This window comes from Pempheris klunzingeri, chromosome 6 (genome assembly GCF_042242105.1).
Source record: "Pempheris klunzingeri isolate RE-2024b chromosome 6, fPemKlu1.hap1, whole genome shotgun sequence".
NCBI lineage: Eukaryota > Metazoa > Chordata > Actinopteri > Acropomatiformes > Pempheridae > Pempheris > Pempheris klunzingeri.
The window spans coordinates 11544676-11770755 of NC_092017.1; the positions used below are offsets into that span (position 1 = coordinate 11544676).

The 226080-nt window shown below is 42.2% G+C and overlaps 11 protein-coding genes across 19 annotated transcripts; 4 read left to right on the forward strand and 7 right to left on the reverse strand.

Moving 5' to 3' along the window:
* Positions 1-3350: 3350 nt before the first annotated feature.
* On the reverse strand, positions 3351-10454 carry slc35a3a (solute carrier family 35 member A3a). The gene is made up of 7 exons (XM_070832048.1): positions 10244-10454; positions 8865-9019; positions 8604-8726; positions 5267-5441; positions 4014-4132; positions 3712-3845; positions 3351-3606 (listed from the first exon to the last, which is right to left on the reverse strand). Exons 1-7 carry the CDS (start codon positions 10431-10433, stop codon positions 3516-3518), a joined length of 987 nt encoding a protein of 328 aa, XP_070688149.1. The 5' UTR covers positions 10434-10454; the 3' UTR covers positions 3351-3515.
* A 1464-nt stretch (positions 10455-11918) lies between these two features.
* On the reverse strand, positions 11919-55338 carry notch2 (notch receptor 2). Its single transcript, XM_070831584.1, has 35 exons — positions 55014-55338; positions 44068-44149; positions 31932-32206; positions 30143-30350; positions 29839-29972; positions 29196-29318; positions 28329-28562; positions 27747-27902; positions 27472-27657; positions 26872-26985; positions 26625-26738; positions 26173-26406; positions 24960-25070; positions 24618-24810; positions 24038-24183; positions 23807-23920; positions 23544-23660; positions 23215-23367; positions 22806-23034; positions 22331-22532; positions 21784-21937; positions 21407-21591; positions 21121-21253; positions 20608-20859; positions 20288-20400; positions 18813-19348; positions 18362-18703; positions 18079-18221; positions 17784-17988; positions 17609-17696; positions 17339-17492; positions 16877-17196; positions 16214-16361; positions 15863-15960; positions 11919-15497 (listed from the first exon to the last, which is right to left on the reverse strand). The coding sequence occupies exons 1-35, from the start codon at positions 55084-55086 to the stop codon at positions 14049-14051; spliced, it is 7518 nt and encodes a 2505-aa protein (XP_070687685.1). The 5' UTR covers positions 55087-55338; the 3' UTR covers positions 11919-14048.
* Positions 55339-66178: 10840 nt separating this feature from the next.
* Positions 66179-72406, reverse strand: sec22bb (SEC22 homolog B, vesicle trafficking protein b). Its single transcript, XM_070832080.1, has 5 exons — positions 72194-72406; positions 68757-68866; positions 68416-68576; positions 67326-67472; positions 66179-67142 (listed from the first exon to the last, which is right to left on the reverse strand). Exons 1-5 carry the CDS (start codon positions 72266-72268, stop codon positions 66988-66990), a joined length of 648 nt encoding a protein of 215 aa, XP_070688181.1. The 5' UTR covers positions 72269-72406; the 3' UTR covers positions 66179-66987.
* Positions 72407-76948: 4542 nt separating this feature from the next.
* npl (N-acetylneuraminate pyruvate lyase (dihydrodipicolinate synthase)) lies at positions 76949-83384 on the reverse strand. Of its 3 annotated transcripts, none has more exons than XM_070832493.1 (12): positions 83269-83384; positions 82957-83038; positions 82477-82550; positions 80373-80460; positions 80212-80269; positions 78876-78951; positions 78228-78320; positions 77935-78080; positions 77765-77811; positions 77579-77663; positions 77447-77486; positions 76949-77334 (listed from the first exon to the last, which is right to left on the reverse strand). In XM_070832493.1, exons 2-12 carry the CDS (start codon positions 83025-83027, stop codon positions 77189-77191), a joined length of 924 nt encoding a protein of 307 aa, XP_070688594.1. In that variant the 5' UTR covers positions 83028-83038; positions 83269-83384; the 3' UTR covers positions 76949-77188. The 3 variants fall into 3 exon arrangements, with proteins under 3 accessions (XP_070688594.1, XP_070688596.1, XP_070688595.1); XM_070832495.1 differs by having other exon boundaries at positions 82957-83042; positions 83269-83362; XM_070832494.1 differs by lacking the exons at positions 82477-82550; positions 83269-83384 and having other exon boundaries at positions 82957-83025.
* Positions 83385-84989: 1605 nt separating this feature from the next.
* On the forward strand, positions 84990-97339 carry LOC139202534 (ER degradation-enhancing alpha-mannosidase-like protein 3). Of its 2 annotated transcripts, XM_070832052.1 has the most exons (21): positions 84990-85476; positions 85586-85631; positions 85902-86002; positions 86220-86259; positions 86580-86692; positions 86800-86953; positions 87430-87564; positions 89060-89165; positions 89413-89510; positions 89860-89985; positions 90087-90170; positions 90414-90497; positions 90918-91042; positions 91718-91889; positions 91981-92126; positions 92244-92388; positions 92805-92996; positions 93284-93449; positions 94227-94412; positions 94824-94871; positions 96020-97339. In XM_070832052.1, exons 1-21 carry the CDS (start codon positions 85358-85360, stop codon positions 96394-96396), a joined length of 2763 nt encoding a protein of 920 aa, XP_070688153.1. In that variant the 5' UTR covers positions 84990-85357; the 3' UTR covers positions 96397-97339. The 2 variants fall into 2 exon arrangements, with proteins under 2 accessions (XP_070688153.1, XP_070688154.1); XM_070832053.1 differs by lacking the exon at positions 94824-94871 and having other exon boundaries at positions 84991-85476.
* Positions 97340-98317: 978 nt separating this feature from the next.
* Positions 98318-124025, forward strand: LOC139203185 (uncharacterized protein C1orf21 homolog). Of its 2 annotated transcripts, XM_070832862.1 has the most exons (7): positions 98318-98564; positions 103666-103738; positions 110423-110552; positions 118468-118553; positions 120128-120195; positions 121356-121416; positions 122486-124025. In XM_070832862.1, the coding sequence occupies exons 3-7, from the start codon at positions 110462-110464 to the stop codon at positions 122525-122527; spliced, it is 348 nt and encodes a 115-aa protein (XP_070688963.1). In that variant the 5' UTR covers positions 98318-98564; positions 103666-103738; positions 110423-110461; the 3' UTR covers positions 122528-124025. The 2 variants fall into 2 exon arrangements, with proteins under 2 accessions (XP_070688963.1, XP_070688962.1); XM_070832861.1 differs by lacking the exon at positions 103666-103738 and having other exon boundaries at positions 98320-98560.
* Positions 124026-132470: 8445 nt separating this feature from the next.
* Positions 132471-153378, forward strand: colgalt2b (collagen beta(1-O)galactosyltransferase 2b). Its single transcript, XM_070832439.1, has 12 exons — positions 132471-132709; positions 144219-144329; positions 144456-144573; positions 145030-145164; positions 145242-145446; positions 146807-146926; positions 147356-147429; positions 147788-147894; positions 148388-148520; positions 149251-149378; positions 149495-149701; positions 152619-153378. Exons 1-12 carry the CDS (start codon positions 132471-132473, stop codon positions 152890-152892), a joined length of 1851 nt encoding a protein of 616 aa, XP_070688540.1. The 3' UTR covers positions 152893-153378.
* Positions 153379-160247: 6869 nt separating this feature from the next.
* rgl1 (ral guanine nucleotide dissociation stimulator-like 1) lies at positions 160248-182525 on the forward strand. Of its 2 annotated transcripts, none has more exons than XM_070832761.1 (18): positions 160248-160616; positions 173863-173973; positions 175742-175950; positions 176049-176123; positions 176273-176463; positions 176596-176720; positions 176860-177075; positions 177161-177264; positions 177375-177459; positions 177634-177723; positions 178080-178166; positions 178427-178459; positions 178574-178695; positions 179013-179102; positions 179300-179483; positions 179895-180146; positions 180271-180385; positions 180671-182525. In XM_070832761.1, exons 1-18 carry the CDS (start codon positions 160458-160460, stop codon positions 180856-180858), a joined length of 2436 nt encoding a protein of 811 aa, XP_070688862.1. In that variant the 5' UTR covers positions 160248-160457; the 3' UTR covers positions 180859-182525. The 2 variants fall into 2 exon arrangements, with proteins under 2 accessions (XP_070688862.1, XP_070688863.1); XM_070832762.1 differs by lacking the exon at positions 160248-160616 and adding an exon at positions 171149-171360.
* Positions 182526-189101: 6576 nt separating this feature from the next.
* abhd17ab (abhydrolase domain containing 17A, depalmitoylase b) lies at positions 189102-196290 on the reverse strand. The gene is made up of 5 exons (XM_070832306.1): positions 195531-196290; positions 194351-194712; positions 192562-192756; positions 191527-191706; positions 189102-189442 (listed from the first exon to the last, which is right to left on the reverse strand). The coding sequence occupies exons 2-5, from the start codon at positions 194704-194706 to the stop codon at positions 189217-189219; spliced, it is 957 nt and encodes a 318-aa protein (XP_070688407.1). The 5' UTR covers positions 194707-194712; positions 195531-196290; the 3' UTR covers positions 189102-189216.
* A 1874-nt stretch (positions 196291-198164) lies between these two features.
* Positions 198165-207712, reverse strand: LOC139202537 (AN1-type zinc finger protein 5). Of its 4 annotated transcripts, XR_011584361.1 has the most exons (7): positions 207441-207710; positions 206069-206268; positions 205587-205698; positions 203795-203922; positions 203243-203350; positions 199155-201778; positions 198165-199111 (listed from the first exon to the last, which is right to left on the reverse strand). XR_011584361.1 is itself a non-coding variant. In XM_070832059.1 (6 exons), exons 2-6 carry the CDS (start codon positions 206226-206228, stop codon positions 201630-201632), a joined length of 657 nt encoding a protein of 218 aa, XP_070688160.1. In that variant the 5' UTR covers positions 206229-206231; positions 207441-207712; the 3' UTR covers positions 198165-201629. The 4 variants fall into 4 exon arrangements, 3 of the variants coding, with proteins under 3 accessions (XP_070688160.1, XP_070688158.1, XP_070688159.1); XM_070832059.1 differs by having other exon boundaries at positions 198165-201778; positions 206069-206231; positions 207441-207712; XM_070832057.1 differs by having other exon boundaries at positions 198165-201778.
* A 965-nt stretch (positions 207713-208677) lies between these two features.
* On the reverse strand, positions 208678-218366 carry plin3 (perilipin 3). Its single transcript, XM_070832660.1, has 8 exons — positions 218231-218366; positions 214162-214251; positions 213743-213938; positions 213319-213401; positions 212450-212681; positions 210520-210860; positions 209896-210114; positions 208678-209584 (listed from the first exon to the last, which is right to left on the reverse strand). The coding sequence occupies exons 2-8, from the start codon at positions 214228-214230 to the stop codon at positions 209444-209446; spliced, it is 1281 nt and encodes a 426-aa protein (XP_070688761.1). The 5' UTR covers positions 214231-214251; positions 218231-218366; the 3' UTR covers positions 208678-209443.
* Between the last annotated feature and the right edge of the window lie 7714 nt (positions 218367-226080).

A 226080-nucleotide genomic window follows, 5' to 3' on the forward strand; every position in this document is an offset into this window, starting at 1 on the left:
TTAAGCTACACAAGAAATACAAAAGAACAATTCAATGTACTGATGTTTAGGAGGTATAGATTTACCATGTTTATCGTCTTAGTTAAGCATGTTAACATTTGCTTATTGACACTAAGTCGTCTCCTCTTCTCCTAATCTCCTTTTTTGCAGGTAGTTGGTTATAAACCAAAGTAAGGGAACATTTTAAATTTGGATCTAATGATATTTATAGAGGAAAAGTCAGTTACGCTATTATTACTATCAGTTCCACTGTGGTGCCAGAGGAAAAGTTGAGGATTTACCAAAGTAATTAAGAGATATCATCTATAAATACCTGCACAGAATTTTGTGGCAGTCCATTGAATAATAGAGATATTTCATCCCCATCCTCAGAGCCATGCCAGAAAGACTTTACGATGGAAAAGATTTCTGGAAAATCATGTTGACATGTTGGTTTTTAATGTAATGTGTCAAAGCCTTGTGCACCACAAGTGGCATTTCCTTCACCACCATTGTTTTGGGTGGAGGCAGAAATCTCGGGTACAGATATCTTAAAACATGCAAAAATAAAACTGAAACTATCTACATGTCTAGATGCTGATAGAAGTAAGAAAATGTGTTGTTTTTTCCTGGTAATTTGGGTGAACAGACACACAGTCTCTTGTGCCACTACGATCTTTTATAAAAATGTGTTTTTATGAAGATTCACGACTGAAAACCAGAGTGCAGTTTACAGAATATGAACATTTATGAACAATCCTGTTGAATCTGAAAATGTTGCGTATTGTTTTGCAGGCAGGTCAACATGCTGTATTTCCTTTAACACACTCTCTCAGTGTGCCGGTGAAACAGGTCACGCCGAAGCGCTGAGTTGGTCTTAATGAGACAGAGATGAACAGACAGAGGATGTAACCACATTATGTTACCCATGCTGCTCATTATTCCTGGTGCAAACCGATCGAGCCTTCACACACACACATACACACCTCATGCAGGACGACACCAGAGCCGCGTTCACCGCAAGGAGTGCTCTGCCCGTGTAGTGCACGTCCTGCAACACACTCATCATTCGGAGGGCACGGGCCGTGGATATTTTAACAACATGCCTATCGTAGCCATGACACAGGAGCAGTTTGAGGCATGTGAGAGGCCACGCTGACAATCAGGGGGAACATCTAGAGCAGCACTTTTAAGTGGATAATCAAAGTGGGTGATCTTTACCCGTCTCTGACTCTATTCTGTGTAATGAGGCTTTTATAGGGTGAAAGAAAGCGGAAACCTTTTTGACACGTTGCCCCGATTAAAATGAAGTGTCAGCAAAAATATACTTTATACTTGACCACGAGGTCACACAGTCTGTGTGTATCAGGTCCTCAAGTGTCTTTAACTGTAACAGATGTGCCTGAGGACTCGAGGGTACAGCGGTACATGGCCCTTCACGGGGAGCTTGACTCGATAATTCCTACTTGTTCTGCTGATTGACTGGAAGCTACTGCAGTAATTGGTTTAAGCTGACTGGGTGATGGTGTTTTACAGTGTTATAATATGAAGGACATGAAACTCTGGTGTGTTACAGTCCTTTCTCTCAGACTGTCTGGCTTTTGCATGCAGTGTTTTTAAACTCATTAAAATAAATGCCAAAAATATCAAAGTGTGAATTTATTCATGTTATATAGTTTGCAGTTCTAAGGCAACTTGTCAAGTGTTAAATTAGATTAGAATAGAAAGTGGCTGGATGTGTAATTGTGCAAAGATGTATCTAGAATTAGACGTCGGGGGGAATTCGGATTCAGACTCACTGCTACGATGGCTGTATGATGCAGGCTGCTGCAGTGTATTGTAGTCTGAGTTGGTGTAAATTTCATGAATCTAAAGTCAAGATGCCTTTTTGGTTTAGCAGTCCAATACATAAATGTGTGTCTTTTAGTGTAGAGAGGATCTAGGAGGAGATGCAGAGTGAAGTCAACACAAAAACACATTCAGAAAGGTTTAAAGGAAACATTTTTCTTTTATAAAAGATTCACATATCGGCAATTAAAATAATAAAGTTATAGATCATACCCGCTTTATCCCAAGTGGAAAAAAGTAGTTCCAGAAGAAAATCATCAGTCAAGTTGTACAGTCCAAGGTTACTTTCTATGTAAATAATACCTCACAGATGTCTGATGTGATGAATATCAAGTACCCAGTCAGTTCAGACTTCGCTGGGCTCCATTCAGAGACTTTTGATTAATTTGCCAAAAAAAAAAAAAAAATCAAATCAACAGAATATTGTTACACGAGCACAGGAGGACATAAGGAGCTGGATGTTTGTAATCAGTGGCTTTGAAAAGTCACGTAAACGCCTCGTCAATGAATAAGTTAAACAGACAGTTCATTTAGATTCATAGCTTACGATTTAAACGGTGCTATTATTTACACCCAAGGTTAATAGAATTTCAAGTTGTACAAAATCATCGTCACCACATAATCAACCCCTGTTTCAGCCTAGAACAGCATTTCTGTAGTATTTTGTTTATTATCCCCGGATTACTGTCAAATGATAAACTCCACCACAGACAGACAGACCGGAGTCATACAGAAGGACAGATCTGTCACTGAGTCACACTGTATACGTTATCAGAGATGTCCAAGTGACTATATGTTGCCTGGCAACAAAAGTTGTTGCCAAAAATAGCCGAACAAAACGCAACATAAGAGCCATCATTTAGAAAACAATACTAGTTATGGTCTCCGCAACTAACTGCTGAAGTCTAAAGGCTCTTGGTTCAATGACTTGCCTATTTTTTTGCCCCGAGTTGTGCCTCCCAGGCAGACAGGCCCCTAAAGCTGTGCACAAATCCCACGTTTACAGCAGGCTCTAACCCTAACCGTGGTCCTCAGCTAACCTTAACTGTGTGAGCTGGTAGTATTGTGCACAGCTTTAGAGTAAACAAGGCTCATTTTCAGGGAATAAATGGCCAAAATGTGCTTTCAAAGCAGTGCGGGCTTGTCACACTACATCTAAAGCGATGTGGTTTTGAAGAAGAATTACAGAGTCCTGCCTGTCTGCCTCTTTAGTCCTTTGCTATATAGGTGTGATTGATGTGGCAGTTACAGTGACTGGCAGTCAAACAGGTTCCTAATGAACACAATCAGTCGGTCCTGTCAAGAATCTCTCTCCAGATCTGCAGGTGTGGCAGCCAGGATTATCTCTCTACGGCGGTAATTATAGGACAAACACACAATCCTGTTTCGCCACAGTTGGTTACCCTTCTCAGCTGAGGCACTTCTGGTGTGTGAGCTCCATCACAGCTTTGTGCTTGCTTTTTGTTTAATAACCTTCTTTTCCCACTCCTCCTGTCCTCTGTTCCCAGCCAGCTTACCTCCTCTCTTCCTCCTCCTCCTCTGCTCCGTCTCTTCCTTTTTCCTCACCGCAATATATGATAAAGACCTTTCCCCTTCTTTTTCTCCAGCTCTCTGTCCTCCTTTCCCCTCCACGTCTTGACGCTTCAGCAGGACGTCCTGCTGCTGCCGTAGGGTCAGCCGTGAGTGTCCTACGCCCTGCTGGGGTTGGGGGAAGGCTTGCCTTCGTAGCCGTACAGGAAAGTGGCCACGATGACCAAAATGGCCCCCAGGAAGAACACGCTGTGGACGACAGCAGACAGCGCAGTCACCTGGAGGAACTGTGATTACGAGCTAAAACGTTACAGAAGAAAGACAGACGGAGAAGTAGTAGATGGTTCCCCCTACCCAGTGGGGTCGAAGTCCTGCAGCCAGAAGTACGATATCAGAGTTGACAGGATGATGGAGAGCGACGTAGCAAAGCCCTTGAGGATGTTGTCTGCATACTTGATGACCGCTGCTATGACCAGACCACCCAGCGCCTGGAGAAACAACAAACACACAGGCGCAGATGGACGAAGGCACGACCTGCACAGACCGACAGGGAGTCTGATCCACGAAATTAAGAGACTGTTACCCCACAGGCTCGAAGAAAGTTACATTCAAGTTTTTGGGAAACACTGAATCAGTGGCAGTGGAGTGAGCCTTACCTGCAGCGCTACGACAGCCCAGGTGACTGTGTTGTATCCCTGAAACATTCCCGACTCCTTCACCCTCTCTCCGTCGTAGGCCAGCATCCCAAAGAGGCCAAACACCAGGCCAAACATCCCTGAAAAACAGAAATTCAGACGGTACCAAGACTGCTGCGTGTTCACACAGAATGCCTCTCCAAGAAATAGTCCGGCACGAAGCCACAACACCACAAACGGTTGTTTTTATACAGTTTAAGCAAACAAGATATAACTTGTTAATTAGTGAGTTTTAAAAAGCTGCTGGAAGTTGGACTTTGGACGAGCCAAGCTGGCTGCTCCCCCATTCCCAATCTTAATGCTAAAGTAAGCTAAGCTAGCATTAACCCTTTCCTGTCTCTAGCCTCAGAATTTCCATACAGATGTGAGCGTGGCATCAATCTTCTCATTTAACTCTCCTCAGCTATTCCTTTAATATCTTGTCACAGCATGTGCTCCAGCTACTTTACTTATCTCCCTCTCTCTTCACTTACTTAATGAGGCTGTAACTAACAATTCTTTTCATTTTCAAAAAATATGTTTCCACTTATAAAAGAAAGCCTAAGGCGACATCTACAGATTGCCTCTTCTGTCAGATCAGCAGCTCAAAGCCCAAAAGTATCCACTTAACATATAAAATAGAGAAATGTCTGGCATTTTGCTTGTGAAATAACTTCAAATAATAACTAATAACAGTTATTATTATCAAATTTCAATTTAACAAATAATCATCTCAGCAGTAATTCCTATTTTCCCTCTTTTTACATTCTCTTGTATCACTTTTACAACTATAAAAAACAAACAAACTGCACAGCGTTTTCGTCACTGCTGTTGTTGCAGATCTAGGCTTTAACATTTAGTGTGAGTGAAAAAGCTCCAAGCCCACACCAGAAATCGCAGGAGACTTAACACATGCCTCACACGCTCCAGGGTAAAAATAAACTAGACAGGAACATTCATCTTAACAGAAACATATCGGAGGTAAAGAGCCCAGCTGGCTCTCTGTGCAGGGAAGAGAGGAAACTGTGCACAAACCAGCTCCCTTCAGAAACATGGAGGGAGCGCCTTTTTCAGTCTGTTCACAACAGCGTGTCACAACATTGTTCCTCCGTTGATGGATGGGCATTGATCAAATGTCGGAACCTTTAACATTACTTTCCAGCGCATTGAATTACATTTTATATGTAAGAATACTGTTTGCGACTGATTGATTCCACTGATCGATGAATACTGACCGAGCTGGATGTTGCGGACCCAGACACTTTGTTTGCTCTCCTTTAGGATCTTCTCAAAGTAGACACCAGCGAACCCACTGGAGCAGCACGCCACCAGAACCGCTGTCACGCCGACAAACTGGGAGCCTGTGGAGAGGGCCTCCTTCTCTGGGGCCACCGCGGACTCAGAGGGCCACTGCAAGCACCAGAGAAACAGATGGGTTATAATAAACCTCCACCTTGGAAGGTCATTCTCGACTTTGGAACCAGCAGTTTGACCAAAAAAAGAAATCTTAATTCAAGGTCCACCTTCTAGCAACTGCATCCCATGGTTTTCCTCAGCAGATAGCTGAGTCGTCATCACATGACATGAGGATGACGTTTCACAAGCTACACCAGAAGTCGATCTACTAAAAGCAGACTCCATCCACTGAGGAAGACTGCAAGATGTAGTCCAAAAGCAAGTAAGTGGACCTTAAGTTAACAAAAGACCTAAACCTCTTGATTTAGAAGTTAAAATCTGAGCTAGCGCAAAACTTGAGAAAGAACATAAATATTCAGGAACAACCAAAACATTATACAAAGTGGGAATAAAGAAAAATACTTTTATAGTCTGTTAAACTAGTAAAACATACACACACACACACACACAGATACGCTCGGCAAGAAATAGACCAGCACACAACTCTCTGTGAAACTTTTATGTATGAATTAAACAAAGAAGATTTTACGTTTAAGCTGGTGCGCGTTAGAAGTGCTGGTAGGTGGATTCATTACATTTGGACAGAGCATGGCTAACGGTTTTCCGTGGCATCAGCTTTTGTGCTAAGCTAAGCTAAGACAAGCCTCTGCTGGCTGGACCCTAATATTTAAGGCACATATATGAGAACGGGATTGATTTTCTTATTTAGCTCTCTGCAAGAAAGTGAATAAGTGCACTTTACACAATGTCAAACTATTTTTTTAAGTACAGAGAAAGGAACAAGCATGACACAACTACTGAGTCAGTGAAGAGGACGCAAAACAGAACTAATGTCAAGTGCTCAAACTGCCAAAAAGCAGTTCCTATCATAAAACTTTGTGTATATAATGTGTTTAAGATCAAATAAAACCAAAGTCTGAATATTCATACGCTGCTGTTTAATGGTTCACAATCACACTCTAATTTCCCTCTGAATCCAAGGATCTCTGTACCTGAAATTCACACAAGGGCATCGTCACGACTTTGCCGAGTTGTAAAAATGCTGCAGAGTGTGAGTTTCTGTATTATGTGCTGCAGTAAGCAGGAAAATGTGTGTTCATGCAAAAAGAAAAAGACAAAAAAAGAAAAGATGATGATCTCTGGTTGTGCAAAGTAAGAGAAGTATTGTAGCTTCTGCACTTTTCCTCTAGATAAAAGCACAAAATGTCAGAACAAGTCGGAGTCCTTGTTTGATAAAGATCACTTCAGTAATTGGACCAAGATGCCGTGTGCCTTCCACCTCTGTAACTACTCCGAAACAAACCCTGCTGGGTGAGAACTAACGGTATAAAACTTGAAAATGAACAGTGAAAACGAGGAGTTGTATTAATGAAAAACAAGCCAATTATTTTCGTAGCAGAAGCATGCTGGCTGTTTAGCTCACTGATTTGTTCGTAGGTGTTTGCAAATATAATAGCTGCTATGGCTGCGTGTTAACCTCACACCTGACGTGATGATCTGTTATTTGAACCTTGTGGAGGTGTCATGGACAAAGCACTGTCACACAGTCTGGTTACACTGGGACCAGTTTGGGACGGAGTGTTTCTATCTGTCTGATCCTGTAGACACATCGAGGTGCGTCTCCACGTCCTCCTCTTCCTCCTCCACTGTGCTTCAGCCAGCATTAAGATCACATCAGGAGTAACACTGACTGACTGCCATTCTCTTTGTTTTGCCAAAAAGGAGTAGGAGGTGATATCACAACAGTCAACACTTCATCGTTCATCAGCACAATCCCTCGTAACCACTGGCTGCCAGTGCTTATTTTAATGCTCCAGTTCAGGCCTCATTATTTTCTTTTATTTATTTAACCTTTAGAAAACCACACAGCTCCCGCAGAGAATAAGAGTCTCTTTTCTTTATCTGGCCATTAGAAGACATTAGAGATCCCCCAATAATTAAAACAGAAAATAGGCAAACTTCCATAACACAGCTGAGTAAATGTTTGATTAGACAAAGTGACACCTGACAACACCAACAATTAAGAGTCTCTGTTTCCAGATTCTGCACAGACATAAAAAGTAACCTGAGCTCGACCTGAGGTAGAGGGAGCATGCTGACAATTCTCTCATGAAATCTGTGTGTGGCGCGATCGGGCCACGTACTAAACACACCAAACGAGGGAGCCGGCTGCGATTTCACTGCATGAGCCTATTTAGTCTGCTGAATGTGATCAATTCTCCACAAATCTACCCTGGTTTCCTACTTCACAGTCAACAATCAGACAGAATGCTTCCACTAGCAAGCTCTGGAAACAGCTGAAAGTGCGGCGGGGAATGAATTATTTGCTTATGGATGAGCCGTCTAGTGAAGGAGCCGATTCATCAGTGGTTTACTGAACAAATCGCCTCCCTGAAACTAGTAAACACCCTCTACTCAAACATGGCTGCTCTGGGTGAGATACACCACTTGAAAACTGGTATAAAGTGTAAAAATCTTCATGTGACTCAAGTAATGAACAAGAAAACAAAATGTGCCATTCAGCCTGATTATCAGGCCAGTGGAAAACGCCCCCAATCGTTATTTTATCGTTATTCTATGAAACATCCAAGGAAAATGGTGACAAAATGCCCATTACAGCTTCCCAGAACATCCCAGACATCTTCAAATGTTGTGCTTCAATCGACCAACAGTGCGAAACCCAAAGATATTCAGTTTACAATGAATGAATGAATGAATTAGTCATTTCACAGTGTTGAAATGACTAAAAGGGTTAATATCCTGTCACATGAGCTGAACATGCAGGTTAGTTTAACTGGTGACTTTAAATAGCCCGTAGGTGTGAGTGTGAGTGTGAATGGTTGTCAGTCTCATAGCTGCCAGATCTTATTTTCAGCTGCGGTAGAGATTTCTTGTCTCCAATCAACTATAAAGACCATCGACTATACCAAGGCTGCGCCGGCCCTCGTTCATACCAACTCGTTTACAAGGACTTTCACTCTGATTATTGGTGGAATAAAAGGCTCTTTTTAAAGGCAGCTACTCATACAAACACTCAGGCGTGTCTATGTGCTCATAAAGAGACACCACAGGGAGGATGTATTGTGGCTGACGTCTACAAACAGTGAACAGCGTGATTTACATTTCTACAAGTGGTGAACTGAAGCTGTACCGAACCTGCACAAGAGCCACTCCGGCCATGAGGATCAGCAGTGAGAGCCACTGGTAGACGCCCAGCCTGCGGCCCAGCATGGACACCGAGAACAGAGCGGTGGTGAGGATCTTCAGCTGGTACGTCACCTGGCGGAGACAAAGTGGGAAAACTGTAAAAGACGCAACTGTGTCAAGACACATCAGCTCCTGTGAGTGTTACACTGAGTCACGCTGTGAGTAAACATATTCACACAGCCTCCACACCCAGCCTGCCCTCTGACGTACCTGGTAGGTGGCTGCGTCCAGGTTGGACAAGGCGACGTACAGCAGGTTGTTCTGCAGAGTGTAGATCCCCGAGGGGATCGCCAGCTTCAACGTTTCTATTGGTTTGTGGACAATTTCCTGACGCAGGACGCTGTTCAGAGCTCGCATGCTGTAACCTGAGGAGCACAAACAAAACGCCAGACATGTAGAAGTTAAATCTGGGATTACGTCTGCTAGTCTGTAAAGTTAGCAGTGGATTTTGTTTGCAGTGTCTTTATAAGTGGGATCATTTGTGCAAGATCTGACCATACAGACGACGGAGCGGTGCTGTGTTTGTGAAGTTTCCACTTGGCTTTCTGGTTTTACTGATGATTCAGAAAACCCACTTGTTTCTGTACTTTATTTTAAGTCTGTACTTTATTTTAAGTTCTGTACTTTATTTTAAGTCTGTACTTTATTCTAAGTCTGTACTTTATTCTAAGTATTTTTGCACACATGTAAATATATTTATATTTAGCAATAGTAGTTTATATTTATATGTTTTATATTCTATTCTATCCTCTTCTTTTTCACTCTTTGGCATTCAGTGCGGATGGCAAAGTAAGATTTTCATTGTACAGGGAAACCCGTTTCTACACTGCACACATGACAATAAACACTTTGAATCTTGTTTTACATCCGTCAATAGGACGGGTGTAAGACAAGCGCAACCTGACAAACCTGAGTAAAGGGAGCTTCTCCAACTACAGTATGTGGGGTATTTTAGTCAGCCAGGTATTGATTGTTGAACCTCTGAAGCATTTTGGTAATGTAAACATGCAGCACTGTCAAATACATAAAGCTGCCACTTTTTTTTTTTTTTTTTTAATTAATTACAGTTTGAATACAGGCAATTTTAGACAGAAATATTTCTCCAAGAAAACTCAGCTCATTGTATCAACACTATTTTTTAGAAATAAAATTATATTAAACCCCAGTTTTTAGCGTTTCACCATCCTCAAGCTTGTTATATTTTATTATACACATTAGTAATACTCTACTCTCAATATCAGTACTCTATTGCACCAGATCAAAATCAAAGTATTTTTCATAGTTAGGGCTAAAACAATAAGTCAGTTGATTCAGTGAAACAACTTAATCAAAAACTGTTTTTATATTTCCATGATCATTTCTGTCTTGACTGAGCAAAAAAGGACAAACATAAGTTCAAATGTGAGGTTCTGCTACTTTTTCTCTGGCAGTCAGAAGGCATCACCTGGTGCTCTAGGAGATTATCATGTCTGACATTTCATGGGCCTCACAATGAGTAAACGAATCAATAAAATCCAATAAATCAATCAGAAATATGATATACTGGTTAGGCTCAGTGGCAGCCCTGCCCTGTGTCCGGATGCACTCACTGTGCTCCTTGAAGACGAGCAGCACACAGGTGAGGATCTTCATGACCTCGGCCACCACCACCGCTGAGGAGGCCAGGTACCGCGGGCCCTCGGCCTGCAGGGTGCGGGAGTACCGCATGGTGAGCACCAGGGAGGTGGTCTGGAACACCAGCACCCCCAGAGAGAGGTACTTCAGCCGGGACGAGGCCATGGCCACGGGTCGGTGGGAGGCTGGACACGGAGCAGAGGAGAGGCGAAAGACACGGTGCGAGCAGTTCGACTTGTTGTTACCACAGAGAGGCTTTTAGGGGCAGAAAGAGGTTATTACTCACAGAGCAAACAGTGGGGAGAGGAGAGGAGAGGAGAGGAGGGGAGAGGAGGGGAGGGGAGGGGAGGGGAGAGGAGAGGAGAGAGGAGAGGGCGCCGACAGACTGAGACTCTCACCTTTCTGCCTTCAATGGCGCTTAAAAAGCAACTTCACCGACGGAGATATTCGTCTCCACATAAAATAAGTCCAATCCCCGAGTCCCGCCAGTCCCCAGCAGCTCTCGGACCAGGTACTGGAGGCTCGACCCAGCTGTCAAAACAGCAGCAACAGCTTCAAGTCCTGGCGTCCATTGACCCGCACTGGATGTGAAGCGCCGGCCCGGTGTCTGCTCAGGGTTTCCGGCCCGGCTGTCCCATCATCAGGGGTCACCGCGGGTCAACTAACAGTCAGGGGAAAGAGGAAATAATGCCGAGAAAGTCTACAGAAGAAAACAAATCTCATGCATGTAAAATCCTGGCGGACTTCCGTGTACAGACTTCTTGCTCGTCTCTGGATTGTGGCTTCCTGTTTGAAGCAGCGCCCCCTGCTGGACTGACAACAGGCTGCACCACCCGGGCTCATTTTAAACCTTCTTTAAACATTTTAAACATCTGTGTTTTCTCCTCATAGTGGAATAATAAAGGGGTATAATTATTACACATTCATGCCCAAAGTCACACCAAATATATACATGTATTCTTTTGTGGAAACAGTTCTTTGGCCATCCAGTAACAAACAAAGCATCTCTATGAGTCAAACCACTAGATTTAAATATGTTTAATGAAAAAGCCTCTCAGTGTGTTTCTTTACTTTGCTGTAGTAATGTGTTTTTTCCTTGTTATTATTTAGTATTATCAATATCTTAGCATGCTGTCCATGACATTAGCTGTGCTCAATGGTAAAGCACCCAAATATTTAATTTAAACATTTTGACCATTCAATTTATGTCAGGCTGATAGAAACTGCTGACTTTGACTTTGGTGATGAGTAAATAATATTGCAAAGATCATTTCAGATATACAAACAGTGCTTCTATAAGCCTATATCAGGCACAATGGAAAAGAAAATGTTACAAAAATTTAATAAATATATAGTCTTTAGGTAAATCCAAAGCCCTGAAGGGCAAATCCTAGTTAGTTGGGTATTTTTCAGTAAAATACATCCTGTGATGATCCTTTAAAACTATACTTATCTATGAGCTGTGTACCCTGACGTTGCACTTGCTGTCCTGAAGTTTTTGTACTTTCAAAATACATCATATTTCCAAGGACTGAGCGCTCTTTGAGCAGTCTGATGAAAAAAAAATCTGTGTGCCTGTGTCACACTTTAATTCTCTATGTGAAAACGACAAAAGCAACGCATGTTTCAAAAAAGACATGAGTGCAAAACTCTATGAAGATCTGGGCTTTATTTCAGGAAGCACATTTGGTTGATCATTTGGTTTTATCTTTGCGACAGACAACTTATTTTATCATCAGTTTTAGTTCTTCTACCGTAAACAAACATGGTGACAACTACTTCATATGGCATGTATATTATACGCTATTTGGTTAACAGAGGAAAGTACGATAAAAAACATTTTATATACAGAACAAAGACATGTGGGCGAGCATATGAACGTGAACTGACTTGTACCATTCCTAATGAAAAAGAGGGACTGACAACTCGATGAACAGCACTTTTGGTGTTTTGTGAAACTGCGGGGATATCACAGGTACAGAGAAAAAGGCCCTGAAGTGTCAGGTACTCTAGGTAATATTGAGGAAATGTGAATCATCTGGTTTGTTCACACACACATACACACTTGCAGTAGTTATTAAAACCAAAACAACATTTCTTGGTATCGGATGTGTGTGCTGAAACAAGGGGAACGACTCACAAAATATGTGGACAAAAATTTTTGGCAGAAAAAAAAAAAAGAATTTGGTCTTAGAGACACTGATGTTCCTTTTTGGAGTTTGAAAAATAAACCAATGAATGACGGCCTGTGATTACAGAGCAGCCACACAAAGCTACAATCAACATTACAAACTTTACAAAGGAAGATATAAAATACTTTATTAAACCTAACTCACCTCCAGACTTGGTTTCTGAATCATGCCGAATAAAAAAAGGTGCACAGATATACTGATTGTTGTTAAGCAAAAGGCAAAACTGGTTAAATGATTTTGGAAGAGAAAACGTTTAGCAAGAGGCACTTTGAAAGGTAAAAACATGAACCTCTGTAACATTCAGAATCATTCAAGAAGTGCGATCAGAATTCTTATTAAAAAAAACAAAAAACAGAAACAGACATTTTAAAAAAGTCGACATGTCTTTGCCAAATCGAGCTCAGTAACAATAAGCAGAATGTCCTGTCAGACTATGTACATTTCATCATACAACATACTAAAACTAATGTATGTATTTGCATAAAGTTTGTCAAGCTTCTGAATGAATCCCTCAACAACTCATGGAGTATAGTGGCAAGGCGTGATGTAACTGCATCCAGACAAAGTCTCATTTGGTTTTCAAATCAACTCTTTTGTATATTTGTAACAGTAACAGGCTTCAAAAACATGGTTAACACACGGTGTTCTCACTGCATCTACAGCATGCAAATACAAACTGCACTTAGTGAACCCTCGTCTGCGTTCAGGTAATATCTGATGGGAAATACTAATCTATCAACTGTAATCAATGCAGTACATTTACAAGTGTAGAGCCATTCAGTAACAAGATGCATCTGTGTGCATTTCTATATAAACTGTAATTTTCTTGATGTTTGTCTTTCTAGTCATGCAACAGCATTTTATAAAATTCCCCCTTTAGCACATAAAAAAATACAATGCATGAATAAAAAAACAGTGAGGCAACAACTAGGTCGTTTTGCTGGATTAAAGCATCAACTGAACGTGACTCATCGTGATAAAAAAAGTAGAGTGAATGGTTTCGACAAGGAGTTAGTATTGGCAGGCTTATCACATTAAAAACATCAAATAAGGATATCATATAGCAGAATGAAATAACAATGTCCTCCAAAAGAGACAGACGGTCTCCTCCATGCTTCAGTGTCCATCTCTACAGTCCGTTTTCTAGCCGGCTGCCACCTGGTCGGCAATTCCTCGATGATCCCTCAATAAACAGTTTGTGTTTGAGTGACAAAAGGCGAAAAGTTAAGTCTTGACTCAGCCAACAGAGAGCAGACGATGCTCAGCTGGGATCGAAGGAACTACATGGACAACTGATTTTAGCTTGTGGCAGGCAGCTAACTCCACGCGTTTTTTTTTTGTTTTTTTGGTATTGAGAACTTTTGATTTCTAGCTGATAATACTCGACATTTTTGAAACTATACACAGTCTTCTTAAGTGCAAAGAGGAGAAGAAAAGGTAGAAGGAGAGGTGGCTGATTATTATAACGAAGAACAAACAGAGAGAATTAACGAGCGATGTGAGAAAAGCTTTGAATGAGTTACTATGTGTTGTTATTTAACTACACAGAATCCCAAAGTCAGTCTGTCCGTGCTTTCCCCCAGCCGGCCTACGCAAACACCTGCATGTTTCCCAGCTGAGACTGTTGAGAGGCCTGCTGCATCTGTTGCGACTGCGGCTGCAGCTGGACCTGCTCTGGAATGTGTGTGTGGTGTGAAGACGGCAGTGCGTGGTGGGGGTTCCCCAGAGGGGTGGGGCTGGTGGTGACGTCAGACCAGTCCGAGTTGGAGTGTGGCGAAGAGGACGACCAAGGGTCTGGGGACTCGGGTGAAGGGGTGAGGTACGGGTGCTCGCTGGGTGGGTGGGCGGAGTGGCCGGGGGTGGTGCCCTCTGAGCCGGTGGTGGTGTAACTGTGCTGTGAGGGGGGTGTGGGGTACTTATCCACGGGGCTCTGCATAGGCGGATAGGAGGGCAGAGGCCGAGACTGGCCCTCGATTCCACCGTGGCCTCCATGGCTGACGGTGTGGGGGTGCTGCAGGGTGTGCGAGAGCCCGTGCGCCATGGTCATCTGCTCAGGCATCTGGTACATCATACTCTGGGAGCAGTGGAGGTGTCCTGGCCCCTGCTGGGAGTGACCCTGGTTCTGGTTCTGCCCCTGGGACTGTGTGACCTGTACCTGCCCTGGCTGAGGCTGCTTCAGTATGGCCTGGCCGCCAGGGGCCATCATCTGGAACGTGACGATAGGCGGCAGCTGCTCCCTGCTCATGGTGACATTCATGGGAGTCAGCATCGGACCCTGGCTGTGGTGTTGGCCCATGCCAGGGTGAGACCCCCCCATCTGGTGCGGGACGAGGCCAAACATGTGGCCACTGTAGCCGTGCTTGGTCATGCCCACCCAGCCTTGTGGCTGCCCCAGCATGTGGCTGACGGGGGGCAGCATTTGTCTGGAGGTCGGACTGCTCAGGAGGGGAGGTGAGTTTGCTGTGGTGGAGACGGTGCCGGATACGTCGCCTGTGTATGAGTGTGGTGATTCCAGGGAGTCAACGGGTGACATGGTGACAGAGCTCTCTGGAAGTCCTCCTGCTGCCTTGACGCCGTTGGCACTCCCTCCTCCTGTACCTCCTCCACTTCCTCCTCCGACTGCTGCACCCACGCCCGGCCCCTCTCCTCCAGCAGGCTTCTTTCTTCTCTTCGCCTTCATGTCTTTCAGCTCCTTAGCTCCCCCTCCAACACCTCCCACCTTGGCTCCACCTCCGCCCCTCCTGCTCTTCTTCCCCTGCGGCCCGGGCCGCATGCCCATGAAGCCTGCTCCATTGGCTCCACACATAACAGAGGAGTTTCCTCCTCCGCCCATGTGGTTGGGCCCATTGTGTGGGCTGTGAACCAAATTATACTGGTCAAGCAGACGCACTATGTCATGATGCATGCGCTCTTGAGCGGTATCGCGGGGCAGCCGATCCAGATGATCAGTAATGTCACGGTTGGAGTAGTGGTCAAGGAGGACCTGAGCCGCCTCAAAACTGCCCTCTCTGGCTGCAAGAAACAGCGGCGTCTCCTCCTGAAGGAATCACAGCAAATGATTATTAGGCAACTGTGTATAACACATAGTGTCAAGTGCCAATTATCACATTAGACAAATGCTGAATTTTTCACACACTTTAGTTAGGTACAGCAATGGAAAGCGACAAAGTAGACATTACAATACTATGATTGTATACTGTATATTTTTTAGATATGTGCAGGTTTGTAAGATGTGCAACTCAACTTCACTTTTACTTAAGACTTTTTCCAGTCCCTTTAATTTGACTGTTTCAACTTGAATTTGTATCACTGTTACACCACTGCACATACAGTATTCATAAGTTGTACACAAACTAAGCAACAATGGTTTGAATTAGCATAAAAGAAAACACAAGAACCGACCTTATTGTCTTGCATGTCACGGTTGGCTCCATTCTTCAAAAGCACAAGAGTTGCCTCCACATTATTAACTGCAGCTGCCCAGTGCAGAGCAGATTTGCCTAAAATGGTGGGGCGATGAGAAAAGACAAAAAAGCATGTTCATGTTACCCAGAATGAAATTAGTTTTAGTGTTATGTGTTAATATCTCACCAGATCTTAAAAAGACTGGAGTTAGTATTACAACGTTGTTAAGGTTGAAACAACATGAACACTTCAGATTTGTAAACATGGATTTGTAATCCATGCAACAGACTTCCAGTAAAGAAACGAGATGTTAAACAAGAGGAGTAAATATATGAAAAGTCTGCTGACCATGGTCGTCTACGGCATTGATATCAGCATGGCAGTGGATCAGCTCCTCCACCATGCCCTCCACAGCTAGCCTGGCTGCCAGGATCAGTGGAGTAGTGCCATCGTTCATTCGGGCATCCAGTTCTGTTGCACGATTACGGATCAGAATCTGAGGGAAGACGCAGACACACATGATATGATGAGTAACACATGGCAGACCATAGTGATGCAGATTTCACAAATAATTATCTGTTTGCAGGGATTACCTTCACCTTTGTTTATGTCTACAGGCCATTAATTACTTGGTTTCTATTAAAGACACTGTTAGGGCTGTTTATAATAGGGTTTGTGCAGCTCTTAAGAGTCAAATTCACACACTTTCAAGGTAAACCAAAAATTTCCTTTATCATCGTATCTAAGCTGTTAATATAAGTGCAATTAAAAATAAAGTTTACATAATTCCTTTCCACAGCAATCAATTTATATTGTCAGCCAACATGTCAAAAGATTTTTGGTCTACACAAGTGACCATGTAGACAAAACATGTTGAAAATCCAGCACATTTCAAGGAGTATAATCAAATTCAAGCCGTTTCCAAATCTTAAAAATATGACTGTTAAAAAAATCAAGCATTTTCCAAACTTTGAAGACTTTCTACTGTTCTGAGGATATCAGTTGTCTCACCTGGAAGACTCCCTGGGCATCAGCCGCCACGGCAGCATGCAGCGGAGTTCTGCCCATGTTGTCGTGAGCGTTGGGATCAGCTCCAGCGTCCAGCAGTCTCTTAGCAGCATCGGCCCTGGCGTAGCGGGCAGCCAGGTGGAGCGCAGTTTCTCCCGTACGGTCAGTCTGAGCCATCAAAGAAGCACCCTGAGAGATCAGGTCTGAAATGACACTCGGCCCTGGTTCATCCCCTCCACTCTCTTCCTCCTCTTCTCCATGCAGGCTGCAGTCCGGGCCTCCACCATTACGCAGCGATGCCAACATCAGTGGGGTGAAGCCATCTGAGAGAGAGAGAGAGAGAGAGAGAGAGAGCGAGAGAGAGAGAGAGAGAGAGCGAGAGAGAGAGAGAGAGAAGAAAATCACTGTTAAAGAACTTATTGGAAATCAGTCTGATATTGAAGTTAAGAAGTGCATTTCACTCACCAGGGCCCTTGACGTTAACGTCCAGACAGTCAGCATCCAGGTCGGCCTGTGGGGGGGTCAGGGTGATGTCAGCAGCCTTGCGATGCTGCGGGGTCCACTCCCTTCTGTCAACACCTCCATCCATGGCGATGGGCAGCAAGGGTTTGTCTTCAGTCTACAAAAAGCAGCAGGACTTGAACCACTTTTCTTCATACTACAAACATTCCTTACCCAATTGAATTCAAACTACTGAAATCTCCATCCTCTTTCTTTCAGTATCTATTCACTTACTCTTGGTTTCTTGGATGGGACCTCATCATCCAGCCATCTTTGACTCTGACCTCCATCAATCAGGGCTCCATCCTGGATCTTGAAATTCCTGATATGAGAAAAAAACAAAATAAGTGTTTAAGCGATTGCTCACTGGCAGCTGGACAGTAAAAAACTGGTCAATATATCCACTCACTTCATGTCAAAGTCATCCTGTCCAACAGGCTCTCTCCTCTTGTCATTTTTCGCGGCCAAGAAGCCATCAGGCAGCCACAGGACGCCATGTTTATGCTTCCTCTTGGCTGCTAGCATCCCCAGCACCAGGATAAGTAGAATAATAACCACGGCCACTCCAACCAGGTACATCAGAGGAGTTGTCTGAGATGGAGTTGGTGCTTCACCTACAGGATGCAAATACAAGTGTAAGCACTTTTTCACCTAAAGACAAACCAGTTAGATCTCATTAACTGCTGAGTCACAGGCCTACTTACTTTTAACAGACACCAATGGGTAAGGCAGCTCTGCCTTAATGTGTGCTGCTGCAATGAAGGAAGCAGCCTCATCAGTGTTGGAGAAACAGTCGACAGAGCTCTGGGAACACTCACGGTTATCAATTTCCAGGTGCACCATAGATCTGCACACACAAGCACGTGAAGATGCAAAAACAGTTAATGACACAAAGTTATTTGGTGAATACTTTCAAGTTGGTAAGAATTATATGAGAGCTTTAAAGAAGAGAAATTATTCAAGTGTCCTATCATGACCTATCCTCACCCAATAACCTCCTTCTCCAGCTCCCGCTTGCTTCTGCTCCTCTGTGTATATCGCTCCTGCTCCTCGTCCGACCTGTAGTAAGGGTATACCATTGGTGTCTTGTTTTGGTCCAGCTTCACATGCAGGTTGGTGTGCAGCAGGGCTCCCAGGGAGCGCAGGAAACCCCTTAAGTCTCCAAGCAGTTCCTTAGGCTGCAGCCGGACCACGATAATCAGTGTGCCAGTCGCCAGATTGGCTGGAGTGTCAGAGGAACAGTCCAGGCCGTCCCAGCCACAAGCCTCTGTGTAGCAGCTCTGGTCACAGATGCCATTACCATAGTGGTCAGCGCAGTACTTGTCATACCTGAAAATACAAGGAACAAGGAGGATGGGTGCTTAGTGATTTGGCTTCTGAAATATTCAGACTTAATAGGTAACTGTGGCAGCAAGCAATAAAGAGGAGGGCCACATACTTGCAGGGGGCTGGTGGAGTCTCCTGGCACTCAAAGCTGTCGAAGAGGCACCCAGAGTTGTCACACTCCTTATCACAACGTCCGTTCTTGAAGAGATCCCAGCAGCGAACACCAGCGGTGCAGTGAGCCCAAGGCCGCTCCCAGTTGAGCGAGCAGTCTCCTCCATCCCACTGACATTCATGGTTGTTACACTGATCGTCACACACTTTATCGCCCGACTGCCGCTCACACTGCAGATAGGGGCAGGATGGAGGGTCTTTTGTAAGTAGTTTGCTCTCACAGTGTTGTCCGAAGAAGTACGTGGGACAGCGGCAGCTGTACTGGTAGGAGTTGGATGGGTCTTTGATGCAGGTTCCTCCATTTTGGCAGGTCCATGGGCACTTCTGTCCGTTCTCACAGTGTGGCCCGCTGAAGCCTGGCTGGCACTGGCAGTACAGATGGCCAACTGGTGACTCCACACAGCGCCCACCATTCTGGCATCGTAGCTTTGAACAACTGTAACCTTCTATTTCGCCACAGTTGAACCCAGTAAAGCCCTATAAAACACAAAATGTTGTTTAAGTGTGATATAGTCATTTAAAAGGTTAGGCTTGGCTACAAATTTGTCAAGGGCCAATATGACTTTGCAGCTGATGTTTTATAAAAGAAACTACCATATAACTAAGGTACATCTAGGTTCTCCTACAAATCTGCTCATTGTCTTACTATACCTGAGCCATGGTGTGGCCCTCTGAAGCAAGCATGAGAATAAGAGAGGGAGCAAGAGGTTAGTGGAGAGAAAACCAGGATTTTGTGTGAAAAGATTCAAGTTCTAGTATGAGAGCAAAAGAATGAAAACACTGAGGTAGTAATGTCACTGTCCTCTCCATCTCTCTTAATGAAATAAACCCAAGATAATCCACACCACTCTCAATCTCAAAACACAGAACAAAAGGCAAAACTATGCATGCACATGGCATCCAGACAGTTATCTGAAAGACTATGGCAGTGTTAATCAAGACCTTAAAAGGTTCTCTAAACGACATTCAGTACATTAATATAGCATTATACAAGTATTTGCTATGCAAAGACAGAGATAGAGAGATAGATATTAACAATCACTCATGCATGTTGTAATCTGAGTTTCTCTGTGCTTTATTTTGGTAGTTGCAAAGGCTGCGTGTTAAGGCATGCAAGTCTGTGAGTCACTCTGTGAGCGAACCCATAGTGTAGTGAAACTGAGCCAAAAAACAAGTCAGAGCTGCTGCCCAGCGATAGACTGAGACTGAGCTAACACAGCAGCACAAAATCTAAGAGGGTTTTTCAGTCAGCGGTACTTTACAAAATGGACGACAAAGAACGAAAGACCCGTCCGCAGACTGTTTTGATCCGAGATGCTGAGATATGTATAGAGAACCTTTAATGTGAAACCAACATGTTGTAAAAACATTTACACATTAGTTATTTACCACCAGGTTGAGATTAAAGAAACTTACAGGTGCACAGGAGCAGGTGTAGCCATGCACTGAGCTCATGTTCATAGAGCAGACACCACCATTGTGGCACGGCTTGGACAGACACAGATCCACCATGGACTCACAATGACGACCTGGAGAAACAAGGCGAAGGAAAACAGAAAGTTATACAGGAAAAGAAATAATAAAAACTTAAATACTCTGCAGGAACAATACATTTACATTGCAGTGCATATTGTGTCAGACTGGACACGTAAACACTAGTATACAAAATAAGTAAGTATTTGGTGCTGTTAAGTCCATTTGAGAAGTTTATACTTGTATATACTTATAATACGGACCCGTGTATCCAAGGCGACAGCGGCACTGATAATCGTTGACCAGCTGCACACAGTCGAGACTGCCCGGGGCGTGGCAGGGCCCAGACAGGCATTCGTTGAGATCCCCTTCACAGTGTTCACCAACGAAACCTGGAGGGCAGGAGCATGTGTAGCGACCCACACCGTCCACACACTGTCCTCCGTTCATACATCGAGGTTCCCAGGAGCCAGACTTGGGGGCACAATCATCCATATTCCTTTCACACTGGACCCCTACGGAGCAGAATACAGATGGATATCACTGCATGTGTCTATAGAGTAAACCTTTTTCAAGACAGCATTTTATGTGCACTGGATGTTGTTTTAAGAGGCATCCTAGAGTAAAACATGCATCTAAGATCGGTTTAATTTTTGTTAAAAATACACAAACATCACAGAGAATAGGAACATTTCTCTGCCCCATTTTTAAATTCAAAGGTAGACCTTAGTCTTGCTGTGTGCGTATTCATGCATATATGTGATATAGAGACTTACCATGTGTTCCAGGTGGGCAGGCACAGGTGAAGCGGTTGATCAGGTTGATACAGGTTCCTCCATGGAGGCAGGGCTTGGAGTGGCATTCATCAACATCATATTCGCAGTTCACCCCCTGGTAGCCTGGTTTACACTGGAGCAATGGAACCAACATTAGCTCACTGGGTGCTTTAGGGTGCTTCATTTCTGCTAGCTTGGCATTAACATAAAACCTGAAACATTAAAGCTTTAAAACCCACAAACCACGCACACCAAAGAACAACACACACCAACAGACTTTACTTACTATACACTCATATGTGCCCTGATAGTCCTTGCATATGGCTCCGTTGCGACAAGGGTTTGACTTGCACTCATCGATCATCTCTTCGCAGTAGCTCCCCATGTACCCTGGCTGGCAATTACACTTGTGGGAATTGCCCACATTCTCGCACCACCCGGCGTTCTTACAAACATTTTCCACTTCCACACCTGCAGTAGTTTGGTAAAGGAGGTGCATATTGTGAATTAAGAATTTTGTCTGATGAAACTGTATGCAGGAAATTATTATCTTTGTTCATCCATTTAATCGGAATTCTCATCTTTCTTCTTATCCTTATCCTAATTATAAATAATGTGTTGCTGGCCCCTGAAATGACAACATAACAGGAATTCGTTTCTCACCCTTCCTGGCTGCAAAGTCTTGGCAGGACAAGTTCGGGACGTCACAGTAAAGTCCCATGTATCCCATTGGACAGTGGCAGGTCCAGGATGTCGCAGTCTGAGAGCAGGAGCCTCCGTTGAGACAGCGCACCTGGCTGCACAGGTTCACAAAGTTCTGCATACAGAAGTGGAGAGGGAGGAGAGTTGAAGTTGGCTGTACATGTTACACAGACAGAGGGAACTACACCACATCCAGCCAAAAAGCCGTAAAATTTTCAGCTAATCTAACTGAACCAACTGTATTATCAGGGTCATAAAACCACCAAGCATTCATTCAGTGTGTGAGCACTTAGTTTTGTGTGTTCATACCATTTCTTTTACTTCAGTCAACTGTATTCATATAGACCAAAAAGATCACAAATTTGCCTCAAAGGGCACTGAAATCCATACAGCAATGAACACTCTCTATACTTATATCCCAAGTACTTGAGGTAATAAACATCAAATGGCTTTTTACTTCAGACTGCTAAGACCTTGTGCAGACGTGCAGTGACACACAGACACTTACCTGGCAGTTCTGTCCATTGTACCCAACAGGGCAGGTGCAGCGGTACGTGCCTAGGCCATCAGTGCAGGTACCTCCATTCTTACAGGGCTGAGAGTCGCACTCGTTCTGCTCATACTCACAGAACATGCCGTGAAACCCAGGACGGCAGCGGCAAGAGAAGGTGTTGATGCCATCGATGCAAGTCCCATTATTCAGACAGGAGCTGGAGGGAAGGAGAGAAAGGCCGTGGTGATTAATGAAAAACCGTCTCTGTCTAGAGTGCTGAGACACACTTTAAAAAGGTACAAATGAGAAGGTAGAGGACTTAGTGCAAATATTAAAGGACAGGTCCAACTTCAAGTCTTCTTTTACCAAAACAAGACATTTGTTTTGGACATAGTTACTCATTCCATCAGATCATTGCAGAAGAGCAGAACAACTAAACGTGGTAATAAAATGCTGGCTTTCTAGGTGGTGCATTGAATGAATAGCTCACCTCTCAGTACATTCAAGGATGTTGTGTTCACACAGGATTCCATCAAAGCCTGGTTGGCACTCGCACACAAAGCTGTTGACATAGTCCCGGCAGACAGCACCGTTTCTGCAGGGCTGGCTGGCGCACTCGTCTACCTCAGTCTCACAGCGTTCCCCTTCAAAACCTGGGCGGCAGTCACAGGAGAAGCTCCCAACATCATCCACACAGGAGCCTCCATTCAGACAAGGGTCTACAGAGGGAGGAGAGGACATCCATGACCATGGCCACTGTTTTAACAAGTTTACTTGTCTGAGATATTTTACAATATATTACATAGGTGTCGTTATACATGGCCATCATAAATGCAGAGGTGCAGGTTCCATTGGGTGTGTGCAGCCACTAATAAGGTGACTGAATCAGTAAAACTCACTGGGTGAGCAGTCGTCAATGTCTGTCTGACAGTTGTGTCCGCTGTATCCAGGCAGACATTTACATGTGTAGCTGCCCTGGCTGTTCAGGCATCGACCACCATGTTTGCAAGGGTTCTTTTTGCATTCATTCACATCCTCACTGCAGCGTGTACCTGTACAATTGCATACAAACAAATATTAGTATAACATCAATGTAGCAGTAATACATAATGTCAGATTTGAAATTGCTCTCGGACACACGGGCTCTTAGTTTCCCTCCAGGTCACATCCATACAAACGGAATCAGAAAGACACATGAGAACACAATATTTCACGGACACAGACATACCTTGCCAACCAGCGGGACATCGACAGGTGTAAGAGGTGTAGTCTGCAGATGGACGACACACTCCCCTCTCACATGGATGAGAGGCGCAGGGAACCTGTTCCACGTTACAGTGTTCACCTGTTTTGACATTGCACACATTTTTAACGGTGATTAACAAGTGAATTAAAATGTTTGCTAAAGCGATATTTAGATGGCTGCTACAAAGACTGCTGTGGCTCGCTAAGAAGTGGATGGTGATGCAGTGGAAATGTGACATCACTAACCTGTGAATGGCGGACTACATTGGCAGGTGTAACTGTTGACTCCATCTATACAAATGCCTTGATTGTTACAGGGCCCAGATGCACATTCATCGATGTTTTTCTCACAGTTCACGCCTAAAGAAAGAAGAGGAATGATTCAAATATCTCTTTTTAAAATTCATTGTTTTTTCTATTGATTGCTAAGTAATAAGTTCTTAAAAAATGCTACGCTGAAGTAATAATTATTATTACCTCTGAATCCAAGTTGGCACTGACAGGTGTAGCCATTATGTCGGTCCACACACGTGCCACCATTTTGGCACGGACTTGGCTGGCACTCATCCCTTTCCTGCTCACAGTGCTGTCCCACCCAGCCAGCTTCACACTCACAGTGATACCTTCACACAAGAGAAAGTCAAGCGCCAGTTTAAAATGTGAAATTGGCAACGTAGTAATAATAACAGCAGGTCATCTTTGGGATATTTCCAGCATTATTTTCAGCAATTCAGGAATAAATTACATTGATTTTTACATTATTGCATACAAACAGTTGTACTGACAATGCAGTTTAATTAGTTTTTGCAGGGGCAAATTTGAAAAGCAAGGCAGGCTAGAAGAAATTATAGTAGGCCTCCATATCTAAGTAGAGTAAAGGAAAGCAAGAGTAAAAATTATCTGATTGTTGGCCCAAAAGTTAATTTATGGATCTTTTAACTTCCCACTAGTATGGTATATGTGGTTTATGTTAGCCCACAGCCAAGCATTGGAAAAGATAACAACAGATGGATGTCAGAACATAAAACCTCGGGGCATCAGTATACGGTTAACATACCCATGTTGCTGTTCAATACACTCTCCATGCATACAAGGCTGAGGAGCACAGTGGTCAGTCCCAGAGAGGCACAGAGGCACGTGGGTGCTGGGTGGGCACAGGCAGTGGAAGCCGTTTACTTTGTCCACGCAGGTTCCCCCGCTCATACATGGGTTTGAGTTACACTCGTTGATCTCCACATCACATTTAACTCCTATTAGAGAGCAAATAAGAGGAGATTAGTTGTATCAACTCTGTAAGAGCACCCAAAGTTTAGGTTGTAGTGCTATACATATTTAGTCATTTTATCTCCATTTTACACTGTGATCACATGACTTTCTTGGGGTATCTAGCGCAACATACCTGTATACCCTGGGGCGCAAACACATTTGTACTCATTAATGCCATCCTGGCACTCTCCGTACTTGCAGGGGTTGCTGGCACAGTCGTCTTCATTGATCTCACAGTTCAGCCCTAAGTCGAAAAAATACAGAGCCAATTAAATTAGGGGTGAAGTAGCTGTTGAAGTATCTGTTACAAAATATGTTAATTAACTCACTCACCACCAGAGGGAGTAAGACTCCATAAAAATTAATTTTAGCAAGAAGAAATGTTAACAAAACACAGAATGACCTTTAATACAGCATAGGCCTGATACAACTAATATGACATAAAGTTGCAGAACTAACAAGAACGACATTAGAGGCACAATTATTAAAGTGGGGCGAGGGAGGAATAGGGGGAAACCGAATGATACATAGAGGAAACAAGGCATGTCAGAAGAGGGGAAGTCAGGGCATGAAACCAGAAAGTGAGACCTGATGCCACTTTTGGTAAAGTGAGGACAGTACAGACTTCAGTACCAGGCCTCAGGGTGGCACAACATGCTGAATCTTACTAACCCACAGAGCAACGTGGGGCAGCACCGCTCGTCCCAGACTTGTGGCTGCTACACACACACGCGCACACACGTAGCGCGCTCTACACGTCACAACACATCGAAAGCTATACAGGAAGCTCTCGATGTGGGGGATGGGGGTCTTTACATTCAATTCAAGCTATTACCTACACACTTTAAGGGCCACAGGAATCAGTCGTGAGACAACTCTCAGTAGTATGATCTGGCAAACAGATTATTTAGAGTGGCTCAAATTTAGATTCTTCCAAATAAGATTATGAAGAGCAAATTTGTATTTAAGAGAAAAAGTGTTGTGTGACAAAGTACTGGAGGAACTAGAACTCACACAATGTTTTGTGTTTATAACTCAGTCTGCATGGTTACTATAGCAGCCAGATATCATACAGTGCACAGCTTTGTTTAAGACTCAAAAGAAGAAGTGTCAGCACACATTTTTGGTGGTGAATGTGCCTGAAACACCCCTCGTATTAGGCCGTGGAAGATACAGGGAAGGCGCTGGCTTGTCAGGCAGATGAGAAACTAATGAGAAAGGCCCTTTACATGGTTACGCTCATCTGTACGTCAGTCAAATCACTGTGGTGGATAGTGTGACTTGCTATCCCTATGGAGAGAAATGAGAAATCATACCTAAATTTTTGTAGCACACCAGGTACGTACCTGAGGTTCCTGATGGGCAGTTACACTGGTAAGCATTGACCAGATCAATGCAGCGTCCTCGGTTGTGACAAGGGTTGCTGTGACACTCTTGGACCTGAATATTACAGATGGAGCCTGTGTATCCAGGATCACAGTCACAGGAGAAGGTGGCGATGCCATCTTTACACACACCATGGTGGCATGGCTCTGGTACGCAGTCATTGATGTTCTCTTCACAAAGCACACCAGTGAAGCCTGGGGGAGAACATTTCTTCTTAGAAAAATCACATAGACTTTTGCACCATGGGTCAAGTAACAATTTCAGCCCATTTTCTGGGAAAATAGGACATGGGTGATGCAGTCTACTCTTTCCCTTTTTATTTCTTTCACAGCACAGTAGCAATGCAGACCCAACAAATTAGAATAAGGAGAATGTATTTTCTTAAGCCTGACATATGGTTATTTCCTTTTACCTTCAGCACATTCACATTCGTATCCGTTGGGTCGGTCGATACACTTGGCCCCATTCAAACAGGGAGTGCTGGAACACTCATCTATGTCTATCTGGCACATTTCACCGCTGAAGCCTGAAATCAGAGCAACATGATGAATATAGCAACAAACCCATACATTAAATAACTTCATTGGACAATTCAATTCCACTTTGAGTGAATGGAAATCAGGGAAGAAAAATTAAAACATAGCTGCATGTGTACCAACCTGCTGGGCATTCGCAGACAAAGCGGCTGACCTGGTCCAGACATTTACCCTGGTTCAGACAGGGGGAGCTGAGACACTCATTCACCTCTATCTCACAATGAGTCCCCTCAAATCCTGCATGAGTGGTGAGAAAAAAAGTTTAATAATATACACTTTTCTCAAAAGTTATAGAGACTAAGAACTTAATGTTTTTAATCCCAGTCTTGTGCAGTTTCTTAACAGTTTCATTTAATCTAGTGGTGTTAGCTGCCTCATTGGGCTGTTATTAATTCCAGTAAGGAAGTTATATTTTTGGTCCTGTCCTGCTCTTTGTTAGCAGGATATCATATTATGTATGACATTATTGGATGTCTGGATCTAGGTCAGATGCAAACTTTTTTTTTCCTATAATAAGAAAACAATTCAAATGATTGAGCAGCCTTGCTGCCCATGAGTGCTTCTTAAATTTCTATAGATAACAAATTGTTATCCACTGCAAATTGCTATCCACTCCATCAGTTCCTGGCTGCAAAAAAGAAGTCTTTTTAGATTATCCAGATGAGAATGCCAAATAAAATGGCAAAAAGTGTAAGATAATTGATAATTTCTCAAGAAATGTACCAGGCATGCAGATGCAGGTGTAGTCCCCAATGCGATCCAGGCACGTGCCATCGTTCTGACAGGGGTTCGAAGCACACTCGTTGACATCTTGTTCACAGCGGGGCCCAGCATAACCCCTAACACAGTTACAGGTGAAGGACCCATCTGTGTTCACACACTGACCGCCATGCTCGCAAGGGTTGGTGCCTGATGATAAGGAGGAAAGAGGCATGCTTTGAAACAGAACCGAACAGAAGCCTGGAGGATATGTATGTTTAAAACTTCCTCTTTCTCACCAATGCTGCATTCATCACGGTCGATGTTGCAGGTGCTGCCTACATATCCAGGTGGACAGTTGCAGTTGAACATGCCACTGATAGGGTTGGTGTCACACTGAGAACCCCCCCTACAGGGGTTACTGATACAGGCGTCATCTCTATGGCAGAGCAAACCTGAAAAGAACATCATGTTGACAATGAATGAGTCAAAATAATGTCTTCACAATGTCTTCGGCCATTTGAATTGTGAAAGAAAGATCCTGATGCAAAAAACCTTGGTGCAAATTTGATACTGGTGAGCAGTTCATGAAAGCAAGGCTTCATTTCAAATCCAAGGACGTGATCTAATAAGCAGACTGGAAATTCAAATCTATTATTTGGTATGATTAGTGTATCTGACTGTTTGACATGGATCACACTCAGTGCCTCTCCCTTGAAGAAAAAGCTTTGATGAAAATTGTGCTTGGGAAAACATCAGCCCTGGTGAGACTGCACTTCCTTTCAATTTCAATACACTTTCAACAGAAATTGAATCAAAAGCAAAGAAAAAATACAGTGAGAAGACCATGTGGTGCGTGTGGTTTCTCACTACTGGCCTACCTGTCTTTCCGTGGGGGCAGAGACAGACAAAAGAGGCGACGCGGTCAATGCATGTGGAGCCGGGGCTGCACGCTGCTGTGGCACAGTCGTCAATGTTTTCAGAGCAGTCGGGTCCACTCCAGCCATTAACGCACACACAGACATAGCTGCCGATCAAGTTGCTGCAGGTACCTCCATTCTGGCAAGTGTTTGGCTGCAGGCGACACTCGTTCACGTCCTCTGTACAGTGCTGACCTGTGGAGAAATATAGATGGGGGAAAAAATAAATGAATATTCTGTGTGGCTTGTTACAACAAGGTGTAACCTCATTGGTTTCTTGAAGAGAAATAAAATATCAACCCATCTTTGAGATTTTTTACATGTTCACAATCTTATCTAGAAAGCTTTTTGCACACATGAAAAATGTACAGTATGAGAACATTATCTGTCCACAGTGGCCATTTTTAAATAGCCGTGTCATGTTGGCTGTGCTTCCTCTGGTTGGATTAGTGCTACATAAACTCAGACAGGCCCAAAGAAGCTGATATATTCATGTTTGCTTTGTAAACAGAAAGCTTGCATATGCCACACAAGCGTGTTAGCAGAGTCACACCTTGTGCGAAGTATGGGGCTTCGTAGGATGAAAAGAGAATACAGAAGAATGATAGAAAGTATAATATAAACAGACGACATAAAAGGATGGAAGTTATTATCACTGATCACAGCACAAACATTTATTTCACCTCACAGCTAAACCGGCACACCCAACTGCTCAAAAAAAGCCATTTCATAGTTATTTGACTAAACTGCACTGAGCACAAACACTGAGTGTATTAGTGATCACAGGAACAGTTAAACACCAATCACAAACATACACACATCCCTTACCAGTCCACTCTGGAGGGCACTGGCAGTTGTAGGTGTTGACTCCGTCCATACAGGTTCCTCCGTTGGCACACTGATGTCCAGGGCAGTCATCAATGTTGTTCTCGCAGTTAGTACCATTGAAGCCTGCGGCAAATGAAAGACAGGACATTAATTTGGTTATTAATTGCTCATTGTTTCTTCCCCAAGTGGATACATATTTAAAACAATCAGCGGTATGACATTCCCTGGTTTAGGGAACTATGACACGTCCTGGTGGTATATACACAGCAGCTGTGTGTGTGTTTGTTGTGTCTACTTGTTAACTCTAGCACACTGGCTGTGTAGTGTATCTGATAGATCAGACTGTTTGCACCTCAAACAACATAATGTAACAATACAGACACCCAAAGCTACATTCATTTACACATAAACACCAGTTACAGTGTCATTTTTTGTCTCCTACTACATTCAAATGTCTTCTCTTTGATTTCCATTTGATTTCCTTTCTGCTTTCCCTCCCTCTCTGTCTCACCTGGTAACATAACTGTTGATGTATGTTGGTAAGTGATGGTTGGTTACCTTTTAAACATAGTATCAGTTTTGGTTTTTCTAGTCATATTCAGCTGAACAAAAGTCTAGCATTTCAAAATTTGAATCCTCCTACCTGGAAGACAGTGACACGAGTAGCTGGTTTCAGAGTTCTGGTGGCAAGTGCCTCCATTTAGGCATGGTGAGGGTGAGCAAGGGATGTACGAGCTTTCACAATGTCTGCCAGTAAACCCCAGGGCACAGGTACACCTGCAGCGATAACATAGTCCGTTTCATGCAGTTCATTTCATCGTCTTTACATGAAAACATCTGATAATTCTTAAGCAATTCAACTGTTTTACTCTAAAATTAATTTGTAGTAGGAAATCTTCCAGATAGGGACATACTTCACATTTGGTTACTAGAAACTAGATTCTCACTTGTAGGAACCAGGGCTGTTGATGCAAACTCCTTCGTTCTGGCATATCGAGGGTGTGACGGCACATTCATTTGTGTCATTAAGGCAGCGAGGACCTGTATAGCCAGGAGGACAGGAGCATGTGTAGCTTCCACCAGACAGAGAGCTGCACGTTCCACCATTGGCACAGGGACTAGACAGACAGCTGTCCTCATGCTCACACCTCGACCCTGGGAATGAGGAGAGAAAAGAGAAAAGAGAAAAGTATTAGCAAAAGCAACATGCAATGACAGGTATGTATTTATGGTTTTTCCAAACACATCTTATCATATATGTTGTCTTTTATGCCATGACATTTTCAGGACTCTCTCTCTAACCATGCATTGATTACATGCATGATTAAAGAGGGCTAATTAATAAGTACCAAACGTCACCAAACTGAACAATAGCACTCAATGTATCAAGGTTGTCTAAATGTCTAAATGTATTATTTTAATAACAGCCATCCTTCTGGAGCCATTAATGCATCAAAACACATTTGTTTTTGACAGATTTGTTTTCATTTCATCAGCAAGTGCAGTAATTCAAGAGAAAATTGCTGTAATAGAGTTACACAGTAAGGAAACTGTAGAAAATGTTGTTTATGAAATTCCTGGATTTGCTGGACAGCGGGAAATTAACTGCTTATAGAACAGTGATGCAAAATCTGTTCTATAAAAACACTGAAGAAAAAGGACAACAGATCTTTATTGTTGCAGGGCTCCAGACTGCAACCCAAACAATCACATATGCAACCATTTTTTGTGAGTATCCAAGGTTAAGTTTCACGTGGTCACATCCATGTGAATGCATGATGATCCACAGATGCTTGACGCCATACGCACAGCGCTTGTTGCGTGTATTCCTACTGGTGTCCAGCGTGTGATGCACGTGTACGCAGCAGCATAGAACTTAACCAAGCTTTCCATTTAGCTGATCACCTGATCCAAAAGTGAGGCTGTCTACTACTGATTATTTTAAAAAGCACAATGTGGAGAGAGACGAGGATGCTGGTTGGGAGGATGAGACAATGAGAGGTTCGACTGTATGATGAAAGTGCAGGCCGACAGAACCAGCAGAGATGAAAAGCCACCACTTTCCAACAATGCACAGTGGCGGAAGAAGTACTCAGATCTTTTTTGTAAAACCACATTATGGAAATACTCTATTACAAGTAAAAGTCCTGCAATAATTTTACCTAAGTCAAAATATGCTTTAAGTACCAAAAGTAAAAATATTCACTATGCAGGATTTCAGAATATCTATCATATTATTGGATAATAATTGGATTATAAATATTCTGGTTAATAATTACAATTGGTAAAGGTGGAGCTTATTTAATTCATTAATTCATTCACATACTGCTGGGCAGCTTGTGACCCTCCCCCATGGGGACCAGCAGAGCCTTATTGATGAATAATATAATTCATTTATTAATATTTTAATTAATCAATTAATTTAATTAATCTGATTCTGCAAAGTAACAGGTAACTAGCAGTAGCAGAAAACAGAAATACTCAAGTGAACTCCCTCAAATTTATACTTAAAAATACGGCACTTGAATAAATGGACTGCTTGCGAGGTACCTGTGGTTTTAAAATCATGCAATAGAAGCTAACCTATACTGAAGAGCTCGTCTGGAGCCCTGTGTTGGCAAGTTCACTTGCATTCAGTCTGTTTAAAAAAATTAATTAGTATTTAGGCAATAAACAAAAATTAAACGTCACTGCCCTAGTGGCGAATTCCTGCATGGTGATTAAACAGTGTCTCACCTGTCCATCCTCTAGCACACTCGCACTTGTACTTGTCCAGGGACAGCAGGGTGCAGACCCCTCTGTTGGCACAGGGGTTGTTGGGGTAACATGTGGAGTTCTGGGGGGTTTGACAGTGCTGTCCGGTGAAGCCAAGAGGGCAGGTGCAGGTGGCGCTGCCCGGTACAGGTACACCAGCTGACATGGACACGGAGCAGTTACCTCCATTCAGGCAGTAGCCGGGTTGACAAGGGTCCTTGTGGTGGCAGTATTCACCCAGAAAACCTGGCGCACACCTGGACACACACACAAAAACACAGAAATCAATAATGGAGCACACAAAGGCACAGACAAGGGTTTAAACCTAATGAACCATCAACACAGACAATAAAGTTGGAAGATAATGTAAGCAAAGAGACAAGTGTGCGTGTGTGTGTGTGTGTGTGTGTGTGTGTGTGACAGACAGACAAACAACAAAACAAAAGAGTAAGTTTCAGTGAGGTGCACGTAGTACACCACATCAGACAACAGCGTTGAGAGCACAGAGTAACTCTGCACAAGAGTCCTGTAGTACATTACAGTAACACATGTCAACACACATCAAAGAAACAAATGAACCAGGACAGATAAAAACTACTCTAATACAGTCATGTCACTGCTGTATAATGATCCAAACAACAGAGTGTGGGGAGTACTAACAAAATGTGTGGCTGTGCGTAAAGACAATCTAGTTGTGAATGTGCCAGGTGGTGAATGGTTAAGGAACTGCATTTATTTAGTGCCTTTATCCCATGAAAGATATGAAGCTATTTACAGTACAAATCCTCATGCTTGACAGTACACACATAAACACACTGACACACACATTCATATGGCCTGCAATGAGCCAATTGACAGAAGAAGCTGAAGTTGTCTTAAGGACATGCTGCTAAGATGAGATAAGGATTGAAGTACAAACGATTACAGATATGAAATGCACTGTACCCAGAGCTGTTTACCCATAAACCCTGTGAGAGAAAAGAGGGAAGCTGAGCTCTGTGAGAGGGTTAAACTGGGGTCAGTGATGGCAAAGAAGAAGTTAAAAAGTAGAAGGATGTGAGGTGGAGTCATCTGGAAGTTGTTGACTGAAGCTTGGCAGAAACTAAAAAACAAGTGAAAAGCATCAGCATTTATTTGAGCAATGTCACAGTTATGCCTGCCATAAGATAAGTAATCCCATTTTCTACATAAATGTGTCCTCAGTATAGATGAGGAGTTTTTAAGAACTTAAAAACCTGTATGGTGTATTACTAGAAGAAAACTATCACTTATCTATCGTGTTATGGCCACATTTGGTCTACAAATGGTGTCAGGTTTTTTCTTCTGCTTATTCATCACCCCTTTCATTGGATTTCTTCTTTTCTTTTTTCCTCATTTTCAGTAAAGTGATTCAGACACATGCTGAGCAGTGCAGAGGAAATTACATTATTACACAAGATGTCCACTAGGCATCTCATGAGTGACGATGATCCCTTCGTCACTTTCTATTCCTCTGTTTTTTCTCAGTGCCTTCCACTTTCACCCACCACTTCCTTATGTGACAGCAATTGGTCAGAAGTGTATTGTTACTGAGGAAAAATGTTCTTAGTCTGGTAATTTCCTCTGTATTCTATTTTGATTAGCCCTCTCTTGCACTGTGTGTGTGTGTGTGTGTGTGTGTGTGTGTGTGTGTGTGTGGCACATGGCTGACACGCTGTCTGGGGACTCTGGGCGACAGAGCAGCCAGCTGCCTCTTACACAGGCCTGTAAACCTGCTTCCCTAGAGGGGCTCAGGTAACATAATAGGTGAGCAGAGATACACCACACAGTTACTGAGACACATTTGCACAGAAAAAATGAATATGTTCTTTTCTATCCATAGCAAGCGGAAAAAATTTATTCTTACTTCATAAATAAGCATATCTAGAGCATTTACTTTTATGTTTGTAGCATATAAACACAAAAGGGAGGAATCAGAGATCAGTACTATGAGCCATATAAAACTGAAAGGAAACAGTGGAGATGGGAAATATTTGAAATTCAGTCTCATGCTTACTAACTTTTATTTATTATTGGCCACTCCACCCCAAAGCAGCTTGAAGATATTAGGTTGTGAGTGCATGGGAAAGTGGGAGAGTCATGAATCATGCCAGGCAGAAGTCTCGCAGATCAATCACATCTGCCGAGTATGATGTGTGAGTCACCCAGTGTCTCTTCAAATACGCCAAACAACAACATCTGGCCACAAATTCCCACTGCTTCACAAATACACACTGTGTCAAATGCAATGAAATTTACACCAGATTGAATAAGCACCATAATACTGAACTATATCTTCAGGATTTTTATAGTTTTCCATTTGTTTAGACTTGATATGACAGAAATCTCTTTACTATATTTAGATTTAAAGGATAGCTCCGGCGATAGTCTATATTTGTATTATTGCCAACAAAAGACTTAATCCTGCTTATTAGTATTTCCTATGTAGCCAAAGACTGATGTATCTTATTCCACACATCAGTAAGCCACACCATAGACTGCGTATGTGGAGTGTATGCTCACTATATGCTCTCTGCTAGCCACCGCTGAAAATAGTCCATAACAAATGTTCCATTTACTCTAGTTGAGTAAACTTTAATTAAAGTACTGAAATTACTTTTTTAAAACATGAAAGTATAACTTTGTTGACCCCTATTTGAAAGATTTTCAGCTTCTGAAGGAAGGAATAGGCTGAGAGGCATAGAGGGGCAAGTCACACTGTACAGTACTGAGAGATGGACTAAGGTTGGTTGGTTTTGGGGTATTTTCATGGTATTTTTGACAGTAAAAAAAAGCACAGAATATCACCAACCTTTTCAATATATAGTTTAAGCCCCTAAAATATTCTCTAAAAATCCTCCATTTGCTCACACTCATGGTGCTAGTAAACAGACAAACCAGATGGTAGATTAGTGATGTATGATCTTCAAAGGCAGGTCAGGCTTTATGCCACCTCACCGCAGCTCTGACAGATTAGACATGGCCTCCCTAACTCTTCGCTGTCTCCGTCCCTACATCAGCATGTCTGCAGTGCGACCCCCTACACACCACACACCACATGCCTATGCACAAACACACACACATAAATACACAAACACAAAGACGTCCCTCCCCACTCCAAACACAAACACAGCTTGGTCGTGATATCACAACAAGGCGGCCGTCCTGGGAATTAGGGCTGCTCTTTTTTTCTCCTGGACAACCTCTCCGCCCCCTCTTAAGGAGTAATGACATGGCCCTCTGCCCTGTGAAATACATCACATTAGCAGGCTGTCACACAAAGAGCACCGTGTCCAGGTTAATGCCAGGTTTACATTTCACTGGGAACATTTCACACGTTTTCACTGTTGAAACTATGAAGAATATGAGACGTATTTTCAAAGTCAAGTATAGCCACTTCAGTGAGACAGAGGAAATCTGAAACTTGTGCTTTGTTGGAATGTTTAGCCTGATTACAAGTCTTTTACGCTTGGAATGAATCATTTTAAAAGGATTTCAAATGACAGAACTTTTGAGTTTGCCTGGTGAATCACTCAATGTGCACAAGACAGACAGAGAGGTATTGTATATCCTATAGAGCTGTCTTAGAACGCTACACCACCCTTCAAGAAGTGGGTTTTTTTTTGCTATTTTAAGATGCAATAAATGCAAATGCAATAAAATCAGTGCTGTCGAACCAGTGTTGAGAGAGCCACATGCCAAGGCACCACCAGGAAGCGATACCACCCTGTCCTTCAGGTTCCACTGCCAGATAGAGAGCTCATTATTAGCCTCTGGCGGTATCACTTGAGCTAGAGGCAAATAGACAAGGCTGTGCATGATTCACCTTATTGTCAGGGAGTGGTGTCTCACCGAAGAGGAGATAACCCGGCACACTGATACACTAGTCTGCCACTGAATATAACACTTTGAGACCGGTGTGATTCCTCTGACAAATGTTCATAAACACCACAGAGCACAGGCAAGAGTTTGCACACAGATTAATGCATACAGACACATAAACACACACAGTCAGCTCTACTTTCATGAACAACGCGGTAGAGAGGCCTTCTGCAGCCAAATTCATCTATGGGATCCTTTGTTTTGCTCCATGAGGACTTTTTTTCCTCCCTTTTCCTCCATCCTTCTCTTACTCCGTGCAATTTCCTGCAGCCCGTCTTCCCCTCTCTTTCTCACTCCTCCACCTCTCATTTCTAACCCACTCTTGAGGTGTCAGGTTTCTACAGCTGGTTCACATTAGCGCCCCCATCTCACGCACACCCCTCCCTCTCTCCTTCTCTCTGCACCCCCTCTCCTCTTCGCTCTCTCCCTCCTCCTCCTCCTCTTCTACCTCATGCTGACCCCTGCCTGTCCGGCTGGCCGTGGTGGCCTCAATGAGCAGAGAAGGGTGGGTTGATTCTCACTCACTCATGTAATGTCTCCCACCTCCTTCATTCCTAATGCCTATGTCCCGAGCTCCTCTACTTTCTCATTTTCCTCCCATTCCCAATTCTTAACTCCCCATTTCTTTTGTGCTCATTCTCTCCTCCTACCTCTCCACCTTCCTCCCCTCAACAACAACTTCACCACTACCTCCTCCCCCAGCCACTATTCTAGTCTCAGCGACGCTTAATAATTCCATCATGCTCTCCCCCTGCAGCCATCACAGAGAAACGGTGTGAGAGAGAAAGAGGGAGAGCATAAAGCAGCTCACATTTCAATCCCTGGATCATTCCCTGACTTGGCTAGAGCATAGGTGGCCTATTCACTGTACTGCAGTCCTGTGTGTACATGCATGAACGTCACAAGAAAATCAGGTTAAGAATTGTTTGCTGTGGCGTTAATTCATGGCTATGCTGTTCGGTTGGTGAAGGAGGTAACATGAGTGCTACGGAAAGATGCCTGGTAAATCATTTTTTTAAAAAGTGAGTTGTAGAGATACAACTAGATTGCATGACTAACTAGCTATTTGAACTGTGCCTGCAAATCTATCAGACCCAGACGTCTGGAGAAATTGTGATCCAGATCACACGACTTAAATTTTGAAACCGCAGTGATTTAGATTAAGGATAGATATTTCCTTCTGATATCGATATACATCAGGGTATGGAGAGTGTATGCAAAATCACTGATGTTCAGAGCAATGAATTATGTTAGTCATTACATGAGACAAAAGTCTTATATGTGTAACTGAAAAACTCTCTTCAGACACTGGAAGACTACCATACCACCACCTAGAAGGTTGAGATGAACTTTCACAGTCATCTCAGACCCACAAGTGACACAAACAGGGAAGCACTTTCTAGACCTCAAAAGCTCAATGGTGCAGCCCAACAATGGGTGTGTTAATATATCTCTCTCTCTCTCTCTCTCAGTGGGGAGGTACACCAGCGTTTTACCTCATCCGTTCTGCTGAGAAAACTCCACACTGAATGCTTTGATGTCATTTCTTTACAGGCAGTTCAGGTAATTGCTGCTGCTACTGCTGTACACAAAAAATATGGGACCTTCATTTGACTTACAAAAGGCATTGATGCTTTAAGAAGTGAAATTATAGCTGCCCTGGACCCCTGAGAAAGTGTACCAAACAAATTCAGTGTTGTTTTAACCACTGCACATGAGCATACATGCCATAGAAGGGTCACTAGTAATTTAGCATAGTACAGCTCAAAGTTATGGCGAACGCAGAAAACCTGCTCTTGAAGGTGACTTCATCACCCAGATGTGTGCAAACCGAGCTCCCTGTGGCATTTAAGCAACTCTCGCTAACAAGTCAGACTGGGCCAAAGCAATAACAAAACACTACAGGTAGTTTTATAGCAGATGACATGCGGCCTTACTGTTTTAAATACAGACTGACAGTAATCACGCCCTGTTACAAAGTTCCATCTTGTCCACATATCAGCCAGCAAATCCTGCCCCCCTTTTAGAAACAATCACAAGCTGTAACAACCCGTGAGTTGAAAACCGAGTTAGGTACTGATCTGTAGGTACTGGTCATTTTTATGTACCATTACACCCCTAATGATAAATATCAAGTCCAGCACTAGAATAAGGAAGCGTCAGTGAGCTTATGACAGTGTTGATTAAAGTCAGACATCCCAACGAGGCTGTTTGTCCTATCACATAATGATAGTGAGTTCTGCCAGATCTTGCTCCTGTGCTGCCACAGAGTAAATTTAGTGTTGAAGGTCTGCCAATGGAAGAGAGAGAGACAGTGTAACATTTAGATCCATACATCAGCAGAGGAGTAGAGGCCTGCTCTGCCTTGGAAAATCAAAATGCACCTCAACTTAGATGTACATTTTCAATTATGGGATCTTTTTGTGGAAACTATGAAATGCAGTTATAGTGGGCTGGTGTATCTTTTTTTTTTTTTTAATCACTCTGTCACTTCTTGGCATAGTTTTTTTTCCTCTTAGGAGCTGAGGCAGCAAAATAACACCAAATAAAACCAAAGAGGAGGCGGACAGAGGTTGTGGCGGAGGTGTGAGAGTGATGTCAAAGTTATGTAGAAAGAAAGATGTAAAAAAGAAAAGAAATGGGTGTATAAAGTTAACAGAGAGGAATGGCAAAAGCCAGAAACCGAGACATGCAGAGAGAAAAGGGAGCCAGGGAGTCACACTCAAAAGCATCAATGCAGACAGAATAAAGGAGAGCAGAGCAGGGTGGAGTCCAAACTAGGGACATGTGGTAAAATCTCAGACTGTGTTTAGAAACAAGTTCAAAAGGACTCATCTGACTAGCTGTGGTGCACAGCACAGGACCCATTTTCACTCCATCAGCGATCTGTCTGCCTGCCTCTTTATGTTGATCTATCATTATCCTGTTTCTGTGGTTGTTTAAAGAGGAATCTCCAACAATAGGTTTGTCGGCCTATAAAAGTTTCATATGTAGATCTACGAGCCGCTAACTCATTTAGAAAACGAAAAAGAACATGGTGCACACTCTCTATTTAAGTTCACCTAATAATTGAATAGCTATCTTTTACCAAATGCATTGTTGCAGCCTGCCCATGTACACAGAATCAGAATTCTTTTATTGTCATTGTGCAAAGAAGCACAACGAAATTGAAATAAAAAAAATAAATAAATTAAAAAAAATGTGTGACCTTATGATAAAACTGAGGTCCATCAACGTGTGACAGAGAGCCACTTGTCACCTTACTGTATGTGGGTTTATGGTCTGGTTGCTACATTCCCCACTGTTTTGTAAAGCTTCTGCTTTCTGAGAGTGGGTTTGTGCGTCCAAATTTCCAAGCAGCCTGGTGTGCATCTGCAAGCTTGTGTGTTTTACCCTGTTTGCCTGTTTGTTTGCTTGTTTTTGTGATCCTCAAAAAGACAGTCCCGGTGACCTCTGACGACACACAATGTTGATCACACCCAGTCTAATGAGTTGGCACTAACAATCAGTCCATTAATCGATTAAAATTAACAGACAGCATTTTTAGTATTTGGTGAAGCTTTTAACTGATTTATGAATGATTGTAACATCTTTGGGTTTCACAACAAGCAGCTGGAGACGCCACCTGAGGCTCTGGGAAATAGCAATCACCATTTTTCACAATTTAAACAATTGATTACTCTAAACATGTCGATTTATCAGTACTAAAAATAAATCACAGTGGCAGAAAAGTACACTAAGTACATCATTAGTAACTTTACTGGATAATTTTGTGGTATTTGTACTTTACTTAAGTATTTCCAATTTCTGCTACTTTGATGATTTGACTCTGTATTATTATAATAACATAGATTTTTCTGAAAAGGGCCTTAATGAGTACTTTTTGTACATTAAGGATAATTTGATACTAATACTTTTGAACTTTTCCAAAATAACATTTCAAATAATTCCTGGTGGTAGCCATAGTTGAGGTAATGAACAGACTACTCGTCTCATCAGACTGTGTCTGCATGTGAACTTGCCCTCGGCTCAAGGTGCCCCTGACTCTCCAGAGACAAACTCGCAGACAGAGCACATACACAAAGAAACTCTTATCATTGTGGTTCCAGTCTCAACCACATCTACAGTGCTGTTCGCTGGGATGTGGTAAGGAGATAAGTCTTTGGAGAGTAAGAGCGGGAAATCACTGCAGTGGGTTCCAGTCTCCTACTCAAGGGTTTGTTGACTTTAGTTTGGATCACATGCCTAGCCCAGTTAAAATCTGTGTAGGTGTGCCCGAGAGGGTGGGTGTTGTCTGCTGTGGAGTGGACATGAGGAACAAAATAGGAGTGATTCTCATTTTTCTCCTTTGTCTGTTTCCTCCATCCTCTACCTACTCTGGTACCAACTTCTTAAACCAAAAGACAAGAGACTGAGAGGAGATGTAGACTTCAAGTCACACCAGAATTCTTTATGTGAAGTTATGAGGCGACATAAAGTGGCTGAGACTGACAGACAACAGCCAGAGCAAATGATCCTCAACAAAGCTCTACAAGCACACAGATATGAATGGGAGACAGGGCAGGTATGACTATAATAAAAAAGAGAAGACCTGAACAACAATGGGGGTTGGAGGAGAAGGATTACGAGGCCTGCTGACTTGTGTCCAGAGGCATCTAAATCCCTGAAGCAGAGGGAGGGACCGAGGTATGGATGGATGACTGACAGTTTGATGAAGGAGGCGTAGCAAGAGGGAAATTACACTCCTCTCTCTGCTCCGCTTCTTCCTCACCCTCCTCCCCCACCCTCCATCCCCTTTTGCTGCTCTCTCATCATTAGCAAGGAGTTGTGCTCCGAGGTATTCCGCCTCAAATTACCTGAAAAAAAGACATCCTCTTTTCTTTTGGCCCTTTCTCTTCCCCTGTCTGCCCTGCAGGCAAATTCTACCTGTCAGATCAAAAGGGCAGCAGGTCTACACAACACAGAACTCTCTCCCCTCACTCTTAAGAAAACCTTTAACAAACTTGAAGGCATGACAGTGACTGCAAGAGAAAAACAGAGTGAGAAAAAAAGAGGTATTGAGGGGGAGGGAGAGTTAATCAGTTTGCACCATGGCCTAACAGCAGACAAAGAGATCTTGTTCTGGAGGAAAATAGGGTTTGGGCAACATAATGTGTGTAGCCTCACACATGCTCGGACTGCTCAGGTATTAACTTGGTGAGTCAAACTCCATGTTAGTGTCAGGAAGCCTCTGTGGCCCACAAACAAGACAGTTGTTTCTGTGCTCTTTGCCAATATCTCATCAGGAAAATATTTATGTATCTCTTCAGCAATGACCTGAGTTACAAACACCTACCGAGCAAACTTGTGACATGCACAAATCCACACTGAGACACACTCACAACACACACCTTCTTCCCACACCCAAGGCTGATAGCTTGCAGTGTCACCGGTTAGACGGCTTCTCTGCACCCTGCCCTGCTTGTCAGCTAGTCGACCTCTCCCGTGCACTTAAAACTCTTTCTCACAACATTCTTCTTGTCCAAAATTGCACTTGAGCGTCCTATGCAAGCACAAATTTCAAATGTAAATGTTTTTTTCTGCAAATGTCTATGCCACTGTGATGCATGCAAGCACACACCTATTAATATATAACATATTCAAGCCTGAATGAAAAACATCTCAAGATATAAAATGGAGCCCTAAACAGACACAGACACGCTGGGGTAATTCTATGTTGTTCAGAGTTTAAAGGGAACTAAAGAGGAAGAGGCACTGGAGGCAAGTTGAGTAATGACAACATGCACAGAAGCTCACTCTGGTGCCAATCAAAACAGGGCCTCGTCTCAGCTGTGGATCCGTTTCCATACGGATATCAAACAAAAACAACACTGTCCTCACCTGTAAAAATGTATGAATATTATTTTCCTATTATTACATAAAATGAGAACTGACATCAGTCTGTTATATTAATTGTCAGTTTAATTAAACAGTTACTCCCAGTCTAACTGGTGCGTGATTCATGTGACATAAATATACTTGTCTGAGCCAAAAGGCCAAAGTGACTGTTTACTTACAACCGGCTGCCTTTAATACACCAAGGAGACTAATGAACGTAGAATTCAATTTTTACACAATGAGCCTTTTGACCAGCAGCCCAGTGCAGACAGGCCAGACAGAGACAAGTGCGTCCATTTGTGTGTGTGGGAGAGTGTGCGTGAGTACTTGTTCACATTTGCTTGTGGATAGCAGAAAACTGACTGACTAGTTAATCAGTCTAACAGTAGGCCTGCGCTCCGTCAGCTGACTCCTCTAAATTGTGAGACTCCTCTCTGTGTGATAGAGGCCTATCTGCTGTTTTTCTTTTATCATCAATATCATCTTTTAATTCACAGAAAAAAATATAGACTTAGTGGTCTGGACTGGAGACAGCTTGGCTGAGCAACAGTGAGAGTAAATACAAGAGAAATCTAATAATAATCTCAGACTTCTCAAAATTTTTTAAATTACTCCCTTCCCTTGTAAAAGCAAGGATTATATGTAAAGGATGTACCAACATATCGAATTTTGCCATAACAATAAAAACATCTACAGCAAAACTGGATTAGTATCGAACTGGATGCAGACATTGTTCAGCTGGACTTGGGTATGTCTGTGTAAAACCAACACACCAACATGTAATTGAAGACATCTTCACCTGTATGTGTTGATTAGCTGAATGAGACAAAAACAGACTGGAAGGCGAGTGCTTCTCCCAGCAGCGTGCCAAAGTAACAACTAATGCTATAAAAGTGTTTATCACCACCAACATATGAGCGTATGGTGAAAGTGCTTCAGTTCGGCTACATTGAGCCTTCACATGTGCATTTCAGTGCATTGTGTCTGCTGTATATATGAGTGCAAGCTGCAGTTGTTCAGAAATTATCAACAGATCATAGGATGTTACCATGGAGCTTTACTGACATTTGTGTTTGTGACATTGCATTGCGTGTATGCCTGTCATCCCGTATTAAGGAAACACAGCTCTGATTTTGGGTGTGATTTTTGATCCAGGCCAGTTGTTTAGAAAATCATCTAACCGAACCAAAATTAAAAGCTGCCCATCCTTGTCATTGAAAAGGTCATTCTAGCATTCTAGTTTTATCACATCTTTATTACTGGGCTAACCCACACAGCCATCACCTGTACCTCACTAGTTTAAAATGCAGCGCCCACACTGTTAATGAAAAGCAGCAAGATCACATCACGCTACGCCCATTCTGGCGTCACTTCACTGGCTGCCTGTATGGTTGAGAATTTACGGTAATGCAATAGTTGGCTCTCACAAATATACATTCTTCCACACACATGCACATACTACATGCCCTCTGTACCTGCAGTACAATGTGTATCTGTATCTCTTCAATTAGACAGAGAAAATATCAAACACTGATTAAGGAATGCAGCTTTCTCCTTCCCTTTTTACTGAAGTAGCAGAGTGCTGAAATTCCAAAAGCTCTGGGAACAGACGTGTAGTGTGATTCACATCACATTTGATGAAATATGATCAGGTTCATGAACCAGTTATAGTGTGTTTTTGTTGGGAATTTGGCTCGGGAGTGGCAGTGCAATTATAAAGACTGCTCTGTTGTAATTACAAATTAGGCTAGGCTGTCAGAAAGTGGAAAGCATAGATCAAATAGGCTACTGCTCTCCTTTACACTGCAGATAGTAGAGATTTATGTTTGCACAACAACACGGCATGCGCCAGGAAACAGATGGCTACACTAATGTGTGTCTGTGTCATCAATTACACAGAATAGGTTAATTACCTATAATACATTAAGAATGTCTCGTCATTGTCGTGATGTCCCTCAATAGACAAATCAATAGACAGTAAAATATGTTGGCAAAACCTAGAGCTATCTAGCAAGAGAGGAAGTAACAAAACCCCTGAAATGTCCTAAATAACTTATTGGAGGTGGAAATGTGTGTATTGGTATTGTTCCCAGTGCTGGTGTACTTTGTCAGACAGAGGAGTCTTTTATTCCCTCTTCCATGCCTGAGCAAAACCTCATGGTCCCGTGGACAGGCTGGGGTTGATCTAAAAACCCAATTTCTGCACTGACTTTCACATCCAACGATCCCCTTATGAAATGTTTCTGTTGCTGTGTTCATATTTTTGTTGTGTTGGGATGACGGCATGAGTTACGCTGAAAGGCCTGTGTGTCTGGTTACAGATGCAATCAGGCGATCTTACCTGCAGTATTCAGTGCCATTGTTAAAGGTCAGACATGTAGCGTTGTTAACACAAGGCGCCTTATCACCCATACACTGCAGACCTGCAAGAGACAAGAGACAAGTTAGAGAGTGGACAATAAGAGAAGCACTTCATTTGCTTAATGTTCAGTTAAATCTGCCAAAATTTTAAGTTAAGTGTGACCATCTAATTACTTCATGGCGTAATCATGAATAAAATGAATGTGAAGTTATGAGTGAAGTTAAAATGCTTCCAAACTGGTGCTTTCTTTGATCGTTGTTGGTATGAAACTGATAACGTGTTGCTGGAGTGCCAAGTGCCAAGCAAATGCAGATTATCTTATTCTTTGTAACAACTTGTATCAGTAATTTACAATAGTATAACACTATGCTACCACATGATACCACTCCCCATTGTTCAACAACCCATTATTTAGAAATCCCTATAGTCTAAAAAATGTCACATTGGATCTTCTCCTGCCACACTGACTATGAGGTAGAGAGACCTGGATGCCCTGCGTCAGAGCCCATCATGGGTTCGCAGGGTCCTGAACCACACGCTGAACCTACCCAGTTATGCAGCAGGCCTCTGACAAGCATGTTTCTAAAACCCTCAAGCAGAGTTCCCCAAGCATGGGGTCTCCATGTTGCCTCGTTTTGTCTTTGCTTAACCTTGGGCCCCGCATACTCCAGCACACTTAAGATTTTTGGGATTATTGGGGTTTCGCAATAATGGGCCGTTGGTTTGTTGTAGCCTAATCTTTATCTGCATCTGTGTAGAAATATATCATTGCTTTAATAAGGATGATTGCACATGCAAGAAAGATGTGCGAATGCTGGTTTAAAATTTGAATGTCAACATTATGAATGAAGCTTCGTGGCTTGAAACAGTTTGGTACAGCCCCAATTGCATAATGTCAATGGTATCACATACTGTACCACATAGGGTGTTTAAAGACAACCTTCACACATTAGAAGTTGTAGTTTCAGGAACGTAAGTTTCCTGATTAAAATGGACAGATTGTATATTGTGAAAATGACTGCTCTGACTCAGTGATCCACTGTACAGTTATTCACCAGATTTAATGGAACACAACGTCCAACGTCTCATTCTTGATTTACTGCATCAACACACAGACACCGTGAGGATTTCGTCCTCCTGCATCATGTCCCAAAAAGTGAAAATACAACTTTTATGTAAATCAAAGAAATAATCTGTTTAAATTACAAGAAAATGAATCCAAAGCCTGGTAGATCTAACCTTGCGTGCTGAGTTGGCACTGCTTGAATCTAATTCAGGACTTCACCCAAAAAAATGTCTGGCAGAGGTGGTAACACACACACACACCTGAGGGAAGCCCTCCACAAAGTCTGTGAGTTTCTCCTCCTTCCCCTCATCCTTATAGAGATAATGCAGAAGGCTAGCCAACTATAAAAAGCCAGCCTGAAACCAGCCAGTGGTCACAGGGCAGCCGGATGGACAGAAATGAGCCTTGACGAAGACAACAAAGCCCAACTATCTGTGAGCTAGTGAAACACTCATAGCCAGACACATCAGCTATTGTGTGGCAATAGTGTTCAGGCCGCCAAAGACACATAGTTTAAGTGGTCTTCACGCACACCATGCTGGCAGAGCATGCCTCTGTTCTCTGTCTTTATTTATCAATGTGATATAGTAGCCAAATAAAAAGACCTTACTGTTAAGCGTTAACTTTTACAAATGTTGCTATGTTAAGACTTTGTTTCATTTATAGTCTCACATGTTTTAGCGGTTATGTGATTCATCCCCACTTTCTAGAACAGAGCTCTTTTGACAAAACTGAGGGTAGGTCAGCTGATTTAGAAGAAGCTGCATCTTCACAAAAGTCATTGCATTACAGGAAGTGTGCTGAAGAATGGTGTTACTTCCTGTGCCTAGATTAATCAGTGTCACTCTATTTGAGGAGTCCCTGTGAAGGTTAACCATTATCAGCCCTATTTGATATGATTTTGCAGTGTTAAAACTTGGACACATGTAGTTAGTTTTAGTTGCTGTACGTTCAGGGTCCAGTCTCTGAACTGCTCTGGTCTTGGACTAGTGCCTTAGGGGCAGGCTGACAGACATAGGCCATTAGACATGGGGATACCATACATAAACCACTGTGAAATTCATAATCCCCACAAGCACGCGCACACACACACACACACACACACACACACACACACACACACACACACACACGCATGCCTCTATGTGCGCAACTGCACAGGCGTCCACTGTAATAAAGTACGAGTTGATATGAGACTACTGCCGCACTACCAGAGACCACAGAATATAAATATGTGCTATTTTGAGACTAATTCTGTACTGAGCAGTCATACGGTGCTCACACTAGCTACGAGTCAACACAAGAAAATCATGCTCACATTACAGCACAGCGCAGACAGCAGATGATGCACACATATGTGGTTAAACAGAACACTGTGACACAGTGGAACTTTCACTTTTGGCTTTGATCGGATTTAAGTCGAAGTTTAATGCAAAATCATGTTTAATCTGCTTCTGAATAAACCATAAAAACTTGAAATTTTATTACTGGACAGTAAATCTGGGCAACACACCATAGGACACGGCTGATACCAGTCATTGAGCAGTGAGCTGCAAGATCAGCAGAAAATAAAAGTCATGCTGAGGGGGAGGAGGAAGGGAGACCTGAGAAGACCAATGCATACGACAGGGGGAGTGACAGAATGGAAGCAAGAGAGCAGAGACAGGAAAAAGTTACTCTCATCTCTTGACTGGTTTGACGAGCTTCCCATGCACGCTGTTGTAATGCCAGACGCAATGATCTTACCAGATTTGGGACAGCCTGCCTCCTATTACGCCATTTTAACACACACACATGCAAAAAACAATAGCCCCATGATGTAGAGGTCACAAATTTCCCGACCGAAAGTTCAGAAAGGTTTCCGCAATCTGTCCCTCTGGAGTAAAACAAACAACAAAACAAAACGTTCACACACAGTCAGATGGTTTTCTACCTGGCTGTTCTCACACTTCACTATCAATGAAGCATGGACAGGAAAATTTCCCAGGAATGAGAGCCTTGATAAGACTCAATCAACAAAGTCAACAGTGAAACTACGGGCAGATTGTGTGAGCAGAGACAGAACACAGAGCTATCTGACAAGTATCATAGTGCATAGTACTTTATAGTATTTGTAGTAGTGATAGTGTGCTAGTCTTATTAGTATTATTTGGACCCTTCCTGGTCTTAACTAGTGATGCATCTACCAGCTTTATGTGTCTATTACATTTGTCTGGTAAAGGTTAATGGGGGGCTACAGTGAGCTATGTATCTGTAAACATGCCATCATATAGAGTGTGAAAACAGAAAATCGACATACACGGATGATAGATCACTTTTCTCAAACTTTCCTCAATGACCTCAATACAACAAATGTTAGTAGCCTTATTTGCATAGCACTTTTCAAGCATAGTTACAATGTGCCTCTGCAACAAAAAACATAAGAGAAGTAAAAATCTATACAACGAATATTTGAGTGTTGACAAAAAGGGGAAGCTTCTGGTCTGCTGTTAGTTTCATTATGTAGATGTGGCAACGGAAAATTATTCACTGTGCTGCTGCATGGAAAGCGAGAGAGGTCCTCCAAGCAGTGGCAATAGGTATGTTTCCATCCACCTGTTTTTATGTGCATTTTATGTGCAAAATTGGCATATCAAGAAAGAGCAGATACAATAAAGCTAATAGCAACAGACTCAGTCATGGTATCTGCTTTAGCTTATTCTACTGTAGAAAAAGCATTAAAGTCCAACTGAAGCCACATTTAGTCATCCCTTTTTGCAGCCAAAATTTTTTTTTATATTTTTTGTTAATCTAAATGGACTGAAGTGACATTAACAGGTACATTTCCATGCTGTTTAATGTGCTGCCGCTGAGCAGCTAATTAGCCACCTAACGTCAGCCTTCAAACTGACATTAGCAGAGAACTTTTTCCCTGTTAAGGTTTGTTTGGTCACTTGTTCATCAAGCTATAGTAGCGGACAAGATGTGTGCTCGTGTTTGTTAGATACCAAGGAGGTTAGTTAGATAACTAGGGGGCGCCATCATGACACCAGACAAGACAAGTGATTTACAGATATTTACAAAACAAAAGCAATTTAATTTCAGTTGGACTAATTCTTTCAATCAGCAATCAGCTAATTTTCACCTTGAATAACCCTGACTCTGCCCCGGGGTTGAACATTGCGAGACACTTTCTAGCTCCCGGCACTTGTGGAGTCTTGAGTAAAGGCAAGCCCGTCATTGTTTGTGACACTATTGCATCATCATAACAGAGGATGACATCAATTAGTCATAGTTTTAAAGCAGACTGCCTTATCTGTGGGAACCTGGAAGCCCCCATAACTTATAGCAGTTTCTTGTGAATATTAAACAAAGCCGTCTGAATACTGTCTGTCTCAACAATTATTAAACAGACTGCCGTGAACCTTGTACATACATTCTTAATACAGTCTTAATATTGTTTTATTATTATTCAAAATAACTTTTCTGCATGATCAGCAGCTCATTTGTTTTTCTTTCTATTAAAATGTTCACCTTCTATAACTAGAAGCATTTACTGAGTGGTGAAGGGCAGAAACCACAACTACTTTTGAATAAGTAGTGACATAAATTCCAGCTAAAGATAAGTTTAAACCAAACTCTTCTTTTTAAATCTGGCTAGTTTTCTGTGAGAATCTGTAAAAACTGAAAGCACACAGACGTCATGTGAATAAAATTTAAGTTTAAGAGAGCAGACAGCACATCCCTTAACGGTGTAGACCAAGAAAATGAGAGGGGAAGCCTGGTTGTTGCGCTCAGCTGGCATTACACTGGTTCCTCCCTCAGCACTCGCCACTGCTTTGTCACCGACACCACAGCGGGTCCCTAGAGAGACCCGGCCATGTCAAGAGAAGAAAAAAAGACTGTCAAAGATGTAGAAAGAGGAGGGGTGAGGGAGGGAGAGAGATAGACAGGGCTTTGAGCTAATAGCTGAGGATTGAGATGGGGAAGTAATTATGAGAATACAGACAAAGACTGCACACGAATGGGTGTCCCTGAGCCCTGGCGCACATCCATACAGCGGAGGGCAGGAAGTTGTTCGCACTGAGTGAGGAAGTAACCCCATTTCCTGGAATTGCTGTACAAGCCTCTATATCCAGCAGGCCAAACAGTCGTCATGGTAACTTGCAATAAAATACCCTTCGCTCAGCATGGAAGGAGGGAGACGAGGCTCAAACTAAACACTGTTACCCTGAGGGAAACTTCACTGGCCCACACAAACAGCAGATGAACCAAGCAGATGAACCAAGCAGGGGCTTTAAGGCCTCAGTCTGCCAAGTCAGCTTCAGTGTTGAGGGTGGTGACATACCGTAACACACAGATCAGCGCCAACAGAAACAGTAAAACTTGTGATTAATAGGGATGTCTCAAGTTCATGTATCTTTTCAAGATAGATCAAGCCATACTTAAATGCAACAGTACCCGCATTACTAAACTCGATCCACTTCCGACTTTTTGTTTAATGTAACCTATTGCACTCTGGGTACACATTAAAACACTGAAACCTAGACAAGAGAAATGCACGAGTGAGCCACAGACTGACATCAACAGTAGCTTCAATTGATAACAATTAGATTAAGATGGAGGACATCTTGATTGGAACGGCTCCAGTAATTAGTCTGCTACGCTCCCAACTGAGACGGCCTCCTTGCTGCTGTAATTACTTACTAAAGTTCAGAGAATCTCATCTGTGTGTGTGTGTGTGTGTGTGTGTGTGTGTGTGTGTGTCTGTTGGAGGGAGAAAAAAACAGAAACAGGGCGAGCAGAGGAGACAAGCCTAATGCAGGGACTTTCCCTTGCTCGTTCATATTCAACTTTTCCCCCCCTCCAATTCTTTTTTTTAAATTATGATTTAAAAAAAACAACCTCAGGACTATTGTGCAGACATGCTTAGTTACATTTACATAGTTTTAGATTTTGTAGCTATAAACTGAAGTGTAGAGTATTTTAAGATCTACTCCGATAACTGGAACCAGACTCTGTCTGTGAGTCTATCCACAAAAAGAATGTAAACAAAATACATATCCAGTGATACAATACCATGTCCACAGAATAAGACTCAACTCACTTGAACTGCTCACCAACAGCTCCTGAGACAGGCCGACAATGGGCTGTTTTGATATTATGAATTCAGAGGAACATGGTACAAAGTCAAACATCCTTTCATCCTAATGAGTCAAATGTTTTTGTCAGAGTGTATTTCAGACCTCATGCTGTGACAGATTTTGGTAAAAGTTTATCATCATTCGTTTAGCTTGGAAGTTGCTGAGTTTACCAGATTTGAATCAACAGTATCTGAACAACAATGACCAGGGACAACAATGGAAAACCATATCCCAATGTGATTTTTTTTTTCCTCATACCAACATAGATGGTTGGTTAACCATTAAAAATGATTTCCACTGGTCTAGTTTGGCTAAAAATACAGACTTCTCTCTCCATTCCCCTTGTATTTTTATATGCAACCTTTTCATAGTTAATCAGAGCAGAGGTTTAAAGACATCAGGTTAATCGCTGGGTGACAAACAGTAGGAGCAAATGGACAGTTACCTGACCAGAGCCAGCGTCTTTCTATGCACTGGCAAATCTTTATTGATACACTCTGCTTTAACCAGATAATAACAGATGGTAGTAATTCAAATGTATAATACCTTTGAAATATTCCACAATGTAAAATAGTCTAGTCAATTCATATCCACATCCTAGTACTGAAATAAGACTGATTATATGCCACAAATTACAGCTGACTGAAACACAGGACTAAATGAATACTGCGACCCATTACCCATTACGAGTTTCCCCCCCTTGTCCTGCCTGATGTGGTCTGCCTGGTTCATTACTCTGTGCACCCTGCCTGAATGTCTCCAGGATTACGGGGCTGTGTTGGCCAAGGAATGCAGGCCAAAGTAATTCCCTGTTAATTTGCTAACCTGTTCAACAGTGCAGACACAACGCTCTGTAATCCTCTCGACCTTCACAGCCACAAACACCACCCCCTATAGTAACAGTGCATGCGGTTCATGTGAGGCATGCACCTAGTTTCATTCATATTTTGACTGGCATTTATTTAATGCATGAGGATCAAACACACTAAGAGCTAACTGGTCAAGCGGACATTGGCGCAGTATTAGAACTGTGAAGAAAAATGGTAACAGGCCCATAACTATGGCTTTCACCTTGTCTGCTATGCATTTCAACTTCAAGACTTTAATCGTCGTAGGTCTGTGAGTTAACGTCTATTCTAAGCCCACAGAGGCACACACATATGTTCTGTATGTGTGCATGGAAATACAGACACACATACATCTGGAGCACAGTCGCACAGACCATCACCCAATGGCTCATACAGTTCCACACATTATTTACTACTCTCTCCCACTACAACCAAAAACTAGGGAGCTAAACACATGTGGAGGCCTGGCTTTTTAACTACACTACTAATCAAAAGGGTGGAGAAGGCTGAACTGAATATAACATACTGAAGCAATGGTAAATTTATCTTACAGAGATTGCAGGGAGCAGATGGGAAGAGATAAAAAAGAAACCAACGGGAAAGCTTGGAGGGTGTCACAGAGAAGATGTCTTAAGCCACATTAATAACACAGCCACAAAGCAGTGGGTAGAGCTGGTGGTCCGTAAATAATGCAGTGTTGTGGGCAGATCAATAAATATCTTTGTCCTCAGTGGGCAGGGCGAAGCATGGCGCAGATAAATCACATTTCACACCAGGCTCCAGCAGTAAACCATGGGCGGCACAATTGTTGGCCTTTGTCAGTTTGTATCCACAATGCAATACATACACACACGCAAATAGATACACACACGCATGTCAGCTGTCTGCCGTTCGCCCTGGGCAAATATATGCAACCATCCACATGACCACACCATAGGAGTATCACCATGTCGTGTGCCACAAAGATGGCACCTACGCTTCCTCAAGAAGCAGATTAACATTCAACTACGTCACTAGACTGTAGCAGTGTATTAACCATGTTCCTGCATCCACCCAGAGGGTCTTCATTTTCTTCTACAGGCCCTAAAATTACAATTCAATGACGTATAAGAATTTATACTTGTTGCTCAAATAGCAAAACAAACCACATAATTTGTTGTTAAATGCCAGTGTGGTCTCTGGTACGTTGTAACTGGTAATTTAGGAATATGTCACACATCACCTTTTGCAGTCAGAGCTTAGTAACACTGAGCACAAAGAACATACTGATAGTATCATCTGCTTCAGACAATGAAAAGTGGCTGATTAATGTAGCACAGGGAGTGTGCTGTGCCCCATTTTCACTGTCTCAGGATTATGTTCTTTAGCTGTACTGTTGCATGCAGTCTTGTCTGTAATAAAAATTTCCACTGCCTGTTCACAGCAGGGAATCTTTGTTGTGGCTCACAATATTGTGGTCCATTTGAGGAGTAAGGTCAAACTGTTCCTCCCCAACAGAGCTGTACTGCACTAAACTGATCTGGTTCTACATGTGTGATGAGGCAGGTAATCTTTGTTATGAAACTGTATGCACGCATCATATTAGCAAACTTAGGACAGATTTTTATTGTGAAGAAGATACAAGAAGTGAAGTGGTCACAGCGATTAGCAAATGACTGCAAGCTCCTTAGAGAATTTGATGAAATTTTTTTTTTATAAAATATCAAATTCTATCAAATAAAACACAGCAAGATACAGACATTTTGACACAGTTTTGTTGGCATTGGTAAAACAAAACAAAAAACACCCACAGTGAACTGGTTGAAAACAAAGCCGCAGACTGCAGGCTACAGGCACCGATTGCAGCGTGAGTAAACCTCAAACCTCCCTTACGTCATCAAGGTGAGCAACACCTTCTAACATGCCATCCTGTCATGTGGAAAACCACTTGTCCCTTGCACCCATCACAGGCTGCGATAACAGTTGATGCATTACGGCAGTGCCCCAGCTACTGGGAACTTTAGCATTAGCAGGAAAATGGATAGGTGAGGATGGAGAGGGGAAAGAAAAGAAAATCATGGTGCACAAAGAGAGTGTGTGTGTGTGTGTGTGTATGTATGTGTGTGTGTGTGTGTATGTGTGTGTGTGTGTGTGTGTATGTATGTGTGTGTGTGTGTGTGTGTGAGAGAGAGAGAGTGAGAGAGAGAGAGAGGCTGAAAAGAGAGGGAGGGAGGAATGTCAAACACCAACAACATTCCTCTGCCTCTCCTTGCACTGCCTGCAGCACTTTTACATTGTCTTTTCTTCTTTTGTGTCACTTCTCCGTTCACAAGTCACCTATAGTCCATGAAAAAACATGAGCAAGAATAGCACGGCTGCATGTATCAACTCTGAGCTAAAAGGCTAGAAAATCATGTGAGATGACACCAGATTCTCTGCCTTGGCACACTCACACAAAGGCCTAAAAGGGTACAAGGCTACGTCTTGTTTCCCAGAACAGCCACAGAAACAAATGTAGTAGGTATATGACAGTGTTTACACGCCTTTGTGTTTGCAGAACAGCTTTACTACAAGCTAAAATTATTTTCTATACCATACGCTTTTCTATATTTTAGCATATTTGGTTACATCTCAAGTACAAGCTCTGTGTTAGATACCAGCCAGTGTGAGCCACAAGGCCCAAAGGTACTTTTAATGTTTCTGTGCAAGACAACCTTTCATTCTTCAGAGTAGTTCCTAATCCACTGTGAGCTGACTCCAGACTTAAACATGTATTTTAGAACCTGCTATTGGACTACTAGAATTAACAAACTCTAAGAAGTGCTTAATTCAAGATAGGTGCATTAGTAAGTAAACCAGTTAACCTGGTATATGCTGTTTAAATACACATGCACACTGCCAGCAATTCTATGACAAATACACAGCACAGGTGCATGATTTGAGTGATTTCCAACTATATCCAGGTCCTGTCCTGTCTAAAAATATCAAACATTTCTGAAGTTATATACCCATTCCCTCTTCATTATTTCACACATTAGAGCATTTACAGAGCGTGCACATGCTTGATCATTGACCCAAACTTCTTAGCTGCAGGATGGTCAGAAACCTGTGACAGTGTTGCACATGTAGCAGAAGGTGTAGAGTCTTGTACAGGGTAAATAAGTTTCCCCTTGAAACTCTATTTAACCATAATGATGTTGGCATAAAACCCACATGTCCTCCACACCTTCATCACTGTCAGCTCTCTCAATTCAGCAGCGCAGCCTAAACATGGTTAAGTGTCCATTTTGAATTCTCTCTCTAGCACTCGCTGCTCAACATCTGGACAGCGGTGCGACTGTAGTAGGCCACGGTATCCATATTAAACCAGACATTATCCCACTGAATTAGACACATGGAGAATTTAGCCTCGGTTTTAGTGGCTTTACGGAGGTGTGCAATCAATTATGGCCTTTAAATCTATGTGGAAACAGCCCGGGAGTCTTTGAGTGGTAATAAAGTAATAGCAGTGATAAGGCTGAGAGGAATATACCGTTATTAAATGTGAGTATTTCAGTGACACACTCATTGATGTTGGAGTAATATTAAAGTAACACCAGGTTAAGTTAGCTGCCGTGTGTTTTGGTGTAAGACCACATCAGTACCCATCAGTGCGCAGCAGGAACTAAACAATTATCACACAACACGGTTTAAATACTTTCTAAAAGTCAGCCTCGCACCTCATGAGGCTTTTTTTTTTTTTTTTTTTATTCTTTTTCAAAGGTACGTTTTTCAAATCAACTCACCTAGCTAGCTAGTGACACACAGGAGTCCGTGGAGATGCTATGTCAGCCCCGTGTACAGATGCAGACGGGATCATGACAAGTTCTGTGAGTTATTAGAGAAAAACAACACGGCTGAAAAACTTACCCAGAGAGAGGTGGATGAAGCAGAGGACAAGGACTAGTGATTTGCCCGAGGAGAAACCGGGGATGTGCTCCATATTTTCTGTAAAATCCACATAAGGTCGCCAGCCCAAAGTTGAGTTGTCTCCCGGGACGGTTAACTCACTTCTCAAAAAGCGTCTCTCTGGAAATGAACACAGGTAATTAAGAGGACAGACTACACTAACATTTCAGCTACTTCTTCTTCACGTGTGTCCGACGAGTTGCTCCGTTAAAGCCGTTTTAGGTTCAGATAAATGTGACTTTGGCTGGTCGAGGCTCCACACGGCGGTGAAAAACTCTCCCACCTCAGTCCGCTCACTGAAGTCTGCCGTAGCGGAGGGACACAAGCACGTATCCTTCCGCTCAAGGCAGCGGGGATCTATCATCGGGCTGAAAAGATGGTTAAAAACATATTAAACGCTTACATTTAAAACCCACCGTCTATCGAGGCTTTAGAAAATGTATTCTAACCAATACACGTGTTGGTTTTAAGCTGGACACAACATGAAACCACTCTAGACGCTTAAGTTTTCTTTCTGTGTGGCCGCGGCGGAGGAATTTTTTTTCTCATTTTTCTACTTCTCGGAGTCTGGTATGACTCAAAATTAACCCGTTCAATGATTTTTTTTTTTTTTTTTTACTTTTCTCCTCCCATGAAATGCACGGTTTTCCCCCGATGTATAATTCGCCACCATAACCATAAACCAGACCGTGTGCAGGGTTCAGGTCCGCTGCCCCACACGTTTCAGGTGATTTATGTGCACGAGAATCTCGACTTTGAAAGACTTTGTAGACAAAAGGTGAGTAAACAATGACTTGTGGTGACCTCCAAAACCACCTGTCTGCACATTGTTCATGCCTCTTTCTATGTTTTTTTGTTTTTTGTTTTTAATTCAAGCCCCATACAGCATGATTATGGTGTTGAGTGTGACTGAATTTAAAGGACAGGGCACAGACAGGTGAGTAAATGAAGGGGCTTTTTTAAAAAAATCAGTGGTGGTGCAGTGTGTTTACCTGCAGGTTTCAGGTTGGCCACCACTCTTTCAGGAGCTGGTAGATCTGTGATAGTTATAATCCACAAGGTCAGTGCTGTTTAAGGACTTTTTAGGTGGGAAGATTAAAAGTTTAAAATTATTAATAATGTGAGGAATTGTGAGAAGAAGTAATGTTCTAAGTTATAGTGATATCAGTCTTTCCTACAAGGAAGCGATTACTATCATTTTTAATGCTTTTTTTCATTCTTTAATTCCAGCTACTCAAATGTGAAAAGTTTTTATTTATTGTAAATTGAGTATGTTTGGGTTTTTGTATCGTTGGTTGGTCAAAATAAGCAGTACAAAGATGATACTTTGTGCTCTGGGAAATTATGGTGAGTATTTTCACATTTATTAAAAATATTCTATCGACTAACAGAGAAAATAATCATCCAGTTCACAAATAAAGTTTTAGCCAGAGTTAACATACAGGTTAGGTTCGATGCTGATGCTGTCAGTAGCCTTCACACTGAGACATTTTTCAGTATTTTACAGTAGTTTGTCCTTTTTTTAAAATGACATCATTATTTTATTTTTTTCCAGAGAGCAAGGTTAACTTCAGTACCAACATCTAAGACACAAGTGAACCCCAACACACTGCAGGTTAAAGTCCTACACAGATAGACACACTCACACCAGCTTTATAAACTGTTTTAGTGACCACAGTAATCCTAAACTAATTGCCCCTTATCAGCCTGAATGATCCAGGTGTAAATCACTGGCTCATTCCAACAACAAGACCACGTCTCATCCCGGTGATTTGTTTGTCTTTACACCCCGTTAGAGAAACACTGGCGAGCCTCCCGCTGCTGCGACCGGCCCTCTGTCCTCTATTCAACCCTGCTGAAAGGCCTGGAAACGGGGGGAGCAAATTGATCTCCTCAGGGGTCCGTACTGACAATGCTTTTGTTGCTGTGGCCAATGTCAAGCTCTTGCTGTCCGTGCTTGGTTGGGTGTCAGGTGCTGGCACCACAACAAACGCTGTCCAGGCATTTGGTCAGATGCTGTTTTTGTTGATAAACCGCTTCTTGTGTTTGCTTATTCTTCTTGTGTGTCACCAAAACACATAAATCCACTGCCACAGATGTGTCGCTTTGTGAGTTATCCTTCAGTGTTGTGAGATTACAAATTCAAACTAGAATTCCTACACTGTAAGCCGTGTGAGGCAGTAGTAATGTGATATAAGTCACATCAGAGGATCACTTTGTCTGCAGCACTGTTTTCCTAATGATGTCACTCCAGATGTGGGCTTCTATAGTTTAGGAAACATGGGGTGAGAAAGGGTGTGGATCTGACTTGTGAGTAGAAAACGCTGATTAGAGTTCCTCTTCACCATTGTGCTGATTAAAGACTTCTCCCACAGAAGTCTGACACAGTTTCAAAGAAGAAAAAATAAAGTATTTGAAAACAAACAGTTGGGAAAGATCAGCTGATGCTTCAAATCCATCTGAACCACCTTTGTATTAAATACACCAACATCCCCAACTTCAGACCTCTTGTCTGAGATGAGAAAAACACCTCAAGTTTATCCGATAACAGAAGCGGATTACATAATTACAGTTTGTTAGTACTGAAGACATGTACAAACCACATTAAAAATCCATTTTATTAGCAGGAATCATGGTCAGAAAACAAATTAAATCACTGGATATGTTATCAGGACTTCAGCTTCAATATAGCACATTTTGTACTCATTTCATGAGTACTTTTTTACTCCTTACCACAGAGTAGTAATAAACCTGGGCCTGGATCAGAGCCGTTGACCTGTGCCATGCAGGTGGGAGAGCCACTTTCATCACCGTTGGGGCTCTTCATAGTCAGGCCAACTCCAGCTGTCTGCCAGTAGATTTATGCAGCAGAACATGGTGTTCAGGGGGCAGATAGTACTGACTGACTATAGCAGAGAGAGAGAGAGAGAGAGAGTGTGTGTGTCTGTGTGTGTGTGTGTGTGTGTTCTTGAGCACTCTCCTTAACCTTAAACACGCCTTCTTCCCCCAGCCATGGGAAACCAAATCAGTGCGTGTCATTTAAGAAGTCACCCGGCCTTTACGTTCTGAGATGGCAGCCAGTATGAAGTGTATATATGATGCCTGTCTATAATTAGTAGTGGCAGGGACTGAATCACTTTTCTCAGCTGTGGCAACTGATTTGCTAGCATAAACAGTTGTACATAACTGAGGGAGGTCTTGGTCATTGCTTCTGGATGCTTCCATGCGCTTCAGGGACACCTTATACTTATAATCACACTTTTTGCACCACAGCGATTTGCAAACAGCGCCATTAACCTTTAATGCAGCTATATATGCTTCACTGGGATCAGGTTCACTTGACACAACATATGACTAGCAGAGATTTTGTGCTGCCCTTCGCTGATATGAGTGCTTATGAACCACAAGCATTGGGTGTGAAGTTTTGATGTCCCCCCTGTGCCCTCGTCAAGACTCTCGCACATGTGCCGGAAGCATCATCTAATATCATTTACTGTGTAAGCAGATCTGTGAGACAGGAAGCTAAAGGGGGTATATTTAGGGTTGATTATCACCTCCTGTCATACTGACCTGCTTTGACTGCTGTAAAAGAAGCAGCCCACAAACAGTTTTGCATTTTTGTTATGCGTGCCCCCCCCCCTGTAATAGGCTAAAAGTCCTGCGAACATATTGAGTAAAGGATTAAATTAATCGGGGAGCTGGTGGTTTTCTGCTCTGTGGCCATGATAACAAGCAGTGTAAGGCTTAAGAGCATATCTGATCAGTTCAGTTCCAGATCTCCTCGACATGAGCATCAACACTAAACATTTGGTCACTCGAGCAGGGGTAATCAAGATGAGAAGTCACATGATGTCTGATTTACAGAGACACAGAGCAGATACATGGGTTTCCAAATATGTAATCACAGGAAATAATTTTCCTGTGTGAACATCAGGTTATATGAGTCAAATGTCAACATCAGTGCAAATATTGCGCACATGATTTAGAAAAGCACACAAATCAGCACTAAATCAATGTAATCATTTACCTGGTGAGACATGGGATCATATTCAAAGTAAACATACCTGCACAAGTCTTTTTTACTGGCCTCAGTTCTGTTCCAAAATATTAAGATAAAAGCCGTGCTGCAAAATAGCCATAGATAAAAAGTGTCATTTCATAGTGTAATCATTCCATGCATTGCTCAAAATTGATTTACTGTGACCTTACAGTCCATTAAGATTAAGCTAAGGCTGTCATCTGAGGTCGTAATTATTTGGATGATAGTCAAGCTGCTGATGAATCACTTTGTGAACCCCCATGACTTGGCCAGCGGCATCATGTTGCAGACAACATGAAAAACAAGGAAAAACTGTAACACCATCTCCAGCAGATCTCGTCAGTTGTTGATATCCTGTGGCTTTAGCCATGTAGTATACGTTACACTAAAGAGGTGCTATGAAGTTGTCATCTTCCTCGAGGAAAACAGAGATTTTGTGTGCATGGTCATGTGAGAAACCAAGATAGTGTGTGTGAGTGAATGTATGCGTCATGGCGTTCCATAGTGGTCAAAGGTGGAGAGTCAGCGAGCGCGAGGGCCCGATGTGACCGAGCGTGATGTGGGCAGAGACCTCAGCCAAGGGGTCCCTGATGAGGAGAAAAAGGGAGTTGGCAGAGTGGCGGGGAAACAGGTGATGAAGGAAAGGTGTTAGGAGGAGGAGGAGGAGGAGGGATGTGTGTATGCGTGTGTGTGTGAACACATCCTGTAAGGTGACCTAGGGCTCTATCCGTGCCAGGTGCACAGGAATGTGCTGTTGTGTGTGGATGGGATCCTCCCTTGAGCGCCCCTGCCTGCCCACCGTCACCCCACACTAGCAGGCTATTTATATTGCACTGTGGGAAAATAACGGCCCCGGCAGTGTCTTCTGGGTCCTGCAAGGTTTATACCCCCCCCCCCCCACACACACACACACACACGCACACGCACACACGCACATAACACCAACATGCTTCCCAACTGCCTTAGTCACAAACAACTTCAGGACAAACTAAAGCATGAAGCACAAGTGGCATATTAGCCTTGTATGCCAGCGTTATCTGTGCTGGTGCTCTCTTATCTTTGATTCTTCTATTCACCCCACAATAGTTGCAGTGAAAATTTGCAGTGAAGCAAGCCAATAAGATAGAAACATAAGGTAACACTATACTACTAAATGCTCAGCAGCATTTTCACAAAATACCAATTGGAGTCTCATTTTGAGTTATCTGTATGGTTATTAATAGACCACAGTTCAGTGAGGAAGTCACAAATAGTATGGTAAATGAAATTTAATGTGGAAAAAGGATTGAGCAAATGATGGCCTCTGCTGCTCTGTAGCACTGGATCAGATTAACCCAAGATGATCATATGACTCTTACATAACATAAACCCTGAACTATGTTGTAACGATTATTTGACAAGGCACTAAACAGCCTTTGCCAAAGATAAAACAATGACTTTTAAAATGACTTCGGTGGAGAAAAAACAACTCAGACTGGTCACTTATAGTTGTTGTTAACTGCTGTAAGGGTGGAGGTATGTGTAGATGGTGGGAGTTGGTGGGACTGAGTCAGTAAAGTGACTCCCACCCAAGGTTGTTTCAACCTCTCCCTCATACATTAAGAGACGCACATTCAAGTACAGATGTATGCACACGATACACTGACTGCAACACATAAACACACACAAAAAAAACCCTACTGCCACTCAAATTTAGACCCTCTGTCAACGCGTCCGGGTCCCTGAGGCCCAAGGGTGCAGTAGGTCAAACTAATCTGCCACAGTCCATGATGAGAACACTCGGGACAGGACAGAGAGGAGAAATGATATTAAAGATAAGCAGGATTGAAACACAGCATGTGCTCAGGAGTTATCAAGGACATCAGTACAACAGTACAGCGGTTTGTTTTTAGTCTTGTGAAATAATTCATATATATCACACTTGCCCAAATATGAGCTTTTTTTTCTTGGGTTTTGTTTAGCATTTTCTCTCATTCTTCTCTCTCAATTCATAACATGTGTGCTGATCAAATTTCTCTACATAGTTGTGTGTTTAACTCACACGTCAAGCTATTGAAAGCGCAAAGTGAGTATGCTCTGCATATCTCTCAGGGTTAATTGTATCATAAATTCACAAGCTGCGAAAAGACAGGCATGGCTGGAATTCACACTTAGGCCTTCGCTTTCTCACAGGCACAACTCATCATTGTATGTGTGCTTGAGTGTGAGATATGAAACTAACAATGCTGTCTGTTTGAAGAAAGGGGAGAGATTCGTGGAAAATGCAGGGAAATGAGAGGCAGTTTTGAGGGAAATATTTCACCTCCACTGTGCAGTACATTAAAATGTGAATCTGGGACCTTCAGTTGCATCCATCCATCCATCATTTATACCGCTTATCCAGAAGAGTGGCGTGGGGGCTGGAGCCAATCACAGCTGGCATTAGGCAAAAAGCGGGTACACCTTGCATCACAGGGCAGACAACCATCCACACTTCATCTTCAGCGACAATTCAATATATGAGGTGTGTTTTTAACCCGGCATTAAAGTCTGTGATTGTCTTTTGTTCCCCCTCTTTCTCGCTTTCTCTCACATTTCTCTCTTCCCACTCTATATCCTGTTTTTGTTAATGACATGTGCTTACACGCCTTAACGACGATTCCAGCACACAATGTGAAATGTGGGTATCTTTGCACTGCTGGGAAAAGGCATCATTTATTACATCAGTTTTATTACGGAGTTAAAGGTCTGCTTTTTTTTTTTAACTCATGAAGTATTATGACAGCAAGGCGTGAGGGGTCTGCAGCAAGGTGATAAAGAATACACAGAGTGTAGAGCAGGTTCAGGCCTGTGGAAAACACTCCACATTGACCCCCCCGGTGAGAAGTTCCTAGTTCCCAGGACCCGGTGTGTACGTTTGGGGGGCAATAACTCACTAGGTCTCTGGACTTCCTCTTTCGGCCTTCTGCGTTTTATGACCCTCTCCTCTGCCATACAGCTGCTGCCTTCACAGCTTCCCTTTGCTCCCATTGGATTAGACGGGAGTTTGAGGGAAGAGGATGAAGAGGATGAAGAGGAAGAGATTGGAAAGCAGCTGGGATGAGGTGGGAAGCTGGTTAGATATGGGATAGAGCTTTTTTTTTTCATTATGATCATTACAGATGATGAGATGGGCTTATCTTGTTATGGTCCACATCTTTCTGTACCTTCCCACCACACTACAACATGTACAGTACAGTAACACTCCCATTTTGTTTTCACATAGAAGAAAACTGTTTGTATTATGTTTTTTTTGACTGTCTAAAGTGAATTTGCAGTAAATTATCAGTAAAACCCTCCACAACAACATCTCTGGGCCAAAAGTTACCAACTGCAGTCATTGTAGCAGCAACTCAATAATGCATTAACTTTACCCATTATACATGGATGGAAAACTACCCAAGACAGGGGGGTGTTTTGACCCAGCGTTATTGTTAGCCATGCCAGCAATGTGGCTCAAGGGGTGGCAATGATGGTCTGTCAGTCGGCCCACCACATTGGTCCAGACTGAAATATCAATTATCTGATTGCATTGCTGTGATATTTTGTGCAGGCATTCATGGTACCCAGAGGATGAATCTCAGTGACTCTGATGATTCTCTGACTTTTCCTCCAGCGCCACCAGCCACTCAAACTTTGCACTCATCAGTGAAATGATTTGCACCAAATTTAGCACAGAGTCATAGTTTCCAGATTATAGCAATAGCTTGACTTTTCCTGTTTGGGTATGAATTACCATGAAATACTGTACACACACTCACAATCCAAAGACGATGAATTGTGAAAACTTTGATCTCTTGACCTCATTCATTGAGGACCACCAGGTAAAAGTTTGTCCAATACTTCGGTTTGTGACCAAACACCTGCAGAACTAATGACATTCCCGTCAGCTGTATTTTGTGCTTAGCGCAAATTCGCAAATGTTAGCATGCCAGAACATGAAACTAAGAAGGTAAATGTTATACCTGCTTAGCATAAGCATGATAGCATTGTCATTGACTCCGACCCCAGCTCTAAGCTCCACTGTGCCTAAGTAAGTAAGTACAGCCTCACAGATCCACTAGCATGGCTGTAGACTACTCTAGCTCTTATTAAACTTACATGTATCCTTTGCTTTTTCGAATGTTATATGCACACCACTGGATTTAAAGTTTTTAAGGTAAACCTTACGGTGGTTGAGTTGAACATGGGGTGGAAACAACTCATTTGTACTGGATAAATTGAACCCAGTATTCCATCTGTGCAACATTGATCCAAATTGTTTTTAACTGAGTGATCTTTAGTGCGTTAGTTGAATTCTCTGAGGGTGTCTATCTTTCTGTTTTTGTCACATCCTGTCAGAGACTGAAGTCTACTTAGTCTCAGGGAGTGAATTGTGCTCTCACAGTGCAGCGTGACAGACTCCTTACAAACATGTCTACCCATTAATGAGATCGGAAATCTGTGAAGTTCAGTGAACACGGGGGACAATTAGTGAATTTGCATGTGAGCATATAGTCTGATCACGTGATGAAGCTACTCAGCCAGAAACATGACAGAAACCCTCTTGCTCTGACTGCACTGGCGTGCTCGACTGTCTGACATTGAGAGGAAGTGGCTGAAGTTCAAGGTCAAGGTCACATTGTTTTAATGTCCTGTTTCTTTAAGATTGCACAAGACTCAGGAGAAGTTGAGTGTAGGTGGACGGCCTTGTGGTTGTGTCTGTCTTTGACAGGAAATTTAATCAAGATACGGTAATATGAGCTGGCAGTAGACAGACACAACACAAGCTTTTTTTCTTGAAAAGTGATAAATGTGTAGGAGGCAATGCCACCTTTCGACCTGTCTTGGTTTTAGAGTGTGTGTGTGTTTTAATCAGGCTATGTGTGTTTAGTACATGCGCCGTATTCCTGACCCCTGATCACACAAAGTATTTTAATCCAATCAGCTTCGTTTTCACATGACTGTCACACACTCCTTGCTACTATGGTAACCTGCAGAGGAAGGAGAGAAAGTGCTGGAGTGAGAGAGGGGTACGTTGTCCTCCCCTTAATCACTGTGACATTTACACACATAATCGCACACATGGATTTTGTACTTTAACTCAAGTTTCTCTTCCTTGTGTCTGACTTCGCGAAAATATAAACCCTGATTTTTGAAGTCACTGTTGTTAAGTTCAGTGGAAAAGACTGAATGTGGAGTTGCAATAGCAAGAAATCCATCAGTTAAACTAATGATAGCATCTGGAAAGTGAGGTTTAATGGTTAAAATGTAGAGAGAAAAGCTGGACAAATGATGAGACATTCATGAGGTTTGACTGAAACTGACAGACCACAAACAAGGCTGCAAATATGTGCACAATGTCACACATGGCAGCATTATTATACAGAAACACACACAGGTACTAGTCTACAGCAGAGATGAATAATAAAAATGAGGATTTGCAGAAAACACCTTTAAGTTAATAAGCGCTGTTGTAGTGGAACAGGATTTCAAAGGAAGACAACATTGATCACACCTAAGGCCAAACTCACGACTACCCACTTCCCTTGAAGGGTGAAAAGGTTAGTTCTTGCCCTGTGGTTTGTCTCTGGCACGCTACCATCTGCTGCTTCTCATTTTTTCTCTGACATTTCCTGTTCTACTTCAAGTTAAAGCGTCAGACTGCTGCTGTGTAAGCTTACAATACTAGTAGTTGTTGCATTTAACGTTATGCCTTTTTTTATTCCTACTCTTTCTCTTACTCCGGAAGCTGCAGCCTATATTTTTCCATCTTTTAAAACTAACCTATGATTTGCAGCTCTGCTAACATGAGGCCTCTGTCAGCAGCAGAAGTTTCAAGTCGGGGCGATTTGGAGCCTCATTTTTCAGCTGCATCAGTGCAACAGTGAGCAAAGCCCTCTACCTGCTGGTCAAGAGTGGTATCACCAGGCTGTGTCGGCCTTGAAAAGAGCACGAGGGTAAAGTTCTGGTAAAATTGGTATTTCAAAACAAATGCTGTGGAAATGACACCAACAGCCAGTGGCTCATTCTTCTGAAACCTTTTGTAGATCTGAAAGAAATATCTGCATCAGGATAATATAATACAACACCTGGGGGTGCCCTCTGAGTCACTTAGTTTCCTTCTCAGAAGTTGGGAGTTGGCAGTATTCTTTAAAGCACGTTTTTTCCCCATTTTATACAGAGACGGTTGTTTTCCTGAAAGTCTTTTGCATAATCTGTCATAAAGGTTAAATCTCACATTATTGAAAGGATGAGGTATATATAATTTAGATTTACTGATGTGTTGAAATAGCGTGCTCCTGTCTTAGATAACCCCATTCAAATAACCTACTTTTGCATTTCAACAGTCTAGAATAGGATCATTATAATATAAACAGGTGGTGATTTGTAGTCTGGTATGTGCATTCTGCGTAGATGCTTTAACCAACGGTGACAATTTCCGCCCCCAGACTTTGTAATGCAAGCATCTCAATTTGCATTCCCAGTTGAAGAGCACCTGATAATCATCGGTTCAACTAAAGGTCTTCTGACAAAAAAGAAGTGCGTCTTGTGCAAATGATTTTATTCATAGATAGACTGAACAGAAAAAGGGGAGGTGTCCTTTCCAGCCTTGAGTAGATGTCACACACGCTTGTGACTTTGAATCCACTTTTAAACTGACTGAAATCTACACATTCATACAAAATAAAAAGTCTGTTTACAGAAAGGTGCTGGTCCACACGGTCAAGGTGAAACAGAGCATAAAGGGAGCATAAAGGGAGCGTGTATGCACTCTGTTGAAGGATAAGCTAAAATGCTAAACTTGAATCATAATACAGCTGACTTTATAGGACACATTTACCTTAACTAAAAACAGTTTATTATGATGGAGACTAAAGTGAAAGGCGACTGAATTATTTATCTGTAAACTACAAACATCTATATTCTGTGTTTTTCATACTTAACCTATTAAACAGCTGACCAGCCCACTGTGCACACTAAGCCAATGTTTTGTGATCTGCTTTTGGCTGAATGAAGTAAAAGTAAGTCAAATTAAATGACCCCCCCCCCCCAAAAAAAAAAAAAAAATCTGACTACCCCCCTTTAGTTAAAAGATAGTACATCACCTTCCGTAAGGTCACTGACATCCCATAATGGTGAAAAAATAATCTGCTAAATCAGACATGGTTGAAATAGCATTTTGCAAGGCTTCCATATATTTAAAAAAAAACTCAAATTAATTTTCTATGTTGGTGCAGAGCCTATTCAACCGCCTAAGAATGAACCGCCATGTTATCCAGATATTTGTAACTGTGATACATACTGCGTGTTGTCCAGACCCGTAAAACCATCACTACAATGATTAACGTGTTAATGAACGATACCATGTGATGTGCTCAGGATAAATAGAATTATTATTTTTTTGCTCGTTTCTATATTATTAGACAGTAAACAAGATTAATTCAGTCTGGTTACAGTACAGTACAGCTTTGGAAAATTCACAAAACAGGAAATTTCTCTCTTCATTTTTCCTCCACACCTGAAAACCAACCACCAACAATTTGCCTTCAGAAACAAAAGCAATCAACCCTCCCACACACACACACACACACACACACACACACACACACGCACACACATTCACTCATTCACTCGTTTCCTCTTAACCTATTGCCAACTACGAGCGCATTACTGTATAATAATTAATAATAAAACTATGTATTATGACATCATTTAAATTCAGATCACACATCCATGGACAGGCAAGAACAAAATGGGCGGTGGCGTGTCTGCAAAGTCTTATTAAGAGCAGGGATCCTGTTTTTAGTCGAAGGTGACAGCTTTTCTTAGTGTCTGCAGACTCTGTGCAGCTCATTTTCACTTCAATACCTCCTTTCTCTTCCTCTTTTTTCTCTCTCAGAGCCACCAGAAGCGCACATAGACAATGAGCATGATGAAAAAGACACCACCGGCCGCCAGCTTGGCATAGGTGGAGCGGGTATTCAGATACTTGGCGTCGCTCCGGTACTTCTTTGACAGGCTGGACAAGTTGCTGGCCTTGGAGTCTAGCGCTGCAGGGAGGAGAAACCAAAAAGAAATGGAGAAGGAGTTCAAAACAAAGGAGGAAAGAGGGGAGTTGAAAAAGGAGGAGGGAGAGACGCAGATAAGGACCAAATCAATGAATCTGAGGCGCACTGCTTCTCGCTTTTGTAATTCTGCATCAGTGTGACGGTCCTGAGATAACAGGGGCTTACCAGAGAGAGCCTCTCCTCTCTGCAGCACCTCCTCTATGTTAGCCACCATGATCCTCTGTACGTCCTGCAGCTCTGTGTTGATGCTGCCCAGATTCCTCCTCGCTCGGCTGTCAATGTACGACTTCTTGGTTTTTTGGATGTAGGTGTCTGGTGAGGGAGCGGCACAAACAATAAAAGCAGTTAACAGCAGCCGGCGGAGTGTTTTCACTGCCAAATTAGGTACGCAGATGACTTTGTTCCACAGTCCTGGTAGCCGGTTTATTTGTATTCTGACAATTTCCCTCCTCTGATAGGTTTAATGAGTGATGTAATGAACTAATGAGGCACATGCACTCAGCGTATGAATTCCCTCCTGCCGATTTTCCATCGGACACGAGTGACAATGTATTTCGCAGTGGGGTAGAAAAGGATTCAGAATTAACCAGCGATGCAAGAAAAGTGAGTCAAGTGAGTTAAAAAAAAAGAAAGAAAAAGTCAACTTTATGCATTCAAGAGCAAAGTCAGCCTGGAGGCTCTGTTGTGATGTGCCAAAGAAAAAGTGATGCGGTGGTGGGCTAGTGAGATGTTGCCTGCAGTGACAGGCGAACAGCGACAGTGCTGCATAGTTGTTTCACCTACAGTGAGTTCTCACTGAAAGGAGCTTGCTTATTGTTTAGAAGGGTCTAAAATTTGCACATTTTCTAGTGTTTGCGAGTAATGCAACAAATCAGTGTCACGGTAGAAACCTCGTTAAGCTTCATTAGAAAAATAAATGTTTCAGTTTACTTCATTAATTCAGACAATTTAGCATTTAGTGTAGTTTTCATGTAGGGGTGCAACTAATGATTATTTTCATTGTTGATTATAAGTATCAGTAGAGAAAAAGGTAGAATAACTCGGACAGGCGGATCTCCGAGTTGTGTCATCACAACATTATACAACATATTAATGGCCACTGATGCGTCTGGAGCAAAAAACAAGCAGATACATTACCTATTGAAAAGCACTGATGCCAAAACAAGTACTAAATTGTGCAGTGTGACCAACATGCTTGAACTTTTCAGCCCAGAGAGAAGTAATTCAGACGCTCCCGGCCTGCTTCTCTTCTTACCAAATTCGATGAAGGAGTAGGGCCGGGAAACTGTGGGGACCTTCTTTCCATGCTGCTCATGAAACTCTGCCTGCAGGTCTTCTAGGTACGCGAAGGCCAGCTTCTTAGGAAAGCTGGCTTCACACAGCACAAGGTAGCACACTCCTTTCTCTATAAAATAGCTGCAAGGAGAACATAAACATGTGATAATAATGTCATTTTAGGTGGTTTTGCTGTTTCCTGATTACTTCAGGAAACCAGTATGGGAATACGTGCATTCTTGTTAGATTTTATTGCGTTATGAATTTGATATTAGGCAATTCACGTTTTTCCAATATACTAATGTTCCTTTTCATACTCACTGAAATGACATGGAACCAGCCTCTAGAGTGCAGCGCGTGGGACTCTGTTCATTGAGTTTCCTGAAGAGCTGCTTAGCTTGACTCTGATACTGCTGAAGGTCCCGACCAAGCTAAACACACAACACCAAAACAACGGCCAGTTACCACAAGACTCACTCGCATCTCACACAGAAAACATAGCGTTTAATCAGGGCAAGAAATTTACTTTTGCTCACAAGCACATTTCACTATTTTAACACCAGAAGAGACGTTAATGACAAATAATGTCAGTGTGGGTACTTGGTAAGTCAAGACAGACAAAACTGGACACCTACAGTCTAGATTTCACACTATATTTCTCAATGGTGTTAATTTCTTGCCCTGTAAAGCGTGCTGAAAATAAATAGTTGGCAGACAGACTCAGCAGTGTGATGCTACATCTGAAACTGGAGGCAATGGTTTTTTTTTTAAAAAAAAAGAACAAATAGCCGCTCCAGCTGTTTGTGGTAAATTGTTTATGGTCAGCATTCCCTTGGTGGATGGGATTCATTTCTTGGGTGTTGTTGACTTTAGCAAATGATTCTTTACAGCAACACTGTAGCATCACAGAGACACGGATGATGGTGAAGCACAGAGCAGAGACAAAACAAACCTTTTCACTTCCCTTTTTGAGAGCAAACAAGAGAGTGAGGGAAAGATGTTAGACTCCCGGCAAGTCATGCTCAAACATAGAACAGCATTACATGTCACCATGCCATCCATTTCAACCCAAAGCAGTCTTTTCTAGGGGCCAGTAATGACAGGGGGAACCCTAACAATTGATATGATAAGTTGAATTGTCTTAACAAGATAAATCTTACATTCATAACTGTTAACAGAAACATAACAATAAATCACATGGATCAATACAGTCAGTCATTTTACTCATCCAGCATCCAGCCTGTGGAACTGTTTACACCATCTCACATGAGTAATGCAGTAATACAGTATGCAGTGCAACCACTCGGCCAGTAGGACAGACTAATATTGGAGAGTTTGAAAATCTATTGGATGACTTTAATTTTCTAAAGTATACACATAAAAGTTTTGAAAATAAAAATCCCCTAAAAAAATATTTACAGAGCAGAACAATGAAACATGTCACCCCTCTGGTGGACAAAGTATGTAACTGACACACAGTTTCTAATGTGGGTCAAATTATGTCATATCTTTGACACTCCTGTACTTAATATTTAATACTATCGATTCAACATATGAAAGCTATTAGTGTTGCTTATATCGTGCTTGTACAAAGTGCACAAACAATATAAAGCAGCAAACACACGAGACGGAGGTCAGGCTGTGGCTCTGTGCTCCTCTCCACAGTGGGCCATCTCTCTGTGTGTCAGAGGCTGCAGTAGACGGAGCTCTCCACCCTGATCGGCTGCTTCGGGAGACAAATCTAACCTTTCCAAACGCTCAGGGGACAAACCCACAAACGCTCGTCTGCCACCGGAAAGTTTAGGATGGAGACGTCCAGCTGGGAGAGACGTCTCTGAGCCACAGGAGTTGCTATGGTTACCCCAGTAGCTGACAGAAACCGTGACACGCTCTGTGCTCGCGCCACCAGTATAAATGCTAAACCCTCCTCCTGGATGCAGCTAAAATATAAAATAATATTATGGAATATGTTTAGAGGGAGCGAGAGGGTGAACCGCTGTTTCTGTGTGCCTTGTTAACATGAAAATAATTTTGAGTGATTATTGGGAATGCTCTGATCAATAGATAGTAAATAAATAATGCTTTGTTTAAAGATTTGGTTAAGTTTTTTCAGCAGCCCCCCGGTGTTGTCCAGCGTGCTCCAGGCTCTGAGAATTTTGATGATCTTTACGTTTAAAGCTGCGTCTCTTCGGTCCTTTTTGTCGTGACTCATGAGTAGGGTCATACCGGCGTTATCTCGAGAGAACAAACTTTGTTATCTTGTGATAACAACTCATTTATCGTTTTAGAGAAAACTAATCGTTTTAATCTCATGATAATGACTTATTTATTCCACTATCTCCAGAAACCGAATTTCATTATCTCAAGATAATCTTGAGATAACGAGTTAGTTCATCATGACCAAGGGTTAATTATGGAGAACTGTAAAATGAGTGAGAGGTTCATTCAACTTCACCAGATATAAGCCATCAAGACTGTGGTGTAGTCACAAGTGTGACTGTGTCACCCAAAGAGGAAAATGCAGAATTAATTTAAAGTCCCACTAAAACATTTTGTTCAAAACTATGGAGATAATGGAAGTAATGTCCTGATAACAAGGCACCTAGAAACAGCTGTTTAAGGTCTCTCTCTCTCTCTAAACATATTCCATAATATTATTACATATTTTAGCCAGGAGGAGGGTTTAGCAGTTATTTTGGAGGCTCCAGAGGGCACAAACACCTCGTGGTTTCCCAAAGTGATACAGCTGCTGGCAGAGTAACCATGGCAACTCCTGCGGCTCAGAGACGTCTCTCCCAGCTGGACGTCTCCATCCTAAACTTTCCCACTGACAGACAGCATTTGTGGATTTGCCTCCTGAAAGGTTAGATCTGCCTCCTGAAGTCGTCCGTACTGTTCAGGGTGGAGAGCTCCGTCTACTGCAGCCTCTGACACAGAGAGATGGTCCACTGTGGAGAGGAGCACAGAGCCACAGCCTGACCGCTGGCTCATGTGGTAATCTAAGTGTTCATTAACACTGTACTCCTGCTGCTCTGTACTGCTTTGTGTTATTGCTCTGTTATACTATGTACAAGCATCTATAAGCATTGATATGTTTTAACTGTTTAACCGGTAGTATTAATGGAGTAAAATTCTTATTGTCGTAAATATCACCATCCCTATGTACCACATATTCTTGCCTACATACACAGATATTTATTTTATAAGCACAAACCTGAAATATGTACTGGTTGGGCTTTAATCTTTAATGTCCTCCTGTAAAATGTCCAGTAATGCCTTTGATCAGGTGTTACTGACTTAACTTCGCAATCAAACCGGATAAAGATAACGCTTCGCGGCCCTATATGGTACTTCTGGTACAAGTCGTAGACATGTCTGTCTGTGGGAATTAGACGTAACAGGGTTTGAAGACCTAGATTGGACTGAGTGGACTCAAAAAGAAGCTGTAGGAGGACACAAAGTTTCTGGGACTTGCTGGTCAAGTTGTGCAACGCTCAAATGGGTTGGTGCAGCTCCTGAATAAGGTGAGGGTTGAAACCCAGGAAGCCTGATCTTTAAGCAGTAATGACTCAGTGGCTTTGGGTCAATAAAAGGCCGCCAACGCGTCCAGGTGCACCGGCCCACAGCAGCTAGTTAAGGTTAGCTGACGCGTCACTGCTGCATTTGAACAACTTAAACGCGTTTACAGCAGGAGCCCGTAGCGATAGCAGCAAACAGGTAGCTAGCAACCACACAGGTGAAATATCTGGATGTTTAACCTGCTCGTCCTCCTGCATCGAGGCGGCTAGCGGCAGCCCGTCGGCCAGCCGAGCGATCATCGTCAGCAGCACCATCTCTGCGAAGAGTCCGACTGTTTCCCCGCGGCCCGCTGAGCGTTACAGGTGGACGGCTCAGGTAGCTGCTACCAGTGTCTGACAGGCTGGGAGCTGACAACACCTCAGGGCTGACGCGCTGAGCTGGCCGGAAACGCCTCAGCTCGGTGTGTCACAGCTAAATAATTCCGTCCTCCCGTGGTGCGGGAATAGGTGTCCGCAATTTTAGTTCCGTTTTACGTTGACTCTACAACGCAACGTAACCTACTTCTTGTCCTAGTGTATTATCGCTAAATAATACGGAATTAATTTTCGGAGGCTTTCAACCACCATCATCATCATCATTTTCAGTCTCACCTCATGGTCTTCCTCAGTTGATAGAGACTTGAGATGAGACTGAAAACAGTGGGGGAAAAACAATCAGTGGGCCTTGTGGTTTGATTATTTTATTTTTTATTACCAAAGTCAAGACTACATTTTTTTTGTGAAATAAAAATGTAGCCTATTTTATGTCTCTTGTGTTCAAACATGTTCTCATCCTAAAATCAACAAAATTTGATGAATTAATCAATTCGAAGTAATTGTAATTTTTTCTAGATAAGTTATTCATTAATCATTAGTTAAATGTGGTGCTGTGTGCAGTTCAGTGAGTGAGTATACGGATGATTATTGTATCATTATTTTGCATATATGAGGATATTTCTATATAAATATGTATCTACAAACAAATGGCCTGTCACTTTAATTAACATAAGGATGTATAGATATGACAGTGATAGCCTTTTCACTGGTGTCTAGGTAATGACACGATTAACTCTTAATGGCAGTCGGCCCAGGAAATTGTGCCACGTCCACAAAACAAACTTATATAGATCACTAGATTCTTACTTATAAACCTACTTATAAACCACTGATGCCTTTATGTGGATTTAAAACCTGTCTCCAATACACTCTGCTTGACTTGAGTCATGACATAAGCCATGTTCACTTTTCCACTGATCCATTATTGTCCCTTCCATTGCGGAGCAGCCAAAGATCAAAATGGGTTACGTGTCAGTTTATTGTGAAGTGGTTGTAGGTGAGACAGGTATGCAGCAGGAGGCAGCATTGTTCACTTTTAGCACACTCCTCAGTGAGGCTGTAGCATTCTCTATAATGTGAAGAAAGTGATCTTTTCCTTTTCCTTACTGGCATTTTATTCAAACAGATTGGGTTCCGGAAATGATTTGACTTAGCTGCTGTGAAATTATTCATCCTGCAACCCCCTTTTTTCACCGAACTATAAATTGAAATAATTTGTGGAGTACAGAAGTAACTACATCAAAAATGGTGAATACATAGACTGGTGGAATATTACTAAGCAAAGCAGCATTTTGTCTTGTCTTGAAAAGAAGGGCAAGTTCAAGGCATCGCTTTGGAGTCATCATTTAGTTTTCTCATTAAACACTGATAATACAGTATATTGAATATTTGAATTTTCACAATATTTTGAACAATATTGTGAAAATTCAGACGGAGCAAGGAGCTCCACACAGCACTGTGCTGCAAACAATTTAAACTCCAGGTACTATGGCTGCAGGAAATAGCACGAGATGTGGAGTTACAACAACTCTTCTCCAAACTCAAACTAGTCTGCACTCGTAACAATGCTGTGACACAGCATAACCCAGAGGCTGATACTGTCTAGCCACAGTGAGAGTCTCCTCCTCCAAACGATGGCCAGAGAGAGAGAGAGAGAGAGAGAGAGAGAGAGAGAGAGAGAGGGGAAAGGACTTTCCAGATGTGAAATGAGACAGTTCACCAGACCTCTCACGGCCTTTCAGTCTTGTAGCTTTGGGTCAGGTGGCGTGTTCACAGGGAGTCTCAGCAGCCCTGACAAGACAGACCCACACCAAGTGACACCTGGTGTCTTCCACACATCATGTCTCCTGCCCGCCTGACATTGTATGACACAATCTGAGAGGAATAAAAGACCCAAAGACCAAAGAGTGCATCCCTTAATCAGAACCAGCCTTCTTTTTAATTTGGTTGCACACAGTAAAATATATGAGAATGCCCTCACCCATGATTAGTGTAATGCATGGTAAATTGATTGCATCACATTCTTACTGACACTCTGTGATCCAATTAAATCCTTGAATAATCCTTAATGATTAAATCCTTCCTCTATGAAAGAAGAACTGGACTTTCAGGGTTGTAGGTATGTCCAACGGGACAGAAGGCAAATAACAGATAAAAAGAACAATCTACAAAGACACCAGAACAGTGTCAAACAAGAGGGCTCCACATCCAAGATAGATAACCCCATGTCAATACTTTACCCTGTAATCCATGAAGTTTCAGCTCTGACACAAGACAAGAGTTATCAGTCACACCCCACTTTAGCTATTTTGCATCACCTCATCACCATTTTCTCTGTCATGGTTTTGTTTTCATGTTTTATCGTTTTAGTTTTCCTGCTCCAACAGCCCAGTATCCTCACGGGAATCATCAGAGTGCCATCCTCTATCATTTTCCCTCTCTGTCTGCTCCCCATCTGTCAACATGGCACCAGTCCTGTAAAACTGCAGCTGCAGGTTCATACGAGCATGGCAGGGGGCCAAGTTCAGTCCTGATAACGTGACTGAGACTGGACTGAGGATGACTAAGTGACCCACTGCAATTAAAATAATTACAAACGGTAGATCGACTTAATCCAAAAACCAAAGTGTAGTGTGTTTTTTTGTTGCTGCACCCTTTCCAGAAACACCCTCTGGGGTTGAGACACATTTTATTGCTTTGCTTTACATGCCTGTCTGAGCAGTGCTCCCGGTGATAGTGGTCCAATAACACTAACAGGAAGGGACACTCTTTTTTTTAGCCATCTCCAATAGCACCGGGTAACTGTTTGAGTAAACACTACTTACTTTGCTTAATGTAACACCAGCAGTAACAATAAGCATCACCATAATGACCTTTACTTGACCACATGGGTCATTATTGCCTGATGCAGAGTCTCCCAACACACAGTCCTCACAGAGGGCTAATGCGGTTCACAACGACAGGCAGCCTGAGGCAAAAGCTGCTGCACAACACACCCAGAATACTCATTGCACTCATTGCACCAACTCGTGACAAAACATGGCTCCAACAAATGGAAGATGAGTAAAAAATGCTAAAATGGAAGTGAGAGTAACACAGCTGCAGAGTCCATAAATGGTGCTTACGTCCGTCGCAGTGGGTGGCTTTTCACAAAGGTGAGGTGTGCGTGGTGCTTCCCCTTCTCACATCTGTTTACAGACTGTTTCTGAGAGTAGAGGAAGACGTGTTTAACACAACCACAGTGGTTAAAACTGTATTCCCAAGCCTCGCAATGAAGGGTTAACTTGGAACAACAGTAGTGACGTTCAGGTTTGGAGAGGACTTTTCTAAAATTGAAAGTGATTTAAATTTAGGATAAATTTATGGTATCATTTTATGTAAAGCAGAAACCACAATTTAATCCAGCTTTGAAGTTAATTACTAGTTGGTGGAATCCATCCACTGATGATGTTCGTCAATAATGTTGGCAATCTGCAAATACATATAGTCCAAGAGGTGCAGAGAAGATATTACTCGCACTTACAGGGTTTCGAAAGTTCCCCCAACTCTAGCAAGCAGCAAATGTAACGCACAACTCAATTATCAGCTAACATTAATTATCACACAAGTACAGTAAAGTCACCTCAGGCTGAAAAGAGCAGCAAACTATAATGCCTTTTGAGGAAATGTTAGTTAAAGAATTTCCAGCTGGTCAGACAACACGACCATGTGTAGCATCTTATGCGGCGTTTGAGACAATGTGGCGTTGTGATTTATGACTTTTCAGGAACACAATATAAGAAAGAGACGTGCATCACTGTGAACCAACAAATGGATCAACACATTTATTAGTAAGAAATAAGTGATTATGTGTTACAATAATACAAAAAATTCTTTATTCTTTTTCCCTTACACATCATTCATAAAGTAAGCTTTTAATGGCAATTTATGCATTCTGACTCAAAACAAGGGCTCAATCTCATTTGAGTGTTTTATGCTCCCTTCTAGCAACTTGGATGTTTTATTACTCCCTTTCCTGGTGTGTCAAACCTTTTTTTTTTTTTTTCCATATCACCCCTCTGTCTCTATTATTCTCCGTCTGATGGAATCATTCTAAGGTCTGGGTTTTTTAATGACTGTGATTTTCAAGCTAGAAAAAACTGGTGGTGATTATGGATGGAGGCAAAACGTTCTACAAACCCGAAGCACAGAAGCAATGAACTGATGAAGCTATCACGCTTTTCACTCCCATAATGAAAGGAGTTCGATCAGGCTCAGTGTACAGATTCCTGAAATGAGATTCAGCCATGATTTCACACTACAGGACAACAACATAATAAGACAATGATTGGAGCAAAAGCAAAGGTGTCACATACCTCTTAGTGATGGAGGATAGCTATTTTAATATTTCATGAAATGAACATTGAGATTAAAAGCTGTTAACATGTTAAATTAAAGAAAGATATTCTAGTATAATGAATGAAGATAACATACCCTTGTAATGCCACTTGAATGATTTCTCCACTATCACCATAATAGAATGAAATACAAAGTTCCAGGACATTTTAAATGCAAAAAAAGTTAAAAAGTTGTATAATTCGACAATTATTTGAAGATTTTGGATAGATTTTGCAGGAATGCCTGACCCCAAATTTGTTTATTTGTTTACAAGTATATAGTTGGAAAAATGGAAATTGATCATGGTTTATTCCTGTCCTATTTATGATTCAGGAGTGCTGTTTCAGTAGTGTAACATCACATACAGTAACTGGATCTATCATAGGCACTCTGCGGCTCAACAAATAAGAACAGGAATCTGGTGTGCACTAAATGTTGGCATATTGAGGGATTTTTCAGGTACAATAAATCAGCGTGAACATATCAGTGTGAAGGGAAAATGCTGTGATATTTCTGTGCGATGGACAGAGCTTGAGCTTGAGGACATGGCATCACGGGGAGTCGAGGGGGTCCCAGACGCAAGCCTGACAACTCACACATCAGCTGCTTGTTCACTCCCACATCAAAGCCTGTCAGAGACAATAAAGCCCGTGTCAAAGGTAGAGAGAGAGACTCCTGTGTTACAAGAGCATAATGCATGTTTATCTGGTCGAAAAACATCACGACACAACCGTCACTCACCAAGTTTAATGGCAGAACTGATAAACTCTTGCACCTTGAACTGCTCACAGAAATAAGAAAGATGTCAGAGACCAAAATTGATGCAAAATATGAACGAGAAGTTGGGAACAACAACAGGGAGATGAACAGTACCTGTATTTTCCTGGCATGGGCAAGGTCGCCTTTCTTAAACGCTGATATGAGCTCATTGGCATGACATCCCATATAGTTGTATGTGCTGCCGGCAGAGAAATTAGTTATCATTTACTTTTTAGCAACTCCTGAGCAGAGAGAATGAAAGCAGACGAAGCATTGTGCACACACAGGATCATAACTGACCTGCCAACTGCTCCATCGGCTCCCATAACCAGAGCTGCAAGCAGTTGCTGCGGCAAAATTAAACCAAGTTTGTTTTTAGGCTCTATGGTCATAAACGTCATCGTGCGAAATAAGCAACCATAGCACAAAACAGATGGACCAAAGCAGACTGAGAGGGAGAAAAAGCTGACCTCGTCCACGCCGTAGAGGACTGACCAGTCAGGCTGACTGCGGCTGACACACTGGCCAAAGTCAAGCAGGTCGTTCCCACTGAACTTCACACCTCTGAAGGAGGGAATGAGCTTCTCAATGTCTTCCAACACATCTCTCCCCAGCACTAAAGAAAAGAAAAAAAAAGCCCCGTCTCACGTTTAGTAAGCCATTAGTAAACATGACAGTCAGTGTGCTTTTAACATGCACACTCTCTCTATTTCTAAATGGCACTCCACCGCAAGATGCAAAATCAGTCATCGATGGCACTTACCGTTCACACCAGTCATAGATGGAATATGATAATAGTAGCAGGGCAGACTTGGGGCAGCTGAGGCCACCTCTTGCAGGAACCTCTTCAACACATCTGAAGCAGGATGAGAGGAAAAGAAATGAGGAATATTTGAATTAATAGTGCGCGGCCAGAAGGGCTGCTTGCAGCGCTCTCGACAACTGATCGACTTCACACTCGACGCTGCACTCCCTCAAAAAAAACGGCCACGTGAAGTTGATCTGATGGACGGTTCTGAAGATGTGCCCACGCATCTGAAGTAGAGAGGCCGTCATACTGGAGAGGTTAAAATCTGCTAAATCCTTTAATGGTATCTTTAACATTTGACACCCAAACAACTTCACACACACACACACTAACACACAGACTCCTTCCTTTATAATTGGATGGAAACACTTTGTTTTGATTTTTACTACAAACTAAGTACAACAACTAAGCACAGCTTTATTAAGATAAGATAAGATAAGATATTCCTTTATTTATCCCACAATGGGGAAATTTCAAGTCAGCAGCAGTTCTGATTCACACATACAAAGAAAGGGAATAAAAAATATAAAATATATATAATATATATATTGCCATGTGAATGACTTGTGTATGTGGATGTTTTCTCGCAAAACCATCACATACCTGCAGTTTTGGGCTTAAAGAAAGAGGGGGCAATGACTGATATCCCACTTGCCCCGATCTCTTCTGCATGACGAGCCTGAGGGGAAAAAGAACATTGTGATTGAAGGACAATAAAAACGAAGCAATTTGTCGCTGCTGATGTAGTGGATATTTAAAATGTTGTAGTTTTTATAGATAACAGTATATTATTGCTGTGTTTATATCTATGGTCTAGTTCCCATTGTTGAAAAAAAATCCAAAAACACTTTAATCAGTTCTGGTCATGTTCTTGACCAGTTGTGTTTTATTTCTTCCCATTCAAGCTGACAACTGGTTCAAAGGAATAGTTCAACATAATTGCTCAGTTTGTCTGGTAATTATGAAGCAGTAAGCTGTAAATTAGCTTAGCTTAGCATAAAAACTGGAAACAGGGGGAAACAACTTGTCTGCCTCTGCTGAATAGTAACATTACATATCGTTTTAATCCATACAGATGTGTCAAAATGACCGGTCTGTGTTTACCAGAGAGTTATGAGCCAGACGGTTTTATGGTGGGAATCAGTAACTTCCAAGACTTTCCACTGGTTGCCTGGCAACTGCTCAAACTACTCCTTTAATGTAGATGCGGCATGCCATCACGTACTAACATCAAAATATTTCCAGGACACCAGACTCTCTCACAGGGTGTGTGACTTGTCTTTACTATTCTTTCACCCTCACCGTCTCCACTCGTAAATACTAAACAAAATTAGTTGAAAGCCCTGAAAAATGTGGGAAATCACCGACTGCAGGAGACGAGGCAGAATGAGAGAAACTGTATCCACCATAAAAACAAATGAATACCCTTTATAAATCTCTATTTAAAAAAAATTCAGACAAATCAAAGAAAATAAAAGGTAGAACTCTCAATGTGCAAACAAAACATTTTAAATTAACATGTGATGACAGAGGTTAGTTTTAACAGAACGTTTGAGTGATAACACATAACACACTTCATTTTTACTAAAAATCTCACAGGAATATTGTGAAATCTGAATTGGTTACAGAGAGCTGTTTCATAAAGAGTTGGAGAGGAACTAAATATTCAGGCAAAACAAGACAAAATCACTGCAAAGTCAGTGTGGGGGAATTGATTGTAATGATGATTAAGGTGAAGCTAAGCTTGAACACTGTGACTAGGTTAGTCCAGGGCTAAGTTTCCATAGTCATTTAGGATCGACTTATTTAAACCTGCTTCCTGAAAATAAGCCTGATTCGCTGCAATCAGCCTCAACAGTCTTTCATTATGAAACATGCCCTCTTGTGAGTCATGTGTTGTATTTAAATCACCACAGGAGACATCGAGGCAAAAACTCACCAGTTCTTGGGAATCTTTGAGACTCAAGCAGCCGACGTGCACAATCACCTGATCCAGCCTGTACAGACATGCAGACAAAATAAATTTCTCCCCTTTTTTCTTCTGCGTTAGACTCAACATACGGACGGATGTCCAGACAAAGAGGCTGTGCCACGACTTACTTGCCCTTGGCTTTCTGACACCACTCCTGTGCCACGCTCTTCCTCTCCGCAACACTGAGAGACATGCTCTCTCCGGTGGTGCCATTCACTGTAAGCAAGTAAAGGTTTGTCTTAATTAACACAGTATTTCCTACACCTAAAAGCAATCCCTCAAGGAAAGTAAACTGGAAGAGAACACGCTGGCTTGGATCTAGCTCTAGTGAATCAACACTGACTAAACAAAAGTCTGAATTCCAGTGCAGTATCAACAAAAAACAAAAGAAACAAAGCGAAGCAAACAACCTAATACTGCACAGTAAAAGGATTACCTAACCAACATAACCAAGCTTAGCCTTCCTGGCACCACCAGACCCTCAGCCAAGGAGAGGAAAACACATTTCTTGGCAAAAAGGGTCTCAGTCATACATGTGCCAAGAACATAAAGAAATGATGAGGAACAAAGATCAGGACGAACATCTTCTGCTGAGTAAGGTCAGAGCGCAGGACAAACTAGTGAGGAAATAGAGCGTAAACACAAGGAGTCTTAGTACAGACAATGATGATTCATTGGGTTTGAGGGAAGAATGAAATGACACAGATGTCACTTCTGACACACAGGAAACACTGACTGGTCTTAATCAGTGCAGAGAAATGGGCAGAGTTCACATCTTTACCTTATCTAACTTGTCTGTTTCTTTGTTAATGTGGAAAAGAATGATACAAGCTACAGCCTGAGGCGACACAATACTTTCCTGTTTTGACAGAAAGGTCAAACTGTGGCGCAACATATTAGTTATGAGTTTATTCCTTTACCGGGAAAAATGCAGTATGGAGCAACGTTTTTCATTAATATCTAAACTGAATTTGGTAGCAACAGGTCAAATCTAAATGTACCCTGTGGGTTTTTTGACCACTGTGGAGCAAAGTTTGTATGAGTGGGTCCTGCTTTTTGTATACTGTGCCGCTCGTACACAACGTACTTAATTGTTTTATACAGGAAAATATAAAATACACATGCCATCGTACATCGATCTAACACAAACTTTACAAAGCCAAAAAACTTCAAACAGTCAGTAAAATGTTTCTTTTAACACTTTTTGAGGGTATCTCACTACCACCCGCTTCCCTTTCCTTTGTGCATTGCATTGTGGGACAACAGTGAACACACAACACACACACACACACACACACACACACACACACACACACACACACACACACACACACACACACACAAGAATTGATTGTATGTAGCATGTGTGCTGTCTGTTTTGAGTAGAGCTGAAACAAGTAATCGATTAACTGATTTATCCATTGACAGAAAAATAGGCAACTGTCTTTATCATGATTTGTTTCGGATATTTTTTATGCAAAAACGCCAAACTTTCGCTGATTTTAGTTTTTTAGATGTGAGATATTCACGCTTTCCTTTGTCATATATGAGACCAAACTTGTCACCTTAATATAATGGACATTCATTACTATTTTCTGTCATTCTACATACAAAACGATTCATAATTGAAAAATTAATCAATGGATTAATAGAAAATCAAAGTAATCCTTAGTTTTGCTTATACTTACCCAAACTCAATTTTGCTTTTTAAATGACTGTAATGCACTCAACATGAGTGTCAGATGTCAAGGATTCATCTTATTTTGGTGAGAAACATGTCAACATAACTCCACAAAGCACCTTTAATGGCTATAAAATATATTGCATATTTATTCTTATTATTACATCTCATTTTAATGTAGGAACAACTGCACTGAGAATAACAAATGGCAGTTATTTTGAAGAAACTACCCTAAGGATGATGATGAAATCATGTGAATCATAGCCTATGGAGCAAGATTTTTCATTTGCAGCTCTCCAGAGTTGACAGATTACATTTAATATGGATATTGTGAGTGAAATTTTGTTTATTGAAATGACTTTTAACAACTAATTGAATATACTTTGGTATTTACTGATCACATTTTTCAAGGTAATCTGATGCTTTTTCTAACCAGTGAGGAGGGTTAACAGAGGGGTGGCACATTAACAACATCGACAAACCAACAAGGTAAAACATGCAACATCAGGTTGATTCAGATGTCGACATGAAAAATCCACCTGTAAACTTACCGAATATGTTATTTACACCTTGCTTCTGTGTCAAGTAGTCAATATAAGGTCCAATCTCTGCTAGGTTGATTTCACTGTTTTGGGAGAAAATATAGGCCTACATATTAGGAAAATAGTCCTTGAACCCATTAATGTTACAGCGTTACAGCTCCACAGGAGTGTATGGTGGCCACACTCATTCCTCACTTAAAACCTTTTACATGGGAACTGAATGGCATACTCACACACCACACACATCACATGAATGGCTATAATATATATTACATATTCATTCTTATGATCAAATATAATTTTAGGGTAAGAACATTGGCATTAAAAAAAACAAACAAAAAAAACATTTTATTTTGAAGGAACGAACCTAAAGCTGGTGACGAAATCATTATATGAATCACAGACTATGGAGCAAGACTTTTCATCACCATCTCTACAGAGCTGGAAGGAAAACAGACAAATAAGACAGGGTTTCTACAGATTACTTACCCTTGTGGGGTGAGTGGAGTAAAAGTGGCTGCAACCAATCCTGTCACCTTTTTATCTGCACCGGGAGCCATGACTGACAGAACTACCTTATGAATAAAACAAAGAGGAAAAAGCGGATCGCCAAGTATTACATTTTCCGTCACAATATCTGGTTGTTAAAGGGGAAACCTAAAGGAGTATAACACCCACAGGGTACACAGTGTGCGCACAATCATGACATGCATTATAGTTATAGTGGTATAATTCCGAACAGGAAATTAAAATATGCCGTCAAAAGCTTTACAATCAAACCAAATGTCCGTCCCAGCCTACCTGCGAGAGCGCTTTAACTTCGGTGTGCTGTAGGCATCTATTTAATTTCGGGGGAAGTGGGTTAGTAGTTTTCCAAAACACACTACTCGGAGATTTGTGGGCGCATCAGTCATATGGAGACATCGAAGCATCAAGTGACTCCGCAAAGCTTCATGGGAAATGTAGGTTATGAACGAAAAACACTTTGGCATGACATAAACGTGGACTTCCTACAATTAAAAATTAAGAAATAACCAGCTTTAAAACGTGTAGATTACGTTTCCAATAGTGTTGAAGCGTATTTAGAAGTTTGAATGTTTTTATTATGTTATTTGCGAATGAGAGGCAACGCTGTATTCACTTGTTGTCAGGATATCCTACAGTTTTGGATCCGGCAGGCTCAACTAAAAAGGGGAACAGCTCGTGCTGACATAGAGAGACAGATCCAGACTCTGACATAAAGTGTCTCATCATGTGACTCAAACATAACGTTAATAAGCCTTTATAAGCCCTAATAAAAACACACCTGTAACTATTACCTATTTAACGATTTAGAAATACGTAGAGGCCAACAATGATAACAATAATTGAATACCTTACCAACTAAAATGTGTGCATGTAGAGTTATACTGATTAAATATAGCATTTCGTTATTATTTACAAATGTAAGCACATTAATGCGCGAGAAGCGTTGAAAGCTAAATTTTCCGAGTTTTTACGATCGGCACTGAAAGGCAACGCAAGTCAGAACGATGTGAACGATTTCTTATTTGGTAATTTTGTCCCTAGGTTTGACTTTCAGGTAACTGTTCTACCTAACTCCTTCAAACGCCATAAAACTGGTTGTGCTTAGGCTTAGGTTATATGTGTTTCAAATAAGTGAATGATATGCTTACGTCCATGGCTAGAGTGCATATCCCAGAAAGGATAAGATATTTGTTCCTCAGATTGAAAAAAAAATGCTGCCTGAGAAGCCAAGCTGAGGGTAAACAATGCTTTAACCAGGAAGCGGATGTTGTTAACGTTCATCGCTACGTTATCCGGTCTTCAGGGCAGGCTAGCTTAGCAAAATCGCGGCATACGGCGAAATTAACCACTTTATAACCAGAAGGACGGAAAAGATAGTCCGGTCAGGTCCGCTGCTCAACAATGGCGGCGTTTTTTGTCGATTTTTCTTGTGTTTTCGCTCTGTCCGCTGCCACCAGCTCGGCTAGTTAGCACAGTAGGCTAACTGGCTAATTAAACCCTGACAAGTGCTGCTCGTCTGACTGGCTGACGAAAGACTACTGGCAGGAGGAGGACATAATTAACTTGTATCTATAAAGGTTCATACACGGGAGTGATAACAGGTGCCGTTATAACAGGAGCTTCCGAGGACTGTTGGTTTAACTTCTGGCTTAATGAGGTTAATGCAGGTTAATGCAGGTTGTGCGGAGTAAGTAAAAGACTTGAGGAGTATTATTAACACGTATGACAAAGACTGTTTCTTTGGTTCACAGGGAGCCTTAAATGTGACTGTGTAACTTGATATCTGATAAGGGTACACGTTTCCTTGATCGCTGTTGCCTGAAAATATTCATGTCACGTTATACTTTTGCACGTCAACGTGTCACACCTGTGTACAGTGGGTCCGGGTGACAGCATGGAAAAGTAAACAGGTGTGATACACCGATCTGCTCACAGGACCTGGCGCAACTTTGTACGGTAACTAATGCCTGGACTAAAACTAATGCAAAAAGTTACATTTAAATATCTGGTTACTTGAAATAATAACATTCCTACAAAGTATTTAATTGCACTTTTGGCTGCAGGTGCACATATTAAAACGCACATTGTACATGGTGACTTTCACTAACAGTCCTGTTTTTGATGTTTGCTGAGAGGCACAGATTGTGTGTAAGTGGCCAAAATTAAGCAACAAACTAAGATGATTGCACGATGATCTCGGTACCTATTGATGATTAGGTAGTGCATCTTAGGCAAAGCCAAAAAGTGCTTTAACATGACCATAGAGGTATAACATCATTGGCTTGAGGTGTTTGGTTAGGGCCGTGGTAATGACAAGGAATTTGGTCAGTGACTGTCTGAGAGCCCAACTATAGTTGTATGTATGTTACTGCGATCCTACCCACTTACCACAATGCCAGCCGCGCTGTTCTTCTTAATGCTGCTTGGAGCGTTATGCAGCCACGGACAGGCCATGTCACGGGAGGAGAGGCACAGGTTGAGGTGAGTTGAGAAGAAACACAACCCTCAGTGTAATGTGAAAAAAACAACATTTTTCCCCTAAAAGGTGTTAGACATGCTGACTTGTGTCTGTGTTTTCCTCTCACTAAAGGAACCAAGTGGTTGAGATGTTTGACCACGCATATCAAAATTATATGGTAAGCAATCAGTTTTCACTGGATTTCTACCCAGAAATTGATTTTTTAGCTTAAAGACTTTGATAATTAATTGTGCTGTTGTCTTGATATTTTGATTTGATTCAGGTCAGTTTAGCAGTTTGGTAATGGTGGATGATAAAACAGCTATTACACTGTTTTCATATTTGGGTATATGTTTTTCATATCAGACTGAGCTGGCCTCCTGATGGGGTAAAAAAAAGAACTGAGGGCCGAAACATTGTGTTAAAAGTGTGTTTATGCGTTTCTCAGGACCATGCGTACCCAGCAGATGAGCTGATGCCACTAACATGCAGAGGAAGAGTACGTGGGCTTGAACCCAGTCGAGGTGACATCGACGACGCTCTTGGAAAGTGAGTAGCACGCGGCCTTTGTTCTTTGAGATTAAATGTATAAATGGTTCAATAGCGTCGTAGGTCTGCAAGAACATTGTCCAAACACATTACCACACCTGGCCGTGGACTTGCTGGTGGCAGATAGTGCTTATACATACTGAATAGATGTCTGGATCTTGTTATTGGGAGAGACAGTCAACACCTTTGGTAAACAGTTTTTGTCTCTCCCTGACAGGTTCTCTCTGACCCTCATAGACACTCTGGATACGCTGGTGGTGAGTACTGGTGTTGTATGTCTTTCATGTTTGGTTGTCTTACAGTGAGTTTTTTGGTTATTTTGAGGCTGCATTTAAATTAATAGGACAGAACACAGTGGAGGTATTGATGATATCAGAGTAATACATTACTGTACAAAAATGCTCCATTGATGTTTTCTTTGCTCTGAGTCCTCAACAAATGATTTTATTAAATACTTTGTCTGTAACTGTCTGCAGAACAGCCTGGGTGTTTCAGCCCAGCTTTAAAGCATCACATTTTTTTTTACAATTATGCCAGATTCCCATAACCATGCACTGTATTATTGTATCATTGGCAGCTTTTGAACAAGACGACAGAGTTTGAGGCTGCAGTGAGACGAGTGCTGTCAGATGTGAGGCTGGACAACGACATTGTGGTGTCGGTTTTTGAAACGAACATTCGAGTTCTTGGGTGAGACTATTCATTTATTGTTCCACATCTTACTTACAGTAATGAAAATAACTCCCTGGATTCTGCTGTATGTAATTCTTAATGGGTGTGTGTGTTTGTGTGTTCAGGGGTCTGTTGGGAGGGCACTCCATGGCTTTGATGCTGAAGGAGGGAGGTCAACACATGCAGTGGTACCAGGATGAGCTCCTGCATATGGCCAAAGACCTGGGCATCCGTCTACTGCCAGCCTTCAACACCAGCAGTGGCCTGCCTTATCCCAGGGTGAGACAAATGCACACAGACAGAAGTTCAGCTACTCAATACTAGAAACATGCGCTACATGCACTGTAGTGTGTTTGAGGCAAAGATATTGAACATGAATTGTGTGCATTGTTGTTTTGTCTCGTCATTGGTAGTCTCAACGTTCAATTTTCAAGATATTGTTTTCAAATATGGGATAAGAAGAAAATCTGCACTGTGTTGAAAAAAATTAAATAACACCCTGTTTTAACAACGCCCATATGTGCTATATAAAGAACTATTCGATTTTATTCACCCACTTCCAGTGTTGCAATGTGACAGATTTGCATCATTTCAGATCATGACCACATATTTTCATTTTCTGCTTCACCGCTCTGCTATCAGCTGTCACAGCTGACACCTTTAATGTCTGACTAGTTTTTCATCCAAAGTATTTTGCAAACCAAATGTGACTCTAAAAGCAGATTGTAAAATGTTTTTTTTTCCCTGATTGACAGGTGAACTTGAAATTTGGTGTCAGGGGTCCTGAGACGAGAACTGGCACAGAAACAGACACCTGTACTGCGTGTGCAGGAACCATCATCCTGGAGTTTGCTGCCTTAAGTCGCTTCACCGGGGATCCTGTGTTTGAAGTATGTTCATCACATAATAAGATCTTCCGTGCCGACGTTAACATGTTGTAATCAACAAAGATTATGTTATCAGTCAGAAATATGAACAGACTTATGCTACTGTTCAGTATTACAGATAATGAAGCAATATAAGATGTTGATTTCATACATATATAGAAGTATATACATTCATCCAGCATATTCAAAATGAGGAGGAAATGCTTATTAGGAATAATTTTTTTTGACTTTAAGTTTTTAACTTCAGCTAATTCTTTATTAGCTGAACTGTTATCATGCAAGAAAACGAAACTTGTATTTTCTGCCTGTGGGTCTAACGGGATGGTTGACATATTTAGTAGTGACAAAGCCTTCAGCCATTTGAACAGACATGTACCAGCACTGAACAGCCACACCTACAAGCTTCTCATCTTTCTATGCTTAGCTATAATCCAGGTCACACTTTGTCATTTTATCTTTTTTGAAATCACATTGCAGAGACTTGGTTTTATGAAACCACCCTATTTTTGCCAATACATAAAGTGAAGTATCGCTTGTATTCAGTGAGATCTGATTCAGTGTCCTTTTCCTCTTGTGATAATCTTCACTTCTTTACACAGCTCATATAAACATATATACATATACAGTGTGTTTTTGTATGTAGATGATGAATTAGGTGTAGCAATAGAATATTTTAGTGACACTAATGTAATTGTGGATAATCTCTTCAGAAGATGTCCTGCTTATTTCTTAGTGCAGGTTTTTGTGCGGACACTCTACCATCTTGTACTCTGGAGGAATCACTCTGCTAATTTATGATTCCTTGCAACTTTTTCCTCTCACATCTGTGTCTTCTTTTTAGATCATTGTTAGTTAAAAGAACACTTTTGAGCTTGTATTATGTAAAAAAAACCCCATTTAAAATAAGTGCTAGTTCCCTGCATACAGTAACAGGCCCTTTTCACAGCAGACATTTTGACTTGTCATAGTAGAAAAAATACAGATGGAACCGATAATATTAACAATGTCTCCGTTCTATTCAAGTGTGCCAGTAAACCACGGGGGTGTGACAGTGAGCCAGCCTGCACTATACCAAGACCCTGAAACTGAGGCAGCTAAATTAATTCAGCCTCAGTCATTTTATTATTTACACAGAGGCTTTTTATAGCTGTTTTACTTGAAAAAGGCCTATTCATGGAAATATGATGAAGTTTAAAATAAGCAGGATGTATACATTTGGGAATTGGAAACCCATAATCTCTTTTCCCCATCGATTAACCTGCTTTTCCCCTAAAAACAGAACAATTGGAATTTTGTCTCGAAGTATTCAAGTATTTCAGAAAAAGTTAGATATTTTTGCCCTGTGCTATGAGTCTCATTCACTTCCTGGCAGCCGTAGACTGCTGATCAAGCAAGTCCTGCTCAATCACTGTAATCTCTCTAGCAGTGGACAGCTACTTCAGATTGATTTTTTTCATTACTTTGTCAATCAATAATGCACCTTTTGTCACACACACAGGCCCATGCCCGGCGAGCCCTGGACTTTCTGTGGGAGAAGAGACAGAGAAACAGCAATCTGGTGGGAACCACCATCAACATCCACTCTGGAGAGTGGGTCCGTAGGGGTAAGAGAGGGCGAGTGAAAGATGAAGACAGTGCATGATTGGATGAGAGGAGGAGGAAGGGGGGGGGCTTCAGCAGATAATGGAGCGAAGGAAACAGAAAATTAAGTATAGGGGTACAACTCCTTCTGTGGGGGCGAGAGAGAGTATTTGGTTGAACAGAGAGTGGATGGGTAAAAACACACACAACATTTGTTTGTCATCTGGTTTCTCTTGTCTAATGAAGTGATTCATGATTGTGTGTCTGCAGACAGTGGAGTCGGAGCAGGGATTGACTCATACTATGAATACCTGCTAAAGGCCTACATTCTCTTGGGAGATGACCTGTTCCTGCAGCGGTTCAATATTGTGAGAAAACACACACACACACACACACACACACACACACACACACACACACACACACACACACACACACACACTTGTGCAGACTAATTCAATGCCTTTCTGTCTGCATAATAGCATTTTGTCACAGTGGCGTCTCAACATAAAGCAGAGTTACACGTTTGTGCATTTCAGGATGCTGTTCAGTTCTTCAGCACAGAAGGAAGCATTAAAAATGCCTTTTGAATTTGATAAATACTTTTTCCTCAACCTGTTTTAAGTCCTCAGGCTTACATTGGTCTATTTGTATATACCACCATGCACCATAAGACTGTTATATCCTCAATCCCTTCACTTTGTATGCCCCATTCAGCACTATGCATCTATAATGAAATACATTAGCCAGCCTCCTCTGCTGCTGGATGTCCACATCCACAAACCTCTGCTTCCAGCTCGCACCTGGATGGACTCCTTGCTGGCCTTCTTCCCTGGACTGCAGGTCAGATTGCTATCATGAAAATTTAATCTTTTGTTCTGCCTATATTTGCTTGTTCACCTTCAGTAACGTGGTACGCGCTGTTCATACTGCCCATGTCTCAGGTGTTGAAGGGTGATATCCGGCCTGCCATCGAGACCCATGAGATGTTGTATCAAGTTACAAAGAAACACAACTTCCTCCCAGAGGTAATCTGTCTCTTGAAATACCACATCTTAGTCATTTTTTTTGTGGCGCAGTTAAAGCCTGAGTGTCATTTGACCATGGAGTCAAGTAACCCCATGTGGCTTGTGCTGCTAACCACATCTGTTTAGAAGGGAACAAGCTAGCAACTCACGCGACACTGCTGCATTTTAGCTTCATCCGCCTGCTCTAATTTCAAAGCTTGCGACAGTGTGCTGACCCCTTTGTCCTTCTCTGTCTATCCCCAGGCCTTCACTACTGATTTCAGGGTACACTGGGCCCAACATCCCCTGAGGCCTGAATTTGCAGAGAGCACCTATTTCCTTTATAAGGTAATTTATCAGCAAAGCCTGACATAATGCAGAAGTTCTCTTTTTACGGCTACATTACAAAGGTACATGCCTATTATTCTGTGCCAGTTTCTGGTAAATGTTGTTAGCTTGCACTTTAATATAAAGTTTCTCATGTCTGACCAAAATCTCAAGATGCACCAGAACTCATTTAGAATATTTCAGAAACACTATCTCACTTTCTGCAGTTATTAAGCAGCCTCCAGCATTCAGACCACTAATTAGTATTCATAATTAACATGTAAAAATACTTTGCCTTTAGCATTCTGGTGCATGGTAAAAAAAGTTTTATGAGGGAACATGATATGATAAAACGCTGAGGTAGATTGTCTTAATAATGAAAGTTACATGTGTCTGGAGTATCGTCTGTTATGATCACACTACTGTCCTCTCACCCTCCAGGCCACAGGAGACCCTTATTACTTGGAGGCAGGTCGCACCATCCTCGACAACCTCAACCGCTTTGCTCGTGTCCCCTGCGGCTTCGCTGCAATGAAGGACGTCCGCACCGGGAGCCACGAGGACAGGTGAGGATATAAAGACAGAGTATTTGTATGATGATTTGAATGATGATAGACTACTAAACTGCAAGCGGAGCTGTGTGTCGAAGCATAGTGCCAACGTTGCAATAAACATCACAATCTTATGGTCTTTCTCACAGATGACAAGCATGTTTTCCATTTGTTTCACCGTTAAAAACACCCAAAGTCATAACTTATGGGATTCCAATCAATGGAGGCGAAAGCAACGGCTTTCAATTGCTTCCTGCGATGCACAGCTAGCACAAACTGCTGGCATATTTTGCAGACCTTAATCTGCACTTTGTAGCATTTGAGATAATCAAACCACTTCCTTGTAAATGACTTTGTGATGCCTTTTGTTCACATTTTTCTCAGCTGTGAACACGAGTTCACTTTCACTGTCCCTCTTTTGCATTTTATTTCTTTTAGATATATTTATCATCATTATCAACATAAATTTGATCCTAAAACATTGATGTACCACAGAAAATCTTCCAAGATATGCAGTTTCATATACAGTGTTACCAATGTGCTGATAATGTGAACAAATGCTTGCCTGCAGGTAAGTCAGGCTCTACTTCCCAGTGACCTTAGTGATTATTTGATAAATAAAATAGAAGTTTAAGGTATCCGACCTGTTAGCCCCTTGTGTCATATCTTACACCTCCCCTCTCCCGTCAGAATGGACTCATTCTTCCTTGCTGAGATGTTCAAATACCTGTTCCTGCTCTTTGCTGATGCGGAGGACTTACCGTTTGACGTGGAGGACTACGTCTTCACTACTGAGGCACACCTGTTGCCCCTGTCCCTCTCCACAGCTCCTCATTCTTCAGCGATTCCCTCAAACAGAACGGTAACCATCACAGTTAAAATCAGACAAATTGATGCAGCATTTACACGTGCCGGTTGCTAGCAGAGTCTGTAATATGCTTATAATGTTTCAGTCCGAGGAGGAACTGGATGACTCAAACTTTGACTGGACCTGCCCTAACACTCGCCTGCTGTTTCCTGACCCCGCCTTCCCTCGTAACTTGAGAGAGCCAATCCGTAGTGCTGTGGACAAGAGCTGCCCCCGCCCCGCTCCTTACCGGTATGTCCACATCAAGGTTTGAGCCGGTCATGTGTCTGCAGCTATTCTCTATTTTCCCTAAGTACTGTATGTTTTCCATGTTTTTAATGCTTTTCTTCCTCCCCTGCCTCCTCTCAGGGAGCCTGGCATGGGCCGTCCTCCTCTGAGGGCCCAGGACTTTATGGCAAACAACCCCGAACATCTGGAGCTGCTGAGGAGGATGGGAGTCAGTCTCATCCACCTGAAAGATGGCAGAGTGCAGCTGGTCCAGCATGCTACACAGGTAAACAGCGTAGCAACAAGCCTGAACATAAAAAAACACACAATCCAAGGCTGAAATAATTCAGTTAGTAGTTAGTACGGGTGGGATAACTAATGATAGAACCCAATATACTGTTAAATACTGCAAGACAATCATCCCTAAAAGATACAATATCAGCAATATCTCTAGAATCAATGAGGGACCTTTTAAAATGTGAAGATAAATGTATTTATCAAATAGCAGGAACCAATTAAATTGAATTTATTTACGCAGTACGATGTGTGCGATAAAATGCCTGATGTAACAGCTTGTGCAGCTGTACTGGAAGGTGTATTTCTTTTTTCCAAGCTCTACAAATCATGGTGTTCTTTCCGTCCTGGTTTTTAAAAGCCTCTCTCTCTTCCTCTTCTCCCCCACTCTGGCGCACCCACTCCTAGGCGGTGAGTGCGGTAGCAGCAGAGGACGGCGTACGCTTCATGCAGGAGATGATGGAACTGTCCAGCCAGCAGCAGAAAGAGCAGCTGCCTCCCAGAGCCATTCAGATCGTCTCGCATCCATTCTTTGGCAGAGTCGTGCTGACCGCTGGCCCAGCACAGTTTGGCACGGACCTGTCCAAAAGTTCCATAGGGGTGAGTGGGTTTTGTAGCTCCGCCAAGCTGCCAGGTTTCAAATAGGCACTTAACTGAGCTCCTGTTTGTTTTTCCTAAGCGAGCCACTCAAGATTCCCTGGTATTTTTAAGAGAGCACTTCCTCTCCTGGAATATTTTCCGAATTCAAACAGAAGAAAAGATGAGTGCTTGGTTTTAGCACCAGAAGAGAACATGTGGAGTTAGACTGCAGCACTGCGCACTCCATAATGTTAAAAAAATGTTCCTTCATTCTTTGCAACCCATCCCTCCTGTCCTCCTGTGTTCAGGCGCGAGGCTTTGTGACTGTGGCTGAACCCTACAGTGGCTGCACTGAGATCACCAATGCTGAGTATGTCCAGGGCCACATCGCTCTGCTCCAGAGGGGTCAGTGTATGTTTGCAGAGAAGGCCAGACACATCCAGAAGGCTGGCGCCATTGGAGGCATAGTCATCGGTGAGTGAGCTAAGGACACAAGACGGAAGATGGCTACTCAGTGACTAGATAAATGGATTATCTTGAAGACAGCCAGTCGAATAGGGTCCTGCACATTACACGATGACTGAATAATAAAGAAGAAACTCGAGTAAACTTAATAATAATAATCTGCATCTATATATGAATCCCATTACAATACATAACTGTATAACAGTGTATCACAATCTCTCATTTAGACGTTATTTGATAAATAGATGTATTGTTAAACGTTGAATGAGTAGATTTGTGTAGATTTTTTGGTTTGCAAATGCATTCGGTTTGTAAAAATGTTTTTTGGCTCTTGGGTCCACCATTTTCTTAGCCTCCTCTTGGATGCAGGCCTATGATCTGGCCCCTGATCGCTATTGCCTGGGAGCTACACAGGAACTGGGAACTGCCCAGAAATATCCCGAACACAGAAAAATAAGAAAATACAGGCTCAGGGCATGCTCTCTGTACAGATACAAACACTGTCACACACTTCTAGCGGTTCAGAAGTGATAATTGAGAGGGATTATTTTTATAGTCTATAGATTTTTTTTTTTCTTTTTGCCCCCGAATTCCCAGAAACGTTGGTGATGTCTTTTAATTGCTTGTTTTGTCTGGAAAAAAGCTTGATCCAGCATTTTTCCTCGTTAAAGAACTTCAGTGATTCGTCTCCTATCAAAGTTCATTTTCTTTCAATCAATTAATCGACTAATTGTTTCAGCACTACTCTCGATCTCACTGATATCCTTTTGCTCCCTTCCCTTCCAGACGACAATGAGGGCAGCAGCAGCGACACAGCTCCCCTGTTTCAGATGGCTGGGGACGGCCGCAACACGGACGACATCACCTTGCCTCTCCTCTTCCTCTTCCACAAGGAGGGCAACATCCTACTGGAGGCGCTGAAGGAGTACAGGGAGGTGGAGGTGCTGCTCAGCGACAAAGCCAGAGACAGAGGTGTGACATTACTTCCCTGATATCCCTCCCAAACTGTTAAAGCTCCTCTCTTTTGTTGCTCTCATCTCCCTTGATAAGATTGATCACATGGGCGTACTTATCTCTCTCCGCCGGCTCAGCCTCATTATGTGCTTGGCTTCATAAAATAAAGATGAGGTGTTGGGATTCAGGCATTATATGAAGTCTCGGAGATTGTGACTCATTCCAAAGCCACCCACGGGCTGTGGATAAAATGGTGGCTGGTGGAGGTTTACACCCTTACCAATATTGCATCTGTGTTCTTTTCCTCTTTTTCCTAATTTGCCAAATCCCTCTATTCCCTGTGGTGGACTGTAACAGTGCCTCTCCTGTCCTCTCTTTCTTGGTTTCTCTTCTTTTTTTTCCATAATCCTCTCCCCTTTGGATGAGCAGCAGCCATATTCAAAGGTAAACCTCTTCCTGGCAGCCTGATTGAGGGGAGTAAGTATTCTTTTTCCTTCTTTCTTTGTCTGTTAGCCACACTTTTTGCCCTTTTCCTTTCCCCATTTATCTCTGTTTTCCCACCTTACAGCCAGGCTTTCATCTCTCCATCCCTTCCTCTCGCTCTGCCTTCCAACAACAGGATTCTTTTTGTGTTTGATAGACAAGCTTAGTGCAGTCACAGTGTTGTCAATTTTCTCCATCACTGCTCAGGACATGACAGCTCTTTATGTTGTTTTTGTCACTGGAGCAAACAAATAGTTACACATGGCAAGGCTGGACAGTGTGGCAGGCTTTGACCTGAACTGTGCATTCACATGGTTTTTAGAAGACAGTTGAACTCATAATTTGTATTTGGTCAGCTTGTCTTGATTTTATAGAGACTGAATTTTATACTTACGTATATGTCCATGCTTGTGCTACTAAGAGCCCATTAGTATCATTATAAGTCACCTGCTTTAGGTAGAGGATCAGCTGCATAACAGCACACTGGGAGCTGTTTGGGATCTGAGCATCTAAAACTACTGCAGTCTGCAGCAGACGAGATGCTTTCCAAAATAGACTCTTGACCACAAGTCCTTTGGTCCTTTGCCTACCTGTACTTTACAGAAGTTACAGTCACTTCCTGTTCCTGTCTTCGCTGCAGCCCCGACCGTATAATAAAAAGCACAGACTCGTTCCTTAACACATTTACAATCTACTGTCTAAAGACGCATCTACATTTTTAGAAACTATAGCAGATCAAATACGATTTTTTTTTCCCCATCTAACCAGTTTTGTGCAAAATTCACACTATAACTTTTTGCCAGATCTCTTTTCTCAGTTGACTCTCAGTTTGGTTGTGCAGCTATGTGAGAAAGACTTTATCCTGTGGGAAACATGACTCACCATCAGCATCATGCTGTTGTAGTTGACAGCCTCTCGATGAAAACTGTTCTATTTTTGACTGAGAATGGCTACCAGGGGGCACGTCGTACAGATTACCTACTGAGGAGGTGGAAAAGAGCTTTGTGTGTGTGTGTGCGTGTGTGTGTATGAGTGTGCGTCCTGCACATCCTCTTGTATGTTGTGTGCAAGTGTGTGTGTGTGTCTCCTGCACATGCTTTTGTATAACGCTCTTCAGTCTCATACCCCTGCTTTCCTTTCAGGTATGGATGCGCAAGAAGCGGAGGAAGACTGCATAACTGAGGCAACAACTCCCACCTCATTTGAACCTGTTGGCCAATCGCAAATGAGCATGGTGGAGCTTGACGAATTGGCTCCCGAGGAGGTGACTCCATCACAGGAGGAAGTCAGCCCTGTAGATGAAGACACCAGTCCTGCAGAGGAGGTCAGATCGCCGGAAGAGGAAGCCAGTCCTACAGAGGCTGATGTGGAACAGCCCAAAGAGGAGGAGAGAGACTCTGAGAAGAGAGAGGAGCCTGGGGGCGACACGGACTCAAGCAGCCAGTCAGTGGATGAACTGCTGGCTGATTGGCGGGAAGACTTGGAGGCGTTCCAGCAGATGGAGAAGGATGAGCTCTGACAGTCGTCCAGCGCGTCAGGCCCTGTGACTGAGGTTTGATCCCACTGTGGGGAGAACCCTGGAGGGAACGCATCTTCACACGTCACCAGCCTCAGTCTGATGAAGTCAAAGGACGCTGGAGAGATGTCTTTCACGACTGTTTCTTCCGTGGTCGGTATCACGTGCCAAGGCAGCCCACATACTGTATCTCTGGACCATAAGGGAGTCCCTTTTAGCCTGGTAGACGACGAATGAGAGGCCAGGGTTCTTACCTCACTTTCTCATACAGTTTCTTTGTATCTGTCATAACAAACCCTCATGAATGACATGGACCAGACTGTATGTAACAGCATCTCACTTTCCACTCCAAATTACTTCTCCCACTGTTCCGCTCTCTATGCATTTCTGACTTCTTTTGCTCAAACGAAGGCTGGTCCAACAACGACGTTCTGAATAATTAACCCACCGACCAATTACTTTTATTTAAATGTGATGATTATTTGTGATGATACATTTACTGTCGTCATGGTCTTGGGCCTAATCATGTGTACACATTGATGTGAATTAAGGACTTCATTCATGCGGGGATGTGACTTTGAATAAGCTGCAGGATCTTTTTATGGCTTTATGGTAGACAAACAACACCAAACTTTATCTCTCTGGGGGATTTATGGAGTCATCTGTCAATGTAAATATGTATTTGTCGAGGTGTAATGACTGAAACGGTATAGCGCTGCTTTGCTCAGGCTCTGGTTCACCCCACACAACCTCTTGACCACATTGGGTGGAGCAGACACACCCTCAGCAGCGTGGTGGGATGGATTACACACCCCTCAGCTGCCATAGGGGGGCGCTATATGATCTGTCTGTCATGCTGTAGCTGCTGACTGATTGTAAGGAGCAGAAATTAAGCCAATAAGTTAACGTGATGAAATTAAATAAAAATTAAGAGGGAAATCGGGAAGACTGGTTTGAATCTTTGACTTAATGTTTTTTGATTTGACACTGAATGTTGGGTATAGATGTTGCAGTTTATGAAAACTATGTAAAATGGGAGGAGATTCATGGATTTTCTTGATTTAACTTCTCTAGGATTTAGAGATTGGTGAATTGAAGATGGGGTTTATTTTTTGACTGTAAGCTTTAAATGTTAGATCACTTTGTAATGATGTAAAAGCTGCTCTTAAGCCTGTGGATTTTCAGAGGAAATTACAAGCACACTTTAGAAGTAGGTGGAATATTTGAGTGAAAGGTGACACTTTATTTCTAAATTGGTTCTTTCTTCTTTTTTTTTTTTCCAACAGACACGTTTCTATAAAAAGTGGGCAGACACCCACGTAAAATCAGATAAGATCTATTGGAAAATTGTCAGTGTGCACCATAGCATTACTGTCAAACTGATGAAAGCAGTGGTGGAGGAAGTGTTCATCTTTTCACCGAGTAAAAATAGAAATACTTGGTAACACTTAATTCTACTGAATTAAACATACAAAAGTACCATCAGAAAAATATACTTTAAGTATCAAAAATAAAAATATTAGTTTGGCAAAATGGCCCTTCTCAGAGAATATCATTATCATTATTGGCAGCATTTTGGTGTCACAGCTGGTCTAGATGGAGCTAGTTTTCACTCAGTTGATCACGTTTTGTGTGTTAAATATGAATAAGTAAGCAGTAAATATCCAACTTTCAGATAAATGCAGTGGAGCAGAAGTATAAAAAGACGTAAAGTAGAAATACTGAGCTCAAATATGCACTTGAGTAAATGGTAACTTTCCACTATTTGATTTAAGTGACACCAAACATGGGATATTTCTTCAAAGAAGGAAATAAAACGAGAAAGGGATGCACTTCCTTCAGAGCACTAGAAATGATTTCCACCTCAGGCTGCCTGTGTGTGAAACACTGAACAGCTCGCGGCGGATCACTCTCATTCCCAGCTCCAGCTCCAGACCACAGCTCGGGTCCAGCACTGATTTCTGAGTTGGTGGGGCAGTCCTCAGCAAGATGGCTGCATTGCTGCGCGCAATAGTGGCATCCTGGTGAAATGACGCAAGCCACAGTTTACGTTCAGTCCTCGAGGCTCTGAGCTCTCCAGTCTCCATAGCGCAGATCCCGCCCGACTCACAGCCGGAAGACCGACCGGGCTATCCTCCAGTGGACCGAGCCGAACCGGTTCATCTGAGTAAGTACCGGCGGGCTTTTACTCGTTAGTCGTCTCCCAGAGGTGTCATTTGTCCTCCGGTGAGAAGCACGCTCCTGCGCCTGGTTTCTGTCTCTCTTTACTCCTCTCTTTTGTTGTTGTTTCCTGAGTGTACCGTGATTACCCGGCGCTTTCCTTCCTGCACACCGTGGCTTCGCATCTGTCGATGTTTTGTTGTTGTCGGCGGGGCTCGCTGCAGCGCTTTATCTCAGCGTTTGTTGTTTTTTTACTGGCGATAAAACACGAGAGGGCTTCAAATGAGATGTGAACATTTCTCGGTGTGTGAGTGTGTGAGTGTGTGTGTGTGTGTGTGTGCTCGCTCGGCTTGGACAGCGTTGGCTCAGCGCATTTCAAATTTTCCACACATCCTGGCTGTCTGTGGCACCCTGTCCCGCTGTAAAAGGCCGTGTGCTGGGGAGACACTCCGCAGAGGGAAGGTGGACCTGGGCTGGCCGAGGCTTCAGGCCGTTAACCTTTGTGGAAATGAAACTATTTGCACACACACACACACACACACACACACACACGGAGAGCGTTTGCGCTCCCCGTGTGTGTGGGGAACAAAGCGCCCAGTGTCTCCTTGTAGCGCAGCTGGACACAGCTGTTGAGCCGAGCTGCAGCTCAGGCTCCAGGACAGGACAGGACAGGTCAGAGCTCTGTGGCCACACCAGAGGTTACCTCTGCTGCTGCTGCACAGCCTGTGTGCCTCACAGCTCCCATAACATGACAGGAGAAACCCATTGACCACCACACATAACCAGTAGGCTATTTTTCTGGGCATGTTTTAGAAACTAGTGAAGGCTTGTTGTTGCTCATTACTGTGTCTGCCTCAGAGGGAAGACAGGAGCTGCTGGATGACAAGAGGAGAAATTGCTGCAGCCAGAATTAGATTTGATACACAGACTCATTTGTGGCTCATTAGCTAAAATGTTGCCTGAGTCTATTTCAAATGTATCCGTGCCCTCTTCCTCAGACACTATTACACACACTACATCAGCAAAGGGACTAGATGAGTTTGCAACTGCCTTCCTGGCTGCTGAGTTGAAATGTGCCATATGGCCATTAGCTACTGTAGATGTTCCCATGTGATCAACACCAGGCCATTACGTCCATTTGGTGTCTGCGCGGCACCCTGGTGTGAAAGTAGGTTGGTGTGGCCGGCATTACAGAGCAGCAGCAGCTTACATCTGGGTTACATAGGTTACGATCAAGTACCGGCAATCCTGTGAGTGGATGTCGCAAGTCCCCCTCCCCGCTTGATTTATCTGCCTGTCTTCATCTATCTGCCTCCATCTGCCTTTCTCTCCCACCCTCCCTCAGTTGCTTATCACAGTGTGTGTGTGTGTGTGTGATCATGAGTCGTTGCTCACATATGGCTTCTTGGTTCCGGTGGCTACTGAAAGAGACTGAACCGCAAGAGTCTCACTCCTCCTCGCTCGTTTCTCTTCTCCCTCTCTGCCTCTTTCTCCAAGGCAGGAGGCTCTATTCTTAGTCCTGCTCTTCCTCGTCCCCTCAATCATCATCGCCGTCATCTTCCTGACTACCTGTGGCCTCCTCACCTTGAGCTGATTAACGGCAGGTCGAGGGTGATTGTTTGGCCCCTGTTTGGGTCATGATGCAACACCTGTGATGTCACCGTGCGAGGAGGTGGAGGGTTTCCATGGTTACCAGGATGTCTTCTGTGTGTGTGTGTGTGTGTGTGTGTGTGTGTGTGTGTGTGTGTGTGTGTGTGTGTGTGTGGGTGTGGGAAGGAGTTCCCATGACTGGCTCTTGCATCCAGTTTGCGTTGTGTTCTCTGCGTGGCAGAGCTCAGCGCTGTGGTGTGATGAGGCAGTCTGTATTGCAGTGCAGAAAGCACAAGGCCAGCACAACACGATCCCTCTGGCGTCCCAGTGTCCCTGAGTTTGACTCGCTGGATGATGGGTTTGTCTACCTGGCTGACTAATCAAAGCTCAAGCATCAAATGATGCAGCATGAAACCTGAAAGCTGCATTTGTGTCGTTTTCGTCTGCTTTCTTCCATCTGGTTTGTGTGTGTGTGTCTGCATTGCAGTCGACGTGCAGATCGGTGGATGTGGGATCTTTCTGCCATTGGTGGTCCTCTGACTGCTCGCTCTCTGAGTCAGCAGGGGTTGGCTGTGCAGCCAGTATGCATGCTCTGTGTGCTTGTGTCTGTACCATGATTAGGCAGCGTCTCTCTGTGTCCCTGACTGTGTTTACTGTGTGGTTTGTGCTCAGAGTCCAGTCAGGATGGGACATGGAGATGGGGTCCATTGCTGATTTAGTTTGCCAGTTTTTTTTCTTTTTCACTTATTCACTTATTTTCACTGTGTGCATCTCTGCAGTGTTTTCCCATCAGACAGAATGCATCTGTTTCCCATCATCATTGTACATAACGCAGATCTCTGACAGGATCTCTGCAGGCCCGTTCCTTGATAATGATCATGATCACAATAACTCCACTGTTGGACTGATGTGAGAAAAGAAATGGAGCGTTAACCCGCCAATAAAAGTCAGTGCATTTAAAATGAAGACAGGTGATGGTGAAAATAAAATCAAAAAGCACTGTCTTGGATTGGGTAGATCTAAATGAGATTGGATGGTTCTTACAACACGGTCAGAGAACAGAGAAAAGGAGTAAAACCTCACATTTGAGAAGCTGCAAACTGGGGCTGTTTGTCATTTTGCTCGAAAAGCTTGTTTTATCTGTCAGTCCAAAACCCCCAAAGATTAAACTTATTATATATGGCACAAAAAACAAAATAAAATTTTAGAAATATTTAGCCTTCTTGACTCCAATGATTAACTGCTTATGAAAACAGTCACTGATGGGCTAATCGTCTGTCTGCCGACTAATTGATTGATTAACTGATCAGCCCTGAATTTAACACATTTCAGACAAGCTTTACTTAAAAACCTCCCAAAAATAAAAACCAAAATTGGATTTTGTGTCACTCATATGAAGAATTCGATGTCATGTAATGAGTAACAATGTGCTACGTGACCTGGGACACCTGTGCTACCATCATAAAAATGAATAAGCGTTAACAGAATAAAACATGAAACATCAGTGAAAAAAGTCAAATAAAATTAGTCTCAAGAGAAGTGTGTCAGAATCTGGCTGGTTTACCATCTGGGCTAAATAATTTCCCGGGGAAAACGCTGTTTAGTGACATTTCCCATGTCGTGATACATATTCTGATAATGAATGATGTCAGCCAGCACTACAAGAATAACCTCATGTTGGATGTCATTCGTCTCTTGGACAGCTGATGGAAAAACTGCTGAAGTGTCTATTGAATGAAAGGTTTCCTCGCTGCTGCTCGAGTGTCGCTGTGCAGGATAATAGACAAGGAAAAGCAGTGGTTTGCATCTGAAAGAATCGCACCATGGATGTTACATCACACCAGCCGTGCTGAGCCGTGAAACACGGGCTGATCTGCAGCTCTTCGGTGAAAAGCCCGAAACATTTCAGTGTGTTTCATTCACGCGCAGACAGGCGTCAGAAACGGCTTTGCCAATTATCCAGCAGCATGCTTGCCAATTAGGCAGAGATTGATATTTATTTTCTTCAGCTGTGGTAATTTCTGATGAATATTAATGCTGGTATTCTTTTATTTTGCCAGTTGTGGGTTGGTTTGTGAGCAATTCAGATGGATTTGGATGAGAAAACATAAATACGTTTGACGCTGTGTTGGAGTGTTCCCGCTCCATCAGCCGTGTGCAGCTGTCTGTAAGTAAATGTGATGAACAAGCGCTTACTCACACACACTAAACTTGAATATGTAAAAGCAGTGATAGTAAAAACATAAACCACAATGCTGAACTCCTTTATTGGTCTGCCATCAATTCGCAGCACTCCTTTTTGCTTAAGAGGAACTGCAGCTAGGACAGAAAGACACACTTTCCCAGAGTGCAAAAATACACCTGTTAAATACATCCGAAGAGCAGAACAAGGTCTCAAAGCAAAGGTTGGACTCTGCAAAGTGCATGTGGCTTTAATGACCCATGTCCTCTTACTGGCTTTGTTGTATGTTTCATACCAACGCAGGAGGAACTCTCTATATTGCTAAAGCATTTCTTCAGTTACTTTTTCACCCTTTTGATCCTGCTCTTCACCTCACCAATCACCCCAGGCTCTGACCTGCTTTTACCTCACTGGAAGCAGCAGAACGGAGTAGTATCAGAGGCAATAAAACGGGCATGACTGCTTTCTCTTTGCTCTTTCAGGGAATCCGTCTCGCTCTTGAGAAGCCAGTGGCACAAATGTCAGCCAATAATGGGCCTCAGAGGAGACAATTTGCTTTGTATAAGGTGGAACAATCCATGTTTGTATTGTTGGGCTCTACCTGCACCACAAAGTGGCCCAGTACAGCTCAGCTTTCAGTTAGACTGCTGTACTGGTCTCTGAAGTCAGGCTGCTAATAGTAATCTGAAATGGCCTCATCCACCACTTCCTGCTCTCGCTCCTTTGTTTCGTCCTTTTCTCGTTCTGTTTCTCTCTTAAGGAAAATGCTCAGAGCCAGGCAGACCTCTCAGTTTCAGCTCAACTGGTTTTATGAGCCTGGATTAAAAACATAGGCCCTTTGCCAAAGTACGTATGTAACAACATGTCTAAAAGCTGCTCTTATTTCTTTACCAGCACATGCCTTCGCTATGTGCAATGTGTCTCTCATTGTCAGTCACACGGCCAAGGCTACGGTTTCACCCATCAGCACAGAGGAGCTCCTGTATCTACCTCCTTCTCTCCCCCCTCTGTTGCTATGCCCATGCCTCCCTCGCTGACCACTTGTCACCCTCATTACAACAGTAAGAAAGAGGAAAGAGCCGCTGCTCGCACAGCAGCAGACAGCAAGAGAGAGAGAGAGAGAGAGAGAATAGAGACGCACACTTTAAGCAACAGCGCACCACTCAGGAGAAACCCTTACTGTCCACCAGCCCGTGTGTTGGCACGGCTTCCCAGGCTTGTCAGACTGATGGAGTGCTTAAACTGGGACAAGAGGAGAGGTGCAGCATTTGCTGCCTGGCTAGAGTAAATATTATGGCGCGTTGGCCCAGGAGTTGTACTGAAACTCTGCTCTGTCACAGAGGCAAAGGCACAGTGGACACACTGCAGCACACAGCAGTGATTCTCCACCAGAGAGTCCTGAAGCAACCTCAGGTAACACAATTTAGATTTTTGCTTTTACTATAAGAGCAAGATTAATGTTACATTTGTCATCGGGGGGACATCTTTGCTGTTGCACAAGGTTTGGGCGATATATATACAGTGAGGTGATATGAATTTGTCAGTCGTTTTAGATGTTGCCATGCAGTTTATCCCACAAATACCTCTGGGTCACTGAGAGGCCTTTTTACTATAACATGATATATATTGATATCATGATGTGAAGATAAGACAGACAGTGAAAGAGGATTTTATTAATATCGTCCAGTCCTATGTTGCCGTTATTCCAGTTTAAGAATTTTAAATAAAGTGTAAAATAAAAAACAACAATTAATACAAACACTTTTATCATTACAGATTTTCAGATGAATCCTTGTGACTCTTTTCTCTAAAGTGATATGATAGAGTTGTTTATAACGGTTTGTGGTTTATACGTGGCGATATTGATATTTAGCAGAATATGGGAAAACTTTATACATTTATAGATGAAATAACTAGATGGTAATGTTTGTTTTTTCATCTCCAATGATATCTTAAAATTAGCACAGTTCATCACATTATAAAATTATAAATTCCCATAAATTCACTATTGCCCTGAAGTGGTCCTGCTCATTGATTTGCAAGCAAGTGGTCAATTCACTCTGTGATATTAAAGGATATCTACCTCTGTATTATCATTATGTATGATCGTATCACCCAACCGTATTCAGTGGTTTTCAGCAGTGTTTTATACCAGAGGAGAGTCACTTCATCTGAAACTAAAGACTAACATCATAAAAAAAAACTCATACATTTTTATGAAATAAAACAATAACCTGAAGGGAAGAAGACCAGAGACACTATTTCATGAGTGTGATTTGTGTTCAGGCTCTCACCTACTAACTAAACTGATTATGATATGAGATCTTTCAATATATGGGTGTCTTGCTTACAACAAAAAAAATTTTTGTGCATATATTCCCAGTCCTACTTATGAAGATTCTGTGGGTCTTGCTAACCGGTGCCACTGAGCACCACTAGCATATTGCAATGCACTGACCAGCTCAGTTTGCCTCAGTTTAACACAGAGCAGTGCAGACCAGCAGAGCATGGCTCAGCACTCTGAAGCAGAGGATGAGTCTCTGCTCTGCCACAGGTGGATATGCTGAGAGACCTGCCCTGCAGCTGTGAGTCTCCCTGTGGCTTTGACCGTGACTGAAGTCATCGCTTCCCCTCCTGGGCTTCCTAGGTGCTTTTCTTACCAGGAAGCTGACTCACACTCAGGTGCTCCTTTTGCAGGAGCCCTATGATGGGGACGGATAAACCCAGAAGGAAATAATATCCGTCCAAAAAAATAACTTGATGCACACCTCCCAGAACTCAGCTCAGCCAGTTTTTCAGGCTCTGTGGTTGCTTGCTCTGCCTCTGGCACAGCCCTGTGTTTGAGAAACTTTTACACTGCACACTGCTCAGTCTGTGAGCACTTTGTGTGTTTATGCAAGCATGTACACTCACATCTCTCTGTACAGTCCTTTTGGTTCCTCCTTTGACAAACTGACTTGTAAAGAAGGCTTGTTCACACGACTGAGAGTAGGTCACGTCCCACCTCCAGGTATGCAGGCATGGGCAAGCCTGTGTGTTTGCCAAATCATATTCATATTAAGAGCCTGGTCATTTGCCATGTGTTAAGGATTCCTTTTGGCCCTAATACACATATAAGAGAGTTTTTATTGCAATGGCTATATTATTGTTTTGACGTATTTAAAATTGCTCATGTGGTAAAAGATTGAGAGAAGCCTCTCTGTCCAATCTGGTGCAAGTTTAGCCAGTAATGACGCAAGACCTGCGAGCTGACATCATGGCATTATTTATATCTCTAAATTAGGCTACTATTTTGCCTTGGCGAGTATGAGCGTGATGAATGTTAAGCATCTGGAGCAAGTTGCATGGATCCTGAGGTGGTTGTGTGCCAGTTGATATTAAGAGCTCTTATCCCCGTCAGACGATGTGATGTTTATCAGATCATGTTGGCTCATCGTGCGTGTGTGTGTGTGTGTGTGTGAGTGAGTGACAGCAGGAGCAAGAGATGGTTGGTGTGAGGGTCTTGGCTGACTTTCCAGACTAAGCTTGTCCCATTGACACACTTCTGCATCTGCAGGAGTAGGCGAGCTCAGAGCAGCACAGTCCAGCTGTCCTGTGGGTTAAATCAACACTGTGCAACGCCCCACTGTGGTCTTGCATGTGGCACTGAGTTGCTCATTGGGCAGAGTTCAGCACTAACTCAGGCTGGTTCCAGCTGGAGTCGCCAATGCTAAAATTGTTTGCACTGATCTCATTGTACAGTGAAACACATGCAAAAGATTGAGAAGATGCAAAAGAGCTCCTGAGCCTTTATTGTCCTTTCTTGTACCCACTCCCAGCACTTTAATATTTATGTTTGGTGCATGTCTATGAGTTGTTCAGTCAAACTTTTGCCCACTTTTGTGCAGCAAAAGTTTTTTTTTTTTCAGATTTTTTGCTCTGGCAATCTTTTTGTGGCCCTCAGGAATCACTGCTTTATCACACCATTTGAGACAAAATCATCACATCTTTAGAAATCTAATTGATGCTCTTGAAACTGTTGGCTTTTGATTAAAATCTGGTAGATTTTGAAGATTTCATTTGGATTTTTTTGAGTGTAGAAAGACCAGCGTCTTGCAAAACACACAATTTTTGACTTGTTGAATTTCAACACATAACAGATTTTTGTGTCATTTTTCTTTCTGCTTTATTACAGGCCTCACAGTTTTTTATTTATAGGTGTATTTGGCGTTGTAATACCCGGCCGACCAGCTGTAGCTTATATGTATAACCCAAGTAATAGCAGCTTGGCTTACAGATTCACGCAGCCTAGCATTATCCCTGCACACAACAATAGCTCTGGGACTGCTAGGTCTATTTTTAGCCTGCTCCTACTCACAATTTGATGTTTCAATACATACAAATCAAAGCCCTTCAAACAGATGCTGCCCACACACTGGAGACCCTTTGAGACTTAAAATCTATCAAGGCGGCTCACATGTCTCAATTCACTTCCTTCAGAGCATTCATAAGGGAGTCTCTGTGCTTTGCTAATCTAATATTCACTTCAGTTCTATACTAATAGCCCAGAATTAAGAGAAGATCAACTGTTCCCTCTGTGTCCTCTGTCAGTGGTCTTTTTTTCTGTCACTGTAGCCCTGTCTGGCTTCTCTGCTTCACTGTGTTGCGATTCTCTGACAGGTAACGTGCACCCCCGAGGCACTTTTTCAGGGTGCACACCTCGTCCTCCTCAGTGCAAAATCCTCATTTAACTTGACTCTGTCAAGTGACGGATTAAGCTGGATGAGATTATTTTTGAAACTTTGCCGCTAGAGTCTCTTTGTGGCGATGTGCCTGAGACTGCATTAAGACCATCCAGCTGTGCACGTCTGTGTGTATTCGCGAGTGTGTGACAAAACTGAGTTGTTCCAGAGCGGCAGTCGTAGTAAGAGGTGTCCCAGGCTGCCTGGAATGGGCTGATAAGCTGCTCTCTAGACCAGGACACACACGCTCAGGCCACAGGTGACACCACAGCTATACCACTCTACACACAACTACACACATCCAAACCCCTGTGTGTGTCTGAGTGTCTTGATTCCCTGTCTCTGGGTATAGCCTCCTCTAACCTGCGGGCCCTTTGAGAAATTCATGTGTAAGCTCTGCTCAGGCTCCTGAGATTAATGTTGTTTTACCTGGAGAGCTGAGAAAGATATTCATATACAATTCCCTTATCCTGTATTGAACATGCGTGTGCGCACACACACACACACACACACACACACACGCACACACACACACACGCACACACACTTTACACATTCACAGCAGGTTTAAAGAATAATTGATTTAAATTAGAGTGTTATATGTATAGTTTTGGCTATAGCTATAGCATATGCTCACCGTAGGGCTGCCACTTTTTCAAAAAAATCCAAATTCTTAAAAATGTTTCTTTCGTAATTGTTTTCTTCTAATCGCGTACTTCCTTCTTTGATTAACCTCTAGACAGGACAGCAGGGCATGCAACAGATCAGAGTGAATGTTACAAATGTTCCCCCACTGAAGTACGACGCAGAGCCTGTTCCCCTCTCACGCTGTGACCTTTGCATTTGGACAGATTTTTATAGAAGAATATTTAATTTCCACACGTATGCTGAGAATTCACATACACACATTTTCTGTTTTACAGAATCAGCAACTCAATGATCCTCACTGATTCAACCTGCAGGATTTTCTTTAAATCTGTATCATCAACCAACTGCTCCTTTCTTGCCCATTTGGACATGTTTTTAGTGATGTGAGTGCCATCTTATTATTTTATTAAGAAGACCCATTTTTTTGCAAAGCTAGAACTATCCTTTTATCTATACAACCACTACAATGTACAGTATGGTCACAGCCATCCGTACGGTTACCTCTCACAGCACCAGGTGTACAGAGTGCAGGGAGTAGTTACTGTGTGATAACTGCTCCCTGCACCCCGTACACCTGGCGCTTTGTGCCGTGTCCAGAGAGATGGAGGCTGGTCGGCTGCAGCCTAAACACGGGAGTAAACACTGGCTTCCTGACAACTTCAAACGCTCGGAGGATCACTGGAGGAGGGAGGAGGGGCACGCGCCGCTCTTTTGAAGCTCTGCACTCGTCTTTCTCTCTGGCCTCTCTCTATCCCACCTACTTTTCATCCTTTCCTTCACCCTTGTCCCCTTTCGTCTCAACCCACCTACTTCCTCTCTGTCTTTGTCTTCTCTGCCTCTCCAAAAAGCCTCCTCAGCCCTCTTCGTCTTAGACTCCTCCTAGGTGTGTGTGTGTGTGTGTGTGTGTGTGTGTGTGTGTGTGTGTGTGTGTCTGTGTGTGTGTGTGTGTGTGTGTGTGTGTGTGTGTTTGGATCTGGCAGCAGTCAGATGGGCTCTGTCAATGACAGCACATGGCATGTGTGAGTGACATGGAGACTATCTATAGTGTAATGTGTCTGACAGTGTGTGTGTGTGATTGACTGACAGTGACGTTCGCAGCTTTGTGTCTGCTGTCCCTCTGAGTGGGAGGGCTTTGCTTTTCCCCCTTCTGAATGATAATGAAACATTACATTTATTTTATTCCCACTGTCATGGCGTTTGGTGTAAGGATACCTCAAGACGGCTGATTTAAGCCTCCACAACTTTTCCAAATAACGTTGAAGTTATCATTTGGCTGATAGAATCAAGAACAATCTCAGCAATATATGTATTGTTACAAAGCTGCACTGATCAATGTTTTCATATTACCAATGGATCAAATGACAAACAGTGATACAAAAGATTTCACTTGTAGTGATGAACCTACAGAGAATTATTTATTTAATTAACCTCAAATATATGGACCATTTTAGCATCTTTCAGCTCATTGTTTTGATTTTCTGGACAGCAACAAGTGTTTTGATAGTACAGTAGGCAACTGCTTTAAGCAAAGAAACTCAGATAAACCCACTTTACAACTCCTGCCCGGCACAAAACAGCAGACAGACATTGTTAGAAACTAAAGTGTTTAGCAGCTAAAGAGCCAAATATTTCTCTCGGGTGTGGTGGAGATCAAAACAGAGCTAAAAGTAGAATGAGCTATGTTCATTCTGACCTGTGTTAATGGGCAAACTAACATGCTCGCTATGGATGGATAGATGGATGGATAGATGGATAGATGGATAGATACTTTATTCATCCCCAAGGGGGAATTCAGCTAATATTATTCAACTAGTATTTTTTATTATGCTGCCAACAAGTGGCCAAAAACATCAATCAATATAGCGTCAAGTAATTCATCAAGTAAGAAGACTAAATCAGGTCAGACATAATGAAACAGAACTGTTTGTTTTGTTGTGCTGGCAGCCTTTGATGGGAATTAATCCTTCTGTTTTGAAGAACAATTAATTAATTTATTAGTCAGAAAAATAATCAGTGGCATTATACTGTATAATGACATATATGAATCTATTATCTTATGTGAATATAATGAAAATACTAATTTATTTACAGCCCTACTTTAAACCAGGTCATTGTGTTTATTTACCCACAGGGCCACCCTGCTGTTCCGGCTCTCCACATGTAATGACAGTGGTTACGTTTTGCCCTGAAAGAAATACACACAAATTTAAAGTCATAATCTGCAACACTTTCATATAAATGCTCATTTCACTTTCTACTGATGTATTATGACTCAACCTACATTTGTGGCTCTGAGATAGACACTGCTGTGTGGAAATAATGTTTTTCGGTTTCCTGCCTCAAAGTCATACACAGGATGGCTAAAATGTAGCTAAATGTATTTTTCTGATCAAATAAGTAGAGGATTAAAACGCGCCGCTCTGAAGTGGAGCACTGTTTGTAAATGCAGCGTACAGCTTGCAGATCTGGTTGTCCTCTTTAAAAGAGAAGCAAATCTCCCAAGTTGTTGCAATGCCGGGAGAAAAAAAAAAACTGTACGAAGCATTTTGCATTGATTGACCCAGTTTGTTTGGAATAAAGAAGAAGAGGTTAGTAGCATGAGTGACAGCCGCCATAGCAGAACAAACAGTACAGTACATCCGAGAAGTGATATCTATGAAGAACGCTGTAAAAACAACAGAACAGCAGTGTTGCTCATTTTATGATGTTTGCCTCTGTCCTTGTCCAGGTGAGAGTGCGATGAGGAGAGGTTTCAGAGTGTGAGGCCATGGGCTGCACCTCAGCCAAGCAGGTGTCGGCCGTGCCCAACGATGAGGAGGGACGCGGCAAGGCCTACAGCAATGGAGACCTCTTCACTGGTCAGTATGCACACACACACACACACAGATGTCAATAAAACAGCTCCATTTCACTCAGTTAATTGCTCAGCATAGACCCATTGCCCTGTCTGCCCTCGCAATATATTCTCTTCATTATGGCTCATAGTCCTTTAGCAGAGTGTTAAGTTCTCCATTTCAGACAATAACTGTCAACACCACAGTTTTATTGGAGCCATGCGTGTTGACGGTTCATGTTAGAGAGAGGAAGTAACCAGTTAGTGAGACTGCAGTGTTCATTCGCTCAGGTGTTATGCGCCCTTGATGTTCTTAATATTTTTGGAAGTGGAGAGGGAGAAACTGAGAGGAATGGAAAGCAGGTGAGGCTTTGAGGAGAGAAAATAGTAAAGGCAGTGAGGGGGGGGGGGAAGGAAGGAGAAATGATGAGGTGGGGTTGTACAGGTGTAGTTAAAGGAACACTGCACAGATTTTACGCATGAAGTTCTGTTTACTCTTCACACAGAGTGCCGCTCCGCCTGTGAAAACACTTGTGTTAAAAAATAACCCAGATGATGTCGTCGGGGTTTATCTTGGCTTGGGCATGACACTGAAAATTTCTGTTCGTAAGAAATGGAGACAGCAGGGTTGTGATGAAACACACTATTGAGTTGCATTATGGGAAATGCATGTGTTTATTTTTCTTTGTATCATTGCATTGTGGGAAGTGTATGCAAATGAAGTGATTAACTCTCCCCTGTGTTGCCTGCACTGAGAGCTCCCCGCCCGTCATCCCGCTTGTTGTCTAGCCAGATGACGCAGGCTCTTTGCCTGTGGTTCGGTTGAATAGTGAAATTATTACTTTTAATTTCATTGTTAAGTCACTTATTCGACCGAACAACAGCCCTACAAGCTGGATGACAAGCAGGAAGCTGTGGCTGCAGGCAACATGGGGAAAATTAGACATTGTTTGTTCATTTGCATATACTACCCACACTGTAATAACATAAAGCCGGTCGAAAATTAGCAAAGTATCCCTTTGATTGCCGGTCAGGGCTTGTTGTTCGATTCCTGTGTCAAAGTGTGCTTTAAGCAAAACAGTGACGTTGCTCCCTATCTGGGTGAAAAAATATGTCGTTCTGGCCAAAAACTACTGCCACAGATGGTGTAATTTTATAGAATTGATTAAGTGAAAAAATAATCAAGAGATTAATCTGTAATGAATATAATTGTGAGATGCAGCTCTAGCTTTAATAATAGCACACAGGCTGTTGTGCAACGAGGGACAGAAATGAAAGTGAAAGCCAGAAGAAGAGAGAGATGGGTGGTAGAGGGATTAACGGCGATTAAGAATTAGGAGCAACACTCTGGTATAACTATATGCGGGCGGATGGACGTGGCAGATGACGATCCACAGGAGGTCCTCTCTCTCCCTCTCTCTCTGTCATCCCACTCTCCCTCTGACCTCTCCCCCTCCCTTTTCTCCAGCCTCTCACCCTCTTTCTCCAGCCTCTCTTGGGTTTGCTGCTCTTTCTCACCCCTCCAATTCTCTCTCTCTCCATTGCGTTCCCCTCATCCAGCCTCACTCGCCCCTTCCTGCAATCACTCTGCTCTCATGTCTTGCTTCCCTCTTGTCTTTTAAGGAGCAACAGTACGAGGCAGGAGATGAGAGGGAGAGATGGGAGTGGAGTGTTTTCCTTGAGAGAGGAAGGGAGAATGACGTGTGTTGACGCTGCTGTTCTTCTCTTTTTTTGGTCTTCTCTCCCTCTCTTCCCTCAACTTCTCTGTCTCGATTAGATCGCCCCTTCCTTTCCCCTGCTCAAGGCCCCGTTGTTGCCTTCCTCTTTCTCTCTGTTTCTCTATTTTGGGTCCCTTCACCACCCCCCTCCTTTCCTGCCTTCATCTCCCAGTGTTTCTTCTCCCCAGTTCTTTTCCTCTCTTCTCTGGCACAACATTAGGTCAAAACCTTTTGTCCCTTCACTCTCCCCCCCCCTTCTTTCCTCCTTCTTCCTCTCATCCTATCCCTGAGTCTATCTGTCAGTTGGTTAAAGGGGAATCCAGAGTGACGATGGCTGAGCCAGACTACTGTTTGTCTTCAAGTGTGTGTGTGGAGGTGGAAGACAGAAGTGACCTGGATAGCGTGGATTAGACTTATCCCAGGCCACAGCCCCGAACAACAATCTTTCTTCACGCCCCTTTTTCATCATCTCATCTTCATCCACTCTTATCTTTGTTCCATCTTCTCTTCTAGCTGACTAACTTCTTTTCCTCCACAGTATTTTAGTCATTGTCACACACTGTGCAGTCATTCTTTCCCACTTAACTCGTCGCCCTTTCCAACCCCAGTCTAACTGCCTCACTGCATCCGGTGTAGTTCTCGTGATCAAGGCGGAAAAGATTGGTCGACCCTGGACAGTCAGCCCGCCTACACACATAAATGGACCCCCACTAGACTGTGTGTTAGTCTGTGTTCATATATGTTTGCGTGTTTCATATCAGTTAGACAGTGAGTCCTCTTCCCGCTCATGCTGATCCGCCTCCAACAGATTGTCTGCCAGCCAGTCAGTCTGTCCTTGTGTGTATTTGTGCATGCCTGTGTGCGTGTGTGTGTGTGTGTGTCCCAGATATTCTGGCTGCCCGCTCTGTCAGACTCTGGCCACTAACCCCTTCCCCACCCTCTCTCGGCCACTCTCGCACAATAACCGGAAAAGTCTGAGCTCCATTACACAAACACTGAAGGACAACGAGGGAAAATAGCAACACTCTCCACAACATCATGCTATTGATGTCTGCAATAATCACAGTTGGAGGAGATTGAAGTGCAGATACTGTATGTGTATATGATTGCATGCGTGGCACCCTGACATGTATACACAACATAGTGACGTGCAGATTTCACTATTTGTGTCGGTGTGAGGCAGTGGAGCAGCTGAGCAGTTCGAGAGTTGGTCTTTCTGACAAACTCCCACGCGACTGTCCCTCTTTAGGAAAAATAGTGTTAATAGAAAGTGAGTTTGTTGTTTGGGTGGCTGATATTCCATCGATGTAGGCCAGGACACCTGCAAAAGGATCAATGGTATATTTTACTCCCAGGCAATATAGCAGGATGCTCAAAACGGATGAAGAAGAAATGCTGGCACTTCAATCATACTGAGCTTTCTTTATCACGCCGTAAAGTGGGCACTGAGTCCTTGGAAATATTATCACATATACAGTTGAGAGAGAAAAGCTACATCGTTGAATGAATTTTTTTGTGCTAATATAAAGCATTTCAGAGAATTCTTCTTCATCTCCTTCATCTTCATCTCCTCCTTCTTGATATTTTTTTTCTCCTGAGAACAGAAAACCAAACTCGTGTTACAGGTCCTCTTTAGGGCAGTACACAGAAATGGAGAAGTGCACTGGTGACCCGGAGGTCGCACATTCAGTCCTCAGGCTGGCAGGATAAATATGGCAACAAAAGGTGAAAGAGCAGCATATACACATCCCTCATTGTCACTGCTGAAGTGCCCTTTAACAAGCTGCTCCATTGGAGGTGCTGAGTGGTTAACTGAGGTTAACTGTGGTTGCACTGGGCAGCTTCCAGGTGTGATTGTGGAGCAGGGCGTTCCTGGAAAAGAGCATTCATCAGTGAAGTAACTCTAGTTAAATAAAGGACAGATACATGCACAAGATAAGATATGATAGATTCAGAGCCAACGGGCAACAGTTTTAGAGCACTAAAAAGAATTTTAGATATTACTGTCAAATAACTCACCCTGAATGAGATTAGCAAGATCAATGTGCATGTCTGCATGTACCAGCACACACACTAATGTACAAGCATCTACTGTACATAAACAGATATGCATACATTAATCAATGTGGCTATACACATTTGTATGTGTGTACGAAGGTTTAAGTATGTTGTACAGACTGTAAAGCCCTCTGATTTGCAGATAAATAAAATGCAAATAAAATTTGACTTGACGTGATCTATGCAGTGCATGTACATATGAGTGTGTGTATATGTGAGTATATCTTTAATTCCCTCACTTGAACCTTGCATATCAAGTATATCTGTTTCTGTGTAATGGTCTGATAGGAATTGTTCCCCACTTTCATAGAATCAGGTGTGGCTGTTTGTTTGATAACATCAGGATATTTGTTGGGGAACTGGTTTGTAATGTGTGTGTGTGTCCTGAGCAGTGAGAGACTTGTGGGTCTGAAGCTAAGATCCACACATGCAATCAGATGCTCACCAATCAATGCTAACATGCTCTGTCTCTGTCTCATACTGCACATGTTGTACGTTTGTATGGATATTTTCTAGAGACAGTTCCAACAGGCTTCATGTTTCTGCACACTCAGGACTTTTTTAATTTCATCCAGCACATTAGGCCAATGAGTAACTGCTGCTGAATGGCCAACAGAAGCTGAAGTTTGTTTATGCATTTTGTATACGTGATCGGTTTTAATGGTATGAGCCTAGTAATGGAATATTATGGTGAAAGATGTGTGAATATTCTGCCGGTAGGATTATGTAGCACATATTTTTAGATCAGTCACTTGTTGTCTGGAGCCTCCAGTCGGTTATTGAAAAGCTCCCTTGGGTCACAAACAATATTGAATACTTCAATTTTACCACAGTCACAGACCGAATGTTTCAAAATGTCTTTTTTAATCAGTCCGTTCCTGCTTTTCATCATGTTATCCCCACCAGCAAAAGCCATGACATTTATTTCATTTGGTAATATTATGCACAGTATTTATATAATTTCTTTCTAAACTGATTCCCCCTTGATGGGTATGACTTTGTGTGCGTGCGCGTGTTACTGTGTGTGTGTGTGTGCGTGTTACTGTGTGAGTGTGCGTATGTGTTAGAGATGAGACTTCGTGTTCAGGTGTAAATGTCATGGCCAGGCTGGTGATGGCCTGGAGCCAGAGTTGCCGAGAGGGAGGACACACAGCAGGAAGGACAGAATGACATAGCCACAGGACAGACAGGGCAGCTAGAGTTGTTAGAACACACACATACACACACACACACACACTCACACACCCAGAGATGGCTATTTAAATGAGTCATACCCATACGAACGCCACACTTGCATAAAATGACAAACGTGCTGATTCAAAGACGCAGCCTTATCTGAAATAGAACCGTTCTTGTGCATACACACCCTCATGCATACGCAGTGACTGTCGGTACCTTAAGGTCAGCGTGGAGTCTCTAATCAGAGATGAGAAAGATGTCCACATCACAAAATCACAGCTTCTCAAAATAGTTCTTCCCTTTCATCTTCCTCTCTCTCTCTCTCTCTCTGCCTTTCTCTGACGGCTCCCTTCCTTCTCTCCCAAAGCGAACCCGGCTTCAGCGTGACGAAACACCCTTGTCATTTCTTGTGACAATGACAGCCCCACACACACACACACACACACACACACACACACACACACACACTACTCACACAGCATGACCAGTTTTTGCTCCTATCTAAATTGAAGCAAAGTCTGTGATGTGATGAGTCTTGATTGGTGTAAGCTGGGTCACTTTGATCTATCTATACCCGTCACATTAAGCTCAGTGACTATCCTGTAACAGGAGCAGAACATTCAGCCTGTTTAACCTGTCAGGCTGCAGCTCACCCAAATTATAAAGTGACATTTTTCAGAAAATGTCCATTTAGATTTATTTCTGTAGCCCACAGTCGCAGCTAATTTTACCCATTCTTATTCATTTGTATCCACCTTAAAGTAGAGATTACGTGGCTTGAAATTTATGTGGATTGCCTCTGTTACATGCAGCAGAGCAGAGGAAATGGCTCTTGATTCTGTTTCCTGCTGCGGCACTGTATGTGATGCGCGTTTACAGAGCAGGTCTTAGTTTGGTAAGCCTGTGTAGTGTTATAAAACAGTTTGTGTGCGTCGGCATGTTCAGACAGGAGCTGCTTTGCTGCGACTTGTTTACATTCCTGAGACAAACAGAGCTGCAGAAAAGAAGTCGGCATTTGTTTCTTCTCTTTGTCTTAAATCTGCCAGTTTCCCGCCTTTCAAATTATGTCAAATCAGTAATGCTAATCAGACAAATGCAGGCCGTGTTTGACTCCACACTGACGCACATGTAAGATGTATCACACACAGAGGCAAACGCACACTCCAGCACACAGGTGATTCAGGTGTTAGGTGGATTGTGAGCAACAGAGCAGAGGGAGGGGTGAACCCTTCAGCTGGGTACAAAGTGGCACAGACAGACAGACGCTGATAGAGCGAGGGCAAAATACAAGGAGTGCAACAGATAAGGCAGAGAGGTGGGAGTGTGTGTGCGTGCATGTGTGCGTGCGTGCGTGTGTGTGTGTATCAGAGTCTCAGCTGCTTTATCAGTTAAATGTCCAACAACCTGGTAGTCGGCAGAAATGCCCGGTGTGCTTGTATTGGTTTGCTCAAGGTTAGGTGGGGTTTGGTCTTCCGTAAAAGGTGTTGTATGTACTGTTTTTAGACCCTATATCATCCTACATCGCTGTCAGATTCACTGTGATATTATTGTGTGGTAGAAGCACCACTGGGGGCCTCTCAGGGTGTTTTTGTGCCTTAAATGCTTCTAGTGCTGAAACTGTCTGTAACATGTACGCTACCTTTTGCTAAAAATCCTACAATCAATGTGTCACATTTAATGGATGTGAAAATTAAAGGTGTGCAGCACTGAATGTGCGTAACACAAAATAATGCAATTCCTACAATAATTTCATTTTATAACTCATTTTAGAGTAAACTATTAAGTGTATATTATGTAGGGAATAGTGAAAGAGGGTATGATTTCCAACACAGCATTAGTGGATCTAAAGCAACCAACGATTACTTACATTATTGATTAATCTGCAGATCATTTTGTTAGTTAATCGATTAATCTAGTTTATAGAATATCAAGAATAGGGAAAGTTACTCAATAGAGGCTCCAAATCATACTACAATTTCTCAAAGTTAATGTGGTAATAATTAATTGATGTTGAAATACTACAATACACATGCTTCTCTACTTTTCCTGGACAATATGATATTAAATCTGTTGCACAGTCAATTTTTGTATTGTGATATTTCATTTCTCAGGCTCGCTAGCTTTAAATATATTTGTCCTGGTTTATGCAATATAACCCGTTAGAGATCTTCAGGACTGGACTGTGGGCAGGTTGATTTGTTGAACTTCTGGTTATGTGTCACTGGTTGTTGCATCTATTTTAATTAGATTGGATTTAAACAGTGCACCGAAATCAGTAAGAGCTGCATAATCCCAGTAAATCAACACATTCGGGTTATTGCCCTAGTTTTTACCTTAAGCAGTGAATCAGGATGCCCGGTGTCGGGCGTGTCGCTGATGCTGTTTAGTTTTGCGGAAGTGTTACAATTCTCAACAATGACCTCGTCTTAACTATCTTTGCTGTCAAAGCTGTCCATGTAGCCTAGAAGCTGCTCAACCGATCTTTAATCCCCTCCAGCTTACTCCTTCTTATTTGTTCTCTTTTTTTTTCTCCCTCATGTCTCCTCTGTCTCCTCTGTTACTTCACAAACACGTGTATTCCCCCTCGCTGTCTCTCTGTTTTTCCTTTGCGGTAGCTAAAATGGACAGGACATGACTAGTGTCCTCCTGCTTGTACCTCAGCTGTCATGTTCACTTTCTAAAACACTGTATCATGCTGTAGTTATCAGATTACCTTGGACAAATTCTAATTAAAATCAATGGTATAGTCGCTGGTAATGTTGACATAATGCAGAAAGAGCACAGTGAATTTATGACATAGTTCAATTATTTGAGCCTTTCAGATCATATTGATTAGGATGAATGAAAGGAATCTGGTCAGTGTTTCTTCCATGGGAGACGCCTGATAAATACATGGTGCTTATTTGCCTCCTGCCTCTCTCTCCCTCCTTTAACCATGCCTCTCTCTCTCTCTCTCTCCCTCTATCCGGACCACTCTCTCCTCAGATGAATACAAGATGAAGGGAGTGGAGGAGGTGAAGTACATGAGAGGGGATGAAAACCGGGTGAATGCACGCAACCAGGAGAACCTGGTGAGAGACACACACACACACACACACACACACACACACACACACACACACACTCTCCACCCCATCAACTGACAGCCTGTCATCCACACACAGACTCAGACCTTTTTCTGACAGTTTATCAGCTCAAGCGAACAGGCTCGTGTTTGTGTCCAAAGGCGGCTCCGTCAGCCTCAGTAGCCCACACATACACACTTATTGTCTCTTGTACTTGTGCAAAAACACACAAAGAGGTGCCTCACACACAGGTAGAGACAACATGCTGGCGTGTGTGGAATGTGGGGGCTGATCGCTTGGTCGGTTTGACGTCCTCCTGCAAAACCTGTGCTCTTAAACAGTGAAGAGAAATGTTATATTGTCAGGGAAGAAGTCTTTTTTGTGTTACTAATTTTCCAAACATCCTGACAATTCAACCCCTTTTGCGCATTTAACCCTGTGTTTATACAGCTTGCACATATTTACATCCTTCCTAACACACTAAATGACCGAAAAGTGTGGTAGTGTGAAGTGAGAACCCATTCTCTTATTCAGTAAATGTGGTCAGTCTGCCTGTGGAGGAACAATAACCAATGGAACTATAAATCCTGATTAAAAGAGAGAAGTAGTGTCACAATGTCACTAATGTCACAATGCCTTTTATATTACTGCAGTTCAAAAACAGCCTTATCACAGTAACAGGCTACAGCCACGAGAGGAAACACCTCTTATCATATGAAAGTTGAAGCCACAGGAAAAGCAGAGATTTTACATTAACAAATCAGATAAAATGCCACTTGACTTGCGCTCTGATGATGGCCTCATGCAGGATGGTGTAGGAGTGTTTACCTTATATCTTTTGGATGTCGCAAGCACAGCATTGGAATTATGTTGTGAAGAAAACAACAAGGAACACCTTTTGTGAACTGCGTAAATTGTTTAAATGGCTGTTGTCTCATTTCAAAGTGACAGCTAAGGCTGCAGTTTTAGTCGAGAGCTATTGGAAACCGCATTTTTACACAGCCGCGTAAATTCCAATCCAGCCACTGCATGTGGTCAGACCAGTATTTGTTTCCCTCCAACCACCTGTCAGTACTGTAGGTGATTCCTGTCAAAGAAGAACTCTCTCACACACACACACACACACACACACACACATACACACATACAGTGGTGAAAGATGCAGGTTACAGTATTTTTGGTTGACCACTGCAGAATCACTGCAACATTTTACTGTAGCAACAAACTGCACACAGAGCTTCCAAAAGCGTTGATACAGTTTTATTTAGACCTGCATGCATCATATCTGTGCCTGATGTCCTGTGACTGTCGTGCAGTGCCAGCTGGGTGAGGAAGTAATTTGATAATGCAGGTTCGATGTGGCGTGTGCATTCAGTGGTGTGGCTGTTTGCTGATAGGAGATGTTTGTTTTTTGCCTGTTTTATCAGCTGATAATGAAAGCTAATGGTGTGTGTGTGTGTGTATTCGAAGGAGGTTGAAGATGGGGAAATAGCATAGAGGCCCCCAAGATTCACCTCCACAAAGAGCCTCACTGTGTGTGTGTGTGTGTGTGTGTGTGTGTGTCTGTGTCTATCTTTCAGGAGAAGAGTAATGTGCAGTACAGGGGTAAACCGCAGAAAGAGGTCTCTGGAGCAAACATCAAGTCTAAGTAAGTAGCCATCAGCTGCCTACATTCTGTAAATAAATGGGGGATATTGTGTAAAAATATAGTATCTAAATATTCTGGACAACTCTGATAACTTTTGATCACACAAAGTTATCAGAGTTGTTGTAGAAGTTGATCACAAATCTGTTGCTAAAGCATCAGTTCACCCAAATATAAAAACATAAACATAAAAACATATTTCCACCCGTCTAGCGATATTCATCCAGATAGTTTTGGATTTAAGTGACCAGTCTCTCTTTGCCTTCATCCCCCATATAATATGAGGTATTTGCATTATTGAATAGTTCTAGTCAACATTTTCAACAGTAAAATGTTTTTCTAGAAGAAATTATAATCTACAAACCTCACTGTCAGCCATTAAGAATGAACTTTAAATATCAGCTATTAAGCCAACATGGATGAGATGTTTTTAAAATGCTCAGGAAAAAAAATGGAAATTTGAACTTTTACAGTTCAATGACAACTGGGAGAACTTCATCTGCTGAGAATATAATCGATATATTAATCGAGATATATATATATATATATATATATATATATATATATATATGAAAGGCTACTAATGGACTTTGCGGTGAGATTGTTTTGTCAGCTCACTGGAAACATAGGGAACGTTACTTCCATAGAAAGTAGTTGAAAACTTAATGTGACTGTAATGTGTTTTCATTTGGCTGAACTGACCCTTGAATAAACCATTTTATCCAGTGCCCATTAAGATGCGACTTAGAATCAGTATGTTGATATTATGGTGTGAGAAGTAAGTGCTGTCTTGTGTCTGGTCTTTGTAATGCTGCATCTTCATCTTGGCTAACCTCAGACTCTGTGTGTGTGTGTGTGAGTTGATGAGTTTTTGTATATGTATACATATTAGTTGCATTTAGCGTTTAGCCTTTGTATGAGAGACTGGGTTAATACTAATTATTTAAATTCCTCCACAGCATTGCAGCCATAAATTTCTCACACTGCAGTGAGGATTGTGTGTGTGTGTGTACTGGTGTGTTGGTGCTGTGTGTGTGGGGGGGTGTAATGGAAAATTCTCATGATGTATTTGTTGCCTCCCTTCTCGTCTCCAACGTCCAACTTCCTCTCCCCCTCCTCTCTCTCTCTCTCTCTCTCTCTCACCCTCCCTCCCTCCCTCCCAGTATTCACACGTCAGAGAGCCAGCAGGAATTTTTCAGGATGCTGGATGAGAAGATTGAAAAGGTGAAGGGGTGGGGGAGTATCTGTGTATGTGTGTGTTTGGGTTGGCGGTGGAGGAGGAGGGGGGGGGTTATTTACATGAGGGGCACAGAGTGGGTCTCAGAGCGTTTAAAGAAACAGCTGGGTCTTAACATTTAAAGTGACAGGCTGTACAACAACATCCATTAGTCCACACTGTCACTGCGTCGAGGAGCTCAACACTCTGCTCCGCATGTGTGAGGGGGAGGACCAGGTCATCGCTGTTGTGATGAGCACTCACTCCTCTGAGTCTGCCACTTGAATTACAACAGTTGTTTCTGACTATAGACGAGGCTGCAAACTGGGTTCAGTTTTGGTCTGATAATTTCAGTTTCCAACCCTGCTTTGATAGTAAGTTTGTCATTTTTGATGGAGGAAATTAGCGCCCACAGTGATGAACCCACAGAGAATTATCAATGGACTCAGCTGCAGATAGCATAGCAGATTATTTATTTCATTGATCAATTAGTCGACTAGTTGTTACAGCTCTAACAAATGAAGTGGAGAATGAAAACTGCATATACATTAGTGCAAAATGCTTTTATTTGAACTTGAATTGAATGTGATATGTAGCACAAAATGGAAATACATCAGTTAAATACCTAAAGTTGTACTTAGTCCATTTACTTGTCCATTATAAATGCACTTTACTTTCCACCACTGGTTTGCAGCGTAGTACTGAGGCAGAGTGTGTTTTAAAGCCTTATTTAGAGAGCGTAGATTTAGTCAAGCTGTTTGAGAGGCTCTGGAGAGAAAAGAAAAAGCAGGTGAGTTAGCTCCTCATCGTGATGGACGAAACAAAACAACATAACTGCCCACCTGTCAGCACTTTCAGCTCTCATCCAGATCAGACCCATCCAGTTTTTCTATGCCAGTACCTGAAAATAGCAGAGGGTTTGTTTAAGCATGACCAGAGTAACAGGTGTGCGAGGGTCTGCTGCATGCAAGCGGTTGAGAATAGTATAAAGAAGTTAATTACTGAGTATACTTGTATACAAATTAGAGTAGAAAAACATGAAAGTCATGCATCTCTCTTTAATCTCTTTCTTTGCAGGGGCGAGACTACTGTTCGGAGGAGGAGGAAGATGGGACATAGCACAGAGGCCCCCAAGATTCACCTCCACAGAGAGCCTCACAGTGTGTGTGTGCGTGCTTGTGTGTGTGTGCTTATGTGTGCCTGAGAGAAAGAGTTGAGAGAGGGCTGAATCAGTGTTTTACCAATGGGGCGTTGATGTGACGGGACTCTGTGTGTTGGTATGAGCATGTGTGTGTTGTTGAACATATGGCAAAGATAGTATTTTAATCAAAGTGAAAGAGTGGGGGATACATGTGAGGAAGAGAGGAAGAGAGAGAGAGAATGGGATAAAGAACACTTTCTTCAGAGACTACAGCCCCCCCCCCCTGCTCTCCTAGCGCCTCAGCCCTTCAGGCTCCTGACTGGACAGATGGAGGTGGCGGAGCGATGAAGGGACAGACAGATGAGGAGGGAGAGATGGAGGAGGCACACATCGCCATGAACGGAGAAACGGACTCGCTACACTCATGTCAGAATAATTTCCTCAAGCAGGACAGCAGCAGCTCCTCGTCCCTCCATCTGTCCCTCCATATCTGTCCGTCTGTAGCTCCGTGATCTGATCCTTAATATTTAACTCCTGCGATTGGACAAAGGAAGTTCAGAGTATGGAGGCCCAGTAGGGACAAATCTCTTGGTTCATGTGTGGAGGACTGAGAGACACACAGGTGAAGAAGAAAGGAAGTTGCATAACGCCACTGGGATCCCCACTGAACTTTTTGGCTTGGCTTCCTACAGCCAGGCCGGCCTGGGCCATGAGGGACTGAGAGAATGGGTGAGGGCGGGTGAGGGAAGGTGGAGAAGAAAGAGTGAAAAATTTGTGATATTTTAATAAGAGAGAGTAGGGAGCGAGCTGGTGATTTAGAAACTCTAAACTCCTCCTGCCTTCTAAAGTCAAGGACCTTTTTTATTTTTATTTTTTATTCTGTTCCGCAGCCACTTGTTCTGTTCTTTTTTTCCCTTTTCCTCAGTTTGTTTTTACTCTTGGCTTCCTTCGTAGTGTATCATCGTCATCATCAATGTCATTATCATCATCATCGTCACCGCAACCGGCGGACTGAAGCTGCGTTAGTTCAGAGCATCTGTGTCTCGACCCGATCCATCCTCCTTCATTTACAGTGCAGATCCCAGCTGACGCACACATTCATGGAGTCTTTTATTGTACAGATGAAAACACACTCATCCCTCAGCATGTACATACCAACCACACACACAGACACACATTATTGTATCCCTTTCATTTCACCAGCAGACTGTCGTGTGCATCAATCAGAGGTATTCTGCAAAGCTCCATTTCTGCTGTGGTTCAATGTTCACACATAAACACACACACAGACACACATCCATACACACTCAGGCACTGAAGCAGCAAACCGGGGCTGAGCTCTAGGGGAGGATGCGTGGTTGCCATGCAGACACAGACCTGATCACATTTTGTGTTGTCATCTTTACTGGATATTCCTGTTGTATTATTTTGAATACTTTTTTTCTATTAAAAATAAAAACAAAAGAAGCTCTTAAAGTGCGTAGCATCTTAGTGTGTGTGTGTGTGTGTGTGTATTGCTATAAGCTGAGTAATGGAGCGCCGTCATGCTGGCAGAGCACTGAGGGGTGTGAAGTCAGTCTATTTTCCTGTGGTCATGCTGCCTCAAGCCATGCAGTCAGAGCACATTCACTCAGAGCACCAAGACTGTGCTATGCCTCCTGCTGGCACGATATCATTACTGCAATCTAGTAGGCAAGATGTTGAAACAACACATTTCACCCATAATTAAATACACAATTTACTATTATGCGGTCAGTTACGTGAGTGGGAGGAATATTTTAGAATTTTAGATCTTTCCTCCCAAGTTATCCAATTTACAAACACAAAATGAATCAAGTTAACCATCAAAAAATAAACTTTGAAAGAAACACTAAATAAACAAGGAATGAAAGATTTAGTTCAGCACAAACAACTTTAAGCACATCATATTTCTCATTTTCCAATTTTCTCAAACTTTATTTGGGAGATTAATGCCTTCTGGATGATGTAACTTGAACAAATTCAGACTCAGTCTAATGACTGTCGAGACAAGACCAGTTTAGCACCTTTCAAACAAAGAGCTTTACACAAGGAAAAGAGGTGCAACAGTTACAGTGAGATCATTTAACTTCTAAAGAATTAATGAATATATTATAAATTAAAAGTTAAATACATCCAATCATAATGGAAGTAATCACTCTCTCTGTGTTTATGTGTGTGGGTTTTTCGATTTTCTCAAGAACTTTTCTGTTTGACCTCATATGTGCCGGTGTATTGCTGAGGACCACAGGAAGTGTGGTGTCAAGTTTGGAGCTAATTGTTCAGATGCTGACACTGTAAGCGCAACCTTTATGGTTTGGCCTGTAACTTTTGAACCACAAGCCTCAGCAACAATATTCTTTTGTTTTCCTGGATTCTATGGGTCCAGACATATCTATCCACATAAGCCACGCCCATCTGTACCATTCTGAATTTTGTCCAAATTTTTGCCTCTCCTCCAAATGTTCAGTAAATGTAAAATTTGGTCCAGAACATCTCTGGGCTGGAAAATGTTTGGATATTTGATATTCCATACAGTTTGGTTAAGCTCAAAGTTTGCTCAGATGCTGTAGGCAGCGCTTATATTTCAAAAGTCTCCTCAGTAGTTTGTTCTATTTTACCTACATTTGGTGGACGTGTAGATATGATGTCTGCATCGTCTAATATGAAGAAGGAAATCCATCCATCTGTATGTATGTATGTGAATATGTGTCTATAACTGTCCCTCACATATCTTGAAAACTGTTCATCTGAGAGAGTGAGTGATTGTGGAGAATGCTACAAGCAGCCATACCACAATTTATCGACAAAGTTGTGAGCAGCTTTTCCAGGTGCCAAGCAATTGCTTGTCCGAATGGGCGAGCGCACCAATTGACCATGTCCCAATAGGGCACCAGTAATCAACAACTCACAGCCTTGCACCGATCAATACAATCAGGGGTCACACCAGACCAAGTAAGGATGCAGCAGTCCTTACTTGGTCTGGTGTGACCAGTTGTTAATGGTGGCAAATCTTTAGGTAGTGTTGGCAGACTGTAGATAAATGTTGCTGAGTAACGGGCATTGCTGATTCAGTTAGATGACTATGAATGTCTTCGTTACCTCAGCTACTTTTATTCTATCTTTAAATATTTACCGTTAGCCTCTAATTGTCACTTATGGCTGCTGTTGAGGAAAAATTACATAGTAGATTAAAATTACTAACTGAAATGTAAAACAGCTCACTTGTAGTGAATTATCACTCAAATTTGCAGGTCCCCTCTTTCAGCACATCGTTTTGGTTTTCTGATCTGTAACTTTACTGTTTTGGTTCACTCTCACAACTCTAACTTGTGTTGTTTCTGGATGCTTCAGTTAAAAAAAAAGCTGTGATGAATCCCTTTTACACTACCTGTCCAGCACCAAACAGACAGCAGACTCACAAGGTTAGCGCCTAGCTATGCTGGGGCACTGGGGCATTTGTAAGACAGATATTTCCCTCAGGAGTTGGTAGGGACCAAAAACAGAGCTAAAATTGAGTGAATATGTGGGTAACTATTGTCAGGTAAAAACAAACACAACTCTAGATTAATGCTAATGCTGCTTCATATCTGTTGGATGTGTAAATAGGCAGGTGTTTACTAACACACCTTGCCAGTGATATAGGGCTATAATATAGTATGCCTGCACTGCCTCCAAGTGGCCAAGAAATCTGTTATTGCTGGTTTGAAATAATAGTTAGGAAATACAAATCAATACCTGTAGCACAGAAATTGTTTGGGTTATTGTTGGTTGTAATTTACTGTTTTATGGTCCTTTCTGGAGGTGCGTGTGTGTGGAAATCAATAATAAGATATCCATCATAAATAAAGACACTGATCACCTGCTATCACAATGACCAATTAAGTGATAATACTGATAACAACTGAGCAACTTCACTAATGACTATATGATGTGTTAGTATATAAATCCCCAGAGCACTGAATCGATATCTGCTCCAAGGCTTGGCCTAATGTGCACCCTGAGGGACAGTAAGCCATGGTGCTTTAAGTGAATGTCAATGGTTAAGTTGATTACCACATTATGAAAGGAACACTCACCAGCCTGGCTGTGTCTTCAATACCCAACTGTCTTTCTGTGACAGCACACACAAACTGCTTCTTTACCTTGCATGACTCACTTGCAGGAGCACATGAGGTTACAATCTGCAGCCACTGTGCACATCGGCAGCGTGAAAGGGTCCCTGTGGGCCAGTGCTCGCAGCAAGGCTCTCCCACACAGAGAAATAAATGTGTGGTGAAGGCAGACAGAAAGGGAGAGAGGGAGAGGGAGGTGGGCGAGGTAAGAGCGAGAAATTAAGATGAGGGAGTTAGGAAAGTGAGAATGTGGGAGGGAGAGAGCGAGGAAGAGACGGATGTTGCCCGTTAACCTCAGACAGGAATATGGGCAAGCAAATGTTCTTTCCACCCTGACGTAAGTACCAATAAAGAGCCCACTCCTCCCTGCTTTGCGCATGTGTTTATGTGTGTGTGTGTGTGAGAGAGTGAGTGAGTGAGTGAGTGAAATAGAGCCCAAGGTGCAAGAGTCCTTATTAGGGTACAACATGTTCTTGGCTGGTAGTCTCATTTAAGTCCAAATCCTAAAATAAATCTGAGTCCAATACACATTCACAACTGAAAATGTGTCTTAAAGATGATAAATCAGAAGTTTGTTTGTTATAAATTAAAATAGCACTGTTGTGTTTTCAACCATTACTAATGCAAACACAGCTTTAGCACCTTCTGAAACATGAATAACTTGGATTTAGCTGTTATCTAGTGATAATCCATGTATTAAAAGATCTGCCAATCACTGTGAGAGTGATAGCAGGTTCCTGTGTTTTGATTTTGTTGGTGTGAAGACTGTTGTGTGTATATTTGGATCACAGATTGGGCCTTTCAGCAATGAGCATGCTGCACCTCAAAATGTTCCAGTGAGGATGAGACAAAAAGGATTAGCCAAACTCTATGACAGCCAGCTGTGGAACATTAATATTCAGATTTTTTAGGAAAATTGTCACCCACAATGTTGTTGTTTGTTGGGGCATTAAAACGGATTTTTTTCAGTTACAGAACACGTCACAAAGAGTCAGTAAATTAGCTTTGGTTAGGGATTAGAGTGTGGCTGCAGTCCAACTAGCCTCAACTAGCCACAGCGCGATCACTGATATTTTCAAAAGCTTCGCTTTTCTGTGGCATGTTATCATGTTTTTAGAAGGTAGACCAGACATTAAATAATAAGAAAAGGTAGAGGAGGAATTACATCACACGTGCAAGTTTTGTGCAAATATGTGTTAAAAACAAAAAAGCTATGTGTGAATGTGCAGTAAGAAAGAAGGAAGCACAAATGTGGGAGCAGTAAAATGTTACTGGCCGGTTGGAGGAACTACCGAATTAACGAAATTCAGTTTACCTAATTATTAAAATGCAGTCTGACACTTCAATTTCATGACTCAAAATGGTTTGCATTACTTCTTTTATATTAGACAGTTTATATAATGGCGGGAAAAAATGTCTCTCCTTAACATCAGTTTTAAATTGACTGTGTGTGTGTGTATGTGCACATGACAACATTGCCCACATACAGAGTATGAGTCAACTCTGAGAGGCAAAGGGATGGATCCCTGCCTGGATGCCCAGCAGGCCTTTGCTCAGTGTCTTAACTCTCTCCAGCAGTTGCTTGCTGCCCACTTTGGAGTAATCTACCTCTGGTAGCTCGAAACACATTCATTTAGAAATGTAGCAGCACCGCCCTCTTTACCATCTTGCCCTCACTCAGCATGGAGATGTATAAATCTTCCATCCATCCACAGTACACCAATTATATTTCTATCTCTCTAAAGTCAGCCCAGCAGCTTCTCTCTCCCCCTCTCTCTTCCCCATGCATTTGTATGTAAAGCCTCTCCATGCAGATCCATACTGTGGATTACCTTGGCAAAGAAGCAACACACATGAAGGGGAGGCCAAGGCTGTAGGAAGGTAGAATTGGACTTGTTTGCATTCATGCAGCACATCCGCAAGAAGTGACCTACTTAAATCCCAGGAAGCTAATTGTTCGGTGTAAACAAACCACATTTTATCTATGAACTATTATGCAACCGTCTGGATGCATCTACATAACGTCAAGAGAACTATTTGACGGCTCAGCTCTATTGGGATTTGTTTGCGAACTCCCTGCAACACTAAAGTGACCAGCAGAGTAGGAACACTTGAAATGGATAGCCGGAGAGCCTGATTGCTTTATGGTTCTGTGCTCGTATTGTATTTTACTGCAGTCTGCCATATTCACATTAGCTGAGCAAGCAGTCACTGCCTGGAGCAAGACGGGTGACCTGAGCCCAGTGGTACTGAGGAGGCAGAGGCTGTGCAGCAGGGGCAGGAGTTGCACATGTGGTGGGTGATTTCGGCAATCTCAATCATCTGACCAGAATGAATGGTTTTCTTTTGCGCTGTCTGGTGCCAACAAGACAAGACAGTGTGTGTGAGACAGAGAGAAATCTTCAAAGGATTAAACAAGAGCACCATCTGCTGGTTCAAGCTTTCCCATGACACTGACACACACACATGTTCACACTTGTACTTTTACCTTTGTGATGACACTCATTGACATAATGCATTCCCCAGCCCCTTGACCTAACATTAACCATCACAAATAAATGCCTAAACCTAACCCTTACCCTAACCTTAACCTCAGCGTAATTCTAACTATAACCTTAAAACCAAGTCTTGACCCTCAAACGTGCATGAAGTTGTGAGGATGGCAAAAACTGCCTTGCTTCTCAAAACTGTCCTCTTAAATCATCTTAATAGAATTACAACAAGAGTGTAGGGCTTTCCTGTTCTAAAATCACTTGTTTCCACTGAATAGAGATCTATAGAGATCTAGAGTATCTATAAAATGTCATGTTTGAGGCTCATGGAAGTGTGTTTTTGTTCATTGTGTATTATGTTCTGGTAGAGAACAACGTGAGCTCATGAACCTTGCTGAATAGTGCCACAATCCTTCAGCTATCTACATTTTTTTCGTGCTTAGTTTTGGAAAAGAATAGAACATATGGTGCATATTTATCCTGGAATTTTCTGTATGACATTTCTTTTTATTTATTGGATGTAGTTGTGAGGGATTTACCCTGCTATTTAAAGCCAGCTATTCAAGCTAAACTTCTCTCTGCAACCACAGTTTAACAGACCAAAAGCTTGGCAGTCCTTAAAATGTACATTTGCTCCAGACATCACTGAAAAAAATGACACAGTTCTGCTCTATCTGTCATCCATAGTTCAGTTACAGGGAGACAAATGGCTTCATGTCAAGTAGGGAACCACAATTACAAAGCAGATGTTTTGCTATGACAGAGGAGGGAGTGTATGAGCCATTTGAATAATATAAAAATGTATCTCAGTCTGCCTCGGTGATGAAACCTGACTCTGGGCCAATAGGGTGAGGTTGTTTTTTGAGAAGTGAGAACATTTCTTTAGTTTAACCATTTATTTATATGAATTTCCTTTATTTTCAGTTTCAGCTAAACACTCACAGTCCAGTTTGACCAGAGTTTGGCCGTAGAAGTTACTGTTTACGTGCCTCTGAGCAAATCACAACAGACTCCTCCTGTCAGCTGTGGTCTGTTGATGATCCTGATCTCTGACCTTTGTTTTAGACAGCTGTGTGCAGGAATAAAAGCTAAACTGCAGGTTTAAAAGGTCAGCAAACTTTCCCCAAGCAGTGTTTTTAGTGAATTTTCAGTGTTGTCTGTGGCTCTAAGTTTGGGCAACTGTGTGTGTGTGTGTCCTGAGATTGTGATTTTGTGGTGTTTTTTTTTTTTTTAAAAAAAACCAAACTTTTTTACACATCCTGACTATCTCTGGGAAAGCACTAGAGGGAGCTAAGGGATTACTGGGACAGATTGAAATCATTGCTCTCTCTCTCCGTCTGTCTCTCATCCACGGTGAGTAAGAGCATCCAACAACAGAGAACATGGCAGAGTATACTCATTACCTCAACCAAGAGGGAAAACATTACCGGGTGGCAGAGATCCTAGCTTAAATAAACAGAGCTGAGCCGAGACAGGGACAGAAGCACCCTGGCTTTGCCCGTCTGTCTGAGCTGTGACTGCACTATAATTAAAAAAGGTTACTAGAGGGTTACTGTAATCACATAAAAACATGCAGTATAATATCATAACAGCATGAATGCCAGCTTCAGGAACTGTAGGTGTATATTTGTGGACAGTCTTCTATAGACTCTAAATAGCAATACATTTACAGCAAATGTACTGATCTTGTGTGGAAAGTTTGAAATGTGTCGCTAAAGCGTTTGTGTTTTGGTGCCATATTGGTTATATGTTTGTGTCATGGTGTCATGCTGGTTTGGCACATTTTCTTCTGTCTTGCACCATTATTGTTCAGTTTATTTTATGTTTTACCTTTTTTCATAGATACGGTTGATGCATGCCAACTTCTAGACCAGATAGATAGATAGACTTTATTGTCTGCCCCAGACGGTGACAGAAATTCTCCTTTGACAAGGCTCCAACAATAAAATACAACACATATCACACACACATATGACAAGTGAAATGTTAAAAGGAAACAGCAGCCAATACATGCCAAATATATGTACCGTTCAGTGTCTTATTTCATGTTGTTCAGGGTGGTTATTGCAATGGGAATAAAGGATTTTTTATAGATGTTTTTGCGGGCCAGTGGGACTTTGTAACGGGACATTTCCCTTTTATTTTTACTTCTGCAATAAGGGCACAGAATACTTTACACAATTTTTGTACGTGTGTTCTCTTATATCTTTCTTTTGAATTGTCTCACTGGTCTTGGTGCACCACAGTTTATAGTATTTCTCCCTGTTTTAAATTACACGGTCCAAAATTTACAGTCAACTCAAACTCAAACTCAAAAAGTCAACTGCATAGCAGGTGGACATCACTTTAGAGTTGAATCAAGAATACCACAAAACATTCCTGTAGCTAAAGAGTATAATAATGTTACTGTCCTGTGAAAAGCATGCAACTTTTCACTCTTCAAAAAACTTTTTATGAGCTCGGAAAATATGTTTGTCAGATTTGTGATAATGCCTTCTTTAGCTGATCCAATGGGGGTTTAAACAGTTTATTTAACTTAGGAATGAGAACTTTCCCATCACATGAAAGAACACAGTTTGGAGATATACGGTTTTATTTGCAAGTTGTTTTTGTGCACCTGCACTGTTAGTGCCTTTTGGGGTAAGAGTTTATTATAACCCATCAATTATTTGGCATTTAGGAGAAGTATTAACATTTATCAAAAGATTTATTATTCACTATAAGTAGGTTGTGAGCAGATATAAAAATATTTTATGTCCAGCAGTCAGGCTGAGGGTTGACGTTAGAGCTGCAGCATCCAAGAGGGGTGAAGGAGTGGAAAAGGAAAGAACTATTCAGAAAACATGGTGGAAGTAAGAGAATTAAGGAGGACAAAGAGACACCACTAACAGGCTGCAGGCAGGCATCATGGGCAGTGATTTAGAACAGTCTCCTTCAACCAACACACACACACATACATTCACTATGCTCCTCAAAAAAAATGTAAGCACAGTAATTGATGTGTTCATCAACCACTTGATTTGTTTTTATAATGTTTGTACTCTTTATAATTAGGGGAGGAGGACACTGGCGCAAGGCTCCACACCAGCAGCAGCCATCAGCAGGGGGTGTAGGAGGGATTAAAGGGGTAGCAAGCTCTCCACCCACCCTATCCCCCTCTTTTACCTTCCCCTCCTCTCTCCCCCTCCCAGCGTAGCTCGCTTCCTCTCTCCCTCACTCACTCGCACTGCCCTCTCGCTCAGTCTCAGGGCTCGGGGTCCAGGCTGGGAGAGTCACGCCGGAGTCTGGAAGCGAAGATGCGGGCGGTCGGGGCCGTGGGAGTCGCTGTGCTGTGGGCGCTGCTGGTCGCTCTGGTGCCCGGCGTCACCGTGTCCGAGCTGGTGACGCTGGTGCAGGAGCAGGTCAGGGCCGAGTCTACCCTGATGAAGCCAAAGGTTATGATCGCCATCGTGGCTCGTAACGCAGCGCACAGCCTGTCGTATTACCTGGGCTGCATCGAGAAGCTGGAGTACCCGAAGGAGCGCATAGCGATCTGGTGAGGACGCACAAACAGGGATGCAACAGTGGCAATTTGGCTTGACCCGACTCTAATGGTTTGCAAATATTTCTGCAAGTAAGAGTACTTCTATAAATCATTAAGTGGTGGCCATTTTTTTTTAAAGTTATAGTTTTCCATCAAATGTGCCTTTTTCAGAGGAGGCTCGTGTTTTCCAGAGTGCATACTGTGTGCATGATGTGGACGGTGATCTGCACCGGAGCGTGCTGTGATGAAACGCAGCGTGTGTCCGCGTTAATTATAATAACAGATTGTCAGCATCGCTCGCAGACCTGTTGCTGCCTTTTACGATGCACTTACCTCGCGTGTCTGCCGGCATCCAAATTGCACACTGTGGGAAGGAGATGAAAGAGCTGCTGTGCGTGTTGGGTTAGGCTTAACCCCTCATCACTGCTCCCTCCGTCTGATTCAGCACAAACTTGCGGAAACGGGGCTTTTAAACAGCAGGGTGGCAGGTATGGAAGGGGGCCTCTCCCCAGGTAGGGTCCTGTAGTCTGTTTGGTCTCATAGAGCAGCCTGAGATAATATAAAGTTATCCAAGAGGGACCCTGCAGGTGAGGGGATGAAAGGAGACATTGAGTGGGTCTGACAGCAGGACTGGAGGGGTGTGTGTGAGTTCTGGGAAGTCATGCATAAAATGTGTGTGTGTCTTTGTAGGGTCTGCATGTTATGCAGGCTGATGGTCCAGATAGAAAAATCAAATAGAATCTGACAGATTTCTCACCACAGACGGGTTTGTTATCAAAATGCAGACGTGAAGAATGTGAGATGAAAGACATAACAGACTCATGCAATCTCTGATATGGGATGTTTTGAATGCTTATACCCTCCATGTCTGTCTCCCAGAGACCCCGTTGTGCCCTGGCTGACATTCTTCTGCTTTTGTTTCCCACCCTTCCCTTACTGAATGTCTTGCCTTTGTTTGCAGAGCCACTGTCTGTTTCTAATTCAGGGACCCTCAACAAACCACACACGTGCACACTGGAGAAACTCTAGACAGAGAGGGACCCTTTTCTCTGGAGCAAAGTGCCAAAGCGACTGAGCTAACATGGCTTTGTGAGCGCTTTTACTAAGAGGGGAAGGGCCCCATCAGTTATGTGCTCTGCAGTCAGTGCAGCCAGGATAAGAAAAAAACCCACAGTGTGGTGTGCATTTGAGGCAGATCACTCCTGCGTGTCACATAAGTATGTTTGTTGTTACGGCAAAGTGTCACTGGCAGAAAAATCTCTATGAGAACATAAGGGCACACACACAAGGTCCTAGTCTTCAGCCTCTAACACAGGACTGTTTTATTTAGGCAATTATATTTTATTTCAGCAGTCACAGCCTGGCGTATGGTCTTTCCACTGCTGTGGCCTCATGTGCCACACACTCATTCACCATTATAAAGTGTTCTGATATTTACATAAGAGCTAACAAATCCCGAAAGATAATTTGCGAACACATATGAGCCTATTTGGTAGATGGAGAAAACTGTGTGTGCGGTTTGAGGGTCGTTCAATAGCGATGCTGTAGTATGTGGTGCTGGTTTGTTTGTGGGGTGATTATAACTTTAAAGAAAAAAGCAGCAAGTGGAGTCTTTAGAAGTGCATTAAACATCTTAAACATTGTTAAAGTGAGGATTTTAAACACAATTGGCCTTTTGTGGCTAAATAAAACACATTTTACTCAACATCACTCATGCAGCACTGTGCCTCTTTGTCCCTCTTTGTAATTAGTATCTGCCCAACATGTACACCAAACCACCCAATAAATGCCAAATTGTAACTCAACTCTCACTAAAAGCATTAGTGTGCAACTAGAGCGCTAATTAATTGTAGAATGACAATTAGGACAGTTACAGTTTAAAACCCAAACACTGTGTCTAAAGAGAAGCAGTAAAGGACTTAGTACCTCAAGATAATTTAACATTTCCATGACTGAAATTTAATTTCATTGCATTTTTATCTTTATTTGACAGCACAGAGTGGTAAGAAGCTTGGGGAAATACGGAGGGGGGGTGATGTGAGACGAGGGACTCAGGCCAAGGAACTTTGTGGTTACTTTATACACATCCTCAACCATAAAGCAGCCAAGTTTCTCCTCTTCACCACAATCCACAGCGCGTCTGGATAGATCGTGGGCCGGCAGATCAAAAGAACTAGCGAAACTATCATGAAGAAATAGATAATACCTCCAGTGTCTGGCTGTGAAGCTCCTGGTTTTGTGTGGGGACACAATGTTCCTCACATTAGTTCCTCTCAGGCTTGAGCCTAACGGAGGATTGTTTTTCCTCTTTGTCTTCCCTCTTCTCGTGTCAAACATGCAATCCAAGGGAGACAGAGCGAGGAGGAGTAGAGAGGAAGGATGTACATGATTAAACATAATAATAAGGGCAGTGATAGATGAGGAAGACAATTAGTGTTCTCTATTGTGTAGCTGCAGCAGTAGCGAGGTCTCCCGACTGCCCTCCAGAAAGACCAGGGGAATGTTGCCTTTTGTTGCAGTGTTAATGTGAGCTAATGTGAGACTTCTTTTGCTTCTTTTACAATTTCTCAGCCATCTGAGAGGATCTGGACAGTCTAATGCCAACATTCCATATGAGATTTACATTTAGGGTCATGAAAAACTGTGGAGACATGGGAGCAGACTCAAACATCTTAACAACCTGGCCAGATGACAAAATCATGCATATTTCCAAAAATCTAGACTGGCTTTGGCAGGTCTGAGGATGTTGGGAGGAACAAAGTTTCCAGTTTGGGCCTGTTATCAGGATAATCTGCACTGGTCATCCAGGTCAGGTCTCCTCCACCCTGTTACTTCAGCCCTGCTTCACCTTGACAGATGGGATGGTCAGTAAGACCTGCCTGCCTAAAATCTTGCCTGTTTTTGTGTCTGCGAGTGGGTGCAGGTCTCACAGAGAAGTGGCAGAGTGGCGAGAAAGACTCTCACTGTAGTTAAAGAATGAAAGAATGCAGGGAATTAGAGAAAGAGGGGGATGGTCAGGCAGAGAGAAGGTGACCAACAGTGTTGGAAATTACCCAGAGGGCATTTAGCAGGTTGGTTAATCCCCATTCCCACAGTAGCCTGACCATGTGAACTCTCCTCTCTCACTTTGTTCTGTTGCTGCTTCTTTTGTCATAGTAGGACAACAGTGAACAAGATAATTCACGTTGTTCTCTGGAAAGACTGATGATATAGACCAAAAACAGCTAGACTGGCTCTCTCCAAAGTTAAACGCTTCTGCCTACCAGCACCTCTAAAGCACACTAAAGGCTCAGTGTATCTAGTTAATTTAATTCATTTGGAAACCAATTAGTCAAATTGTGGTTTGACCAGGGGTTATCTGCTGAAATATATCCTGACTGGGACCTGGAGCCTTGTCGTCACCAAGAAGTTACCAGGCAACACCAGAGACTCCAGTCTTTGTGCTGTGCTAAGATAACTGTTTCATGCTTCAACACATGATGGACACATATGAGCAGGGTATCAATCTATTCACCTAAATGTCTGCAAGAAAGCAGATAAGTTTCAATTACACTCATGAGTAGTAGATTATCACTGCATTTCTATGGCTCCTCAATCATTTTCTCATAAAGAGATACAAACACATGAAATACATGACATAAGAGAGCGACCAGATATGTGGGGAAAGGGGTATGATGGATGAAATCCAACCAAGGTTACACAGCTTTTATCTTTAGCCAGTTAACAGATTGCATCCGGCCTACAGGAGTTACTGTTCTTAGTATGCAGCTTCAAAGAAAATCATGCACTGTAAATTATGCAACACCTTAGGCACAATGCAGACAAATCTCTGTAGCTTTAGGCCAGCATTGTATTATTTAGCTCCTGACGCAGCTTGTCGCTAGCTGCCTGCTGCTTACTGCCTGCCGGCTGTGTTCATGTGCTGGAGTGCTTTCCCAGGTGCAGGGCTGAGGGTCGAGATGGTGATTTGTGGTCTTGTCAGAGGTGCTGACATCATCAGCCCCACTGCAGCAGTGATGTTGTCACTTTTATAATGGCATGATGGTGCAGGGTTGGGGATGGACCTGTGGTATGAATTTTCTTTGACCTTTACACAGTCAGCTTTATCTATTATTAATAAAACCACTGTAAATCCTAATGCACCCCAAAGTATGATGTAACTATACAAGTTGAGAATGTCTACGTGTGCCATGTATACAGTGTCTCCTGTCAGACACTGAGAGAAGTTTTGTGTAATTGTATCCTGTATCTATTATATATCATGCCATGAGGAGATTAATGCGAAATCATTAGCTACTTCATACCATATCCAGCTCCACTCAAGCGTTTGATGGACATGATCTGCCCCATGCGATGATGACGTAAAAGGATATTTAACCTATTCTGACAAGTGCACTGAGTTATACAGCAAGAAATGGACCATGAAAAATTGGACTTGAATGCTGGAATTAAAGTCTTTTTTGACTGCATGATTTATGCTGACTTCAGTGTTGTGCTTCTCAGTTGCCTGCCCTTCTTGCACCCAGTGCCAAATTTTTACCTTTTAAAACCCCTTGTAAAACAGGATATGTTTGTGCTCTAATGAGACACTCACATGCTCCATACTTGTTCACTTGGCCAGGGTGATCTGGTTAACTCAAGTGCTGCTCTGTTTTGACCTTGGGCAAAAATGAACCGTAAAGCTGCATCCAAACTCACAATAGCACTGAGAAAAAATGCAGGGCTGAAAGTATTTACTCTGGCTTAACTTGTGAGCAGTGTAGGACAAGTTACTTGGAAAATGTAATCAATTACATATTACTCACAGAAAAGGTCATTACACTGCTAATTATTCAACAGCAAAAGCAGTTAGTTGCTTTCTTCACTAATTGAAGGTCCATCAAAAGCGCCTCCACTCACGCTACATTTGAATGATAAACATGTGGTTTCTACTTAAGTATCCTGACGTGACTGTGTGCTTATCACCTCAGCTAAAAGTTTAGAAGACCTGCTACACATAACTGAAATTAATTATGCAGAAAAATATAACATTTCTTCTATTTCTTGGTCCAAAGCTAGAGTGACAAGAGGCTGCATGTTATCTGTACATCCGTGGTGCATTTGCGCATTTGTGTCTTGATCATATGGATCATGGTGTTTATCCTGTCAAATTCTTTCCATGCAAGTCCCATGCCAGGTGTGTTACCTCAGGGCCCATTCCTCTGTAGGAGCACACCAGCGAAGAAGAACAAATTGTTCCTGGTTTTGTCATGCAGGGAATTTGGCATTTTTAGGAAAGCGGAATAAATTATCAGGATGAGAAAGGCTATTGTGTGTTATCTGGGGATGACAAAACGGGCATTTGTGAATGATTAGCAACATATGCTTTTGCTGTGGTTCAAATTTTTTTTGATTACACTATTGGAACTCTCCATTTGTTTTTTTTATCTTCAATGATCTAATGCAAGTATGTTCACAAATGTACAAGCCTGTTTGTCTCCTCTCACATATGTGTCTGTGTGTGTTTGAATGCTACTGCACACGTAATGGGTGTGTGTTTCTGCTCTGCTCCTCTGGCTCAGCCCCTGTTTTCCATTCACTTTTGTAATTACTTCATACGCCCCACAGTGAGCCAGAACTTCTATGTGCAGAGAAACAGGCCACAGTCTTCTCTGACCTCTCAATCAGTATCACCTGAGGAGTCGTATTCTGCCGTCATATCCTATCTATGGGAAACTAAAGATCTTTTAACATCTGCTCAGGTATTTGACATAATCTCCGCCTCACTGGAGCAGAGGAAGATGTTTGTATCTTCTGTCTGGACTGGAGCACAGTTTGCCTCCCACCCTCAGCATTTTGGAACATTTTACAGAACATTGACATTGACATTAAAACCACCCATTCATTTACAGACACAAGTAATTTAGGTCGAGTTTCAGATGGCTTCAAGTAAAATAGCCTGAACACATCTGGCAACGCCTTGGCGGCATCCTGCTGTGACAAGGTCAGCCATCGCTTTTCCAGGGTGGTGCTACTACATATGGTGTATGTTCCAACCATATCAAACATACGTGACATTTCAGGCACAAATTCCGCAACTGAAAATGTGATACTTGTGTTTTTCTTATTTTCAACAAATACTATGAAAAGGCCAAACCCAACAATGTGTCAATCTCTCAATACTCTACTATACTTCTCCTACTTCCCCTGACCCTCAGCCCCTTTGTTGCCATTGAAGATATAAATCAATAAATTAATACTCATTTGGTTGTCTAGTGAGTGTTTACTGCAGCAGGATAATGAGTGTGTGATTGGCTCAAAATAGACCAGTGTGCAGTGCAATGGTGGCTCATTGATGTGCTTTTACTGGCCTATGGTTGGTGACACATCATTTTGAAATGTGTGTTCAGTCCCAAGATGTATTGAGTCATTTTTTTTATTACACTGCTCAAATACCTGCAGGACACCTAATGATGAGGTGTTATTAGTAGAAATTACCATGTGGCCCGATGTCCCTTTTCCAGCATGAAACCAGCAAACTCTCTGTAAAGCTGAAGGGAAGCAGCTGACAGTGTACCTTCCTCTCTGCCCTTAAGCATGAAGGTATTCGTGAGAAAGTTTTCTCTGTAAACCTGACATATCAGTTCAATCAAGTGCAGTTAACAGAGAGAATTGATTTTCCAACCCCTGAGCTTATTTCCCTCTCTCTCCCCTGGAGTGAACATGGTTGTTCCTGGACTTGGCGCCGAACAGTGAATTCTTACTTAGATGCCCCATCTGTTCCAGCACACTTCCAGCAGTATTGTCAGAGCTTGGCAGCGCAGCAGTGAACACTGAAACACAATGGTATCTTGGTTCATGTGGAGAAGTGAAGGCCTGGATATGGAACGAGATTACATGAAGTAGAGGCAGAAGTGAAGACAATGAGAAACAGAAACATGTTCGCTGTTCGTATGTCAGGTTTAGACCAATGTTTGCATGAACAGTTTTCATGAGTATTCATTAGAAACACTTGTGCTCATGCTGGCATAGAGGGTATATAATTTTAGCACCATCTACCTGTCTGTCCATCTGTCTGTATCTGTCTGTAAATTTCAGTGCTTTAACCAGTTCAATACCCATTATTGACACAAATGACAGAAGAACAATTTTCTCAAAATGCTTTAGAACTAATATTTTGGTGCCAAATAAATACACAGTTTTCCTCTCTAAAAACTAAAATACTCAATTGGATACAAAAGTAGATTATCAGCATATAGTGATTTACCTTCAGACACACTTTTTCTGAAACCAAATGACTGACAAGCAGACTCTCCTGACAAGGGCAGGCTTTCCTGGTGCCATGGGACAGAGGGATAGACAGGTATGTGTTAAGAACACTGGAGGCAAGTTGCTCTGGCTCAGTTTGTCCCAGTGGTCAACTGTGATACTGCAACTAAAACAATCTTCTGTCATCCAAAAACTGTTTATAAGGACAACTCTGTATTCTGACAATCTGGCACTTTGAACATAGTCAATTAATCTTGTTAGGACGGAGTGGTGACTGGCCGTACAAAGTTGGATACCAGACTTCTCATCCTGTCTTCTACTAACAATCAACAGTGGCTTTCTTTAATCTTTAATCATGATGGATGTCCTTTCCTAGTCTTGAATATAAGGTCTGAATATTACACGTCAGTGCAAGCCGGCTGGCCTTGGTTTGGCTTGTTGACCCTGAGAGTCATGAGGAATTTCAGAAAGGTGGTCCCGTCTCAACAACCCTTCCTTCCATCCTCCCTCCTCACAGTTGTTGTCTCCTCTCCCTCCACCTCTCTCTGACCATCTAACCCCTCCTCTTTCTCCTTTGCCCTGCGAGACCATCAAGAGGTCTGCAGCCACGTCAGCCTCCACAGGAGAGACTATACTGAAAAGTCAACACAGACACACACACACACACACACACACACTAGCATGGTTATTATGTTTTAAAGGCATATGTGGCTCAGGTCTGAAAGCGGCATTCTTGCCTCTTAATTATATGCAGCACCCAGTCATTATTGGCAGGGATATTAGATAGTTTAGTTAATCAACAGTCAGCTGACACTGGCCCGCTGGAGCCGTGTTTACCTAAAGGGCCACTCTCAGAGACAAGCCTCTGTGTTTTAGGGCCAGATGTCAGCCTTCAACGCACTCCCTGTTATCTGACACACTTCTGCAGTGGATAGCCCTAAAAAGTGGGAGGGAGAGAGCCAGAGAGAGTGATGAAGTGGGTTGATAATCCTGTTAGGTGATGGAGGTGCAGATGTAACCAATGTATTGAACATTTTACCGCATGATTGTTGCTGTGCAATCTGACCAAATTATGTAAGTTTATTTTATTATACCAATATTACTAATATTATACAAATATTACTAATAAAATGGATGTTACTTTTCATAAAGTGTGATACAAGTATGTGTGCTTTTATTTAGGATCTCATATAAACCAGTTTCATAACCGACTGAACAGGGGATCATTTACAATTTTGTTATCCACAAACAACATGTTTTGTCCATTTGGCTATCATGTTTGCTCTGTAATGTTGATAATAACACACTAAACCAGCTGCTGCAACACTGATTAAGGACATATGTAATATGTGAATGTTTTGAAATGTGCACAAGGGGGACTAGAGGTGCCAAGAGGGATTAATGCATGCAAGAGGGTGAAAGCATAGGTGGTCTAGTGCACCGAGATTAGGTAACAAGACTAAATAGACACCTATGAAACGATAGAGAAAGGGAGTGGAGTCTGGAGAAGCATGTGTTGTCCAGATGCTGATCATAAAGACAGAAATGGGGAGAGGAAGCCGAGCCCCAAAGCTGCAGGCTGCAATATAATGAGGCTGCAGCTTACTGTAAACTTCAAAACAAAAATGAGGAGACGCAGCACAGGGCAAGAAAGAGAGAGACAGAGAAGCGTGGAGGAATGAGAAGGGGAATATATCACCTTGTATCTTCTTTTGAGTATTGTCACGAATATCCGTGAAATGTAGCTAGCTGTGTGTAGATGTGGATGTTTCCACATAGTCAGATGGACAAAAAAATTCATAATCCATAATCAGAGACATCATCTCGGCACAGATGAAGTATTTGGCAGGAAATGCAAAGGCTCTTTGACTTGGCACTGAGGTCACAATACAGTACAGTTCAGCTGCACTGGCTAATCCTGCCTGAAGGTAGAGGAAATTGAGCAGAAAGAGCACACAGTTGCCTCTTGAAGAAGAATATATTACATAATATTCTAAAATGAATATGCCAAACGGACTCTAGAGAGATTTATATTCCTTCTGATTTTGTGAGCCACGATGCTGGCATCATTAGCATTTTAATGTGATGCCCGTGAAACAAAGTTAGTCTGATCATTTATAAATTTGGAGAGGTTTTAATGAGCTCTGTGAGGAATTCACCTAAATGTTTTTTCTTTATTGACATGAGATAGATTTTCAGTTTATGTTTATTTTCTTGCCCTTTCATGCCCTCTTTCCGCATAATCCCACACTCCTCACTGCTGCCACATATACCCTTAAACATGCTCTTATATACACTGTGTGCTCCCACATAGCGTACCATGTATTGTTCTATACTTCCCAGAGCTCCCCTCCTATTAAATCCCTGCCTGGAGCCGAGTCTGTCATCGGAAGATAGCATGTAGGAACACATTTATTTCCTCCAGCGTTGTGCACTTTAGCGGTTGAAAAGCATGTAAATGTATGTGCACATCTACTCATTACCAACAAGTCAGATGTTTCAGTGTGTGTCTAGCCTGCGATAAAAAAACAGCTACTCATCAGAGGCCGACTTGCCCCTTTATTACTCTCATGGGCAGCTATGCAATAATACACATGAGTGCGTGCTTGCATGGACATGTTTTTACCTTTTACACACATGCAAACAGACACATTTAACATTGTAAACCACCACTTGTGAAATGTATAAATCACCAGTAACACTGTAGTTAAAACAACATTCCGTGGACACAAAAATTAACGTCCTTATGTGTTGTCACATATCTACAAGTGTAGGCATGCACACACACACACACACACACACACACACTTCTGTCTGATGAGCTATTTATCCGCTTGACTGAAGATTATTGAAATTCCACGTGTGTGTAATGCAAGATGGTGCACATTCATGTGTGATGTCTGCATGTGTTTGTGTAATTAAACAAACATCTGTGAGCATGTCTGTGCGAAAACAGGTGTCTCTGTGTAGTTGTTTGCGCTAAATGTGGATAAATGAAGAGTATCAACACTTTTATCATCTATGTTGAGAGTGTGTTTACTGAAAATACCATGAGACGGTGCACAACTGTGTGCATATGTGTGTGTGTGTGTGTGTGTGTGTGTGTGTGTTTCTATCTCTGTCCAGCCAGTCTAAAACTGGGTGTGATTTTGGAGCGAGTACAGCAGGGAATATTACAGCAAGCAGTGGAAAACTCCATCTCACCAAGTGTGTGTGTGTGTGTGTGTGTGTGTGTGTATTTGTGTTTGTATGCACACATTCGAGTACAGGCCTTTGCCTCACATTCTATTGACCTTTCCTCTGTAAAGGGTAATTTAAATGCAAAGACAGGTGATATTTGTGTTTCCTGCAACTCAAATGTGTAGAAGTGATAGCGAAATTTCTTCTTGCACACATTTATATATACTCACTCTGTCACACACACACACACACACACACACACACTCACACACACACACACACACACACACTAGTCACAGTGTCTTCTGTGAGTCAGCTCTTGGAGCTGAAGTGCAAATCTCTGTGAAGAAACAGTGAGTACAAACCACAGGAGTTACAAATAAACAGCTGCAATTGTGCTAACTTTTACACTGACATCATTTGCTTACTGGTGTCCTGCCTACCTGTTGACACATAGTGCATCAATATTGACATTCAGATTGAGCAAAATATAACTCCAGGATGAATCAATTTTGATGGACGTCCTTGTCCAGCACCCATAGAAGTTGTTAGAAAAGTGTCAGTCTGTCTCTAGAGTTCTGTTAGCATGTACTTGGTTTACCTGTCTTGATTCTTTTGCCCAGAGTGCCCCAGAGTAATGTCTGTCTGCACTGTGCCTCCTCAGACTGCCTCTGTGCTCCAACAGTGCAGTTAATTAGGCTGTAAGGACCCCGAGGCTGCCTGTTGGAGCTTCAGACAATAATTGGACAAATCTGGAAGCTTGAGCGTCGTCTTCCATAAAATGCCGTCTGAATGTCATGGCTCAGAGTGTCACAACCTCTTCCCTGTTACCTCCAGCAAATGACAGTTTGCTGCTTTCTGCATTATGTGTCAGCTTCACATCCTCTTATTTTTCCAGACAGTCTCATCCCTGAAAACAGTCCTGACATGCCAAGAGGCTCGTTTCTGCACAGAGACAGCTGTTAACATCTTAAGTGTTTAGCAGATGCACTCGAACAAGCACTGTGAAAACTGTCTTTGGCTGTTCTGTCATGCCATGGATGGTTAAGACTTCACTTCATTTGAATGACATCCTGTGTTTCCTGTGTTTCAGGGCAGCAACAGACCATAATATAGACAACACCACTGCAATGTTGAGGGAATGGCTGAAGAGTGCCCAGAGTGTCTACCACTACGTGGAGTGGAGACCCATGGAGGAGCCAAAGTGAGTCACGGTTTCCACAGGAATCATTTATTAGCATCTATTCAAAGTCTGGGCTGGTTTTCCCACATTAATAGTGGTTTCTAATAGGATGGTGAAAACCATTTAAAACTTGTATCTCTGCATCAGATCCTACACAGATGAGTGGGGTCCAAAACACTGGCCTCCATCAAGATTCAACCATGTGATGAAGCTGAGACAGGCGGCGCTGAAGGCTGCCAGGGAACGATGGGCTGACTACATACTAGTAAGACTGAGTTAAATAAACGACAGCAAAACTATAGCACATAAGGAGGAGGCTGGGGAGGTGGAGGGAGCAAACAGTGTCGGCATGTACGTATGAGCAGAATAAAAGTGTCTGGTCGTCAATATGACTGGACGTTACTAGTCAGCTGACAGCCACACAGCTGGTGAAGGAGCCAGTGATTGTGAAGCATGAACAAAGACGGTGATGCCAATCAGTGAATGTAAGCATGACATCAGAGCTCAGCCTGAACTACCACCATGTTTTAATTAGTTTTAGAACTAGGAACATAAAGTCATTTTTCAAATATGTTACTGAGGGCCATTAATTAAATGCTATAGTAATTTATTGATTTGACTGTTAACCTCAAGTGTAACCAGATGTACATAGCAAAACAAATCTTTCCAGTTTAGTGTCAGAAATGACTTTATATGATGAGTGAGCCTTTCCTCTCTTTAGTTTGTAGACAGTGACAACCTGCTGACCAACCCCCGCGTGCTCAACCTGCTGATGGCTGAAAACTTGACCTTGGTGGCTCCCATGTTAGAGTCTCGCTCGCTCTACTCCAACTTCTGGTGTGGCATCACTCCGCAGGTACAGTTTGGACTTATATTCACCAATCCGTCCACCCTCTCAGCTGTGTTTCTTAGCTGAACCCATCTCCTTCTCAGGGTTACTATAAACGAACCCCAGACTACCAGCCGATCAGGGAGTGGAAGCGTCTCGGCTGTTTCCCTGTTCCCATGGTGCACAGCACTTTCTTACTAGACCTGCGGCGTGAATCCAGCAGGGACCTGGCCTTCTACCCTCCTCACCCAGACTACAGCTGGGCATTTGATGACATCATGGTGTTTGCCTTCTCGGCACGTCAAACAGGTCAGTTTGAAAACTGAAAGCTCGCAACAAACCACTACATTTTCTGCAAATACCACACGAAAGCTTCACTTTGATGAGCTGAGGAATGTCAGTGACTCATGCGAACTGGTTTTAATCTGCAAGTGTGTACTGCTGTATAACACTTGAGGGCTTCTTACTTATTTCATGCACATGTGTCAGGTTAAGGCAGATGAGGGAAAGCAGAGAAAAATGGAGCCATGTGTTTGTCCTGACTGTTTATGTGAGTGTTTGAAAGTGTAACAAACAGAACCATCAAGATGTGCATTTCATAGACAACAAGAGTGTGTGGCATTCGCCTGCCAACTGAAAAGTAAACACGTAAAAGCATTCACACTAACACATCAGATATGCAAACACAAAGACACTCACAGAAACACAGAGGCATTATGTTTTCTAACTCATTAGTTTCAATACTTATAACAATGCATGAATGTACATGTAAACATACAGTGTTAAAGTGAGGATATCTTTTACTAATGCTAATAAATGTTGAAGCAAATATTAGATGATTTTGCTGTGTAATTGAAATCAGGCAATTGACAAGTCAGTACACTGACTTTCCTCTTCTACTACTGTTACACTACATTTTAGCATTAATTATTATGTTGTTGATGTCACTCATGGCTGCTTCACATTCAACGTTACATTGACTTGCTTTAAACAAACATAATTTGAACCTTTATTACGCTAAAACAAATAAAACTAGAAAGTAACAAGTATGAATCTTTGTTTGAAAAATTAAATTCCAACACATTTAATTTGTCTTCAATCAACACACAACCAAATTAAATAGTTAAGTCATGAAACCCCAATTTATATATTATCTAAAAATGATGGATGTTTTGTTGTAATATATTCAGTAATTGACGCCTTACCAGCGCATAATGAAGATGACTGTAACACATGCTGTTAATGCCACAATAGAGGGGACAGGTTTGAGGGACACACTGACACAGTTGTTTATTTTAACATAAAGTTATCCTGTGTGAAGCCTGTATGCTGCTGTACAGACAGGGCAACAATGCATATTTGATCCCTCACAAAGCATCCAATCAACTGTTTATTATGTTTTTCAAGAAAAATGAGAGATGCCAGAAAAAAATCCCCCTCCATTGTTAATTTACCGCATAAACCTAATGCATAACAATAACTTACAGGAACATCAAGCAGTTTATTTGTTTTTAATCACTGTGACACTGCTGCATGTGGGACAAAGAATGAGGACTCAGAGTGGTCTAATGTGCATGTTTATTTGAAATGAAAGGGCCAAGAGGTTGTATATAAAGAACCCTGTGTGTGTGTGTGTGTGTGTGTGTGTGTGTGTGTGTGTGTGTTCCAGGTGTGCAGATGTACGTGTGTAACAGGGAACACTACGGCTTCCTGCCTGTTCCTCTCAAAGCGCAGCAGAATGTGGAAGATGAGAGTGAAAGTTTCATACACACCATCACAGAGGCTTTGAGTGAGTATACACACACACACACACACACATACACATACACACACACACACACACACACACACACACACACACACGTTCAAGCTGTTGTGACTTTGCTATCTGTCACCCCTTGATTACTTCACCTCTCAGGGTTGTTTCTTCTCCTTCTTGACCTCCACGACCCTTTGTGATTGCATCCTGTCAACCCTCTTTGCTTTAATCCCCCCTCCTCCATCTTTCTCTCTCCTCCTCCTCCTCCTCCCTCACCCTGTTTTTTCAACCCCCACCTCCCTCTCACTTTCTCTCCCTCACTGCCTCTCTCCTTCTCTCTGCTCAGATTTGAAATAAACCAAAATAAATAAACCACCACAATCGAGAGGAAATTTAGTTATTTTCTAATCCTGTTTTTGTTGTATTAACATTTCGCCTCCTTCCTCCCTCTGTCAACAGTTGACCACAACATTGAGCCCACTGAGCACCTGTACTCGCCGCCATCACCGCAGAACACGATTGGCTTTGATGAAGTGAGTTATGAGTGCGCTGGCTCAGCCCGGAGGAACAGGAGCTCTTCAGCTTCTGCCCCTCTGTATTTACTGTCTATCAACAACTACCGCTTCCTGTTTTTGGAGCAGTTTCTCTCCCATCCTTGTGCCTTAATTTTCCTCCTCTTCTTCCTTTGCCCATGCCTTCACCTCATACCCCCAACTTCTGTTTTATCTGTCCTCTGATTCTTTACATAATGCATCTCCTATTCTACAAAGACAGACAAAAGACATACTAGAAAAACAGTACGAATGCAAATAAAATATACACAGAAGGTTTTAGGGACGAGAAAAAAGTTTTTTCTCAAAGTCTCAGTTTTTTTTCTGTTTAAATGCTTAGATTTACCTGATCAACCTGAAGCGTCGGCTCGACAGAAGAACCAGGATGTCGAAAACAATGGCTTCGATAGGTCTACACACCACGCTGATAGACGCAGTGGACGGCAAGTAGGTCACAAACACACAGCCGTGCATGCACTTGATGACCTGACCTCGAGGCTGATTTAATCCTGAAAAAATAAACTGCTCACACTCTCTGTGGTAAAATCTTTAGAAGTTTTGTTAATTCTGCACCATAACAAAAGTAGGATTTTTCTGCTTAAAACATCTGATGTGACTGTGCTTCCTGAACGTCGGCTAAGATGAAGCCCCTTCTGTCGCGATTTGGTCTGTGGCAATATGCTGCACTTACTTTTCCTCCTCAGCGCCTACTTTAATCCACTGTTGAGAATGTCCTAATCCCTCTTCCAGCCTTTGTTTGTCTGGCAAGATGTATTACTTGTTGCAACTCGCTTGAGAGTGACTTTGCTGTGTTTTTGTTTTTGTGCAGTGAAGCTGTTTTCACTGATGACAGACTTAGCTGAATAATGACAAGTGTAGTAGAAATACTCTCTTTTTCCCACTACTACACCTACATCCCCTTTCTCCCTCTCTCTCTCAGGGCTCTCAACACGTCCCAGCTGCAGGCGCTGGGGATAGAGATGATGCCGCACTATAAGGACCCTTATTCTGGTCGAGTCCTGACCAGAGGAGAGATCGGCTGCTTCCTCAGCCATCACTCTACATGGACACAGGTGAGAGCAGGGCAGCACAGCACAGATCCAAAACGCTGAAGCGTCCTTCAGAAGGAAACCAAATAGCCTTTGGGTCTCTTGAAAATGAATATGGATGCAAAGGAAAAATCAGGAAGAAAGAAAACTAAAGAAGCAGACATGTTTTTACTTATGCACTACTGATCTTATGCATTTCAGCATCAAGGAAATGCTTCAACTCAGAAGTGGGAGTGTCTGCTGTTTGCGATCACCTTTACCTGAATTTTAGCAAATATCTTACCAGTTTGATAACTTAATCTAAAATGTGGAGGATTAACGGAGCCTCTTTGGCAGCCTGACAAACATCCACCACTATTTACACGGCAGCACTTATTACATCATCTTTTTATAAATTTGTCCCACCCACTCCCTACAGACACAAACCACAGACACAGAAATTTATAAAAAGTAAACTTAAAATAACAAAACTGTTCTTACTTTGGCAGAAAATAGTTTATTTATGTAGGATGGCCTTTAAAAAACTTTCTCTTTATCACCCTCAGGTTCATGAGGTTCAACAGACTGTCTGTCTGTCTGTCTGCCTACCTCTAGTCTGCATTTCTTGTTTTAATTTTGCAGTGCATAAGATAAGAAATCACAGTACAATCTCCACCAGGAGTATTGTGAAGAGAGAGACAATCTGGACAGCTGGCAAAGCCTCAGCTGGTGTTCTTTTATTTTAATGCGAGTGTTTGTGTTTTCTGACCATCAGATGTTGGAGCGAGGCCTCCAGAGGGTTCTCGTTTTAGAGGATGACGTGAGGTTTGAGCCCAGGTTTAAACGACGGCTCCAGGCCATAATGGATGACATAGACAGAACCCAGCTGGACTGGGACCTCATGTAAAAACACCTGCACCTCACAGTTTTTGTTTTCCAAATGAATGTGTGTTAAAACTTAAGGCTTGCATTAATTTGTGTGAGGCCTCATCAGAACACTCTTTCTGTCTCTGCTCTAGCTACGTGGGGCGTAAGCGTATGCAGGTGCAGCAGCCCGAGCAGTCCGTGGAAGGTGTAAACAACCTGGTGAAGGCCGACTACTCCTACTGGACCCTCGGCTACGCACTGTCACAGCAAGGAGCCAGGAAGTTACTGGCTGCAAATCCCTTCTCAAGGATGCTGCCTGTCGACGAGTTCCTGCCGGTCATGTTCAACAAACACCCGAAGTCAGTCTTTACTTTAGTTTTCTTTGATTTAAAATTACAGTGCTGCGCAAATGCTATATACGTAATTACATGTGATAGGAATAACATGCACATTCAGTATAACGGCATGGAGTTTTTTCAAGGCATGTAATGCAGAAAACCACGAGGCTTCACAAAGAAGTATTACTGCATAATGTTCACAAACACAGACAGAAAGACCCTTTTAGACGGTCGGGTTTATGAACAGACAGACAAATATTTACTGAGGATGGCAAACAGATTATCGCAGGTGCACTCTTACATAAGAACATATCAGGTAATCCACATCCAGAATAAACATGCCACACGGTGAAATCACTGAAATGCAGGTGCGCAGGGATCCTGTGCATGCACAGAAAGGGACTCGAGGGCAATAAACAAGTGCAGAAGAACTAAAGGACCTGCTGTACAGTAATTATCTATACATAGACACACACACACAAACTCGTCAGTGACTTTTCAGACTGTAGGACAGTGTGTAGTTTTCTAGTTTGTTCTCTGGTGGTAGACCACAGCCTCCATCCAGTTCAGCTCCAAATTATACTGCCTCCCTATATGTGTCTATGTCGCTCCATTTTCCATCTCTCTTTGCCCCGATTATGCCCCTCTTTCTTTCTTTTTCTTTCCCCCCTTCTTCTTCTTCTTCTTCTTCTTCTTCTTCTTCTTCTTCTTCTTCTTCTGTGCTCCCTCACACACAGGGCATGGATTGTTCTCGGGGTTCAGTGGATATGGTGCCTTGCGCAGAACACACAATGCCTGCTTTTCTGTCTCCTCTCTCCTTTGGGATTCCTGCCTTGCCCTACTCTCCTCCACCTCCACCTCCACCTCCACCCCCTCTCTCTTTCCTTTCCTCCTCTCTCCTTCCTCCCTTTTTATCCTTTAAGTCAGCCCTCCACCATTCCTTGCTCTCCTCTCATTCTTCACTCCCTTTTCTTTTTTCTCTTTCTTTATTCTACTTTTACATTCCCTCAACAGACCTTTACTTTTCTGCACACCTACTCCCTCCCTGTGTCACCCGCTTCTCCTCCCCCTTCCTCCTCTCTCTTAGAGGAATGCGGGCCAGCACGGCTCTTCCTGCTGGTTGGAGAAGGGGACAGGATTCCCATTGATAGAGGCCTGGGTGTGGGGGTGGGGTAGAGATGGACACTGAGCAAGTGTGTGTGTTACTATATAAATACATGGAGATGTGTGTTCAGCGTGCAGTGTATAGATTACTAGTGAATACGCTGTGTGTGTATTCAACAGTGAGAGAAGGTGAGTTTGTTCAAAACTGAAAGAAATGGGAAGTATGGAGAGACATGTGGAAAGGTGGCAGGGTGTAAACATGTAAAATGTGTATATATAATATAGATAAACAGCAGGGCATTATGTGATATGTTTAAACTGTGGATATTATGTCAGGTACGTTGTTTTTTAGAGGGAGGAAGGCTGTATACATAGACTCTGTTGTTTTCCTAAGCTCAGTTAAGAGCTTATTTCCCTTTTTTGTAATACCTCAGCTCAAAAACACACATCAGCAGAAGCAGGAAAATGTGTGTGAGTGTGTGTGTGTTTGTTGCAGCAGGTCAGCTCCTCTGAGCTCTAATAAAGGTGTAGGGTTTCATGGGCCTCATGGAGCGCTGACAGGCTTTAAACAGGGGATCGGGCGGCAGGGAGCTGACCTCTTCGGTGACCTCTGTCTGTACCAGTGTGACTCTGCCTGGCTGACGTGTCACACCCAAGCAGCCCTCATTCCTCCCTCAGGCCCTACTGCTGGCTGACAATGACAGGAGGATCGTAGAGTTTTGCGCTGTTTATAGTGTCACAAAATATGATGGTGGTTCAAATGACATGAAGAAGCAATTTTGTTCTGCTGGGATTAAATGTCTCTCTTCATCATACCCCATGGAAGATGTAAAGTAACCAAGTACATTGGAGCCAATCCCAGCTGTCCTTATATGCAATTTTGAGGTGTTTGTACTTAAATTGAGTATCTGTATTTTCTTTTTTTTTTTTTTTGGCACTTACTGCGTATGCACTTGCCTAATCTACAGAACATGTTCTGGTTTGGTCTATAAAACACTAGAAAGAAGTGGAGAATGCCCATAATAATTTTCCAGAACCCAAGGTGATGTTTTCAGCTCTAAACAAATTAGTTCATTAGCTCCACCTAAACCAATTTCAATTTCACTGAAATTTTCCACTACTGTTATTTTAAAGCATGTACATTTTTAAATAGTAATAAAAACAGTAATCAGTAGGGAATAGAAGTAGAGTATTCTGTTCCCCTTTTCGATATCCTGTAAATTTGCTGTCTGTGTTGAAATTCAATTCCGGTTCCCTGAGTATCGACACCAGAGGTTCCAGCTAACAGGATGTGATGCGTCAGAAGTGGAGCAAAAAGCGAAATAGTCATGTAAACAGCAATAAGCGAGCATGCTGCCCTTATTTAGCCTTCCTTCCTCTTCCCTTTGGTGACTTTTTTTGTAGATGATTGATCCCTCATTATCATTTCTGTAGAAACGATTACTTGATCAATTAATAAGCCGGTTGATAGAAATAGTGACATATCATGGCAGAGAACTAGAGTTGTACTTTTATTAGCTAATTTTCATTCATGCATCACAATCACAGGCTCGTTTTCAGCTGACTGGTTACATATTCATGCAACTGTAGAGTCCCATCAAAACCTGATGCGTTCATTCCAACACTGTTTGCTCCCAACACTGTCCCAAACTTCTCCTTATGTGGACAACACAAGACATTACCGTGGGCTCTGGGAAGTTGTTATTGTCATTTTTCTAAAATCTTATGGTTGAAAGGAATGATTATTACGGCCATACTCACTATCAAATTGCTTCCAGTGTCCATAACATCTCTGTTACTTCCCATCTCCCCATCTGTCCCTCATCCTCCTCAGCACTGAGTACATGTCTCACTTTGAGCCGCGGGACCTGAAGGCGTTCTCCGTGGAGCCGCTGCTCATCTATCCCACCCACTACACCGGAGAGCCGGGCTACATCAGTGACACCGAGACCTCCACCATCTGGGACGACGAGGCCGTGGCCACAGATTGGGACCGTCAGCATGCCCGCAAGACGGCCCAGCAGGGTAGTATCCGCCCCGTGGCGCAGAACAGCGTCACTGGAGACTCACCGCCTCCTGCAGCTCGAGCCTCAAGGGACGAACTTTGATACAGAAACCTAAGACTCAGAGAGAAAGACTCTATGTGTTTACTATGCTGGTACACACAGTGAATGTCATGTGTACACACACTTGAAAAGACACTTGAACTTCAAGCTGACATACTGTACATTCACACACACACACCCCAATCCCTACCCACACACACACACTGGTGTCCAAAAGTATAAAAGCAGAAGATGTCAATCTACTCTGCTGCCTGATGAAGGGACACTGAGGAGAGGATGAGGATGAAAAGAGCTCAATCTTGAATGAAGGCCAGCAGGCCTTTGACAAAAGCTTTATTTATTCCCCATGTGCCTCCTCTGGGCATGTGGAGACAATTACAGCCTGAGAAACCTTAAGCAACACATGGAAGACAGTTAACATTATTTGCAGGATGTGATAGAGAAGAAAAACCTTCTCACGAATAAATTTTTATATTGTTGACGAAGATTATTGTTATTTAAACAGAACAGATGTGTTTTTTTAATGGACAGCAGAGGAATAAAGGAATCTCAAAGTTGTCTGAAAACAACTCGTAAGTGTGTGTAACTGTGTGCCCTGTGTATGTGTGTGCGTGCACATAGACATGTGCATGTGTTTACAGAATTGAGCATGTGTGGGAAAGGGGGAGGATGACATACCGTACCCAAGAGTGCCACTGCCTCAGATGATGTCAGAAACACGCACGCACACATACGCACGCACACACACGCACACACACACACACACACACACACACACACACACACACACACACACACACACACACACACACACACAGAGTATAGCCCCTATTCAATCAGCAGTGCAGTAATGGATGTTATTAGGCGCAGTGTTTCTGTCATTGCAGATATATCACTTGCACAGCAGGCTGGTCCTGCTAGTTCTGTGCATCAGTCACACATTACATGTAGCCTGTCGGATGTATGATAGACACTTTCATCCACTTCAGACTCCTGCTTTCAGAATTTAAATGTGTTCACTATTTTGGAAGAGAAGAACTGGGCTACTGAGTTATTCATGTCCTCAAAACAGGCTGGTCTGCGTTCATATGTGGAGCTGGGCTGATCCAATAAAACAACTTCTCAGTTTCTGTGTTTTCACTCACTCTGCAGCATAAACTGGAGTAATTTTAGAGTTTTAGAGTAATTTGGATTATTTGCATTGCAGAGAGATTGTAAGCAGATGCAAATGAAAACAAGAAGTCACAGAAAAGCCCACTGTGCTCTTTATCTCTGTGGGACTAGACTGGAGCCTTCATTAAGTAATGTGCGTATATTATTGTTTAATCGGCTGAATAGCGAGTGTAAACTTGCTGCAGCTGTTCACATGACCCTCTGATATCTCAGAGTTCTGATTTCCCCTCTTTAAACCTTGTGAAAATAAGCCTTGTGGCTTTTCACAGAATGGTGGTAAAACATGAAAGGGGCTGCCACCTCCCAATAAATTCAACGTTTGAGTCTTTATCATGTAGAAGACACTCAGCAGGTGTGTTGGCTCCCACTGTTCACTGGCTGAGTGAAATTCTGCTCACTGTTTTATAGTTCCTGTCTGCTGTGGGATCTGACACAGAGAAGGATAGAGAGGGGAGGGTTGAGGTTATGGGTGATTTGGTGAGGTAATGGATGGCGAGAGAGAAATGGAGGAAGGATGAGGAGGATTATTGGGTACAAAGGAAATCTATTTAAATATTAATATCCTGCAGCTGGATTGAGATGTGATACGAAACCTCTTGTTCCGTTGCTATCAGGCATCCTTTTTGTTTGATCAGATTCAAATGAAGTATTACCACCAATTGTGCTTCATGCGACAGATCACATCTTTCTTAATATTACCATCACTTCTAGAAGTTAGTCCCTTTATAAGAGGTTTCATTTAGAGCTTTTCTGTCTCAGGTACCTTTTGCGATGAAGGATCATGCTGCCATCCGCTGGTCATGTTTTAAACAACAACTTTTATACAGTTTAGACAGATAATACAGTTTTTCCTTCATGAGGCCAATATGCGCATATTCCTGCTTTCTTGGCTCATATTCTATACATACCTAAATGTAAGTACATCATTTTTAAGAACAAAAAACTTCATTTTCCCACCCCTAAGCCTCCATAGTGACAATTACAGTGTGTGTTTAGTTAGAATGGACAAAACTGAGGCAGAGAGAAAGAGCAGTGAGTGGACGGGTCTGCTCACAACTACTGTGTGGACTTCACACATTTCTCTTTCTCCCTCCTCCTCATCCTCCTCTATTTATTTTTTTCCTGCTGCAGTACGGAGCAGTATTGTGTTTTATGGAGGCATCCTGCACTCAGGTAAGAGACATATCTGCCATATCTATTATAGAATCGTTATTCTCACACTTTCAAAATCACTAAAACTATATTATATTGGCTTGAGAAATTTGTACTTAATGTAGGTTTGCAGCTGGAGTGTAAGCAATGAAATACTGACCCACATTATCTTTGTCTTTATTAATAATAAGCTAGCCTTGGGAGTTAGAGAAGAACACTGAGTGTCTGTCTCAATACTTGACCTGCATTTATGTTATACATGTGTGTGTATGTGTGTGAATACATAATGTCTTTGTTAATCTCTGATATTGTGGGTGTGTCTGAGTCTGTGTGTGTGTGTGTGTGTGTGTGTGTGTGTGTGTGCCCCATAAGTGTAAAGTAGGTGAATAAAAGCAACAAAACACATGCACAGCCTTAGTTTACTGGGACGGTATCTGAAATATTCATCAGATCAACTCTGTCTCCTGACTCTCTGATTACTTCTTCTCTTCTCTTTTTAAACTCGATTATAGACGAATGCCATTTCCTCTTTTATCCACCTCAGACAGCTCATTTCCATACTGTATTAAAATCAGCTTCCAGAGAATTCAACATTGCTTTATATGTGAACCAAACACACTGTTCATCATTTATCATATCAAAGTCATGTTATTTCTAGTGCAGACTTAAAATCAAACAACCACCAGCCACAACGTAAATCTGACAACCTTTTAAACTTTTCATGTTATACAACATATCTACGGACATCCACTGAGTACAAAGAGACACCCCACATTTGTGACACCTTCTGCTGCAGTGGGTAACAGCAGGAAGGGAGGGGAAGTCCAGTCCATGGGTTCACTGTCCTCCACTTGTCCAAGACAGAAGGTCCAAGGCCGCTGTGTTCACCTATTATCAGTGTCAGTTATGGTTAATGTGCTGACACAGGGAAACACTTGTTGTTCCTTCAAATTGTTTGGCACTAAAGGGTCATCTTTGGAAAAAAAAAAGACATGCGGCTGTTTAGACAATCGGTAATCACTTAAAATAAAAAAAAATCAAATTAAAAAATCTTTTTTATTCGGGATTTTTTTCGTATAGCCCAAAATCACCCCTCACATTTGCCTCAATGAGCAAAAGCAAAATCTGTAACATACAATGCAACATCTGGATGAAGAACCCCCCCACACAAAAAAAACGGTTTAATGGGGTCACAGTGTTGAATTTTCCAAATACAGGATGCATTTTTTTTTTGTCAAAAATCGTCCAATCTGATGGATCACAGAATACATTGTAAAACCAGAAAGGGACAGAGTTAAAACCACAGAGCTTGTTCATTCTGCAGCACAACCCTGAGCTTTGGGATGTCAGAGAGACACAGGAACCTGTCAGAGTGGCATCGAACTTCTGCCTCGCTGCTTTCACATCACAGATTGAGCTCAACGATTCTAGCTTGTGACCGCTTAGAAAGAAGCAATGTCCTCTTGAGACTCGTCATTCTTACTCATCAGGAACAGTGGCGGATTAGTTAGTGTTACAGCCATACTTGCTGATTCTTTATGTAACAAAAGAGATATCATTGCATAAGTGGGTGAAGTGAGTCAGTGACGCAGTGCTGAGCAGGGGAAAAGGCTGGTGACCAGCAGCGCTGCAGTAAGGCCGTGTCCTTTTGACAGAGAACAGCCTCACACATACGCACTTTTACCCACATTTATAATCCACACAGCACACACACATGCAAGATGTGTTAGAAAAGACGAAGGAAGCATAAAAAAGAGAAGGAAATAGAAAATGAAAATATTGTTCTTGAAACTTTCACAGTGCCTCTGCCTCCTCCTTCTCCTTTTTTGTTATTCTTTGTCTCCGTCAGTGATCCAGATAAAGTGTCTGTTGTCTCTTTTCTGTTCTCTTCCTCACACTGATAATGAGTAACTGTTCAGTGTCAACAAGAGCCCGACAGACCTCAGTGAGTGAATAATGGTGTACTGCCAGTCCACAGCAGCAGCAACACTCAGTCAAAGCCAACAGAGAGACAGGGAGCTGAATCTTCATACATCTATTAATCTGATATGTTTTGTGTTTGCTTCATGCTGTAAAAAAAATCCCTGACAAGGATTAAGGAAGAAAAGGATTAAGGTTTTTGTGTTCATGGTGTGTTGTGTTCCTAAATTAACCAGCAGAGAGCAGTGTGGAGCTGTGACATGGTGGCTCAGCTACTGCATGTGTGATGTCTCACCATCTGAACTCCACTTAGACAAACATGCTCTTATTCATATATTCTGAGACATTATGGCATTATTCGGCATCTGCCTTGTTCTAGTTGTTGGTATGTGTATTCAGTGGTGGAACGTAATTTAATTCATTTGCACCAGGATTCTATCACACTTCCATTTTACACCACCTTAAACTATATTTCATAGGGTTAGATGTTGCACTTCCAGTACATGTATCTGACAGCTATAGTTGTAAGTTTCTTTTCACGTTCAGATTTAAATACAAAACTTATGATCTGCGTTTAAAATATGATGCATATTCATGTATTCAAAATATTTAAAGCAGTGACAGCTAGCTCCTGCTCAACCAGCTACAGTATTAAAATACGACTTTCACAGTGTTGCATCAGTAAGATAATCAAATAATATTGTATATAATAACACTACAATGGCATAGGCTGATAATATTTTTGTACTTTTACTTATGTAAATGTTTAAATGCAGGATTTATACATATAATCTGTTTTCATTGTAGTATTGCTGCTTTTACTTTGAAGGGATCTGAATACTTCCAGCACTTTTTTATTTCATGTGGCAGCATGAGCATAAACTCAGTTACAGTATTTACTATTGTGTTCAATAGAGATTTCTCCTTTTGCATGGCACTGTGTAAGGGAGAAACTAAGAGCGAGAGAGAGAGGTTTTGTTTGTATTGACCCAGGCTGAGGGGATCTTGAGTGTGTAGTGTGTATAAAAGTGTGTGTGTGTGAGAGAGTTTAGAGAGCTTTGACTTCCCAGCTGTGTAAACTGGTGCTGGCCACACTGTGACTGTGTCAGCACACTCAGATAGAGACTGAGAAGAAAAGCAAAAAAAAAGTGAAGGGAACACTGAGGACTTCACTGAACAATAACAGCGAGTGATACTGAAGGGTAAAACACACGTGTGATATATGTGTAAGCGGAGACGCAGCTGATAGAAGAGAAAAAAGCAAGAGAAAATAAAGTTATATTATTGATAACTTACAACAATGCTTTGGTAGTTTCAATGTCAATTCCTCATATCTATCGCTGTTAAAACTAAACTGCTTTGCATCAGTCCAGTGAAAGCCACCACATACTAATATTAAAGTGAAGTGAAGTGAAGGGGGATGGGGAGGGGGTCCTTTAGAAATGGAGCAACAACAGGGAGAGGAAATGGAGGAAGGAGGGGGAGAGGAAGGCTGAGAGGAGGGCTGAGGCCGGTTCACTGGAAGTCCATCCAGACAGCCAGAAGACAAGGCACCGTGTTTACTCACTCTTCCTGCCCATCAAGCCCTCATTCACTCCCAGCAATCACTCTGGCACAGAGTCACTCAGAGTTAAATGATTTCTTCTTCAGGCACTTCAGCTTGAGCTTCATTTATCTGCTCTGATTAGAGAGGCATTTTAACATTTGATTTTTTTTCTTCATCCATGGCTTCCAACCATGAGTCAGTGCTAAATATAAACATACTTTAGGTGGAGTCTCATTGCATTTTTGTGTGTTAAGGATCCAAAGGAATTTTGTCATGCTGAGTCAGAGTGAAGGTCTGAATCATGGCCGCAACACCGATCAAGTCTCAGCGGAGGCTATCTGATGCCACAGCAGTGTTTTCTCTGAAGTACAAGTACAATTATGTACTGTACAATACTTTCTACCACTGGTGTTTGCATGTGTGTGTGTGTGTGTGTGTGTGTGTGTGTTGATCCCTGTCCCCTGTTTCAACATCACCGGATGCTTCTCTGGTGTTGGTGTTTTTCCAAAGGCTGTTTATTTACCTGAGAAAACAGGGTGCAACGTCTGACCTCACACTGCAGCATCTAACTGTAGGAAGCAACTTTCTTCACACTTTGTACAATATTAACCGCTGAATCTACGTCTACAGCGTGTGTGTGTGTGTGTGTGCCGCAGCACTGCCTGGTCCCAGATAATCCTCTTCTTGGCAACGGCCGTGTTTTACACATGACTGGTTCTTATTCCTACCCTGAACTCGATCACACACATACACACACACACACACACACACACACACATGCTCTCCATAATTGTTACACATTTATTATGGTTTGACCTTTGCCCTGCTGTCACAAATGTCATCAAGCTGTACTGCTTAACAGAGAGCTGAATCAGTAACTTTATGAAGCTGTCCGTACATCCAAACACCTGAAATTGTTCAATTTAATGGAAAAAAAAGTCTATGAATCACATATTACGGGCACAGGACTGCCTAAACTACAGTACTTCTATTCTATTAAGAAGTGTAAAAAGACTTTAAAGGCTTTAGGGACAAGTTATCCAGCAATGGCAGTGACTCACGACAATGAGAACAAGATTTAAAATTTGTTTGAAAACTTAACAAGTGCACTTTGGGATTCAACAGAACATAAATGAGTCCAAAACTCCAACCATCATGGAAAATATCCGCTATTGTTAGTAATTCTTAGAACCTCTTCCATAACATCCTCCTCTCTATCTCAGCTTTCCTGCCTTTCTTTCCTTTTCTTCACATTCTTCCACAGTCAAACACTCTTCAGTCAGTGGGTAGGTTTTTTGAGGGGGGCAGGCCACCAAGTTATAACCCCGCCCCCTTTGGCCAGTATGAATGTAGGGGGTGAGAGAGAGAGAGAAAAGGAGGGAGAAAGAGAAAGAGAGAGACAATAGACCTTAATCACTCATGTGGTTGAGTGCTGTTGGCAAGCCAATTTCCACGCGCGCAGGGAGAGGAGAAAAAAAAACAGAAGAGAAGATAGAAACTGTGTGTGGTTGGAAGAGAAAGGAGAGAAACGGGAAGGGAGAACCCAGAGGTGGACAACTAGAGAGGGGAGTTATTATAAGTCACACCTCTGAGCTGAGGACAATTCTAGTCTGCAGGCAGACTGAAGAGAGAGGAGGTGACCAAAGCATCTGGCAACCAAGACCTAAAGGAGCCCAGTCAGTCCTCTTCCATCTTCCTCGTCATCACCTGAAGATTTCTACTGCTTCTACTGAAGAAGTCTCCTTCCACTCTGCCATCCACACAGAAGTATGCCCTGGCGTCCCTGTCACCCCTGCCGCTGATCCAGGCGGCCAGCATGATCTCACATTACCCTCTGGCCACCCTGCTGCCCTGGCCTGCGGGTCCTCACCACCACTATCCAGACCTGGATTGCACTTTACTGCTGGAGGGGGAAGGAGGCGTCGCCCTGCAGAGGTACCAGCCTCGTTCCCCGGAGAGCAGCCCACGCCACTGGGTGAGTAAACGCAGAATAATTGTGTGTTTGTGGAAATCTGTTTTAATTCCTGGGAAGCACAGGTACTTCCAGTCTTGTTAAACAATCTAGCAGATGTTGGCCTCCACACAAATGACCTTCCTGTGCCTTCTGTTGTTTGGAGTGTGTGTGTAGTGTTGTTCGGTGTCAAAGGTTCGGTCACTTCTGATAGATTCAAGGATGGGAATGGGAAGTGACGTGGGAAGTGTTTGGAGCAGTCAGGGGAATAACTTTGGGACAAAAAACAACTTGGAATTATAAATATTCAAAGATATGCAGCGAGGAGCAGATTGGCAGCCTTTTGTGAGTCCTTCACAATCTGTGCGTTGGATGTCTGTGGTGATTGTGAGAATCAGGGACAAGTGATTGGAAAGAAAAATCACAAGGAGTCTTTGTGTATGTTCTTATGTGTGTGCATGAGAGACAAAGCAGTGTGTGACTACAGCTGAAAAGTACATCACAGCAAATCTGTGGCTGTTCTGTACTCAGCATTCCTGTCCCGTCTGGTGGTATCAGGGACATCTGGTAGTGACACATCCTGCACTTGGTGGTTTACACTTGCTACATAAACCACCAGTGCAATGTACAGTAAACGAGGGTCACTTTGAGACCAAATCAAAAACACCCTCAACTTATCAGTTTGCTCCAGTGAGAGATCAGTCAGTGGTTGGTTTGTTATTTCTCAATTTATTGCGCTTCGGTTCCTCTCAACTCAATGAGATTTTAATAAGCCGACAACTGACAATAACTACCCAGTAACCTTTGGTGGCACAGACAGGAGGACAGCTGACCTCTTGTGAAACGCAATAATTCACATTCACTGTAACTACCGCTTATTGGTCACTCTGTGTGTGTGTGTGTGTGTGTGTGTGTGAGCCCAGTATTGCTGACTGGTCAGAGTTCACAGAAGAGACATTACTCACTTTACTTCAGAACCCAAATGCCATGATGACTTTAATATGTGTCAGCCAAGAGAGGGTCATGACAAAAAAAATGCTTACATTGCACTTCATGCCAGCATAGATTTCGTGTATTTAGCTCTATTTAATGAGATTCCTCAGAACTCTGTGAATACCAGAAAACAACCTGCAGTGACAGCTTACCCCAGCTTAGTTGTGGCTAATTGTTTGCACGTGTGCACTTGTGGGATTGAGACTAAAGTGAAAATATTTTTGGTGTTTACGAATGGCACATTGAGATTTAGTCAATAAAGAGAATGAGCTCAGAAAACCAGCCTGCTGATGTGTTCTTCAGCTTCTTCTGCTCCAGTACTGATATTCTATGACAGCAAAAAGGTGATTTTCCAACAGGGATAACTTTAGTACCCCATAAACCCAGTATAATTACTGTGATAATCAAATAACTCGTTGATAATAGTTAATCTGTGTAAAAATCTGTCAAAATACTATCACACTGCAGTGCTTGTATGTATGCTTTGAGTCAAAGTTTTGGTATTCTACAGTATATCCTACTCGTCACCTATCTGACATCCTGGCTGACGTGTCCTCCCATCTCACAGCACTGTTTCCACCAATTGTTTCAAAGGCTAAGAAGACTGGAGGTTAGCTTGCAGATGCTGACACTCTCTGAATACTGCAGCCAAAGTGAGGCTCAGCTTACGTGCATCACTGTGTCAGAAACTCATCCTCTTTGTGACTGTTTTTGCAGTATTGAGTTGTTATTGCCCTCATTGCCGGGTTAGAGGGCAATAAACATGGATGCAATAACAATGTTATGTAAGAATAAAACCATCAGCGAGGTAGTTGTTGTGCTTCAAGTGAAATGTGACTGTTTGGGTCCTGCCTTTTGCAGCAGCATCCAAAACCAAGATGTTGTGACCAGAAAGCACAGAAGATCTCAGACAATTAGATTAATTCTTGTGATAGAAAGCAATAAGTGCACAATCTCTCCACGTGGTACTTTGAGAGTCCATCAGCTGGCACACGCTGGCTGGGAGGACAAAGACTTTGCCTTTTACTGCTCTCAGGTGTTGATCACTCTTCTCTCAAGTTAACCTGTGTGAGGTTATGAAACCATGGCAGTCATAAATGCAGTGATTGGACTGATTACCTCCCTGTAATCACCCTGCTGTGCGGTTAACAGACAGCTGTCAGGTCCACAGTTCAGGTCAGAGACAAGGGAGGAGTGCTGAGGTGTCAGTCATTATCTGAAGTCCAGTGAGGACAATTAGACTCCCACATGAACACACATGACTGTTCACAAGTGGAGCTGATCAATGGGAAGATGGAGCAACTGAAATTGATGATAAAGAAATGACAAAGAATAAACTTGGATCTTGAAAATGCATCTTTTAAATATAGATATTCAGATGTTGCAAGATGTGTCACGAGAAGGAATAACAAAGGACGTGACCGGGCTTGAACCGAGCTGCACAGAAATGAGAGTGTTACACAAACACACACACATCTCAGCAGGTTATCACAGTACATTTTCCTGCTCTAATTGAATTTTAGAAGTCTGCAATGTTCTTTTATGCCCATATCTCTCTGTCAGTGATAGGACAATGTAATTAAGCATCAGGCTGATCAATAAAAACTCCAGTAGAGGGAATATGAGCCGCTGCATCACGCTCGTTGGGTTACAATAACTAGCAGGGTAGTTCAATAACCTCAGCGGGTCATTTGCTGAAAATGCAGAAGTGATTTTGTTCAGGGAAAACAGGGACAAAGGAGGGGGGGGGGGGATCTTGACACTGGCGTGTTTTCCATTGAAAAAAAGCAAGAACGCTGAGTTAGCACTCCTCCTTCCTCTTTCTTGTCTTTTTGAACAGAGAAGTGCACGTTTTAAGCTGATGCTCTGTGACGTGCACTGTTTCTATTCCTAAAGTCTTGCTCGTCATGTGTTTTGATGACTCTTCAGCGATTCATTCATCCGGCTGAGACTAGTTCTTTAGCTTTTGCTTGCTGGGTTCACTGATTAACCCAGTAAGCACTCACAATATGATACAGAAGAGGATGGACAAAGATGTACTTCAGTCCTGTCATTTCTGTCCTTGCTTTTGTCTCAAATTGCACAATTCACAAACTACCAGACTTCAGTAAAGTAAAGTCTAAGTCTTCTCTTTTCTCCAAAATCCAGGTCTCGGTCATCCTTTTATTCCATCCACCACTTAAGATGGTGTTTATACACTTGGGTGACCCCCGGCGTGTCAAGTTGTCTAGTTGCCTGCAGCTCTGCAGAGGTTCATATTGTGATTTTGGGCCTAATTAGGTCACATAATAGGACTGGTGTGAAAAGTCAATACTGCCGGCATTGACCCTGTCACCCAAGCCTCCATCCCAGCGCAACAACACCACAGGAGCAGCTCACTCAACTGGAGCAGAAACTCATCGCACCATATGGAGATGGGTGTGTGTGTTATGTGGCAGTGTGTGTGTGTATGTGTGTGTTTAGGTGTGGGCTGGTAGGAGGCAACATGTGCAGCAGCACTGTCTTTGATTTGGTTTGGGTTTTATAGGTTGGCAGCTCTGTGTGTGACACACACACACACACACACACAGACACTAAATTCTCTACTCATTTTCCCGCTCAGGCAGGGCTTGCAGTATTAGCCAGGATGCATGACTAGGATCAAGCTGACATGGTGATGTGTGTATTAGTGCATGTGAGTGCGTGTGTGTGTGTGTGTGTGTGCATGCGTGTGTTTGTGTGTGTGTGTGTGTGTGTGTGTATGAGAGAGACAGAGAGAAAGAGCGTGTGTGTATGAGTGTGTATGGCATTAGTGTGTGAAACTGGAGGTTGCAGGTGTCCGGAAGACAGTTAATAACATGAGTGTCAGCACTCACGCATTATGTATGTCAGCAGATTATTAACTCTACTGAGGTCAAACACTAGGATAAACATAGAAATACACCAACTTTAGCATTGGAAAAACTTCCTGTATTTGTGCAAGTTAATGTTTTATATATAAATATATATATGTCTTACTGCTTTATACAGTATCTAGTGCATCCATATTGGTTTGGTAGAATAATTCAATTCAATTTTTCAATTCAATTTATTTTGTATAGCCCAATATCACAACAGAGTTGTCTCACAGTGCTTTACAAAGTTCACTGAATAATAAATATCACATACTTTGCTCTGTGTTATGGCAACAGCCATGCTTGTTTTTGTGCTGTGTTTTTTCAGCTCCTGCCTCTTTTTTAGCAGCTGTATGTGTTGTTGTGTGCATCACTTACGCAGTTTCATTTCCTACAACACACATGCTTCACACTTCAATTTAACACTAACAGCACTGCAGACGGCAGCGTAATATCCTTCAGAACTGACAAAAGCACCAGAATTTTTATGTATACACACATACAGTACATACACATATGTATATATATATATATATATATATATATAGTAAAAGTAAAGCAGAAATAGGGTAAATTAAGTGTGATTTTGCTCATTCTGTTTTAAGAAATGTATGGTCTGCTGTGTAGTTTTCTGCTGTTTTAGCGCAGCAGCAGTTATCACCAGTGTGCTACCGGCTTCATAGATGCGGTGTGTTGTTTTTGTTGCATATGTGACAACTTAAGGGTAGCATGTATCTGTTGGGCAACAGATGGTCCATCTCTCATTAGCGGGGGGTCAGACAGACAACCCAGCTAGTCCAGACCGATTCATTCAGGGCTTAGCGGGGCTTAGATCTAGGGGGGTCAGGGCTGGGGCCCTGTGAAAGGGGGAAGTGTGTGCATGTGTGCAGGGACTTGTCTCATTTATTGTAACTCGACTAAATGCAGAGACACCTGAAAGTACCTTAACTACCAGCATACCATCTGAGTCATGATCGCTCCAGAGAGGATTATCCTTGCTGTAGTGCAACGCTCCAACTGACTCCATATGGAGGCTGAAAAAACAATTCACAATTTCTCATAGCGTAAACATCTCTGCGCATACAAATGATTTGGTAGATTTGGTGTCAATGAAAGAATAAACTTTGAGCAACATTTTCTTGAAGTATAAGCCTTGGTTTGTAGGGTCAGCTGTGTTTAATGTGGAGTGTGGAGGAGGAGGACGAGGAGGAGGAGGAGGAGGAGGGGTCTCGGTCTGCAGCTCTGGACTTTACTGGAAACTAATGATGTCACCCATCCAGAGAGAGAAAGAGGGAGAGCTTAACAACAGCCAGGACAATAGATCTGAGGGGAGCAGAGACATGACATAAGAGAGGAGGGAGAGAGAGAGAGAGAAGGAGAGAGGCAGACAGTACTTTAATGTGGCTGTTTGAACAAAGGGCTCAGTTGACCGAGGAAGAGACAGAAGAGAAAAAGAAAATGCAGCTGTGTGTGTTACAAGAGAAGACCCGGCATGTCCGTATCATCTGTGTTTTCATTGTTGCTGCTACTGGATCCACACACACTCATCTGCTGATGCTCATCAAATAGCTATCAAATAAACTTAAAGTCCTTTGCCACCGCTTGACTACTCTTCAACATCCCATTTAGGCTGATTTGATTGTGTCATTATTCAGTTTTATTGAGCTGCAACAGATCATCCTGACCCTGCATCATAAATCCAACCTCTTTGGTTTAGTTGCTCTGGCCTGATCGGCTAAAACCTCTGCTGACTCTGGATAAACACAGTGGTTTATGAACTCTGCCCTCTACTGGGCAGTATGCTTTGGAAACACAAACCCACTAACCTCACACAAACATACAGTGAAACGCACCGTGTGCATACCCATGCACAATACACCAAGAATGTACAAACAAGAACAGAGTATGAACGCACTGACACATTAGGTCCAGATATGGAAGCAGGAAAGATCCTCTCCATTTGAATTTTTTTACGTAATGACTTTCCAGAGTTTCCACAGAGGTTTGGCTCCAGACACAGCTGATACTCCTTTCACTGGATAAAATGATGACTCTCCTCCCTGCTGTTTACTTGTTTCCAGCAGAAAAGAAAGCAGAGAGTCTCTTTCCGGTCTGAAATGTGAAATCACTCACTCTCTCTCTCTCTCTCTGGAAGCCAGTGCAAGATGTTCCTGTTGCATCACGCTAGTCTTTCAGCCAGTATGGATCCTCTCAGTTTCTGACAGTACTGTGAACTCTTCCCCTCTGTTTCCTCCCTCTCTCTCGCTCACAGTACAGATAATGTCCTTTCAAGCTAATCTCAACACTGTCCGACACTTTCTTTGATACATGACCTTCTTATCTTGGATGTAAACATTGAGATGTTACACATGCTGCCCCCCCCACCTCCATTTACTGCCCTCTCGTGTGTCTGGTTTGGTTCTGTCCTTTCAGGATTGTGATTCCCATTGATTGTCGGCCTGTGCTGCCCATTCTACTAGCATAAGGAATCCCTTTCTCCTCTCCTCTCCTCTCCTCTCCTCTCCTCTCCTCTCCTCTCCTCTCCTCTCCTCTCCTCTCCTCTCCTCTCCTTTCCTTTCCTCTCCTCTCCTCTCCTCTCCTCTCCTCTCCCCTCCTCTCCCCTCCCCTCCTCTCCTCTCCCCTCCTCTCCTCTCCTCTCCTCTCCTCTCCTCTCCTCTCCTCTCCTCTCCTCTCCTCTCCTCTCCTCTCCTCTCCTCTCCTCGCTCCAGGCCAGAGAGGCTCCCCAGCCAGTCAGGTATGAGGACAGCAGGCTCGCTGGAGTCAGGAGGCAGGAAGTGGGAGATTTCCTGGAATGTGCGTTTTTCCCCACAGTGGTGCAATAACAGCGCTCCTCCTGTTTTTGTCCCCTTTCTGTCTGTTCTGTAGCTCCCTGTTCTGACTCTGTGGAACAGAGAGAAGAGCGTACTTGGGAAGTTTAATAATGGCAGGAACCCATTATAAGAAACCGCTCTTCCCTAGTTCAGGGCTTTCCTAAGTCTGATTACGTCTTTTGTTGTGTTGTATTAATTATCTGCTATGTTGAATTCTGAGCAAGGGACAACAGTTGAAAATTAGCCGTCACTTGCACATTTACAGTGATGCTGATCGATGAGTATTATCCCTGCAAATAAATAGAACTGAAAGAAATTGTCTTCTAAGAGAACAGAAAAGTTGGTATGAAGATTGGCCTGTATTACAGTGGAGGAATACCATGTGTAATTTTTGATAGCCTTTCAAAAATAGCTACATGAAGACGCCTTTCACCTTTACATTCATCACCACATTCTCTTTAACTTTTACATTCGGGCTACGGGAAATCTGATTCATAGAGACTTTTACCTTTCTTTTTGCTCCACCACATTTATTTGACAGCTGTATTACAGATTATCCAGATACAACAACCTGCTATCATTTATGTATGAAACACTATCAGCATCTCACGTCATTTTATGTAGTGTTCAGCATTCATATCCTTGCAGAGACTAGCAGCTTGACTTGCAATTAGCAGTCTCAAGGTGGTGACAAGGCGCCAGGAAATGAGTGGTTCCGGTCAAGAAATAGTCCTGGATACAACCCCGTATAAAACCACAGCTTTTTTTTTTTTTTATTACACTTTTTTGTACAGATTAAACAAAGAGACATGGTGTTGACTGATGAGTTTAAGAGGTTTGCCCTCAAGGAGATTTTGTTACCTTTGGACAGAGCAAGGACAACCCCCTGCTGGCTCTAGCTTCATATTTAGTATACAGCCATGAGAGAGGTTTTGATTCTCTCATCTAACTCTTGGCAAGAAAGTGAATAACTGTATTTACCAAAATGTTGAACTATTCCTTTAACTTGGATTTACACTTGGACTTGACTTGGATTTGGACCAAAATACCTAAGAACAGCTCTGACATTTACTGAAATCTAGCCTCCTACTTCTTAACCTATAAAGCAGGCCTGGATCTGTCTTTTCTGATGCGTCGCATTGGGATAATAAAACTAGTAAACTCCAATGGACTTGGACCCAGAGAAAGAATAAGTTGAAAGATGTGTGCACTCATCTGCTCATCCATCAGACGGAGCAGCAGCTGTCACATTTGTCAGACGTCTTGTTTGTATTGAGATATGACATCACTCCCACCGCGAGACCCACACGTCAATCCCCCCGGAGCTGAGCTGGAGGTCGTGAGAGGTCGCAACCTTCCCACTGCCCCTCTGGGCTTCCCAGAGCTCCAAAGACCCAACTGGACACCGAGGCAGCTCGGCCTGGGAACTGGAGCCCAGCCAGATATACAGCCAGATGAAGAGTCAGCAAGAAGAAAAACTGATAAAACATGCAGTATGATTACCACACACCGCAGAAACGCTGGCGTAGACATGTATCGGGCTTCCCTGGCCTTTTAGTGCCTTCCAGGCAAACCTGGGAGGGAGGGGTGATGCCAAAAGTGGGGACCTTGTGTGTGTGGGTGCACTGACAGCGAGATGTGTGACAGCCGGTGACGCTGAGTATGACGTAGCGGTTACGTGTTGGTGCTATGGGAACTAGAGGAGTGGGTAGACAATATTGAAAAGGGGGCCGCAACAGGTCCAGCCACCTCTCCCACTGAGCCAGATGACAATACACACCATAACATTCATGTCTCCTGACTCTGAATCAGCGATGTCTTTATGTCATCAGCTGACTAAATGGACTAACAAATGTATGAACCACTCCTTGCTCACATTTGATATACATTTACGATACAACTTTGCACAAAAAGACCCCTCACAAAGTCGACCCTTGATTCATATCTTCCCGTTTATTCACACAAGTGGGACGTTTGAGTACGTGTGCGGCCACATTCACAGAGGAACACTGTTGCCCATTCTCCTCTCCTGTCTCTGACAATGCACAGTACTGATGACGGCATCTATGGCCTTCCTTGCATTGTCCCACACAGGGGCTATGAGGCTGCAGCTGCTTCACACACAAAACAGCTCAGGCCGCACACATGAAATGTGGATGTTAATGTGCATTACAGTGCTGTGAACACTGATGTATACAGGTAAATAAGCAGATTAGTCAAAAGTAAATAATAGTGCAGGCTTCAACTCTACACAAATGTAAACAAAACAGAGTATAGCTTAGCTTGCTGCCTTAAGTTAACAGCGCTAAACTGATAAAGCCAACCAAAGTGCAAATAAGCTGAAATCTACACAGACAGGTGAACAGTTATTATAATATTGCTGAAAAGAAAAATGAACAATGAGAAATGATGGATTATGATAATAAACATTCAAATAAGAAGAAAAAATTCAGGAGCTATCTGAACTTGGAACTCACAGATACACAGTGTACATATACCAGGTTTGTACACCTTCTTAGTCAGCTGTCAACTTTAATTTGTTGGATTTTGTGTGACTACGTAAACAAGAGTTACTGGACATATGACTGGTTAAACTTACTCTGAACTGACCTCTGTAGCCTCCTCTCACCTCTGTTATTTTTATTGTTAAGTGCCTCTCACGACCTAGCCTACAATACCATACCACTCAACAAGAATACAAAACTACCAGCTTGATAAGTCGAACTCTGACTACTGGAGCCTCATGTTAGCTTCAGCTACATTTTATACATTAGTGTTTTTACACAGAACAAGACTTGTAGATTTTGTCCAACATCTGTTAATCTGGAGTCATGTTATGAAGGTATTGCTTCACTGCATTGCCAATTACAGCAAACTCTTATCAGAGTAGTGATCACAGTACACGTTGGGGGTACATACAAGAACAATACTCAAAAGGTATCCAATTGTCCACCCCAGTGATCGATTTGGACCATTTTAATGCTCTAATGTGCATAAAATTTGGCACCGATTGACATTAATTTCCAGCTCCCAGTGAACCTCAACTGCATTTAATGAGAACGCCCTGACGCTCTTCCACATCTGGGTTCTCCTTTGAACCCAGATGTGGAAGTTCCCCAGAGAACCCCCTGAAGGGAGGTTCCCCCCACCCCAAGTGTTAAATGGATGGTTACCAGCCCTGCTTTCAATGTACATGTGCGCATGTGAGTAAGCATGTTGTTTTAAGATGAAAAACAAGAGAAACCTGAACTAAAGTAAGATCAAATCAAATCATTTCACCAAATGAGGAGTTTCTTACATCAGGAAGGTTTCTAAGCATTTACATTGTCCTGTTCAAGAAAACAATCATGTGACAGCTCACATGCAAAAGACATCTGTTGTCTTGTGTAAAATGTTTTTGTTGACTAAAATAAGGTGAACAAAATCATGTAAAAAAGAAAAGCAAAAGTTAGAATACAAATTAAAAAAAAAGATAAAACACAAAATAGCACTAAAAACGTTTATTCTGAAGATAAAATAAAAACCTAAAACAGCAGCAAAATCACAATGAGATAAAAGAATAAATCGTATTCCTTTAATCTAATGACTACATTAACAATGTAAAATAAAGCAGAAGTAAACCTCTATATTCAAATGTTTATGGGAATTTCATAGGAAAGTGATTTGTGATCCTCGTGTTTTGGTGAGTTGCGCAAACTGAGACCACAAGCCTGCGTCTGAGCGCGCACATTGTTGTCAGTGTGATGAAAGCCGGACTAACGGGGAGGAGGAGGAAGAGGAGGAGGAGTTTAAACGGGACTGTCGTGAGTGCAAGCGGGAGGAGTTTGGTCATTCAGTAGAAGAAGGGAGAGCCCACTGACAGAGAGAGGAGGAGGATCTGGAGTTTGGAGCGGAGCGGACGAAAGTGAGTGTGCGGAGAAGGAGGAGGACATTTTCACTGAGGATCAGAGATTTGTTTTGGAAAAGGAACACATCTTCTTCTTTCCCTGGCGGATTATTCCCGAGCTCTGATGCTGTCCCCGGATCATGAAAGAAACGCTCACCATGAAATTTGCCTGGAAAACTAAAATGGTAAAAAAAAAAAAACCCACACACACATAAAAAAACTCTCATGGCTTTCCATCCTGTGCTCTGTTGTTGAGTTTGTGGTTTTGAAGAGAGGGGGAGAGGGAGGGAGGCTGAAGAGGGAAAGGGGGGGAGAAAAAAAAGGAGGGGTGATTGTAGGCTTGGGAAAGTAGCGGATAAAGGGGAACAGAGGAGGAGGAGGAGGAGAGCAGGGGGGGGGGTGTTTGGGGGACAGTTGAACATTGCGCAGTAATTGTTGATATTAGGCTTTAAATCCAGTTTAACCTACTTTGTCGGGGCGTAAAGCTGTCGCGCAAAGTTTGGAAACGTGGGGATGGGGGAGCAAACGTTAAAAAAAAATCCCCTGCCGACTCCGCCAGAATATGAACTCGATCCGCTAGCTTTCCCCTTCCTGATGGTGGATATGAAAACTTTTGTCTGGGGGCCCGCAGAGAAACAGAGAGGGAACAATTGGCGAGGCCCCTGTCTCTCCACGAGTCCCAGCTGCGTGCAGGCGAGGAAAACACAAAAGCCAACAGATCAGCGCCAAAGATTTAACAGTTGTTGTTGTTGTTGGTGTTGTTGTTATCTTGGGAGTACTGTTTCACACCCAGTTGATAGGCTGATTAGCACTATTTGAGCTCAGATAGTGTACCGCTTAGCCCTCTGCTCTCCTTAGTGTCCTCCCTGTGTCGGTATGAGCATCTTCTGTGGAAGTTAGTGCAGAGTAAACAGCCCATCTCCTCTTAACCCAGCCTCATTTCATATACTTTGCTCTCTCTCTCTCTAAACTCATCTCTATCTCCTGTGTAATGCATCCCATCCTCCTCTCTCTGTTGAATGGAAATATCACTTTGACTTTGAGTGTTTTGGTTTTCGTGCAGGTTCGTGGAACTTTGTCAGACAATAAGCCCCAAACTTGGTGCACAAAGCGAGCTTTTTTTTTTTTTGCTCTGAAAAGCACCTCCAGTTCTGTGGTTGACAAAAAGCAGGCTGTGTGTGCAGACTGTGAACTCAGCAGGCCGGGCCGGCCAGCACAGAGACCTCCCGCTATTGTTTTGGGAGTGTGTGGACTGCATGACTCATGCACTGATGTATTTATCTGTCTCTGCGCCAGCCATCCAGCAGCAGCCAGAGTGGCAAAGAGAGAGAGGAGCATGGACTTACTAGGTTGCTGACCATGAGACAAGATGCTGAACAGGGTAGGGGACGGGAATGCAGACAAATTCAGCGTAGGACATGCAAGGACAGACATGCTTGCTCGTTTAATCTGCCAGAGTCAGTTTAAGTCCCTTTTCTTTTTTTCTCCTCCTCTCTCTTTCTCTCTCTTTGTGTGTTTTGTTTTTTTGTTGGTTCGGGCTTTCTTTTCATTTTGGCATCACATGTTTCTGTTCAAACCCAAACATGGCTCAGTCATGGCCGAGTGCCACTGGCCTCCATTGAGCCTGTTAACGGCGACTTTGACCCTTGACCTCTTTTCTGGCAGCTCCACTGTTTGGGGAGTAGCATGGACTTTGCCACTGAGCTGTGTAAATGAAAGTGGGGAAAAGTGAGAGTGATCTTGCCCTGTGTGTGTATCTGTGTGTGTGTGTGTGTGTGTGTATCTGTGTGTGTGTGTGTGTGTGTGTGAGGACTTGGCCATGATACTGCATGCATAGTGTTAATATTTGGCCTGTCCCGCTCCTCCGCTGTCTCTGCCTCTTTTTTCGTCCCTGTATCCATATGTTGACGTCTCGGCATATCCTGGGCTGTGTTTGCGCACACTCTCCCTGAGCAGGAGTTTTGATTTCACTCTGCTGCATCTTTGTTTATGCACTCTGCTGTTTGTCAGTGATTTACAACCAGAGACAGACGCAGTGCACATGGGACAAGATGAACTCAAATCCGTGTAGTATTATGAGCTGATTTAACTGTGGTTGTTCTCTCAAGGCACTTATTTGTAATCAAGCTCTCTTTGCTTGTATAATTAGACAGACAAACAGACAATGATATGCCAACAGAGAGAAAAAGTGATGCAGATGTTTGTGTTTTTTTAAATTGTGTAGGGGTTTGTTTGGGAGACTTCATCCATTCTGGCTCTTATCTCCAACTTACTGAGCTCCAGGAAAGCTGTCCAGCTCTGACATCAGCTCCAAAGAGACCGGGACACGGTGAAAGAGATGGATAGGGAATAAAAGAGGGAGTAAAGACAGGGAGGGAGGCCTGGCAGGCTGCAGCAGTGGGGGTTGGGGAGTTGGTCATTCTTGATGTTTTACTGCACTTTAGTCCTTCTTTTGCTTTGAGTTTGTACGAGTGCTGTGGTTGTGTTTCTGTGTTTTTTTCTCTGAGTCTTCCTTCTGCTTTTCTCAGAGAAGTTTCCAAATACGTCAGTCCCTATTTTGTTAAAGTATTGAGATGACACTTGTTGTGGAAGTTAGCTCTGCAGCCTGCAGTTATTTACAGGAAATCGTTGTATGTTTTTATCCTAACTCTCCTTTTTGCATTTTGCCTCTTACTCTTTCCTTTCAGAGCTCGGTGCAGGACTGGGGGGAGGAAGTCGAGGAAGGAGCCATCTACAATGTGACACTGAAGAGGGTTCAGATTCAGCAGGCAGCCAACAAGGGAGCAAGATGGCTAGGGGTGAGTAGGCCTGTTTGATGTCTCGCACTGTGACAGAATCACAGCTGACAAAGCTTTTTCAAAGGAGAGACGAGCCAAGTTTCAAACCCTCAACAACAAACAAATCATGCCCATGTAAATCTGATGCTTTTTCCACTCGCTGAACCTGTTGCAGTGCAAAATTTGAGCTGCTGATTTTTGACCAAAGTGGAATAATCTCACTTGTAAATGCGTCATAAAAGCAACCCAGTTACTCTGCTGAGCCTAAAAACAGAAAAGCTGAGCTCTATTGTTCAAAGCAGACCATGCCTTTGACTTGTGGGGCGTCTCTCGGCATTGTGCACCACCGGAGCTATTGTTTTAACATTTGAGCTGTAAATCTCCCAGTTTAGATAACACGTTTTAGTTGCCTGCTGAAAATCAACAGTTCCACCAGACCTGGACTGTTTAGCTAAAGCATGTGATTTCCTGACTTTCCAGGCTGCCAAGAAAACTGCTCACTCCCGTGAACGGCGGTGTTTTATAAAACGCTGGTATGACAAAAAAAAGGGCATTAAAGGCTTTTCCTTGAGTTGTGCATTTTTTCAGTGCTGTTTCCTCCCCTGAGCTGTTTATATCAGTGTAATAAGATGTTAAACAGTATATTATTATACTGCACAGAAGAGCCAATTAGGGGCATTATCATTAGTTTCTCTTGCGTGTTTTCTCAGCAACAACTAAAGTAATGCATGAACCAGAAAATTATAAGTCAGATATACGGGAATTACTTTGTTTCCAAGAAAACGAATCAGTTTCTTGTGCTGTTAGTCTGTCTGTGTCACTGTTGTGTCTTTGTGCCCGACATGGGGGTTGGGGATTGGCCCATAAATGAAGCAACAGATAACAGCTCTGAGGCTTAAAAACTGTATTGATGTATTGACGACATGAGCTGCCAACTGTATTCAAGCTAATTAAAACAACGTGAGGGCTTTATACAGTGCTGTCTATTGAATAGAACAGAATAGAGAGCGATCCCTATTGAGGCATCAGTATATTTACTATAAGCGGTCAATTGTACGCAACAGCAATTACAATCAGTGGGGCTGACACAGATGTATTGTTTACAGTGTGTATAGTAGTTAGCAGATTTGGTTGCAGATTCAGTGTATTTCTAATTCATTGTGAAAGGAACAATCAAAGCCTGTGTGTGTGTGTGTGTGTGTGTGTGTGTGTGTGTGTGTGTGAGAGAATGTACAGCGGGTCATCTCACAGAGATAAACAATGGTATTTCTCGGTGTACTGAGTTGTTATCAGAGGGGAGAGGTGGGAGAACTTGGCTGTGCTGCTGTCCTCCTCTCTGTCTGGAGGGACGGTGGAGGAGGGGTCTGCTGTGATTAAAAGCAGATTGGAGCGTTTCCTGTTGTAGTGCGCTTACTTCACCAAGGTCTCCTTCTCTCCACGCCTGTGCCACCTCTTCTCCTGCTCTCTCTCTCTTTCCGACTGTTTCGTAACCACCCATTCTGTTTCCCCGTAGACACAATAGTCGGACACATCTGGGGAAGTTGGAATTAAATATAGGCACGATTGTCCTCTGTGTTTCCTCCCTCCCTCCCTCCATCTTTTTTTTTATCTTTTAATGAATTCTTCCACACCTGTAATTTTACATTGTAAAGCTTAAGAGCTCAGTATAAATTTGTAATGATGTTCATCCAAAGAAAGCTTGGGAACCGTCAGCCAAGTAACTTCAATTCACAATAGCAGTCTTCAGTTCACTTTGCGTCAGTTTAACAGTGTCAAATTATGTGTTTAGGCGGAGGGGGATCGTCTGCCTCCCGGCCACACGGTGAGCCAGCTGGAGACCTGCAAAATCCGAAGTATCCGCGCCGGCACACTGGAGCGTCTGGTGGAGACGTTATTGACAGCATTTGGAGACAACGACCTCACCTACACCTCCATCTTCCTGTCCACCTACAGAGCCTTTGCCAGCACTCGGACTGTCCTGGAGTTACTGCTAGACAGGTAGGGGTGGAGTGAGGTGTTACATGAAGCCAAGTGAATTCTTTGAACATATGTTTTAGTGGTTTTAAATCTACCCTCTCCTTTATCTTCTGTTTCAGGTATGGAAATGTGGAAGAAAACAAGCAAGACACAGGCGGATGCCAAGGCTCTGAAACCAATGGAGCCATCAGAAAGTGAGATACATTTTTATACGCTATCAGTTCCATATGGACAGCTTTTTATAGATAACAACTTTCAGCAGTGCAGCTGATGTAGCACACCTGTCCACCTATCATTTCCAGCTCTCCTAACACTCTCAAATCTTCCCCTGATGTTACCACAGTGTCTTGGCCTCTATCCTGCGTGCCTGGCTGGACCAGTGTCCTGAAGACTTCCAGGAGCCCCCTGACTACCCCTGTCTTCACATGCTGATGGACTACCTGCGCAGGGCCCTGCCAGGCTCAGAGGCTCTCAGACGGGCAGAGGGTCTGCTGGAGCAGCTGCAGAGTCAGGCTGGCATGGATGACGCTGATGGTAATTAACAAAGGCTCTCATTAAAATCCTATTTCAACATATACTCCTTCATGCTGTCCTGTACCATTAGGGTTTTCATCGAAAGTATCAAATTTCCTCTGAGTTAAATAATCTGTTTTTGCTTGCCTGCAGCTGGTTTCCACGGCAACAGTTCTTTCTGCCTGGGGGAGGAGGAGGAAGTGGAGATCGAGGTCCAGGAGGACTTCCTGTCGTTTGATGCCGACCTGGTGGCTGAGCAGCTTACCTACATGGACGCAGTAAGTGGAGGGAAATGAGATGGAAACAGAGGCTGTCTGGCAGTGCGAGCTGTGTGGGAGGGAAAGATTACGCAGGTTACATCCCTGCGATGTTTCTTCAGTGTCGTCATACTAACATCAGCCTGTTCTTCTGCTCTAGCTGCTGTTTAAAAAGGTGGTGCCCCACCACTGCCTGGGCTCCATCTGGTCCCAGAGGGATAAGAAGCACAACAAGCACAGCGCCCCCACCATTCGAGCCACTATTACGCAGTTTAATGCTGTGGCGGCCTGCGTAGTCAGCACAGTGTTGAAGCACAGACAGATCAGACCGCATGTCCGAGCGCGGGTCATCCAGCGCTGGATAGACATCGCTCAGGTTGGCATAAACACGAACACAAATTCATCCATAAACCCTCCACAAAAACGGACCTAGTTATGAATGTTTTTTTGTCTCCTAACAGGAGTGTCGAATACGCAAAAACTTCTCATCTCTGCGAGCCATTGTATCTGCGCTGCAGTCAAACCCTCTGTACAGGCTGAAAAGGGCATGGGCCTGTGTGCACAAGTAAGCTCCCAATCTCTCAACTATGCAGATAATCTCACAGCCTTTTGGCAATATTCAACACTATGTATTTTAGCTGATGTGTCTTTTAACTGAATCTGTGCTTGACACAGAGACAGCATGCAGACATTTGAGGAACTGTCGGACATTTTCTCTGATCACAACAACTACCTGACCAGCAGAGAGCTCCTCATGAGGGTGAGTTGTAACTTTTATTTTACATCTGAGGGATCTGCAAACTTAGATTCAGTATCTTCTGTGAAAATCCCTGTTTTAAAGTGTGTAGATGTAACTGTCAGATGTGAGACATGCATTCATTCACTGGCAAGAGTCTTGCGGACTGAAGCTGAATCTTTTTTGTTTGCCCTGCAGGAAGGCACTTCAAAGTTTGCCAGTCTGGAGAGTTGCGCCAAGGAGCACCAGAAACGCACCCACAAGAGACTACAGCTGCAGAAGGAAATGGTGAGACAGAGACTGGCTAACTAAGAGCTTGCCAGACAAATGAATCTTTTCTTCAAAGAGAGCTAAAACAGGGCTCTATAATTTAAAACAACACATTCCTCTAGAGCAATGTACTGTAAAGTGAGTTCTAGCCTCTCCAGGACGATGAAGCCACATGCTTAGCTTTGTTTACACAGTGCACTGTGTGCTGTACTTGCATTAAGCCTGTGTTGTATTTTACAAAACCCACTCTGGCATCTATAAACTATGAGGACTAGAGTGTAAAATTAGTGTCTTGCTTTATTGTGGCGTCATTTAAGTATTTATTTAAACTAGATGTGGTTTCAAAGATATCAAAAAGCTGTTCGTCTCCACAGGGAGCGATGCAAGGAACGATACCGTACTTGGGGACTTTTCTAACTGACCTGACCATGTTGGATACAGCCCTGCCTGACCTAGTAGAGGTAAGAAAAACCCCTCAACACCTGCTGAATGTGTGTGTGTGTCGATTTTTGAGACCGTGTGTCTGCGGGTTTACACAGCTCCGCAGATCTGAGGGTCTATCTGTGTAACCGCTGTCACAAACTGGGGCGTAAGTTTCCATGAGTGCGTGAGGAATTTTGTCGGTCCATTTTTGGAGTGGTCCACCTAATGCTGTTTGTCTAAGCAGCCACTGGTATGTGATGTCCAGGGTCTGACAGCGTGCTCTTTGTGTCCTCCGCAGGGTGGTCTGATCAACTTCGAGAAGAGACGCAGGGTGAGTGTAGCTGAAGGCGGCCTGCTCTGACATGATTACGCCGTGACAATTATCACATGATGAGGTCGACTGAAGTTCAACCGCTCTGACACTGGTCACTTTCTGTCCCTGCAGGAGTTTGAGGTGATAGCTCAGATCAAGCTGCTCCAGTCGGCCTGCAACAGCTACTGTCTGACTCCAGTGCCGTCTTTCCTCCGCTGGTTTAAGAGGCAGTCTCAGCTCAGTGAGGAGGAAAGGTACTGCTGCTTCACTCAGACCACCTTCTTTCATGATTTCACCATCACCCATGAGATAACAAACAAATTAGTGCATGTGGTCATGGTCTGGTGGACCTATTGTTCACGAACACACAATAAAAGCTTCTTTCTGTCCTTTCCCCTCGCCTGTCCCTGCTGTTCTTATGTCACGTCTTCACTCCCCACTGATCTATTGTATGGTGCTTTCTCTTTCCCTCCCTCTTTCTCGGAAAACTCAGGTTCTTAAAACCAACAGGCGTATGATCTGGTAACGTTCTGTGATGCTTAAAGCTCATTATCAGTGTTTCCTCTTGCAGCTACGCCTTGTCCTGTGAGATTGAGGGTCTCGGTGACAGCAGTCCAACCTCCCCCAAACCTCGAAAAAGCATGGTGAAGAGACTCAGCCTGTGAGTACATCCAGAAAACAGACGCTAATAGAAGCTAATGGAAGAGGGTGTAGTTTTAAATGTCTGAAATTAAGTATGGAGTCCTTTGGCGGGGATCCATTTGTCCCATTAGAGATGTCACACTGTCATATTCAAGCAGTGAATTGCTGTGACCTGTTTATTTTATTATCTAATAACTGGCTTCCTCTTCTTTGCAGGCTGTTTCTTGGAACAGACAGTAATTCAGCCAGTTCACCAGTCAGAGAGACGCCGCGCTCGCCACCTACTGGCAGCTCAGGGGAGAGCATGGACTCGGTCAGCGTGTCCTCCAGTGACTCCAGCAGCCCGTCAGACAGCGAGGGCCTCGCTCCCACTCACACCTCCGACTCCCAGCAGAACAAGGTGTGTTACAGCTCTGAAGAGAACGTGTTGGATTTGGTCAGTCTTAGGAACTATATGAAAATGATCAGTTGTGGGAGGGGGGGCTGAACTTTATGGAAGGAAGAATCTGCCTCTGGGACGAGAGAGAAGGCCTTCCACTATCCCTAAATATCTTGACAACAACCTTCACCAAACAGAAAAAAAAACATGCTACTAATTTTTCTGGTCCCTTTTCTGCGGTCTCTTTGTCAAAATTCTGTTATTTGAGTTCATATGAAAAACAATTCAGTTAATCTCTTCTGAGCTCTGAAGGTGTGACTTTGCTCCAGTACCTCAAATAACTGCAAATTAATAATCAGATTATGATTCGGGGCATTTGTGGAATAAAACGGTCCTGCTGAGGTTTTAACTTGTAGTTATTTTCCTCCTCAGCTATCAGAATCCTCCTCTTGTACGTCACTCCACTCCATGGACACCAGCTCGTCGACAGCCAGCGTCTCCATGACTCCTGCATCTCCCTCACTCCCGGGGCCCCCCTGCACCCACAGACGCTCCATCTCGCTCACACCCATGTCACCCAGCTCCGCGAGTCAAACCCTAGCTTACAACACCCAGGCCCAAGATGCATGCATCATAAGAGTCAGCCTGGAGCACGGCAACGGGAATCTCTACAAGAGCATACTGGTAAATAAATATGTGATAATAATATCCTGTGTGAGTGAGATGCTCTAGTTTTACATTTTTTACATGATATGTGTATATAAAACCCTAAATGAGTTTTTTTTTTTTCTGTCTGTTCCCAAAATAGTTGACCAACCAAGACAAGACTCCGGCTGTAATTTCTAGAGCCATGGCGAAGCACAACCTAGAGGTGGAGCCAGAGGAGGGATACGAGCTGGTACAAGTCATCTCTGAGGAGAGGGGTAAGACAAACTTGCCTATTCTTTTAAAATGAGTCTTATTAATCTGTTTCATGGAACCTCAGCTAAAACTGTGATATAATTTGCACTAATGTGCCTGAATTGTATCTTTATTATTCCACATAGTTAGATCTTTACAGGGCATATAGTACAGCATTTTAATTATTACATTCTTTTCCACTGATCAGCAGTTTCCCAAACTTAATGAACCAAAATGACTCATGTATTGCTGACACTAACACCAATAGGCTTAACCATACTCAAAATGTCCGCTTTATCCTCTTTCAGAGCTGGTGATCCCAGACAACGCCAACGTCTTTTACGCCATGAACACCTCAGCTAACTTTGACTTCCTGCTGCGGGTGCGAGGCTCAGTGAGTCGGACGGTCCAGCTGCGAAGCCGGTGTAGCTCCACACTCCCTCGCACTCAGCACCGCTCCAGCCTGTCGCTCAGACTCAGTAAGGTCACGCTGTGACCCCGGACTGCAGCGGCCCAGCTGTTTGCCCTTACTCCACTCCAGGACCAAACAGGGCTTGATGTGAACTGCTGGGTTGTAGAGGAAGAGGCTGGATGGATAAATGGACGAGGAGATCCAGAGGACTGCTGATGGATCCCAATGAGTTTTCAGACTCTTTAAGAGCTTTGACTCTTATCTCGCCACCCTGACCGGTGCCATCCCTCCTTGTCTTTCCCAGCCCTTCGCCCAGCCTTAGCATGGAACATGGCTGTGTATCGTGACTGCTGTGCCAGTGGGACTTGACTTTTGACTAGTGACGCCTGTGACGGAGTGAAACAGCGACCCCAAGTGGCCTCCACTCTTTACAACAACAGGTTTTTGCACATGTAATGGGAGCAGCTGATCTCCTGACCTCCAACAGTATTCTGATATTGAATGAACTCCTTTTTGTCCTGTGATGTCTGTGTAGCTGAATATTCACTTTCTGGCGATAGAAGTGTGATGAATGCAGAAAGAGAAGATAGACTGCAGAACTGAAGAAGTGGACTGGGTGTCCTGTTGCCTTTATCGATGAATGAATGGACCCCTGACAGTATTCTGAATGATATTGATCAATTGATTGACAGGAGCTGTGATGTCATTATTTCCCCTGATTAGCTGCCATGTCCAGCTCGTGCACAGTGTGCACTCTGCGTGTGTGACCAGCCCCTCTCATGTTGTGAGCTATGTGACGAATGCAGTGTTAGATGCATTCTGATTGGTTCCAGTACTTGGTTTTAACAAGTCCTCGGCAAATATTGAAACGGCCTTACCTGCCCTATCTTTAGGGCGTAGCGATGAGTTGCTTTCTTATCCGGAATGACGTTCCCTCACATTTTCAGACGTGTTTTAAAGAAATAGAATAGATGTGCAAGAACAGAGAAGAGAAGGGAACTGACTTCCTGGAGAGGAAAACACCATACAAAGTGTCTTGAACTGATGCATACTTGTACCTCTTTGCCCTTCATTATATGAAATATAGAGTTGCACTTGTCAGTTGGTAAAAGATGCCAATGGGATGTGAATACAGAAGAATGAGCAAGCCACCCTGTAAGTGGTTTTCTCCCTCTTCACTAAATGAATTACTATTTTTGTTTGTAATTGTTGCTTTTTATATGTTTTTGTAACACAATTAAGGCCAGAAATGTATTCCAGATTGGAGAGTGATGGAGGACTTTTAAAAGTAAATGTTGAAAAAAAAAAAGCCAGTGCCAGATTTTACTGTGATACACTTGGGAACCTTTACTGAGGGACTCTTAACTTTATTTCACACAAAGCCAAACACTCCTTCACTCAGTAAACACCCATCTGTTCGTCTCACGGGCACATCATCATAGCTTCACAGCTACATCACCTACGCTCATCACCTGTCACATAAAGCCACACATTTGCAGAATCCCTACAAATCTTAAAATGCCATGCTATTTGTGCCATCATCAAATGTTTGTGCAACCAGGTAATGTTCCTTGCTTAATATTCCCTCTGGTTCACTGGTGGTGACTTAATGGCCCAGTTGGACCAATTAGTTGTCTCCATGCAGCACTTCACTTTAAAATGTTCTCATTAAATCACCTTCAGTCCCTGTGTTCTTCACTGCCAAAGACTCTTCCTCTACCTGAATAAATAAATTATTATCATTATTATGAGCCGTCTCCTGTCTGTTTAATGATTCCCTCTTATCTTTTACACTTCCAAACATTTAATTACTTTTTTTGCCATTTTAAAGCACATCTGACTACGCAAACAACGTTATGTAATAATCTTTGCTCCAGCTGCATTGCTGCAGGCGGACCTACATCGGTCTTTTTGCCCTTGTGCTGTGATAGACAACATGTTCGGTCCTGTGAGGATTGACATTATCAATAAAAGGACCAGAGACTGTTCTGGACAGAGCACAAGTTATTTTTGCTGAGTGGAAGACATTTCTGCTGACGTGAATGCAGCAGTCATGACCTTCCTTTCCTGAAACTGGTTTTGCTGCGCTGGTCAAACACTTTTCCAGGAATTCAAAGACAAACATGCATATATTTTTTTAAACATTTACAGGAATTAATTTAAAACATGAAAAACAGATATAATTTTGGAAAATGGAACTTTCTTTTAAAAGCCATAGACTTTCGCCATTATTCAACACAAGCCGACACAAGAGGATGTTGAAATCCACCACTTCAGCAGCCACTCCAATACTCCCAATGAAAGAGCGCAGTGTCGAGCTGGGTTACATGAAGTTAAAAGTATGCTTTTAACTAAATACAAGCTTTGTAGTCTCTATTAATACTCATACATGAAATAATAATGACAAAATCAAAGAGTAAAACAATATACTTTGTTCATAGCAATTACTGTAGGAGAGATAACAGGAAAGGAACAAAGAGAGACATCAAGCAAAAGTGTGTGTGTGTGTGTGTGTCTGGGGGTATGTTTGTGTGAAATTTTTACCTCTTTAAGTCTCGAAAAAAACCCTGTTTGTGTGCGCACAGCTCAGATCCCCTAAAAGGCTCTGTAGCTCTGACTACTGAAACACGAGCACTCCTTTACAAAGACGGTGTAATTATTCAACGAATGTGTTCCTCTCTACCAGACAAAAAACTAGCAGTCAAACTGTTGCAGTGCTGAACAATGGTAAACCACCATCACTACAGACAACTACAGACTTTCTAATGAAAACATCAGAGCCTCTCTGCACTGCATGACAAGTTTATCCTGTGGAAGTCATCCTCTAAGTTCGAGCTACAGCCCTCAGGCTGTACACATCACAAAGCCCTGTAGTGCCACAGGCGATCTACACTCACTTGTGACTATCTCTTTGTTGCTAATTCCTAAATTGAGAAATGGCATTTTTACCCTGCTTCATTGCCGCTGGGGTATGAAAGATGGGACCAGGCCAGGGATTTGATTTTCCTGTTAACAGCTGGACTGTGTACTCAAACAAATAAACAATACTCTGCAGCGAATGGGCTTCATCTACTTCGTGGGTGACCAGGGAATTCTGGGAGGCATGGGTATAGTGATTAAAACCTCGACAGGTGGTTGCTCTGCATGGAAGGTGGATGAGTGCAAATGTGATACGCTCATCAGAGTGAGCGAGTCTCTTCTCACCGCTATGCAGGCCAGGTACAAATAACTGGCCTCTCACCTCAGAAACAAACATAAAAACACACACGCACAAAAAAAAACCCAATTAACTGTGGCAGGAAAAGCTGTGTGTGCTCCCCAAGTGAACCCAAGCACAAAAAAATAAAACCCTAACTAGGACGGGAGCGCCTTAGAAAGAAGACAGCAGGTAAAAATGAGTAATATGCACATAATGCACAGAGCAGAGGATGTTCTGCAAGAATGGTAATAAGAGCAAAAACAAGCAGGCCTGCTGGATAGATCAAAAAACTGAGGAAGGAAATATTCTCTACCACTAGATGTTCCTAACGTACGTGGACAGAAGTTATGTGACAAAGCGTGCATATTGAAATTCCTTTGGAATGCGGGAGAGAGTTTATTTAGAGGTCAGTGTGTATTTGAAGATATCACAGTAGTGTAATGAACTCCATCTTTGTGTTTTCCTTCCAGCCTTGTTGGTGTTTTATTTCCGCATCCTGCTTTGTGATATCAGCACAGCCTCCAGGCTGCAGATATACATACAGCCAGTACAAACCTGACTCAGTCTGGGCTAATGAAGAGCCATGTTAGTGGGTGATTACTAGTTGTAATCAGGTCTGAATCAGATGAGCTGGAGAGCAGTTTAAGAGCTAACTTTTGTCCTTTTCTGAATATCATACAAACCTAAACAAATGTCGGGTGAGACGTGCAGTCCAGGCCTAATGCTTTACATTCCAGTATGGTCATCTGTATGGGTGAATATCAAAATTGTGCGCTATTTCAGCATTGTTTGAATTTAAAGGGAAAAGTGTACTCGCATAAGAACTACCATGCATTGGAGAAAATGCATTCATTGTGCTGTGTAATATCCTCACACTGATCAAGGGCTAGGGTGCCAAAAGTCTCATCAAAATGTACTATCAATAATCACTCATTCATCATAATCATCAAGCAATTTCATCATAAAAATTGGCAAAACATTTGGTGGAAAATGAAGCCTTTAAAAACTGAAAGCATCGACCTGAGACCTATTAAATAATGGCTTTGTTTTACACAGAAACATGTTCAAACTTGCACTTTTTTCTTACACTGTCCTTTTTTCTACCCAAACACAATCTTTATAAGCTATCTGCAGCCTTGTGTCACAGACAGGTCAACAGATCATGCAAACCTGTGACCCGAGGGACACACCATCCACCCAGCAGATATACAAATCAGCAGGACAAGGCCATATCACCATCTGATGGAAACATGCAGGCCTGAGTGTGTTTCTGTCTCTCAGACATATACTGTGTAGCCTAAATGTTCACCACACTGCAATTGTTCACACTGAAATTGAGAATATTCAAAGGCAGCTTCAGATTTGCAAGCTTTGTTTTAAGTCTTCTGTGACTGAGGTGCAGCACATCCACAATCCTTTGATACATGTCAGCATGAAAGGGTGTGTGTGCTGGGGGCTGTGTGAGAGTGCACATGAGAGTTAGAGGGGGGGTGGTGGTGGTGGTGTTGGATGCAGTAGGTCAGGCTGCACTAACTTTGCCTTGTGCAGGGGGATGTGCTGCTGCGGCTGCTTTTAATCCGTGAGAGCGTTTGAGTGGGACACCAGATTGTTTATGTAGTCCATTGAAAAAGAGCTGGCACAAAAGTGTGTGTGTGTGAGAGAGTGTGTTCAGGGGGAGGAGAGGCAGCACAGCTTACGATCCATCTGTCCCCGCTTCCCCACAACTCAACATGGTGGCAGACAGTGAGGGGAGGCTGGGACAGACCTGAGTCTTTGTACTGGTCTAATTAAAACACATCATTTGAACCTTTTTGGCACAGATGATAACAAGCCAATCCCAACACACAACAGCACCACACAGGAGGGGAAAAAAAACACCAGACAATTAAAGACTCATTTACTCATCAGCCAGTTATTCACCTGAGCCTTTCTGGGTCTGCTTTGTGCAGCCCTATGAGGCCTTTCACTGCAGGCAGGTCATTATTCAGTAAATGCCACAACTGCCATGAGTGGAAAATCAGGGACTGAATGAGGTACATGCAATGTTAATTTCTGCAGAAAAGACTCTTGTCTTGCAGATTAGAGCACATCTTTACAACAAAACTACAGATTGGAGGAAGTATCTTTAAAAAGAGGGACCCAGTCATGGTAATTACCAATTTCTGATTATGTTTTATTAACTTCTTCATCTCTTGGAAAAAAAAAAAAAAAGACAAAATCTTTAAAAACTAAAAATTAGTCAGTATAATAAACAGTGGATAACAATGTGTGATGACAAAGATGATACCCACAAATGTGTCACACCAGAAACCCAAACATTTGAATCAAACACAAGAACAAAAGCTTTTCATTTGTTTGCTTGAAGCTCCTCTGTCATTGTTCTTTTATCGTCCCACACTTTTTTTTTTTTTCTAAACACAAACTCACGGCTGTAGCTGTTTTACCTACTTGGATTCCTCCACAAATGATACAACAGCTTGAATAAAAGAAAGAAACTAAACAAGAAACAACCACAACTTGGTAATTTATGCTATTCAAACTCTGTTGCTGCTTATTTGAAAGCAAATAATTGTTCAGCAATCTGACAAATTTACAGTTAGTTTGTATCTGAATGTATCGTCTAGTGGAAAAAGATCAGACCAGCCACATAGATAAATAAAAAGTTAAAGAACATTTTTGCTTTGGTTATGAAGATACCAACATACACAGCAGGTACACTGGGTAAAGCGCTAAAGAGAGTTACACTTTGGTTCATAAATACACAAGAAAACCTGACAATCCTGACCACCCTCCAAAAACAAAAACGGTCGTAATCTCAGTTTTCCACTAAGAAATTTAAGATGTGAAACACTCAGAATCTAAAGGTTCACGAAAATAAACTCAAGTTAGAGAAAACACTTAAAATGTTCAGCCACAGATTTAGTATCTGTGGCTGGGTTAATGTTGCACCTTGAAGATGAATGCTTCAGACTGCACCTCATGTCTGGTTGTAAAACGGACCATTAGCGAGAGAACCAAGGTGGAGTGCGGTGAATCTAAAATAGGCAGTAAAAAGGAAGGGATTACTTTAATATCTTGCGAGTCAACCAAAAATGACTTGAACATGACAGCCAGCTGATATAACCTTGCACCTTGCAATTGTTGTCACAGGAAAAAGGTGACATTTGCATCAAAATGGGACAATTTACTGTATATTGGTTAGTGATATTTCCCTAAATAATCAGCACAAAAAAAGAAATCACATAAATAAATCACAAGGGCATATCATCATGTTTGACACGGAAATGACACCAGCAGCTAGAAAAGGTACTTTACGTTTAACTCTGTGTAGTAAAATCAACAGTGTTACCAAGACGTTATGCCTAAAATACGTAAAAATACTTCAAAAACACTATTGAGTCAGACATGTATGCACTGACATACACGCAAATGTTATCGGCAGTTGTAAAGACTGTAAACCAGAGAGGACACAGCCATCAAAAGTGATATTCTTTAGTTATACACAGCCCGTCTGCTGACCATATCTACCTATAGCAGAGTTGACATGCTGGAGTATAAATGTGCCAACATGTTGTCCACCTGTCAGATTTCTACTGTTGTACTCTAATAAAGAAGAATCATTATATTGTGATAAAACATCCGTTTCTGTGCTTATCTGTAGAAAGGTGAGAATGAGAATGTGGAGCTCATCCGTTGTTGAAACGTGAACAATCGACGGGCAATTTTTATTTATCAACAATGTCCATTTCTTTTCCTCAAGATGGAGTGCAAATTAGTAAGATGGCCGCCAGAGAGCATTAAAGAAATGAAGACAGATAAAAACAGGCTGGAGGTAAAACCCCCCCTCCAAAAAAACCCAAAAAGCCCAGGCCTGTTTAATTTTAGTGTTGCTTCTCAGTTCCAGACGCTGAGGGAAACAGGAACTTCGCTGACAGCTGTGACCTACTGGTGTGAGACATAAACAAGACGAACAAGACTAAAACAAAGCGGACAGGGCTGACACACTCTCAGACATTCCACTAAATGGAGGAGCTGGAGGTATTTTATTTTGGTTTCAGGCTGTTGAGCGTCTGTCCCTCTTTAACACAGCCAGTCCGCACTCCATTACTGGGACACAGATTTAGTGTAGAGAAAACTAAAGAAATGATGGAAACTCAGCTCTTTTGAGATCTTAGTTTGGTTCATCACTTGGTTAAAACTAAAGATAAAAAAGACCTCACACTGTTTTTTTTTTTGTTTTTTTCAGAAATCAGAAATGTACAGATTGAAAAACCCCAAAAATAAAATAAAACCCACACAAACAAACATGGAACACACAGACCCTAATGTCTAAAAGAGGGTTACCTGAGCAAAATGTTCAGTACGGTGAAAGACAAAATTAAACACGCAGAATTCAAATTCATATCTATGCATGTATGTATCATGTACATACATGAGGGGATAGGATATTAGAAACACCTTCCTACATAATGCAGTCCAATGCAACACGACCAATCACTACAAAATGAGAATACAGTTCAATCATCCCCTTGACACAGGATTCACTGTAGGGCTTCAAATTGGATTGCATGAGATTATACAGGTGTTACCAGTAAAACTCAATGTAAGGAACTTAGTTACAAACCAGTTTGCTATTTAAACAGGTGATTAGAGAACAAAATATTCATTTTAGAAAGAGTCCTCTTGAGTGTTTCCCCATACTTCACCATCCTCCATTTTACTGCAGAAATTAAAGTTACACAAAAACTCTATGAGTACGTTGGAAAATGTTCCACTTGGACCACAAAGTGACGGACCTACATGATTACTTATCTTTTTTGTTCTGTTAAATCTCTTGATCATTTAAAGTCTTCTTGCTGTGGACACTGTCCATGTTATTGCACAGTACAGGATGTTTTCTTCAGCCACGTAACACACGGCAGCTGCACTGTTAAAGGAACTGCTAAAAAAACACAGTCTAAATGCAGTTTGTCTTTCACACTCACGCACTTCTGATGTTCATGAACACACTTCTCTGCTCCATGTCCCGTCAGTCCGCGGTCCAAAAAAGGCAAACTGTGCCCCGAAAAAAACGAAGCACCACAGTACGTGAAGCATCACACCCCTGCAAGCCGCGAACAGCTGTGGGGCGGTGTGGATGAATCTGTGACTCGCCTCCATCTTGGACACAGAGAGCGATGAAGCTTTAAGTGGGCCAGGTAAAATGGTAGTGATGATGTTTATGATGGTCCTGGTGGTGATGGTCAGGCGTGCTGCACTGCCAACTCCTGTCCTATGAAGCGGCGCAGGCGCTCCAGATACTGGCTGTACAATTCAATGTCGTTGTGTCCCGCTCCCTCCACCCAGAGAGGCTCCACGGCCTTGGGGCAGCGCTCGAACAGAGCCAGGCCGTGGGAGAAGTCAATCACCTCGTCCTCTGTGCCGTGGATGATGAGCACCGGGGACGTGATTTTGGACACTTTCTCGATGCTCAAAGGGGTAAAAGGGAGAATGAGAGAAGAAAAGAAGACATCCATATTAATTCCCCACCCCTAGAAAAGATTACACAGGTCAGATTAACAGAGATGCGCCTTTGGACAAAAGCTCTGTGGATCAGGTCCTAAAAAACTGACAGGGTGTGTCGGACAACAGTCAGTAAATATGTCGTTATTAACAAGAGTAACAAGTACATAACAAGAACATTTCATTTTACATTATTATACTACAGTAAATAGTAAAAACATATTTATTGCTTTGAAACTAACCTCATCATTTTTGGTCAGCAAAAATGGGACCATGTGTACAAGGCTACAAATGGTTTGATTACACCAAGTCGTCCCATGGAGTACATCACATAGGAAACAGTTGAAAAAGATAGACAGAAACACAAACAAAGATGCCAGCTGCCCACTCTGAACTTGAGCAACAGGCGAACACTGGAGGCTTTCTCAGCTCACTACACACACAGCGAGGCATTCCCTGGTTTCCTACCACCCCTGCTCCTCACCCACTTGTACCATCTGGGACTAGACTCTGCGTTAAGGCTGGCAGTGACTGCTTTTGACCTTCGTCAGACTCAGCCACTAAAACTAAACTGACAACAAGAACAGAAGGGATAGAGCCACACTAATGATAGCATTACTCTGAGTTGCTACTTTCCGGCCAAGGGAATATTTAGTGGCCAAGGTTTAAAAATAAAAACACAGTAACAAATGCATTACAGTGAACACCCACATTACAAATGCACACAAATGTGGGACACCAAATCTCCTCAGAGTGGGAGGTTAAAATTGAACATGAAGCAATAAAAGAAGCTCTGACAAGAACAGGGCCAATATTGCTACTTAATGTTAACAGGATTATATCAGTTTCATTTTAACTGCTTATATTAATACCATTTTTTCCTGTTTTTCAAAAGCACTGTGTGAATAAGCACTCACAGCATATGCTGCAGATCTAATTCAATCAGGTTCCAAAGATGGGATAAGACTTTATTACTTTAAAGTAATAGGCTGCATATTATGTTTGATAGTTATAGATAGATAAACTTGATCTTGATATACAAATTCGTAGTGACTGACCTTCGTTATAACTAGTTGTAGAGAATAATAATACACTAGGAAATTAATTGTTAATCGTTAAGGCAAGTTAAAATCTACAAACTCATTCATTGTATAGGCTGCTTCAAAACGGACATCGTCACTCTTAACTGGCTGGGTTTATTTCTGGTGGCAGCGTTTGCTCATCAATAAGTGACAGGAAATAAGACTGGACTTAATAAACACATTTGATGCAACACTACTCCTTATTAGCTGCTTTTGAGAGTATCTGCAAACTACATGAAACTGCGTCTGTGCTGATTAACTTCCAGATTTATTCAGCAGTGTTAGACAGACATATGGAGGTCAGGTGAATATTGATTATTGATTACATCTGACGTTATAATGCGCAAATGATGCACATAAAGTGACACAAATATGAGCTGTGGCCATACAGCAGAATATCATGTTTGAGGAGGTGGAGGTGAGAACGGCTGCTGAACAGAGAGATCACTCCTGCTGGATAACACACGTGTGGGGTGTGAGGTTTTCTCTGCTATTTGACAGCATTTCCGTGAAGATAAAATTAAAATGATATCCACGCACTAACCAAGAAAAGACATAAAATGAAAATCATAACACCAAAATGTGACCTGAAAGGACAGAAGTGGTTCTTTGAGCACAGACATTTGTCTTGGACTAGAGACACTTGTGTAAGTGCGAGCAGCAATTATGTTTTTCTCTTGGCAGATCTGCAATCATGTGGAAAAGCCAACTGGCAGCAAAATAGTCTGTGTGTGTATCATTTTTACGTGAACATGTTATTTAAGGATTTTATGAGACAGACACACAGACAGGAGAGTATAAAGACTTAACTGTTGTAGAAGGATTTTCTTTGACAGGAATGGGATTAATGCCATATATCAAATTGTCGACTTACTCAATCAAATATAGGGGAGTGTGAGACATTTTAAGAGACTGGTTGAGAACTGTACAAAGAGACAGAGAAGAGAAACCAACAATCAGCAGACTTACTTGGGGAACGCGTCGAAGCAATACGTTTTCTTAGTGTCAGGAAAGGCCACTCTCATGCCAGACGTTAGAGGTGAGTGAAGAACCACAGCGGCACACTCATACCGTGACGCCAGGTCTACAGTGGGCACTGTGCCGATGCTCTGTCCATACAGGATAATGTTCTCTGGGCTAATGCCATACCTGGGTAAATCCAAAAGATACATGGAAGCAATTAGAATTACTTTCACTAATCTTTTACTTATTTTTCAAGTCAACAAGACAGTCATAGGACTTCCAAGCTGTAATTCAGAAATGTTCGGTAACTTCACTGAACTGCAGAAAAGGATAATCAAAATTGTAACACATTTTCAACTCAATTAACTTACAACCTTTTCTTCAGTTTAATTTAACCTTTTGGAGAAAAATGATCTCTTTGCAGTAGATTCAACTTAAAAAAAACTTATTTAAAAACAAGATTTTCAATAAATATGCTGAAATGACATAGTGAAGAGTGACGGGCTACACCCAAATGTTAATTCACCTCAACCAACCCCCAATGCTCTGCAGTGTCACGTCTTCCCGGGGCTACAGCCGCATTAAGGCAGCTCCGCTTTCACTAATGAGACACTTTATCACACAGCAACGTCCTTGAGAGACATCTTCCCCCCCAGCCTTCCCTCCCTTCATCCATCCATCTCCCTCTTTTTTATTCCCATGGCATCTGTCCCCACTCTGCTCAACTCTCTTCATCCCAGCTGTCCTGATCACAGCCGCTGCCACCTTGATTTACCCTTTTTTTCCCCATATCTTTATCTTTACTTGACCCCCTTCTGCCTCTCTCAATTTTTCACCTCTTCTTGCTTTGTCTTACGGTCGTACAACAGTGGTAACCCTGAAAAATTTAATTATATTTGAATACATACCCATATGTGACAAGGTTTGATTTGCCCCCAATCTAAACATACTGAAAATGCTCTCTGTCGCAGCAGAGCAAGACACCGTATAATAAATCATCCCTTGAAGGACACATATGGGCCAATTATGATAACAGCATACCGTGTGCGCAGGGCGTGCCAGGCGGCATCTATATCTGTGTAGAGGTTCTTCTCAGTGGGCTTGCCAGTACTGACACCGTAGCCTGAGTAGTCGTAGGAAAAGATGTTGCAGTTGATGCGAGTGCCAAGGCCAATGTAGAAACTGCTCATCTGGCCCAGGTCAACTGCGTTGCCGTGGGAGAAAAGCACTGTAAATCTAACAGAAAACACATATAAAAAGAGACAGGTTAGTAGATGGACCAACAGACAGGAACAAATTCCATCCCTGAGTAGTACTTCAATTATAGTTGGAAATATAGCAGTCCATAGGCTGGTATCAATAATATTGTGATTCTTATTCTTATTATCATTACATGAGAAATTGCCTCATTTGTTGCCAGTGCCTGTATTTTATAATGTAGCTAAATATACAATCTTTTACATTTTCTATGAGCAGTGGTCCTTTTCAAAAGGCTCTATCATGACTAGAAAACACCACTAGCACATTAAACAGAAGAAAAAAGTACATCTTTAGTTGAGGCTTTGTTCAATTTAATATATTAAAATCAGATGTATAGACACCGACAATTCTACTGGACTTCATTTGAAGCAGAAAGAGTGACACGAAGGACAATTACACTGACACAGACACAAAGAGTGTGAGAGTGTAGAGTCCAACCAGGTAACTCTACACTCAATCAAACCATAAGCAACCTGTTGTTAAAATAAACGCTGCAAGGTTACTTGACTCTGCGTCTTAGACTAAAAGTGCTGCATGTTCAAGGATCGGTTTACCACCACTGACTCTTGTCAAGTGACGCTTACTTCAAGACATTTTGTTCAACCCGAGGAGCAGAGTATCCACTATAAAAGCTGGGTATTCTACCCCTTGCCTTTTATTCATGAATGCATGTTGTGCTCTCTGGAGAAAGCTGATACTTTTTCTACACGCTGAATGCTTTGAGACCCTCCCTAAGTGGTTTTGTTTATGACCTCACGAGGCCCGTGGCTTCGCTCTTGGCCTTTCCATTCAGAATGTGGCACGACAATCACTCAGTCATATCAGGTCTAGTATGGATTCATTCTTGTGTAATACTAGATAGACATTAATACAAGATACAGGGACTGTAACACAAGCCTCTCCATGTCTTTTTAATTGATTTGGTAAATTAATCAGCAGCACAGTGCAGCAGGATGGTGATAAAACTTAAATACTTTCACATCTCAGCATATAAAATGTAACTTACTGCTTAGTGTGAATGATATGATCACTTCTCATAAAAAGATCTGCCAATCACTGCCGTTAAACTCAATGACACAAACCAACAGGAAAGAAAATGTTTTGTCCATGACTCACTAAAAACTGATTTCCCAACACTAAGCGTGACTCTTTTTATTATGATCATTATCATAAACGAGAATTGCAGACCGCAGGTGAAACTCAACATTCAAGCTCCCACAATTCTAATGCAAGAAAAAAAGAATGAAAAAATAAAATGACTTCAAAAAATAAAGTTGTTAGCATAAATGGCAGTGTGTGTATGTGGAAAAGCAGGAGGAGAACATCTTTGAGTCAGCTAAGTCAAGGAAACAGGGAAACCAGTAAAGGAGGTAGACCTAGATGTGAGTGGAGGGAGACAGACAAGGAAGTTGCCAATGCAACACCTTTGTACGAAGTTTAATGTAACTTGAGCATGTAGTTTTTCCGTAATCCTGCTGATGTCATGGTCCATGGTCGAGGTGACAATCATTCGACGACAACAGCTACCACGCTGACTCAAAAAGGTAGGTAAACCTTTCAAAGTACCTACCTGGCGTTAGGAACACAGCGAATGTACATGCAGCCGACTCTGCTCCCTCGGCTGGATCGAGTGAGGAACACCTCTGTCATGTCCAGCTCTCTCTGCGAATACTGAAACTCTGCTCGCTCCGTCAGGTGGAGCTTCCATCGCCCCTCCGTAGCCCCGGCCCCAGCAACTGATGCGCCAGTTCGTGCCCGCAGGCTTGATGTTCCTGTAGCCCCTGGTGCAGCAGGACCTACGTCTGGGTCTGGAAGAAAGGCGTACGTGGGTTCAGGGGGCAGGAAGGCGAGCTTGGCTGCGATGCGGCTGGGGCATGGCGGGCAGCAGAACAGGCAGCAGAGCTCGCTGAGAGAGAGGCCATTCATCCTTCACTGTGCAGGAGGGAGACAAGAGGATCACTGTGCTAATGAATCCACATGATCCCAGTGTTTACACAATGAGATGCTTATTACAATGTGATGTAGGAGCCATTCAACCCAAGTGTGGCAACACTGATGACGAAAATGTTTTTACAACAGCTCGTTTGTAACATGCACAGATTATCATCTATTAGATATATATGACCTGACCTGAACATAAACATTATATAATATATAACAGTATATTTTCGGGCTACAGCTTCAAATAAGTGATTGAATAAGGCTGCAACTAACCATTACTTCATCTTTAACTCGCAAATCATTTTTTTAATTCAGTAATTAATCACTTGATCATAAACACATACTCATGACAAAATAGTGAAGCATTGTGTGTCACCGTTTTCTAAGGGGACTTCTTCATATAGATTTTTTTGTTAGACAGTTTAAGATTCCAAAACATGTTTACAGTCATATAAGGAAGAAAAGCAGCAAACTCTCACAATCGAGAGGCTGGAATCCATCAATGTTTAGCAGTTTTGCTGGAAAAAGGACCTTAAACAAATCAATTAATCAATGATCAAAATAGTTTAGGAATATTTTTGTGTGGCTTATCTGATGGATTCACTGAATACTTATTGGGTGATGGTTAAACTAAATAAGCTATTTCAGAGCTTCACATGAGGCCCTGGTAGGCCCAAGGATTCTAACTCATTACTTATTGCATTTTGAGCTAATATTTAAAGAATAAGACATTATTATTAAAGTGACCATTGGATGGGGCCCCACATGACGCCTCTCCAAACATGCAGAGCATGAAACAGCAGACCTACCTGTTGATCTGAAGAGCTTAATGCTCAAGTCAAGAAACAAAATAAGGAAGTCTTCCTCCTCTTCAGCCAAATTCAAACACAGGATACTGTCAGTAAAGTGTCCTGTCAGCAGAGGGAGGACAGAGCAGAGGAGCCTGCCGGCTGACAGGGAAGTGTTATTTAGGAAGTGTCTGCTGGCTTTTCCGTGCAGTGCCTGAAGTCCAGATCACATCCATTTTGTCCACTTGTTGAGATGTTGATGCCTGACTTCAGAAAAAATGTGCTGTTTCCTAAACGCACACTGGGTATTTCAGGATAACTTTCCTCAGTTTTTTTTAGTATGTATATATACTTGTCTTGACAGCGAGGAGGAACAAGCGTTTCCAATGTCTTGACCTCAAAGTGACAGGACAAACCCTGAAGTTGAACGCTTCTTAGTTACAATAAACCCATCACGGTGCGGCGTCCTCCTGTTCGGCTGAGTGATAAATCAGGAATAAAGGTAACAGGTCATATTTCACCGAGGAGGGAGGCTTTCTGTCTGCGTGTACCAGCTAGCGCTACGCTGGCTTTAAGCTAGCAAGAAGACATAAACACGGCTGCTCAGTAAAAAACAACCCTCACCCAACGCAAAACAGCGCTAACACAGTTTCCGGCGTGTGCATTTATCTCCGTGAATCCATCGTGGACTGTGCTGGCGTCTCCCCCGACTTCAAGGATGGCGTCTTGTCATTTAAATTAATCCATGTTCGTGCGGTGTTTTCCTGCCTCTCTGCTGTTTCACCGCATCCGGAAGCGACAGCTGACAGGAAGTGACGTCGACAGTTTCCATTGGACAATTAAGGGAAACCTGTTATCAGTGTGGGTGGTTGTCTTTAAAGATAACTTATTTAAAGTTGATTGTGGGGACAATGGGATGAGGCGGCAAATGATACAGTATCCCCTGTGACTCAGGTGCTCATGATTCATCACGATGTCTAGAATGATTAATTAAAGTTATTGTGAGCCCTATTAAAAGTAATGTATCTGTTATTAACAGATAGTTAAGTGTGTCATCATGTTTCTGGGGGAAAATCGTGATAAAATAACACCTCAAACGATCCCAAACACACAAAGACACATGAGGTTTACTCGAATTTCCAAGGATGAAGCTTTACTGGCACAGGAACCACCTTTACTATCTAATATAGAGAACTGCAAATGTCAGCAGTTCACTTTGTTTGTTATGTGGCCCAGCCATCACTCACCCATTGTTACAGGCCCTGCACACCCACACACAGGTATTTTACGTTACCCTGGTGGATTAGACTGCTTTTTGCTTTTCAGGTTAAAGGATCGGCTCAGCCAAATTACAAAAACATAGTTTTTACCTCTAGTAATATCTGGCCATGCTGATAGTTTCACTTTTAAGGCCTCTGGGGTGAAGGAATCTCGAACTCAAAACTAAAACCGGTGCCTCAACAGACAGGACCACCAAAACAAGATCCAGACATTATCAGAGCCTTTACATTTCCTCTGATAAAGACATACAGTACGTTACTGTACCTTATTAAAAGAATTAACTAACTAAAACTAAAACTCTGTCAGTTTTATTTGCCTAGGTTTACATATATCTGTCTTTGAGATGGCCTCACTCCATTACAGCTTAATTTGTAGTGCTCACACTATTTCAAATAACTTTCAATAATCACAGACCACACAACAGTTTTAATACAGTATGTTTTTCCAGTGGATGATATTTAGAGTATCAAAACACCAATCGAGGTATGCGAGTGAGAAACTACAGTATGTAAGTTGAGTGGGGCTATACTGGAACTTTATGCAGTTAGCAAACTCCAATTACTTCAAGTTGTCCCATCGTCACAGAGGAAAAAATAAATGGCAGTCGAGCACAGCCTTTACATGCCCACAGGGTCCTCAGTGTAGCTCTAATTCAGGTAAAACTGCTGTGTGGGGGACTATGGGTGTTCAGGGGCTTTGCTTATTGTATCATATGAAGAAATGAATCACATTAGTGCAGATAACGGTATGGGAGGAAATAAACATAATACAGTGTATAAACCAAAATATTATTTTCCAACAACCCTGATTTAATTACCTGTGTATACAACTGCTGCTCAGTATGTGTTTTGTTTTCACTGGTGCAACCTGTTTGAATGATTCTTGCTTGGGGATTCTCCAAATGCCATTTTAAATATATTAACTTAAACTTATTTTCATAGATTTATTTCTATGTTCAGTTTTTCCTGATCTGATAATGTCAACAAGTGATGGTGTCCCAGATCTGTTAATGTCACACTGAATGATGAATGAATAATTGTGGTTATTTCAGTTTAGCTAAGTGGCACACGTGTGCTCTATAGCATGCAGCTGAACATTGGGTGCTATTGTGTAGCACCATTTAGGCCTGTAGTGTATTGCTTTGTATTTGAAAACAATATACAAGTACAAAACAGTGGGGCCACAGCATGTACATATACCAGAGCAGCAAAGGAGGCATTAACATTTTTAACTGTATATCATTAAATATATAAATAATTTTTGTACATCTTTCTACTGAATAAATCATTATTTCCTAGAAAATTGTGCCTCAATATTTAGCCAGCAACATTAAATAAATAAATATGCACACATAAACACACAAGACAAGTGTAATTTAAAATAAACTTTGTGAATTTATTGTTTTATACTTACTCTTACACATCATACAATCCTAAATCTTTAAAGAAAAACAAAATAAAAAGATATCTGGTGGTGTTTCTGGGGGACTGGAGTGCCAAAGGACAAGAACTACAGCTCTGTGAACATTGTAGATTTCATCTGATGTCCCTCAAGCTCATCTTGAAAGACAGAATGAATCAAGTCATCGTCGTTTGTCCTCATTTCTGCAGTCAAACTGAATTTCAACCAGATTCATCACAGCCGTCAGGTTTATCATCATTATCAATCAAAACCTTTGCACGATGAAGACACTGATTACGAAAGGTTGTGCTAAAGACAGAAGACATCAAAACTCTACCAAAGTAACAGAAGGAAGAAAAACACATATCTACTGATAATATCTAGATTATTCAGGTATGGTTGCCCTAATTGCTGGTGCCAAGTCCTTCATCAGAAACAGTCAAAACTATTTGTTTTCCAACTGTCCACAAAGTCAATATCAGAGCCAAGTACTTTGATAAATGACATTACAGCTTATGATGTGAATTATGGTGGTTTACATTCAAACTGCTCATGTTTATTAAGAAAAGAGGAGGGGTTTGATATGAGCAGTCAATAGAAAAGTGTAAACCATGACATCCTCATGATTTACGGAGCTGAACAATCATTCCATGTAAAGGACTTTTTCTCTGTGACAGCTTTTAATCTGTTAAGGAAAACTGAGCGTTTTGTTGGAGACAATGTGTTGTTATGGGCATCAACCCAGCAGGCAAGTTACAGTATTCTGAATATAGAAGATACACCTAAGGGACCACCAAACAGCAGAGCTGCTCAAACCACAAGTTCCCCTACACATGACAATAATTCCCATAAATGACATCTGAATTTTAATTTTTCAACTAGTGGTGATCGAATCACAGTCAAGGCCTTCAGATGATCACCTCATCCTGGGTAAAAAGTCTCTGTGGTGGCATGCTAAGTCACAACACCATCAGCATCACTAGGACTAAAATAGGAATTCTGATGAAGGCCAGTGTTTGAACAAAGGAGCCCGAACTAAACTCAAGCAGGTCCAACATGATATTCTGTGAATGCAATGAAAAGGGTCTTTCAAGTCCAACACATTCTGAATTGGCGTATCTTGAAATTGCATACCCTGCAAATTCCTTGCAATTTTTCTGCACCATTTGCCATAAATATTTAATGGCCAAAATCAAGCAACATTTACAAAGAAAGCTTTTGATAATGAAGAGATGATACCTCAAATGTCGCTCTACGTCTCCTGGGGGCTCTTTTTTATCTTTCAGCAATATCGCTATGCTATGAGGAGAATTCAGTAACAGGATAAAAGCATGGGGCTGCAATACTTTGTAGTTCAGCAAGATTAATAAAGCTTAAAGGGTCTTGTTAACAATCTGACTAGTATTGTGGAACAAAAGCCACATGGCCTGTAGGAGATACTCATAGTAGAGCCAGTTACTGAACACACTGGACATAATATGGGCAGATGATGGGGTAAAACAAACTTGTAAATAAAAAGGGATCAAGATGGTGGGAAACAAAGTCAGTGCCATTTGTAGCACATTCTTTTTTTGGATAATTATGAAAAGCACTTTTATACACATAGTACAATTCCTCACCTTAGTCCCCCACCTTTATTACCTGGCAAAAGTCTACATTAAGATTATACTATATGAATAGGAGCCATATGGTATTTACATTTGGAAAAAATACTGTAGAGTCCCGGTAACTTGAACCTCACGGTTCCAGCCATGCATTGTGCTACTGCTGTGCGTCTTTTTAAACATTCCAGCTTCGTTTCAAACTGCAGTCAGTTACAAAACAGTAACTCATATGTACGACTGCACACATGCATGTAAGTTTGATCTTCCTAGAAGAAGCTAGCTAGAAGCGGTCTTCATAGTAAGGACTTGCCTGAATCTGAGCACATCATAAAAGCGCAGCACGCATCTCTGTAGCATTGCGACAATCTTAACTTTAGCTGAGCAGAAGGTGTGCCAATGCATGGACTAACTGTGTCCCAGGTCAGTTTTCATTCAGCATGTGTCAGTGGTCTGCTGGTGGTTGGAGAAAACATGGAGCTTCACTTTGACTCCATAGAACAGAGAAGGGCATTCAAGAAGAACACGCCACCTAACTTAAAACAAAACGTCTCATCAATCCAACAACAAGGCAATATCTTCAGCGAGCCTGCTGTGCGGATCAGATATAAACTGCAAATGACCCAGATGCTGAACAAAACTGAGTGGGTGCGGCACATTACTTTGTGCTCTGCAGTAGACACACTTCGTTGTGCTTTGTTTCCAAATCCAAAACAACGGAAATTTTGCTGCACTATTGTAGTTGTACCGGCTTAACTGGACTCTACTCCATCATGTCAGAGCTTGTGTATTTTTTATTCAATGGTTATATAATCAAGATGGAATTACTTAAATATAATTGAAAAGGTTAAGTGCAAATCTTAATGATTTGCTGACACATGCTGCCAATCCTCCAGCACAGACCAACCAAACAATAAAAAATAAATAGAATGCAATCACACAATTCAAGCTAACTACAATATATTAATATAGATCTTCTGATATCATACGCTCATTAAAACAGAAAAAAAAATTTTTTTTTATAATAAACACAGAATTCAATCACTCAGTTAAGTCAAGGTTCTCAGTTTCCCCTCCCCTCGCCCTCCCCTACCTTCCCCCCTCCAATAACTGTTCATGCACCCAATATCAGTATGATAAGTCAATATATCAAAGAGAAACGTTTCTGGAAAATGCTGAGACTTGGGAGTTCAAAATGTGGTGACCCATTGAGTAAAGAGATGGGAAGGAAAAAAAATCTGCCAATTTGACAAGAAGTTGACATCATTTTCAGCCTAGGAGAAAAAATTATATTCCAAAGCCCTTAAAAGGTCTTGCTGATAGATGAAATCCCTCAGTTAGGGTTTTTGTTTTAAACTTGCTAGACCTTAATAGAGCTCTGTGTCATTATCCAGGCTGTGACACATTCCTCAACAGCTTACCCCCATCTCATTTCAACTACCTCACAGGGATTGTATAAAAATAAACTCACACGATTCCCCAAGTTGAAAAACAAAAAGGGGTAAAATCAAATGCCTTCCCTCCCCACAGCAACACTTATGTCCACCAAGCCCCTACAGCTCTCTCCCCGACTCTCAAGCAAATGTGCACACACACACTTTCATACAAACACACACACACACACACAGAGAAACACTCAGGGTCAGCCGCAGTCACTAGTGGAGAGAGAGGGAGATGCTAGTATGGGAAGCGTCTGGACAGTGGCTGCGACCTCACCACCCCACCCCGCCCGTCCTTAGACTACCATGAACAAATGAAGCCATGATATCAGGTATTTTCATCCAAGTCGCCATTGTTCAAATTCACAAAGTCAGAGACTTTTTTTTGCGCCCAGTCCTCATAACTTCTGAATTTTCTCAGCCACCACGATGGGGTTTTCCTTGCGTATGCGGGCAGCAGCTGCACTCCGGTAATCATAGGGACAGTCGTGTTTGTCAGAATAACGGTGAATGGCACAGAACAGGTTGCCGCAGCGACAGTCAAAACCTTCAGCGAAGAGAAGCAAACACGGTCAGTGAACACGAACACTTTATTATAAACATCATCACACATTTTAAGAGTTAGCATACCAATTTTGCCAATCAGGACAAGAGGGTAAATACACCCACAGTTTGGGTACATTTGTTCTTTAACTGCTGTTTAACTGAGCATATTTTATAGAACAGTAAAACGGGACATGAATACTGGTCTGCAACTGCTTCTTTAAGCCTTGAGGGTACTGCCATTATCACACTGCACTTTCACATGCATACTGAGGATCCTGGTCAGGGTCAGACCTAAAATGCAAATATTACTTTTCAACATTAAATGGTGACTGGAGCCTCCTTTGAGGTAATCCATTTTGGCAAAAAGCTGGAGGCCAGCAGTTCACTGTGAAATGCACCACTAACCTGCAGTATGTTGCTCTCTGTACCAGTGTTTGGTTGTGGGGGAAAATCATTAGACAAACCATGGATTTTGGATATGTAGGTTTGATCGTAATGAGCACTCTAAACCAGCAGTAGAATATAATTTATTTAAAAATGTAGGAATAAGCCAATGCAAGGATGCTAGTACGAGAGTAATATGTGGTCTTCCTTTTGTGTTTTGGACCAGTGACAATTGAAGGAGCTGTTGATTTGAGAACAGTATTTAGTCTGTGTGTGATTAGATGCTGGTTAGGCAGAAGAAACATGACCAAATGTGGGAGTCAAACCTAAGATCTGAGTCAGAGCTCAGATAAGACTGTGGGGATTTCAAAAGCTTGCTGATACTGTAAAAAATGTGTGTGCAACTTTGCCATTGATCTTTATTGTAAATGGTGACAGATACTGAATGTCAATAAAAAAAGAACAAGATGCCTTTGATCAGTCCTTGGGGAACACCACTGCTGAGAACGTGAACAAAATCAGGCGTCCAAATCAGAACTCAAATCAGAGTCTTCTATCTGAGTAGCGCAAAAATGTCACTCCTTTCCAGATTCATGATAAAACCAAAAATATTATTGTATAATAATAATATTGTAATAATTCAAAAGGTGTGTTCACAAACTGTCATCTCCTTGGATTACTGCTTTTTCACAAGATTTTCATTGTGATTGGGCAATTCTTGCTTTAGATTTACAAAAGGGACTTCTTGCAGTGCTATGATGTTAAAAATGGTCCATCCTGTACTGTGTGACGCACATTGTAAGATATCCATTTGGACACTTTGCCCCTTCAAACCGGAAAGCCAAAGTTAGATATGAGACAATGACTGAGTGTCAATAACAGTGAGTTTACCAAAACCTACACACTGCTGATATGAGAAACAAACTGTTCTGAAATTCTGCTAGGTTGTGAATGTTTGGTAAGTGGAGTATCCCTGCAAAGCAGGTTCATGACTCATAAACTTATGAACCATGTCAGTGCTTAAGCAGAGCTCTCTACTCAGTGTGTGGGTGTATGTGTATGACATTTTTGTCTTCCTTACCAGTAAGGCCCACTTTCTTCCGGCAAGAAAAGCAGCGGTTCTTTTTCTTGCTTTTATCAGGAGTTTGGTCATTATCAGACAAAGCCTGTGCTGCCTCCCCCACTGGCTCTGGTGGGGGGGAAAAAACACACCAACAAGGAAATTGGTCACAGAACCTTTCATTCACTGCCTGTTCAAATACATGCCCGTGTATGAGGATGACTGTGTTTTACTACGTTTGACTATGTTTTCTCATAATGTATTCTTTATTTCTTTTACTGAGGCCAATACACCCACTAAACCATCTTTAATGTTTCATCAAATATCATTTTAGTCATAATAAAGACAATTTCCTTACAATGTTGTCTAACGGTGGGATTAGACAGGTTACAGAAAGTGGAGGGCAAAAAACAAAAACAAAAAGGGAAAGAAAAAAAACACTTGGAAACCATCATCACAGAGTATATTGTTTTCATTGTTAAGGGGCTGCTTATGGTAGAGGGCATCCCACGGTAAAAAAGTTGTGCTCTCCACAACTGTGAGTGTGTCTTACTGTATGTACTGTAAATTTACCTGTGCTGTTGGAAGTACCCTCCTCTTCTCCCTCATCAGCCTCTGCTCGATCAGAGTCTACAGCTCCTGAATCCTGGGAGATGCTCATAGCTGTCATCTGTTGAGTTACAGGGCTGGGGGAGCTGGGACTGCAATGACAAAAAAAAAAAAAAAAAAAAGAATGCAGGAATCATCTTCCAATTCAAAAATTACATTAAGAATTAAGACGTAATTAATTTTGTAGTGTTGAGAGATTTATGTATTTTTGGTTTGACTGCAGATGTTAGCAACACACTTCTCTAATAACTGGGTTCATTATAATGTGGGTAGGCTTTGTTTTTCAGGGCACTCAGAAATGCAAGCATGGGTGTTTTATCATACTACTGTACGTCGACTGCTCAAATACTAAATCCTCTAGTCTTTTAGCTGACTTTCTTGCTTTAAAGATCTATTCTTCTCCATGTTTGCTTCTTTCCAGGAAATGACATTTACATCCATGAAAAAAATTCCAGCACAAGCAGCTAATATTACAACACAAAGTCTTTTTTTAGCAATTATAAACAGCCTCATAGAAATCCACGACATCATCATCCTCAAATACTTCTCATTCATCACATATTTCAAAAATCCAAAAAGAATGATTTAATGGCTTAACTAAAGCAAGCCATACAAGAGCCCTTACAAAAAAGCTTAATTACAAAAAAATGAACTAGGCCTGCAACGATTATTCTCCATTATGCAGCAATTTTAAGAGCAAGCCCTTGGGCAAGTTTTTACAAAACTTCACTCTTCAGCGCTTTCGTTCAGTGTCAACTTAACTTTAAGAAAAAAGTACTAAAAACCCTCCAAAAATATCAGAAGACTTGGTGAAAATGTCAAAAAAAAAAACTGTGTAAAGGAATCACTCTATTACTATCCCATGACAATCCACAATAAGTAAATTAAGAATGTAAATAAATAGTAAAAGGCATGGTGTGGCAAGGCCTGCTTACAGACAAGGATGATGTGTGTAATTGTACAGGTAAAGCATTTTTGAAAAAAAGACTTAGTCTCCATTGGTTTAATGGTAAAGGTGTGAGAATGCAAAGCAGAGATAGAACCACTAAATGACAAGGGTGACCTATACATTTCAAATTTATAGTCAACATAAAAAAAAGTAATGCCACCTATAGAGGCTATAAAATAATACAGCACCACAGTCACCTATGACCTTGTGTTGTGCTTGGCTGACACTCTGTCGCACGCTGTCACTTTGGTTCTTGTAAATATGTCAGATTACACACTGTTGCATCAACCCCTTAAAACTGGCTGAAGATTTGAGATTAACAGGCAAAGAACTCTGACCAGAGTCAACAGGGCAAATCAAAGATGTTTAAGTGGCCAAAGGATTGTAACAAAATCCAAGCAGGTTGTATGTTGAACAGTAAGAAGTGAATATACATGTAGTAGCTTACCATCTCTTATTTCTGCAGAGGCAAACTGTTGTGCTTGTTCTAATTGAAGAGACTAATGAGAACATATTACAACTCAATGTGCTACAGCTACTGATGAACTGATCTAATCATGATTAAGTCAATTAAACAGGCATTTTAATATAAGCAAATGCCAATGTAATGACAAGCACCATGCACAAGAGACCACAGTTTTCAAATGATTTTCATATAATTACTTAATTTGTCTGATCAGCTTCTTGAGAAACACTTAATGAACACACAATATTGTGTGTACAATTTTTCTTGATGAATGGCATTAAAATTACAGCACGGCTTATTGTTTCAGCAGTCATTAGAACAATGCAGGACTGAACAAATACCTGGTTGTTTGTTCCTCAGGTGGGGTCCCCGCCACCTCTGTACTGGGCTCTGAGGCTGCACTCTCCACAGTCACACTGGCTGACCCTGGTGACCCTGCCGGTGATGTAGCAGCTGTGTGGGCACAGAACAGGCTGATAGCGCGAACACAGAACCTGTTGTTTTGGTCGTGAACATGAATGACTTTCAATTTGATCTTAAGTATCTATGCCATTCATGGCTCGTGTTTGTCAACCGTGATCAGATGTGTTTGAAGTTAATGTGAAACAACAGATGGAGATGTCACTCTCTTGCTTTCTGATGCCACAGTGTAGGCAGCTACTGCTACCTCTGTTCTCCAACCCCTTTTAGCGAATTCAAGTGCCCCCCATGCCTGTATAGTTTTCAAGTGACCCCCTTTTCCAAGTTAAGGTCTTTCCCACCTAACACTCACATCCAGTACCACCCCTGCTTTTTATAGGTCATGTCTCTCCCATCTTCCTACCTTTCTCTCCCGGGGGGCTGGATCGCCCCCCTCCCTGTTGTCTCTGCAGGTGTTCCTTGTAGCAGACCGAGCACATGCCGTTGGTGCGGGGGTTACCATAGAAACCACATCCCATAGTGCAAAGCATTGGCACCTGCGTCTGATTGGTCTCCTGAGCCATGCTCTGACAGAGGGGGTAAGGGGGATGGGAGAGGATATTCCTGAAAATGGGGTTGCAGAAGTTAGTCAAAATGATTAGCAGTCCCTATTTGATTACATGGTTATTGATTGTTCTTAGCTAAAAGAGTTTGGAGACTGGCATTGGAGCATGAGAGTATAGTTGAAGAAAATGTGACTTGCTTTTGAGAGCTGAGGGTTTATGGCCTATTAATTGTAGCTGTGATGAAGGCTTGGTAAACAGGTTCATACCTTCATCATCAATGAAAATTAAACACAACAAAATCCAGTTCTGGTCTAGTTGCAGAACTGGCTTGGTCACACTTAACTGAGTCTAAATTATGTTTCTAGAGTAATGTAAAAGACGAAATCAATCTATGGCATTAATGGCAAAATAAGGCAGTAAATACATACAAAATAAAAATGATCACTTAATAATGTCGTGATCCTCCTGCAGCATGCGCCAGGAGTTTTAAAAGTAGTAAGCTATGGCACTGTCACAAAACTAGGTGGAGAGCTGTTCACAACAATGAAAACAAAAGGTAGTTAACGATACAAAGAGCCGAGCACAGGTCCACTATAAAAGGCAAGTTACAATCTGCGAAAACATGAGCTAGCTCAGCTAACGTGAGTTTGTTTTCTTCCACCGCACAGCAAGATGTTTTTCTCAGGACAAAGTTAACAAGAAAAGGAACAAAAGCTAAAGACATGTCTGAACAAAACCATCGCGAAATCCCTAAACTCTCAAATTAGCTGTTGAGCTAGCAAATATTAACGCTATGTTGCTTACAATCCAGCTAAACAACTTACAGCTGACTGTCCCCAGTTTGAGTTTGTCCGCAGCAGAAAACAATTGGCGTCCTATGCTCGCATAGCTCAAAGCAAACACTGTAACATTAGCACACAGCCTCACTGGATGTTTTGTCTGTCTGACTCTGAATACCAATACAAAAGAGGGACAAAACTCGCGTGGTAGCCTTCCATCATGATGAAAATCAAGAAAATAAAAAAGTGTGGCGTCCTTAGCGACAAACTGTAAACAAATCCTGTGTTTTAAATCGAATAAACGCTAGTGCTAGCTAGCTAGCGTTAGCCGAACCGCTAGCATAATCAGCCAACCCTAAAAGCAGTGCGCTTCCCGACAGCGTCCTAGCAGGATTAAAATCGGCTACGGGCAGCGGGGGTCTCTCACGGCGGCCTGGGAAGAAGGCAGTACCTGAAATTCAAGGTACCGGAGGCTGTCGACGACCTTGGGCTTCAGATTTGAGCAAGTTGTGTCCCCAGCACAGCGCGCGGCCTCCTACCCAGCGCTAGCTCCCGACATTCGAAACAACGACCATGACGTCACCCTCGGCATCGATTCAGCCCCGAGCCGGACGGGCCACACCACAAAGTCCACCAGGACACACTAAGTCCACTAGGAGACCACAAAGTCCACCAGGACACACTAAGTCCACTAGGAGACCACAAAGTCCACCAGGACACACTAAGTCCACTAGGAGACCACAGAGTCCACCAGGACACACTAAGTCCACTAGGAGACCACAGAGTCCACCAGGACACACTAAGTCCATCAGGAGACCACAAAGTTCACCAGGACACACTAAGTCCACCAGGAGACCACAGAGTCCACCAGGAGACCACAAAATCAACCGGAGACCACAAAGTCCACCAGGACACACTAAGTTCACCAAGAGACCACAAAGTCCACCGGGAGACCATAAAGTCCACCAGGACACCATAAAGTCCACCAGGAGACCACAAAGTCCACCAGGAGACCACAAAGTCCACCGGGAGACCATAAAGTCCACCAGGACACACTAGTCCACCAGGACACCATAAAGTCCACCAGGAGACCACAAAGTCCACCGGGAGACCATAAAGTCCACCAGGACACACTAGTCCACCAGGACACCATAAAGTCCACCAGGAGACCACAAAGTCAACTGGAGACCACAGTCAACCAGAGACCGCAAAGTCCACCACAACAACAACACTCACCAACACCACCTACAGTGACTGCATTTTATTGATGGCTCATTGTCTGCTTCTATAAACACGTCAAGTCTCAGACAGAAAAACACTGACATTTAAATTGACACTCTAAAAACCAGTGAATCCACTATGACCCTATTTCATTCAGACGCATGCTTATGTCTGTTCTGTTCTCACGCCGGGAATTTAGAGACCTAAAATGGTCTTGGCTTAAATCTGGGAATGCTTTGACTTCTTTTCAGGCGCTAACTAAAGTCGTTCAAACACTGCAAAGATTAGCATTTGACTGTGAACTATTAGATTAATCACCAACTATTTTTGATAATCCATTGATTGTTTTGAGTCATTTTTAGGGAAAAAAACATCTTAAAAAGGTCCCACATTATGCAAAATGCACTTTTTAATGTCTTCTCAACATACATATCTGTCACCAGTTTGTTTTAAGACTGCCAAACTATGGAAAAAGACCGTCCTCTCCATTTTTCAGTATATGTATGTGAAAACACATTTAGATTTTGCTCCCAGCAGCACAAAGATATTGAAGGCAAAGGCAAAGCTCACAGATTGTTCTGTTCTTCTAAAAGGAAGCGTACAGAAAGAGGCTGAAAACAGCTGCAGCAGCTTGTCTTTTTTAATTAAACCATATAAGCCTATTCTCCAAAGGATCTCCAAATACAAGCATGAATTTGAGAAAAAAACCTTTAAAAGTACATATTTTTTGGTTTCTTAACTATGACAGTAACCTGAATATCTCTGAATTGTGGACAAAACAAGACATTGGCCTTTGGGAAACACTGATTGTCATTTTTCACCCTTCCCTGACATTTCATGGACAAAACAACTAAATGATAAATCCATATAATCATTGACAGATTAGTTGTTAATGAAAACCATCCTTAGCTGCAGGCCTGAACACCAGTATAAGCACATACATAGAGTAATATTCAACAGATGTAAAAATACATTTATCTTTTCCATGATACATAATAAAGTGCACAATTCTCTAAGGCCACAGGTCAGTGCTTTAAGTCATAATTAAATTGCATTAACTTCTACATCGCAAATGCAGTGTCATCAACTAATAAGTTCAAATTTAGTGTACCCTGAAAAAAGCATGATTACATCAATTTAAGAACTCTTTCATTACGGCAAGCAGATATACATTTCTTAAAATGGCCCCTCTACAGCAAACACTGCTCAACTCATGGAGAAACACAACAAAGTCTAGTTGTGTGGTCCGCTCTGCTCCATCGGCACATCTTCTTCTGCCTTCTCAGTGATCTGAGGGGCAAAGGGTCCCACCAGCCAGTTGAGTGGTGTGTTGTTTAGTAGGTACTCCATGACACCATCCAGAGACTGTTGAACCTGGGAAAAAGCACATGCTAGTATTACTTTTAACAAAATTTTGAAAATAAATACAAGCCGTTTCATAAATGCATATGAATGAGCAAACACTGAGAATAGTTGTTTGTTTATGAGAGGTATGAAGGAGTTTCCTGTTAAATTCCTGTCCAATAAGTCTCTCCGGTTATTATTTAAGCACCAATAATAATGTAATGGGAGGACTAACTGTGCTGTATGTGATGGTATTGAAAAATAAAATAAAACTTCAAGCATTAAACTATATCTAGCTGAGCTGACACAGCAAAACAAACCACTGCAGGTGCAATTAGTACTTGTGTCAGGTGATGACGGCTCCGCTCCAGAAGGATGGGTGTGATGGTGCTGGTGTTCCCCAGAGAGGAATGCAGTTCTTCAGCTGATTGCCTTGCGTTGGTCAGCTGATCCTGGACTGCGCCTGGTAGACCCTGAGCACTTGATACCACATTGGAGCACGCAGTCTTCAGCTGGTCACTCAGACCGCGCACCATGGAGAGGGTCCGCCATTCCAGCTGCTGTGAGCAGAAAGTGGAAATAAAAATATCAACAAATGATGTACATTAGAAAATTAAATGGTAGATGATAGTAAAGATGTAACATGTCAATTCCCAGCAATTCCCTTTCCGACCTTAGGACTAAGTAGTTTTCCCATCCCATCCCAATCCTGATGACACATTGTAATGTCACTTCTGTCTCACTTTAGGGAATTAAAATACAATATCAGCATCTAAAATGCACTTTTTTTTTTTTTTTACTATCCCCATAATCTGAGATTTCTTTCATTTGTTCAAGCAGTATTCCAAATCACTTTGGAGTGTAAATGCTGCATATGTGTAGTACATGCACTGTAAAGGCTGTGAAATGCAAAAATAATCTGTTTAGAGCACATTAAGTCAATTCCCAAATGCTCCAGGCCTGACCTCAGCCTCGTCTTTGCTCCCATCTGGCTCTGACTCAGTCTGTCCAGCTCCAGCCTGCTTCTGCTTCCACTCTGTCCAGCGTTGCAGCAGCTGCTCTGAGGCACCTCCTATGTGGGTACTGGCGGTACCCAGACTGGTGCGTGCACTCTCTAGCAGGTCCAGAGTACTGGTAATTTGAGATACTGATGTATAGATGGTCTCCCTGGCACGCTGTGCACGGAACAGGGATTGCTGTAGGGCTCGCTCCTGTACTTTGGCAGAGAGTTTCCCCAGGCGCACAAAGTAGCTGGGGCTGGCCGACAGGGTAGTCACCTCAGTGTTGGCAGGCTCAGCCACAGCAGCTGTGAGAGAACAGTGCTTAGCGTGTATATTTTCAAAAGAGATGTTCTACATAGTGGGGTTATTTTGAATTTTCACTATGTCTTTAAATATTTACGTGAGCAAAAATAACAGTGTTACCAATCCTTGGAAAAGAATAATCCAAAAAAATAATTTATCAGCCATCCTTGATCCCTCCTCTTGTGTATTACTTTTAATGGTCAGTGAAGAAATCCACTGATAAAATTCAGTTTGTGTACATTCTTTGAGGCATGGGCTGGGTGGCACATCTGTCCTGCTTAGAAGAGACAAAAAGACTTGAGTCTGCTCACTCCCTTCAGTCATCAGTCTGTGGGAGCTAAGGGATATGCAGAGTAACACTATCTCCCTGTGCCTCTGTTAAAAGCCACTTTGGCTAGTCCGGAGGGCCTTTGCCACAATAACCACTGAACAAATCCAAAATCCCCTGAGTACCGCCATTATGGCTACTTTGCTGCCAGCGCTGAATGCAGTTGCATCTTTTTCATATCCATAATCAGAGAAGAGAATGGCCCCTTGAGTATTACTGCTATATCGGAGTATAGCAGGTTGTTATGATAACATGACATCACAGTAGCAGGTGTCAAAGCTGTGAGTGCTGGAAATTGTAGGTGCTTCATGGGCCAAGTTCACAGAAGGGAAGTTCATTGGAATGATCTGCCTCCCTCTCTATGAATAGCATCAACCATTCATGTGTTAATATTCAGCCACTGTGGTAATATTTAATGGTTTTATCATACCATCTTGCCTTTCTGATTTATTTGGACCTTTGCTAAAGATCTGTGAAGTGAGGACACAACAATGACTACAGACTCTCATAGTAAATGGAAAATAGCGCAAATACCATCATCACTCATATTAAGTTTGGAATAAATTAAGTCTCAGGAAAAAGCAGTAATGGCAGCTACAATTTATAAAGTATAAAATGAAGCTTAGAGTGATGTAGGGGAAATAAGGTTTAACTTTAAACGTTTCGTCTTTAAAACAATACTGTAAAGCACTACTATTGCACAACTAAAAGTACATGGGATACCACTGCCATGTACTTTTCATATGTCAGTGAGGAACTAAGTTCTTTTTTTCCTATTCATCTGACCTGTAAATTCAAAGGCTAAAACAGACAACAACTAAATCTAATGTAAAAGTGCTTTGTCACTATTCAAGTTTTGTTTACACCAGAATTATTTATGAAACACTGGAGTGAAAAGAAGTTTTCAATTATAATCAGGAGAGAAAAACATGGAATGCTTACTGTTTTTCATCACACCTGCAATAAAACATGCAATTGTATCAACTTTATGCGGTCAAAAACATTACAGACTTCATTTGGAAGCCCTAAATTTCTTAGTTATCTTTAGAGTAGCAGCCTTAGAGTCAAAGAACATTCTGATAAACACAAACTGCCTACTCAGTGTCCATAATTAATTAATCCCAATTTCAGCTTGTTTCAGCTTCATTTGATCCAACTGTCAAAACACACCTGTCTATACCTCAGCAGTAGACATATGGGTTTAACACCCCCCCCCCGGTTTATGGACTGATTATGCTTTCCACATTTAGGATAGCTACTGACCCAGCTCCCTCTCAGTGAGTGGTAGGTTCTGGTCAACCCAGTCTTCGGATCGGCTCAGGGCCAGGCTCATCCCACTGCTGACCATCTGGCCCATCCTGGTCCCCATGGCGGTGATGATGCCTCCGCTGACTGCTGCCCGGGTCAGCTCGACACCACCCATCACAGCCCCCAGCACAGCATCTTTGGCCCCTGCCACCGACTGGTACACCATACCTACTGTGTCCGACACCACCTGAGGAAGAAAGAGTGAATTATATGCTATGCTCAGAGAGTTATGGTATTGCTAATATGTATTTTCTTCACAGCTCTTATCTTATTGGCAGATATAGCATTTTAGACAATTGTTCACATACAGGGAGCAGCTCACAGCGTAAGTGATAATGCAGGATGTGCCAGTATTTTCTTTTCTAGGACATCACTGAGTGTTTTATCCCACTTGTACCTTGGTCATATACTGTATCAAAGGAGAAAAGAGACTGTGGTAAACTCATGTCTGATTGTAGTGAGTTTAACCCATGGCTTGGTTATTTTTACCAAGGACTTACAGGAATGGTTCACACACTGGTTAGTGTAAAAGTTGTTGCTATGGCTATCTGGAGTGTCACATAACATACAATGTAATGTACGTAGACGGCTAGTTAATTAACACAGTCATGTTCGTGTCATGTCTTGATACATGAATGTGTAAGTTAGCATAAGTGTGAGTAATAAAAGGGGCTGTAAAAAGACCATGTGGGATAATGGTTGACTTTATAATTCATCAGTCAAAATGCACAGTAAAAAGGTGAAAAAGATCATCAAAGACAAACTAAGTAAGGTGTGGAATGTATTTTTTGCCTGCATTGCAGTATTATGGTTTAATGTCTGACCTTGTCTGCTGGCTGGTGAAGTATAGGCAGCTTCTCTTCCATCTTATCCAGCCCTTTCAAGGCGTACTCATTTGCTGTAGCAACTGAAACAAGTGCAAAGAAATTTGCTAACACGTAAAGTGAGAAGTAATATCATGTGACAATTGTTTCATGTTTACAGTAAGAACTGAAAGGGTTTTAGAGGTTAAACTGACGCCTTCAGTAAAGTATGTGAAAATTCTGGTCTTAAAAGAAACCAATTTTATTCTTGTCATATTCTAGCCCAGAGGTAACAAGTGGATCCGACATCGGTTTCACACCTCAAATGTGCAACGAGCTTGCAATATTCATTTATACTACATTTCACTGTTGTAAATTTGAGTGCCCTAATTGCACATGTATTACATCATATTTTGCACAGACAGAAATATAGAACCACACTTACGCTGTGGTTCTATAATGTCCAAAAGAGGCTTGGACCCCGTGGAGGCGGCTGCTCCCAGGGTTCGGACGCCGCTCTCTGCTGCATCCATCACCCCCTTCAGCAAGGGCACGCTGTCTTTGGTGCTACTGTAGGCGCTGGAAACCACCTCGCAAGCCGAACTGACCAGAGGTAAATTGCTCACTCGGGAAACAACACTCTAGGACAAAAGGAAGAACAACTATTACTGTTACTGAAAATATATAAAAATGTGAAATACAATCCTGTCTGTGTAAACAAAAACTCTATTTAGGACAGTTTTAGTAGTTTTGTTAGGGAAGTGATAGCTTCCTCACAGTAGCTTATAAACATAGGGATATATAAAAGTCAAATGAGTTCATAGTGTGCCACGATTTTGAAATAGGTGTCACAGTGCTCCTCACCTGTTGGTGTCCATTAGCTGGTTCTGCTGCTGCAGCTCCTGTCTCAGTAGTCTTCCCGCTTTCTGCCATTGTCACTGCTGGATTCAATGTCTGATATGGAATACAGAGTGTCAGGAACACAGACTCTCCTCACATTGCTTGGTATGCATGATGAAATACATCTTCCTCTCTGATATTCTTCGTTTAAGTGGCGGGTATACTTATCTTGCAAAGACATAGTGTGTTATGAGTTTAGGAATGGAATTGCTGCCCTGTCAGACGGTTTAATAATATAGGCAGCAAGGCAACTCAACCATACTAAATTCATTTGTCAACACTATGATGCAACGAGGATGAAACTGGACTTAAAAAAATAAAATAGTGCAGCCAAGCAAACAGTTCAAGTCTCTAAGCTGTCGAGGTTGAAAGCCAAAAATTGGATGATACATGTAGAATTTGTTCTTGTTAACTTCCCACAGCTATATTTTTACATTTTTATAACTATATGGCATCCTGGAATAATAAAGTCTTGACATCAGAAGCTGGAGAATCCAAACAATTTGCTCATGAAAAGAGAAACTAACCGGGGCCAAAGTTTGGTGGATCAATGTGAAGCATGTGTGAGTTTAAAAACATAATTATCACAAAAACAGTTTCATGATCTGTTAACCGTTTAACCGTGAATGGACAAAAACAAATAAACAGGTAAAAAATATGAATGTTGCTTATAGAGTGCTCATACAAAGTATAGTGAGTAAATAAATACAGTGCTAATTAACACTTGAGTTAAATAATCACACGAGACAGAGGTCACACTGTGGGTCTATGCTACTCTCCACTCAGCAGCTCGCCACAGTGGACCGTCTGTGAGTGTGTTTATTATCTCGTGATAATGAATTCATTATCTTGAGAAAATTATCTTTGTTATCTCGAGAAAACAAAACACGGATATCTCAAGATAACGATTTAATTTGTTGAGGGTTGATTATGGAAAACTCCAAAATGAGTGTCTGGTTCATTTGATCCCTCCTCATTTCTAGACTTCAAGACTGTGAGGAGCCACAAGTGTGCCAGGGTGTGTCTGTGCCATCCAATGAGGCAAATACAGAATGAATTTTTAGTTCTAGCCTTACTAAAATGTTTTGTAAAGGTGTAAAGGTGCTGCTGTTGAGGCGGTCAGTGGGAGAGAAAAACTAACAGAGGACATCAAACATCCACAGGGGCCAGCCTCACAGTGTGCGCAATACATTAAAAATAAATAATGGGAAAGATTTCTGGGGGTCCAGGAGTTTGTCTAATTTGAAAATTAAGATATGAGTCAAGAGGAAACACACGAATAATGGTAGACGTGAAGCACATGAAGAACTGTGGACCAGCGGGGCAGTAATGGGCAGGGCACTAACTAATAATGCTGGAGACTGATTATTCACCCAAAAAATGGACCTCAATATCATTTATATCAAGTGAAAATTGTTAAGTGAAACATTGAGCAATACAGCACATCTACTAATGTAAAATATTGCTTTAATCAAAAACTAGGCCAAAAGAATTACTCAAGTGAAACAGTGCTTTAAGTGAAAAACCAGGCTAGTTCATTAATACAATGATGTATTACCTTAGATGAAAACTAAAACTGACACTTAACTGGGTTACAGAAAAGGGTGAAACAAACCCATAATTTATTCAATCAATTGTCCAATTTTTCATCCAGTTTCTATTCGTCCCTGAAGGGAGGAGGAGAAGCGGTATGTCATTTTCAAATCAACTTTCACAGAAGATGGGTGACATGAGTGAATGTCTCTTCTAGGTGTGGGCCATGTGGACAATACCCTCAATCTCTTATACTGTACTGTATGTGAGACTGCAACTGGTAGGCTGGTTATTCTAATTATCCATTAATCTGCCAATTACTTTCTAGTGTAATCAATTATATGTGGTCCAATTGTTTGAACAGTCCAGCCATCACAACCCCCAGAATATTTATCTTACTACCAGAACCATCAAGTATTCACATTTGAGAAATCAGAACCTGCTATGTTTAAGCACTTTTGCTTTGAAAATGACTTAAATGATTAATCAGTCAAAATGATTTGCTGTCAATCCACCACATTGCATTAGTTTCAGTTGCAATGTAATGTGTATCACAAGAACAGTATACTTCATATAATGCATACAAAAATGTGATTTTCCATCATTTTTTTTGTTATAGAACAACCATTAATCAGGAAACTAATGGGCAGATGAATCGTTAATGACAACATCCCAAAACACAAAGGCACGAAAGCTGATAGGAGAGAAACCTCTGCAGCAAAGCATCTTTCCCTCTTCTTTCTGGCACTCCCAACATGTGGACAACATCTGTCTGTGCTCTACCAGATGGCACCGTGAGACATTAGCGGACTCCACCTGTATTTACTGGAGCTCTTAACAAGCATTTGCCATGGTTGGCCTGATGTATGGGGCAGACGAGTCAAAGATGGACATGGCCTGTGATCATACTGCTGGGGAAACACAGAGCAGTCGCGTGAGGACAGCGGCCGGTCAGCTGTAGCGTGTTGCCATTAGTAAATACTCGGGTTGATGGGGCTTCACATCCACCTGACAGAAGAACCTGCTGACGGAGACACGAGCCTCACATCACTGAAGCTGAGCAGTTCCAACCACGGATGACCTTTATACAGAACTGTTAGTTCATGTCATACTTTCTTTTAGATGTCAGGGTGAATAAGATACTCTGTCGGGTGGTTTCATGACCTGTGGTGCTCCAGACAGTCTCTGAGGGCTCTGCGTGATTGCAAATTGCATTTTGTTGCAACATCTTGGTTGAGCAACATGTTTCTCTGAGAGGCAGTTGATGAGATCCTCACTGGTTTTATTACAAAGCAAAGTCTGACTCTACACTCCCTGCTATCAAGTGAAAGATGAACCCGAGATAATTTTCAGATACAGCATATGTTATGAGGAACGCTGTTATGCAACACAAACTAAGCTGTTTTAGACTTTCTGAAATGATCATCTCACTGACAAGTGATTCCAGCAAAGGGCTCACACAAAAGACTCTGGCCTCTTCCTATTGCGTTAAAAGACTATTTGTCACATCCTCACAATGCGGAGCCACATCGTCTCCTTTCACAGAGAGAAAAAAGCCACTGCTGCTATTTCGGAGCTGAAACACTATGTGACTTTAGATATTAATGCCGATGTATCTCCAGGAAACTATTGAGACATTTGCCACAAGGGACAGTGTTAGAGCTGAAACAAGAGAAAGATCACAACTAGTCAGTTAAAGAGCCAAGAGCTGTCCCTGATCTGACTGAGAGAAAGAGATGTAACGTAACACGAACACAAGCAGAAAAGAGTAACCTCAGACGGGCAGAGCTACTATTGTTAAAGTGAATTTATATTTAAAATAGTGCAGAGCCAGATCTGTGGAATTAATTGGCTTGGGTCCTGGGTCAGGAAACCACAAAATCACCCTGTTAAAAATCCAATAATGTAATTCCTTCGGGCCTTTAAGATCCCTCCAATGAAACAACTTGAGAGAGGGAAAAATCCACACTCTGAGACCCAAGTCACACTGCTTCATTTTCAGTGCACAATATCATATTCAACAAAGACGCCTTTGCTGCCTTTCATTAGAATCATTTACAGCTTTCGAAGAATCAGTCCATTGTGGAGCAAAAAAAAAAATAGTAGTTGAACAAACATAAACTGTGTTGATGAAGCTGAGAGGATGATGATTCCCATCTGGGAGCTTTTAGCTGCTTTTTGAACCCAACACTGTGCTGTCCTCTCCATAGGGCGCGCTGTTTACTGCACAGACAGCTGTCATTCCCCCTCTGAATGGATGGTGAACTTTACCCCACATGAGAAACTGTGACTCCTGCAAACTACGCTCTTCAAATCGGCTCCCACTAAATTATCACAACTGCGACGTTAACAAAGTAAGTATCTGTTTCCTCAAAGGGAAGTTTGTTCAAGCTCAGGTTGACGTTTAGGTTAAGTTAGCTAGTTAGTCACGTTAGCTAGCTTAGCAGCAGGGCTCTGAGGGTTTAAGGGCAAAAGCAGAGCAGTGAAATGAGCCACTGACCTCGCTGGCAGCCTGTTGCTCCTGCTCCTCTGTCCTGCTGTGACCTGCGGTGTAATGTTGGTCAGAGCGCCGGTCCAGCCCACAAAGAGGCCCCCCGTGTCCCTCCCGGGCTGTGTGGCCTTGGGTCGGCGTGGACGGAGAGGCGGAGGGTGGAGCTGCATCACAAACTTTGAGCCAATTAAATCACAGCACGGAAGAGACTCACGGCGCGGGCTGCAGCTGTCACACACACATCTGGAGCAAATGCATGCAAAGAGATTCACATGAAAAGTTTGAAGTCACACAGTCAACAAACCTGACGTTGTGTTTTTTTTATTGATGCTCGGGTGTGTGTGTGTGTGTGTGTGTGTGTGTGTGTGTGTGTGTGTGTGTGTGAGAGAGAACCTGCCTTGCTGACCAGTCCTCATTCATAATGTAATACATTTATAGATGGTATGTATTTAGTGTCCAGGACACCAGTGAAAAGTAACTAAATACGATTTTGAGGCTTTTGTACTTGAGTATTTCTATTTTTTTCTACTTTCAAATTCTAGGCTATTTCAAAGGCCACTACATTTCCTGTTTCTCTACAACAGCTCTAGTTATTTGTTGCCATTCAGTGATGATTTTACATGCAAAACATGACCACTTTTTAGGATATTATGCATGTAAATCAATCACTACCCAGCAGTATATAAAGCAGCTAAATTTTGCTCCTTCTTGATCCACTTTTAAACACAATTAATGATCCAACAATATAACAACACTGGCAGGAGCAATTGTGCACAATGAGTACTTTTACTTTTTAAGTTTTAAGCACATTTCACTGATACTCTCTCTGTTATTTCACTGAAGTAACTTAGTATTGCTACTGTTCCTTATCACTAAATGATCGCTAAATTGTCTGAATTCTTCTTGTACCACTGGGCAAGCTCATGTTGGAGCACACTCTATGTAAGTCCGCATCTGGTATACAGATTTATTTAGCTGAGTTTGATTTACAGAACTGTCACATGATAACATCTAGTTGTATATAGATGATACTCTGGAAGTTCCAGTAAGTGGACTTTGTGCAAAGATAATTTGATCAGTGCTATTTCAAAGGTCAGTGATAAACGTCAATCTTAACTCTCCCTTTGTTTTGAAAAATAGAGGTAACAATGTGATTCTAACCCCCTTTTGTGTAGCATTTATTGGCAGTCGTAATCATATAAAATATATCTTCATGTTTTATTTGACTAACATATGGTATTTATTATGTTTATACATTGTATGTATCATATGGGATATATGTGTATTTATGTTTTATTAATTAAGTATTTATTTATCTATAGATTATTTTTCTTCACTTCCACGATGAAGATGATGAAGGCCATGAAATGCAGCAAGATGCTACAAGAAATCTCCCGAAGAAATCGAGTAAGTGCACCTTGAGTTAATAAATGTTTTTTAACACATTGTAATGATGTGTCCAGGTATGCAACATGTGAGAAGTTATTGCTGTTGACAGATTCGTAACATTAGCATTCGTGACAGATTTGTAAATTTCCCCCTATGGGGGATCAATAAAAGAAGTCTAAGTCTAGATTCATTAGGAAACACTTATCCTTGTATTTTCTTTCATCTGCATTGTAGTGTATTGAAACCATTTATCAAATGTGGATAAAAAAAATACGATTAGGTACTTAACACTCTGCTGAGTGCCAATATGGTCCTTTCCTTAAACTGTGTACACAGCCAGATGGTTGAACATTGCCTGAAGTCGGACAACCATGTTAACTGCAATTGACGTAGTAAACCCTGAGAGGGCAGTCTTTACCCATTAAGTCAACTTGGAGTTTTTTCTGGAGCCTCACCCACAATGAGCTCGAATCATTCACATTTACATCATTTTTAGTGTACATGTACTACAACTCCAGAGCAGAAAATCAATCCTATATTAAATATTAAAGAATAAAATATTTAAAACTGTATCGGTATTGGTGGTAAAATAGGACAGAATATAAAAGTTGCAGTCATTGAATGTACTTATCACATTTAGTGATTTTTACAGAACCTTTCTTCTTCATGTGGCATTCACACGCTTTATCATTGTAAAGCCAGAGCAGTGACTTCCCCTGCTGGCTGCCGAGTATCGTCACCACTAGAACTCTATTAACGCTCCCTTTTCATTTAGAGAGGATTTTCATTATTCGAGCCATTACAGTTTTCATTATGTGTCGCTTTGTATTTTCCCAAATGTCTGCACCTGGCTCCAGAGAAAGGAAACAGATTACCTCTAATGTTGCGCAGAGATTCATTGAATAGGACCTGTTGTAGCTTTGTTTTGGCCGACTGCACTGGTAACAGTTTATGTTAAAACACCAGACTGAGGCTGTGACAGTAAGTGGGTCAGAGCGAGAGAAAATAGCATGAGGTGGGAAACAAGAGTGTGTTGTCTTGACCACAGCCGTGTGGCTCCTTTCCTTCTTATTGTTTGATATGTTTATGAATGACAAAGCAATTTCATCCGCTGCATTCCACAAATCCATACACACCAGTGCCACCACATTCTCCCGTAAGAGAGTTAGCTACATGTGGCCCGAAGGCTCTCATCTGTTCCTGCTTAACTCTTAACTCTGCTTCACTGGATCAGTTGATTGAGGCCAAAATTGCTCTGGATATTGAGTAATTGAAGATTAGTAGATAACAGGAAAATCACTCATCCCTTAGAGTGAAATGATCACTCTACCACCCCCCCTCCCTCTCTTTTTCCTGCCTGAAGTCATACCTTTTAAGATGAGAGCAATAAATTGGCAATTTGACCAGATTTCCATGGATGTAAAGGCAGAACCCACAAAGCTTATTCCCATTGATTGATCTTAATGTTATTTTGTGCTATGTACAGATAATTTGGTTATAATAGAAAAGAAAGATACACATTTTATACTAAGAAACAAATGGCATCAATTAACAGTACAGTGCTCTAGATTTGACATTGCATAGTGCAATGCAATGCAACACAGAGGCAGATGGATTTGCATATATATATTTAATACAGTAATTCCTAAATCAAACAAGCAAAAATACCAAAGGGATCGCCATAACAACTTTAAGATGTTCAAAGGTGCACTTTGAGTCTTTGAGTCGTTCTGTGTGGAAGATGAGTTGTTTCAATAAAATATTCATCATCATCAAAGAGCACTTTTGCGAGGACATCATCTTTGCTAGACAGTTAAAGCAGTGATACGATTATACTGTAATGAAATCCATTTGCTCTGTTTCATGTTTACTATTAAACCACGAGTCTCAGGTGTACTGTGAAAAGACATCACAAACATTTCTTTGGCTCAGCATTCGTTCACCCCCGTTTCACCGTCTGCTCGTCATTGTCAGCAGCCTGGAAACTGTAGGAATTATCCTCCGTCCATTTATAGCTGACCAGATCTGCTTGGTGTCATCTGGGCTACACCATTGATGGGAATCTTATTTCCAGCATCCTGCAACAAATTTCCGGAGGCTTGCAACACAAGGTATCAGTAACATACAACACGGCTACAAATCATCTGCAGGTTGAAACTTGATATGGACCTTTGCCCTTACTATATTCTGCCCAATAACATATTAATAAGGCATAACCAAGGCTAAGGTAATGCATCAGCTGTGTGGAGACCAATCCATCATGTTGAAATAATAAAGAGACAGGAGGTTGACCTTGAGTTGGATGCAAGTGAGCACGGTATACATTCTTTCTTACAGGATGTGTTGATCAGAATCTCATGTTTTGAAGTTTTATTGGGGCTAGTTTGAAGCAATTCTTGCTGAGAGTTAACACTCTCATGCGTGTATGGTAAATATGGAGCTGGAGCCAACAGCAGTTAGCTTAGCTTAGTATAAATATTTGAAACGGGGGGACAGAGCTAGCCTGGCTCTGTCAAATGGTAACAAAATCCACCTATCAACTTCTTTAAAGTGTGCCAGACCATTTCCTGGCTTGGAGAAGTTGCCAGCCAACCAACACAAACTCCAACAGGTTACTGGTCCTGGCCAAGAAATAGATTAAATTAAAACAAACAAGGTATAAGGTGTTAATTATTGAGCATTAGAGGTGCTGGTAGGTGGATTTTCCCACCTTTGGACAGAGCCAGGCTAGATGTTTCCCACTGTTTTAAGTGCTTATGCTAAGCTAAGCAAAGCTAAGATAAGTTAAGCTCTACATGTATATTTACTGTACAGACATACGAGTGGTATGAATCTTCTCATCTAACTTTCAGCAAGAAAGCAAACAAGCACATTTCTGAAAATGTCCTGTTTTCTTAAATGTGTTTTTCTGATTAATAAATATGTATTGATTTTAGGTCACAGGTTTATCAAAGCATAGGCAAAAGCAAATTATACAAACTTCACTAATATGAGCTTCAGAGTGTATGAGAATTGGACATTTAAGGAAAGTTTGCTATTATATAAAGTGGAGGCTCAAGACGGAAGCTCATAAAAGCCATTAACTCTATGCACTAAACTTTTTGTCAGAGTAACAGTCTTTAATCTTTGGAGTAAAATTGTCCTGCAAGGAAAACTTAACTGGCTACAGACATTTTATGACTGTTGTGCCTTTGGCTTAAAGGATATTGGAAATGTGATTTATGGGGAGCCCCCTAGCAGACCTTAAAAAACACATAATCTAAAAGATTTGTAGCCACAATCACAGAACATGGGAAATGCCAGGTCACTGCATGCTACATACAAAATGAAAAGCAACAAATAACAGAGCCGCGTCTTGCCATGGCCAACAGGTATTCCTTATGTTACTTCCACAGTGAATAAACAATTTTCTCTCACTGTGTTTTATGACTTTCCGTCACTTTTTGAATACCAGCGGCTACCTTTCTGTTTCTCTGGGTCTCCCTTGTTTATTTTAGAGAGCTTATTTCACCCCCGAGCCCTGACAACAGGTCAGCTGCCAAAGCAGAGGTGGAGGGGAAACATGGAAAGAGCTGACTGGCCCTGAAATATTTATGGTTCTTTAGTGTTGTGATTGTATGAGTTTTGACAGTGATGGCACGTTACTCTGACCCCTCCCCAAACAAAACGCCTGATGTGCTGCTGTCTGTTGTGACTTCGAGAGGTGAGACAAAGTGCATGCTTTTTTATTTTCCAGTCTCCAAAGTTTTTTTCCTCTTTCCTCTCCGCATATAAAAGATATCTCAGTATGTTTACGTATCAATCCTCCATTTTTTTTTGCATTTTTTATCGTTTTCCACTATTTTCTTCAATATGGTTTTCTTCAAATCTCTTCATAGCAAAGTGTGCTTGCCCTTCCTCCTCTCTCTGCCTCCTCTTCCCACTCAATATCCCATCTCATTTCCTCTGCCCTGTCATCTCTGCACCACATTCATAATGACAGATTGATGGCTGCCTCTGCAGTACCTCTCAGTAACAATAAAGTCACACAGATTGGTCCCAACTAATTTACAACAAGCTGATCAAGTCTGTTTATACTCTGACTGTAAATTATTTCATATTTAGACTGTTTAAATCTTATGGGTGATCAGAACTTAAATGTACATTAGAGCATTCATTGCGATGTTGTCTTTAGACTGTGTTCAGTCCTACAGATTTACTAAGTGCAAATAACAGACCGCTGCACAAACAGTGAAAAATGGAATAAGCTGCATAAGCATGAGTAAATATAAAACTGAGTTAGCTTGTTTTACGCATACGAGATGAACAAAGATCCATCATTTATGAAAGCAGACTTGTTATTGCCCTCATTCAAATCCAAACAGAGCTTTGATATTCAGACCTTTTTGCTTCACTGTTTACACGTCATGCTGAGAAGAGGAACAATTCAAAATTAAGCTCATTGCCTTGAGCTCAATATGGAGCTTCACACCAGGGACCAACATTATAGGTCATACCCTGTATTCTTATTTGATCATATTCTTATGTAAATACTCCGCTCTGCTGCAGTCTTCATGGTATCTCTTGAGGTTTTTTTTTATGGCTTTATCACAGCTGAAACTAACTGGTCTTCTCCACTGTACAACTTTAAGTATAATCAACATTTAATGAGCCAAAGGTAGAAGTGGAGAGAAAAAAAAACACAGTGCCGCTGTTAAGCAATTCAACTAATGTAATTTTTCTTCTCCATAATACTGTATTTTGTTTAAATTTTTCATTCGATTCTGTCAGATCAAACTTGGACATAATATGTCAGATAGTGATGATGATACTCTTCATTCTTAATCCAAAAGGAAAACCTCCATCTATTATATCTTATTAAAATGAAGGCAATGTCTGTGTAAAAAATGCTGAGAAGTAAATATTGTGTTAACATACAGCATATGAAACGTGTTAGCCGAGTTTGGAAAACTTGTGAGTTGTGACACACACCACATCGTAACAGTCACTTACAAATTATACTAATCAGTTGTGCTGCAAATGAACGTCTTTCCATATCCCACTTGTGTTACAAGCCATTTCAAACTGATCTGTTTTGTGTTTTCAGTGTTTTGTGGTTTTTTATATATTAATGAATTTCATTCATTAATCATTTTAAAGCTAGACATGTGAAATCACTTGCTGAGGTTGAGAAGTCAGAGTGACTGCTGAGCCTTTGAAGTTACTGGGTCTAATCACATGAACCCTGCATGCAGTCTGTATGTCTTTGTTCACTGCTTGGTGAACCATGTGATTACTTTGGTGGGATAGAAAATGGTCACACTAGAGACTGAGGCATCTCTGTTTTGCATTCATATGTCTGCTGAGTTGGAACTTATCAGACAAAAGCTCTTGCTGTGAAGAGTTCATCTAAGTTTAACATCGGCATATATGAACTCTTAATGCTACTACCATAGACACGCACCATTCTCCTCTCGTGCTTTTTTCGCTGTACCTCTCGGGAAAGGGCAACTGTGCTGCCCTTCCTCTTTTCCCACGTTGTTTGAGAGATTAAAAAGTGCATCCTCCATCAAAGGTTCTACTTTTTCTTGCTAAGCTTTCTCACTTTCTCGTGGCAGCTCTTCTCCTTTTCATCTGGCTCAGGTCTACTGCGTGCCTGCTCTGACAGACCGAGTGGGATGAAAGGAAACAGATGAACAAAACAAATATTTCTTTATTTATTTATTGTCAGCACACAAACTTTGACAGGAGATGACATGGCATAAGTTCTTTTGTTGAACATGGCTCAAAGTTTCTGTGTCCTGAATCATTTCTATGCAAAGTAGCTGGAAACAGAATAATAAAGCTAATCTGGGGATTTACAAAAAAAAGAAAAAAAAACTTTTGGTGCGCTATTTAATATTAGAATAGAGTACTGTCAGCAAAAGCTATAGTATATACACTGAGAATCACTGTGGAAGTCCTCCCTCCCTTCTTGCATCTATCCTTTGTTACAAACACTGCACTGGTTTCCCCAAATATCTCCTATTTTGGGCGGATGCTGGAAGACATATTCAAGAAAAGCAACAATACAGCCATGTAAATTTACTACCTTACAAGTAAAAGTCCTGGATTCAAACTTTAGCTTGAGTGGAAATACATAGGTATCGTCAAAAAATGTACTGCCAACAGTACCAAACACAACACTCCATGTATTATCAGCTTGCAAGTTGCAAGAACAAACTTTTAAGCTCACAGTTTTACAGCCAATTTACTCATCAATCAGAAAAGGAGCATGTTATCGACCATTTGGAGCTGTGTTTCTGGCCACGCATTGAGTGTTAAGTCTGTTAGTCACTCTCTTTTTATCTCTCTTTATGGTCTCCACCAACTCCTGAAGAAATGTTTGGATTTTTAGCTGCTAAATGCTTGCAGCTATAGCTGCAACTATAGTTGCTACCTGTGTATAAGCCAGGCAGGTCATGTGCAGTGGGGTTATCAGAACATTTTCA

What these genes read in the sequence shown, in the direction of transcription:
- slc35a3a (XM_070832048.1), bottom strand. Translation starts at nt 10,433, where the DNA reads ATGGCCTCGTCCCGGCTGAAGTACCTCTCTCTGGGGGTGCTGGTGTTC. An exon ending in GGTCCGCAACATCCAGCTCG is followed by an intron (nt 4,133 to 5,266) that starts GTCAGTATTCAT and finishes TCTGTTTTTCAG; the next exon opens with GGATGTTTGGCCTGGTGTTT. An exon ending in CAGGACTTCGACCCCACTGG is followed by an intron (nt 3,607 to 3,711) that starts GTAGGGGGAACC and finishes TGTCGTCCACAG; the next exon opens with CGTGTTCTTCCTGGGGGCCA.
- notch2 (XM_070831584.1), bottom strand. Translation starts at nt 55,086, where the DNA reads ATGGAGCACATCCCCGGTTTCTCCTCGGGCAAATCACTAGTCCTTGTC. An exon ending in AACAGCCCTGGTTCCTACAA is followed by an intron (nt 29,973 to 30,142) that starts GTGAGAATCTAG and finishes TTATCGCTGCAG; the next exon opens with GTGTACCTGTGCCCTGGGGT. An exon ending in CAGGATGACTTTGACATGAA is followed by an intron (nt 17,697 to 17,783) that starts GTGAGTGGATAT and finishes TTCTCATATCAG; the next exon opens with GAATTTCAAGATCCAGGATG.
- sec22bb (XM_070832080.1), bottom strand. Translation starts at nt 72,268, where the DNA reads ATGGTGCTGCTGACGATGATCGCTCGGCTGGCCGACGGGCTGCCGCTA. An exon ending in CGATGCAGGAGGACGAGCAG is followed by an intron (nt 68,867 to 72,193) that starts GTTAAACATCCA and finishes TTGTGTGTTTAG; the next exon opens with CTTGGTCGGGACCTTCAGCA. An exon ending in GAGAGGAGAGGCTCTCTCTG is followed by an intron (nt 67,143 to 67,325) that starts GTAAGCCCCTGT and finishes TCCTCCCTGCAG; the next exon opens with CGCTAGACTCCAAGGCCAGC.
- npl (XM_070832493.1), bottom strand. Translation starts at nt 83,027, where the DNA reads ATGGCTCCCGGTGCAGATAAAAAGGTGACAGGATTGGTTGCAGCCACT. An exon ending in TGTCAGAAAGCCAAGGGCAA is followed by an intron (nt 80,270 to 80,372) that starts GTAAGTCGTGGC and finishes ATGTCTGTACAG; the next exon opens with GCTGGATCAGGTGATTGTGC. An exon ending in TCAAAGATTCCCAAGAACTG is followed by an intron (nt 78,952 to 80,211) that starts GTGAGTTTTTGC and finishes TTTTCCCCTCAG; the next exon opens with GCTCGTCATGCAGAAGAGAT.
- LOC139202534 (XM_070832052.1), top strand. Translation starts at nt 85,358, where the DNA reads ATGTTACTGCGATCCTACCCACTTACCACAATGCCAGCCGCGCTGTTC. An exon ending in TGGAGAGTGGGTCCGTAGGG is followed by an intron (nt 89,166 to 89,412) that starts GTAAGAGAGGGC and finishes GTGTGTCTGCAG; the next exon opens with ACAGTGGAGTCGGAGCAGGG. An exon ending in TGGTCCAGCATGCTACACAG is followed by an intron (nt 92,389 to 92,804) that starts GTAAACAGCGTA and finishes ACCCACTCCTAG; the next exon opens with GCGGTGAGTGCGGTAGCAGC.
- LOC139203185 (XM_070832862.1), top strand. Translation starts at nt 110,462, where the DNA reads ATGGGCTGCACCTCAGCCAAGCAGGTGTCGGCCGTGCCCAACGATGAG. An exon ending in CACGCAACCAGGAGAACCTG is followed by an intron (nt 118,554 to 120,127) that starts GTGAGAGACACA and finishes TCTATCTTTCAG; the next exon opens with GAGAAGAGTAATGTGCAGTA. An exon ending in GGAGCAAACATCAAGTCTAA is followed by an intron (nt 120,196 to 121,355) that starts GTAAGTAGCCAT and finishes CCTCCCTCCCAG; the next exon opens with TATTCACACGTCAGAGAGCC.
- colgalt2b (XM_070832439.1), top strand. Translation starts at nt 132,471, where the DNA reads ATGCGGGCGGTCGGGGCCGTGGGAGTCGCTGTGCTGTGGGCGCTGCTG. An exon ending in CTTCTCGGCACGTCAAACAG is followed by an intron (nt 145,447 to 146,806) that starts GTCAGTTTGAAA and finishes TGTGTGTTCCAG; the next exon opens with GTGTGCAGATGTACGTGTGT. An exon ending in ACACGATTGGCTTTGATGAA is followed by an intron (nt 147,430 to 147,787) that starts GTGAGTTATGAG and finishes TTAAATGCTTAG; the next exon opens with ATTTACCTGATCAACCTGAA.
- rgl1 (XM_070832761.1), top strand. Translation starts at nt 160,458, where the DNA reads ATGATCTCACATTACCCTCTGGCCACCCTGCTGCCCTGGCCTGCGGGT. An exon ending in CTGGAGTTACTGCTAGACAG is followed by an intron (nt 175,951 to 176,048) that starts GTAGGGGTGGAG and finishes CTTCTGTTTCAG; the next exon opens with GTATGGAAATGTGGAAGAAA. An exon ending in ACTTCGAGAAGAGACGCAGG is followed by an intron (nt 178,460 to 178,573) that starts GTGAGTGTAGCT and finishes CTGTCCCTGCAG; the next exon opens with GAGTTTGAGGTGATAGCTCA.
- abhd17ab (XM_070832306.1), bottom strand. Translation starts at nt 194,706, where the DNA reads ATGAATGGCCTCTCTCTCAGCGAGCTCTGCTGCCTGTTCTGCTGCCCG. An exon ending in CGCTGTGTTCCTAACGCCAG is followed by an intron (nt 192,757 to 194,350) that starts GTAGGTACTTTG and finishes GTTTTCTGTTAG; the next exon opens with ATTTACAGTGCTTTTCTCCC. An exon ending in TGCTTCGACGCGTTCCCCAA is followed by an intron (nt 189,443 to 191,526) that starts GTAAGTCTGCTG and finishes TACCCCTTTGAG; the next exon opens with CATCGAGAAAGTGTCCAAAA.
- LOC139202537 (XM_070832059.1), bottom strand. Translation starts at nt 206,228, where the DNA reads ATGGCTCAGGAGACCAATCAGACGCAGGTGCCAATGCTTTGCACTATG. An exon ending in GGGTACTTCCAACAGCACAG is followed by an intron (nt 203,351 to 203,794) that starts GTAAATTTACAG and finishes CCCCCCCACCAG; the next exon opens with AGCCAGTGGGGGAGGCAGCA. An exon ending in GAAGAAAGTGGGCCTTACTG is followed by an intron (nt 201,779 to 203,242) that starts GTAAGGAAGACA and finishes TCTTCGCTGAAG; the next exon opens with GTTTTGACTGTCGCTGCGGC.
- plin3 (XM_070832660.1), bottom strand. Translation starts at nt 214,230, where the DNA reads ATGGCAGAAAGCGGGAAGACTACTGAGACAGGAGCTGCAGCAGCAGAA. An exon ending in CAGCTAATGGACACCAACAG is followed by an intron (nt 213,939 to 214,161) that starts GTGAGGAGCACT and finishes CTTTTGTCCTAG; the next exon opens with AGTGTTGTTTCCCGAGTGAG. An exon ending in GGAGCAAAGACGAGGCTGAG is followed by an intron (nt 210,115 to 210,519) that starts GTCAGGCCTGGA and finishes TTCTGCTCACAG; the next exon opens with CAGCTGGAATGGCGGACCCT.